Below are 288,358 nucleotides of genomic sequence, written 5' to 3' on the forward strand. Positions count from 1 at the left end.
GCTTTCGCTTTGACATCTCTCCTCCCTCTCCCAGCTGTCATCTATTAGCAGTGATTGCCTCCCTAGATATCTCCTCCCATACTGCCTCACTTTGCGGTTTATATTACTTCCTGGATTGTGTTCTCTGCTTGAAGTTGCTACAGCTGGTTCTTCAGTTAAGTCTATTTCTGTATTTGTTGTTTTCCTGTTGGCTTGATTCTAGGTGACCCTGACTCCCTCCGTATTAAGTGCAGGGAGCCGGTGGTCGTGTCCCCTCACTATTCTAGGGTTAGCAGGTGTCACTCAGTCTAGGTACGTGGACATGCAACTTTCTATCACTGAGATCTTTGCATGGGCTGAGAAGACAGGGAGAGCTTCAGGGCTTTAATAGGGCTCACCCTTTTGTTCCTTAGTTTTGGATCAAGCCAGTCGGATCCTTATTTGTAACTTCTTGTTTTCTGCTACACCATCCGTGACACCATTTAAGTCAATGGTGTCGGATTCGGTTGTAGTGCCAGATCTAGTTTCTTCATTTTCGATATAGTACACCCGAATCCATTTGAAACGGATGCAGCAGGTTGTAGAATTAGGACGGAAGCGTTTTGCTGTGGTTTTAAGATCCCATGCTGGATCTCGAAACCGTATAGCACAAAAGCAGCTATGAAAGTAGCCATAGTCCATGATACTGTGGTCTGGTCAAGAGAAGTGTTTCCCCACAGGTGTGTCCAATTATTCCTTTATTGTGTGCCTATGTAAATTCGTCCTCGAACAGAGATTCTGCATTGTTTCTCCAATATGGATGCCGTCATTGGGTGCTTTGTGCATTGTATTGTGTACACCACATTCAAGGATGCACATGAGAAAGTCCCAGGGATTTTGTAGTCCCGTTGTGTGTTGGGTACAGTATGTGGATGGTGTCTGTTGATAAAATGTAGCTACAGATTTTGCATCTTTTACTGTTACAGGGGAATGTGCCCATCTCTAATGGTGATGACAGGGAACCTCTGACTAGAAGATTGCTTGAGTTTGGTGGTTGTTTGAGGAGATGAGGGTGTTGGAAAACATGATTCATGTTTGTGGAATATTGGTTGGAGAGCAGCAGCAATTCTTCTCAAAGTGTACACATTGGGGTTGTAGGTGACCACAAGAAACACACACCCTGCTGTTGTCCTCTTTTTGTTTGGAATTCAAAAGGCTTCTTCTTGGAATCCTTGTGGCTCTGTGAATCTGTTTATCTTCAGGGGATGGTATACTTCTTGTAAAAATGTATGCCTCAGTGTTAGATGTTGTTTTCTGTCTTCAGTGTCTGAGCAGATCTGAATATATCGCAGAGCTTGGCTGTAAATGATGGACTTCTTTGTGGGTTGTGAATGTAAGCTGTCCCATCTTAGGTATGCTGGACAACCTGATGCCTATATGGTGTTGTTCTTGAGATATATATATATATATATATATATATATATATATATATTTGTAGTCAAGAAGTGTATCTGAGATTTTGTGTAGCTGAGAGTGAGTTTGATGGTTCGATGGAAATTGCTGAAGTTTTTGTGGAAGGCCAGCAGCTCATACTCAGAGCTGGTCCAGACTAGTAGCAGGTCATCAATGGACTGGAAGTATGCTACAGGTTTAGTCCTGCATGTTGGACAGGTTGGCATAAATACTCTGGTGACCTTTTACTGCCCATGGTGCTTCCCATGCATTGTTGCTTCAAAATGAAAAGTAATTATGGTGGAGCACACACCTTATTATTAGTAAGGTTGGTTCTGTGGATATGTTGTTCTTTAGAAGATAGTGCTGGCATGTGGCCATGCCATCCTCGTGGAGGATGTTGGAGTATAGTGACTCTACATCCATGGTTGCCAATATTGCACCCTTTGGTAGTGGACCTAGGGCTGAGAGTTTGCAGAGAATGTTTATGGTGTCCTGGACATAACTGGGTATTTGTTTAACCAAGAGTTTTAAAGTGTTTTCTACCCTGCCAGAAATATTCTCAGTTACTATTCCAATACCAGAAATAATTGATTTTCCTGGATTACCTCCTTTGTGCATTTTAGGTAACATTGTAACATCTTGATGTAGAGAGGTATCTCTGCTATAATACTTTGATCATTTTTAACACAAAACTATTTAACATCACATAGGGGGAAATTTAAACAATTATTAATGCAGATTATTATTGAGAATTCAGGCACTATACAAGAGATCATATTTGCTATTTTGGCTATACATAGATTGTTGTCTGCTTGTATGACCAGCTAGTATAGTCAGTGGCATATCCGTTTGGTGCATTTTCTTCTGTGATTTATATACATAGATTGTTCCCATAAAACGTGTAAGGGGAAATTAAAGCAATTAATAATGCAGATTTGGAATTCAGGCAATATACAAGCGATCATTATTATTATACTGTATATCGATGCTTCACAGCCAAGGGTAATTCCTTCCTCTAATATGAATTGGGGGAAAAATGGTGCCCCTTTCTTCCTGAATTGAGAGACAAGAGCATCATACTTGCCAACTGTCTCAGAATGTCCAGAATGCTCCCAGAAAATCTCCTTGGCACCCCACATACTGAACTCCCCTTCACTTCTCTCCGATTCCAGGTTGTAATGGAGTGGAAGAGATATAGGTAACCTGTCCATCAAAGTTCATGCTCTTTGCCTGATATCACGCTAGCTACCTGTTTCAGTACGCACTGGCAAACCTGACCTGCAACAAACCTATAACTACAGGGGCCCTGCAGCTGCCCTGATAGGAACCTAACTAGTTAATCCTGAGATGTCCCTGTGGGTGGCATGGAAGCTTATCTTGCGTTTATTGGGTAGCTGCTATCAGGTACATGGGACAGGACCAGTTGTTATACTAGCTGGGATTGCAGTACCCCAGACCTAGGGGAATCTGCAATTGTCATGTTTTATATTATAGATTGTAAGCTCTTGCGGGCAGGGTCCTCTAACACTCTGTACCAGTCTATTAATAGTTTCTTGTTTATTGTTCCACCAGGAGGAGGAATGGTTGGCAATGGTTGGCAGGAACGGGGCTAACCACCCTTTTCCTCTTCTCTTAAGAGTGCGCTGGTCCTACTTTCTACCAGGAGAGGGTGTTCCAGTTCAGACAGAGCGGAGGAAGAGGGCACATGCCAGAGCAACTACGCTTAGAGTTTGTGTCTCCATTCTCCAGTGTGACCACCACTCCAGACATCATCAGAATCAAGAACACTGCTTCCAAGAAACTTCAGTGTACAAAGACTGCAGAGTGATCAGCAAAATTACAGCTTTACAGACACTGCTGCAGGTGAGGGACTACACCTCAGTGTCATGCCCGGCTCTGACTATGTGCGGAGGTCGGCCAGAATAGCAGCACATGTTTAGTGTTTGTTTTGGAGTCGTGCTGGATCCGCCTCCCATCAGGTGCACTGGGTGGGGTCATTAGTTTAAATGGCTCTCAATTCCAGTGCTCTGAGCGGGTTATAGAAATCAGTCTGGCCTAGGAAGCAAGCAAGGAAGGAAGGTTTTCTGTCCCAGCTCTGATAAGATAAGTGTGGTTTCAGTTTTTGTTGTTTGCTGTTTTAGTTGTGCTTGTGTCATCTCTCCCATCCAGGTTCTGTGCGAGCAGGCTGCTCCTATTTCCCCTTTTCACCATCTCAGGGAATTTAGGGTGTATTAGGCCAGGCACGGGACACAGCATTCCTACCAACAAGGTCTGCCTGTGGGCTGAGCAGTGCAGGGAGAGAAGTCAGGGATTAGCTAGGAGGTGACCCTTCCCCTGCTTCTCGCTCAGAGCCTGGTTGTTGGTTTTTCTGTGTGTCTGAGTGCTTGTCCGCTGTGACACTCAGATACCCATCACATAGCTAACATCCAAGCCAGACTAAAAAAGTATAGAGAGACTTTTATAATTTTACTTCTGTCTTGATTATTCAAACCACCTTTCCACTACACTTGTCCCCTGGGAGTAACAGCCTGAGAGACTACACTGTGATGCAACACCTGACCAGGGCCACTACCACTCCCATCCTCTGCACTGGCTCCTCAGGGATTCACTGCAGGGTCAAAAACAGAGAGGTCAAAGCCAAAACAGTAAACTGGGAAAACAAGCCAGGCCAGTCACTGCTGCTACTCACCGTGCGCGGATGAAAACATCTGGTGTTGGGGGGCCGCCAATGGCAGACGGGGACGAGCCTCCTTAGAGTCACCCACAATGCTAGGGAGGCTCGCCATTGGCTGCCCCCCTTCCCTCCCCATCACCGGATGTTTTAATCCACACACGGGGAAAGCAGCGGCAGCCGTGCAGGGATCAGGAGCGACGCGGGTGCCGGGCAGCAAGGTAAGTATTTTGTGTGAAGCACATATCTCACTGATTGCCTCTCAAGCCAAGTACCATGTCAAAAGCTAGAATAGGTGAGTTTGGCACCTCTCTCAGGCTGTGCCCTCTTTACCTGGCTTCTGGAGCAGTTTTTTTTTCTAGTTCAGTTCTGAATAATTACAATTGTTTATTACCTAACCCCCCCTAATATTCATTCTTGGATCAACATGGCTAAGGAGGTTCTCTGTTCGGTACATACATTCCTGATCAAAAGTTTAAGACCACTTGAAAAATTGCAAAAAATCATATTTTACATTGTTGGATCTTAACAAGGTTCCAAGTAGAGCTTCAACATGCAACAAGAGGAAATGAGAGTGAGACAAAACATTTTTTGAGCATTCATTTAATTGAAATAACGATTAAACTGAAACAGGCTGTTTTTCAGCTGATCCAAATTTTAGGACCACATGCCTTTAAAAGGCCAAATCTGTGCAAAGATGTGGATTCATTGTCATTTTCTGTCAGGTAGTCACACATTGTGATGGCAAAGGCAAAATAACTCTCCCTTTTTTAACGTGGTCGGGTTGTTGAACTACATAAGCAGGGTCTCTCACAGCGCGCCATCGCTGCTGAGGTAGGACGCAGTAAGACAGTCATTTGGAACTTATTAAATGATCCTGAGGGTTATGGAACAAAAAAGTCAAGTGGAAGACCCAAAAGAATTTCATCAGCACTGAGCTGGAGGATCCAATTGGCTGTCCGTCAAGACACTGGACGATCCTCGACCCAAATTAGAGCCTTACTGGTGCTGACTGCAGCCCCATAACCATCAGACAGCATCTGAGACTGAAGGGCTTCAAAAACAAAAAACGTCTTCAAAGTCCTCGTCTCCTTGAACGCCGCAGAACTGCTCGTTTGAACTTTGCAAGGGAGCACCAAACATAGGACATTCAAAGGTGGTAAAGAAAGTTTTATTCTCTGATGAGAAAAAATTTAACCTTGATGGTCCTGATGGTTTCCAACGTTACTGGCATGAAAAGCAGATCCCACCTGAGATGTTTTCTACGCGCCACAGTGGAGGGGGCGCCATAATGGTCTGGGGTGCTTTTTCCTTCAGTGGAACAATGGAGCTTCAGGAAGTGCAGGAGCGTCAAACGGCCGCTGGCTATGTCCAGATGTTGCAGAGAGCATTCCTCATGACTGAAGGCCCTCGTCTGTGTGGTAACGACTGGGGTTTTCAACAGGACAACGCTACAGTACACAATGCCCGCAGGACAAGGGACTTCTTCCAGGAGAATAACATCACTTTTTTGGCCCATCCTGCGTGTTCCCCTGATCTAAATCCAATTGAGAACCTTTGGGGATGGATGGCAAGGGAAGTTTACTAAAATGGACAACAGTTCCAGACAGTAGATGGCCTTCGTGCGGCCGTCTTCACCACTTGGAGAAATGTTCCCACTCACCTCATGGAAACGCTTGCATCAAGCATGCCGAAATGAATTTTGGAAGTGATAAACAATAATGACGGAGTTACTCATTACTGAGTTCATGTTTGGAAGTTGGATTTCTGTTTTGGGGGGTTTAGTTTTTTTTTTGGAGGTGTGGTCCTAAACTTTTGATCAGCTTAGGCTACTTTCACACTTGCGGCAGTGTGATCTGGCAGGCAGTTCCGTCGTCGGAACTGCCCACCGGATCCGCCGATCTGCCGCTGACTGAAAGCATTTGTGAGACGGATCCAGATGCGGATCCGTCTCACAAATGCATTGCAAGGACGGATCCGTCTCTTTGCTTGTCATGCGGACCAACGGATCCGTCTTGTACATTTTTTCACATTTTTACCGATCTGCGCATGCGCATGCCGGAACGACGGATCCGGCATTCCGGTATTCTGAATGCCGGATCCGGCGCTAATACATTCCTATGGGAAAAAATGCTGGATCCGGCGTTCAGGCAAGTCTTCAGTTTTTTTCACCGGAGAGAAAACCGTAGCATGCTGCGGTTTTCTCTTTTGCCTGATCAGTCAAAACGACTGAACTGAAGACATCCTGATGCAAACTGAACAGATTAGGCCTCTTTCACACTTGCGTTGTCCGGATCCGTCATGTACTCCACTTGCCGGAATTACCCGCCGGATCCGGAAAAACGCAAGTGAACTGAAAGCATTTGAAGACGGATCCGTCTTCAAAATGCGTTCAGTGTTACTATGGCAGCCAGGACGCTATTAAAGTCCTGGTTGCCATAGTAGGACATAGTAGGAGCGGGGGAGCGGCATTCTTACAGTCCGTGCGGCTCCTGGGGCGCTCCAGAATGACGTCAGAGCGCCCCATGCGCATGGATGACGTGCCATGCGATCACGTGATCCATGCGCGTGGGGCGCCCTGACGTCACTCTGGAGCGCCCCGGGAGCCGCACGGATGGTAAGTATACTGCTCCCCACTACACTTTACCATGGCTGCCAGGACTTTAGCGTCCCGGCAGCCATGGTAACCACTCTAAAAACGCTAAACGTCGGATCCGGCAATGCGCCGAAACGACGTTTAGCTTAAGGCCGGATCCGGATCAATGCCTTTCAATGGGCATTAATTCCGGATCTGGCCTTGCAGCAAGTCTTCAGGATTTTTGGCCGGAGCAAAAAGCGCAGCATGCTGCTGTATTTTCTCCGGCCAAAAAACGTTCCGGTCCTGAACTGAAGACATCCTGATGCATCCTGAACGGATTTCTCTCCATTCAGAATGCATTAGGATAAAACTGATCAGGATTCTTCCGGCATAGAGCCCCGACGACGGAACTCTATGCCGGAAGAAAAGAACGTAGGTGTGAAAGAGCCCTTACTCTCCATTCAGAATGCATGGGGATAAAACTGATCAGTTCTTTTCCGGTATAGAGCCCCTTTGACAGGACTCTATGCCAGAAAAGAAAAACGCAAGTGTGAAAGTACCCTAAAAAACAGCCTGTTTCAGTTTATTCATTGTTTCCATTAAATTAAATGCTCAAAAAATGTTTTGTCTCACTCCCATTTCTTCTTGTTGCATGTTGAAGCTCTACTTGGAACCTTGTTAAGATCCAGCCATGCTAAATATGATTTTTTTGCCATTTTTCAAGTGGTCTTAAACTTTTGATCAGGACTGTATCTTTTTTTAAAGGTTTAGATTAGATTAAAAAAAAAAAAGGAGTGGTGCTCACTTATCACCCATCAAGCCTGTTCTGGCGCCTCTTGGGTTCCCACTGGCCTTTTCTTCCGGGTCCCTCTGGACATTCAGGAAATGACCACTCAGCCAATCACTGAGGTGACCTATCTCAGCCAGTTATTAGCTGAGCAGACATTTCCTGTACTAAAAAGAACAGAGGTATGGTCCAGTGGGGCTCGGGAAGGGCCAAAATAGGATAAGAAAGGAAACAGAAAAGTATTCTCACTTCTTTCTTTTGACCCTTTTCTAAAAACAAATTACCAGCAGACAACACATTTAAGTTAACAGAATAATATAATGTAATGTACTCAAAGTGTGATGTGTCAAAGTTTAAATATTTAAAGGGAATCTCTCACCAGCGACCTTCCTATTAATCTGTTTGCACAGACACATAGCTGTGGTGCCTTTGGTGCAATGAGGGCGTCACCTTTGCTCTTGTTGCACCCAAGCTCTGCTCCTTTCTGTGGTCAGCCCCTCCCTGGGTGCTCTAATTAACAGGGCCAGGCAGTGGAAAAGGAGCCAGGGAGGGTGCAGCAAAAGAAGTGGTGACACCCTAATTGCACCACATCTACACTTTTTTTCCCCCTGTTCTACTGTAACTGGGGCATCCAAAGGAGGCAGAGTTACAGTGAAAAACAACCCCCCACGTGGGGGCACTTTACATATACAGAACTCCCAGGTCCAATAGAGGACTGGCTTCCTCTATTCACTGTATAGCGTACACTGAGTGCTATGTATATAGGGATAGAGAAGGCAGAAGTGGTCATAAACTGCTTTTGTCTTCTCCTTGGGTCAGAGACAGCTGGGGACCTGACCAGCTCCTCTGGATATTCCTATCTCAAATATTTATGACATATCCACGCAAACCATTACTGGGAATAGCAAATATCTATAGACCAGGAGAAGACCAGCGTGCGGGCCATCCTGAGATGGGAGACCCCCTTTAACCATGTAACAATCTGGAGCAGGATTAAAGGAGTTGTCTCAACTCACCCATTGGGGGCATATCACTAGGATATGCCACCAATCTCTAGAGAGGAGCCCCTAAAGAATGCACCGCGTATGTGCGGACGCCCTCCATTCATTTCTATGGGACTTCTATCTTCATTCAGCAGGACCTGCGCTGACGTCACCGCGCTCACCACGTGGTGAGTGCGTCATCAAAGGTTCTTTTTGCAGGTACTGAAAGAAGAAGAAAGAAGACTATGCCGACTGCGCAAACAACAGGATGAGGTGAGTTATGTTTTTATTATTTTTTAACCCTCAATTGACATTATACTTAGCATTCTGTATTAACCATCCCAGGACCGCCGCACGCAGGAGCGCGCGTTCACAGGAACCGAAGGTAAACCAGTGGATCTACAGCCTGCGTTCGCTGGCAGGCTGTAGATGCGATTTTTAACCCCTGAAAGGTATATCAGACGCTGTTTTGTTAACAGCGTCTGATATACCTGCTACCTGGTCCTCTGGTGGTCCCTTTTGCTTGGATCGACCTCCAGAGGACACAGGAAGCTCTGTAATAAGTAGCACCAAGCACCACACTATACCCCCCCCCCCCCGTCACTTATTAACCCCTGATCACCCCCCCTGTCATTGTTCACCCCCCTGTAAGGCTCCATTCAGAGGTCCGCATGTGTTTTGCGGATCTACGGATCCGCAAAACACGGACACCGCGGTCTGCAAAACACGGACACCGGCAATGTGCTTTCCGCATTTTGCGGATCCGCACATTGCCAGAACTATATAGAAAATGCCTTTTCTTGTCCGCAATTGCGGACAAGAATAGGACATGTTCTATAGGCTCTACAAAAAACGCGGTGTTCGCCCGATCAGGCCTGATCTTGTGCGCACACTTGCGTTCAGTCCGCCCCACCGCAGTGACAGAAATATATTTTTTCTGATCACTGCAAAAACACCGTAAAATTGCTGCGGCGCTACAAAGATCACTTTTGAGGGGCATGGCGAGTTCATAGAAGATTTAAGTTAACAGAATTTTTTTCTTCGTTTTTTTTTTTTTTCTTACAAAGTCTCATATTCCACTAACTTGTGACAAAAAATAAAATTTCACATGAACTCACCATACCCCTCACGGAATCCAAATGCGTAAAATTTTTTAGACATTTATATTCCAGACTTCTTCTCACGCTTTAGGCTACTTTCACACTAGCGTTGTTTGAATCCGGCGTTCAATTCCGACATCGGAACTGTCCGCCGGATCCGGAAAAACGTGTGAAAACTGATTACATTTGAATTCTGATCAGGCTTTCGATCACAATGGAAAAATGCATTGGAAAAAACGGATCCGCCATTTATGGACTTTAACTTTTTTTTCCTATTTTTCGGGTTTAACATGCAAAAGCCGGATCCGTTTTGACTGAACACATGGCATTAATGCAAGTCAATGGGAAAAAAGCCTGATCAGGCGTTCAGTCAAAGTGTTCAGGATTTTTGGCCGGAGGTAAAAATACTGCATGCTACGTTTTTCTGAAAAGCCTGATCAGTCAAAAAGACTGAACAGAAGACATCCTGATGCATCCTGAGGGACGGACTCTCCATTCAGAATGCATTAGGATAAAACTGATCAGTTCTTTTCCGGATTTGAGCCCCTAGGACGGAACTCAGCGCCGGAAAATAAAAACGCTAGTGTGAAAGTAGCCTTAGGGCCCCTAAAATGCCAGGGCAGTTTAAATACCCCACATGTGACCCCATTTCGGAAAGAAGACACCCCAAGGTATTCCATGAGGGGCATGGCGAGTTCCTAGAATATATATATTTTGGCACAAGTTAGCGGAAAATGTTTTTTTTTGTTTTTTTTCTCTTACAAAATCATTTTCCGCTAACTTGTGCCAAAAAAAAAATATTCTAGGAACTCGCCATGCCCCTCACGGAATACCTTGGGGTGTCTTCTTTTTAAAATGGGGTCACTTGTGGGGTATTTATACTGCCCTGGCATTTTAGGGGCCCTAAAGCGTGAGAAGAAGTCTGGAATCCAAATGCCTAAAAATGCCCTCCTAAAAGGTACTCATTGGAATTTGGGCCCCTTTGCGCATCTTGACTGCAAAAAAGTGTCACACGTGGTATCGCCGTACTCAAAAGAAGTAGGGCAATGTGTTTTGGGGTGTCTTTTTACATATACCCATGCTGGGTGAGAGAAATACCTCTCTCTAAAAGACAACTTTTACAATTTTTTTTATACAAAGTTGTCGTTTGACAGAGATATTTCTCTCACCCAGCATGGGTATATGTAAAAATACACCCCAAAACACATTTCCCTACTTCTCCTGAGTACGGCGATACCACATGTGTGACACTTCTTTGCAGCCTAGGTGCGTAAAGGGGCCTGAAAGTCCAACGAGTACCTTTAGGCTTTACAGGGTTGCTCACAATTTAGCCCCGCCTAAAATGCCAGAACAGTAAACACACCCCACAAATGACCCCATTTTGGAAAGTAGACACCCCAAGGTATTCGCTGAGGGGCATATTGAGTCCATAAAAGATTAAACTTTTTGTCACAAGTTAGCGGAAAGGGAGACTTTGTGAGAAAAAACAAAAAAAAATCAATTTCCGCTAACTTGTGCCCAAAAAAAAAAAAAATTTAAAAGTTGTCTTTTAGAGAGATATTTCTCTCACCCAGCATGGGTATATGTAAAAACACACCCCAAAACACATTGCCCTACTTCTCCTGAGTACAGCGATACCACATGTGTGACACTTTTTTGCAGCCAAGATGCGCAAAGGGGCCCAAATTCCAATGAGTACTTTTAGGATTTCACAGGGCATTTTTTACGCATTTGGATTCCAAACTACTTCTCACGCTTTAGGGCCCCTAAAATGCCAGGGCAGTATAAATACCCTACAAGTGACCCCATTTTGGAAAGAAGACACCCCAAGGTATTCCGTGAGGGGTATGGTGAGTTCATATAAAATTTTATTTATTGTCACAAGTTAGTGGAATATGAGACTTTGTAAGAAGAAAAAAAGAAATAAATAAAATAATAATTTTCCGCTAACTTGTGACAAAAAATAAAAACTTCCATGAACTCACTATGCCCATCAGCGTATACCTTAGGGTGTCTACTTTCCGAAATGGGGTCATTTGTGGGGTGTTTCTACTGTCTGGGCATTGTAGAACCTCAGGAAACATGACAGGTGCTCAGAAAGTCAAAGTGCGTAAATTCACATTTTTGCACCATAGTTTGTAAATGCTATAACTTTTACCCAAACCAATAAATATACGCTTATTGCATTTTTTTTTATCAAATACATGTAGAACAATACATTTTGAGAAAAATGTATATAGAAATGTAGTTTTAAATGAAAAATTTTACAACCGAAAGTGAAAAATGTTGTTTTTTTGCAAAAATTTCGGTAAATTTTGATTAATATAAAAAAAAAAAAAAATGTAAGCAGCAATGACATACCACCAAATGAAAGCTCTATTAGTGAGAAGAAAAGGAGGTAAAATTCATTTGGGTGGTAAGTTTTATGACCGAGCAATAAACCGTGAAAGTAGTGTAGTGTAGAATTGTAAAAAGTGGTCTGGTCATTAAGGGGGTTTAAGCTAGGGGAGCTGAAGTGGTTAAAGAATGCTATTATTTTCCATTATAACCATGTTATAATGGAAAATAATAAAATCTACACAACACCGAACCCGAACTTCAGTGAAGAAGTTCAGGTTCGGGTCTGGGTACCACATTCAGTTTTTTCTCATGCGCGTGAAAAACGCATTGCACTCGCTTGTAAAAAACTGAACATCGGAATGAAATCGCAGACAAAACTGACTGCAATTGCGAGCCTACTCGCGCGGGTTCCCCGCAATGCATCCTGAACGCATCTGGCCCTCACCCGCGACGCCCGTGTGAACGGGGCCTAGGAGTCAGGAAAAGTCATGTATCTGCATTCATGTGCTGCTTGGCCTTTGCGTGGCCCTTTGTTGTCTGTAAATGATCTTTCTCTTTGTTTCTTAAGGCAACGGAAGCCGTCACATTATTTTCTTCAATAGCGAGATCCAGTTACATTCTGGCTGAGGAGAGCAATCGTAACAGCGCAGATATACGGGAAATTAGTATTTCACTGCAATCACCCTGAATACGCTGATCAGTGACCTGAAGAACATTGACTTTCCTGTGACAATGACAGCGATGACACAGTCAGTTCTTGAAGTTTATGTTTTAAGCTGCACATTCAATAGCTGCTGGCTGAATGACTGACTCCCGGTAGAGATGAGCGAATCTATTCGCAGATTCATTCTGAATCTCCAATTTTTTTTTAGGCACCGAATCGAATCAGAATCTTTTCTGGTTCGATTCGGACGAATCTTGTAAAACAGTGCCCAGCGCATAAGCAATTAATAGTGTGCTGTCACCACCAGGCAGGAGGTAATCACAGTCAGTTGCGGCCAAGTAATAACCGCAGTTTGCGGCGGCACCGATAAAAGTAGATACAGTTACACCAGACGCTGTATCAGACTGGGGGGAAATGAAAAAATTTGCAAACAATGAAACGAGATAGGAGCTTTTCATTAAAAAAAAAAAAAAAAAAAGTGTTTTAAAGGACTACAGGGGGTTATATACCAACATCCAGGGCAATTGGAGCAACTTTGGTTCAGAACGAATAGATTCGGGCACGAACTGAACTTTTTGAAAAATTTGGCGAATCTGAAACAAACCGAATCTTGGAAGATTGTCTCATCTCTACCGCCCGGCTTCCCAACTCTTCCGACTGCCTCCTGGCTTCCCGACTCTCCCGGCTTCCCCATACACATACATGTTCAGCGTGGCCGAATGTTTATGTGTATTCTATGGGGAGAGCAGAGAAAGCTGATGCCAGACACTTCTTTTGTCTGCTTATCTCCCGGGAGAATAAAAGGATCGGGAGAGTCAGGAGCTCCCCGCGCACATCAGTGTGTTGGCTGAACCCGCCGTTCTCTGCAGGTTCGGCTGACAAAAGACAAATGTGTACAGCCAGCGTTTGAAGCAGGAAAGATGGGCAAGAGTCAAGGTCTTGGTGACTCTGACAAGGTCCGGACGGTGATACTTACATGACTGGATAAGGGCACCTCCAAAACAGCAGGTCTTGTGTGATGTTCCCAGTATGCAGTGGTTAGTAATGGTCCAAGGCAGGACAACTGGTGACAGGGTCATAGGTGCCCAACGTTCATTGACGGAGAGCAAAGGAGTCTATTTGGTCTGATCCCACAGAAGCATTTCAGCTATGACAGAAAGGTGTCAGGACATACAAAACATTAGGAGTCCATAGCTGAAGACCGGTCAAAATATCTACACTGACGCTCATCCACTGCCGAAAACACAGTGGGCATGTGAGCATCAAAACTGGACCAGACCTTGTAGCAATGTCTGAATCTATAGTAATCTGTAGAATCTATGTTGTGCGGATCCTCTAGTATTGCTGCTAGATGTTTATGAATAAAGGCACAACTGGGGGGGTGTCCCTGCATAGTCTGACATTATCCAATCAGTGCTGCCAGCAGCAGACTATGCAGGGACACCCCCCCCTCCCCCAACTGGAACCTTTATTCATAAAATTCTAAGGTTGGGTTCACATCACCGTTTCATTTTCCGTTCTTTTGATCCGCCAGAAGAACAGAAAAAAATAATTCTATAATGCGCATTTGCATGCATTTTAGCCACTTCCATCTGAGATCCATTTTTTTTTTTCAGACGGAAATGGCTAAAACGGATGCAAGATGTGCATAATGGATGCACAGGATCAGTTTTTTTCTTTCTGTTCTTTTGACGGATCAAAAGAATGAAAAATGAAACTGTGATGTGAACCTGGCCTAAGGGCTCATGCACACGACCGTTGTTGTTCTGCGGTCAGTTTTTCACTGATCCATTGTTCAGTATCTGAGGTTTTTTTTCTCTTTTTCTCGTTATTGCACAAAACATATCCATATGGTTTCCGTATTTGATCAGTTTTTCGCGGATCGTATACAGAAACAGTAACTTATTAATCGCCAAACACATGAGCAATATGGGCAGGGCATTGCATTTCTACAGTATGGATCCGCAAAATACGGCTGACATACGGATGTGTTCTGTGTGCGTTCCGTAATTTTGGCGGACCCATTGACTTGAATGGGGCCTTGGGACCGTGATTTGTGGACAATAATAGGACATGCACTACTTTTTTGCAGAACGGCCAAGCGGACAAACGGAAATGGAATGCACACGGAGTAACTTCTGTATTTTCTACAGCCCCATTGAAGTGAATGGTTCCGCATACGGTCTGCAAAAAAAACCAAAAAACGGAACGGAAGTGGAAAGAAAATACGTTCGTGTGCATGAGCCCTAACAGGAATAATAGAGGAATGGCACAACATATAGTCATAAGAAAACATGCTCTAGAATTGTAGTTATTAACGGGGTTGTCCGGGTTCAGAGCTGAACCCGGACATACCCATATTTTCACACAGGCAGCCCCCCTGACAAGAGCATCGGAGCATGAACCGAATCGCGCAGGGAAAAGGTATTTTCAGGAGATCCGGTGATGTACTGGGCTCTCCTTAGGACTGCTAGGCGGAGGCTTCAGTGACGTCACCGGCACTGATGGGCCCGCCCACCAGAGCCAGTTACGTCACTGAACACACTGCTGGGCGGAAGCCTCCGCCCGGCAGTGTGTTATGGTAAATAAAAAAGTCCTTGCGCTGTGCGATCCTGCGCAGGACAAGAGAGAGCATCGGAGCATAAAATTCTCCTTTGCTCTTGTCAGGGGGGCTGCCTGGGTGAACATATGGGTATGTCCGGGTTCAGCTCTGAACCCGGACAACCCCTTTAAAAGAACCGTGTTAGGCCACTTTCACACAGTCAGTGTTTGATCAGTTATTTCCATCAGTGATTGTCAGCCAAAACCAGGAGTGGGTCCTACACAGAAATAAGGTATAATGGAAAGATCTGCACCTGTTCTGTCTCACAATCACTGATGGAAAACACTGACCAAACACTGACTGTGTGACAATCCACGTGGAAGATGTAAGATCATTTGTAGATGGGGTACAGGACGTACAACAGTGGTATTACATTACAGGCTAGGACTACACGGTGGTCACACAACCTCTTGGTCCACTACAGGAAAACAGGAGGAAACCAAAAGCTGCCGTCAAGTCCTACATAAAGAGTCTTCTCCAGGTGCCCAAAAATCATCAATTTTCTCTCCCCCACCTTCTCACAGACTGGTCTGGCTGAGGGTCAGCCTAGAGGTTCACGTGGAATACGAATGACGCACGGAGCAAACGCGGATCCTTCACGGAAGAACCACTGAAAATCTAATCATGGACTTCATCATGGACACGGACAGAGATTGGAGGGAATAAGGATGCAGGTTTCCGTTTTTCCTACTAAATTTCTACAGCCCTAAAACAGGCATAGAAAATGGTAAATGAGATGGGCCTTACCTGCCTCTTCCCTTCCCCGCCCACAATTTTAGACCTGAGCAGAGAAAAGTCGCAGATAGCGGCGCAACGGTTAGTCTGCGCCTGAAATACGCCTAATTTCAGTATAATAAATGACCCCCTATGCGCCTCTTTACCAGCTCCACCCTATGCCTGTCCCAAGCTGAGAAGGAGGAAATAAGGATGCAGGTTTTCGTTTTTCGTACTAAATTTCTACAGCCCTATTAATTTGAATGGGGCTAAACTGCAGTACCACACCCCGCCTTTAGGCAGGAGAGGTGCTGTCTCTCATACAGTATGGTGGCACTCTCTGGCTGGCGCTGTTTATGCGAGAACTCTTGTTAGTAGCAGTGTTGATGTGGGGCACTTTCTGGCTTGCACTGTTTATGGGGGCACTCTAATTAGTGCTGTTTATGGCAGGCACTGGTTATGGGGGCACTCTATGGCTGGCACTATTTTTTAGGGGGTACTCTCTGGCCTGTTTAGTTTCTGGGGTCACTCTCATTAGTGCTGTTTTTGGGGAGCACTCTCTGGCTTGGCAGTTTTGGGGGCCACTAAATCACTAGTGCTGTTTATGAGGGCACGCTTTGCTTGGCACTGTTTATAGGGGCACTCTCTGCTTGGCACTGTTTATGGGGGGCGGCACTCTCTGCTTGGCACTGTTTATGGTGGGCACTCTCTGCTTGGCACTGTTTATGGGGGGCACTCTCTGCTTGGCACTGTTTATGGTGGGCACTCTCTGTCTTGTGTAGTTTTTGGGGCCACTCATTAGTGCTATTTATGGGGGCACACTCTGCTTGGCACTGTTTCTGGGGGGCACGCTCTGCTTGACAGTTTATGAGGGGCACACTCTGCTTGGCACTGTTTATGGGGGCACTCTCTGCCTGGCACTGTTTATGGGGGGCACGCTCTGCTTGACACTATTTATGAGGGGCACGCTCTGCTTGGCAATGTTTATGGGGGGCACTCTCTGCTTGGCACTGTTTATGGGGGGCACTCTGTCTTGTGTAGATTTTGGGGTCACTCATTACTGCTATTTATGGGGGCACACTCTGCTAGACACTGTTTCTGGGGGGCACGCTCTGCTAGACACTGTTTCTGGGGGGCACGCTCTGCTAGACACTGTTTATGAGGGGCACGCTCTGCTTGGCACTGTTTATGGGGGGCACTCTCTGTCTTGTGTAGTTTTTGGGTCACTCAGTGCTGTTTATGGAGGCACATTCTGCTTGGCACTGTTTCTGGGGGCTATGTTTAGCTGGACCCTTTTATGTGAGGGCACTGCTTATGGGTTGCACTATTTGGCTAGCAATCTTATTGGGGGAGGGGGCCTTCTCTTTCAAGGGCACTATTTTGTAGGTAGCTGGTTGGCACTGTTTATGGGGACACTCTATAAGTTAGAACAGTTTTCTGGCAATGTATAAGGGGGGCACTCTAGCAGACACTGTTTATGGGGGGTGCTCTCCCTGGCAGTCAGTGTGAGTGTGTGGCCAGGATTTCAGCACATACGGCAACTGTAATGTCTAAAGCTCCCTAGAAGATACCACGTCTACACTGCCCTGCCCTGCACCAGAAACCTCCCGGACATCCACCCTATCGTCTACACACGTGCCGCCCCGGACGGTTACCAGGGTAACGGCACGGCCGCCTGGTGCGTTGCCTCGTCACTTCCGGTTAGTCGACCTTCCAAGATGGCGGCGCTGTTGGAAGATAGAGACCTGCAGGGAATAAGACAGCGCTTCCAGCAGCAGGCGGAGGGCTTACTGAGGGAAGACGCAGACGCCGGTGTGTACCTCAGCAGGTTTTACCTGGGCATGCTAGGACCTGAAGTTCCTATGCAGTATTTATCGATGGCGGGTTTAATGTTGTGCTCCCTCTCCCAGCTTTATATCCAACACTCAAATCAAATAACCTTAGGCTCTTCTAGAGATTTGTTGTAGGCCTGGTTCACACCTGAGCGTTTTACAGCGCGTTCTTACGCGCTGTAAAGTGCTCAACAGGCGAAAACTCATGTTCCCCTATGGGCATGGTTCTTACCTGCGTGTTTTACAGCGCATACAAACGCGCTGTAAAACGCCCTACGCCCAAAGAAGTACAGGAGCTTCTTTGGGGTGTATTGTCGCGCCCATAGACTTCAACGGGAACACGGCAAAATGGACGTTTGCGCGTTTCCGTCTTAAAAACGCGCGTAAGGACACGGTAACACAGGCTATGGTGCTCCGCATGAAGTCTCTTTCATTGGACACCTCAGTGTAGACATGGCTGTTTTTCATTGGACGTCTCTGTGGTAAATCGCAAGAACGTGTGTACGAGACACGTTTCCTATTTCCAAAAACGCACTAATATGCCCCAAAAACGCGCGTATCAAATACGCTCAAAAGTGAACCAGGCCTAAAGTATTGTGTAGACTTGTATTTGGTATGTATACGCAAGGCTACTTTTTCGTGTACATGTGACGTTTCGGTCCCGGTTGGACCGTCTTCAAACACTAGTTTCCGTAGGAAGAGAGAGTTCACCTTCCTCAAATCTTCTCTCTCTTCCTACGGAAACTAGTGTTTGAAGAAGGTCCAACCGGGACCAAAACGTCACATGTATACGAAAAAGTAGCCTTGCGTATGAAAACCAAATACAAGTCTACACAATACAAAACAAATCTCCAGGAGAGCCCGGGGTTATTTTATTGTAGTTTACAGGGTTGGGACCCCACAATTAGACCACCCGAGTAATACATTCTACCTCCAGCTTTATATCCATCATCTGGGTGATATGTCCGCTCCTTTCCAGCAGTTACTTCAGTTTCATTGTTTGCTTGGGTTCTGCTGCTAGTCTGTCACGCCTTCTGTCTGATGCTTTACACTGCAGCTCTGCTCATTCGCACCCTGGGAGTCAGTGTATGGATAGAATGATTTTAGGCTACGGATTATCCAGAGCCCTGGGATGGGTGGTTAGATCGGAGGTAATAGACTTTGGCTTGTGGGAACCTGACGTGACGTTATGAGTCCCCTATAAAGAGATTATTATTATTATTATTATTTATTATTAAAGCGCCATTCATTCCATAGCGCTGTACATATGATAAGCGGTGCACATACATAACACAGACAATTGCACTAATCATAAACAAGATGAGTTACAAACTGGTACAGAAGGAGAGAGGGCCCTGCCCGTGAGGGCTTACAATCTACATGGTATGGGAGAAGGTGCGGGTGAAGTTGGTCATGGCGGTATAGAGGCAGCAGGGTCACTGGTTGTAGGCTTGTCTGAAGAGGTGGGTTTTCAGGTTTCTTTTGAAGGATTCCACTGTAGGTGAGAGTCTGATATGTTGGGGTAACGAGTTCCAGAGTATGGGGGATGCACGGGAGAAATCTTGGAGGCGATTGTGGGAAGAGACGATAAGAGGAGAGGAGAGAAGGAGGTCTTGTGAGGATCGGAGATTGCATGTGGGGATGTATCGGGAAAGTAGCTCAGAGATGTAGGGAGGGGACAGGTTATGGACGGCCTTGTATGTGTTTGTTAGTACTTTGAAGTGGATTCGTTGGGCAATGGGAAGCCAGTGAAGGGATTGGCAGAGGGGAGAGGCAGAGGAGTGATAGGGTGAGAGGTGGATTAGTCGGGCAGCAGAGTTGAGGATGGATTGGAGGGGTGCGAGAGTGCTAGATGGAAGGCCACAGAGGAGAATGTTGCAGTAGTCTAGGCGGGAGATAATGAGGGCATGTACGAGCATGAGATAGGTGAACGTCTGCTTTGACTGAGCAGAATCTGAGGCACTGGTGTTATTGAAGGGGTTTTATAAGACCCCCCTTAGGACAGGCCATGAATATCTGCTGGGTCGGAGTACAACACCCTCACTGATCAGCTGATTGAAGTGGTCAGGTGCTGCAGACACTTTGTAGTGGCCGCTTCTGGTACTGCAGCTTACTGCTCTTCTGCTCCATTAAATGGGTTATCCAATACTAAAAACTGCCCCCCCCCCCCCCCATATATGCCGGGACCCTCACAGGGAATATACTTACCCTGCTCCCTGCGCCGCTCCTGGTCCTCGAACTGCCGCTGCTGCTTCTCCCCGTGCATGGATGAAAACATTCGTGGGGGGGAACCTCCTTAGTATTGCGGGTGACGCTAGGGAGACTCGTCCCCTCCTGCCATTGGCTACTCACCCCAACACCAGATGTTTTCGACCGTGGACAGGGAGAAGTGGTGGACCGGGTAGGTATATTCCCTGTGAGGGGCCCGGCATATGGGGGGCAGTTTTTAGTATGGGATAACCCCTTTAAAGGACATCTGTCAGCAGTTTTGTACCTATGAAACTGGCTGACCTGTTACAAATGCCTTAATATACCAAGCGCATCTGTGTTGGTCCCATGTTCATATGTGTCCACATGGCTGAGAAAAATTATGTCTTAATATATGGAAATGAGCCTCTAAGAGCAACGGGGGCGTTACCATTACACCTAGAGGTTCAGCTCTCTCTGCAAGGGTCACGCCCTCTGCACTTTGATTGACAGGACCAGGCAGTAAAAAATGTCATCATGTCTGACCCTGTCAATCAAAGTGCAGAGGGCGTGACCCTTGCAGAGAGAGCTGAACCTCTAGGTGTAATGGTAACACCCCCGTTGCTCCTAGAGCCTCATTTGCATATAATAAAACGTCATATTTCTCAGCAATGCGGACACATATGAACATGGGACCAACACAGATGTCTTCAGCTGCCAAGCGCACATGTAACAGGTCAGCCGGTGTCATAGGTACAAATCTGCCCTTTAAGGGAGTGTTCACATCACTGTTATTTTTCCGTTCTTCTGATCCGTCAGAAGAACAGAAAAATGAAAAAAAAAAAACACATCCTGTAAAATAAAAAAGGATCCTATGCATCAGTTATGCACGTTTTGCATCTGTTTTAGCCATTTCCCTCTGAGATCCGTTTTTTTAGATGGGGGGGGGGGGGGAAAGAGTCCTGCATGCAGGATAATGGACGGAAATGGCTAAAATGGAAGCAAAATGTGCATAACTGATGCATAGGATCCTTTTTTTTTTTTTTCTACAGGATTGTTTTTGTTTTTTTTTCCTTTATTTTTCTGTTCTTCTGACGGATCAGAAGAACGGAAGAATAACGGCCATGTGAACTCTCCTACAGTGAATGCTGGTGAGCTGCAATACTGGTCCCAGCCACTACAGAATCTGTGCGCCGGGGCACCTGGGATCCCGGGAAATGCTGGTGGTGGTTCGGTAACATTTCCGTATTTCCTGTGTAGATGATAAGAAGAAGGAGAAGCCTCTTCCCAGACTGAACGGCCATTCTGTCTTGTGGATCTTGGCAGCAGTGGCGGTGACTTATTATGTCGACTTCTTTCCAGTTCTCCAATTAAACCTCCAGGAAGGCTGGTAAGTCACTGTGATCCGTCAGATCGCCGCACTGCCACCTGGGAGGTCACCACCTGAACATTATTACACAGACACAGCTCCTGTTTGGCCTTTTGTATTATTATTTTTTTTTTCCCCCAAATGCTTTTGTGGGAGCAATTATTGGGAATTCTATACGGCTTTTCTGGAGATGTATCCATTAGGGTCCATTCACACGTCCGCAATTCTGTTTCGCATTTTGCAGAACTGAATTGCGGACCGATTCATTTCTATGGGGCCGCACGATGTGCTGCCCAGGACCGGAATTGCGCATCCGCACTTCCGGGTCCGCAATTCTGATCCCGAAAAAAATAGAACATGTCCTATTCTTGTCCGCAATTCCGAGCCGAAGTTATTGCTTCGTGAAGTCTCGCAAGACTTTGCGCAATAACTTCATAAATTAATTTGTACTGTAAAACTGGTTCGGTTCCAAGTGGTACCTTGGTTTTTTACAGTACAAATTAATTTGCGAGACTTCGCGAAGCAAGAACTTCGGCTCATCGGATCCAATACATTCTAATACTGTACGGAGCTCCTGCTCCATACAGCATTAGAATGAAGTTTTATGCGAATCGACTTCAGATGTTTCATCCGGCACATCATGGTAGGCACCTAGGGCCCTCGCACACGACCGTATGTGTTTTGCAGTCAGTGTTGTATCCTCATTTTTTTGCGGACCCGTTGACTTGTAGGACATGTTCTATCCTTTTGTGGAATGGACATACAGATGCGGAGAGCACACAGATCGTCCCTATGCTTTCCACATCCGTATGTCCATTCCGCAAAAAGATAGACTATGTCCGCATAATGCGGGACACAGACCCATGAAAACAACGAGTCCGCACACAAAATGTGGACAGCTTACAGATCGCCTCCTTATTTTGTGGATCTGCAGCTTGCGGACTGCAAAACAGATACTGTCGTGTACAGGAGGCCTAAGTGGAATACCTTTTTATTTTAAATGCTTAGAATATTTAAAGGAAGATGTAAATATAAGCACAATGCAAGAGTGTGTGTGTGTGTTTTTTTTTTTGTTTTTTGCACGTCATTATGATTCTGCTGATGCCATAGATCTACGTTGAGGGGGGGTCTTGTAAATTTTCTGAATTTTTTTTTTTACCTCCTTTCCCCCCCAGTGCCTGGCTCCTGGTTGGTGCGGTGTCATTGGTTGTCAGTCTGTCTATAGCACTTTTCTGCATAGTGTATCTAGAGTGGAAATGCGGGATCTGTGACTACGACGCAGAGTATCCAGGGCTCGTACCGGTGGCTGTGGTAACGTTTCTAGTAGCTGCTATCTGGTGAGTGCCGCGTACCATTTCCTTCTTTTAATGGTAATATAATGTTATTTCATGTCTTTTTGCTTCTTCTTTTCAGCTTCAATGTTTCCTTGTGGCCAGTTTGGTCATTTTTCACTCCGGTGATATTATTTACGCAGTTCATGGGATTTGTAATGCTGGTGTCGCTCTTTGGGTGAGCTCGTGGAGGTAAGGCTTTCTGCCCACACTTTCTTCAGTCTTTGAATTTCATATAGTATCATTTAGGCTGGCACAATAAAGCAAGTGATTGATACCTTAGGCTGGGAAAGAGTCGCAAGAACAGGAGAGATACAGGATGCTGCATGTGAACGCAGTCTGAGAGGGTGTAGATCAGCTGTGGGAGCAGTCGGTCCAAGTGCATTGGGGGTGTATTCTTCATTGTTAAATTATTTTCTGCCACTTATCCTCTGACATGACTTAATAACAAATAATGTCTTTTTCCTTGTTCATTTTCTACTAGATCTAGAGAAGACCCTGAAGTGAAGATCAGCAGCTGGACTACATGAAGGTGAAGAGCTGCAGGCAGCCACAGTTATCTTTTTTTTTTTTCTTTTTTTTATTCAGAGAAGATTCTTCCTTTTGCTACATACCTTAGATATTAGATAAAAGGCATTGTCCGAGTGTTTAATACTGATGACCTTTCCTCAGGAGGGCATCCGACTGCTGAAACCCCCGCCGAGGCTGCCAAGCTCCGGTGAGTGCCGCGTCCTCCTCGCAACCAATGAACGTGGCCTAGGGAGAGGCCTCAGTGCTCATTGAATTTCGCAGTCTCTTCAAACAGCATATCGGCAGGGGTGCCGGGAGTCGGACCCCCACCAGTCAGATATTGATGACCTATCCTGAGGATAGGTCATCAGTATTAAACACTCGGACTACCCCTTTAAAGCGGACCTGTCGCCTCTCCTGACATGTCAGCTGTAGGAGTTATTTGCAACCCCAGTGCAGTAATAATTCTGGAGCATCTCTTCTTACAACTGTGTGTTCTCCCATTTTACAACATACAGTTACCCGGCAGCACTGATTAGAGCGTGCTCAACTGTACAGGGACGCACTTCTAGTAGGAATAATAGAGGAGTGGCTCAACATAGAATAGATGTTCCAGAATAGTCATTTCATATGGAATACAATTTTTTACTGAAACAGACAAGTCAGGAGAGGTGACAGTCCTCTTTTAAAATCTGCTAATTTGAAAATGAATCAAAAAGATAATGTTCTAAGTATCAATTTGTATACATGGCGAACAATTTCCTAATTATTGTTAATAAGGCTTCATGCACTTGACTGTATTCATTACTAGAAATAATTAATACAGACAAGAATACGTTCTATAATTTGCAGGGTGGAAATACGGATGCAGGCAGCATACGGATAACATCCGTTTGCTGTCCGTTTTTTGCACACCCATAGAACTAAATGGGTCTGTGTGCCATCCACAAAAAATGCAGATTGAACACGGATACAAAATATGGTCGTGTGTATGAGGCCTAAGGATGGTTAGTACTAAACTAGGGTTCCCTCTGTAAGTTCATCGCAACGTGCCTTATGCTGGCCGTACATTAGGAGTTTCAGACGTCCATTTTTTTTTTTTATGACTTCCATGCTTGGTCTGTGAAGGTAACGCCATCAGTTAAAACTGAGAAATCACAGGTTAATCCCTGCTGTAATCTGTGTAGTCTGGGCTTCCATTAATAGGATGTAGATCTGTTATTGGGATGGATGACTTTCCAGGTACAGGACCTGACAAAGACCAAAAATCTAACGTATCAGATTAACTTTTCAACAGATTTCTGCCCACGGTCATCATCCGCCATGCTCATTTGTGCCATTAAAGGTGCGGATGATCACCAGACGTTGGTTTCATTCTTCTTTTCGGCTGTCCAGAGTCTCTAGTTTATGGCCTGCTTTAATTATTTAATATATAATCGAAAACTCGTATTTTCTAAGAAAATAATATAATATTCACTCTGTCAGGCTACATGCACACGACCGTATGTATTTTACGATCCACAAAAATACGGATGACGTCCGTGTGAGATCCGTGTTGCATCCATTTTTTTGCGGATCCATTGTAACAATTCTTATCCTTGTCTGCAAGGCGGACGAGAATAGGACATGCTGTATATTTTTTGCGGGGCTACGGAATGGACACATGAATGTGGACAGCACATTGAAATGAATGGGTCCTCTTCCAATCCGCAAAAAAACGGAACAGACACGGAAACAAAATACGTTTGTGCGCATGAGGCCTCAGACTGTGGATATTTCATGTCAGAGATAATTATTGCTTTAGAATACAGTGAGGTTTCTTGCTCCACTTCCTGTATGGATGATTTATAATATATGTTCATGTAGTTTATGATTCTTTGTACCTTTACAACAAAATGTTATATCAGGGGGTCACCAACCTTTGGCACTTTAGTTCTTATGTAACTGCAACTCCCAGCATGCTCCATTCACTTCTGTAGGAGTTCAAAGATAAACCAAGCAAGTGTTCATGTGTTCCTATGAGGTTTAACGATACAAACAAGTATAACATTACATGAAAAAACAACCTATTTGATACTACATTGTTCCTTATTTCAAGAGTGTTTTTATTTGGTTTTGAAAGGTTAGCGGTTTGTGTTTAATCCCCTCAGGATCTTTATTCTTATTTTTATATGGCTTCTTTTTTAGAATCGTTAATCCTTTCTTTTCTGTTTTGACGAACATTAATAAAACCTGATTTGTAGAATAATCTTGCAGTACCCGCATATCCATTTATTTTCTGAAAGTAGAGATCTGGCACATGGCTGAAAATGCCACCCACTGCTTTATAATCATGGGTGTTTTTATGCAGTCTGGCAGTAAAGTAACAAAAAAAAGTCATTAACATTCAGATTTGTGGCTAAAAGTCTGACTCGAACAGACTGAGATGCACAAAACCTAAAAAAAAGAGTTTGTGGATGTAATTTGCGGTTATATGCACCTACTCTTACCTGTTCACCAGAACTTAATAGACCAAACTCTCCGTAATCCAAATGTTGTATACATCCTTGTCACATAGTCGGTAAGTGTCCTGATTAGGTGCAGCGGGTGATTAGATATGCAACTGCTCATCTTGTCATCCCTAATGGTAAAAATACACTGAGCAGTACATACCTTCTATCATTGGAAGGAGGGGTGATGGTGTGAAGAAAAGTTCCTGAATCCCTCTTTTGGTCACTGGAGGCTGTACAGGGGTAGAGAGAGGACAGTAAGGGTGCACTCATGCGCTGCAGATTTTGTTGCATAAATTTACGTCAGTGAAAATATGTTCCATTCATTTGAATGGGGTGAAAAGCCCCATATAGGTGAGTGCACCCTAACAGGCTGTGATTAGTAAGATGGGTGATGACCTAAATAAAAGTTTCTGTATCCCACCTTTGGTCACTGGAGGTTGTACAGGGGGAGAGAAGACCATTACAGGCTGGTATTACTTGAAGGCTACATTTCTGGTACCAAGATCTAAGCTATAGCTCTTCTATTCTAGTTGTGGCAAACACTTAAAGGCTATGGACATCTTCCAGGGGCAGTTTTTGTTATCGTTGAATTTTAGTGGGTCTTTTGTAAAGGGGTTTTCCAGGAATTTGATATTGATGGCCTATCCTCAGGATAGGTCAGATCGGCGGAGGTCTGACTCACTGAACCTCCAACGATCAGCTGTTTGAGAAGGCCGCTGTGCTCACTGAAGCTCAAATAAATGGAACTGAACTTCACCTAGGCCACGTGCCCGCTGTACGGTGACATCACTGGTCTAGGACGAGACCTAAACACTCTTCGAACAGCTGATGGGTAGTCCGACTCCTATCGATCCGATATTGATTACCTATCCTGTGGATAAGCCACCAATATCAAATTCCCAGATAACCCCTTTAAAAGTTTTAAACAGTTTTTGTTCTACAGGCTTTAACTTCAGTGTATCTGTAGAGCATTCATTTATACTTTACAGTGAATCCATGAGGGAGTTGATATTGTAGCCCTTATCTCTGAATTTGTGATAGCTCATAAACACTTAAGGGCTCACGCACACAACAGTGGTTTTGGTCTGCATCCAATCTGCATTATTTTTTTGCTGAGCCATTCACTTCAATGCCCAGCAAAAAAATTAAACATATCCTATTCTTGTCCGTTTTGCGGACCTCTACTAACAAGGTGCATGACAGAAAAACAGAGTAATCTGTATGGAACACGAGGAGAAGAATATGGTAGCTGTGGAGTAGCCTTCCAATTAGGAAAAAGGACACTGGATGGACCATGTAGATCAGGCATCCTCAAACTGCGGCCCTCCAGCTGTTGCAAAACTACAACTCCCAGCATGCCCAGACAGCCTACAGGTGTCAGCCTACAGCAGGGCATTGTGGGAGTTGTAGTTTTACAACAGCTGGAGGGCCGCAGTTTGAGGATGCCTGATGTAGATGGTAGTGAGTGGTTCGAGGAGGGTTCCAGATACTGAAGAAAAGTCAGATCGGTGGATGCTCATGTTTGAACATTTGTCAAAGCTGAATAGTAGCATAAAAGGTGTCCATACACATAAGAGTAAGTCTTGCAAACCTACCGATTTTGGTGGACTGGATCTCCCCCCAAACGATGGAGCATGTTGGCTTTGAATACCTGATCCTTTGTTCTCATGGGACAATTGCAACAGAAAACTGCAGCACTCTCCAGCCTTGATCCTTAATGCTTTATTTCACCAAAACAAATGCGACGTTTCGATCAGTGTGATCTTTCTCAAGCAATCAAACAGATTGCTTGAGAAAGATCACACTGATCGAAACGTCGCATTTGTTTTGGTGAAATAAAGCATTTAAGGATCAAGGCTGGAGAGTGCTGCAGTTTTCTGTTGCAATTGTACCTGGATTTGGGGAAGCATAGGACTGGCTTCTGACACAGCGAGCACCACCACAGTAAGGAAACAACCAATTTTTGTAGTGCTGCTACATTATTTTTTTTTTATTTGCCTTGTTCTCATGGGAGATGCCATGTATGGCCAAACGAAGTATGGCATGGGAACCAGCAGGAATGGCCTGTTTAGCTGACAGCCATGTACAGTTTCAAGTAGGTCCTGCCTGACTGAAAATATATTTACTAAGAGTCTCAGATTTTGTCATATCAGAATGAGGGCTTAGTCTATAAATAGGATGGCCCACAAAAAAGTAGCCCGTCTCCAGTGATAGCATGACAAGATGCTTCTGATGCTGCAGAAGAAAAAATGTCCTGCTTTTTCCAACAACATGGGACAACATGCCGCACCTCATGGATCTCACTGGACGGGTTCATGAACTGTTTACGGAGGAGCGAACTGTGAGCAAGGGGTTATGGCCACCACGATTCCCAGACTTGTCCACATGAGATTTTCTGTGGGGAAATTTAAACCGGAAAAGTGTCTTCTAACAATCCACATCCCCTGGATAAACTCCAGGAAAACATCTCAAACAATATCCCCAGCATCACAAGCCGTATCAGCCAACATAATCCAACGTGCCCAAAGATGCAGAGATCTGAACGGGGCGGGGCCCACCTTCAGCATCTTTTGTGACTTGGGGATAATAAAAAAAAAAAAAAAACAATCCACTTGCTCGTTCATCTTGTCATACTATCGCTGGAGGCAGTCTACTTTTTTGTGGGCCACCCTGTATAAGGCCTCTTTCACACAGCCGTCATGTTTTTTGCCCGGATAAGAGGCGGGTGCGTTGCAGGAAAATGCGCGATTTTTCCGCGCGAGTGCAAAACATTGTAATGCGTTTTGCACTCGCGTGAGAAAAATCGTCCATGTTTGGTACCCAAACCCGAACTTCTTCACAGAAGTTCGGGCTTGGGATTGATGTTCTGAAGATTGTATAATTTTCCCTTATAACATGGTTATAAGGGAAAATAATAGCATTCTGACTACAGAATGCATAGTATAATAGTGCTGGAAGGGTTAAAAAAATAAAAAAGTTAACTCACCTTATCCTCTTGTTCGCGTAGTTCGTTCCCGGTCTGTTCTTTGCTAGCTGTGGGCTTGGGCTGAATGACCTGTGGTGACGTCAGATCACATGCTCCAATCACATGGTCCATCACCATGGTGATGGAGCATGTGATCTGACATCACCACAGGTCCTTTAGCCCAAGCCCACAGCTAGCAAAGAACAGACCGGGAACGAACTACGCGAACAAGAGGATAAGGTGAGTTAACTTTTTTATTTTTTTTAACCCTTCCAGCACTATTATACTATGCATTCTGTAGTCAGAATGCTATTATTTTCCCTCATAACCATGTTATAAGGGAAAATAATACAGTGAATAGACTGTCACCTAGAACCCATGCGTGAAAATCGCACCACATCCGCACTTGCTTGCGGATGCTTGCGATTTTCACGCAACCCCATTCACTTCTATGGGGCCTGCGTTGCGTGGATTATCGCACCGCAACGCACAAAGAGGAGCATGCTGCGATTTTCACGCAATGCATAAGTGATGCGTGAAAATCACCGCTCATGTGAACAGCCCCATAGAAATGAATGGGTCAGGATTCAGTGCGGGTGCAATGCGTTCAACTCACGCATCGCACCCGCGCGGAATACTCGCTCGTGTGAAACGGGCCTAATAGTTGCATCCATTGTGCATTATTTTCAGTGTTTTTTCTTTTATAAATGTAGCTATGTACATCTGCATTTTTATTTATCACATTGTGCATTATATATATTTTTTTATATCTTTTTCATTTTTTTTTTGTCTGTAGTATATACTTGAAGGCGTGGCACCTTCAAGTCTGAATGCGCTCCTATTATTCCACCTTCAGAGTAGCAGGTTTTTTTGTGCACTTTTGCCCTGCCTATTCCACAGGCGACCTTGATTAGGTGGTGCATATAGCTGTGCTTGACTGTGTGGGTGCATTATTTTCAGTAATTTTACTATCTACAGTGCATGGCCAGATTTACAGCAAACCATGAATGGTCTTTTAGATAAGCCATGGACTATTTCCAGCAGCCAGAGATGCTACATTTGCATGACAAACACCTTACCTACATCTACCTTCTCACATTCGATTTGGGAAGAAAGATGTCTTTCCTGAAGAGAAGAATATGGTAGCTCAGGATGCTGTGGAGTAGCCCTCCAATTAGGAAAAAAGGACCATGTAGATATATTGAGTGGAAGGAGATTGACCAATGAAGTTCGAGGAGAAAAACAGAAATAAATCAGATACATTTATCACTCACATGGTCCATGAGCCTACACCGAGTGGGTATCAAAGTGTGGAAAGGCAAGACCAGTCTAGATCTTCAGAAATGTGTAAGTCTTTGCTAACCTACAAGGAAGCAACAAAGAATATCTTAAAGCATGTGTATAGTTTAGAAAAACACTATTAAAGAGGGTTTCCAGACTCCTGATAATGGTCACCTATCCTCAGAATAGTTCAGTAATATCCAATTGGTGAGGGTCTGACACCCCTTACCCTCCAGTGCTGTAACTAGTTCTTGGATGGAGCAGGAAGCAGACAGCTTCGTTCAAAGTGTAGTGGCCATTTTGGGTACTGCAGCTCAGTTACCATTTAAGTGAATGTGAGCACAGTTGCAGTAACCAGGCACTACCACTGCACTTTGAACGGAGCTGTGCTTCCTGTTCCAATCAGACTACTAGTTCCAGTGCCGGAGGCTGCAGCTGATTGGTGGGAGTACAAGGTTTCAGACTTCCATCGGTTGGATATTAATGACCTATCCTGAGGATAAGTCATCAATATCAGGAGCCTGGAAAACAACTTTAAGTTGGTGGAGATTAGGGACTGGACATTAAACCAGAGAAACTTTATCCATTATTCTGTTACCATATCACTATTTGTGGGACAAACGTGCTTAGAAGTCAAAAGGGGGTCCTAATTCAGAGGATGAAAGCTTGTTCAGTTGGTTATCAAGTGGCTTGAATGAAATGACCACTATCTGATGAGATGAGGTGGTGGGCCTTGCGGAAAACATGACCTCAACTATCCACAAAAGGGGAAAGGTAGATGGGAAGATCCATACTTTTAGGTAGTGTCTGGTACAAGCCGTAGGAGATAGTGAAGGATGAATATTTGGGTTGTCCAAGTGATCAAAAGTGGTGTATGGACCATGGACTTTGTGTAATCCCATATAGCACTAGGCTGTGAGAGTTTTGGATAACATTATCATGGAGTATGTACATTATCTCACAAAAGTGAGCCCACCGCTCACTTTTCATGGGTCAACACTAAAGATATGACACTTTGATACAATATAAAGTAGTCAGTGTACAGCTTGTATAACTATAAATTTGTTGTGCCCTCAAAATAACTTGTCCAAGTTATATTTATTGATGACCTATCCCCAGGATAGGTCATCAATATCAGATCGGAGGGGACACCCCCGATACCCCCTCCGATCAGCTGTTTGAAGAGGAGACTCGCACGGTGTCAGCGCCGCCTCCTCTTCACTGTTTACCTTCTAGCCGTTGCATCTGCAGTGGTGAGCAGGTGTAATTACACCCAAGCCTTCCTATTGAAATGAATGGGACGGCTTGGGTGTAATTACACCTGCTCACCACTGCAGATGCAACGGCTAGAAGGTAAACAGTGAAGAGGAGGCGGCGCTGACACAGTGCACGCCTTCTCTTCAAACAGCTGATCGGAGGGGGTGCTGGGTGTCGGACCCCCTCCGATCTGATATTGATGACCTATCCTGGGGATAGGTCATCAATAAATATAACTTGAACAACCCCTTTAACACACAGCCATTAAAGGGTTTCTATCATCAGAAAAATGTGTATTAACCTGGCTGACATTAGCCATGTGCTCCCGGTCTGTATGACACTCCAGCAGTATGTAATATTGATATTAGATTATTGTATGTTAAAGATGTGGTCTCTTTGTGGACTCGGATCCGCTTGGATTAACCATATGGGCACCTATACTATTACTGTGCAATAGCTGGGTCAGGACATTGTGCCGTTTACTAGATAGTTTACCTTGTACCAGTAATTTGTGACTTTATATGTCCCTTTTCTTGTGTCATTTCGGACCCTGTGGGTTCGGGGGACGACGACGACGACACATAGTGTAATAACACCTCTAACATTGCTGCTAACTTTTATATTTATTTGATGTGTATTGTACATTTTTGTAATAAAATATGTCATTATATTATATGTGTTGTCTTGTTTTTGGTATTTATTGATTTAGTGTCACACATATTCAATTATCATTTGTGGTTCATTTGTATTGGTTCTGCTAATCCAGTGTAAGGTAACATAAAATGAATACCGACCAGTGTGATCATATACCCCGACGCGCGTTTCGCATCTTGCTTCTTCAGGGGATAGTGTGCAAATAAACACCTCACATATTTATACCTTAATACTCAGTATAATCAAGAACAGGTGAATGTTTCTATCAGGAGTCAAAAACATGGCCAAATCCTGTTCCATAGCGTGCGTTCTATGCTGGAACGCATGACATCACTTCCTGTTTCACATGGGAACATCCCAACCTCACTGTCCACATTTTCCTAAATATAATAAATTTATCTTAAATGATATTTCATAGTTCGCCATGAACACACTGCACATGGCAGAGAAAAGCTGAGCACATATTGTTAAAATATACAAGGCATCCCCGCGCACGCTCATCAGCCCAGACGCATCACGGAGAAGCAAAGGAAGAAGGGCCGCCTCCTCAATGTGGTTACTCGAGGGAGTCCAGAGAAGCGCTCCAGCGTGACACGCTCGGCGCATGCCCGGACATATAATAGCGCTCGATACTGGGCCGCTGACTGAAGATGACAAGCCCAAGGGGGGAATAAAGATAATTGCAATATACAAATGAATAAATAAATAAATACAAGGACCAAGCAATGCTGTCCTTATTACTATGATAGCTACAAACAATTATATAAGATAAAAGAATAAATAACAATAATGTGTAAAAACCCACTGTATTATAAATAGTAATAAAATCAATAGTCAAGTCAAAAGGTGAAAGCCAGCAAAGTGCAAGTGCCAAATGTGAGAAAAAGTGCAAGTGCCAAATGTGAGAAAAAGTGCTTTAATAATCAGAATAATTAAGCATACCTAACAAAAAAATATATATAATATGAGAATAATACTATTGTAATACAATGCATATTGAATAAAGTTATATCCCCATTTATAATAAGTCACAATTAATACACATTATACGTGAAATATATATATTATATATAAAGCTGAGTGTATGTGTGTCCGCTAAAGGAATCCGCACTGGCGCATTACAATCACGAAATTTGGCACACAGGTACATCAGGTGTCCGGGAAGGTTTTAGACCAGGTCTCCGCTCTCTAGGACGTACCGTTCCCGAGATATTCTCAAAAAATGCATTAGCCAATAGAAGCCTGGTCACATGACCCTTATCAGCCAATAGAAGCTCTCAGGTCCTTCAGCCTCCACATACAGTTTTACTCCAGGTTTCCATAACAACCCAGCCTTTTATCTTCACTGCTGTAGATGAGTTTTAAAGGAAATCTGTCACCAGGATAATCGCTATTGAAGTAAAGCCATGGCCTAATAGCACTTAGATACAGGCATCTCAAACTCGTGGCCCTCCATCTGTTGTAAAACTACAACTCCCACAATGCCCTGCTGTAGGCTGATACCTGTAGGCTGTCCGGGCATGCTGGGAGTTGTAATTTTGCAACAGCTGGAGGGCCGCGAGTTTGAGATGCCTGGGAACCTTATTTGCAGATGTGCCTTTGTTCCAGCAATAGATGTTTTTATCCTCTGAAAATCCAGTTTATTTGATATGCAAATGAGCCAGTAAGGTGCCCAGAGGGGCGTCACTCTTGCAGGAAGGAGCCCAGACACGCCCCCTGCCCTGTGTCCACCCTCAAAAGACTTAAAACCCCGCCCCCAGGTCAAGCTAAGCCACGCCCCTGATCCGGTTAGGAAACGCCCCCTCCCACTCCTGAGCCGACGGGGATTGAAAAAAAATGAAGGTAAAAATCAACTTCTGTCAGCTGCAGGGGTGGGAGGGAGGGAGACCTTCTCCCTGCAGCTCACACTTACTTAGGCTCCATTCAGACGTCCGTAGTGCATTGCGGATCCGCAATACTCCCAACCGGCACCCCCATAGAAGATCAGGGCCACGCTTCGAAAATGCGGATGCGGACAGCACACAGTGTGCTGTCTGCATCTCTTCCGGCCCCATAGAGAATGAAAGGGTCCGCGCCTGTTTCGCATAATTGCTGAATAGTTGCGGATCCATTTTACGGACGTGTGAATAGACCCTTAGAGTGAGCTGTTCAAAAGGCCACGCCCCCGATCCGGTTAGGCCACGCCCCTCCCACTCAGCCGACTGAGATTGAAAAAATGACGTTAAAAATCAACTTCTAGGTCCTGCTAAGCCACGCCCATATATGGTTAGGCCACGCCCCCTACACTCCTTAGCCAACAGGTATTTTAAAAATGAAGGTACAAATCAACTTCTGTCAGCTGCAGGGGTGGGAGGGAGGGTGGCTTTCTCCCTGCAGATCACACTCAGACAGTACAGTGCTGCTGTTTTAGAGTGAGCTGTTCAAAAGGACACGCCCCGATCCAGTAAAGGCCACTGTTCAAGCCGTACGGAGCAACTGTGTCCAACTTGAAAATTCACCTTACTTCCCTCTGTGCCAACAACCATTTCCAGTTGCCACCTCTCTTCCCCACCAAAACCCTGTCTATACCCCTTACCTTTAAGAGGGATCTGTTCAGGGGCGGACTGACCGGTCGGGCACTTCGGACATGGTCCGAGGGCCCGGCCGGGATGGGGGCCCGCCGCAGAATAACACATCACCGGGCCCCGCTCACTGTAATACTAATATTCCTATGTGAACAACTTGAAATCCAATGAGATCCTCTCCCTCTCTGTACTCACAAACTCAGTAGCAGGCCGGGCGGCAGCGCAACTCACTGACGTCACACGCCTGCTCCTCCTACTTCATTCATAAAGTGGGAGGAGCAGGCGCGTGACGTCAGTGAGTTGCGCTGCCGCCCGGCCTGCTACTGAGTTTGTGAGTACAGAGAGCTCAGAGGGAGAGGATCGCAGAGGATTTCAAGTTGTTCACATATGAATATTACTATTACTGTGAGCGGGGCCCGGTGTAATAGAATACAGTGACTGCACCGGGCCCCGCTGCCATTACAACCACAGATGCCGGCCCCCAGTCCCTGTATTGGGGATCATTCACTCACAGGGACACTGTTATGGGGGGATCTGTGGATGACACATATATAGCATAAGGTGCTATATATATATCACCCACAGATCCCCCCCACAACAGTGTCATCCACAGAGCCCCCATAACAGTGCCACCCACAGAGCCCCCATAACAGTGCCATCCACAGAGCCCCCATAACAGTGCCATCCACAGAGCCCCCATAACAGTGCCATCCACAGAGCCCCCATAACAGTGCCATCCACAGATCCCCCATAACACCTTTTGGTTCAAAATATTTTTTCATTTGGCTATTCCCCACCCCTCTTGTAATTGTTCCGCTACTTGTGGGCTGCGCGGGAATGAGTTCGGTCACTTCGGTGGGCAATCCCGTCCTGCAGCGCGTGATCCCGCAAGACCTGCCGCTGTAGGTCACTGGTCTCATGGGATTGCGCACCGAAGTGACTCAACTCATGCCCATGTAGCCCGCAAGTAGCGGATCAGTGGAACAAGTACAAGGTGGGTGGGGGGATGATCTGTGGGGTTGCCCAGACGGCTAGGCCCTTCACAGTAGTTATTAACCCCTTTCAGCAGTCCCCCATTCACTAAAGGGGGGACTGCTGAAAGGGATTAATAACTACTTTGAAGGGCCTCCCCCCCTTTCACAGTAGTTATGCCCAGATATGTGCCCCTTCACAGTAGTTATGCCCAGATATGTGCCCCCTTCACAGTAGTTATGCCCAGATATGTGCCCCTTCACAGTAGTTATGCCCAGATATCTGCCCCCTTCACAGTAGTTATGCCCAGATATCTGCCCCCTTCACAGTAGTTATGCCCAGATATGTGCCCCTTCACAGTAGTTATGCCCAGATATGTGCCCCTTTCACAGTAGTTATGCCCAGATATGTGCCCCCTTCACAGTAGTTATGCCCAGATATCTGCCCCCTTCACAGTAGTTATGCCCAGATATGTGCCCCCTTCACAGTAGTTATGCCCACCAGTGCTTCTAACAGAGGCTCACTAATGGACGCTGAGATTAGATCACCCCATACGAGAGCATTGAATCAATGCTTTCCTATGGGGAAAAATTTGACCCTGGAGGTCATCATGCAGGGTGTGAGGACGTCCAGCGTCAGATACCGGACCAAAGGTCTGTTTTAATCCAGGAAGCCCTCAGGTGGCTGCCGGCCACTAGAGGCTGACTTATTGCTGGAACGTAAACAATGCAGTTGCTCTATAACATTGCAGCTCGATTTGCAAAAGGGACACTGTACCCAGACCACGTCAATGAGCTGAAGTGGTCTGGGTGCCTTTTGTGTCACTTTAACTTTGAAATCTTATTAAAGATTGTGTAGGGTGTGGCTGGAGGCGGGGCATGGAAGCGGGACAAGGGTGGGGCCTGTAATGGGGCCCTTGATTTATTTTGCCCAGGGGCCCTGAGGGTTCTCAGTCCGCCCCTGGATCTGTTACTCTCATGGTGGGATTTAAAGTGGCGAGGAATAGTCTTCAGTTTTGTAAGGTCCTTTTCTTCTTTTGCTGCTTCAATTCCTAGGACATGTTCCTTTACCCATCTCTTCAGTTCTCTAGAGGTTAAACCAACATATAACAACTTACACGGGCAACTGGCCACATAAATAACCCCAAATGTGTTACACGAAATCGTGTGTGTAATTTGATATGTTACGCGGCCAGTTCTATCAGTAAACAACATTGCTCTCTCGATGTTGGGGCACGCGACACAGTCCCCACAGGGGCGACAGCCCCATTTGGGACCCTTCGATCCAAATGCTCTATTCGGGCCGATACCCTCATAATGGCTGTGTACCAGAATGTCCTGCAAATTCCTCTCTCTTCTATAGGTAATAGATGGACGGGAGGTAAGTGGTTCTTCAGAGTTCTATCCATTAGCAATATACTCTAATGTTTCTGTAGGATACTCACCACTTCCCTATGAGATGAGTTGAAGGTAGTGATAAATCTTACCAAATTCCCTTCCCTTCTGTTCCGCAGTGGGTGATATTGTAACAGTGCATCCCTTTTGGAATTTTTGTCCCGCATGTAACGCTTTCTTAGAGATGCATTGTTATATAGTGTTGAGCGCGAATATTCGAATTGCGAATTTTTTTCTCGAATATCGCGATTTCGAGATTTTGCGAATATTTAGAATATAGTGCTATATATTTGCGAAATCGAATATTCATTTTTTATTTTTTTTTAATGCTCCAGTCAGTGCCCGTTGCTTCCGTGCTCATCACCATGGGAACGTCTCCATATACTAGAGTGTACTGTCGGATTTGAGAATTACGTTGAAATCGCAATTCGATTAATTCAAGTTATAATCGAATTGCGATTTCAACTTCAGCACTGCTATATTTCATATTCGTTAATTCTAGCCTACTATGGAATATAGCAGTGCTAAGTTGAAATCGCCATGCGATTACTTCGAGTTATATTAATCGCATCGCGATTTCAACTTGGACCTGGTTTACTATGGTTGGCTTCAATGGCTTGGTAGAATTAGCAAATATACGAATGTATTCGTCATATTCCACAAAACAAATATACAAATGTATTCGTCATATTCCACAAAACGAAGATATTCTAAAAAGACGAAGTTATAGCAATATAACGAATATTCTAAAAGACGAAGTTAGAGCAATATTACGAAATTTCGTAAAATACACATATAGATTGTAATTTAGCTAATATACTGCTATAGTAATTTTTTTAATAGTGTACATCTTTAACAAAACTTAAGTTTAAAGGATTATAGCACTATATTAGCTAAATTACAATCTATATGTGTATTTTACGAAATTTCGCAATATTGCTCTAACTTCATCTTTTAGAATATTACGAATTTTCTAAAAGACGAAGTTAGAGCAATATTAAGAATATTCGTAAAATACACATATAGCCTAGCCATAGTCAATTAGTCATAGGAACGTTGCCTAAGAAAAAAATCGCAATACGCGATTAATTAAATCGCATATTAATCGCGATAATTGGAATAATTACAAATATTCGATTTCGACGAATATAACACGAATATTCAATTGAATATTCGCGAAATATCGCGAAATCGAATATGGCACCTCCCGCTCATCCCTATTGTTATACCCTCTGGCCCCGAAGCGGTCACCTAACTCCCTTGCACGTACCTCAAAGGTATCCTCATGGGAGCACATTCTTCGCAATCTGAGAAATTGGCCTGTTGGAATACCCTCAATGAGTTTTTTGGGGTGTGAAGAACTTGCATGGAAGGAGGCTGTTTACCGCCGTTGATTTCCGGAAGATGTATATATGAAACCTCTTTTGTCAACCTGTAAGAGGATGTCCAAGAAATCCATGTTATTCTTACCTACTTTGTAGGTCAATTTGATGCTCATATCATTGTTATTCAATAATTCCATGAAGTGGCCCAGCTCGTCCATCGTCCCCTGCCATATCATCAGAACGTCGTCGATGTACCGGCTCCACATATGTACCTTCTCGACATGATTACATGGCTCAGTGAGAAAGATCCTCCTCTCCCACAGCCCCAGGAACAGATTGGCGTAAGCCGGCGCACACGCCGCCCCCTTAGCTGTTCCCTGGAGCTGCAGGTAAAGGGAGTTCTTAAAAGAGAAAAAATTATGGCGCAGAGCGAAATCCAACATTTTAAGTATAAAAGTCCCATACTCACTATCGATGTTGGACGTTCTGATGAAATGGGTGGTAGCCTGTAGGCCATCCTCATGTCGTATTGAAGTATATAACGATTCCACATCGCACATTACGATGACCATATCTTCCTCCAGTTGTAACCCTTCAGCCTTCTGTAGGACATCACCTGTGTCCTTCAAATACGAGGGGAGGCTTTCAACAAATGGTCTCAGGACATAATCACTAAGTTTACAAATCGGCTCACAAAAATTGTTTGTACCTGATACAATAGGGCGTCCAGGTGGATTTTATTTCATTTTTGTGGACTTTTGGCAGCATATAGAAAGTCGCTATGGTCGGATTTTCAACCCATAGGCACTTTAGTTCCGTTGAAGAGATCACACCTTCATCACAGGCTTTTTGTAGGATTCTCAACAGTTCACCAATGGATTATATGTCAACTTCTTATAACACTTCTGATCCCTTACTCTACATTGTATCAAGTGTCATATTTTCAGTGTTGTCCCATGAAAAGATATAATAAAATAATTACAAAAATGGGAGGGGTGGACTCACTTTTGTGAGATACTGTATGTTGTATGTGCCCGATTGGCTTTACTAAGGGTATTCTGGCCAAAGTGTGTGTTTTCAGGTAGATTCTGGGACTGATGTGAGTGATGGCATTCTCTCTACAGCACTCTGGAGTATGTTGGTGCCATTTATCATAAAGCATTCTGTTAGTTTACTACTTTTGATACCACATTTAAGGATATTGAGAATATCTTGCCTACACCCCCCTTTCTTCCCATTATTTGCATCTTCTGTCATTCAGCCACTTCTGAGCTCACCTTCTGACAGTGAGCAGCATGTCCTGGAACAGTGGCTTTCTGTGAGGTCCTGGAGGGGACAGGACACTGCCTCCTCTCATTGCACTACACCTAGGTGTATTGTCTTGAAATTCTATCCACCTGCAGGCTGGTTCCTTCTGACGCCTACTGCAAAACCATCCCTATAAGAGGGATCAAAGCCGGGGCTTGGGACAAAATCCCATCTGAGAAGACTTAGTCACTTTACTCCAGCGTCCTGTTGAGATCGGTTGCTCTTCACAGGGAACCTGTGGATGTGGTAAGGCAGCGATCAATTCACTTTTGTGACTTGGGAAACCATCTCTAACTAGAGAAAGAAAGATTTGATGTTGTGTATGTCTTTTTCTCTCTCTATATACTGTTTCAAGATGTAGCAGAGCTGAGTCCTTTGCAAACTCCCTGTGATATTTCTTAGTACTATCTGTATATATATTTTTTTACATAGAACTACAGCGAGTTATCTCAGAGAGTTGTCACCCTGCACAAATAGTTCTGTCATCACATTGAATGACAATATCTTGTAATTATTTCTATAGGTAATGTAAAATTAAGGAATATTAATAATTTTTTTTGTATTTCACTTTACACCTATAGATTCCTATAACGTTTTATTATACTATTTTACACCATTTTATTCTTTTTCTATACTATACTACAATGGTATCAACTAGGGATGAGCGAATTGACTTCGGATGAAACATCCGAAGTCGATTCGCATAAAACTTTGTTTCAATACTGTACGGAGTGAGCACTCCATACAGTATTAGAATGTATTGGCTCCGATGAGCCTAAGTTATTACTTCGCGAAGTCTCACGACACTTCGCATAATAACTTCAGAAATTGATTTATACTGTAAAAACACATTTTCCGAACTCGGGTTCGGTTCTAATGTACCACTTGAAACCGAACCCGAGTTCGGGAAATGTTTTTTACAGTACAAATTAATTTATGAAGTTATTGCGCAAAGCAATAACTTTGGCTCATCGGAGCCAATACATTCTAATACTGTACGGAGCTCCTGCTCCGTACAGTATTAGAACGAAGTTTTATGCAAATCGACTTCGGATGAGCTCATCCCTAGTATCAACCACTGAGGAATCTCAATCTTTTTTTTTATTTTATACTATTATGGAACGCTCTTCCAAGGGTTTAGGAAATGGTTAATTTTAAAGCTATTTGAATGCCTTTGTGGTTGTATCAGTGCTAAGCGTGTCACTTAAATGTTATGATCATATATCATTTATAGTTATGAACTTTACCATTGTCTGGAACAAAATCAGGGCGGATAACTGTGGTTCTCCTCCAGAGATGATGGCTTTTGGAGACCATTCACACCACTGTATTTTCAGTCCAGTCTTAATTTTTTGCGGATCGGATGCGGACCCATTCACTTCAATGGGGCCGCGGAAGATGCGGACAGCACACCGTGTGCTGTCTGCATCCGTATGTCCCTTTCACAGCGCCACATAAAAGATAGAACATTTCCTATTCTTGTCTGTTTTGCAGACAAGAAGCAAAGGGCAGGACATGCTGATTCGCAAAATGCCGGTAGATGTGTTTTTTTGGATCCGCAATTTGTGAAACGCAAAACGCTTGCAATTGTGTGAACGCCATTTGTGTTTATTCCAATTATGGATGGAAGTATAGTAGATAACTACCCAGAACGTTGCTGCCTCCATTCATCCAGTCCCTCAGCGCTACTCTCTTTACTTCCTACACCATTTTCCCTCCATTGCTTACGTGTGTACAATGTCTACTGTCATTGGTTGAAGACAAAATATTCCACATTTTAAGACTAACCTCTCGTGTGAATTAGTTAACATACTGTAGATTTGGTGGTGACCACCGTGCTGAGGACTTTTCTTCTGAAATGCTGAGGAAAAGTCAGTTTGATGGACGCTTGTGTTTCGACATTTGTCAGAGGTGAACAGTAGTATGAAAGGTGTCCATACACATAACAGTAAGTCAGCCGAACCTCAGGATTTTGGATGGACTGGCCAACCATCTCCGTTTAGCTTTCCGTTCTTCTGATCCATCAGAAGAACAGAAAAAAAGGATCTTTTGAGCATCCTTTATGCTCATTTTGCATCCATTTTAGCGATTTCTATCTGAGATCCGTTATTTTAGATGGGAGAAAAAAAACTTTGTGGCTTAGGTGAATATACCCTTATGTGTATGGACTTGAGTCAGCTCCCCACCGAAGGATCAAGCAAGTTGGATTTGAACGTCTGATCCTTCATTCTCATGGGAGACATCAGAGATGGCAGCTTACACCCCCTCACCACATTGAAAACGTAGGCATGCATGGCCGAACCAAGATGTGCACAGGGAACCAGCAGAAATGGCCTGTTTGACCGACATCTATATAAAGTGTGTGGTCAACTTTACAGTAAACCATGAATGGTCTTTGAGATAAGGCATGGACTATTACCAGCAGCCAGGGATGCTACATTTGCATGACAAACACCTTACCTACATCTACCTTCTCGCATTAAATTTAGGAAGAAAGATCTTTTTTTTCCTCTTTTGATCAGTCACATGATTTTGCCTTTCAAACAATATTCTTTCTTACTGAATTCCAGAAAAGAAAATATGGCCGACGAAAACAAATTAGATACGTTGCCATTGCCGGAATTGCCCCAAAAACCACCAGAGAAGAAATGCCATTTGAATTTAGTTCGCAACTATCCCCAGAAAAATGCGGAGATTCTCAGCAGCCAGTATGGCTTCAACATCTTCCTGGCTGGGCTGCTGCTGATGTTCGCCTGGGCCATTCATGCTGTTGGGATTTCGGACAGAGACCTCCTCTCCTACCTCATCACGCTGATGCTCATTCAGTTGGTGTGGATGCTTTGGTACATTTTCGGGAGTTACACGCAAAGGAGAAGCATTAAAGAGAAAGATACTGATGCTGGAGCACGGTGGCTGAGATGTAAGTACTGTAATGTGTCTTTAGTCCATGGATTCCAGGGGGGCGCAGTTGTCTGAATGAGATTTTAATTAAAATATTGGTTATTAAAGTCTAACTGTTATATTTTTTATTTGTTAGTTTATTAGAGCTAGACATGTATGCCTGACTTAGTCTGTCAATGATTGTCAAAAGATCTGTAATTACCTTATAATAACAGCTTTCATTAATGTCCTCTGTCCCTTTCCACTGGTCCTTTAAAAGACCATTGTTAGGGCTTGTCTGTCTTCCCTTTAGTATAAACAGAAGACAGAGGGGCGGTCCTCCACACTGCATGTCTGCATTAGGCTGTCACGGTGCGGTTCACTGTGACAGTTTTGGCCGTGTAGGCTGGCTGCATGGTCTCTTGCGTACTGGCTGTAGGCCGAAACCTGTTTATGCTGGCTGCTTAGGGCTGCGTGCTGGCTGCGGTGTCTTGCCAGTGAATGTGTGGTCTCCCCGTGTCTGCTTCTCTGTGCAGTTCTTATCACTGTTGCCGTGCAAGCTCTCTTGCGTACTGGCTGCAGGCTGACTCCTGTGTATGCTGTTTGCTTGGGACTGCGTGCTGGCTACTGCCTTGTGTGTGAACGGGGTCTGAATATGGATGCATGTCTGTTGTGTCACAGGTTGTTTGTGCTCAGGCGTACTGGCTGCGGTAGACTCCGTGTATGCTGGTTGCCAGGGGCAACGGCCAGTACTGCAGCCTGTGTGTTCACTTCCCTGTTCATGCAGGCTCCTCTCCCTGTTTGGTTCTGATGGGGTTAACTTCCCCTGATCTGTGCTTATCAGGTGCCCTCATTAAGCAGCTATTTCTACCTGTGGGGCTTGTGGTCAGTCTTTCTTGTGTCTTGCTGGGTGTAGCACCTCGCTGCTCACCCAGGAAGTCAGTCTATCTTCTGTCCAGTGCCTTACTGGGTGTAGCCCCTTGCCGCTGACCCAAGGTTTTTTTCCTATCTGCCCTTGTTTGTGGTGTCATCTGGTAATGCATTGTTGCTGCTATGTCTGATGTTGTTGGTAGATGTTCTGTGATAGTGTTTGATGTTATGTCCTTGTCTGATCTGTACCTGTCCTGCATGATCTTTTTGTTATCCTTGTCCGTTCCTCGATATCCTAGCAGTGCTCTACGGCATCTAATAGCCTGGCAGTGCTAAACTGCTTCTCATTGTAGTCCTGTCCCATGTCCTGCCTGGCAGTGCCTACTGCTTCTGATCCCTATCTGTTCTTGTCTGCCTGTAGTTCCTTTCTGCTTCTGTTCCTGTCCCGTGTTTGTCCTGCCTTCGTGAAAGGGTCCCTGGGTTATCCGTAGGGGGGATCTCAAGTCTGTGTGCAGCTCTGCCTGAGACCTTCCGCTTGGGGTCTTGGCATCTGCTTCTGTGCTGGTTCCCATTTGTCTTGTTGTCTGTTCCATATCCTGTATTTGCTTGGGTTCCAGTTCCATCATCTGTTCCGCTGGTGCTTGCACGGGCATGATTCTCTGCAGGTAGGGGCCTAGTGTACCGGGACCTTCGGTGCGACCAGTGAGCCCTTGGCCCAGTTCATCCCCACCACCAGGGGCTCTGTGAAGAACAGGGTTCACCGGCTCTCCGCTCTCTGGGTTTTGCCCCTGGTCTCAGGGCCGGCCTTTGGGGTGTGCGGGCTGTGCGGCCGCACAGGGCGCCATAGCAACAGGGGCGCTGGGCGGCCGACAGCTCGCAATGTAATATGCGGCAGGCGAGGCTGCACTTGTGTTCTCCCTCGGGGCGCCCCCTCCATCTCCCCCTCCCCTGTCTGACCTGATTCGTTCCTCCTCCCCTGTGTCTGACCTGCCTGCTGCCCCCGCAGCTGCCAATAAGAAGAGACATGGGAGGAGGAGGGGAGGGGCTGAGGCCACTGCGCCACCAATGAAGATAACTGACCTGTAATACAAATACAGGACGCGGGTGCCGGAATCAAATAGCCAGCACCCGACCTCTGTGACAGGGAGCTGCGATCAGCTGCAGTTGAGTTAACCCTTCAGGTGCGGTACCTGAGGGGTTAACTGCCGCTGATCGCAGCTCCCTGTCACAGAGGTCGGGTGCCGGCTATTTGATTCCGGCACCCGCCTCCTGTATTTGTATAAGAAACGTTGGTGGCACAGTGCGCCCCCCCCCCCCCTCAACACCCCAGTATAAGAAACATTGGTGGCACAGTGCGGCCCCCTCCCCCCCAACACCCCAGTATAAGAAACGTTGGTGGCACAGTGGGAAGTGCCAATGAGGGTTAAAAAATAATAAAAAAAATTAACTCACCTCCTCCAGTTGATCGGGTAGCTGCCGGTCTCCTGTTTCTTCAGGACCTGTGGTGACGTCACTGAGCTCATCACATGGCCTATTACCATGGTGATGGATCATGTGATGGATCATGTGATGCATCATGTGATGAGCACAGTGATGTCACCACAGGTCCTTTGACAGGTTCTGAAGAAAGAACAGGAGACGATCAATTGGAGGAGGTGAGTTAATTATTTTTTTATTTTTTAACCCTCATTGGCACTGCCCACTGCGCCACCAATGTTTATTATATGGGGGGTGCACTGCACCACCAATGTTTATTATACTGGGGTGTTGGGGGGGCACACTGAACCACCAATGTTTATTATATTGGGGGGCGCACTGCGCTCATGTTTGTAATATTGGGGGGGCGCACTGCGCTCATGTTTGTTATATTGGGGGGCGCACTGCGCTCATGTTTGCTATATTGGGGGGGCGCACTGCGCCAATGTTTATTATATTGGGGGGGGCGCACTGCGCCACCAATGTTTATTATACTGGGGTGTTGGGGGGGCACACTGAACCACCAATGTTTATTATATTGGGGGGTGCACTGCGCTCATGTTTGTTATATTGGGGGGGCGCACTGCGCTCATGTTTGTTATATTGGGGGGCGCACTGCGCTCATGTTTGCTATATTGGGGGGGCGCACTGCGCTCATGCTTGTTATATTGGGGGGCGCACTGCGCTCATGTTTGCTATATTGGGGGGGCGCACTGCGCCAATGTTTATTATATTGGGGGGGCGCACTGCGCCACCAATGTTTATTATACTGGGGTGTTGGGGGGGGCGCACTGCGCCACCAATGTTTATTATACTGGGGTGTTGGGGTGGCGCACTGCGCCACCAATGTTTATCATACTGGGGTGTTGGGAGGGGCGCACTGCGCCACCAATGTTTATTATATTGGGGGGGGCGCACTGCGCACAACGACGGGTTAGGGAAATTTCACAGCAGAGTGCGCATGCGCTGGGAGCCTCGCCGACGGTTAGGGTAGGGAAAAATTATGGGCCAGTGCACAGGTGCGGTGATCGGATGGATGTTCTCAGCTGGACACCGGCCGACACTGCGCATGCGCTGGGAGCCTCACCAGCGGTTAGGGTAGGGAAAAAGCACTGGCCCGTACGTAATTTTTCCCTTCCCTAACCGCTGGTGAGGCTCCCGGTGCATGCGCAGTGTCGGCCGGTGTCCAGCTGAGAACATCCATCCGATCACTGCGCCTGCGCACTGGCCCATAGTTTTTCCCTACCCTAACCGCCGGCGAGGCTCCTGGCGCATGCGCACTCTGCTGTGAAATTTCCCTAACCTGTCGTTGTGCGCCTGCGTGGCGCTGCACACCTCCTCACGTCATGTCCGGTGCGACCGGAAGTGACGAGGGTAGGGAGATCTCACGAAGTAGGGAAGTATAACATTACACCGGCCTTTGGGGTGTGCGGGCTGGTAACTACTTGGTTGGATAGTCAGCCAGCCTATGCCATGATGCCAGCAACAAGCAGTGTTTTTTTTTTTTTGGCGGGGGGGCGCCACAAGGTTAGCTCGCACAGGGCGCCTGAACACCTAAGGCCGGCCCTGCCTGGTCTGCCAGTGCACTTGGTTCTGTGGTACTTCTACCACTATTGCCTACCTGCCTAGTGTCATGTGCTTTTATTACACTTGTAATAAAGTTCTCTGTTGATCCCTGATCTGTTATCTGCCTGTGTCCTGTTTGCTTGATGTCCAGGAGGTCTGCCTTGGGCCTTCGTCATGTGACATAGGCTTCAGAGTGAGGAGGCGTGTCTCTCAGTAATCAAATCTGATTGGCAGGCAAGAAGCTGCTGGCTAAAGCAAGTGTGTATGTGAAGAGAGGGAAGGCAGTTTTGGCCTCAGAGAACTGGCAGAGGAGCCATCTTGAGAAGATCCTCATAATGTAGGGTTCAAAACAGCCATAACTAAGGGAAAAACTTAAGGAAAACTGTGGTAAGTGAAGAAACTAAAGATTGCTTTATGCATAAGCAGCAGTAACATATGCTAAAAAAAATATTTTTTTATGAAAACATGACCGTTACCCTTCAAAGGGGTTCATTTCTTTGGATAATCCCTTGACAATACACAGTTCACAAAGTTTCCCCCTGCTGGGACCGCCAGTGAAAAGCTGTAATCTGTGGGGAAACCCACCAATAAGTATTCAGTTTTTCTGCAGTGCCACCACAAGGGAAATAAAGTGTTACATTGTGTTCATTCACGTCATTGGCGGATCCAGGGGTGGGGCAACGGGGCAATTGCTCCCCCCCCTTCCGAGAATATAGTGAGAGCCAGGCCCGGGGCGGACTGACCATTCCGGTGGTGACAGCGGCAGGGAGAGATGAGCGCATTGATGAAAGCCGAGGGTGCGGGGCAGTGGAGAGGCATCTCCCTTGCCCGTTCTTCTGATAGGCTGCAAGCCTAGTGCCTGTAGCCTATCAGAGGCCGTTGCAGGCGGCGTGATGACGCCATTGCGCCGCCTGAGCCGTACAGAGCGGGACACAGGCCGGAAGAGGCCTGCATCGCATCGCTGTGTCATAGAGGTAAGTAAGTAAGTGTTTATTGTTTTAATTATTTTTAGTACAGTATGGCAAGAAGAGGGTTGGGGCCCTATATACTGGCACATTATGGAGGAAGCACTATGGAGAAGGGGGGAAGGAGCACTATGGGGGCCCTATATACTGGCACATTATGGGGGGCACTATGGAAAAGGGGGGAAAAGAGCACTATGGGGGCATTATATAGGGGCATTTAATACTGGCACCCATTTTGGTGCCACTATGGGGAAGGGGGGGAGAGCAGCATTATGGGGACATCTATGTGGGGCAGTCTATAGGGGCATTTTATACTGCCACATTATGAAGGGCACTATGGGGACGGGGGAGGAGCACTATGGGGGCATCTTCTGGGGACACTATATAGGAGTATTTTATACTGGCACAAATTATAGGGGCACTATGGGCACCTTAGCTTAACTGGGGGCACTAAGTGTTTTTTGTAGTGGCACACAGTATGGGTCGTTGGATCACATGAGGGCACTCTGGGGACATTGACTCTACTGGGGGCACTAAGAGGATTTTTATTTTATTTTTTACTGCCACACAACAGGGCATTTTTTTGTACTGGCGCACATTATAAGGGGGCTTTATTACAGCTGGGGGACTATGGGAGCATTATTACTTTTGGGACACAATTACTGTTGGGGGCACTGTAGGAGCACTATTACTACTAAGTGCACTCTGGCACAGAGTTATTACTATTGTTAGGATTGTGGGGGCACAGTATCAGCTTAGCACAATTATTTTTGGGGGACATTATGGTTACACTATTAGTGTCAGGGGAACTATTTACTGGGTGCAGTTATTTTTTTAGAGCATTGTGTTCCAATAATTATTGAAGGGAGCTCTATCTGTGTGTAACTAGTATTTTCAGGGGGTTTATCTGTTTCTACAGTATAGTTTTGGGGGGCACAGCGTCTCAGTATTGGGGGTGCATGATGGGATGTTAAGAAGGTGGGAGGAAAAGTAGGAAACTAAGATGTCTGTCTGTCAAACTCTGCAGAGATGAGAGATGGCTGAAAGAAATCATCATGGCGGTCTGGTCTGAATGGAGAAGATAAAGAAATAGAACATCTACATCAAAGGAGACGTCACTGGATGCAAGAGGTATGGGCGTGATATATGGGTGGGGCTGTGTGTGGGTGTGGCTTGAGGGTGGGCGGGGACACAGGGGCCCCATAATCTCCTATTGCCCGGGGAAGTGCCTCTCCCGAGACCAGGATCCGCCACTGATTCACGTCAGTGGATTGTCTATGTAATGCAGGACAGGTCAGGTCCTCCAGAGCCAGAGACACTCTTTGTAACCAGTAGCTGCCAATCTTTGGTCTTGGGGTCATGATGTACGGTAACTTGTTACATAGCGTGCGCCATATTTATATTTAATATTCAGCGTAAATGTGCAGACAGCACTGTCCCAATCTGTACTATATAAAGTTGCAGAGTTCGCATTCTTGGGTTAAGTTCAATTCATAATGAAAGCCATAGAGACATGTCAGAATATTACATCAGAGGGGCCACGTGATGACCCCCAGAAGATCACCAGCATGACATGATGTCCTAAGTGCTATGCACTTTCATCTGCAGTTTCCATATGTCCAAGATGTATTGGCGCCAGATCAGTTGAGTTTAGTGGATGTAGACTGTACAATGTGTAACTCTGCATGTCTTCATGCTTCTGTTTGGTGTCACAGATGAAAAAAAAACTGAATGGAGTTTTTCCATAGATATCTCAATCATATTTCCGAGGTATTTCTCAGCTTTAACCATAATGATTATATTTTGTACCCATGCCTCAATTGGAGCTTGTGTATTTTTGTGAGATTATAGTATTTACAGGTATGTTTAACCTTGAGTTGTGTTAAAGAACACCGGCCAGCAGGATCAACCCTATTAAACCAGACAAGTAGTCTGTTAGGGTTGACCACGGTGATTGAAATGATCTCTGTCTTGTGAAAAATCGGTTGCAGAGTTCCCCCGAAAAAAAAAGGCTTTTGATCTTTATGCACATAAGATGCAGTGCACCGATGGGTGGGGCCAGCACTGGAAAGCTAAGGGGCTGCGGTGCACTAAAGGGCTAGGCACCGCCCCCCGGTACACTGCAACCCTAATTTGTGTAAAGAAGGAAAGTATTTTTCTCAGGAATGCCACGACCTGTTCTCTATTATTTTAATTAGCAGGACCAGCCCCACCGGGCAGTATGCCTAGCTTAGGAGAGTTGATCCTGCTGATGGCATTTATCATGTCGAGAAAGTTAATATAAAGGCACCTACTAATGTATTGTGATTGTCCATATTGCCTCCTTTACTGGCTGTTCTGCAATTTGTGGACCTCACATTGCCGCAACCATAATAGAAAATGCCTATTCTTGTACTCAATTGTGGACAAGAATAGGACATAATCTATCCTTTCCTCGGAGCCGCGGAACGGAACCACGGATGCGGACAGCACACGGCCGTCTGAATGGGCCCTAAGGCATATAGAATCTTTCCCATTTCATATACTTTCCATGTACATAGGATAACTGTTGGCCAAAGTTTGTTCAGCTCAAATATATTTCTTATTGGGGAAAATAACTAAGGGCTAGACACTTATAGGGGCATGTGAGACTTCTCAAACTGTTAAAGGGGTCATTCAGAAACCAGAGTGTCCCACAAGTCACCGTACTTACAGTTAAAGGGAACCTGTCACCATGAAAATGCGAAATAATCTGCAGGCAGCTGTTATAGACCAGGAGGAGCTGAGCAGCTTGATATATACTGTAGATTTATGGAAAAATGTTCAGTATACCTCATAATTTATACATTTATATTTCTGCTCATTCTGGGCTTTGAAGTCCAGGAGGCGGTCCTATCAGTGATTGACAGCTCTCTGTATATACAGTCATAGAGGGAAGGCTGTCAATCACTGATAGGACCGCCTCCTGGACTTTAAAGCCCAGAATGAGCAGAAATATAAATGTATACATTATGAGGTATACTGAATATTTTTCCATAAAACTATACATCAATCTGCTCAGCTCCTCCTGCTCTATAACCTGCTGCCTTCAGCTCAGAAACCCTGTTTCACTTGACAGGTTCCCTTTAACACACCTGTAGGAGAAAGTTTGTAATATACTAGCATTCTGAAGTTGCGGGGCCTGGTCACAGGTTGCTTCTCTTCTGAAAATCCAGCTTCCTGCAACGTCATGTCCTTTACCAGGTATCCAGGCTCGACTAAGGGCCGGTCATCACTTCCGCTGTGATGGAGTGGACTGTTTCCCATGTTTACCACTTGTATAGATAGATGTTATAGATGATGGATGGATAGATAGATAGATCTATAGATAGAATGGGCATACATAGATAGATAGATGGGATGGGCTTAGATAGATAGATAGAAAAAATGGGCATAGATGGATAGAATAATTTACAATATTTCAAAGAGATCTCAAAGAATCACACAGGATCTTGTGTTGTTATAATTCATTCTTCTATTATCCATAGTTCAAAAGATTTTTGAACACCTGAAGAATGGTTTTATTTAAAGTGCAACTTTTGTTTCAGTCCATTTTAATGTTGTGCAGGGACAGGGATATTAAACATTTTTGTAATATACTTTACTAGGGAAAGATGTTTCTTTGTACAGGGTGTAAAGAGTCTTCTTAGCAAAAGATCTAATTGAGTGTTGCTAAGGATAGTCTGTCTTCAGCCGTCAGTTCTACTGAGAGCCGAAGACACCTGAGTGTAACATACAGAGGCTTCCTGCATGCCTCTTGTCACTACCCCAGTCCCTGAATACTGTATGTACATGTACCCTAACGATCACCGCGTATCACCCTGCCTATCTGACTTGTTACACACAGACGTCTTCAGTGGTCAGCAGAATGCAGACGGATTCTCCATAGTAACCCTGAGTTAGATCTTTGCTAAGAAGATTCTTTAAACCCTGTGTTCTAGTATGAAGAAACATATTTCCCAAATAAAGTATATTACAAAAATGTTTAACATCCCTGTCCTTACACAATATTAAAAATAAACTGAAACAACAATTACACTTCAAATTGTAAATGTTTGAAAAGTCTTAGACAACTGGGTCGGTTCTTTTAGTGTCAAAATTCCATTATTGGGAGTTTTCCACATGATGCATATCATATAATAATCCCAAGCAGGGGACAAATGATAGACCATAAACAGAATGCATAATTTTCCAATAAAGTTTTACAGAAAATCTGATATTATTGATGATAACAAGGGCGTTACCCTCCAGAGTAATAGAGAGCAGTATGAAGGTTGAAGACAGTAGGTGATTATATTGTGCAGAAGACCAGGGGAATCCATTTGTGAAATATATAGGGATGTCAGGTGAGAATAAACTGGTCTATCAAATTTGTTCTCATGGCACACAGTAGATTGTCTCAAAAAGCATCCTAAAGGAAACCTTAATCACTACCTGGAGGAATGGGGAAGTGTACTTCCACTGGGATGCTATATGCCTCCTGGCAGCCACCAGGATAAAATGAGAGAATTTATGAATTTAGTTACGCACACCTAGAAATTTGTTTTCCAACTGAAACACCAAAGGTGAAATTGGGATAATGGCCCCAACAACTTTCAAAGGGAAATCTAATATACCAGAAAATCAAGACTGCTGGACAGGTCCCCCAAATATAAGGGTGTGAGCCAATATAGGAATATCCTCTGAAGTATAATGAATTGCTTGATGGGAAGATATGATGAACCCACTAGGGAACCAGATAAGTACTGGGCAACATATTTTTTTTTGCCAGTTTTCGCTACAGACACCTGATGGGTTCCTTTTGACTCTGTCGAACAGTAATGATGGCTTCTAAGAAATGACTATTAGATCTGGAGATCCTCTTCCCTCTTACACATAAAAGGCAATTTACAGAAGCAAATAATATTGGGGTCCCAATAGTGGTCTTAAGGAACCTGGCCAATAAAAATATGTTTGTGGAGGATCGTATTTATCTAGGATTTGTTGACTAGTTAAAACTTGAGTTGAAAAACTAAAGCAGTTAAGTTAAATGTGTAAGTCCATTATAAAAAACCCAAAATGTTTATCTTCTTGTCAGAGGGCTAAGTTTGGGCTATGTAAGAATTGGCATACATGAGCAATATGAGGGAAATGGGGCCATGGAGAGAGTAAGTTGCTAAGCATTGGTCCTCTGTTCACATCACAAGGTACAAAGGGTTATCTAAGGCCACCACCAGGAAAACCCATAACAGGACATGAATTCCAGTTGTCACTGTTAGCTCAGCAATTTGTGCCATGAAATGACTTGAGAACTTAAAGATGGGAAACAGATAGCCCCCCCCCCCCAATCTCTTATTATAGTGGGTAAGATTGACATTAATTTGAGGTCTTTTTGGAAATTTTCTTTGGGGACAATCAAAGTCTATAGTACCTAGAAATTCTGAGATACTTGATATATAGTTTTTGGTTGGCGTTGTGGAAGATAGCTTGAATATGTTCAAGGAGCAAATATGCTTTTAGAGGATTGAATACATTTAAGATTAGAAGAGCAAGTGTTTGTCAGGTTTGGTTGCAATTTCAAATGCATGGACATTCTGCTCTGGGCATGAGAATTGCATCCAACTGGAGTTTCATGTCCCTTATAAGCTTAGTAGTGGACAGGTTGGGGTGTTGTTGGTTAGAGATCTCCAAAATCTTCAGCTATTGTTCGAAGGTCCATTCCTTTCCTGGATTTTCTTTGTTTTTCTCTAATGTTAATCTATTAAAGTGTCCTCTAATGCATGTCTTATGGGCCAATTGGGAAGGGGGGGGTCATAGTTTTTGGAAATATTCTGGGATAAAAAAATCCTCTGACAGAAGCGTTGACAATATAAAATCAGAGAGCAGTAATTCATTCAACCACCATGGTGAAATGACGGGTTTTGGTGGACCAAAATGTAAAGTTGACTAAACCAGATCATGGTCCAACTAGGGGCATGGGATGTGTCTTGTAAGAGACCAGTCTGGCAATAGGGAAGTAGACATCAACACATGATTGATCCAGAAATATGATGTATAGGTAGGTAAAAAAAGGACTATGTAACTTCTCTCTCATGAGAGTAGCTCATGCAATGTGTTGGTTAGTGTGTCTTCTGTGAGAATAAAGCAGACCACCTGCCTCCATGGCAGGGATAGCCATCAAGGTTGGGGAGACATGTCATGACATTTTGAAATCAAGAGGCCAAGTTATTATGGCATTAGGTTGAAGAGAGAGTTTTTAGTGAATACACTGTAATGTAACAGTGGGATCCTCTGGAGGAACATAGCATGAAACAATCACTAAAGGACAGTTATAAAGAATAGCAAACAACAGGAGAAATCAGTGATTTTTATTTATATGGGTTGTAATATTGAATATCCTATAATATGAAAATCCTTAATAATAATAATTTCAATATTTCTCTTAAAGGTGGAATCACCCTATTTGCAGTCATCACTCTCATATTGGATTCTTTCAAAATTGGTTATTACATTGGATATTCGGAATGTTTATCGATTACGGAGGGGATCTTCCCTGTTACTCACACCATCCATACTCTTCTGCAGGTAGGAGGCTGGAGGGATTCCTATGCATCCTTTTAATCTTTCATTAAGTACTATGGTTGCTTGTTTCCAGTCTACTGACTGAATTGCCTATTGTTCCATCTGATGAACCTTAATTGTTGGGTAGTGAATATTCTTATGACATTGTCCTTTCATTACAAGACATGTTATTACTACGTCGTTGTTACTCTTAATGGGTCATTTCTTGTCTTAATTTTGTATGATTTTGCTTTGTGCTTTCCAAAGTTTCAAGTGTAGGAGTAATGGTTTGGGTTTGGATTATGAATGTATAAGACAGCCAAGAAGATAAATCTAGAATGTCTTGCAGTATATTTTGTTAAGACTTTGCTCACATCACCATCAAAGCTTCTGTTCTAAAGGGGTTGGCCACTTTATATGAACTTTTACAAATGTGCTGGGAGCAGCACTATAATTAACGTACTAATATATTATTAGCAGTAGTATTTCACCCTACACGCATTACCTCCACAGCAGAATTACATGGCAAACATTGACACCAAACAGAGTTTAATACTGGTCTGGATCCCATTGAGTTGGTATCAGATCCATCGTCAGTGACTGGTTGGAAACAGATGCCAGCCAGCCTCATTGGTTCAGCCATTTCCATGTCTTGGAAACCTCTATTTCTAGGAAGAGTCTCAGGGTTCTTGAAAAGCTTGGTGACAAATCTAATCCAGAGGAAAAAAAAAATATCTGCTATGTGTGAATGAGGCTTTTTAAAACCTGACTCACAAGCATTGTACATTGTAAACCTGTTGTGGATTTTGGGTGTATAAAATATAGATCCACATTCCACAATTTCTAAACATAGATATAAAGTAATGTCGCACTCGGATGGGGTGGAGATCCAACAGAGGTGCTCCCACTAACAGACAACACCCAGTCTGATAAAAATAGAAATAATAAAGGAATAGAAGTGGGGCACTCTCTAAAGTAAAGGGATCTTTAATAAAAGTAAAATTCAATAAATTGACAATATATAATAGACAATAAAATTCAACAATATTTAAAACAGCAGAGGATGAAAAGCGGTAAGAATTCAGCGGTAAGTAAAACCTAAAACTAAAATACAATCAGCATAAATATAGATCCCAATATATAAATTTATAAAAAGGATAAATTTGAATATTCAATAATAATCGGAGGAATATTCGTGTTATCCACTGGTGGTAGCTGGGAAGGGGTAATTGCTTTAAATCCCCGAAACGCGTCTGGTGTGAATCCCCCCACTAAGGAAAGTAAGGATATTGTAAGACTGAGGAGGCCTGGACATTACCATATTAATAACGAATTGCCAAATCACCACCACTATACGGGAGACACTGAGACCGCGTGGAGCAAACAATTCGATTGGCGCGAAAATTTGAATCTGAACCAACAGCCCTTGAGACCGGGACCCTAAAGGAAAGTACGCCGAGTCGAGGGCTCACTGTCCAGCATAAAGACCTCCTGGTAAGACTACGCATATCCTACACAAGCGATCGCTTTTCAATTAAATACAGCGGGATGCCGCTGTGCTTACAAGCAGCTACGATATTGTCTGCTCAAATCATCGAAAGTTATATATGCTTGGAACTCTGGCCATCACTATACACATGTGTCCAAACATTATTTCGTAAGCTGACTATTATATTCGACAGTTCGCGATCATTTACATTATGAAAATTTCGTATTGACTATTTATTCATGTATACAAGAGACTGGTCATAATCGGAAGCAAGCGATTATTCGATTATTTATTTTCTCAATATTTCACATGTGAACAAACGCATCCAGCTACCACCAGTGGATAACAGGAATATTCATCCGATTATTATTGAATATTCAAATTTATCCTTTTTATAAATTTATATATTGGGATCTATATTTATGCTGATTGTATTTTAGTTTTAGGTTTTACTTACCGCTGAATTCTTACCGCTTTTCATCCTCTGCTGTCTTAAATATTGTTGAATTTTATTGTCTATTATATATTGTCAATTTATTGAATTTTACTTTCATTAAAGATCCCTTTACTTTAGAGAGTGCCCCACTTCTATTCCTTTATTATTTCTAAACATGCGCTTGAAAAGGCCATCATTGAAACATATATAGTTTTACCTGTGCTTTTTTGCAATTTTGCTACGTATGTAAATGTGTAAAAAGCTTAAAATAACCCGGATTTAACGTAATCTCTGCAGCTTTCTAGCAGTTATGAGATTATCTTCAAGTAATTGTTTTCATTTGACATGTGCATTTTTACACAAAGGGTTTACATATCAAGCCGCCCACTGAGATCAGATTTTAGCAGATCCTCACTATTGCAACAGTACCTGCGGACAATCTATAGAGGGTCAATAGGGACCTCCAGACAGTCAGGATCTAGCAGGTTAAACTTTTGCCTGGATGTTTAAAAACCTGCCCCACACGAGCTACCTACTGCTATTTAGGTCGTGTGTGGTTTCATATGAAGTATACACACCAATAGAACCAAAAACCACCACACTGAATAATCAATATGAATAGTCAAAGACCTTTATAATTACACATCAATAATGTTAATAATATTAAAATCTATCACAACAGCGACATACATATACAGTAAAAAGGTTCATGTAGTAAGTGGTTTCATATATCACATGGGTTTAATACATCATAATAAAGCGCCCAAACCTATCATCTATATCCATTACTTATACTAGCTTTCTGGTTTGCACTATGCACTTTACTTGCTTATATGTACCTTATGTGATTAGATGATAGGTTTGGGCGCTTTATTATGATGTATTAAACCCATGTGATATATGAAACCACTTACTACCTGACCAATGTAACTTCCTTTTTTCTGCATATGTATGCCGCTGTTGTGATTGATTTTAATATTATTAACATTATTGATGTGTAATAATAAAGGTCTTTGATTATTCATATTGCTTATTCAGTGTGGTGGTCTGTGGATGTTTAAAAGGTCAAACATTGATTTGTAAGATAGCTAATTTGCATCCCCTTTTCCCAGAGGAGCATTGCATGGCCTCTAACCTTTCTTATGCCTACTAGGTGCTATCCACAAGGAGATATAGTATCAACTTAGATATAAGAAACTTTGTAATACACTATATGGAAAAAAGTACTGGAACTCTCCTTAATCATTGGATTCAGGTGTTTCATTCAGTCCCATTGCCACAGGTGTATAAAATCCAGCCCCTCGCCATGCAGTCTGCCTTTACAAACATTTGTAAAAGAATTGTAAAGATCTCACTGAATTCCAGCGTGGTCCTTTAATAGGATGTCATGGCTGCAAGTCAGTTCATGAACTGTCTTCCCTCCTAGATATTCCCCCATCACCTGTGGAAGCATTTAGGAACCACAACAACTCAGCCACAAAGTGGAGACCATGTAAAGTTACAGAGCAGAGTCAGCGAGTGCAGAGGAGCATAGTGCATAAAAGTCGTCAATGATCTACTGACTCCATAATTGCAGAGTCCAAAACTGCTCTGTCATTAACATCAGCACAAAAACTGTGCACCAGGAGCTTCATGGCATGGGTTTCAATGGTCGAGCAGCTGCATGCAAGCCTTACTTCACCAAGCACAATGCCGAACTTCAGATGGAGTTGTGTAAAGCACGCCGCTACTGGAGTCCGGAGCAGTGAAAACCTATTCTATAAAGAGACTGTCATGGTTCAACGTTACTTTATTGAAAACGGATGGTACAGATGTAAGCAACACTTCAGATTTAGCATAGAGTAACACAAGATATGAATGTGGATGAAGAACAACAAGCAGGTATGAATACAGTCCATAGGACAGAGTCCAGAGGAATCATGCAGGTTCTGGTGAGCAGTGTCAGTATAGTTGACATGACTTTGAAATGACAACATACGATAGCCAGCTTGGCACAGGGACAGAGTCCAGAGAAAACAAGCAGGCCCAGGTGACCAGTGTCTATAGTTGAGATGGCTTTGCAATAGGAACATAGAAAAACAGAATTGACAAATGGAATACAGAGGCATACTTGCAACACAACTGGATTGACTTGTAGTGGCAGGCTGGCATCAAAAACTGCACCAAACTAAACAAGTCTTGATTTGGCTTAAAATAGCTAAAAATGGGTAGTGCTATATAATGCAGAGCCGTGGCTGTACATCGATGAAGCAGGTTTCAAACACCCCAGGAGTAGCTGATATGTAGTGGTGCTGTACAATGTTGAGATTTGGCCGTCCAGCGATGAACTAGAGCTGAAACACACCTGGAGCAGTTGAACTGTGGCTTGGAGCTATACAATGCTGAGCTGTAGATGTACGGCGAAGAAGGAGAGCTTAAACACACCTGGAGTAGCTGAGCAGACTTGACCAGGAACAGACGTAGCAGACAGGCTGGCTGGCATCAGAAACAGACTTGTTTAGGCTTGGCTAAGAGTGGCAGAGGATCAGTCAGGCTGCCATCAGGAACAGAGAAGAGAAAATCGACACTTCGAAGAAAATATGGCAAACAGCATGGTATATATAACTGACACTGATTATCACAATAGAAACAGCCTTGCCGCAGAACAAAGAACCAAACAATGTTTTCACTCTTGTAATATTGCCAGAATGAGGTGAGGTGAGGTGAGGTTCAGATAAGAAGGTCAAAGTAAGACAGTCTTGCAACAGACATGTGCATATCTCAGGAATAAGGTATGTCCTTCTTGCAGTAATGGAAGACCCAGCAGAGCAGGCGATAGAGTAATCAGTGTGGGTTGTGACAGTGACAAATCACACCTTCCTATCTGGTAGTCTGATGGACCAGTCTGGGTTTGGGGAATGCCAAGAGAACGTTACCTGCCTGACTGCATTTTGCCAGCTGTAAAGTTGGTGGAAGAGGAATAATGCTATGGAGATGTTTGTCAGGGATCGGCCTAGGACCCTTAGCTCCAGTAAAGGAAAATCTTAATTCTTACCTTCCTAATAAGACATTTTGGTCAATTGTCTGCTTCCAACTTTGTGGAAACAGTTTGGGGAAGGCTCTTTTCTGTTCCAGCATTACTGTGCCCCAGTTCACAAAGCAACATACGTAAAAGTATGGTTGGGTAAGTTTGGTGTGGAAGAACTTAAAGGGAACCTGTCACCAGGATTTTGTGTATAGAGCTGAGGACATGGTTTGCTAGATGGCCGCTAGCACATCCACAATACCCAGTCCCCATAGCTCTGTGTGCTTTTATTGTGGGAAAAAAACGATTTGATACATATGCAAAGTAACCTGAGATGAGTCCTGTCCCTGACTCATCTCACATACAGGACTCATCTCAGGTTAATTTGCATATGTATCAAATCGGTTTTTTAAAGCAATAAAAGCACACAGAGCTATGGGGACTGGGTATTGTGGTTGTGCTAGTGGCCATCTAGCAACCTATGTCCTCAGCTCTATACACAAAATCCCGGTGACAGGTTCCCTTTAACTGGCCTTCACAGAGCCCTCAACCCCATCAAACACATTTGGGATGAACGCTGACAGAGATTGGAGCCAGGCTGTCTGGTCTAACATCAGTGTCCGACCTCACAAATTCTCTTTGGAATGAATAAAATTCACACAGACACACCCCAAGAACTTGTAGAAAGCCTTCCCAGAAGAGTTGAAGCTGTTTTAGTTTAAATAAAAACCAAAAACCCCTCCATATTAATGTCTATGGATTTAGAGTGGAACGTCATAGGCGTATTGGGTAGGTGTCCCAATACTTTTGTCCATATAAGTGTCACGGCTGAGGATGGGGAAAACCCTCAGCCGTGCGATGCCAGAAGATGTTAGGCTGCTCGGCCAGGACAACAGGATTAGGGAGCAGGTCACCTCCTAAAGCATCCCTAACCTGACCCTAACTCCTAGCTGCATGGGCCGACCTTTAAGGTAGGAGGACCCATGCTCAGGAACCTCGGATCCCTAACTCACCCTCCGACCGGTCCCTGGACTAGGAGTCAGGGTAAGACGGCCTGTTCCTTCTGGACACGGAGGAACAGCGGTCTCACTGGCCAAGCTGCAGGGAAAAGGGGAACACTAACAGTCTTACAGATATGGCAGGAGAACTAAACTAGTTCCACCTACCTGCCACAGCCTTGCTGACTTGATCCCTGTGCTGGCAAACACATATCCACACACAGGAATCCAGATCCATAAGCTGCACCAAACAACAAAGGAAAACATCACATAGACATCACACATAACATGACATAAACTTAATGTGACATAAATCTTTATGACCACAAGGGTGGCCCTCACTGGCAGATGGTATGCGCAGGAGGCTGCTCCAGCTAAGCATGGCTGAAGCAACCCCACTGAGCCATGCCAAACACAGAGGCTTTAAAGGCCAAGAAGCCACACCCAACAGTCAGACACACCCAGTGACTCACACACACACTGGGAAGGGAGTTAACCCTTCCAGCACCAGGGAAGGGAAACACAAACTTAAAGGGAAAGTGTCCAACTCAATAACACACTGTGGCTGTTGCCGCAGGCAACGACATGGGTGGCAACCATGTCCTGGGAGTCAGCCCGAAGGCCGGGACACTGCCACCACATGTACACAATACAAACAAACGTTGCCACGGGCAACCACAGTGAAGGAAAGATGTCAGTGCACACCACACATAAAACAGAGTGCACACAGACATGCAACAGTGCATACATACACGCACACAACTCCAAGGCAACCGCACTTGAGGCAAACAACATTATGCCTCCAGCTGCGGTTGACACAACAACCCAAACTGCGGGCAACTGTATGCGGCTCCCAAGGAGTCACGGCCATAAACATGGTCGTGACAATAAGGTATATCTTGCCAGAGAAAAATGCCTTGTTCTCCAGTTATCAGCTCCCCCCTTTTTCTAAACTAACATTCACTCATTCCATAGTGGTTTATGGGGTGGGGGAGGAGTGAAAAATGACTGAAATAAAGTGGCCTAAATGGGAGGAAGAGCTCAAAAACCCCAAACACTATGGCGTGTTTAGAACCGGGGGAGCAATTCCTCTGCATGTCATCCATTGCTAACGGTAATCCCCAGCAAAAATGCATACAATGGAGGATGTCGGCAGTGGACCACATGCACCACAAAAGCATCCTACACAAGATGGGATAATGTGTGGATGCAAATATAAAAATACATAAATCATTAGCTAAAATGACATTGAAGGGGGAAGTTATCATTATGGGAGACTTTAATCTTCCTGATGTAAACTGGAAAACCAAAATAGCTAGTTCTGCCAGGAGTACAGATATTCTAAATTCCCTACTGGGATTATCTCTACAGCAAGTAGTTGAGGAGCCAACCCGGAAGGAGGCCATTTTAGATTTAGTATCCACAAATGGGAATTTGGTATCTGATATTACTGTAGGGGAAAGCTTGGGATCTAGTGATCACCAGTCAGAGTGGTTTACTATGTACAGTGACTGAGTCCCTATCAGATTGGAACAGTTTCATTGGAGTCCAGGAGAAATGGGACTACTTAAAAGTGGCACTATTGAAGGCAACAGATAATTGCATTAGGCTCGTCAGTAAAAGCAAAAAAAGGAAGAGACCACTGTGGTACTCAGCAGAAGTGGCCAAAATCATTAAAAACAAAAAGATAGCATTTAGGAATTATAAAAAAAAACTAAACGAGGATGTTTATAACATTAGGCAGAGAGAGGCTAAACAAGTTATAAGAGCTTCTAAAGCACAGGCAGAAGAGAAATTAGCTCAGTCAGGGAAAAAAGGCGATAAGACATTCTTCAGATACATAAATGAAAAAAGGAAACTAAAACAAGGAATTACCAAATTAAAAACAAAAGAAGGAAGGTATATGGAAGAAGATAAATAACTAGTTGACTGCCTCAATGAATACTTCTGTTCAGTTTTTACAAAGGAAAATGAAGGAAAAGGACCTCAGTTAGGAAAGAAGACTAATTAATCTTTTGATGCATGTGTCTTTACAGAGGAAAAGGTTCTAAGTCAGCTGTCTAAAATTAATACAAATAAGTCACAGGGGCCTGATGGGATACACCCAAAGCTATTAAAAGAGCTCAGTGGTGTACTAGCAAAACCATTAACAGATTTATTTAACCAATCACTGGTAACAGTATTCATCCCAGAAGATTGGAAATTAGCAAATGTTGTGCCCATTCACAAGAGAGGTAGTAGGGAGGAATCGGGCAACTATAGGCCAGTAAGCCTGACATCAATAAATGGAATGGAATGGAAACCATACTTAAGGAGAGGATTGTGGAACATCTAAAATCCCATGGATTGAAAGATGAAAAACAGCATGGGATTTACGTCAGGGAGATCATGTCAAACTAATCTTATTGATTTTTTTGATTGGGTGACTAAAATAATTGAAGGCGGAGGTGCAGTAGACATCGCTTATCTAGACTTTAGGAAGGCTTTTGATACTGTCCCACATAGAAGGCTTATCAATAAAGTGCAGTCTTTGAGCTTGGACTCCCATATTGTTGAATGGATTAGGCAGTGGCTGAGGGACAGACAACAGAGGGTTGTAGTCAATGGAGTATATGCAGACCAAGGTCTTGTTACCAGTGAGGTACCTCAGGGATCTGTTCTGGGACCCATATTGTTTAATATCTTTATCAGCGAAATTGCAGAAGGCCTCGATGGTAAGGTGTGTCTTTTTGCAGATGACACAAAGATTTGTAACATGATTGATATTCCTGGAGGGATACACCAAATGGAAAAGGATTTAGAAAAACTAGAGGAATGGTCAAAAATCTGGCAACTAAAATTTAATGTGGATAAGTGCAAGATAATGCACCTGGGACGTAAAAACCCAAGAGCAGAATCTAAAATCAGTGATACAGTCCTAACCTCAGTATCTGAGGAAAGGGATTTAGGGGTCATTATTTCAGAAGACTTAAAGGTAGGCAGACAATGTCATAGAGCAGCAGGAAATGCTAGCAGAATGCTTGGGTGTATAGGGAGAGGCATTACCAGTAGAAAGAGGGAGGCGCTCATGCCGCTCTACAGAGCACTAGTGAGACCTCTTTTGGAGTAATGTGCTCAGTACTGGAGACCATATCTCCAGAAGGATATTGATACTTTTGAGAGAGTTCAGAGAAGAGCTACTAAACTAGTACATGGATTGCAGGATAAAACTTACCAGGAAAGGTTAAAGGACCTTAACATGTATAGCTTGGAAGAAAGACGAGACAGAGGGGATATGATAGAAACTTTTAAATACATAAAGGGAATCAACAAGGGAAAAGAGGTGACGTGACGTGATGACGTAGTGGACGTCGCGCTCCCGGCTTTCCCCGCTGCTCAGCTACACCGCTGCCACCTCGACTATGCTGGCGTCTCTGTGCCGAATCCTCCATCCACCTTCTCTGTAACCGGGAACGGGTGATCAGCGTTGTTGAACCGCGGCGCTGTTATCGACTGCTGGTTCGGATGTGGGGGGTGCCTCTGGTTCCTGCTTTTTGTCCAAGCCTGCATGCTGCTGCTTGTTGTTTCTGCCATTCCCGACTCTGCGCTCCTGCCTCCTTTTTCGCCCACTAAGTCGATGTGAACAGTTTGTTGTCTGGAGGTTCTTTTTTCCTTTACCCCCGTGGACTGTGCCTCCGGCTCCTGCCTGAACTGCTACCCCCCCTTTGGTGCCGTGAGTAACCTCTGTGTTCCCCCCCTATTTGTGTTCCCCCCACCTAATGGATTGTTGGAGAAGATGATAAGCTGATAAGCTTCTCTTCTTTAGTGACTAACCTCCTCACGATTGCTGACTCCAACTAACCTTGAAACGGAGTTTGACAAAATTGCACATGATCGCACATGATTACAAGAAAGTGAACTCTAAAGTTTAAAGTATAAGGTGGAGAGGGGGAAAAAAAAAAAAAATAATAATAAGAGGGGAAAGAGTATAAAGAAGAGTGGACACAAAAAAAAAAAAAAGGGGGAGAGCGAAAAAAAAAAAGGAGAAGAGAAACAGAATTAAGAAGAAGGCACTTTAAAAAAAAAAGGGAAAGGGCGATAAGGAATAAGGAAAAAGTAAAAAAAAAAAAAAAAAGAGAAAGAAGGAGAGCAAAGAAGAAAAGATATATATTTAAAGGAGAGAAGGAGGCGGAATAAGGGGGAAAAAAAAATAAAAAAAAAATAAAAACCAAATAAATACTCCAAAAAAATAAATAAAAAATAAATATTTTAAAAAAAGGAATAAAGAGGAATAAGCTATGGGCCCAAAAGCCTTTAGGCGTTCGACTGATCTATCAGGTCAGAAACATGGGTCCAAAACTGCTGAACCAACAAAATTGGACCAGTTTCTGAAGTCCCCAAGGGTCAATACGAGGGGTGGACAAAAGGAGTTTTTGGAAAAAAAAAATTATGAATCGGAGGTAACAGACCTAGAAATACAAAAAGGCGCTAGATACCCTGAAGAGGAAGATGGAATAATGGGGGAAGCAATCCCTAATGATAACTCTTCACCGCTGGAAGAAATACTCCTAGCGGTTAAACAGAACGGGGACCTAATACAGGTGGTTACAACCCAACTTGGATTTATTCAAGTTGATGTGGGACTAATAAAAGATGAATTGTCCAAAATGCGAGACAGAGTCAACACCCTTGAAAGTTCTGTCACCCTAATACAGAAGGAATCCAAAAAAATAAATACGGAAGTTTCTACACTTAAAGTGGAATATAATCTCTTGAAGAAAAAGGCAGTGGACCTGGAGGATAGGTCACGAAGATATAATGTGAGAATAATAGGGATCCCAGAGGGTGAGGAAGGAAAAAATCCAACTGAATTTGTACAGAAATTAATTCTTGAGAACTTTGGTAAAGAGTCATTCTCTCCTCTTTTTATGATTGAAAGAGCCCATCGGGTCCCAGGAGGAAAACCAATTCCAGGGAGACAACCTCGGTCAATCCTTGCTAAGCTACTGACTACAGGGGACAGAGATGTCCTCCTGAGAAGGGCGAGGGAATCCTCACCGGTTCTGTATAACGGGATTAGACTGGCCTTTTTTCCTGATTTTTCGAAAGAAATACAAGAAAAGAGACGCACATTTATGACTGTTAAAAAGAAGCTAAGAGAAAGGGATATTAAATATTCTCTTATATTCCCGGCCAAATTGCGGATTGTTTTTGAAGATAAAATCTTTTTTTTTTGATACCTCAGAAGAAGCCGCGGATTGGCTAGAGCGAAACAATCGATGACTCAATTGGGTTACGATCGGGCGGGAATAATTAGTATTATAAGGGGCTTATACCCTTAAAAAAAAAAAAAAAAAAAAAAAAAAAGAAATATAGTTTTCTTTGCTTCCTAATCGCGGTGTGGGGGTGGCTGAGTGGGGGGAGGGTCGAGGGTTGGTCATAGGAAAGAAATCTACTACAATATGTGGTGGATTGCATGTGGAAGGGGGGTGAGGGGTAGGAGGGGGGTGAGGGGAGGGGGGGGGGGGTGGGGTTGGGCTGTGGTGCGTCAGGGTAGGTGTAGTTTCCCTTGTTTTAGTTTTCTTTGTCTTGTTCTTCCTCTTTCTCCGGTTTTTCCATCTGACCACTGGTAATGACGCTGACTAGAATTCTTGCTTGGAATATACGTGGTCTGGGAGATAGAGGTAAGAGACAAGCGATTTTTGATTTAACTCAGGCCCACCTACCAGCAATAATTTGCTTGTTAGAGACCCATCTTACCGAGGAGAATACTAGAGTGCTCGACAGGGGATGGGCTGCGCACACGTTTCATTCCACCCTCTCCAATTATTCGAGAGGTGTCACGGTGCTGATACACAGACTTATTGATTTCGTTTGTGAGGCATCCTCTGTTGACCAACAGGGGAGATTTATTTTCCTATATTGTAGGATAGGGGGGAAGATATGTATCTTGGCCTTTGTCTATATCCCTCCGCCGTTTTCTCTCTCGGTTCTTAACTCTCTTCTACTATTCATGGATAAATGGCCAGAATGTCCAACATTGATTATGGGTGACTTTAACTGTGTCATCGATCCTCTTTGTGACAGGGTTTCTACGAGAGCTAGGAGTGATAGTCCGCTCCGGGGGTCCCCCCTGGCACGGTTCTGCATGGAGATTGGATTTGAGGATGCTTGGGAACACCTGAGACAGGGGAAAAGGGCTTTTTCATGCTCTAGCAAAGCAGGTAAATCATTGTCCAGAATAGATCTTGTATTGATTAACAGTAAATATGTGAAACTTATAAAGCGAATGAAATATGAAACAAGGTCAATATCAGATCACTCTCCGATACTAATTGAACTATGTCTATCTCAGGAAAGATATATACCAAAATCTCCCTTTAGATTAAATCCCTATTGGTTATCAGTTATAAAGACGCATGAAGCAATTCGAAATGACATAGGCCGATTCTGGGATATTAATTATGGCTCAACAAAAATTCAAGTAGTATGGGACACCTATAAGGCGTATATGAGGGGATTGATGGTTAGTAATATCACGTACCTTAGAAAGGAATATGGAAAAAAAACAGAAAAATCTAGAAGAACATGTAGTGTCGGCGACAGAATCCTTCCAGATGCATAAGACGGAGAAGAATAGGGAAAATATGCAAAGAGCCACACAAATATATGCTAAGTTTTTATTGGATAAAGCCCAACAGAACCTTTTTTTTAAGGGGCAAAAATACTTTACAGAGTCAGGGCGACCTGGTAAACTCCTCGCTAGAGTAATCTCCAATCAACAACCTAAAAAACATATAGATAAGGTTCGATTGAGTGATGGTAGGATAGTCACTTCACAGGGCCTGGTGGAGAAGGCTTTTCTTGACTACTTTGTTGATTTGTATAAAGCTGACTCCAACATTACAGATGATAAGATAGATCTTTATTTAGATAGGATCAAGTTTCCAACAATTACCGAGATGCAAAGGAAAGCACTAGAAATGGAGGTCTCAATTCAGGAACTTGAGGGAGCTATTAAATTATGCTCAACTAACTCCACCCCTGGCTCAGACGGGCTTCCATATGAATTCTATAGTAAATATGAGGACTGTATTCTTCCCAGACTATTGGAGGTCTTTGCTGAATCAACAGAGGAGGGGATGCTTCCAGACTCAATGATGGAGGCCATAATAATATTAATTCCAAAAAAAGGCAAGGACCCTTTAGATTTAGAATCCTATAGACCAATTTCACTGCTTAATGCAGATGTAAAGCTTCTTGCGAGGGTCCTGGCCACAAGGCTCTCCAGGGTCATTTCCTCCATTGTGCATCCTGATCAGAGTGGCTTTATACAAAACAAGGGTACACACCATAATTTACACCGACTCTTCTCTAATATCCAGGCCCCGGGGGGGACTGCCCGCTCCATCCTGTCATTGGATGCTTCTAAGGCCTTTGACAGGGTGGAGTGGCGCTTCCTCTGGAAGGTTCTTGCTAAGATGGGCTTTGGGGAAAAATTTATACGTACTCTTAGGCTGTTGTATAGATCCCCAAGGGCAAAACTGAGTCTCAATGGAATTCTGAGTAGTAGTATTGATCTAAACAGAGGCACCCGACAGGGTTGCCCATTATCTCCCCTGTTATTCGATATTTATATCGAGCCCCTTGCGTTGGCCATTAGGCAGGATGACCAGATTAAAGGATTTGGTACCCTAGGAACACAGGACCGCATCTCACTATATGCAGATGACATCCTGTTTTTTATAGATCATACGGAAATCATTCTTCCTAGGATTATTCAAATGGTTAACGCATTTGGTGAGGTATCTGGTCTCCGAATAAACTGGGCAAAAACTAGTCTGCTCCCAATAGATCCCCTGCCACAAAAGGAGGTTCCTGCTACACAGTTGGATATTGTTGATACTATTCAATACTTGGGTTTGACTATATCGCCTCGGGTTGAAAATTTTGTACAACTCAATCTGATCCCCATAATGGTAAAGATCAGAGCTAAAATAGGAATCTGGCTGAAACTTCCCCTATCCAGAGCTGATCGAGTTTCACTAGTTAAAATGGTGATATTACCACAATTTCTTTACGTGCTCAGGAATACACCTATTTGGATACAAGACAAACATTTTAAACTCATGGAAAGAATAATTAATGATTTAATATGGGGAAGAAAGCGAGTGCGAATTAAGCTGGAATACTTGTATAAATCAGTGGAGTGTGGGGGTTTAAATCTCCCCTACTTTAAAGGGTATTTTATTGCAGCCCAGCTATTGAGGTGCTATGAATCAGAGGACAGTGCACTCCTGGGGAAGCTGGTAACTAGCCACGCTCATAACAATATTTTTACCTTGTTGGAATCCGGGCTTTTGAAGAGCTATGAGCAAGGCTATAAAGAGACTATAAATCTACTTCTGAAAGTGTGGGGTATAACTAGGACATGGTTGAAGGTTAGGGGTTCACTCACATTTACGCCTCTTTGGCATAATTTCTATTTACATAGGTTAGATGATATTGCAGCTGACACTTTTTGGCAGAAGAATAAAATATTATATATTTCACAGGTAGTTAAAGATAGAGAAATTAAATCCTTTAGAGAAATGACACATAATATAAGAAATCTCTCATGGTTTAGGTATTTTCAATTGCGATCTGTACTATCCAGTTTGGACGATAAACGTCTGCTGGAAATAGATAATTTATCTTTTTTGAATGATTGGGTAGGGGGTACACCTTCTAGAATAAAGATTTCCAATATATATAAGTTATTAATTAAGGCACGGTTTAGCGATACACAATCACCAGGACAAAAAGCATGGGAAGCGGACTGCCCGCACTTGCGAGTAGAAGGGTGGGAGAATATTTTTGGGAATCTGACTTCAGTATCCCAGAACTTTAACCATGTCCTAATACAATTTTACATTTCCCATAGACTATACATTACTCCCCTATGGATGAATAAATGCGGGTTGAGAGCCACATCTAACTGCCCCAAATGTGATATTGTAGGAGCAGACTTCCTCCACATGGTTTGGACTTGTCCAGAACTTGTAAAATACTGGAATAGTATTAATAATTGTATTATCCATAAACTAAAAATTCGAATTCCTTTTGAACCTCATGTATTCGTGCTTAACGACTTTTCCAAATTAAAAAATCACAAGTATCAAAAGATCTTTCTGAGCAGAATATTGATGTTGGCTAGAGTTCTGATTAGTCGGACCTGGTTTGCCCGATCCACTCCAGACATAAATATATGGATAAATTTAACTGATAAGGTAAAAAATTACGAGAAAATCATATATAAACGGAGGGAAGTTGAGGACCAGTGGAATAGGATATGGGGTGGCTGGAAGATTGACTAACTGAGGTCACGTTGGTTTGTTTATGGGGGTCCTACCTTGACGCACCACAGACTAGGGGGGAGGGAGGGGAGGGTTTTTTATAAATGCAACTAAAAGATGAACTGACTATATTTATAGTTATCTACATTTGGTTGGGTCATTAATAATTGAGGGGTTGTAAAAAATTTTGCTGTTAATGTTTTGTAATTTTCCCAATAAACTTTAAAAAAAAAAAAAAAAAAAAAAAAAAAAAAAAAAACAAGGTAAAAGAGGAGAGAATATTTAAAAGAAGAAAACTGCTACAAGAGGACATAGTTTTAAATTAGAGGGGCAAAGGTTTAAAAGTAATATCAGGAAGTATTACTTTACTGAGAGAGTAGTGGATGCATGGAATAGCCTTCCTGCAGAAGTGGTAGCTGCAAATACAGTGGAGGAGTTTAAGCATGCATGGGATAGGCATAAGGCTATCCTTCATATAAGATAGGGCCAGGGGCTATTCATAGTATTCAGTATATTGGGCAGACTAGATGGGCCAAATGGTTCTTATCTGCCGACACATTATATGTTTCTATGAAATGCTCAAAAACACCAAACACTGTGGCGTGTTTATACGTGGGGGAGCAGTGAGCAGCAGAGTGGGACAGAAAGAACAGACTCACAGACAGGGCTGGGCAACTGACTAGTAAGTGTTATATCTCACCCCAAGTGCTTTATTCACAGCTATACTGCTCAGTACATCTTCTTTATGGTGTCTCTGAGAGAATCTGAATGGAGAGAGTATCTGCTGTCTCCATGTGCAGTCAATGGGCAGACATTATTACAGCCGGTCTCTACCCACCAGCTCAGAGAGAGATGAAATTTAGAAATGCAGCGTCCAGAGGGAAGAACTGCTAAAAAATGCCAGATACAAGTCGTATATTGGCCAGATATAGTGCTATCACTCAGGTATACACACATAACTGCTTATTCTGAAAATCTATCTGAAATGTTGACTTATTGACTATATAGTTATTGTTTTGCAATCCTGTGGACTGAATAGCAGAAACAGTGTAAGGATACATTTGATGACTAGGCTTAAAGGGAACCTGTCACCGGGATTTCGTGTATAGAGCTGAGGACATGGGTTGCTAGATGGCCGCTAGCACATCCGCTATATCCAGTCTCCATAGCTCTGTGTGCTTTTATTGTGTAAAAAAAACGATTTGATACATATGCAAATTAACCTGAGATGAGTCCTGTCTCCGACTCATCTCACGTACAGGACTCATCTCAGGTTAATTTGCATATGTTTCAAATCGTTTTTTATACACAATAAAAGCACACAGAGCTATGGGGACTGGATATTGCGGATGTGCTAGCGGCCATCTAGCAACCCATGTCCTCAGCTCTATACACAAAATGCCGGTGACAGGTTCCCTTTAAAGGGAATCTCTCACCAGTTTTATGGTGTCCTAAAGTCGGCATAAACTAGTGACAGATCTCCTTAGCAGAATGCTGGGTCACTTTCTTTATTAGCCCTTTTTCTGAAATCTTATATTAAGCCGCTCCAGCGCATGATTAGTCCTGAATATTCATGAGCTTCTGGCTTTTCCCACCCCCTGCTGTCAATCTCTCAGTCGGTGTCTATCTATCTATCTATCGATCTATCTATATGTGAAAATGAGGAAGCGAGCACTCACTCTATGGCACACACTCAGATTTAATGATAAAAATTGCAATCACAAATATTCAAACAATAATCAAATGACACAGTTAAAATGATATAAAATATTACCAATGGTATAAAAATGATGGTCGACCATATATACGCCACTAATTGAAGGTCGCAATACAATGGTGCATATATAAGGGTCCAATGGTGTCCTAAATAAATATTAAATATTAAAGTGACAGTGCAATAATAATGAATATAATGTTGATAAACAATAATGATAAACAATAGATAGCTGTGCTAATATCATGAAATGTTAAATAACAATATCCTGGTGAGCAGTGTTCAAAATCTGCCGCCTGCGCCGTACCAGTCTTCAGTCGGCGCAGGCGCACTGAGAGGAGGACACTCGCTCGGCCGCTCCTTCCTCAATGCGCCTGTGCCGATGACATCACATCTAAGCCCGGCGCAGGTGCACTGAGGAAGGAGCGGCCGAGCGAACGTCCTCCTCTCAGTGCGCCTGCGCCGACTGAAGACCGGTACGGCGCAGGCGGCAGATTTTGAACGCAGACAGGGCTAGCCAGAGGACGAGCGCGTTCGCTGGCCCTGTCACTCAACATGAGGAGGGGGCATCTTTATGAAAGGAGGATGCGGCTGCTATGAGCAAGTAACCGCCCTACTTGCTGGTAGAGAGCTCATTTACATATTATGAAAGTCAGTTTTTTGAAGAAACTGCCCAACCAAAATGAGTAAGAGCACTATATATTGATATATCGCATTATAAGGAATTTAAGTTGGCAAAAAAAATATATGACTTTAGTGGGGTGACAGAAGCCCTTTAAGCCAGCCAGGCCCAGACTAGAGAACAGACAGTGTGTGGCGTGGCCCTACCCTACCGATACCGAACAGACTGGACTGAGCCTGACCTAGTGGAGACGGTGTGTAGCAGGTTAACTTAATAATAATAAGGTACAACTTACAAGTAGTGACTGAGTGGACTGACTAAGTCTCTTTCTATTCTAACTAGAGAGATTAGATCTGACTGAGTCTGAGAGGAGAGCTGGCTGGCGGCTGCCCCAGAATCTTCCTGATTTAAAAGTTAAAGGGGTTCTGCACTTTAATTTAATTGATGATCTATACTCTGGATAGATCATCAGCTTCTGATCGGCGGGGGTCAGACACCCGGGACCCCCGCCGATCAGCTGCTTGAGAAGGCACCGGCGCTCCAGTAGCGCCGCGGCCTTCTCACTGTTTACCGCCAGCCCACTGACGTCACGACTAGTATCAACTAGCGTGGGCGGGGCTAAGCTTCATTCAAGTGAACAGAGCTTAGCCGCGCTCAGGCTAGTTAATACTAGTCGTGACGTCACTGGGCCGGCGGTAAACAGTGAGAAGGCCGCGGTGCTGCTCGAGCGCCGGTCCCTTTTCAAACAGCTGATCGGCGGGGGTCCCGGGTGTCTGACCACCACCGATCAGAAGCTGATGATCTATCCAGAGGATAGATCATCAGTTAAATGAAAGTGCAGAACCCCTTTAAAGTTACTGTCAGTGCAGCCTGGATGATTACAGTGTTTACTTTACCGTTTAGAGAAATCATGTTCAAATGTGAGCGGTGGGAGGGTGATGTGTGGTCTGTGGATGTCATGAGTCATTACACTGTTATGGGGGGGAGGGATCTATAGATGATACTCTTATAGTGTTATAGGGAGGGGGATCGGGGGTCTTTGGATGTCATGACACTGTTACTGGGGGGGGAATCTGTAGATGACACTGTTATAGGGAGGGGGATCTGTGCCACTGTTGGGCTCCATTCAGACGTCCGTAACAGCGGCAATGTGCGGGTCCGCATTTTTTTTCGGGAACGGAACTGCGGACCCGGAAGTGCGGGTCCGTGTTTCCGTATCCGGCAGCACGCCGTGCTGCCCTATAGAAATGAATGGGTCTGCAATTCCGTTACGCAAATTTCGGATGTGTGAATGGGGCCTTATAGGGAGAGGGATCCCGATATGACACTGATATGGGGTGGATCTGTGGATGACACATAGCATAAGATGCTATAAACGGTATGTGTCATCCACAGATCCCCCTCCATAAGGCCTCTTTCACACTTGCGTTGTCCGGATCCGGCGTGTACTCCACTTGCCGGAATTACACTCCAGATCCGGAAAAATGCAAGTGTACTGAAAGCATTTGAAGACGGATCCGTATTCAAAATGCGTTCAGTGTTACTATGGCAGCCAGGACGCTATTAAAGTCCTGGTTGCCATAGTAGGAGGGGGGAGCGGTATACTTACAGTCCGCGCGGCTCGCAGGGCGCTCCAGAATGACGTCAGAGCGCCCCATGCGCATGGATGACGTGCCATGCGATCACGTCATCCATGTGCGTGGGGCGCCCTGACGTCACTCTGGAGCGCCCCGGGAGCCGCACGGACGGTAAGTATACTGCTCCCCCGCTCCCCGCTACACTTTACCATGGCAAACAGGACTTTAGCGTCCCGGCAGCCATGGTAACCACTCTAAAAAAGCTAAACGTCGGATCCGGCAATGCGCCAAAACGACGTTTAGCTTAAGGCCGGATCAATGCCTTTCAATGGGCATTAATTCCGGATCCGGCCTTGCGTCAAGTCTTCAGGATTTTTGGCCGGAGCAAAAAGCGCAGCATGCTGCGGTATTTTCTCCGGCCAAAAAACGTTCTGTTCCGGAACTGAAGACATCCTGATGCATCCTGAACGGATTTCACTCCATTCAGAATGCATTAGGATAAAACTGATCAGGATTCTTCCGGCATAGAGCCCCGACGACGGAACTCTATGCCGGAAGACAAGAACGCAAGTGTGAAAGAGCCCTAAGTGTCATCCACAGATCCCCAGGCAGCTAGGACATGTTGAAATCTGAGTGATTGGGGTTTTTCTTCCCTATTGCGGTTTTAGGTATTGGGTAAAGTATCACAGCATTTCTAAGCGTACTTGTGTAAATGTATCGTTGTTATAGCTGCCCCCCTACTTTTGTCCTGGCCCCCAGTGTGCCCCCCCCAAAATTTGAAAGCTAGAGACGCCACTGCCTACAGGTATCAGCCTACAGCAGGGCATTGTGGGAGTTGTAGTTTTACAACAGCTGGAGGGCCGCAGTTTGAGGATGCCTGATCTACAGCATCTATATATCTATCTACAGTATCTATCTATGTATCTATCTATCTATCCCATATCTATCTGTCTATCTGTCTCTATTTATCTAGCTAACATCTGTCTATCTATCTATCTATCTATCTATCTATCTATCCATTCATCCATCCATCTCATACTTATCACTTTATCTATCTTATATCTGTTGATCTGTCTGTCTGTCTGTATGTCTATCTTACCTTACTAATAAAAACTCATGATATATTTTATTCTAGGTCTACTTTTTATGGTTCCATTCCAAAGATGTCATCCAATCGTTTAAAACCCTAGAAAGGTAAATTATTATATATGATTATTATTTATTTTAAAATGCAGATAATTTTTTAACATTTTTTTATTATTCTGTTCTCCTTATTTTGGGCTAAAAATTATTTTTTCAACAGTTCTTTATTAAACATTTTCAACAGTTTTTCCTTACAGCCTTTAGTCTCGCTGCCATTACAGACAGTTGCATCTCCTTCTCAGTGGATCTGTCACAGAGCTTCTCTGACAGCTCAATCTGTGACCCTTATCGCTACTTTTCTAACAGCTCATAAGCACTCATTTAACTGAAGTTGTTCTTAAAGGTGTAGAGATGTATAGGGGAGAGAGGTTGTGGATGGTCTTGTATGTCGACGTTATGTTTGTCAGTATTTTCAAATGTATTCTCTGGGCAATGGGGAGCAAGTGAATGGAGTGGCAGAGGGTAGAAGTGTGGAAGAGGAATGATGGAGAAGTGCTGGATCCCCGCTCCTTCTCCAGGCCTGTGATGCTCATCTGAGCTCCCTCACTGAAAACATCCAATTTGACATCGCCTGTAGCCAATCACTGGCCACAGCGGTGACCGGATCCCCTTACGTCATGACAAATTGTCACATGACATAAGGTCTTCTGGTCTCGCTGCGGCAATGTCAAACTGGATGTTTTCAGCTAGGGAGCACAACGGAGAATCGGAGGCCTGGAAAAGAATTAGCAGGAAGCCAGCGCCAGGAATCAGGTAAGGCTACTTTCACACTAGCGTTCGTCGGTCCGCTCGTGAGCTCCGTTTGAAGGAGCTCACGAGCGGAGCAGAACGCTTCCGTCCAGCCCTGATGCAGTCTGAATGGATGCGGATCCGCTCAGACTGCATCAGTCTGGCGGCGTTCAGCCTCCGCTCCGCACGGCCAGGCGGACAGCTGAACGCTGCTTGCAGCGTTCGGGTGTCCGCCTGGCCGTGCGGAGGCGTGCGGATCCGTCCAGACTTACAATGTAAGTCAATGGGAACGGATCCGCTTGAAGATGACACCATATGGCTCAATCTTCAAGCGGATCCGTCCCCCATTGACTTTACATTGAAAGTCTGAACGGATCCGCTCAGGCTACTCTCGCACTTAGAAATTTTTCTAAGTTATTAATGCAGACGGATGCGTACTGAACGGAGCCTCCGTCTGCATTAATATGATCGGATCCGTTCAGAACGGATCCGATCAAGCGCAAGTGTGAAAGTAGCCTTAGTAAGCTTCTCTTTACAGGTCTGGCCAAGTGGGAGGGTTTGCCGAAACCCCCTCATATTTGCACAACCCCTTTAAACCAGCAGCGGAGTTGAGGACGGATTGGTGGAACAGAGGCAACAGTGGGAGATGTTGCAGTAGTCTCGGCAGTCTATTATGAGGGTGCATACTGTACAAGCATATTTGTTGACTTCAGGTTGAAGAATTTTAGATTTGAGAATTGTTTTTAAGGTGGAGGTGGTAGGAGGTAATAAGGGCTTCAACATGTGGTTTGATACATGCGGGATCACAGGTTATCCTGAGACATTGGATATGGAAGACTTTAGTAAATACAGGGGAGTTTATTGTGATATGTGTGAAATTCCAGCCAGGGTTGCATTAGATGGGAGAAATATTTTTCCACACTGAGTTTTAGGAAGCTGGAAGAGATTCAAAATATGGACAAAAGTATTATACCATCAGGCAACATGCTTTACACCACTCCATCTGATGTTGTGCTTGGTGATATAAGGCTTGCATGCAGCTGCTCAGCCATGAAAACCCATGTCATGAAGCTCCTGGTGCACAGTTTTTGTGCTAATGTTAATACCAGAAGAGGTTTGGACTCTGCAGATGTGGAGTCATCAGAGCGTTGGTGACTTTTATGCACTATGCTCCTCAGCACTCAGTGAACCCGCTCTGTTTTTCATAGTCTCAACTTCATGGCTGAGTTGCTGTGGATCCTAAACTCTTCCATTTTACAATATTACCACTCACATATGATGGTGGAATATCTAGTAGGGAAGAAATTTCATGAACTGACTTGTAGAGGTGACATCCTATTAGAGGACCACGCTGGAATTCAGTGATATCTTTAGAACAACCCTTTCTTTCACAAATGTCTGTAAAGGCAGACTTCATGGCGAGGGGCTGGATTTTATACACCTGCGGCAATGGGACTGAATGAAACACCTGAATTCAATGAATAAGAGGTGTGTCTCAATACTTTTATACATATAGTGTATCTTAAAGGCAGAAACTCTGAATTGATAAGAGGTTACATCAGGGCCAGAAAGGTAAACTTAATTGTTGTCAGCACAAAAGTGGTATTAAAAACCATAGAATTTTTTTAGCAGTCTTAGGCTAAAGATCAGGGGTACCAGGACAAAAACTTCAGAAATGCTAACATAGAAAGAGAAGGTGGTGTGTGAGGGGGAGACACTAAGGGGTAGATTTATCAAATACTACAAACCTACATTAATTCAAGGCCAATACCTATATAATATAGACAATCATGTATTAAACCAAACAACAGGGTACTCGTAAATATGTCAACTAGGGATGAGCGAATCAACTTCGGATGAAACATCCGAAGTCTATTCGCATAAAACTTTCAATACTGTACGGAGCAAGCGCTCCGTACAGTATTAGAATGCCAAAGTTATTACCATTTCCAGAACTCGGGTTCGGTTCCAATGTGCCACTTGAAACCTAACCCAAGTTCGGGAAAGGGTTTTTATGCGAAGTCTCGTGAGACTCGCTCTGTACAGTATTGAAACGAAGTTTTATGCGAATCGACTTTGGATGTTTCATCCGAAGTTGATTCGCTCATCCCTAATGTTAACCCAAAAAAAAAAAAAGAAGTAACAATATATTTATTGAATAGAAAAAAAATATTAAAAGCACTGGCTGTAACAGCCCCACAAATACAAATAGCACAAAGGACACTTTAAAACATAGCACCAATAATAAATGATGGTGGTGCTGGGGGGGGGGGGGGGGGGGGGGTGCTCCATATTTAAGCCAAAGTGGACAAAGCTATTTTAAGCACCACATTAAATAAATCTCACAAAAACTCTCATACTTAAAAAATTAATATATATATCTATTATGTATACCAATGTGAATTGTCCATATATCTATGTAGTTCCTTCCGTGGTCCCATGCCTCACCCTCCAACGTGCATTTTGTGTATCCTTCTTAGGGAGAGATATATTAAAACTGGTGTAAAGTAGAACTGGCTTAGTTGCCCATAGCAACCAATCAGATTCCACCTTTCATTTTCCAAAGAAGCTCTAAAAAATGAAAGTTGGAATCTGATTGGTTGTTCGCGAAAACTAAACCAGTTCTACTTTACAACAGTTTTGCTAAATATACCCCTGTGTGTTTGGTTGGTGAGGATATGAGGAGATCCAGGAGAAGGCCTGGTCGTTGATGACAAGAGATAAGAGGATTTGTCATAGGAGGGGGTGGTTGACCGTCTTGGCAGTAGAACGGTCTTGATGGAGAAGTACTGACTAATATTCTAACAGATTGTTGGTGAAATTGATTAAGGTAGTTTCAGTATAATGGTGAGACCAGTTGTTAAATTGCAGGTGGTCAAAAAATTAATTGGATGAGAGGTAGGAGGCAGGCATGGGATTCAGCCAGTTCCCTCCAGTTCTCCAGATCCGGTTGTTAAAATTACATCTGGATCGGAGAACCGTGTTACCTGCTAAATCCCGATCCGGTGCTCTGACGGCAGCAGGGCAGCTGGAGATGTTTGCTTCTAGAGATGAGCGAATCAAAGTTGATGAAGTGGAATTCGATCCGAATTTCAGAAATCCGAATTTCCTCACGCTTCGTGGTAATGGCTGCCAAAAATGGCTGCTGCACATGTTAGGCCATGGAGCAAGGAACTCTGGGAATGAGGGATCACCCACAATGCCATGCATGCAGCCAATCAGCAGCCAGCCAGCCCTGTGATGTCACAGCCCTATAAATAGCCTCAGCCATATTGGATTCAGCCATTTTCCACTGTACTTAGTGCAGGGAGTGACATCATCAGGCTCTAGGGACAGTGGTAGAAAAGACTTTAAAACTTTTATTTTACTGAATAGAAGTTCAGGGAAAGTATAGGGAGGAATCATTCCACAGTAGTGAAGCAGAACAGGGTTCAGTAGGGGAGTTTATAGCCTGGGTAACAGGAACAATCCTATTACACCTTGCTGCACTCACTGCGGATCCAAGTTGCCATTATACAGCTCTATAATTCAAGCAAACCGTTCTTGTTATTGGGGTGCAAGTGCTGTTTGATACAGGCATTAACAGGGTTTATTACAAGGAAATATTTATATGTCTTATTTGCCCTTGTGCAGTGCAGTTCCAAGTTCTAAAGCATTTTTTTGGCTTGTATTAGTGGGGAAAAAAGGGCTTATTAGCTGTTGTGTGGTGAAGTGCGAAAATTACAGCCCTTTTTGGTGTGTATTAGTGGCACAATTTTTTTTATTTATTTATCGTTCAGCAGTGCAGTTATATGTTTTAAAGCCCTTTTTGTCGTGTATTTGTGGCAAAAGAAAAATATATTTTCCGTTCAGCGGTGCAGTTATATGTTCTAAAGCCTTTTGTGGAGTATATAAGTGGAAAAAATAAATATATATTTGCCGTTCAGCGGTGTAGTTATATATTCTAAAGCCTTTTGTGGAGTGTATAAGTGGAAAAAAGAAAAATATATTTGCCGTTCAGCGGTGCAGTTATATATTTTAAAGCCTTTTTTGGCTTGTATTAGTGGGAAAAAAAAGGGCTTATTAGACGTTGTGTGGTGAAGTGAGAAAATTACAGCCCTTTTGGTGTGTATTAGTGGCAAATATATATATATTTGCCGTTCAGCGGTGCAGTTATATGTTCTAAAGCCTATTTTTGTGTGTATTAGTGGCAAAATAATATACAGTATAATATTTGCTGTTCAGCGGTGCAGTTATGTTCTAAATCCCTTATTGGCGTGTATTAGTGGCAAAAAATAATAATTATTTGCCGTTCATCGGTGTAATTACCGTATTTTTCGCCCTATAAGACGCACCGGCCCATAAGACGCACCTAGGTTTTTGAGGAGGAAAATCAGAAAAAAAATATTTTGAACCAAAAGGTGTGCTTTTGGTGGGTTTTGAACTAATTGTGGTCTGTGGATGACACTGTTATGGGGGATCTGTGGATAGCGCACTGTTATGGGGGATCTGTGGGTGACGCACTGTTATGGGGGATCTGTGGGTGACGCACTGTTATGGGGGATCTGTGGGTGACACTTATGGGGGGATCTGTGGGTGACACTTATGGGGGGATCTGTGGGTGACACTTATGGGGGATCTGTGGGTGACACTTATGGGGGGATCTGTGGGTGACACTTATGGGGATCTGTGGGTGACACTTATGGGGGATCTGTGGGTGACACTTATGGGGGATCTGTGGGTGACACTTATGGGGGATCTGTGGGTGGCTCTTATTGGGCTCTCTGGATGGCACTGTTATGGGGATCTGTGTATGACAGTTATGGGGGGGATCTGTGGATGACACATATATAGCATCTTATGCTATGCGTCATCCACAGATGCACTCCATAAGTGTCCCTGTAGTGAATGTCCCTCAATACAGGGGGTGGGAGTTGCATCTGCTTCTATAATGACAGCGGGGCCCGTGCAGTGACTGTATTCTACTACACGGGCCCCGCTCACTGTATAATCTTATCTCTAATAGTTAATTGTTATGTATATACAGTAATCGCATAATCAGCGCCTGTATACTTACAAGCGCTCGGTAGGTAGCAGAGAGGAGAGAGGAGGGAGGAGGCAGGCCGGGAGGACGGTCGCTGGCAGCGTGAGTCATACGTCATGTGCCCACGCCGCCTGCTTCATTCATAAAGTGGGCGGCGCAGGCGCGTGACGTCCTCCCGGCCTGCCTCCTCCCTCCTCTCTGCTACCTACCGAGCGCTTGTAAGTATACAGGCGCTGATTATGCGATTACGGTATATACATAACAATTAACTATTAGAGATATAATTATACAGTGAGCGGGGCCCGTGTAGTAGAATACAGTCACTGCACGGGCCCCGCTGTCATTATAAAAGCAGATGCCGGCTGCCAGCCCCTCCTCCCTCACAGCTGATACACCCGCCACGCGGCATTGCGGCAGGTGTATCATTGAAAATTCTGCAAAATCAGCAGCATTCGCCCCATAAGACGCACTGCTATTTCCCCCCCACTTTTGGGGGGTAAAAAGTGCATCTTATAGGGTGAAAAATACGGTATATGTTCTAAATCTTTTTGTGGCGTGTATAAGTGGAAAAAAAATAAGGGCCTATTTGCAGTTCAGCAGTGCAGTTATAAAGCCCTTTTTGGCGTGTATTAGTGGCACAATAAAAAGTATTTGCCATTGTGTGGTGAAGTGAGAAAATTACAGCTCTTTTTGGCATGTATTAGTGGCAAAAAAATATATATTTGCTGTTCAGCGGGGCAGTTATATGTTCTAAAGCCCTTTTTGGCCGTGTATTAGTGGCAAAAAAATATATATTTTTCCGTTCAGCAGTGCAGTTATATGTTCTAAAGCATTTTATTGCGTGTATTAGTGGCACAACAAAAAGTATTTGCCGTTGTGTGGTGAAGTGAGAAAATTACAGCCCTTTTTGGCATGTATTAGTGGCAAAAAAATATATATTTGCCGTTCAGCGGTGCAGTTATATGTTCTAAAGCCCTTTTTGGCATGTATTACTGGAAAATAAAAGGGCTTATTAGCCATTGTGTGGTGAAGTGAGAAAATTACAGACTTTTTTGGGGTGTTTTAATTTCCTTTTTATGTATTTATTTTATCTAAAAGTATGTCAGACAGAAGTGCCAGGCCCTTCACAGGGGAGTGGCAGAGGCGTAAATGTTTCTGGCGCAGGCACAGGTCGCAGCAGAGTAAGGGGGCGTGGCAGCAGGAGTCGCAGCGAGAGGCCTGAGCTCCCGGTGTCATCTAGCGGATGTGTCTTAACCAGCAACCCAGTGGATCTTGAATGGTTGACTCGGTCATCCACTTTATCCCAAGTGATATCAGACATCCCCAGCCAAGAGTCAGTGGGTTCATCATACACAACCCTTAGTTGGCATGGCCCGGGAGCAGGCCCTGTGCCCTCACCTGTCCTTAACATGCCTCTTTCCTTCTCTGTTCCCTCAGCCAGAGAAGTATTATATGCTGTGGGCTTAGCTCCCCTATACAGCGAGGACGAGCTACTAGAGGGAGGACAGTCAGCACATACTGGCCACCCAAGATGTGGAGGAGACATCCGCCGCTTTCTCTGGTAGGTGGGCAAGTAGTGATGAGGAGAGTGGGGTGGGAGCTGGTGTTGCGAGCGGTCAGGCTCCTGACCCAGAGACTGTTGAGGAGGACATCAGTGACGTGCAGACAGTACTTGATGATGTAGCTGATCACATTTGGGAGCTCTGTGAATTAGGGGCTTCATCATCATCGGGAGAAGAGGGTGGCAGCTTGCTCGTGAGGCAGAGGCGGAGCCAGCAAGTTGCTAGCGTGGCCGGGAGTCAGCAGGGTGACAGCAGTGGGAGGTCGGGAACCAAATGTGCCCAGGGTAGACCACCCACTTCGCAGGAGCCTACCTGCCCGGAAAGTAGTGGTGCAGGGGTTCACGGAAGCAGCGGCAGTAGCAGTCAGTGCGGAGTGTTGGGGGTAAAATCACCTACTCTGCGGTGTGGCATTTTTTGTTAAGCCGCCGGAGGAGGTGAACATGTGTAAAATCTGTGTTCAGAAGGTGAACCGTGGCCAGTGTGCCAATGTTGGCACCACAGCCCTGCGTCAACATATGCAGCGTCACCATAAAGTGGCCTGGGAGAACCGTGGCTCTGATGTGGTGGTCCATCCAGCCGCAGCTACCGCTGCATCACCCAGTGGCATTCACCCGATTTCAGGTAGTCAAGGCTCCACCACCTAATCCGAAGAGAGCTGTCTGTCCTTCCCATCATCTGCTGGTTCTGATGCTCCTGCTCTTCCTCCTACTTTTCATCAGTCATTCCATCAGCAATCGATCACCGAAGCGATTGCCAAGAGACAACAGTATGTGTGCACTCATCCAATGGTGCAGAAGCTGAATGTGCTCCTGGCCAAGTTGCTAGTGCTGCAGTCCCTCCTTTTCCAAGTGGTGGACTCTGCACCTTTCAGAGAACTGATGGCTTGTGCCGAGCCGAGGTGGAGAGTCCCAAGCTGTCATTTCTTTGCCAAAAAGGCAGTACCAGCCCTGCACACGTATGTAGAACAGAAGGTGGGCCAGTCCTTGAGCCTGTCAGTGTCTGCCAAAGTGCTCGGCAGCGCCGACATGTGAAGCTGTAACTATGGTCAGGGACAATACATGTCCTTTATGGCCCACTGGGTGAATGTGTTTCTGCACAGCCACACCAGAAACTTGGCCAGGTGACGCCGCTTCTGTATCCACGTTCTCATGCCATTGGTCCTGCGACAATGTCCGCCTCTGCCTCCTCATCCTCCACCGTGTCCTCAGCCTCCACTGCAGGGACAATTCACAGTGCCCCTCCAGCATACCACATGTGCAGGGCACGGCGGTGTCACGCTGTTCTGCTCCTCATTTGCCTGGGCGAACGGAGTCACACAGGGGAGAAACTGCTCCGTGTTCTTTATCAAGAAATCTAATCCTGTCTTTCTCCGCGACAACTCAAAATGGGAACCATGGTGACCGACAACGGGAAGAATATTGTGTCGGTGCTGCATCAAGGAGAGCTGAGCCACGCGCCCTGCATGGCACACGTGTTCAATCTGGTTGTCAAGTGGTTCCTGAAGTCTTCCACCCATCTGCAAGACATCCTAAAAATGGCCAGTAAACTTTGCATGCACTTCAGCCACTCGTACACCGCAAAGCACACCCTCCTTGAGCTGCAGCAGCAGAACGGCATCCCCCAACATAGGCTGATATGTAACTTTTCCACCTGTTGGAATTCCACCCTCCATATGTTGGACCGACTATATGAACAGAGAAAGGCCATAAACGATTTCTTGATGATCCAAGCGGACAGGAGTACTCCCCTGTGTAACTTCGATATCAGCCAGTGGCAGCTCATGCGTGACACCTGCCATTTGCTCAGGCCCTTTGAGGAGGCCACGTTATTTGTCAGTCACCAGGACTACGGCAGAAACAACGTCATTCCACTGCTTCTTGTCCTGGAACAGATGCTGGTAAATCTGGCTGGTCAGGGTACTTGAGACGTGGCGCCTAGATCTCACGGCCACATGAGCCCTGTGGGGGCTGAACTGGAGGAGGAGGAGGACATTGGAGCAGAAGCAATGTGTAGCAAAATGGGTGGTTTTTCTACACAGGTGACAGGAGAGGAGAAGCAGGAGCAGCCAGAGGAGCTACAGGGTGATGAGGAAGACAAGGCAGAGGACCCAGACATACCGTGGCAGTATGCAGTGGAGATGTAGGCAGGGGGTCCCTCTGAGTCACTTGCACAAATGTCCCGATGCAACCGGTCCAAAATGGGGGCCTTTTTTACACCAGCTGAGAGGGAGGACAAACTGAAATACTATAGAAACATCCTATGTAGTCAGTTGGCCACTGCCTATCTGCGTAATCGTCCTTCCTCTCGCAGGTCTGACCGGGGGGCTGCTGTGGCAGGGTGGGTGGGGGGTAGGGGAGTAGGAGCAGTTCCAGCTCCATCAGTAGCAACTTGATTCTAGAGTCGCTAATTAGCAGCTTTCTTCACCCGCCTAGTGAAGAAATTACTCACCAGCAGCAGCAGCAGCAGCTAGACCTGGAGCAGGACCATCCAGCAGGTGGTGGCCTACTTGGACAGCACCCTGCCACTTCACATTGAATATCCACTGGACTACTGGGAAGCCAAACTGGATTTGTGGCCACAACTGGCAGAGCTTGCCCTAAAAAAACTGTCCTGCCCGGCCAGTATTGTGCCATCAAAGTGGGTGTTTAGTGTGGCGGGGGCCATAGTTACCCCAAGAAGAACTTGCCTGTCTATCCAAAATGTGAAGAGACTGACCTTTGTCAAGATGAATCAGGAGTGGATCAGCTAGGATTTCCACCCACCAATGCCTGATGCATCAGACTAGATCATCCATGGAGCTACACCAACACTTTGACAAAAGAGACCGGTTTCTTCTGGCTACCTGCCTCAGCTACTATTCTGATGCTGCCACCCGCCTGATGCCACACATCTGATGCCAAGTGCTCCTTCTTTCACCCACCATCTTCAGCTGATACTGGTATTGCCACCCACCTCCCCACTCTGTCACCGGGTCACTCTGTGGTCTCCTGATGTTGCTGCCACCCCCACACTATTTCACCTTGCCACTCTGTGGCCTCCTGATGCTGCTGCCATCACCTCCCACAACATGGACAGTGACATGCCAGAGGGGGATCAATGGCAAAAATTCCCACAAAAAATATGTATTTTAATCAGAGGCCATTTATATGCGTCTTAAAGGGAAACTCTTAAAAATGTGCCCTGCTGGAGCCTAGAAAATTTTTGTTTTAGGCCACGGGAGTCTCGCATTCACCTGACAGAAAAGAACAAGTGATTATGTGGCTTGAGGTACATTAGGCGGTCACTGAATAACAAATTTCCTGTAGGCCAGTGGAATACAGGCCCCAAAAATTAGGCATTCACCTGACAGAAAAGAACAAGTGGTTATGTGGCTGAAGGTACATTAAGCGGTCACTGAATAACAAATTTACTGTAGGCCAGTACAGGCCCCAAAAATTAGGCATTCATCTGACAGAAAAGAACAAGTGATTATGTGGCTGGAGGTACATTAGGCGGTCACTGAATAACAATTTTACTGTAGGCTAGTGAAGTACAGGCCCAAAAAATTCGGCGTTCACCTGACAGAAAAGAACAAGTTATTATGTGGCTGGAGGTACATTAGGCGATCACTGAATACCAATTTTACTGGAGGCCAGTGGACTACAGGCCCCAAAATTAGGCATTCACTTGACAGAAAAGGCCTTTTATGGCGCTGTATATACATAAGACAAGGACCATTCTTTGTTCTGGGTGGTGACGGATATGTGTGGGTTGGCATGAGGAAATTCAATTACATGTGGTCGTCGCAGGTGTTGAATTCCTCCGAGATCCATGCTTCATTCATTTTTAGAAATGTGAGGTAGTCCACATTGTCGTGAGCTAGGCGAGTGCGCTTATCGGTCACAATCCCCGCTGCTGCGCTGAACGTCCTTTCGGACAGGACACTCGACGAGGGGTAAGCCAATAGTTCCATGGCAAATTGTGCCAGCTATGGCCACAGGTCAAGCCTGCACAAACATTAGTACAGGGGTTCTTTGCTTCTCAGAGTGTCCACATTGGCCGTTAACCCGATGTAGTTGGACACCTGTCGGTCTAGGCGTTCCCTGAGGTTGGATCTAGAGGACGGCTGTCAATGGGTTGGCTGCAAGAATAATCTCATATACGAAGTGACCTACACATCTTCAAACCGCTTTCTTCTTCCAGGCGCGGTAGGATTGGTACCCGCACCTGTTTTGCTGTGAGTGGAAATTCCTCTGCCAGCACCCGCAACAGCAGAATGCAGCATCTCTCGCAGCAAGGCCTGGAAATGCTGCATTCCGGCAGCCCTCTGTGATGCTGATAACCTGTCCACCATTTTGGATTTGTGCCGGTAGTCTAAGTACGTTGCCACCCAGTACTGGTCCTTGCCGTTTATGCTTTTGATACGGGGGTCCCTCTTCAAACACTGGAGCATGAAGGCCCCCATTTGCACTAATTTGGAAGCAGCACCCTGGCTCCTGCTCATCGCCCAGGAGAATGTCATCCTCGGTCTCCCCCCCCATCCACGGACAACACCAGGGATCCCAGAAAAGTTTAAAGCCTGCTCTTCTTGCCTTTCCTCCTCCTCCTCCCCCCAGGCACCATCCTCCTCTGACTCCTCTTCATTTCACACTCCTGCTGACTTGTCTCAGATGGAGGTACCCCCCCCCCCCCCGCACCTGCTCCTCGACGGCTTGATCAATGACACGACGCAATGCACGCTCCAGAAAGAAGGCGTAAGGTACGATGTCACTGATGGCGCCCTGGCTGACCAGTTTGGTGATCTCATCAAATGGCCGCAGAAGTCTGCTTCATCGCACATGAGAAGCCACTGGTGCGGTGAAAAAAAAAACAGCTCCCAGAACCTGTCCTGCTGCAGAGTTCGTACAGGTAGTCGTTAACGGCACGTTGCTGCTGGAGCAGCCTATCAAGCATATACAAGGTAAAGTTCCAGCGCGTCGGGCTGTCACAAATCAGACATCTGACGGGCAGGTGCTGTCATGGCCGTGTAAGATCTTCTAAAATGGCCAGAGATTTTCCTGGCCTGCCGCAAGAAAATGGTTGCACAAATGGTTGCACGACTAAGTTCAGGACGTGTGCCATGCAAGGTACGTGTGGTGTTTTGCCCTGTTTCAGCTCGCTCAGCAGATTGGCACCATTGTCGCACACCACTTTACCAACTGTCAAATTGAGCGGAATTTGCCAGTCATCCGCCTGTGACGCAGGGCTAAAAGCAGTAAAGGACCGGTGTGGCTCTTTGCTTCCAGACACAACAGCTGCAGCACAGCATGGCATGGTCTCACCTGGCACGTCGAGTAGGTTCTGGGGAGCTTGGGGCTGCAGCGGAAGAGGTGGTAGCAGTGGAAAAGGAGGAGTCAGCCGAGGAGGATATGGAGGATGGAGTAGGGAGGAGCAGAAGAAGAGGCAGGCCTGCATGCAATCGGTGGCAGTAACACCAAATCCACACGGGTGCCACGGGTTTCATGCTTGATGGCCTACAGCAGGTTCACCCAGTGGGCAGCAAAAGTTTTGTACCTTCCCTGCCCGTGTTTGCTAGAACACGTGTCTGTGGTCAGATGTATCTTGGCACCTACACTGTGTGCCAGAGATATATTCACTTGCCGCTGAACGTGGCCATATAGCTCTGGGATGCCCTTCTGGGAGAAATATTTCCTTCCAGGGACTTTCCATTGTGGTGTGCCAGTGGCCACAAATTTTCTAAAGGCCTCTGAGTCCACCAGTTTATATGACAGTAGTTAGCAGACTAGTAGTTCCGACAAAAAAATCACAGAAAAAACTAAGATAAAAACATCCTGCACGATATGATACAAATTTGCGGATGTCCCTGGCCATATTATTGAAGAAAACCACAGAAATAAGATAATAATGCACTTATTAAAGCAGATGCAAGCACTATATATGGACTAAGTCCTCACTCTGATATGATAATGTCTGAGACACTTAGTCAATATATTTTGATCAAAACACATCTAAGCCCGCCTAACGAGCGTCAAGGTGGTCTCAGGTCAGGCGGGTCCTACGCTAAACCTACCTAAGCCGTTGGGCTTCTATGTTCAGGAGCGCAGACGCCGCACATATGGTGTGCTGCTCCTAGTAACCTCCATGTGCATCAAGCAACTAATGGGAGGAGGAGCAAGCACAGCCATATGTACCACCTAATTAAGGCGCTCATTGGATAGGGGAGGGGGGCAAAAGTGCAGAGGAATGCTACTCCCAAGATACTAGGTGCGCATTCACACTTGAAGGTGCCACTCCCTCAAGCAAACACTACATAAACAAAAAAATCACAGAACCAACTAAGATAAAAACATCCTGCACGATATGATACAAATTTGCGGATGTCCCTGGCCATATTATTGAAGAAAACCACAGAAATAAGATAATAATGCACTTATTAAAGCAGATGCAAGCACTATATATGGACTAAGTCCTCACTCTGATATGATAATGTCTGAGACACTTAGTCAATATATTTTGATCAAAACACATCTAAGCCCGCCTACCGAGCGTCAAGGTGGTCTCAGGTCAGGCGGGTCCTACGCTAAACCTACCTAAGCCATTGGGCTTCTATGTTCAGGAGCGCAGACGCCGCACATATGGTGTGCTGCTCCTAGTAACCTCCATGTGCATCAAGCAACCAATGGGAGGAGGAGCAAGCACAGCCATATGTACCACCTAACTAAGGCGCTCATTGGATAGGGGAGGGGGGCAAAAGTGCAGAGGAATGCTACTCCCAATATACTAGGTGCGCATTCACACTTGAAGGTGCCACTCCCTTAAGCAAACACTACATAAACAAAAAAATCACAGAAAAAACTAAGATAAAAACATCCTGCACGATATGATACAAATTTGTGGATGTCCCTGGCCATATTATTGAAGAAAACCACAGAAATAAGATAATAATGCACTTATTATATTATTTGGTGGAAGCAGGTATATCAATCCTCTTAATCAGTATTTGGTGGAAGCAGGTATATCGCACCCCTCAATCAGTATTTTGTGGAAGCAGGTATATCAAACCCCTCAATCAGTATTTTGTGGAAGCAGGTGTATTGCACCCCAATCCGTTTTTTTGGGGCAACAGATATATCACACCCGTTGCAAATAGTAGTTCCAATAGCGCTTGTCCCTCTATATACCTGCTGTATCGCAGCAGAACCGCACACAACTGCTGCACAATACAAATGCACTATATAATTTTTATGTTAGAAAGTATATTATAGGTATATCACACCCCTCAATCATTTTTTTGGGGGCAACAGGTATATCACACCAGTTGCAATTAGTTATTCCAATAGCGTTTGTCCCTCTATATAGCTGCGGTATCGCAGCAGAACCGCACACAACTGCTGCACAATACAAATGCACTATAATATACATTCTATGTTAGAAAGTATATTATAAGTATATCACACCCCTCTGTGTATCACACCTATCGATAGCACACCTATACCAGTCTTTAAAAGTACTTTTTTGGCCCTATTAGCTAGCGTTTGGTGTCCCTAACAATCTGTCTCTGCTCCACAAAGCAACCTCTCCCTACACTGGCAAAACACAGAATGTAAAATGGCTGCCAGATCGAGTTCTGTTATAGGGTAGGGGTGTGTCCATGTGCAAAAGGGATCCGATGTGTTCCTGACAGGAATACATTGGCTAAAGTCTCAGTTCTTAACATCAGCTTGAGGTTTTAGCCAGTGTTGTCAGTTGCATATCATTATGGTGCACCATTCGCAGTGATTTATGTATTTTTATATTTGCATCCACACATTATCCCATCTTGTGTAGGATGCCATTGTGGTGCATGTGGTCCGCTGCCGACATCCTCCATTCTTGATGGGGATTGCCGATAGCAACGGATCACATGCGGGGGAATTGCTCCCCCGGTTATAGGGGGGTTTTGAGCATTTCCTCTCATTTAGGCAACTTTATTTCAGTTATTTTTCATGTGCTGAAACATCTCAATTGGCTGTCCTGTCCCACCTGATGGATGTGTCATGGGTCAAAGTTCAGCGCAATGCAAAATAATATGGCACATGCGAACATCGCCATATGTTTGCACGTTCGGCGATACGCGAACGAGCAAAGTTCGCCACGAAAGGACCGCCGGGCGAACCGCAAGGCTATCTAGTCAGGACGTGGTAATTAGTGGCTGGGTAGAAGGGTTGAAGGGACTTATAAGGTAAATCTGGTTTTACAAGAGTTGTTGATAATTGTATTGAAATATGAAGCAAAGTCCAGAGACTGACTGTGACCAGAGATGTGGGAGGTGGCACATGAGATCAAATGATAGAGAGTTAAAGGTTTTCAATGACTAATTTATCTAAGAGAATACGATAATACTCTTCCCTTGCAGTTCAGTTCAAGAAGTAGCTCCGATATAACAACCAATTATAGAATGATCATTTAGTCACAGAGTCACCCAGACTTTATAGTAACACACAGTCCCTATTCACTCATGTCTCATTGCTTTTTTTTTTTTTTATATTACACTTAATCCTTAATATAACGGTAGTGCTTCTGAGAGCATGGTGTGTGGTGGATACAGTTAGATCATATATCAGGCTCTGAAGGATGAGGTTGGGAGGGGCACAGTGAATGGAGAAGACTTAGATTAGTAGATGTGATAGGCTACCTTTAAAAGATATGTTTTTAGGGAATGCCTAAAACTGTAGGTTTTGGGAATTAACCTAATTGCTTGGGTTAGGGCGTTCCAGAGAAGCAGATCGAGAGAAGTCTTGGAGACAGGAGTTAGAGCATCGGATTATGGCTGATGTTAATCCTAAATCATTTGCAGAGCATAGAGCATGGATAGGGTGGTAGACTGAGATTAATGAGGAGATATAGAAAGTGCATTGAGAAGTTTAAATGTAATCCTGTACTAGCTATACTATGCAAAAACTGGTACAGGGTTGAGGCATTGGAGTATCAGTTAGACTAGTGTTCCCGAATTGTAGTCCTCAGGACCCACCTGCCGGTAATGCTTTCAGGACCTCATTAGTATTGAACAAATTATATAATTAGTGTCAGTGCATCAGGGCTTACCTCAGGTATTCATTCTGTGGGATATTCTCAAATCATGACCGGTAGGTGGGCCCTGAGGACTAAAGTTGGAGAACACTGAGTTAAACAGATAGATGTGCCTGGCCTGCTGCATTCATGATAGATTGGAAAGGGTTTAGCGAGGAGACTAATTAACCCCTTAAGGACTCAGCCCTATTTCACCTTAAGGACTTGGCCATTTTTTGCAAATCTGACCAGTGTCACTTTAAGTGCTCATAACTTTAAAACACTTTGACTTATCCAGGCCATTCTGAGATAGTTTTTTCGTCACATATTGTACTTCATGACACTGGTAAAATGAAGTAAAAAAAAATAAAGATTTTTGCATAAAAAAATACCTCATTTACCAAGAATTTGGAAAAATTAGCAAATTTCAAAGTTTCAGTTTCTCTACTTCTGTAATACATAGTAATACCCCCAAAAATTGTGATGACTTTACATTCCCCATATGTCTACTTCATGTTTGAATTATTTGGGGAATGATATTTTATTTTTTGGGGATGTTACAAGGCTTAGAAGTTTAGAAGCAAATCTTGAAATGTTTCAGAAATTTACAAAAACCCAATTTTTAGGGACCACTACAGCTCTGAAGTCACTTTGCGAGGCTTACATAATAGAAACCACCCAAAAATGACACCATTCTATAAACTACACCCTCAAGGTATTCAAAACTTATTTTACAAACTTTGTTAACCCTTTAGATGTTGCACAAGAGTTATTGGCAAATGGGGATGAAATTTGAGAATTTCATTTTTTTGCCTAATTTTCCATTTTAACCCATTTTTTCCACTAACAAAGAAAGGGTTAACAGCCAAACAAGACTATGTTTATTGCCCTGACTCTGCCGCTTACAGAAACACCCCATATGTGGCCGTAAACCGCTGTACGGCCACACAGCGGGGCATAGAGTGAAAGGTGCGCCGTAAGGTTTTTGGAAGCCAGATTTTGCTGGACTGTTTTTTTAACACCATGTCCCATTTGAAGCCCCCCTGATGCACCCCTAGAGTAGAAACTTCATAAAAGTTTCTACTCTAACTACACCCCTCAAACTACACCCCTCAAGGTATTCAAAACTGATTTTACAAACATTGTTAACCCTTTAGGTGTTGCACAAGATTTAATGGAAAATAGAGATACAATTTCAAAACTTCACTTTTTTGGCAGATTTTCCATTTTAATATTTTTTTTCCAGTTACAAAGCAAGGGTTAACAGCCAAACAAAGCTCATTATTTATGGCCCTAATTCTGTAGTTTACAGAAACACCCCATATGTGGTCGTAAACCGCTGTACGGGCACACGGCAGGGCGCAGAAGGAAAGGAATGCCATACGGTTTTTGGAAGGCAGATTTTGCTGGACTGTTTTTTTTGACACCATGTCCCATTTGAAGCCCCCCTGATGCACCCCTAGAGTAGAAACTCCAAAAAAGTGACCCCATTTTAGAAACTACGGGATAGGGTGGCAGTTTTGTTGGTACTAGTTTAGGGTACATATGATGTTTGGTTGCTCTATATTACACTTTTAGTGCAGCAAGGTAACAAGAAATAGCTTTTTTGGGAATTTTAAATTTTTTGTTATTTACAACATTCATCTGACAGGTTACATCATGTGGTAATTTTATAGAGCAGGTTGTCACGGACGCGGTGATACCTAATATGTATACATTTTTTTTATTTATGTAAGTTTTATACAATGACTTCATTTTTAAAACCCAAAAAATGTTTTAGTGTCTCCATAGTCTAAGAGCCATAGTTTTTTTCAGTTTTTGGGCAATTATCTTAAGTAGGGTCTCATTTTTTGCGGGATGAGATGACGGTTTGGCACTATTTTGGGGTGCATATGACTTTTTGATCGCTTGCTATTACACTTTTTGTGACGTAAGATGACAAAAAATGGCTTTTTGTACACCGTTTTTATTTTTATTTTTTTTACGGTGGTCATCTGAGGGGTTAGGTCATGTGATATTTTTATAGAGCTGGTCGATACGGACACGGAGATACCTAATATGCATACTTTATTTTTATTTATGTAAGGTTTACACAATGATTTCATTTTTGAAACAAAAAAAAAATCATGTTTTAGTGTTTCCATAGTCTAAGAGCCATAGTTTTTTCAGTTTTTCGGCGATTATCTTGGGTAGGGTATGATTTTTGCGGGATGAGATGACGGTTTGATTGGTACTATTTTGGCGTACATGCGACTTTTTTGATCACTTTTATTACCTTTTTTGGGAAGTAAGGTGGGCAAAATGTAAATTTTCTCATAGTTTTTATTTTTTTATTTTTATGGCGTTCACCGTGCGGGGAAAGTAACATGACCGTTTTATAGATCAGGTCGTTACGGACGCGGCGATACCTAATATGTGTAGTGTATTTTATTTTTTTTAATTTTAATTCAGTGATAAATGTTTAGTTTTTTTTTCTTAACTTTTTTCACTTTCTTTTTCATTTTTTTGACCAAGACCCACTTGGTTCTTGAAGATTCAGTGGGTCTGATGTCTGTATAATACAGTACAGTACCCTATATAGGGTTCAGTACTGTATTTTACTTACACTGAACAGATCTATGCTTTTAGCATAGATCTGTTCAGCACCATGGACAGCAGGACGCCTGAGAAGGCGTCCTGTTGCCATGGGAACCTTCCCCGTCTGCCACAAGTTTGCAGACGGAGAAGGGTCAGGACGGGGCTGGCGGGGGGCTCTCTCCCTCTCTATCGGGGGGCTGCAAAGGCACAGCAGCCCCCCGATGGGAGAGGGAGGGAGCTCCCTGACCGATGACAGTTAACCTTTTCCATACAGTGGTCCGTACGGACCGCGGTATGGAAAGGGTTAAACGGCTGACATCTGCACAGATGTCAGCCGTTTATACCAGGGTGTCAGCAATGTGCTAACACCCTGGTATAACCACTAGACACCAACGAATTTTCAAGGGAAGGCGGGCGGGGGATCGGGGGGGTGCAAATCGGCATTTTGGGCATTTTAAAGTTTCTGATCAGAAACTGCAGAAATCGCAGCAAACCGCAGGTCTGAATTGGTTTGCGGCGATCGCCGATACGGGGGGGTCACATGACCCCCCCTGGCGTTGTGACAGGAAGCGGTTAGACCTGCGCATCTCGAAATGCGGCTGAAGAGCGAAAAGGCTTCCCAGGGGCCCCAAATCTTCACATATCGTGCTGTGTCTGCGGGCGTAATACTAATGAGGTCTTCCAGCCTCTGATACAGAGCAATTTCATCAAACCACTCCTCAGGCGAGGGGGGAGAGGGGGATTTCCAATGCCTGAGAATCACCGCCTTTGCCGCCTGAACCATGTACTTTAGGAGGGATTTCTTATATGCCGGGACATTCAGGACACTGTCGAACAGTAAGAGGGCTTCTGGAGAATTTTGGATGGGGACCCCTGTGACTTCTTTGATTATTCTATGAACAAAGTTCCAGAAGGGCCGTAAGCCACTACAGTTCCACCACACATGGATCATCGTGCCTTCCTCTTTAAGACACCTCCAACAACGGTCCGATATTGCCGGGAACCATTTGTGGAGTAGCGCTGGTACTCTGTACCATCTGGATATAATTTTGTAGCTCGTTTCTTGAGCTTTGGCCGAAATTGTTGACTTGTGTGATAGAAGGAAGCATCTGTTCCACTGGGCTGGGGTATAATGGCTCCCCAGATCCCGCTCCCAGGCCTGACAATATGGAGGAAGGCACGAGGATCGCTGGTGTATCAGCAGCTTGTAAATCGAGGATATGGGGTGTGGGATCGCTGAGGAGGAGACACACATCCGCTCAAACTCAGTGAGTTTCCTGGCCAGAGTGTGGGTTTTGCTTAGAGAGGAATAAAAGTGTTGAAGCTGCAGATATTCAAAGGAACTACGGGTTAGTGGAGCCTCCAGAATCTGGGACAGGGGTTTCAGTGCGGGACCAGAGAGAACCTGGCAGAACCTGATCGGTCGGGTCCTTGTGCCTTGAAGAAAGCGTCTAGATGAGTGCCCTGGGGGGAATCTAGGATGATCAGTGATTGGCACCAGGGGGCCTTTAGGGTCAATCAATGAGGTTAATCGACCTATGGATGCTAAGGTTGCGAGGGTATGATGGGCAGAGAAGGACAATTGCGATAACGATTGACAGGGAGAGCCCACTAACCATGGGAGGGTTGATACCGAGCACTGTGAGGTATCCTTTGTAATTTGCACCCACAACCTGGAAGTATCAGTACGCGTCAAGTCCAACAGTCGGGCATAGGCTGCAGAGTGGTAATATAGTCGACAATCTGGAAGACCCACCCCTCCTGTTTCCTTGGTGCGAGTCATTACCTCCCATTTTATCCGCGGTCGGCCAGGGGCCCATACAAACTGCGTGAAGCATCTATGGAGTTGGAACCAAAACGAGGACGGGATGCGAAGGGGGGTAGTCTGTAAAAGGTACAGTAGTTTCGGTAAGAGGGTCATCTTTAATATGCTAATCCTACCAAACCAAGAGAAGTCACGTTTACGCCATCCATCTAAGTCTTTTTGGAACTGTAGGAGAAGGGGCGCAAAGTTCAATTTATAAAGTCGCGAGAGTCCCTCGCGACTTTAATCCCCAAGTATGTTATGCCTCCAGGTGGCCAAGCAAAGGGAAAAGAAGCCTTGAGAACGGGGGTCAGGTTGCTAGGCAAAGTGACGTCTAGGGCCTCTGACTTGGACATATTGATTTTAAAATTAGACCAAACACCAAATTGAGATATCTCCCGAAGCAAGGAAAGTAGAGAGATGCGAGGGTTGGTTATGTAGAGAAGGAGATCGTCAGCAAACGCCGCGCATTTATATTCTTGTGATCCGATCGTTATTCCCGTTATGTCCTGATTGGCACGTATGGAGGCCAGCAGGTGTTCCATGACTAGGACGTATAGTAAGGGGGACAATTGGCAGCCCTGTCTCGTCCCATTATGGATTGGAAAGGGGGGGGGGGGAGAGGGCCCCATTTATCTTAACTCTAGCAGTAGGATGCTGGTAAAGTGTCAGGATCTTCGACAGGAATATCGGGCCCAGGCCTATATGTGATAGAGCCTCATGGATGGCGCGCCAAGATATCCTGTCAAAGGCCTTTTCTGCGTCTAGGGAAAGCACCATAAGGGGGACCTTTTTAGATTTGGCATAGTGGATGATATCTAAGGTTTTAAGAGTGTTGTCCCGAGCTTCCCTTCCCGGCACAAACCCAACCTGATCAGCGCAGACCAGGGAAGGTAGATAAGTGTTCAATCTATTCGCCATTAATTTGGCGAAGATCTTAAGATCAACGTTTAGAAGAGAGATAGGACAATAGCTGACACACAAGTGCGGGTCCTTTCCCGGTTTCGGGATGACCGTGATATGCGCCTCCGTGGTCTGCGTCGGGAAGGGGAAGGTTAATTCTTGGCCTCCAATAAGTAGTGCGAGGGCCAGATATCTTGCATCTGGGTCGGCAGTACATCCCAGCACTTGATGAGGTAAAGACTTGTGGATCGCTATGGCGACTCCTTTAGTCTTATTCACCACATTGTTTGCAAAGTGCCAGGTTGTGTAGTGTCGATGTCGTATGTTCGGGGCGCTACCCTCCTTAAAGTGCGTTTCTTGGAAACAGACAACATGTACCTTTCGGCGATGGAAGTGGTGAAGTACCTGGGCCCTTTTTTCGGGAGTGTTGAGACCCTTCGCGTTGAATGATGCGATTTTCAGCGACCCCATTGCTGAGGGGGGAGGGGGGGAGAGGGAAAAGAAACACAAGGGAGGAGCGGGGAAACGACCGTCAAAAAAGAAAAAGAAAAAAACAATTAGAAGTGAACAACTAGGAGGAAAACCCTGAGAAGGGAAGGTAGAGTGGTTTTAAGTGACCCAAAGGTCCAAAGAGGCTGTCACTCGGGGCAGACACCCCAAGGGAAAGTCTCTACTTATTTGGGGGAGAAAGTGGCAGCCAGACAAGAGCTGACCCGCCACAACACCGGTAGATGCAAAGAAACACCAGCAGTTTCAGAGCATAAAGACAGAAAAAGAGAATGGGCAAACAACTAAGAACCAGTAAGCAACATTCAGCAAGTTAAAGCTTTAGTAGTCCCAGGCAGAGTAAGCAGGAAGCCCCTCAGGTGGTAAGATGAGGTGGGGATCCACGACTTGAGTAGCCCGGTCCCTTCCGGCGTCATCCTCTTGAGGTCAGAGCAGAAGATCTGGGTGCTCCGCCAGCAGGCAATGGGCGCTGGCGCCCTGTCGACTCAGAGGCAGGTGGGAGAAGAGATGGCCAGGGCCCCAAATCAACCGGTGGCAAGTCCAGCTGCTACAGAAAGTGGGGAAGATCAGTAGGGTCCCGCAGAGTGACAACTTGATCCTTGGGGCCCGCAAGCAGAGCAAAAGGAAAGCCCCAACGGTAAGGGACATTGCGCTCTTTGAGAAGGTGCAAGAGTGGGCACAGGGCAGCGCACTGGGCTAGGGTATAACGGGATAAGTCCTGTAGCAAGATAAAGGAGACGCCGTCATAGGACAGAGACGACATCTGTCGGGCTTTGAGCAGAATCTGATCCTTGATGGCATAAAAGTGGACTATGCAGATGACGTCCCTTGGCTTTGAGGGGTCGGGATTGGGGGGCCTCAATGCCCTATGGGCTCTGTCGATCTTGATGTTGGAGCCTGGCGGACGTCCCAGGAGGTCATTGAAAATGTTCACAATGGTAGGTAGAAGTACCGCCTGTGTTATTGACTCAGGAAGGCCTCTGATCCGAATATTGTTGCGGTGACTTCTATTTTCGACATCATCCAGATGATACTGCAGGGCGTGCAGTTGCGCGTCATGGGATTGTAGTTTGTCTTTCAATACTTGCACATCTGCAGACAGGGAATCTTGTTCCTGTTGAACAGTGTCCACCTTTGTATCAATCAAGGCCATGTCAGAGCGCACTTGCGTGAATTCTCGTTTACATTCTTGTAAAATGTTAGCTGCAAAGCTAGAGAGGTCCGCCTTGGTGGGAAGCGAGCACATCAAATTGCGCAAGTCCACCATGGTAGGTGGCCGGGAGTCCTCGTCGAGCAGAGGAGTATGAGACACAGGTCTGTGGGGCAATGGTGAAAAGTCCTGGGAGGCTGACGCTGTAGGGACGGCCAGGGTCTGTACACCTGGTGAAGCAGCGCCCTCATGGCGTGGATGGGATCTGTCCCACGACGAGCCTGTGGACCAGTGCGGGGAATTCGCTAGGGACGGCTCTGGAGAGCGAGGTGAGGGAGGCTCCCGCAGCACGCATGGGAAAGAGACCACAGCCTGCAGTGAATTAGGGGCCATTCTGCACGCCAGTCCGGACTGCCCCCAGCGAAGAGCGTCTCCCTGTGACAGGGAATGTCCCATATAGCTGGCTGGAGCGCAAACCCAGGGGGACCCAGTAGGAGATCCCACCCCTGGGCACAGTGAGGCTGCAGATGGGCTGGGGGTTTCATGACCCCGGAGATGGGGTGAGAGGCCGCCTGAGGAGCCCTCTGTAGCGGGGGGAACTCCTCCTCACTGACCTGGATCACCGCAGAACAGGGAGACAGTGCGGCAGCTGTCAGGCCTCCTCTCTGAGCCGGAGGTGAGAAGTCAGCGCGCGGTCCAGGGCCCTCTTCCTCCTGAGCATGAGGCGTCTGGATCTGGTCGGGGCCGCTGCACAAGGACGGCACGGACGCGGACCGGGCTCTTCTTCTATCCAGTAAGTGCTGCCCAGGCTCCGCTACCACTACTGTACGCAGCGAGGTAACAGGGCCGGCGGCGCCATCTTGGAAGTGCTCGGCGCGCTCAGCCATTTCAGGGCCCGATGCTGCAGGCTGCTTGGCGAAAAGCCTGGGTATGTCCCCTTGTGAGGACGTCAGGGGGGCCACAGAATGGGTCCTAGTCTTTTTAGGGACTTTGCCCATTGTTAAGAGACCGCTGGCGGTAGATTAACACCGGTGCCGTGGAGGAGCTCTCAGCACGCACGTCCTCACTCCTGCATAGCTGGCCACACCCTCCAAGTTGTTCAGTTTTTTAAAGATTCAGTTTAAGACAAAGAGAGGGCATGATGTTGGAGACAGCGTACAGACAGTGAGTGGTGGACTGTAGTACAGCAGGGGTGGTGTCACAGGAAGAAGTATATGGTTGGGCGTCATAAGCATAAAGATTTATAACTTATAGTCTGTCCAATAGGGGTTGTATAGAGAGAGAAGAGGAGAGGTCCTAGGATTCAGCCCTGTGGATCTCTAATAGCAAGAGGAAAAGAAGTAGAGCCAGGAAATAATACACCAAGAGCGGCCATAGAGATATGAAAAAACCCAAGAGAGAGCAGTGTCCATAAGGACTCATTTACACGGCCGTTGCCCATATTGCCAGCAAACAGCGGGTCCGCAATATGCCGTGTGAACCCCGCTTGAATGGGTTCACAATCTGGAAAGTCAGTGTGGAATGGGGGCTCGGACCCTCACGGAAGCACTACAGAGTGCTTCCGTGGGGTTTCTGTCCGTGCCTCCGCACCGCAAAAAAATAGAACATGTTCTATTTTTTTGCGGTGCGGACGGATCACAGACCCATTTAAGTTAAATGAGCTTGGATCCGTCGCGGCAGCTGCACGGATGGTGTCCATGAATTGGGAACCGCAAATTGCAGGCCCCCAATGCACGGAACGGGTGAACAACGCCCATGTGAATGAGCCCAAAGGCCAATAGATTGCAGCATGCCAGGTAGTAGTTGGTGTTCAACAGTGTATTTACCATTGCATTTAGCTGTCGGGATGTCATTTGTCACTTTGGTAAGAACAGTTTCTGTAGAATGCAGAGCCAGATTGTAAGCGGTCAAGGAGAGAGATAACAGCAAGATTGTGGATCAGGTAGAAGTAGACTAAGCCTTCCAGGAGTTTAAAGTTTTAAGGGAGATTACAGACAGGTCTGTAGTTAGTTTTGCAGGACAGGGTTTTTTCTGTAACGGGTTTACCTTTTGTTTGAAAGAGGAGGGTAAGATACCAGAAGAGAAGGGTAAGATACCAGAAGAAAGAGAGGTTGAAAATTTTATCTAGGTGAGTAGTGACAACCAGGGAGAGAGAATGGAGGAGGTATGAGGGAATAGGGTCACTAATGCAGAAAGTATGGTTGGGGAAAGAGGAGTATGGAGACTTGTAACTGAGTCAAATGTAGAAAACTAACCAAAGGAGATGCGGGGATCAGTTGTGGTGTATTCTTGCGGTGTTGGCAAGAATATCGATGACAGGGAGATAATTTCATGCTGGATGTTTTCATTTTTCTCTTTGAAGTAAGTGGCCAGATCTTCAGCACAGAGGTCAGTGATGGGTAACTGCACTTTAGGACTGAGGAGAGAGTGAAAAATCTTCTGGTGTATATTTTCTCCATAGATGTTCAGCACTCTTGAAGCATTACAGAAAGCAAGTTTGAGGTGCGTGCCAGAGTTGCTTATGTCTCTGTTTGGAAGTTCTAAGTATAGGGGGCTCTACTTCAACCAGGGCACTTCTAAAGGTATCTTTGTAGTGTTTTTGTGATTCCCTAGACAGGAAAATAACATCACCAGTCGTTACGTCAATGGGAATAGGGCAATTGAACATCTCTTTCACCACTAGCTTATGTTTGACCAGTGCTTTTGTTTGTCCACCTTCTGCTTGCTGTTGTTCCACCTGGCTATTGTGTTTAACGGAGAAGTATCATTACATCATTAGCAGAAGGGCGGTTGCACAAATGCTTTATTTGTTCGTTTTCTGGCTATTGTACTTAAAAGAGAACGATCAGAAGTCTGATATAATAGGTCCTTTAGAGTATAAGGAAACCTGAAAAAGATTATTGCTTTAAGAGTGCAAGAAGATATAGGACACGACTGCAGACTCTCTGCTCCTGTGTCCCCTATGACAATAGATACATTTTTGTGCTCTGACCTTGTTTAGTTGTGTCACAGGGACATTACATGTCTTCAACTCAACATTCCTATCAATATCTACATCATTACTGGCTTGGATAGCAGAAGTTATACATTATATGATGTTGCTGGTGAGTTGAATCCACACACAATGGCAAGGCTAGATGGCTGAGGCCGTAGATATACATACATCTTGTAATTCTTCAAAAATAAATAATATTTGCCACTTGTGTTTGAATTGAAAATTTAAGAAAAGCATCCTGCCATTACTAGAGATGAACAAATCGATTGTACAAAAAATTACTTTGTTATGAATTTCCCAAAAAGTTTGATTGCCAAATCTGACTTTTTGGGGATTCGTCCCCCATGAATTCATCAAAATGTCAGCCGCCATTGTACATATCCGTTTACAGAGAAAAAGAAGAAGGAGGAACTCATAACCCCGTTCTGGCAAACTTGCCCATAATGCCTTTCAGTCAACCTCATGAGGGAGTATAGCAGTGATGACAGTGGATGTGATAGGCTCTGTATAAGATCCCAGCCAGGATCTACCATCTTTTTTCTCGGCTTGTACATTGGAGGGCTAGAACTTGTAGTAGATCTTAAAACACAGAGTGCAGCTAGTTACGGTCAAAAAAGTTATTTCAGAAAGAAGAGAAGACAATAGCTAGTTATATTTTATACAGGGATCAGTTTAGCGACAGGACAGTGTGTTATTGTGCAACTTAGGCTGTCTCAGACAGCCTGGCTTCCATTTTACTGAGAGCACAATTTTTTATTTATTAGTGAATTGTACTCATTATAAGCTAAAATCATTATTTAAATTAGGTCTTTATTAAAAATATGAAGTCCATTTCTCTGTACAGAGCTAAGATCCTCCACTAGCAGAATCTGAATTTTCCCTTCTCTGTCAGACAGGGAGCTGAAGGGCTTCTTATCTCTGCTCTCTGACATTATAAACACTCATCAAAGCTCAACCATTATCTTACTGATAAGAATGTGGTTTAAATAAGTGTTTATGACCTCTTAGTCATTTAGAGATAAGGGTTAGTAGATGAAAGTGAAAGTAGGATGCACACAGCTAGAAAAACAGTTAACCCTTTGTGACAGAATGGCTCAATATTTTTAACAAAATGATTTTTAGCCCCAAATTAGTAAATGCAATCATAAAATAAAATTACCCCCAAAGGTGTACATAGCCTTTAAAGATACAGATCCAGATTTACTAATGTGTCTGCACAAAAAATCTGTGCAATTTTCCACATCTAGGATTTCTACACTTTTTTCTGACAGACTCTACAAGGGGACGGGGCTTTGTAGAATGGGGGTGGAGCTTCATTGAAAATCCTAAAAAGCGTGACTTTCTCAAAAATTGTGCAACAATTCTGTCATAAAAATCTGTCTCAAAGTAAGCTTACCAATTGTTGTTATAGAGGCTATTCGCCATTTTACCGAGTGCTGCTCCATTGTTATATGTATTACAATTACAGTGAATTCCAATAGACATTCTTTGTTAAAAAAATTGCATAGTTAAATAAAAAATAAAAAATAAAAAAAGATTTCATCAGAGCATGTGAGCAGCCTGATGTACAGTTTTTTATGCATTGTAGTCGACTATGCTATGCCTGTGATGTTATTGCTGCTACTACTAGCCCTACACAGCTACATATCTCCTGCCTTGTCCATCATGTTCCATACAGTGCTGCTGCTGCTGTTGTTGCTACTACTACGTCTACACAGATGCATATCTCCTGCCTTGCCCATTATGTTCAATACAGTGTGGCTGCCGCTACTACTACCCCTGCACAGCCACATCTCCTGCCTTGCCCATCATATTCAATACTGTGTTTCTGCCACTACTACTACCTCTGCACAGTCACACATTTCCTACCTTGCCCATCGTATTCCATACAGTGTTGCTGCCACTACTACTACCCCTACACAACCACACATTTCCTGCCTTGCTCATCATGTTACATACTGTTCTGCTGTCACTACTCCTACCTGTACACAGACGCATATCTTCTACCTTGTCCATCATGTTACATACTGTGCTACTGTTTGGAACCCTACCCTTACCCTGAAGATAGGCCATCAATATCAAGAACCTGGACAACCCCTTCAATCAGTATCCTTCTCTAAAGCAAGGAAATTAAATTCTGCCTACTTACAGTACTATTGTAAAGGGTGATTGGCTGTCCACCTCCATCATGTGGCATCTGACCGAGTAGTCATGTATACTGGGTCATTATACAGTGCGCCTTGTATTTACTTCCCTCGAAGCAGACTACATCACAACATACATGCATTTAGGGTACTTTCACAGTGTCTAATCCTAAAGGAGGACGCAGTCTGGTTTCCATGACACACATACTAGGGCACATTTTATAGAAAGTCAGTTAACCTATCGGTATATTTTTGAAAACAGAGAACCTGGAGGAAACCCACACAAACACCTATCTAGTAATATAAAAAAAGAATAAGGATAGACAGACTGATTTACAGTGCGGTTCTTCTATTCCTATAGATATCAGTTTGTTTTCCGCCAGTAAAGCATTTCATCACTTTCCTTTTTTTGTGAGCATCTGTGATTTTTTTGGGACTCTTGGGTCTCTATAAGACTACACTGTATGGTCATTTTCATAGTTGGCTATTAGGTTCTTGGCCCAATGCTTGTATACGTGATCTTTCTCTTCTCACATCTTGTGGGGGTATACTCTTACTTGAGATGCTGATGTTCTGCTTGGGTTGTATATGGTGACATCACATCATCACTTTACTGTGTGAATAGTGCAGAATTTTTCAGTCTGATGGACTTGTGGAAATGTTGGATTTTCCGAACTCAAATAGATGCTAATTTTCCGACACTTATGTCTTGCATCCTTCAGTTTGAGGTACACTTCTTTTTCTCCAGGATGTGCAGGAGTAATCTCCTGACATTTTCTCTGGAATTTTGTCAGATGATGTGAGACCTAAAGTCGCATGATACTATTGAAAAGGTTGCACTTTTGGTTTGTGTTGATGGTGTAGATATTGTATTCTTAGTATGTTTTATGGTTATCTTCTGGTGCCTGAATTTTCGGCCATCTTGTAGCCAGGATCCAGCTAGGGTGTGAGCATGCAGCAAATATTTATTATACAACCCTATGGGTGATGTCATATTGTACAACAGTCATTGTCTTGCCTTCTGGCTGACATAATAAGTGGCACCATGTTACATATCAGGTGTATCGTTACATATCAGGTGTATTAGCTCTGTGCTCCTCATGGGGAGGACATCGACAACATTACTGACTTCATCACCGACTACATCAACTTCTGTGTGGACAACACCGTGCCAGTCATGAAGGTACAGTGTTTTTCTAATAATAAGCCTTGGATTAACCCAGAAATAAAGGCTCCCCTCAAGGAAAAGAAAAGAGGCTTTAAATCTGGAAACAAGGAGGAGCTTAAAACTATGCAGAGGAAGCTGAGAAGGAAGATCAGAGAGGGGAAAACCATCTACAGGAAGAAGATGGAGGACCAGCTGCAGCAGAATAACACACGCAGGGTCTGGAAAAGCCTAAGAACTATGTCAGGTCACAAACCTGGTCAAATCCAGACTGCAGGTGACTTGGGGTGGGTTAATGAGTTGAACCAGTTCTTTAATAGGTTTGACCAGATACCCACCCCTCCCCTGACCTAATCCCCCATGCTGTTACAAACACCCCCCCATCTTCTTCCCCCACCACTACCATCACTGCCTGTTCAGCTCTCAGCAATCTACCACCACTATTCCCCCCTACACCAGAGGACTCCATCTATCACCCCCCTCCCCACACGCCCACCTTTTCCTTCACCACACTCCAGGCGAGGAAGGAACTACAGAAAATCAAGATGCGTAGAGCTGCAGGACCAGACGGCATCAGCTCCAGGCTTCTGAAGTGCTGCTCAGACCAACTGTGTGGCATTATGGGTCACATGTTCAACATGAGCCTGAGGCTGGGGAAGGTACCACAGCTGTGGAAGACCTCCTGTGTGGTACCAGTGCCAAAGACCTCACACCTGAAAGACCTCAGCAGCTACAGGTCGGTAGCACTGACCTCACACTTGATGAAGACCCTCAAGAGGCTGGTTCTCAACCATCTTCGCCCCCTTGTGAGGTCTTCATTGGATCCACTTCATCAGCCTGGCATAGGGGCGGATCATTCCATCATCTACCTACTACACCGAGCTCTAACTCACCTGTAGAGGCCTGGAAGCACTGTCCTCATCAGTGTAAATTACTTTACACAGTTTAGTGTCATCTGTGAAAATTGATACTTTACTATGCAAGCCTTCTACAAGATCATTAATAAATATATTGAAGAGAATAGGGCCCAATACTGACCCCTGAGGTACCCCACTAGTGACAGTGACCCAATCTGAGTGTGTACCGTTAATAACCACCCTCTGTTTTCTATCACTGAGCCAGTTACTTACCCACATACAGATGTTTTCTCCCAGTCCGAGCATTCTCATTTTATATACTAACCTTTTATGTGGTACAGTGTCAAATGCTTTGGAGAATTCCAGATATACGACATCCATTGATTCGCCGCTGTCAAGTCTAGAACTTACCTCCTCATAGAAACTGATTAAATTAGTTTGGCATGACCGATCCCTCACGAAGCCATGCTGATATGGCGTTATTTGCTTATTTCTGTTGAGATGCTCTAATATAGCATCTCTCAGAAAACCTTCAAACTGTTTACCCACAACAGATGTTAAACTTACCGGCCTATAGTTTCCAGGCTCTGTTTTTGGACCCTTTTTGAATATTGGCACCACATTTGCCATGCGCCAATCCTGTGGGACATTCCCTGTCAGTATAGAGTCTGCAAATATCAGAAATAAGGGTCTGGCTATGACATTACTTAATTCCTTTAGGATACGGGGGTGTATGTCATCCGGTCCAGGCGCTATGTCTATTTTAATCTTTTTAAGTCGCTGATGTACTTCTTCCTGGGTCAGACAGGACACTTTTAATGGGGAATTTATTTTTGCATTCTGCATGTCATCTGACAATTTATTTTCCTCAGTGAATACATTGGAGAAAAAAATATTTACAAGCTTTGCTTTCTCCTCGTCGCTCTCTGCGACTCCCCCCTCATTACTCTTTAAAGGGCCGACACCTTCAGATTTATACTTTTTAACATTTATATAATTGAAGAACATTTTAGAGTTAGTTTTACTCTCTTTGGCAATTAATCTCTCGGTCTCTAGTTTGGCCGCTTTTATTTGTTTTTTACATGTTCTATTTTTTTCCTTATAGTTTTTCAGTGCTTCCTTGCTCCCCTCCTGTTTCAGTGAATGATATGCTTTCTTTTTGTCATTTATTGCTTTCGTTACAGTTCTATTTATCCACATTGGTTTCTTTTTATTCCTTAACCTTTTATTACCGTACGGTATGTACCTCTCACAATGAGATTTTAGGATGTTTTTAAAGATATCCCATTTTGTGGCTGTATTTTTATTTTTGAGGACTTTGTCCCAGTTAGTTTGGCCTATGGCCTCTCTTAGTTGGCTAAATTTAGCTTTTTTGAAGTTTGGTATTTTTGTTCCTCCCTGCAGAAACGCTCTTTTGAATGATAATTGGAAGGTTATTACTTTGTGGTCACTATTTCCCAGGTGTCCCCCAACCTGGTTACTGAGGGTTTATTAATATCATGGTAATTGTATACATACCATAGAGGCAGGCCATGATGCTCCTATGGGGGCCTTGGAGAGAGGGTTCCACTCCCAGTTGGTCCTGTCCTATTTTGCTGCAAGACTGTCCAAGGTGTGTTTTAGGGAACAGAGGTCCTGGAAATGGGTGGAAGGAGAAACAGACCATATATCTTTTTGTTCTAGATATGTAAACCCACACCATAATGTGTAGAAGGACCTGCTTATCTATGCCATGGGGCCTTCTCTCTTTTACTATTGTACTGCTGTTGGGCCTGGTTTGTGGTACTCAGGACTGGCACCAGAGCTATGTGGGCCCTTGTGCAACAGAGACACAGTGGGTCCCACATGCCTCAATTTCTTTTACCCATTATGTATACCATACCTGCAACAAAAATGCTGACAGTAGTAATAACGTTATGTTTTCATGTGTTTTTTTTGCCACCGTGTGTGTGGTCTTAGTAGAAAAAAAAGGATAAATATGTTTTCCGTTCACTTTTATGAAATAATGCAAAAGAAAAAGGCGACAACAATGCAGCAGAAGCTCCATGTGGGAGCAATGCTAAAAAGTAAAAAAGAGGAGAATTTATATCATAGAGGGACACTGTTGGAAATTATGGTACTATGACTTTTGAGGTGCTATGATGGCTATGACTTTTTTAAACTTTTGCCTTAACTTAAGTGTATAAGGCCTTGATTTTTACACAACAAATGCAAGTTTTTTATGTGATAGGATGAGATAAGGCCCTGTTCACAATAGCATTAATAGTGCGGAATCAGTGATACAATGGATACCACCCACGGCCAACAGACTTATATTGGGCTCTCTAGAGGTCTGTCAGGGTTTCTGTCAGATAGATTGTCATGGTATTCTTCTCATCAAACTTGACGGAATTTGCAATACAAATAGAATCCTACATCAGACAACAATGGGACAATATTCCTCTCCCAAAACTCCAGCAATTGGTCTCCTCACTTCCCAGATGTTTATAGACTGTTGTTAAAAGAAGAGGAGATGCTACACAATGGTAGACATGGCCCTGTCCCAACTTTTTTGAGATGCGTTGCTGCCATCAAGTTCTATATGAATCTATATGTCTCACTTTCAGTATCATATGTGTTTCTATGATCCATTGAGAATAACATTTTGGTCTGAGATTTGCTAAACATTGCATTCTGTTTGTAATTACATTTATTCCCCTCAACATTTTGGAATTGGGATTGAATATCATGTTAGATTACTTAAAATTGTACTGACTTGTACAAAGCCGAGATCAGCCATGACCCTCCTTCTCCTCCTCCTCACTATTTTGTCACTGGCTGTAAAACAACTGGCTGGAGCAGGAACCCCTCCCTCTGCTCTATCTACAATAGGAGTCAACTATTGCTAAGCCCCACCCCTCAGCCTTCTTGCCTTAAAAATGGAAAAGATAAGCAGGGGATTAACCCTTTGTTCTCTGCAGTATTTCTACAAGACTGAAAGCATATAAAATTCCGTAGATTGATAACCAGTGGGGGTGATATTATGTACTGGTTACTGTTCACATTCTGATCTGACGCATAATTGTATTCACCCTATCAGATTTCTGTGACTAGGTTAAGCTTAGAACAAACAGCCGCTTACAGGTAGCAGATGAGCGATTATTGATCCCTGGGCTTAGGTCTCGTTATTTCTCAGGAATTAAATGCTATATGGAATATTTTTATAAGACACAGTAGAGGATATTTACGAAGCATGTTGCACCAGAATTATGAGTAAAATGCGCCAAAAAGAATGGCGTTTTGATTTGCTCCAAATATATCAACTGTTTTCTCCAGAATGTTCACCATAAAGAATGCATCACGCCAGAACTTAGTTATAAATGTCAAAAGTGGGCGGGGCTATCAAAATAGGCGCATATTACACCTCATTTATCATCCTCTTATTGACAGAAATGGCTCAAATAGTTGCGGACAATTAAGCCAGGCTATGTGGTGGTGTTTTGTGTAAGAAGTTGCATTTATGGTATAAAGATGCGATTTTTTGTCAAAATAGCGCATTTATGAAAGGAAAACCAAATTGTCATGAAAACATGTGATAGGTTAGTATTAAAACAGGAATAAACCCGTTTATTTTTATCTAATATGAGCTAAATAACAGGGTTTTGTCAGTAAATTGACATTCAACAAAAGCTTCCCGAGTCTGAGACAAAAGTCGCAATTTACCACTGGAAATATCCCAAATATGTCAGAAGTGCGTTCTGGAAGGGTGGCTGAAATGGAGCGTTTCAGTTTTAAAAAGTGCTATTTGTAGTGCTATTGGCTGAAATGACTCATATCAAGAGAAATAGGCTGATAATCAAGTTTATATTTTAAAAAGTTACATTTTAAAAGTGGTGTGCGCCTTTTGATATATGAAGTGAAACAAATCAACACTTGATTTGTAATGTTAGTATTTTTTGGCGCAAATTACGCCATTATTGATAAATGTCCTCCAGTGGCTCAGTATATACTGTACATGGACCAGTAGATATTTACTTTACTTCTTGAAATTCAATTTCTTTCTGATTTTATTTACCAATGAGTTGCACTTTTTTAAGTGCTCAAATGAGGAGTACTTTTATATTTTGCAACATCTTTGAAGAAGTTTCCAGACTATTTCATAGAAAATACAGAACTTGAAGGGATGCTCCAAGAGACCTGAAGAGGTAGTGAAGGACACAAGGATTCTCTTTGGTTTCTTGAATATCTTTGTTAAGCTGTGTTCACATTTTATCATGGCTTCAGTTCATAATGGAAGCCTTGACAGTGTGCCAGATGTTGCTACTGGCACCTAATGAACCCATGTTGTCTTACAATTGGATCCAATGACACCATCCCCTTAACCCCTTAAGGACTGAGCCCTATTTCACCTTAAGGACCAGGCCATTTTTTTGCAAATCTGACCAGTGTCACTTTAAGTGCTGATAACTTTAAAAAGCTTAGACTTATCCAGGCCATTCTGAGATAGTTTTTTCGTCACTCATTGTACTTCATGACACTGGTAAAATGAAGTCAAAATAATTCATTTTTATTTATAAAAAAAATACCAAATTTCTAAGTTTCAATTTCTCTACTTCTATAATACATAGTAATACCTCCAAAAATAGTTATTACTTTACATTACCCATATGTCTACTTTATGTTTAGATCATTTTGGGAATGATATTTTATTTTATGGGGATGTTACAAGGCTTAGAAGTTTAGAAGCAAAGCTTGAATTTTTTCAGAAATTTTCAAAAAACCAATTTTTAGGGACCAGTTCAGGTCTGAAGTCACTTTGCGAGGCTTACATAATAGAAACCACCCAAAAATGACCCCATTCTATGAACTACACCCCTCAAGGTATTCAAAACTGATTTTACAAACTTTGTTAACCCTTTAGGTGTTCCACAAGAATTAATGGAAAATAGAGATACAATTTCAAAATTTCACTTTTTGGGCAGATTTTCCATTTTAATAACTTTTTTACAGTTACAAAGCAAGGGTTAACAGCCAAACCAAGCTAAATATTTATGGCCCCGATTCTGTAGTTTACAGAAACACCCCATATGTGGTCGTAAACCGCTGTATGGGCACACGGCAGGGCGCAGAAGGAAAGGAATGCCATACGGTTTTTGGAAGGTAGGTTTTGCTGGACTGGTTTTTTTGACACCATGTCCCATTTGAAGCCCCCCTGATGCACCCCTAGAGTAGAAACTCCATAAAAGTGACCCCATCTAAGAAACTAAACCCCTCAAGGTATTCAAAACTGATTTTACAAACACCGTTAACCCTTTAGGTGTTCCACAAGAATTAATAGAAAATAGAGATACAATTTCAAAATTTCACTTTTTTGGCAGATTTTCCATTTTCATTTTTTTTTTTTCCGGTTACAAAGCAAGGGTTAACAGCCAAACCAAACTCAATATTTATGGCCCTGATTCTGTAGTTTAAAGAAACACCCCATATGTGGTTGTAAACCGCTGTACGGGCACACGGCAGGGCGCAGAAGGAAAGAAATGCCATACGGTTTTTGGAAGGCAGATTTTGCGGGACTGTTTTTTTTGACACCATGTCCCATTTGAAGCCCCCCTGATGCACCCCTAGAGTATAAACTCAAAAAAAGTGGCCCCATTTTAGAAACTACGGGATAGGGTGGCAGTATTGTTGGTACTAGTTTAGGGTACATATGATTTTTGGTTGCTCTATATTACACTTTTTGTGAGGCAAGATAACAATAAATAGCTGTTTTGGCACCGTTTTTATTTTTTGTTATTTACAACATTCATCTGACAGGTTAGATCATGTGATATTTTTATAGACCAGGTTGTCACGGATGCGGCGATACCTAATATGTATACTTTTTTTTTATTTATGTAAGTTTTACACAATGATTTCATTTTTGAAGCAAAAAAACACATCTTTTAGTGCTTCCATAGTCTGAGAGCTATAATTTTTTCATTTTTTGGGCGATTACCTTGGGTAGGGTATGATTTTTGCGGGATGAGATGACGGTTTTAATGGCACTATTTTGGGGGGTGTGTGACATTGTTGATCGCTTGCTATTACACTTTTTGTGATGTAAGGTGACAAAAAATGGTTTATTTAGCACAGTTTTTATTTAAAATGTTTTACGATGTTCCTCTGAGGGGTTAGGTCATGTAATATTTTTATAGAGCCGGTCGATACGGACGTGGCGATACCTAATATGTATACTCCCCCCCCCCCCTATTTTTTGCCAATTTTTTTTACTTTATTCTGGGAAAATAACGTTTTAGTTTATTTTTACTTGAAACTTTAAATTTTGGGGGGGGGGGGGGAAACTTTATTTTTTCAACTTTTTCTTCACTTAATTTTTTGTCCCACTTTGGGACTTGAACTTTTGGGGGTATATTCCTTTACAATGCATTCCAATACTTCTGTATTGGAATGCATTGGCTGTATGAGTAATACTGTGACAAATTTTCTGCCAATATCCCTTGCGCAGGTCTAGGGTAGTTAGGAAGTGCCCGCTTGCCATGCGATCGAGTAATTTGGGGTTAGCGTCAGTTATAGTCCGGTTGTTCAGTTTCCTGTAGTCAATACAAAAGCGAGTCGTACAATGACCCCCAATTCTAACATCTCCTGGATTTCTTTCAACATGCTGGACCCCACGGCTTCAGGAATACGGTAGGGTTGTTGCCGCAACGGGTTTTTCTCCTTGTGTCTCTACTCGGTGGACTGCAGCCGAGGTGTACCCGGGTAGCGAGGAGAATAACTCCCTGTATTCCTGGGGCAGTTGTTTTGTGTCTGCTTGCTGGGCGGGATCTAACTTTTCCCCTAGTCCAACCTGCTTTATTGTACCTGGTTTAGCAGCCAACAGATCGGGTAGGGGAAGTTCCTCACTATCTTCAGTTGACGGTGCGCAGATAGCCGTCACATCCTTGTGACGTTCAAAATACGGTTTTAAAATGTTCACATGAAAGGCCCGTCTGATCCTTTCATCTGAACATTTTGCTACAATGTAGTTGGTGTCGCTAATCGCTCCCCCACCTTATAGAGCCCTTGCCAAGCCGCCTGTAGCTTGTCCTTTTTGGTGAGTCTAAGGGCCAATACCTTTTGCTCTACCTCGAGTATCCAATTTCGTGCCCCCTTATCGTACCACCGTTTCTGTAGTTTCTGAGCCACTTGTAGGTTTTCTCGTACTGAGTCGGTCAGGGCCTGTAGTTGGTCTCTGACTCCAGTACGTAGGGTACGATAGGGATTACTTCCTCTCCTGTATTGCCGTCCCAGTGCTCGCGTATGAGGACCAGGGGTTCCGCAAACTTTTCTTCCATATAGGAGTTCGAAGGGGGAGAACCCGGTGGACTCCTGGGGCACTTCTCGGTAGGCAAACAGGAGATGGGGGAGAAACCATTCCCAGTGTCCGCAGGACTCTGTGAACGCCATGAGCGTTTGCTAAGGCGTGCCGTTAAAACGTTCACAGAGGCCGTTGGTTTGGGGGTGGTAGGGAGAGTTAAACAAGGGTTTTACCCCGCAGCTCTGCCCCAACTGTTGGGTCACAGTTGCGGCTCCCTGATCGAGATCTCCTTGGGAAACCCTACTCTGGAAAAGATCTTAACTAGGGCCTCTGCTACGGTTTCTACCTCAATATTGGAACGCGCTATAGCCTCAGGGTATCTAGTGGCATAGTCCACTACCGTGAGGATGTGGCGTTTTCCTGAGGAGCTTGGCTTGCTGAGCGGTCCTATCAGGTCTACCACTACTCGGTAGAATGGTTCTTCTATTATGGTTAGGGAGCGTAACTTAGCCTTTGGGTGGTCCCCACTCTTTCCTATGCGTTGACATGTATCACATGTCCTACAGTATGTCTGTAGATCTGTGGATATACCGGGCCAAACGAACATCTGGGTTAGGCGATCCTTAGTTTTCTTCACCCCCAGATGTCCTGCTAACGGATTTCGTGGCTGAGCTTAAGGAGTTCGGCCCTGTACTTGCGGGATACAACTAACAGTTTTTTTATGTTTTGGGCTGCCCCCCTCCCCACTCCCCCGGTGACTCTGTATAATAGCCCCTTTTCCCAGTGAAAAGTCTCCTGAGAATTACCCTCTCTAGGGGATCCTACGGCTTTCCTGTAACCCGCTAACGTGGGGTCGGTCTGTTGGGATTGCCCAAAACCCTGTGGGGTGCCCCAGAATGAGATAGGGTCAGGTGAGAATGAGAGGTTAGAGTTTCCTACCGATGGTTTCTCGTTGTGTGTTGGTTCCTCTCGACGGGATTGAGCCCTGGTAGTCACGAGGTATACTCTGACTGGTTCGGCGTGGGTCAGCTGCGAGGTAAGACATCCCAAATTTTTCCCCAACAAAACTTCAGCTTGTTTTGCTTGTGCTGGGTTGACCTTGTGCACTACGTCCCACGGTTCAGCGCTGTTTCTAGGGTCTCATGGTGGTAGTAGTGTGCAGCTGCCCTCGTTGGTGGTGGTGCTGATTGCTCCCATTTCCCTCTGCTCTGCTGTGGGCAATGCATTTTGTAATGCCCCGGCTGGTTGCACTGATGGCACACATTTCATGCACGTCGGTTGTTGTTGGGAAAGGGTGCTGGTGTGAAAGGGTTAGGCCTGGGAGCAGGCCCAGTCCCTGGCGTTGGAGGGAAGGTTTTAACAATATGCCGACCTCCACTCGATTCCCCTTTTCTCCCCTCTATGGTGTTCGTCCGCCAACCTTGCTGCTTCTTCTACTGTGTTCCAATCCCTAACCCAGTCTCTAGTGTCCATGGGCGAGTGCTCAAACAACTGTTCCTGTAAAAGGAGTTGCATTACCTTCTCCAGCGTAGTGGCTTGGCAGCCTTGTATCCAACTTTGGACTGCCCGGTACATCCTAAATGCCCATTCAGTGTAAGAGTCTCGGTTCCCTTTCCTTTGAGCCTGAAACTTTTTCCGATAGACTTCTGGAGTCACAGCATACCGGGCGAGCAGAATGTCCTTTACCCTGGCGTAGTTGTGTATGGCTGCGTCCAGAACTGCTCGGTATGCCTCTGCTGTGCTGCTCGACCAGTGAGTTTGCTGCTTAGTATCGTGGCCCACTGTTCTGGCTCCAGACCCTCTAAAGCGCACTGTCGCTTAAAGTCTTGCAAATAAGCATCAATCTCCATCTCTCTGTCCGAAAAAGTTTTAAATCCAGCGTAATTAACTTTTTTCTACTGCCCTCTATTTGTAAAACCAGACAAGAATTCTGTGTCTCCCTGGCTCAGACTTGCCTGTTGTGCACTGCGCTCTGCGCCTACCTGAGCCAGGACTTGCGCCACCATCTGTGGTGTGGGATTTGGCCTGAACAAGTTCAACCTCCGCATCACCTTCTGTTGGAATTCTGCTTCTTCCCGGCTGACATTCGCCGCACTGCTAGTTTGTTCGCCCTCCATCAGTTCTGCTATGAGGGTAGCTCTCTTTTTGTTGCTTGCCATCTGACCTCGGGCTTCCAGCAGATCTTTCAGCATAGTCCTTTTTAGTTTGTCATACTGCCAGGCCATTCACCAGTTGTCCTTGGGAGTCCCATTCGATCCCACCGATCTGCCACCAGTTGTTACGAATGCTGGTAGTTGTAGTACTTTGTTCGCCTATTCCTCACAAACTGCTGATCCTCAGGGATTATAGTTGTAGTTCGGGTGTGGATAGGAATGGTTCTGGATGAATGCAGCTTCCAAGCAGGTCCTCCTCCAACCAGTAGATAGTTACCCAAACAGGACCAGACTTCATGAAGGGTACAACGTAATCGCTCACAGGCAGAAAACACCCACCTGTGATACAATTAACCAACACAATGGGATAACGTAATCAATCACAGGCAGAAATGACACACTTTTCCCTTTGTAGAATAATGAGCTGAGGGGGGAGGGGTGGTCGGTAGATTCCTTTACCGAACTAATAAAACATAACATGGCCTCACACAGCTTCACACGTCGGCGCTGCCGTGCACTTTGGCAGACACTGGCAGGCTCAAAGACTGGCCCACCTTCTGTTCTACATGTGTGTGCAGGGCTGGTACTGTTTTTTTGGCAAAGAAATGACGGCTTGGGACTCTCCACCTAAGCTCGGCACAAGGCACCAGTTCTCTGGAAGGTGCAGAGTCCACCACTTGGAAAAGGAGGGACTGCAGCACCAGCAACTTGGACAGGAGCACATTCAACTTCTGCGCCGTTGAATGAGTGCACGCTTACTGTTGTCTCTTAGCAATCGCTTCACTGATTGATTGCTGACGGAATGACTGAGAAGGAGCAGGAGGAGGAGGAGCAGGAGTATCAGGACCGGCAGTTGATGAGAAGGACAGACAGCTCTCCTGTTGTCTCTTGGCAATCGCTTCGGTGATCGATTGCTGATGGAATGACTGATGAAAAGTAGGAGGAGGAGCAGGAGCATCAGGACCAGCAGATAATGGGAAGGACAGACAGCTCTCTTCGGATGAGGTGGTGGAGCCTTGACTGCCTGAAACCGAGTGCATGCCACTGGGTGATGCAGTGGTTGCTGCGGCAGGCTGAACCACCAAATCGGAGCCACGGTTCTCCCAGGCCACTTTATGGCGACGCTGCATATGTTGACGCAGGGCCGTAGTGCCAACATTGGCACCCTGGCCACACTTCACCTTCTGCCCACAGATTCTACATATGGCCACGTTCACCTCCGGTGGCTTTACAAAAAACTGCCACACCGCCGAGTGCAACACCTGCTCCCACGCCACTCTCCCCATCACTACTTGCCCGCCTAGTGGAGGAAGCGGCGGATGTCTCCTCCAGATCTTGGCTGGGCAGTAGCTGCTGACTGGCCTCTAGTAGCTCATCCTCACTGTATAGTGGAGCTGAGCCCACAGCATACAATACTTCCCTGGCGGAGGGAACAGAAAAGGACAGAGGCAGGTTGAGGACAGGTGAGGGCACAGTGCCTGCTCCCGGGCCATGCCAACTAAGCGTCGTGTCAGAGGAACCCACCGACTCTTGGCTGGGGGTGTCTGATGTCACTTGGGACGAAGTGGATAACCGAGTAAACAATTTAAGAACCGCTGGGTTGCTGGTCAAGACACGACCGCTAGATGACATTGGGAGCTCAGGCTTCTTGCTGCGACTCCTGCTGCCACACCCCCTTACTCTGCTTCGACCTGTGCCTGTGCCAGAAACATTTAGGCCTCTGCCACTCCCCTGTGCTCAGTAATTTTCTCACTTCAGCACACAACGGCTAATAAGCCCTTTTTTTTTTACCACTAATACATGCCAAAAAAGGGCTGTAATTTTGTCACTTCACCATACAACGGAAAATACTTTTTTGTGGCAGTAACACACGCCAAAAAGGGCTTTAGGACAAATAACTGCAGCGCTGAGTGGCAAATATATTTTGGTTTTGCCACTAATGCACGGCAAAAATGGCTTTAAAACAGATAACAGCACCGCTGAGCGGAAAATATATTTTTTCTTTTTACGGTAATACACGCCACAAAAAGCTTTAACCTCTTAAGGACTTGAGACGTACCGGTACGGCATGGTTCCTGAGTCCTTAAGGACCCATGAATTACCGTTACGTCATGTGTTGTTCCGATCACCGCCGCCCGGCGGGTGGTGATCGGAACCCGGTGCCTGCTCAAATCATTGATCAGACACCTCGGCTAAATGCGCGGGTGGGTCCCGTCAATTCAGACCTGCGGTTTGCGGCTTTTACCTGCGGTTGCGCCGGTGATCGGGCGTGCCATCGGATCCCCATGTGGCTGTAGGGGGGAACCGATGGCATGGAAGGCAGCGCGATGCCTAAGGAAGGCATCGCGCTGCCTTCCGGTGACGAGCCTGTGAGATCCAGCCCCCTGGATCTCACAGGCCAGAAGCTGTATGAGTAATACACACAGTATTACTCATACAGCCAATGCATTCCAATACAGAAGTATTGGAATGCATTGTAAAGGATTAGTCCCGCAAAAGTTCAAGTCCCAAAGTGGGACAAAAAATTAAGTGAATTTTTTTTAAATAAAGTTTTCCCCCCCAAAAATTAAAAGTTTCAAGTAAAAATTAACAAAAACATAATTTTTCCCAAATAAAGTTAAAAAATGGTAAAAAATAGGGGGAAAAAAGTATACACATTAGGTATCGCCGCGTCCGTATCGACCGGCTTTATAAAAATATCACATGACCTAACCCCTCAGATGAACACCATAAAAAATAAAAACTGTGCTAAATAAACCATTTTTTGTCACCTTACATCATAAAAAGTACAACAGCAAGCGATCAAAAAGGCGTTTGCCCACCAAAATAGTACCAATCTAACCGTCACCTCATCCCGCAAAAAAAATTTGCCCTTACCTGAGACAATCACCCAAAAAATAAAAAAACTATGGCTCAGAATATGGAGACACTAAAACATCATTTTTTTGTTTCAAAAAAGCCGTTATTGTGTAAAACTTACATAAATAAAAAAAAGTATACATATTTGGTATCGCCGCGTTCGTATCGACTGGCTATATAAAAATATCACATTACCTAACCCCTCAGATTAACACCGTAAAAAATAAAAACTGAGCTAAATAAACCATTTTTTGTCACCTTACATCACAAAAAGTGTAATAGCAAGAGATCAAAAAGTCATATGCACCCCAAAATAGTGCCAATCAAACTATAATCTCATCCCGCAAAAAATGAGACCCTACCTAAGATAATCGCCCAAAAACTGAAAAAACTATGGCTCTCAGAATATGGAGACACTAAAACATGATTTTTTTTGTTTCAAAAATGATATTATTGTGTAAAACTTACATAAATAAAAAAAAGTATACATATTAGGTATCGCCGCGTCCGTATCAACCGGCTCCATAAAAATATCACATGATGTAACCACTCAGATGAACACCGTAAAAAAATTTAAATAAAAACTGTGCTAAATAAACCATTTTTTGTCACCTTACATCGCAAAAAGTGTAATAGCAAGAAATAAAAAAGTCACACGCACCCCAAAATAGTGCCAATAAAACCGTCATCTCATCCCGCAAAAATCATACCCTACCCAAGGTAATCGCCCAAAAACTGAAAAAATTATGGGTTTCAGACTATGGAGACTATGCTTTAAAAAAGAAATCATTGTTTAAAACTTATATAAATAAAATAAAAAATACATATTAGGTATCGCTGCATACGTGACAACCTGGTCTATAAAAATATCACATGATCTAACCTGTCAGATGAATGTTGTAAATAACAAAAAATAAAAACGGTGCCAAAACGGCAAATATATTTTGGTTTTGCTACTAATACACAGCAAAAATGGCTTTAGAACAGATAACAGCACCACTGACTGGCAAAAATATTTTGGTTTTGCCACTAATACACAGCAAAACTGGCTTTAAAACAGATAACAGCACTGCTCAGCGGCAAATATATTTCTTCTTTTTACGGTAATACACGCCACAAAAGGCTTTAAAAGATATACGGTAACTTCACCTCTAAATGACAAATATATTTTGGTTTTGCCACAAATACACAGCAAAAATGGCTGTAGAACAGATAACAGCACTGCTGAGCGGCAAATATATATTTTTATTTTTACGGTAATACAAGCCACAAAAGGTTCTAAGAGATATACCATATATCAATCATTATTAGGCTACTTTCACACTAGCGTTCGATCGGATCAGTTCTGAACGGATCCGATCATATTAATGCAGACGGAGGCTCCGTTCAGAACGGATCCGTCTGCATTAAATTGGCAAAAAAAAGCTAAGTGTGAAATTAGCCTGAGCGGATCCGTCCAGACTTTTACATTGAAAGTCAATGGGGGACGGATCCGCTTGAAGATTGAGCCATATTGTGGCATCTTCAAACGGATCCGTCCCCATTGACTTACATTGTAAGTCTGGACGGATCCGCACGCCTCCGCACGGCCAGGCGGACACCCGAACGCTGCAAGCAGCGTTCAGGTGTCTGCCTGCTGAGCGGAGCGGAGGCTGAACGCCGCCAGACTGATGCAGTCTGAGCGGATCCGCATCCATTCAGACTGCATCAGGGCTGGACGGAAGCGTTCGGGTCCGCTCGTGAGCCCCTTCGAACGGAGCTCACGAGCGGACAGCCGAACGCTAGTGTGAAAGTAGCCTTACACTTTATGAGGCAAGGTGACCAAAAAATTGCTTGTTTTTGCGCAGTTTTTAGTTATTAATTTTTACAGCGTTTACCTGAGAGATTAGGTCATGTGACTTTTTTTATAGAACAGATCGTTGCGGACGTGGCAATACCTAATATGTCTACTTTTTCTTATTTACCATATTTAAGTTTTACAAAATAATAGCATTTTTGAAACCGAAATAATAATATTTTTGTGTATCCATAGTCTGAGAGCCATAGCTTTTTTATTTTTTGACCGATTCTCTTAGGTAGGGTCTAATTTTTTGAGGGATAAGATGATGGTCTAAATGGTACTATTTTGGGGGGCATACGCTTAAATTTTTTTTTTTTTTACGGTGTTCACCTGAGGGGTCAGGTTATGTTATATTTTTATAGAACTGGTTGTTACGGACGTGGCGATACCTAATATGTATTCTTTTTTTTATGTATTTCACTATGATGTTTTAGTGTCTCCATGTTCTGAGATCTATATATTTTTTATTTTTTTGGGGCGATTGTCTTATGTAGGGGCTCATTTTTTGCGGAATGAGGGGACGGTGTTATTGATACTATATTGATTCATTATGTTGGACATACGCCTTTTTGATCGCTTGGTGTTGTACATTTTGTGATGTAAGGTGACAAAAATAGCTTTTTTTTTTACACCGTTTTTTATTTATTTTTTACTGTGTTTATTTGAGGGGTTAGGTCATGTGTTTTTTTTTTATGGTGTTTATCGGACAGGGTGGATCATATGATATATTTATAGAGCCGATACCTAATATGTGTGGTTTTTTTTATTTTTATTTTTTTATTATAAAATAAGGGGAAAGGGGCGTTTTTTTTTCTTTTTTTACTTTATTAATTTTATTACTTTATAAATTTTATTAAAAACACTTTTTTGAAACTTTTTTTTCTTTACTTTATTTCTGATGTACTTTTGGGGGTCTGATCCCCTCTGCAATGCATTACAATACATCTGTATGGTAATGCATTGCCTGTTTGTGTACTACAGTGAGTAGTACACAAACAGGTTGCCTAGGAGACCCAGCCTGAGGCTGTGTCTCCTCAGCACCCGTAGAAAGCAGGTCCCGATGCCGTGCAAGGCATTGGGCAGCCTCTGCACAGCATCGGGCTGCCTTCTCACCCATCGGGTCTCCGCCACAGCAGCGCGGTGACTCGATGGGCTCCTTCACCCGCAGCAAACCACTTCTATTTCGCGGTCAGCATGGACCGCGGCATAGAAGGGGTTAATCCGCTGTCATCGGCTTTTACAGTGATGCCAGCAGATACAGCAGGGGCCTGGCTACTAGGGACTGCCGGGCCCCTGCAGTGATCGCGCGCGCACCGTTCCGGTGCCGGCCCGATCACCATGATGTACTATTGCGTCAAATTGCGGGAACTCAGTGGTTTCCATGATGTAGTAGTACGTCACGGGTCGGGAAGGGGTTAAAACAGATAACCGCACAGCTGACCGGCAAATATATTTTACTTTTGCCACTAATACACCACTATAGCTAATAATATACATGGCCCCCCCCCACAGAGTACAACACACGATGAGGAGAGATTTGCTGTGTACTAGGGGCACATGTTGTACATGACTCCTCTTTACTAGTCCCAATGTTCCCAAAATTAAGTCACATATACCCCATAACAGTGTGCCACTCATATATACCCCATAACAGTGTGCCACCCATATATACCCCATAACAGTGTGCTGCACATATATACCCCATAACAGTGTGCCATCCATATATACTCCATAACAGTGTGTCACCCATATATACCCCATAACAGTGTTCCACCCATATATACCTCATAACAGGTGCCACCCATATATACTTCATAACAGTGTGTCACCCATATATACTCCATAGCAGTGTGTCACCCATATATATCCCATAACAGTGTTCCACCCATATATACCCCATAACAGGTGCCACCCATATATACTCCATAACAGTGTGTCACCCATATATACCCCATAACAGTTGCCACCCATATATACTCCATAACAGTGTGTCACCCATATATACCCCATAACAGTGTGCCACTTGTATATACCCCCATAACAGTGTGCCACTCATGAGGACGAATCAGATGTGAGCAGGAGGTCTATGGAGGATGTAACTGGTGAGGGTGGTAGTGGTGGAAGTGATTGGACCTGAGCCTATTTCTTAATATGTGATTACTATGTCTGGTGCCCGTGTGAGAGGACTCATAATATTGTACCACAAGGCACTTCTAAAGAGAGTTTCTTGCATTCCACTCCTTAGTCTTTCTATGCCCAGAGATGTGTCAACTTCCCAGTAATAATGCCCAGAGATGTGCCACCTTCACAGTAATGCTCACATGTTCCCTTCACAGAGGTAATGCCCAGATGTGCCCCCTTCACAGTAGTAATGCCCAGATGTGCCCCTTTTACAGTGGTAATACCCAGATGTTCCCTCTTCACAGGGGTAATGCACAGATGTGCCCCTTCACAGTGGTAATACCCAGATGTGCCCCTTCACAGTGGTAATACCCAGATGTTTCCTCTTCACAGGGGTAATGCACAAATGTGCCCCGTTCACACGGGTAATGCCCAGATGTGCCCCCTTCACAGTAGTAATGCTCACATGTGCCCTCTTCACAGTAGTAATGCTCACATGTGCCCCCTTCACAGTAGTAATGCTCACATGTGCCCTCTTCACAGTAGTAATGCTCACATGTGCCCCTTTCACGGTAAAAATGCCCAGATGTGCCCCTTCACAAGAAAAATGCCCAGATATTTGCCCCTTCACAGTAGTAATGCTCACACGTGTTTGCATTTCTTTCTGGCAAAGTTACCTGGTTCTGGCCCGTGAAGTTTATACCATGTCTGGTGTGGCCCTCAGAAGAAAAATTGTTGGGCACCACAGCTTTAGAACATATAACTGCACTGCACGAGGGCAAATAAGATGTAGAAATATTCCCTTGTAATAAACCCTGTTAATGGCTGTATCAAACTGAGGAAGAGGATAGAAGTCCTCGAAACGCGTCTGGCGGAACCAGAGAATCATAACTACCCACCAATACCCTGCATCGACTGCAATATCTACGAGATATTATAAGTAAATTCTCTAATCGAGATTCAAAAACTCAAGTCTAGATTGCTACCTCCTCTACACACCACGTGACATACAACGTAAGCTCCGCCATTCAAGTTATTGGACAGAGCATCACGTGAGACGCCAGCTTTTTCCGCAAAAATCTAAACTTCATGGCTGCTACATAAAGATTCGAGACATACAGAATATATTGAAACAACAAGTAGGGTAAGTCTTTATATACCACGAGGGACGCCTCTGGTAAAAGACGCCAAAGCAACTAAACAGTGAGTATCACTTTCGAACATTTGCAAGTAATTCGAGTGTCTCACAATTGAAAAAATTTAAGTTTACTGATAAAGGACTGTCGTTTGCCATTCAAACATTTAACAAGACTAATTGTGAATACTATATTGCTCGAATATTCGGTACTTGGAACAGTCTTTGAACATTGAATATTTTGACGGCTTTATTTATCTTCCATTCATAGATTTAATCAAGATTTCATATTGCATCAATTATTTATACAGAGATTTATTGACCAATATTAACGTGCAAGCAATAGATTTTTTTATATTTTGTATTTTATATTTTTTATTGTTTACATTGTAATATATATGTATATGTGGTTTCAAGAATTTGTATGTCTACCGACCTTTTAGATTATCCATCGATATTTTAACATTTATTCGAATAAATTTCAGTTATTTAATCACTTGGTTTTAGATGTGTTTTAGATGTTGAGTGCTGGTTTAACATATATTTGATTACTACTTTTAAGCTTTCAAGTGAATGGGTAAGCCACTTATAAACCAAGCACCCCTACCAATAGTATTTGAGTAAAGTGAGCCACTATAACACTTGTAATGCCTTTGTGTTAACAAGAAAATTCACATTTTCCAAAAATGATTGTATAATACATTTGTCTAGGTGGTGACACGTATACACATTGAAAAAAATGTTTAAAAATGCACTGTACTGCTCGATTAGAGGGTTGTCTTGTGTCTTAGCAAGGAACTGGGACTGTTTAACTATGTTAAAATTGTGTGGTAATGCAAATTGTGTGTACAGTCGTGGCCAAAAGTTTTGAGAATTACATAAATATTTGAAATTGGAAAAGTTGCTGCTTACGTTTTTATAATAGCAATTTGCATATACTCCAGAATGTTATGAAGAGTGATCAGATGAATTGCATAGTCCTTCTTTGCCATGAAAATTAACTTAATCCCCAAAAAACCTTTCCACTGCATTTTATTGCTGTCATTAAAGGACCTGCTGAGATCACTTCAGTAATCGTCTTGTTAACTCATTATTATGTCAGGCTGATTGGGTTAAAATGGCAGACTTGACCTGTTAAAAGGAGGGTGATGCTTGAAATCATTGTTCTTCCATTGTTAACCATGGTGACCTGCAAAGAAACGCGTGCAGCCATTATTGCGTTGCATAAAAATGGCTTCACAGCAAGGATATTGTGGCTACTAAGATTGCACTTAAATCAACAATTTATAGGCTCATCAAGAACTTCAAGGAAACAGGTTCAATTCTTGTTAAGAAGGCTTTAGGGCGTCCAAGAAAGTCCAGCAAGCACCAGGATCGTCTCTTAAAGACGATTCAGCTGCGGGATCGGAGTGCCACCAGTGCAGAGCTTGCTCAGGAATGGCAGCAGGCAGGTGTGAGCTCATCTGCACGCACAGTGAGGCGAAGACTTTTGGAAGATGGCCTGGTGTCAAGAAGGGCAGCAAAGAAGCCACTTCTCTCCAAAAAAAACATCAGGGACAGATTGATCTTCTGCAGAAAATATGGTAAATGGACTGCTGAGGACTGGGGCAAAGTCATATTCTCCGATGAAGCCTCTTTCCGATTGTTTGGGGCATCAGGAAAAAGGCTTGTCCGGAGAAGAAAAGGTGAGCGCTACCATCAGTCCTGTGTCATGCCAACAGTAAAGCATCCTGAGACCATTCATGTGTGGGGTAGCTTCTCATCCAGGGGAGTGGGCTCACTCACAATTTTGCCCAAAAACACAGCCATGAATAAAGAATGGTACCAAAACACCCTCCAACAGCAACTTCTTCCAACAATCCAACAACAGTTTGGTGAAGAACAATGCATTTTCCAGCACGATGGAGCACCGTGCCATAAGGCAAAAGTGATAACTAAGTGGCTCGGGGACCAAAACGTTGACATTTTGGGTCCATGGCCTGGAAACTCCCCAGATCTTAATCCCATTGAGAACTTGTGGTCAATTCTCAAGAGGCGGGTGGACAAACAAAAACCCACTAATTCTGACAAACTTCAAGAAGTGATTATGAAAGAATGTGTTGCTATCAGTCAGTCGAATTGCAGAGGTCCGAAAAAGAAGGGCCAACACTGCAAATACTGACTCTTTGCATAAATGTCATGTAATTGTCGATAAAAGTCTTTGAAACGTATGAAGTGCGTGTAATTATATTTCACTACATCACAGAAACAACTGAAACAAAGATCTAAAAGCAGTTTAGCAGCAAACTTAGTGAAAACTAATATTTGTGTCATTCTCAAAACTTTTGGCCATGACTGTACTTTCTGCTGCAGCTATCTCCTTGTCCCAGTTTAGGGGTTGTGTCCTTTCTACTGCAGCTCTCTCCCTATCACAATTCAGCAAGTGTTACTTTTCTGCTGCCACTCTCTCCCTGTCCCAGTTTAAGGGTTGTGACCTTTCTACTGCAACTCTTTCTCTATGACAGTTCAGAGTGTGTGTCTTTTCTGCTGCATCTCTCTCCCTATCACAGTTCAGGGGGGTATGTCTCTTTTTTTTGCAGCTCTCTTGGTTTAGGGTGTGTGTGTTTTCTGCTGCACCTCTCTCCCTGTCATAGCTCAGGGGTTGTGTCCTTTCTACTGCCGTTCTCTCTTTCTATTATAGTTCAGGGGTGTGACTTTACTGCTGCAGCTCTCCCCATATCACAGTTAACCACTTCAGCCCCGCTAGCTGAAACCTCCTTCATGACCAGAGCACTTTTTACACTTCGGCACTACACTCCTTTCACCGTTTATCGCGCAGTCATGCAACTTACCACCCAAATGAATTTTACCTCATTTTCTTCTCACTAATAGAGCTTTCATTTGGTGGTATTTTATTGCTGCTGACATTTTTACTTTTTTTGTTATTAATCAAAATGTAACGATTTTTTTGCAAAAAAATGACATTTTTCACTTTCAGCTGTAAAATTTTGCAAAAAAAACGACATCCATATATAAATTTTTCGCCAAATTTATTGTTCTACATGTCTTTGATAAAAAAAAAATGTTTGGGCAAAAAAAAAATGGTTTGGGTAAAAGTTATAGCGTTTACACACTATGGTACAAAAATGTGAATTTCCGCTTTTTGAAACGGCTCTGATTTTCTGAGCACCTGTCATGATTCCTGAGGATCTACAATGCCCAAACAGTAGAAAAACCCCACAAATGACCCCATTTCGGATAGTAGACACCCTAAGGTATTCGCTGATGGGCATAGTGAGTTCATAGAACTTTTTATTTTTTGTCACAAGTTAGCGGAAAATGATGATGATATTTTCTTTTTTTTTTTTTCTTACAAAGTTCCATATTCCACTAACTTGCGACAAAAAATAAAAAATTCTAGGAACTCGCTGTGCCCCTCACAGAATACCTTGGGGTGTCTTCTTTCCAAAATGGGGTCACTTGTGGCGTAGTTATACTGCCCTGGCAATTTAGGGGCCCTAATGTGTGAGAAGAACTTTGCAATCAAAATGTGTAAAAAATGACCGGTGAAATCCGAAAGGTGCACTTTGGAATATGTGCCCCTTTGCCCACCTTGGCAGCAAAAAAGTGTCACACATCTGGTATCGCCGTACTCAGGAGAAGTTGGGGAATGTGTTTTGGGGTGTCATTTTACATATACCCATGCTGGGTGAGAAAAAATATCTTGGCAAAAGACAACTTTGCCCATTTTTTTATACAAAGTTGGCATTTGACCAAGATATTTTTCTCACCCAGCATGGGTATATGTAAAATGACACCCCAAAACACATTGCCCAACTTCTCCTGAGTTCGGCGATACCAGATGTGTGACACTTTTTTGCAGCCTAGATGCGCAAAGGTGCCCAAATTCCTTTTAGGAGGGCATTTTTAGACATTTGGATCCCAGACTTCTTCTCACACTTTCGGGCCCCTAAAAAGCCAGGGCAGTATAAATACCCCACATGTGACCCCACTTTGTAAAGAAGACACCCCAAGGTATTCAATGAGGGGCCTGGCGAGTTCCTAGAAATTTTTATTTTTTTGCATAAGTTAGCGGAAATTGATTTTTTTTGTTTTTTTCTCACAAAGTCTCACTTTCCGCTAACTTAGGACAAAAATTTCAATCTTTCATGGACTCAATATGCCCCTCACGGAATACCTTGGGGTGTCTTCTTTCCGAAATGGGGTCACATGTGGGGTATTTATACTGCCCTGGCTTTTTAGGGGCCCTAAAGCGTGAGAAGAAGTCTGGAATATAAATGTTTAAAAATGTTTACGCATTTGGATTCCGTGAGGGGTATGGTGAGTTCATGTGAGATTTTATTTTTTGACACAAGTTAGTGGAATATGAGACTTTGTAAGAAAAAACAAAAACAAACAAAAAATTTCCGCTAACTTGGGACAAAAAAATGTCTGAATGGAGCCTTACAGGGGGAGTGATCAATGACAGGGGGGTGATCAATGACAGGGGGGTGATCACCCATATAGACTCCCTGATCACCCCCCTGTCACTGATCACCCCCCTGGTAAGGCTCCATTCAGACATCCGTATGATTTTTACGGATCCATGGATACATGGATCGGATCCGCAAAACACATGCGGACGTCTGAATGGAGCCTTACAGGGGGGTTTATCAATGACAGGGGGTGATCAGGGTGATCACCCCCCTGTCACTGATCACCCCCCCCTGTAAGGCTCCATTCAGACGTCCGTATGATTTTTACGGATCCATGGATACATGGATCGGATCCGCAAAACACATGCGGACGTCTGAATGGAGCCTTACGGGGGGGTGATCAATGACAGAGGGGTGATCACCCATATAGACTCCCTGATCACCCCCCTGTAAGGCTCCATTCAGACGTCCGTATGATTTTTTACGGATCCACGGATACATGGATCGGATCCGCAAAACACATGCGGACGTCTGAATGGAGCCTTACGGGGGGGGGGGGGTGATCAATGACAGAGGGGTGATCACCCATATAGACTCCCTGATCACCCCCCTGTAAGGCTCCATTCAGACGTCCGTATGATTTTTTACGGATCCACGGATACATGGATCGGATCCGCAAAACACATGCGGACGTCTGAATGGAGCCTTACAGGGGGGGGTGATCAATGACAGAGGGGTGATCACCCATATAGACTCCCTGATCACCCCCCTGTAAGGCTCCATTCAGACGTCCGTATGATTTTTTACGGATCCACGGATACATGGATCGGATCCGCAAAACACATGCGGACGTCTGAATGGAGCCTTACAGGGGGGGGTGATCAATGACAGAGGGGTGATCACCCATATAGACTCCCTGATCACCCCCCTGTAAGGCTCCATTCAGACGTCCGTATGATTTTTTACGGATCCACGGATACATGGATCGGATCCGCAAAACACATGCGGACGTCTGAATGGAGCCTTACAGGGGGGGTGATCAATGACAGAGGGGTGATCACCCATATAGACTCCCTGATCACCCCCCGGTAAGGCTTCATTCAGACATCCGTATGATTTTTTACGGATCCACGGATACATGGATCGGATCCGCAAAACACATGCGGACGTCTGAATGGAGCCTTACAGGGGGGGTGCTCAATGACAGAGGGGTGATCACCCATATAGACTCCCTGATCACCCCCCTGTAAGGCTCCATTCAGACGTCCGTATGATTTTTTACGGATCCACGGATACATGGATCGGATCCGCAAAACACATGCGGACGACTGAATGGAGCCTTACAGGGGGGTGATCAATGACAGGGGGGTGATCAGGGAGTCTATATGGGGTGATCAACCCCCTGTCATTGATCACCCCCCTGTAAGGCTCCATTCAGACGTCCGCATGTGTTTTGCGGATCCGATCCATGTATCAGTGGATCCGTAAAAATCATGCGGACGTCTGAATGGAACCTTACAGGGGGGTGATCAATGACAGAGGGGTGATCAATGCAGGGGGTGATCAGGGAATCTATATGGGTGATCACCCGCCTGTCATTGATCACCCCCCTGTAAGGCTCCATTCAGACGTCCGTATGTGTTTTGCGGATCCGATCCATGTATCAGTGGATCCGTAAAAATCATGCGGATGTCTGAATGGAGCCTTACAGGGGGGTGATCAATGACAGGGAAGTAATCAGGAAGTCTATATGCGTGATCACCCCCTTGTCATTGATCACCCCCTGTAAGGCTCCATTCAGAGGTCCGCATGTGTTTTGCGGATCCGATCCATGTATCAGTGGATCCGTAAAAATCATGCGGATGTCTGAATGGAGCCTTACAGGGGGGTGATCAATGACAGGGAAGTGATCAGGAAGTCTATATGCGTGATCACCCACTTGTCATTGATCACCCCCCTGTAAGGCTCCATTCAGACATCCGTATGCGTTTTGCGGATCCGATCCATGTATCCGTGGATCCGTAAAAATCATACGGACGTCTGAACGGAGCCTGACAGGGGGGTGATCAATGACAGGGGGGTGATCAATGACAGGGGGGTGATCAATGACAGGGGGGTGATCAGGGAGTTTATATGGGGTGATCATGGGTGATCAGGGGTTTATAAGGGGTTAATAAGTGACGGGGGGGGGGGTGTAGTGTAGTGTGGTGTTTGGTGCGACTGTACTGACCTACCTGAGTCCTCTGGTGGTCGATCCTAACAAAAGGGACCACCAGAGGACCAGGTAGCAGGTATATTAGACGCTGTTATCAAAACAGCGTCTAATATACCTGTTGGGGGTTAAAAAAATCAGATCTCCAGCCTGCCAGCGAACGATCGCCGCTGGCATGCTGGAGATCAACTCGCTTACCTTCCGTTCCTGTGAGCGCGCGCGCCTGTGTGCGCGCGTTCACAGGAAATCTCGCGTCTCGCGAGATGACGCATATATGCGTGACTGTGCGCAGGGCTGCCACCTCCGGAACGCACATCTGCGTTAGGCGGTCCGGAGGTGGTTAAGGGGTGTGTCTTTTCTGCTGTAACTCTCGTCCTATCATAGTTCAGGGGGTGCGACCTTTCTGCTGTAACTCTCGTCCTATCACAGTTCAGGGTGTGTGACCTTTCTGCTGCAGCTCTCTCACTATCACAGTTCAGGGTGTGCCCTTTCTGCTGCAACTCTCGCCCTATCACAGTTCAGGGGGTGTGCCTTTTCTGCTGCAGCTCTCTCTATCACAGTTCAGGGGGTGTGCCTTTTCTGCCACAACTCTCGCCCTATCACAGTTCAGGGGGTGTGCCTTTTCTGCTGCAGCTCTCTCTATCACAGCTCAAGGTGTGTGCCCTTTGTGCTGCAACTATCTCCCTGTCACAGCTCAGGGGGTGTCCTTTCTGCTGCAGTTCTCCCCCTGTCACAGCCCAAGGGGCTTGTCCTCTCTGCTGCAGCTCTCTCCCTGTATTCACAACTTCTAACATAGATCCAGCTGGTAGCAGTTGAAAGATGGACTGAGCATGTGCAACCATGCTTTTCCAGCTCAGTAGGTACATGTGCACACTTCTCTACAGATTAAACACTAGGGGGCAGCATTATAATGACTTAAAGAGAATATGTCACAACAGAAGCATTGTTGTCACAGAAAGTAAATAAAAAAAACAAAACTAGTTTGTCATGCTGAATTTTAAAATGGCATTTAATGTTGGCACAACCTTTTAAGGCTACGGCTCTACGAATCCTTACTGCCAATTAATATTCTCTCCCATTACCTGTGATATTTGTTCTAGGTTTGGTTTGATCCACGCAGTGTTCACAAACCTCCTGCTATGGGCCAACGGCGTATTAACAGAGTCCAAGCACCAGCTAAATGAACATAAGGAAAGGCTCATTACCCTTGGGTTTTCCAACATAACAATGGGTAAGAAAATGATTGTTACTGCTGCTGTTAAAGTGAAAATAGGATTGTTAAGTCTTAAAGGGGATGTCTCACTTCAGCAATGGCATGTATAATATAGAGAAAGCTAATACAAGGCACTTACTAATGTATTGTGATTGTCCATATTGCCTCCTTTGCTGGCTTGATTCCCTTTTTCCATCACATTATACACTGCTAATTTCCATGGTTACGACCACCCTGAAATCCAGCAGCGGTGGTCGTGCTTGCACACTGTAGGAAAAAGTTACGGCCTCTCTGGTCGCCAGGACAGTGGGAGATCAAAAAGGCTGGTGCTTTTTCCTATAGCGTACAAGCACGACCACCACTGCAGGATTGCAGGGTGGTCATAACAATGGAAACAAGCAGTGTATAATGTGATGGCAAAATGAATCAAGCCAGCAAAGGAAGCGATATGGCTAATAACAATACATTAGTAAGGGCCTTGTATTATCTTTCTCTACATAATAAATGACACTTGCTGAAGTGAGACAACCCCTTTAAAGGAGACCTGTCATGTTAAAAATCAGGCTATCCTGCAGGCAGCAAGTTGCATAGTAAAAGGGGAGCAGGCAGATTGATAGTTTTGTGGGAAAAGATTGAGGAAAACATCCGTGTGTTCACTGATACAAATTGAGTGGGTCCAACCAGTGTCCAGAACAAGTAAAGATTTAGATCAATAGATTACAACAGGTTTTGCTGAATCCTTTTGTACAAAACTATTTATCCATCTGCTTAGGGCGCACTAGAGGCGTAGTCCTCCTTGTTAACATTCACTTCAGTGCAGTGAATATCAAAACAGCTGTGTGGCCCTAGGGCTTGATATGGGTTGGGGAAGGGGCCCTCTACCAGCACATGGATATTTTTTGAATAAATTATTTTATAGGTGGGAATAAAACCCCAGACTTCTGTACGGCAGGCAATAGATTTACCATTACACTATGGACCTGTCCTGTTAGAAAGACAAGGTTTTCTGTGCTTAAAAAAATACCAAAAAGTATTACTGTTTCCTTTATGGGCATAATATTAAATAAATAGTATTAAAGGAAAAATATTGTGCCATTTTTATTTACACTGTTTTACTGATCACAATAAAAAAATGTATTCACTATACTGTATGGCTAATCGTGATTAAAAGGGATACCAAACACTGTTGTGTGCTAGTATGTTACAAAAAGGCATTTACTGCAATGGTTTTTGCTCCATTAATTTTTTTTTTTTGTAGCATTAACTTTGCAGAAAAATGCAAGTTGTACCATAAAAGAAAAGCTGGGAAATAAAAGCAAAATTTTCCTGCCGTAGCTTTTATTAATCCCTTCAGGACCCTGCGATTTTCCATTTTTGTTTTTACTCCCTACCTTCCCGGAGCTATAACTTTCTGTTCACATATAAATATAACGGCTTGTTTTTTTGTGGGACAAGTTGTACTTTTTAAAAGCACCATTTATTATTGTATTAAATTTAATAGGAAGCTGGAGAAAATTCCAAACGGGGTCAAATAAAAAAAAAAAAAAGCAATTCTGACACAGTTTTATGTTGTTTTTTTTTGTTTTTTTATGCCGTTCCCTATGTGGTAGCAATGACCTGTACCGATCAGCTCTGGGTCAGTATGATTTACAGGTGAAACTAGAAAAATTTGAATATCGTGCAAAAGTCCATTTATTTCAGTAATGCAACTTAAAAGGAATTAATGAAGGCATTAATGCAGCTTAAAATTAGAATTTTGTGAAAAGGTTCAATATTCTAGGCTGAAAGTGTCCCACTCTAGTCAGCTAATTAATCCATACCCCCTGAGCAAAGGGGACCTCAAAATGGTGACTTTGGGGTTTCTTAAGCTGTAATCCATAATCATCCAAATTATAACAAATAAAGGCTTGAAATATCTCGCTCTGCCTGTAATGAGTCTCATCTGTTATTTTCACCTTTTAAGTTGCATTACTGAACTCAATGAACTTTGCACGATATAAAAAAAATTCAAGTTTCCCCAGTATATAGTTTTTCTTGTGTTTTAATATTGAATAAAAAAAAAACTCATCTCCATATTCTGACTCCCATAACTTTTTTTTTATAGTTATGCATACAGAGCTTTATGAGGGCTAATTTTTTACGGGACAATCTTTAGTTTTTATTGATACCATTTTGGAATGTGTATAATTTTTTATAATCACTTTTCCATTTCATTTTTTTGGGGAGGTGAAGTGATGGAAAAATAGGCCATTAAATTTTTTTTCTGTTACTTTGTTTGCCATGTGGGACAAATATTTTTAGATTTTAATAGTACGGGCATTTCGGGCGTGGTGATGCCCATGATGTTTAACTTTTTTATTATTTATTTTATTCTAGGGAAAGGGGAGTGAAGTTTAAAAATATTTACATTTTATTATATTTTTATGGGCCCTTAATCTTAGACATGATTAGTAAATCTAACCCACTGTGGGTCCAACTTCCTTACCGTTTCCAAGATTTCTGTTTCCTGTAAACACAGACAGATCAGTGGGTCAATTATGGTGGATGAGTGTTTGCAGAAACGCTTGTTCCCAATAATGGGCCCATGCAAAGGTGCATCAGGTGATGGTATCTTTCAGCCAGCACATAAGATCATAGGTTCTGGGCAGCAGATCCCTGTTTATATAGCATGATCTGCTGCACCGAAACAATGATTTTATGTGCCGGCTGAAAAATATGATCACCTGATGCCCGGAAACAGTAATTCGCTATAGGAACAGGTGACTACAACTGTGATTGATTACCCCCATACAGAGGAGATGGTTAGTGTTGAGACAATCGAAGTTCCTAAACTGGACATCGATCCGAATTTCAGGAAAAATTTCCTCGTGTTTCATGGTAACAAATCGATTTTCCCTGAAATGGCTGTAAAAAAATTTTTTTTTTAAATAAATAAAATCATACTTACCTGATCCATTTGAGCACAAAGAGGGAAGGGGCCACGGCCATCTTGCTTTAAGATCCCAGTAAAAAATCCTGAGCAAGATGATGTATGACGTCACCACGCCAGTCCCAGTCAACGTGATGACATCATCACTTGTCGCACAAGATTTTGTGCTGGATCTTCAACTAAAATGGCCGCAACCACTAAATTGCTTTAGTATGGATCTCAGATGCCGCGATCAGCGATGAACACGCTATCTGAAGGGTTCAATGACAGGGAGCGGCGCAATCTCCATTCTTTGTTATTGCAGCCGCTACTTACAAAAAAAAAGTGCTTTGTGAGAAGCAAATTTTTTTTTTTTAATTCAGAGAAGCAGCCGAATCGAAATTTTGAGAACTTTGCTCGTCTCTAGAGATGATTTGCTACATGAAAATGATGATCAGGCAATTATCATGAATTGGTCAAAGTAAGGCCTCATGCACAAACAGCAGGTCCGCAATATGCAGGCACTGGCCGTATGCTCCCCGCATCATGGATGCGGACCCATTCACTTGAATGGGTCCGCAATCTGGAGCTGCGGTGCGGAACGGAGGCACAGAACCCCACGGATGCACTACGGAGTGCTTCTGTGGGCTTTCTCTCCGTGCCTCCTTCAATTTTTTTTACGGTGCAGATGGATCACGGACTGATTCAAAATGAATGGGCCTCGATCCGTCCCGGCCGCCGCATGGATGTTGCCCATACATTGGGGACAGCAAATTGCAGTCCCCAATGCACGGAACGGCCACACAACGGCGGTGTGCATGAGGCCTAAAAGGACTTTTCGTTTACATTCAGAGACTGAAAACCTGCTCAGCAGACATAGGTGTTACAGGCAACTGCTGTAATGAACCATAGCATGCATCTGGTTCTGTTGGACGTGATCAGGATGGGATTTCAGCCATGAAAAAACGGAGTATAATAGAAAATAGCAGAACATTTTATTACACAACTTACAAAACATCATTACATCAACTTGTCCACAGATTTCTATTGGTTCAACATGAAAGGCCCCTAAAAAGTGATTCCACAACTTACATCTATTGATTTCCTTTCTTTCTAGATGACCATACACCCGAATGTAACTGCACATCCAATGTATGTTCCATATTCTCACAAGGTATATACTATCTGTATCCATTCACTATCGAGTACCATATATTGGCCTCCACAATGCTGTATGTCTTATGGAAGAACATTGGGCGCACCGTAAAGCATCACCAGCAGCAGAAGATCCACTTCAAGTTCCATGGTATAACAGCTGGAACAATCATGGGCCTGATCGTACTCACAACCACCATTGCTGTCTTGGTTGTATATCTCATCCAGATTGGACGTTCAAAGAGCAAAAGTGAGCTGGCCCTCACCATGTTCTACGTATATGCCATCACAGTGTTGACACTCATGTGCACGGCAGGAATCATTGGTCTGATTATATACAGATTGGAAAATAAGTTGCTGGATGAAAGTGAAAGCCCGGCCAAGAAATTGGACTCCGATCTTCTTGTTGGTTCTGCATGTGGTTCTTGGCTCATCTCTTGGGGTTCTATCTTGGCCATTATCTGTGCCGAGACCCACCCTGATTATGCATGGTACAACTTACCTTATTCTATCCTGGTTATAATTGAAAAGTATATTCAAAATATGTTTATAATTGAGTGTATACACCGTAAAGAAGAGGAGCCTATGGATGGCCGGGGAATTGAAAAGATATTTTCCATGTCTAGCAGAAGTACATTGTCCCTTACTCCTTCATATGAGGTTTTCAATGAATCTGTCACTATTTGCAACAAGGAATTCCCTTACATGTCCAATTCAGAACTGTCTCTGGGAGAAGCCTCCTCAGAGGACAAGAAGAATCAAGAAAACAATAACTCAATCAGACTTGCCCCATCTGACATAGCTATGCAAGCAACCAGGTCAGCAAAACTCAACAAGAAAAGAAGAATACTTAAAAACATTGCCGCATTCCTCTTCCTATGCAATATTTCGGTAAGTAGTTTTTAACTCCTTTCCTTTATTGATTTAGCCTCCCTAAAAGCTCCTACTGAATGAGACGTATTATCAGAAAATTAGATATACTATAATTAATAATTATTAAATGTTTATGAAGTATGTATAATAATATTATTGAGGTCCAGTGCAGAACAACCTGTCGTAGTTCTCTAGAACCGGGATTGCAGGATACTGGCTGCCTGCGCACCCCATGACTATAATGGGGTCCGGGCAGAGATCCGGCCGCTACCTGGTAAATATGCACGCAGCGTTTTTTGTCCAGCAGATTCCCAGTATTCTCGGCCGGAACACCTGGCTGCAGATGTGAAGGTAGCCTAAGTGGTTTCTGCTTCTCACTTTTCGGCTTTACTGTGTAGATTGGGACATGGTCAACAGAATTATTTGATTGTCAATGTAGGGCAAGGCATATAAAACAGTGGACATCTCTATTATACTGGTCTAGATAAGGCAGGCTAGAAACACTGTTCACTATGCACACCGATAAGGCTCTGTATGCAGCATTCCTGGAACCTGAGGAGGGAGTCCTTAGAGAAGAATAGGGTGCATGTGCTAATCCTTAAAGGCCCAGATAAACCACACCCACACGCTATGGACAGCGAGAGGCCTTGCCTATGTAGAGGGACACCGCTATTTCAGCCGGGCCACCAGTAAGGAGGTAAGAGAGCCCGGCAGGTCTCTTTTTAACGGCAGAATGGTACAACCCTCTTCCCCCGTTGTCAAAGTCAGTATAATATGCAACGTTTGACCTCTTCCCTCCTTCTGGCTCTAACAAACAAGTTTCCCCACTGTTCTCTCCCCATAGTGGTCCCGGCCCTTTCTCCCACAAGCCCACAGCAGTCTCTATTCACTAGAGTAGTGTCTCCTGTTTAACAATGCCACAGCGATTGACTCCTCTTTGACCCACTGCACTGCCATGGCACCCGAATCACTGTGATAGGCATCCACCACTATGTCCACCAAAGAAAAAACACACAGTTTCTAGAAGGGGGTTGTTCGGTACACAGCCTGAAAATAAAAACCAACAGGATTCAGTCCACAAATTTGAAATGTTCCTACTAGAGATGAGTGAATTGATTAAAAATGAATCAGATCCATTTCTAAATTTCCCAAAATTCTAAAAGTTAATCATAAATATATACACTTATGTCTTGCCCGTGGTCGATGTATGTTTTGCATATCTCGCTTTAATCTCATCATCCTACTGAAGAAGCGAGATATTGAAGACGCGCCAGGATCCTAATGATAGGGGTAAGACATCAGTGGATTATTTAGCCCTTTTCACTTCATTCGGATATTTTACACATTGAGTACTTGTGATGTTACACTATCTGACAAATTTGGAGAAGCAGTATGTTTGTTACTGATATATTCAGCGTTACAGCAGCCTAATTTATAGGATGCACTCCCTGCACAGTCACTTAGGATTATTTAAAGTGACAATGACTATTATAGGTTTTATTTAGGGCTATATGGCTGTGAAATAGATGCACCTTGTTGTTGGGATCGAACAGCATTATATTAGTTTTGGATTCTGAAGTTACTTGTATTCATATCTGGTTTTTAACCCCTTAATGACCGGGCTCAATTTTTTGCAAATCTGACCAGTGTCAGCCCCCCGATGCAACCCTAGAGTAGAAACTCCATAAAAGTGACCCCATCTAAGAAACTACACCCCTCAAGGTGTTCAAAACAGATTTTACAAATGTCGTTAACCCTTTAGGAGTTCCACAAGAGTTATTTATTTATTTAGGTTTTACACTATAATATCCTTTTTTAAACAAAAACAAAACTCATTTTATTATCTCCATAGTCTGAGAATAATTTTTTTTTTGTTTTTAGCCGATTGTCTTAAAATAAATGGCTTTTTTTACACCGTTTTGATTTTATTTTTTTGACTGTGTTCATTTGAGGGGTTAGGTCATGTGTTATTTTTATAGAGCAGATTTTTACAGATGCGGCAATACCTAATATGTCTACTTTTTTTTTATTTAGGTTTTACACTATAATATCCTTTTTTTTTTTTAAACTCATTTTAGTATCTCCATAGTCTGAGAGTCATTTATTTATTTTTTAGCCGATTGTCTTAGGTAGGGGCTCATTTTTTGCGGGATGAGAGGACGGTTTTATTGGCACTATTTTGGGGTGCATATGACTTTTTGATCGCTTGCTATTACACTTTTTGTGATGTAAGGTGACAAAAAAAATTGCTTTTTTTTACACCGTTTTTATTTTATTTTTTTGACTGTGTTCATCTGAGGGGTTAGGTCATGTGGTATTTTTATAGTTCAGGTTCTTACGGACACGGCGATACCTAAGGGTACTTTCACACTAGCGGCAGGACGGATCCGACAGGCTGCTCACCCTGTCAGATCCGTCCTGCCACTATTTCGCCGTGCCACCGGACTGCCACTCCGTCCCCATAGACGCAGGTGAGCGGCCGCCGGCCTAAAAAGTCAGACATGCAGTACTTTTAGTGCGGTGCTGCACCGGAGCTCTGCCCACCGTCCCCATTATAGTCAATAGGGACATATAGCGGCAGTCCGTCAGCATGGCGAAATAGCGGCAGGACGGATCGGATCTGTCCTGCCGCTAGTGTGAAAGTACCCTAATATGTATACTTTTTTTTATTTATTTTAGTTTTGCAAAATAATATAATTTTTGAAAAAAAAACATTTTTTAGTTTTAGTGTCTCCAAAGTCTGAGAGCCATAGTTTTTTTTATTTATTTTTTCTGGGCGATTGTCTGTGGCCAAATAGAATAAAAATTGGGGAAGGGGATTATAAATTTAGTACTCCGTGGAAGTGTGGTACTCCCTGAAGCAACCATCAATGCAGAGGCCCGGATGATCGGGGCACATGTCACACTGAGTGGTGGTGTCCTTCCGTATCCCCCTCCTGTGACACACTCTGCACTTTTTTTGGGACCGTATGGGGGACCACACCTGGAAAGTGTTGGCCAGGGACGATCCCGGTCAGAAAAGATCAGGGCCTTGAGGACTGCCTCATAGAACTGCAGGAATTTCCCTGTGTTGCCAGCGCCCCGGGACAGCACAAAAGAGTTGTACAAGGCAACCTGTACCAAGTAGACCGCAACTTTTTTGTACCATGCCCGGGTTTTGCGCATGGCGTTATATGGCTTGAGGACTTGATCAGAGAGATCAACTCCTCCCATATACCGATTGTAGTCCACGATACAATCAGGCTTGAGGACCGTTGCCGTGGTACCTCACACAGGGACAGGGGTGATGCCATTACCATGAATTGTGGACAGTACAAGGACATCCCTCTTGTCCATATATCTGACCAGCAACAGATTTCCACTGGTAAGGGCATGGGTCTCACCCCTGGGGATAGGTAATTGGAGGGGGTGGGTAGGGATTTTTCTGCATTGTCCCACAAGCGGACGTGGATCTGGTGGCGAGGGACTGGAACAAGGGGATACTAGTATAAAAGTTATCCACATACAGGTGGTAACCCTTATCTAGCAGTGGGTGCATAAGGTCCCACACAAGTTTCCCGCTAACACCCAGAGTGGGGGGACATTCTGGGGGTTCAATACGGACCTCGTACACACAAAACTTGTAAGTGTACCCTGAGGTACTCTCACAAAGTTTGTACAGCTTCACGCCATACCTCGCCCGCTTAGAGGGAACATACTGGCGGAAAATGAGTCTCCCCTTGAAAGCAATGAGATACTCATCAACTGCGACCTCCCTTCCAGGTACATAGGCCTCCAAAAATTTGGCCCCAAAGGGATCGATGACCCGCCTGATTTTGTACAGGTGGTCATAGGCAGGATCGCCTTGGGGGGGGGGACATGCTGCATTTCTGAATGGCCTAAAAACAGGAATGTGTCATGGCCATACAGTAGAGTGGGATCTGGTAGAGGACATCCCCACTCCAGTACTGCCTGACACTGTTTTTTTTGACTAGGCCCATGTGCAGCACAAGGCCCCAAAACGTCCTAATCTCGGCTGCACTGACCAGAGTCCAGCCACCGGACCTAGCCAAAAAGGAGCCCGGGTGTTGAGCAATGAACTGTTGGGTGAACAAGTTCTGCTCCACCATCAGATTCACAAAGTGGTCAGTGAAAAAAAAACTAAAAAGTCATATTTAGTGAAGCCCACTGTGCGAATCTGGATTCCTGGTTGGCCAACAAAGTCAGGAATAATGGGCTCAAAATCTTCTGGGGTACACCAGACAAGTTCAACGGTAGGGGGCTCAGGTGGACTTATCTGGTGGGCCAGAAAACTAGTAAGAGCCCCAGGGCTGCTCATACTAGTGTGGGCCACAGGGTCCCTGGCATGGGGGTCCCCTGGCTCCGCCTGGTGGCGCCTCCACCGCCTTGGGGGCTTATCATCACTAGATGATGAGGACGCGGATGACAAGAGGAAAGTGGGGTCATCCTCATCCTCACTGGGGCTCTCGGAGTCGGAGACAAGCAGGGCATATGCCTCCTCAGTCGAGAACGTGTGGCGGGCCATAGGGGAGTGTGTGTGTGTGTGTAAAACTTTATTTAGTGTGCGTGTGTGTCGGAGGATGGGTATTCACGTTCACTTTTAAACCTAACTGAAAGAAATAAATAAAACTAAACAAAAAAAATGAAAGCCCCAAAAATTAAAAAAAAACAAACAAAATGATTCAAACTCGCTGATCAGCGGTGGGGTGGGCGATGAGCTAACAGTGGCCGGACGCTAAGAGTGCCGGCCACAGTCAGCGCACGCAAAAAAACTAAAAAAAGTGCTTGCGCCCCAAAAAATGTGTGTGTGTGGGGGGGGGGGGCAGGGGGGCAAGCTGCAGCACCCTTGGGGGGGTCTAGGGTCGCACAGCTGAGTGTGCTGTGGACCCCAGACACCCAATCAGGGTGAAGCCCCCCAAAAAATACTTTTTTTCCCCCCCTAAAACTACACCTCAGTCTCCCTGCCTAATCTAACCTTTCCCTAAACCTGTCCCTGCAAACTTTTGAGTGCCAGGTGGCACTATGGTGGCTCATGTGGGGGTGCTGGGCTCAGAGGTGGACAGCCCTCCTTTTTCCTGGCTCCACGGAAGCAGTGTGGAGGAGGAGAGCAGAGCTGTGGGAAGTTAACCCCAGCCCGCCCATCCAGCCAATAGGATGCGATCCTGAGAGGTGATGTCACCGCCACCTCTCAGGATCTAAGGATGGTGATTGGTAGTGTATTATCACACCACCGATCACCATCCTATTCCGGGTTATCAGGTCACCGAAGACCCGAATGACCCGGAAACGCAGCAAACCGCAGGTCTGAATTGACCTGCGGTTTGCTGCGATCGCCGATACGGGGGATTTCAGCAGCCACTCTGTTCCGATCATCGCCCGCCGCACGGCGGTGTTTGGAAATACACAGGGCGTACCTGTGTCCTTAAGGACTATGACATCAGGGTGTACCTGTACGCCCTGTGTCCTTAAGAGGTTAAATTAATATTGAATTAAGTACTTTAATGGGGATTTACAAAAGCTCAGTTTTATATTTTTTTTAACATTCTTTTTTTTATGTGCAGAATCCAGTCTTTTTCTTTCCAAAAACCTGTTGCAAAGCTTTTCCCGTTTATGTGTACAATACTTTTGCATCTTCAGCATATATTTTGGTTTAGAGTGGATATTTCACAGTTGCGCCTTTTTCTTTCCAAAAACATGTTGCAAAGACAGTGTACAAAATGCATATTTTAGTGGGTCATCTGCAGCGTATTCTGTGGCTGCAAATCTTGCATAAGTTGTCTGATTGTGCTTTTTTTTTAATCAAAAACATGTCGTATACACCGTCGGTCTGAATCTACGCCAGCTTCCTTGCTGACTTACATTTAGATAATTTTCTACGCCTAAAACAGGTGTAGAAAATGATGAATGAGACAGACGCTACCGGCCTCTCCCCTTCCCTTCCCTGCCCACACCACCCCCACTTTTTTAGACCTGGTATGAGTGCGGAAAGGTCGCAGATTGCGGTGCAAATATCCTTTGTGCCTCAACCTGAGTCCGAAATAAGCCTAATATAGGCGTATTTCTGGATAGTAAATGACCCCCATTGTCTTGTCTTCCAAAAATTTATGAAAATTATCTTCCAAAGAATCTATTTATCCTAGTCGTGTACCTGACTCTTAATGTCCATTGTATTGGACTTTGTCCAAGTTTAAATTTTTTCCTCAAAAACTTAATGAAAGTTGTTTTTCATAAAATCCATTTATCAGAGTCGTGCACCTGGAGAACTCTTCAGTTTGAGACATGGCGATACCACATTTTTCACCGCCAAAGAGCAAATGATACTGAATGTCTAATGTTTAACTACTTAGTGACCACTAGAGTTGAGCGAACACCTGGATGTTCGGGTTCGAGAAGTTCGGCCGAACATCCCGGAAATGTTCGGGTTCGGGATCCGAACCCGATCCGAACTTCGTCCCGAACCCGAACCCCATTGAAGTCAATGGGGACCCAAACTTTTCGGCACTAAAAAGTCTGTAAAACAGCCCAGGAAAGAGCTAGAGGGCTGCAAAAGGCAGCAACATGTAGGTAAATCCCCTGCAAACAAATGTGGATAGGGAAATGAATTAAAATAAAAATTAAATAAATAAAAATTAACCAAAATCAATTGGAGAGAGGTTCCATAGCAGAGAATCTGGCTTCCCGTCACCCACCACTGGAACAGTCCATTCTCAGATATTTAGGCCCCGGCACCCAGGCAGAGGAGAGAGGTCCCGTAACAGAGAATCTGTCTTCATGTCAGCAGAGAATTAGTCTGCATGTCATAGCAGAGAATGAGGCTTCACGTCAGCCACCACTGCAACAGTCCATTGGCATATATTTAGGCCCAGCACCCAGGCAGAGGAGGGAGGTCCCGTAACAGAGAATCTGTCTTCATGTCAGCAGAGAATTAGTCTGCATGTCATAGCAGAGAATGAGGCTTCACGTCAGCCACCACTGCAACAGTCCATTGGCATATATTTAGGCCCAGCACACACACAGGCAGAGGAGAGAGGTCCCGTAACAGAGAATCTGGCTTCATGTCAGCAGAGAATCAGTCTGCATGTCATAGCAGAGAATGAGGCTTCACGTCAGCCACCACTGCAACAGTCCATTGGCATATATTTAGGCCCAGCACACACACAGGCAGAGGAGAGAGGTCCCGTAACAGAGAATCTGGCTTCATGTCAGCAGAGAATCAGTCTGCATGTCATAGCAGAGAATGAGGCTTCACGTCAGCCACCACTGCAACAGTCCATTGGCATATATTTAGGCCCAGCACCCAGGCAGAGGAGGGAGGTCCCGTAACAGAGAATCTGTCTTCATGTCAGCAGAGAATTAGTCTGCATGTCATAGCAGAGAATGAGGCTTCACGTCAGCCACCACTGCAACAGTCCATTGGCATATATTTAGGCCCAGCACCCAGGCAGAGGAGGGAGGTCCCGTAACAGAGAATCTGTCTTCATGTCAGCAGAGAATTAGTCTGCATGTCATAGCAGAGAATGAGGCTTCACGTCAGCCACCACTGCAACAGTCCATTGGCATATATTTAGGCCCAGCACACACACAGGCAGAGGAGAGAGGTCCCGTAACAGAGAATCTGGCTTCATGTCAGCAGAGAATCAGTCTGCATGTCATAGCAGAGAATGAGGCTTCACGTCAGCCACCACTGCAACAGTCCATTGGCATATATTTAGGCCCAGCACACACACAGGCAGAGGAGAGAGGTCCCGTAACAGAGGATCTGGCTTCATGTCAGCAGAGAATCAGTCTGCATGTCATAGCAGAGAATCAGGCTTCACGTCAGCCACCACTGCAACAGTCCATTGTCATAAATTTAGGCCCAGCACCCAGGCAGAGGAGAGAGGTCCCGTAACAGACAATCTGGCTTCATGTCAGCAGAGAATTAGTCTGCATGTCATAGCAGAGAATGAGGCTTCACGTCAGCCACCACTGCAACAGTCCATTGGCATATATTTAGGCCTAGCACACAGGCAGAGGAGAGAGGTCCCGTAACAGACAATCTGGCTTCATGTCAGCAGAGAATCAGTCTGCATGTCATAGCAGAGAATGAGGCTTCACGTCACCCACCACTGCAACAGTCCATTGGCATATATTTAGGCCTAGCACACAGGCAGAGCAGAGAGGTCCCGTAACAGACAATCTGGCTTCATGACAGCAGAGAATCAGTCTGCATGTCATAGCAGAGAATGAGGCTTCACGTCACCCACCACTGCAACAGTCCATTGGCATATATTTAGGCCTAGCACACAGGCAGAGCAGAGAGGTCCCGTAACAGACGATCTGGCTTCATGTCAGCAGAGAATCAGTCTGCATGTCATAGCAGAGAATGAGGCTTCACGTCACCCACCACTGCAACAGTCCATTGGCATATATTTAGGCCTAGCACACAGGCAGAGCAGAGAGGTCCCGTAACAGACAATCTGGCTTCATGTCAGCAGAGAATCAGTCTGCATGTCATAGCAGAGAATCAGGCTTCACGTCAGCCACCACTGCAACAGTCCATTGTCATAAATTTAGGCCCAGCACCCAGGCAGAGGAGAGAGGTCCCGTAACAGACAATCTGGCTTCATGTCAGCAGAGAATTAGTCTGCATGTCATAGCAGAGAATCAGGCTTCATGTCAGCCACCACTGCAACAGTCCATTGGCATATATTTAGGCCTAGCACACAGGCAGAGGAGAGGTTCATTCAACTTTGGGTAGCCTCGCAATATAATGGTAAAATGAAAATAAAAATAGGATTGAATGAGGAAGTGCCCTGGAGTCCAATAATATATGGTTATGGGGAGGTAGTTAATGTCTAATCTGGACAAGGGACGGACAGGTCCTGTGGGATCCATGCCTGGTTCATTTTTATGAACGTCAGCTTGTCCACATTGGCTGTAGACAGGCGGCTGCGTTTGTCTGTAATGACGCCCCCTGCCGTGCTGAATACACGTTCAGACAAAACGCTGGCTGCCGGGCAGGCCAGCACCTCCAAGGCATAAAAGGCTAGCTCTGGCCACGTGGACAATTTAGAGACCCAGAAGTTGAATGGGGCCGAACCATCAGTCAGTACGTGGATTGGTGTGCACACGTACTGTTCCACCATGTTAGTGAAATGTTGCCTCCTGCTAACACGTTGCGTATCAGGTGGTGGTGCAGTTAGCTGTGGCGTGTTGACAAAAGTTTTCCACATCTCTGCCATGCTAACCCTGCCCTCAGAGGAGCTGGCCGTGACACAGCTGCCTTGGCGACCTCTTGCTCCTCCTCTGCCTTGGCCTTGGGCTTCCACTTGTTCCCCTGTGACATTTGGGAATGCTCTCAGTAGCGCGTCTACCAACGTGCGCTTGTACTCGCGCATCTTCCTATCACGCTCCAGTGCAGGAAGTAAGGTGGGCACATTGTCTTTGTAGCGTGGATCCAGCAGGGTGGCAACCCAGTAGTCCGCACAGGTTAAAATGTGGGCAACTCTGCTGTCGTTGCGCAGGCACTGCAGCATGTAGTCGCTCATGTGTGCCAGGCTGCCCAGGGGTAAGGACAAGCTGTCCTCTGTGGGAGGCGTATCGTCATCGTCCTGCCTTTCCCCCCAGCCACGCACCAGTGATGGACCCGAGCTGCGTTGGGTGCCACCCCGCTGTGACCATGCTTCATCCTCATCCTCCTCCACCTCCTCCTCATCCTCGTCCTCCTCGTCCTCCAGTAGTGGGCCCTGGCTGGCCACATTTGTACCTGGCCTCTGCTGTTGCCAAAAACCTCCCTCTGAGTCACTTCGAAGAGACTGGCCTGAAAGTGCTAAAAATGACCCCTCTTCCTCCTCCTCCTCCTCCTCCTGGGCCACCTCCTCTTCCATCATCGCCCTAAGTGTTTTCTCAAGGAGACATAGAAGTGGTATTGTAACGCTGATAACGGTGTCATCGCCACTGGCCATGTTGGTGGAGTACTCGAAACAGCGCAACAGGGCACACAGGTCTCGCATGGAGGCCCAGTCATTGGTGGTGAAGTGGTGCTGTTCTGTAGTGCGACTGACCCGTGCGTGCTGCAGCTGAAACTCCACTATGGCCTGCTGCTGCTCGCACAGTCTGTCCAGCATGTGCAAGGTGGAGTTCCACCTGGTGGGCACGTCGCATATGAGGCGGTGAGCGGGATGTGAACGCCGGAAGCGCGAACAGACGGCCCGCACTTTATGCAGCAGCTCTGACATGTCGGGGTAGTTGTGAATGAACTTCTGCACCACCAAATTCAGCACATGCGCCAAGCAAGGGATGTGCGTCAAATTGGCTAGTCCCAGAGCTGCAACGAGATTTCGCCCATTATCACACACCACCAGGCCGGGCTTGAGGCTCACCGGCAGCAACCACTCGTCGGTCTGTTGTTCAATACCCCGCCACAACTCCTGTGCGGTGTGGGGCCTGTCCCCCAAACATATGAGTTTCAGAATGGCCTGCTGACGTTTACCCCGGGCTGTGCTGAAGTTGGTGGTGAAGGTGTGTGGCTGACTGGATGAGCAGGTGGAAGAAGAGGAGGAGGAAGCCGAGAAGGAGGAGGTGGCAACAGGAGGCAAAGAATGTTGCCCTGCGATCCTTGGCGGCGGAAGGACGTGCGCCAAACAGCTCTCCGCCTGGGGCCCAGCTGCCACTACATTTACCCAGTGTGCAGTTAGGGAGATATAGCGTCCCTGGCCGTGCTTACTGGTCCACGTATCTGTGGTTAGGTGGACCTTGCTACAGATGGCGTTGCGCAGTGCACACTTGATTTTATCGGATACTTGGTTGTGCAGGGAAGGCACGGCTCTCTTGGAGAAGTAGTGCCGGCTGGGAACAACATACTGTGGGACAGCAAGCGACATGAGCTGTTTGAAGCTGTCTGTGTCCACCAGCCTAAATGACAGCATTTCATAGGCCAGTAGTTTAGAAATGCTGGCATTCAGGGCCAGGGATCGAGGGTGGCTAGGTGGGAATTTACGCTTTCTATCAAATGTTTGTGAGATGGAGAGCTGAACGCTGGCGTGTGACATGGTTGAGACGCTTGGTGACGGAGGTGGTGGTGGTGGTGTTGGTGGTACATCCCCTGTTTGCTGGGCGGCAGGTGCCAACGTTCCTCCAGAGGCGGAGGAAGAGGCCGAGGCGGCAGCAGCAGAATAGGCCGAGGCGGCAGCAGCAGAAGAGGTAGCAGGGGGAGCCTGAGTGACTTCCTTGGTTTTAAGGTGTTTACTCCACTGCAGTTCATGCTTTGCATGCAGGTGCCTGGTCATGCAGGTTGTGCTCAGGTTCAGAACGTTAATGCCTCGCTTCAGGCTCTGATGGCACAGCGTGCAAACCACTCGGGTCTTGTCGTCAGCACATTGTTTGAAGAAGTGCCATGCCAGGGAACTCCTTGAAGCTGCCTTTGGGGTGCTCGGTCCCAGATGGCGGCGGTCAGTAGCAGGCGGAGTCTCTTGGCGGCGGGTGTTCTGCTTTTGCCCACTGCTCCCTCTTTTGCTACGCTGTTGGCTCGGTCTCACCACTGCCTCTTCCTCCGAACTGTGAAAGTCAGTGGCACGACCTTCATTCCATGTGGGGTCTAGGACCTCATCGTCCCCTGCATCGTCTTCCACCCAGTCTTGATCCCTGACCTCCTGTTCAGTCTGCACACTGCAGAAAGACGCAGCAGTTGGCACCTGTGTTTCGTCATCATCAGAGACATGCTGAGGTGGTATTCCCATGTCCTCATCATCAGGAAACATAAGTGGTTGTGCGTCAGTGCATTCTATGTCTTTCACCGCTGGGGAAGGGCTAGGTGGATGCCCTTGGGAAACCCTGCCAGCGGAGTCTTCAAACAGCATAAGAGACTGCTGCATAACTTGAGGCTGAGACAGTTTCCCTGGTATGCATGGGGGTGATGTGACAGACTGATGGGGTTGGTTTTCAGGCGCCATCTGTGCGCTTTCTGCAGAAGACTGGGTGGGAGATAATGTGAACGTGCTGGATCCACTGTCGGCCACCCAATTGACTAATGCCTGTACCTGCTCAGGCCTTACCATCCTTAGAACGGCATTGGGCCCCACCATATATCGCTGTAAATTCTGGCGGCTACTGGGACCTGAGGTAGTTGGTACACTAGGACGTGTGGATGTGGCAGAACGGCCACGTCCTCTCCCAGCACCAGAGGGTCCACTAACACCACCACGACCATGTCCACGTCCGCGTCCCTTACTAGATGTTTTTCTCATTGTTATGGTTCACCACAACAACAAATATATTATTTGGCCCAATGTATTGTATTCAAATTCAGCGGGATATAAATTTGAGGCCTAGTATTTAGGCGCTGGGTGACCGGTATGGATTTAGTGACAGAATTAGACTTGGAAATGCACAGAAGCGTGTGTGTGTGAAGTTATTCTGAATGACCCAATGTGCACCTTGAATATTATATACCCTTTTAGGGATAGATTTCAAATAGCTCTGATATAGCAGAAACCACTAAATTATGAAATGGCTAAATTGGGAATTGTATTTCAACCCAGAACAAAAAATGTGCTTTGACGGACACTAAATAACTTTCCCAGCCACAACAGGACAGCGTTAACGAGAGATTTAGCAGGATATAAATTTGAGGCCTAGTATTTAGGCGCTGGGTGACAGGTATGGGTTTAGTGACAGAATTAGACTTAGAAATACACAGTAGCGGGTGTGTGTGAAGTTATTCTGAATGACCCAATGTGCACCTTGAATATTATATACCCTTTTAGGGATAGATTTCAAATAGCTCTGATATAGCAGAAACCACTAAATTATGAAATTGCTAAATTGGGAATTGTATTTCAACCCAGAACAAAAAATGTGCTTTGACGGACACTAAATAACTTTCCCAGCCACAACAGGACAGCGTTAACGAGAGATTTAGCAGGATATAAATTTGAGGCCTAGTATTTAGGCGCTGGGTGACAGGTATGGGTTTAGTGACAGAATTAGACTTGGAAATACACAGTAGCGGGTGTGTGTGAAGTTATTCTGAATGACCCAATGTGCACCTTGAATATTATATACCCTTTTAGGGATAGATTTCAAATAGCTCTGATATAGCAGAAACCACTAAATTATGAAATTGCTAAATTGGGAATTGTATTTCAACCCAGAACAAGAAATGTGCTTGAACGGACACTAAATAACTCGCCCAGCTACAGCACTAAGGACAGATTTAGCTGGATATAAATTTGAGGCCTAGTATTTAGGCGCTGGGTGACAGGTATGGGTTTAGTGACAGAATTAGACTTGGAAATGCACAGTAGCGGGTGTGTGAAGTTATTCTGAATGTCCCTATGTGCACCTTCAATATGATCTACCCTTTTAGGGATAGATTTCAAATAGCTCTGATATAGCAGAAACCACTAAATTATGAAATTGCTAAATTGGGAATTGTATTTCAACCCAGAACAAGAAATGTGCTTGAACGGACACTAAATAACTCGCCCAGCTACAGCACTAACGACAGATTTAGCTGGATATGAATTTGAGGCCTAGTATTTAGGCGCTGGGTGACAGGTATGGGTTTAGTGACAGAATTAGACTTGGAAATACACAGTAGCGGGTGTGTGTGAAGTTATTCTGAATGACCCAATGTGCACCTTGAATATTATATACCCTTTTAGGGATAGATTTCAAATAGCTCTGATATAGCAGAAACCACTAAATTATGAAATTGCTAAATTGGGAATTGTATTTCAACCCAGAACAAGAAATGTGCTTGAACGGACACTAAATAACTCGCCCAGCTACAGCACTAACGACAGATTTAGCTGGATATGAATTTGAGGCCTAGTATTTAGGCGCTGGGTGACAGGTATGGGTTTAGTGACAGAATTAGACTTGGAAATGCACAGTAGCGGGTGTGTGAAGTTATTCTGAATGACCCTATGTGCACCTTGAATATTATATACCCTTTTAGGGATAGATTTCAAATAGCTCTGATACAGCAGAAACCACTAAATTTTTAAATTGCTAAATTGGGAATTGTATTTCAACCCAGAACAAAAAATGTGCTTTGACGGACACTAAATAACTTTCCCAGCCACAACAGGACAGCGGTAACGAGAGATTTAGCGGGATATAAATTTGAGGCCTAGTATTTAGGCGCTGGGTGACCGGTATGGATTTAGTGACAGAATTAGACTGGGATATGGCCAAAAAATAACCACACTATTGCTGGTTAAATGCACTTGGTGATGGGCGCAGCTTGCCCCTGATGTAGTATATGGCCAAAAAATGAACAGACTATTGCTGGTTAAATGCACTTGGTGTCACAGCTTGACCAACCACACTACTGAGGGTTAAATGCACTTGGTGACGGGCGCAGCTTGCCCCTGATGTAGTATATGGCCAAAAAATGAACAGACTATTGCTGGTTAAATGCACTTGGTGACGGGCGCAGCTTGCCCCTGATTTAGTATATGGCCAAAAAATGAACAGACTATTGCTGGTTAAATGCACTTGGTGTGATAGCTTGACCAACCACACTACTGAGGGTTAAATGCACTTGGTGACGGGCGCAGCTTGCCCCTGATGTAGTATATGGCCAAAAAATAAACAGACTATTGCTGGTTAAATGCACTTGGTGTGACAGCTTCACCCTGATGTAGGCTTTAGCCAAAAAACAAACGCACCATTGAGGGTTAAATGCACTTGGTGACAGGCGCAGCTTGCCCCTGATGTAGTATATGGCCAAAAAATAAACAGACTATTGCTGGTTAAATGCACTTGGTGTGACAGCTTCACCCTGATGTAGGCTTTAGCCAAAAAACAACCACACCATTGAGGGTTAAATGCACTTGGTCGCAGCTTGTGCTGGCGCACCACAAGACACAAAATGGCCGCCGATCACCCCAGAAAAATGTGACTGACAAACGGTCTGGGCAGCCTAAAAACAGTGAGCAATTGAGGATCAGCAGCTCAATGATCCACAGCTGCAGATCGATCAGTTAATCAAGTCCTTTGGAGGAGTTAATCTGCCTAATCTCGCCCTACTGTCGCAGCCGCAACCTCTCCCTACGCTAATCAGAGCAGAGTGACGGGCGGCGCTATGTGACTCCAGCTTAAATAGAGGCTGGGTCACATGGTGCTCTGGCCAATCACAGCCATGCCAATAGTAGGCATGGCTGTGATGGCCTCTTGGGGCAAGTAGTATGACGCTTGTTGATTGGCTGCTTTGCAGCCTTTCAAAAAGCGCCAAGAAAGCGTCACAAAAGCGCGAAGAAAGCGACGAACACCGAACCCGAACCCGGACTTTTACGAAAATGTCCGGGTTCGGGTCCGTGTCACGGACACCCCAAAATTCGGTGCGAACCCGAACTATACAGTTCGAGTTCGCTCATCCCTAGTGACCACCAATACGCCTTTTAACATCGGCCCAGTCTAAGCACCATTCCGGACCATTTAACCCCTTAGATGCCACAGTCCATAGTGGCCACAGCGTTTAAATGGTTACAGAGTGAGTGGACTCACTCCCTCTGTCTCCCATCGGCACCCAACAAATGAAATCACGGGTTACAGATTTCGGTGCACAGCAGCTTGGGAGCAAATTAAGGCCCTAGACCTGCCTCCGGTGTTTCAGCTTGTGCCTCTCTGGCGCACCCTAATGGTGACTGTCAGTATAGCACTGATAGTATAATGCATTTGTACAGCATAAGTTGTGTAATGCATTAAAAATAAATGATCAAAAGATCACCTGTTACAGTCCCCTTGTGTGTGTAGTAAATAGTGTTCAAAGTTTGATTAAATCAGTTGAAAAGTTAAAAAAATACACCTTTTTTCCATTAAAAAAACATTTACAATTGGAAAAATGCAAGACAAAATACTAATTAGGATCTTAATCCCTTCTAATATTTTGTATCGCCCTGTTGGTAATGACCCGCACTACACAATTATTATGTAATTTATCCTCTATAGTGAATGCTGTAAAAAATGAAAAAAAAATGTAAAAAAAATGCCAGAATTGCTGTTTTTGCTTATTCACCACCAAAAACAAAATATAAAGAGATAAAAAAGTTGTATGTACCCCAAAATTAATACAAGCCGTTCCACAAAAATCAAGCCTTCACACTCCATAGAACAAAAAAATACAAAACTTGTGAGTCTTTGCATGCCGTGATGCAAAAACATTTTGGTTTTATTTTGCAAAAGTATCAAAACGTAATAAAAACAATGTGTATTTGATATTGCAGAAATGCACAATGTATTGAGACCCTATGATGAATCTCAGTACCGGAAAATATTAACGCTAGTGTGAAAGTAGCCTAAATTACATGTCAAAATTTTTGTAAAGGTTATTTTAATTATGAAGATACCAAACATTTAAACAAAATGAAGAAATTAAGGCTGCGTTCTTACCAGGGCTTCATTGTGATGCTGTGATATAGGAGCAGAACAACAAAAACAATGGAAGCGCCAGAGCCATAAAATAACAGTATCAAATGGTGCCCAACAGACCTGATTGGCTATAATAGGAACTCTTGGGTTTTAGGTAGATCATCAGTAGTGTGGGGATTTTCTCTGGTAGACAGGCTTGCGGACACAGTACAGAGGCAATGACAATGTCTTTAACTTAAACAGTGCAGTGTTTTATTCACACATAAGTATCAACAAAAAAAAATGTTTCAAGGAAAAACAGTCACCTTGCGTATGATGTTTGTTCACACCAGGCTGCAGCACATAAGGTGAAGCAGAAGTCCACGTGCATTTTCCCCCAATGTAGTAGGCTTTAGTCCTGGCCCAAACTCTCAGACTCCAACACCCAGACTGATAAAGCTCCAGTATCAGCTGGAGGATAATCCTCCCAGCTGAGACTGCTGGCTGGGTTTTTATCCCAAACCAAAACACGCCTGGAACGTGGGGAACAGCCACCCACCCTACAGTTTGGCTGCTCCCAGTAAGAGCCGGCCCGGATCGGCTTTACAGCCACACTAAATAATCAATAGTGTCAGTCAGCACTAGCTGCCGCTGACACTTTAAATTACCGGCTCTTACCTCATCGAGGCCAGGAACCTCAGTGACACATATCTTCCGTCGATGACGGCCCCTTGCGCTTTCCTTTGTTCAACTCTGAGGGGGTGAACACTCGCCAGACAGTGTACCCGGGACAGGGCATCTGCATTACCCTGTAACCTGTCTGCCCCATTTTTCACGGAAAACTTAAAGTTCTATAGAGACAAAAACCACCTGGTGACCCGAGCATTCCTCTCTTTGGCTTGGCTCATCCACTTGAGAGGGGAGTGGTCAGTCACCAGACGGAACTTTCTTCCCAACAGGTAATAGCGGAGAGACTCGAGTGCCCACTTGATGGCCAGGCACTCTCTCTCCACTATACTGTACCTAGTCTCGGCTGGGGTAAGTTGCGGCTCAGGAAAACAACGGGATGCTCCTCCGCATTGATGTCCTGAGAGAGTTCAGCTCCGAGGCCCACTTCAGAGGCATCTGTCTGTACCACAAACTCCCTCTTGAAGTCGGGCGTAACCAACATAGGGGACCCACACAGGGCCGACTTCGGAGCGGAGAAAGACTTTTCCGCCTGCTCATTCCACTAAACCATCACTGACTTGCGTCCCTTCAAAAGGCCTGTCAATGGTGCAGCGACTGGGGGACAAACCTCATATAGTATCCCACCATTCCCAGAAACGACTTTACTTGCTGAGTAGTGACCGGTCGTGGCCAATTCCGAATTGCCTCAATTTTACATACCTGAGGTTTAATAATACACCCAATTGTATACCCCAGGTACTTGGTCTCTTCTAACCCTATCGCGCACTTTTTCGGGTTAGCGGTTAAGCCATCCTTCCTAAGGGAGTCCACTACAGCCTGTAGGTAGGTGACTTTCCCAGTCGGTGCTGTGGATAACGATATTGTTCAAGTACGCCGAAGCGTACCGACGATGTGGACGGAGTACAATATCCATTAGCCTTTGAAACGTGGCGGGAGTGCCATGTAGACCAAAGTTTAATACCTTGTACTGATACAACCCCTCTGGCGTGATGAAAGCCATTTTTTCCTTGGCAGCCTCCGTCAAGGGTACCTGCCAGTACCCTTTGGTGAGGTCAAGCACAGAAAAATACTGGGCTTGGCCTAACTTCTCAATAAGCTCATCTACTCGGGGCATGGGATATGCGTCAAATTTGGACACCTCATTAAGTTTGCGGAAGTCGTTACAGAAGCGCAATGTCCCATCCAGCTTGGCTATTAAGACTATCGGACTGGCCCATTCACTTTTTGACTCCTCAATAACACCTAGCTGCAGCATCAGCTGCACTTCCTCCGCGATGGCTTGTCGCCAAGCCTCGGGTACCCGGTATGGTTTTAACCAGATTTTTGACTGAGGCTCAGTGATAATGTCATGTTGGATTATGGAAGTGCGTCCAGGAAGGTCCGAGAACACATCCGTGTTCCGACTAACGAACTACCTGGCCTCCTGAGCCTGTTTAGAGGAGAGGCTGTCAGCAATTTTCACTGTGGTAGCCGCTTCCCTTGCTTCAGACAGAGGGGCGAATCCGCTTCCCCTAGAAACCCTGGACATGGGCTGTCTTCCGTACAGGTTTCCCGATCTTTCCAGGGTTTCAGCAGATTTACATGGTACACCTACTCCGGCTTTCGCCTCCCCAGCTGATGTACCTTGTAATCTACCTTGTTTCAAGTACCTCGTTGGGCCCCTGTTACCTAGCTAGGAACTTACTGTCTACGGTTGGTACTAACACCAATACTCGATCATCCGGGTTAAAGTTTCGGACCCGAGCCTGCCGATTATAGATCCTACTCTGGGCTCACTGCACTGCCTCCATATGCTCCTTAACCAGAGGTAACACTGTTTTCATCCGCCCTTGCATCTGGGTGACGTACTCAACAACACTTTTGTGTGGTGTGGGTTGTTGTTCCCACGCCTCTTTGGCGACATCCAACAGACCGCGAGGGTGTCTGCCGTGTAGCAGTTTGAAGGGTGAGAACCCAGTAGAGGGCTGGGGCACCTCTCGCACTGCGAACATGAGATAAGGCAGAAGAAGATCCCAGTCCCTCCCATCCTTAGACACCACTCTTTTTAACATATTTTTTTATGTTTGATTAAACCTTTTTTACCAGGCGATCTGTTTGAAGATGATACACGGATGTCCGTACCTGTTTTATGTGGAGCAACTGAGTTTTCTCATGACCTTGGACATAAACGGGGTCCCTTGGTCAGTCAGAACTGCCTTAGGCAGACCCACTTGAGAAAACATCTCCATTCTTAGCTATGAGTTTGGCTGATGTATGACGCAGTAGTACCTCCTCCGGGTACCGAGTGGCATAGTCGAGGACGACCAAGATGTGTTTGTGCCCTCTAGCGGACTTCGGTATTGGGCCTACGAGATCCATAGCGATCCGCTCGAATGGAACCTCAATAATCGGGAGAGGGACCAGAGGACTATCGAAATGTGGCTGGGGACTGGTTATCTGGCATGTTGGGCAAGACTTGCAATACTCTTCATCCTCTCTGAATACACTGGGCCAGTAGAACCTCTGTAGAATCCGGTCCTGCGTTTTCTGCTGGCCCAGGTGTCCCCCAAGAACATGTTGGTGGGCTAACTCCAACACGAGCTTGCGATATGCCTTGGGCACCACCAGTTGTTCAATATGCTCACCCCATAGTTTTTTTTACCCAGTACAGCATCTCCTGTTGAACCACAAAACAGGGGAACATAGACTCGGCCCCCGGTTGTTGCGGCTCACTCTCAACTACTACCACATTCTACCAGGCTCAGGATAGAGTCGGGTCCTGCTGCTGTGCTGTACCAAAATTATCCCCAAAGACATTGAGGTCTGCCAGATTCAGATGTAACCCTAGCAGGCCTTAGTCCCGGCCCAAACTCTCAGGCTCCAACACCCAGACTGATAAAGCTCTAGTATTAGATGGATGATAATCCTTCCAGCTGAGACTGCTGGCTGGGTTTTTATCCGAAACCAAAACCCGGCTTGGAACGTGGGGAACAGCCACCCACCCTGCACTTTGGCTGCTCCCAGTAAGAGCCTGCCCGGATCGGGTTTACAGCCACACTAAATAATCAATAGTGTCAGTCAGCACTAGCTGCCGCTGACACTTAAAATTACCAGCTCTTACCTCACCGAGGCCAGGAACCTCGGTGATACATATCTTCTGTCAATGACGGCCCCTTGCACTTTCCTACAGTAGTTAAGGCCTAGATGACTCACAATATAATGATTATGAAATCTCTTCTTTGAAAAGATTCTGGCTTTGAGGATTGTCAGTCAACCTTGTCCAGTTTACAACAAAATTTTGGATACAGATTTTGGAGTTCACCTGGCCAGCGTCTTGACATTTCCTTATTCTATTCTTCACTTCAATAGGGCTAGGCCATGTGACCTATGGTTGTGATGTCACTGGCCTACGGGAAGTAGCGAGAAGGCCGCAACGTTACTGCACGTGACGATCTATGGGTGTAGGACCTCTTCCGTTCAGGTGCTGATGACCTATTTTTTTATTTATTTTTGTTGATCATCATTCTGGAAAATGGGGATAACCCCTTTAACCCCATAAGGACCCGCGCCGTACATGTCTGCCGGGCGCTAGGGAACGCCTGCAGCTCCAAGCGCTGCGATTGGCCAGCTGCGGGGAGGGTCAGGGGAAGGTGACCGGTGCTGAACTGGCCAGCACCGGTCTCCTCCGAGGTGAGGCAGGGGACACCAGTGTTTCGTGTCCCCTGCCAGCTCTGCAATTGGCTGGAACAACGCTCCAGCCAATGGCAGCACTATAGCTGCACAGGAAAGAGCAGAACCTCCCTGCATGCAGCCATTCTAGCTGGTGACTGCATGCAGAGAGGTTCTGTGCCTTTCTGTGCCTCTTTTGGCTTGCTGGAACTTGTGGTGCACCACCACTGCACTTTTAACCCTTCACTGCTGAAAGAAGAAAAGAAGAAGAAAGAAGAACAACATCTGGAATAGCTGCACTGATTTTTTTTTCATTTGCAGCTGTTCCAGATCCCTAAACCACCCCCCGTTCCTGTCCCTATCCCGCTAACCCTCCCTCCCCCCGTCCCCTCCGTCCTTTTTTCAGTTAGTTTCAGTTTAGATTTTTGCACAAACGCACCATGTGCATGCGTGCATTTTTCAGAGCGCTGTAGTGAATTCTTATACTGCAGTTTTTGCACGCACGCATGATCTGTGTGCGTGCGTGCGTGCTGCAGAGCACCAATCAGTAGTGTGCTCATTTACATCTGCACATTTTTTAGGGTTTTTTTTTGTGTGAAAAAAGACCTGCAGTTAGTGGTAATTAGTTAGATATATACACTCACCTAAAGAATTATTAGGAACACCTGTTCTATTTCTCATTAATGCGATTATCTAGTCAACCAATCACATGGCAGTTGCTTCAATGCATGTAGGGTTTGGGTCCTGGTCAAGACAATCTCCTGAACTGAATGTCAGAATGGGAAAGAAAGGTGGGCTACAACAGCAGAAGACCCCACCGGGTACCACTCATCTCCACTACAAATAGGAAAAAGAGGCTACAATTTGCACGAGCTCACCAAAATTGGACTGTTGAAGAATGGAAAAATGTTGCCTGGTCTGATGAGTCTCGATTTCTGTTGAGACATTCAAATGGTAGAGTCCGAATTTGGTGTAAACAGAATGAGAACATGTATCCATCATGCCTTGTTACCACTGTGCAGGCTGGTGGTGGTGGTGTAGGGGATGTTTTCTGGGCACACTTTAGGCCCCTAAGTGCCAATTGGCCATCGTTTAAAAGCCATGGGCTACCTGAGCATTGTTTCGGACCATGTCCATCCCTTCATGACCACCATGTACCCATCCTCTGATGGCTACTTCCAGCAGGATAATGCACCATGTCACAAAGCTCGAATGATTTCAAATTGGTTTCTTGAACATGACAATGAGTTCACTGTACTAAAATGGCCCCCACAGTCACCAGATCTCAACCCAATAGAGCATCTTTAGGATGTGGTGGAACGGGAGCTTCGTACCCTGGATGTGCATCCCTCAAATCTCCATCAACTGCAAGATGCTATCCTATCAATATGGGCCAACATTTCTAAAGAATGCTATCAGCACCTTGTTGAATCAATGCCACGTAGAATTAAGGCAGTTCTGAAGGCGAAAGGGGGTCCAACACCGTATTAGTATGGTGTTCCTAATAATTCTTTAAGTGAGTGTATACCGTATTTTCTGGCGTATAAGACGACTGGGCGCATAAGACGACCCCCAACTTTTCCATTTAAAATATGGGGTTTGGGCTATACTCGCCATATAAGACTACCCCTGCCTGCCCAGCCCTCCCTGTCTCCAAGACGATCTTCAGAATATAAAATCAGTGATACAGTCCTAACCTTAGTATCTGAGGAAAGGGATTTAGGGGTCCTTTCAGAAGACTTAAAGGTAGGCAGACAATGTCATAGAGCAGCAGGAAATGCTAGCAGAATGCTTAGGTGTATAGGGAAGAGGCATTACCAGTAGAAAGAGGGAGGTGCTCATGCCGCTCTACAGAGCACTAGTGAGACTCCATTTGGAGTATTGTGCGCAGTACTGGAGACCATATCTCCAGAAGGATATTGATACTTTGGAGAAAGTTCATAGAAGAGATACTAAACTAGTACATGGATTGCAGGATACAACTTACCAGGAAAGAGGAGAGAATATTTAAAAGAAGAAAAACTGCTACAGGAGGACATAGTTTTAAATTAGAGGGGCAAAGGTTTAAAAGTAATATCAGGAAGTATTACTTTACTGAGAGAGTAGTGGATGCATGGAAATGCCTTCCTGCAGAAGTGGTAGCTGCAAATACAGTGAAGGAGTTTAAGCATGCATGGGATAGGCATAAGGCCATCCTTCATATAAGATAGGGCCAGGGGCTATTCATAGTATTCAGTATATTGGGCAGACTAGATGGGCAAAATGGTTTTTATCTGCCGAAACATTCTATGTTTCTATGTTTCTTCTCCAGTCCAGGGAACTGACCATGGCAGCCAGGGCTTCAGTAGTGTCCTGGCTACCATGGTAACCTATCTTTTTCTTTTCACATTCCCAGTTTTCCACATAGGAACTACTAGGGGCTGGGAAAAGATGGTGGGTCCATTGCCATGGGGGATCTGTGGATGGCACTGTTATGGAGGGGATCTGTGGATGGCACTGTTATTGGGGAAGGGGGATCTGTGGATGGCACTGTTATGGGGGGAAATCTGTGGATGGCATTGTTATAGTGAGGGGGATCTGTGGATGGCACTGTTATGGGGAGGGGGATCAGTGGATGGCACTGTTATGGGGAGGGGGATCAGTGGATGGCACTGCTATAGGGGATCTATGGATGACACTACAGTCCTGATCAAAAGTTTAAGACCACTTGAAAAATGGCAAAAAATCATATTTAGCATGGCTGAATCTTAACAAGCTTCCAAGTAGAGCTTTAACATGCAACAAGAAAAAATGGGAGTGAGACAAAAAAAATGTTGAGCATTCAAACTAATGAAAACAACGAATAAACTGAAACCGGCTGTTTTTCAGCTGATCAAAAGTTTAGAACCTCACCTCCAAAAAAAAACTAAACCCCCCAAAACAGAAATCCAACTTCCAAACATGAACTCAGTAATGAGTAGCTCCGCCGTTATTGTTTATCACTTCAAAAATTTGTTTCGGCATGCTTGATGCAAGCATTTCCATGAGGTGAGTGGGAACATTTCTCCAAGTGGTGAAGACGGCAGCACAAAGGCCTTCTACTGTCTGGAACTGTTGTCCATTTTTGTAAACTTCCCTTGCCAGCCATCCATCCCCAAAGGTTCTCAATTTGATTTAGATCAGGGGAATATGCAGGATGGGCCAAAAGAGTGAGGTTAATCTCCTGGAAGAAGTCTCTTGTCCTGCGAGCATTGTGTACTGTAGCGTTGTCCTGTTGAAAAACCCAGTCGTTACCACACAGACGAGGGCCCTCAGTCATGAGGAATGCTCTCTGCAACATCTGGACATAGCCAGCAGCCGTTTGACGCCCCTGCCCTTCCTGAAGCTCCATTGTTCCACTGAAGGAAAAAGCACCCCAGACCATTATGGCGCCCCCTCCACTGTGGCGCGTAGAAAACATCTCAGGTGGGATCCGCTTGTCATGCCAGTAACGTTGGAAACCATCAGGACCATCAAGGCTAAATTTTTTCTCATCAGAGAATAAAACTTTCTTCCACCTTTTGAATGTCCCATGTTTGGTGCTCTCTTGCAAAGTCCAAACGAGCAGTTCTGTGGCGTTCAAGGAGACGAGGTCTTTGAAGACGTTTTTTTGTTTTTGAAGCCCTTCAGTCTCAGATGCCGTCTGATGGTTATGGGGCTGCAGTCAGCACCAGTAAGGGCCTTAATTTGGGTCGAGGATCGTCCAGTGTCTTGACGGACAGCCAATTGGATCCTCCGGCTCAGTGCTATAGATCCCCCTTCCCATAACAGTGCCATCCACAGATCCCCCTCCCCGTCGCTCACCGGAGTATACATTTATAAACTGGAATCCGTAACTTTAACTTTAAATCAGCGCTCATCTCTTTACTACCTTACTCTCAGCTCCAGTAACAGGCAGTGCGGGCGGAGCTCACTCACAGACGTCATGTGCCTGCACCGCCTAGTGGGAGGAGCAGGCGCGTGACGTCAGTGAGTGAGCGCCGCCCACACTACCTGTTACCGGATCTGAGAGTAAGGTAGTAAAGAGATGAGCGCTGATTTAAAGTTAAAGTTACGGATTACAGTTTATAAATGTATACTCCTGTGAGCGGCGGGGCCCTGTATATTCTAACTCTCAGGCAAGCGTCTCTGTCACCATGGGAATGCCTGGGGGATGAATATACTATCGGATGTGAGTTTTCACAATCTCACTGAGATCGTAAAAACTCAGATCCGATGGTATATTCTAAGCCCCAGGCAAGCGTCCCCGTCACCATGGGAATGCCTGGGGGTTAGAATATACCATCGGATCTAAGTATACCCGGCATATAAGACGATTGAAAATAATTTCTAGTGTTAGAAAGTCGTCTTATACGCCGGAAAATACGGTATATACAGTGGGGCCAAAAAGTATTTAGTCAGCAGCCAATTGTGCAAGTTATCCCACTTAAAAAGACTAGAGGCCTTTAATTTTCATCATAGGTATACCTTAACTATGAGAGACATAATGAGGAAAAAAAATCCTGAACATCACATTGTCTGATTTTTAAAGAATGTATTTGCAAATTATGGTTGAAAATAAGTATTTGGTCAATAACAAAAGTTCATCTCAATACTTTGTTATATACCCTTTGTTGGCAATGACAGAGGTTAAACGTTTTCTGTAAGTCTTCACAAGTTTTTCACACACTGTTTCTGGTATTTTTGCCCATTCCTCCATGCAGATCTCCTCTAGAGCAGTGATGTTTTGGGGCTGTCGCTGGGCAACACAGACTTTCAACTCCCTCCAAAGGTTTTCTATGGGGTTGAGATCTGGAGACTGGCTAGGCAACTCCAGGACCTTGAAATGCTTCTTACGAAGCCACTCCTTCGTTGGCCGGGCGGTATGTTTGGGATCATTGTCATGCTGAAAGACCCAGCCACGTTTAATCTTCAATGCCCTTGCTGATGGAAGGAGGTTTTCACTCAAAATCTCACGATGCATGGCTTCATTCATTCTTTCCTTTACACGGATCAGTCGTTCTTGTCCCTTTGCAGAAAAACAGCCCCAAAGCAGGATATTTCCACCCCCATGCTTCACAGTAGGTATGGTGTTCTTTGGATGCAACAGCATTCTTTCTCCTCCAAACACGACGAGTTGAGTTTTTACCAAAAAGTTCTACTTTGGTTTCATCTGACCATATGACATTCTCCCAATCCTCTTCTGGATCATCCAAATGCTCTCTATCAAACTTCAGACGGGCCCGGACATATACTGGCTTAAGCAGGGGAACATGCCTAGCATTGCAGAATTTGAGTCCCTGACGGCGTAGTGTGTTACTGATGGTAGCCCTTGTTACTTTGGTCCCAGCTCCCTGCAGGTCATTCACTAGGTCCCCCCGTGTGGTTCTGGGATTTTTTCTCACCGTTCTTGTGATCATTTTGACCCCACGGGGTACGATCTTGTGTGGAGCCCCAAATCGAGGGATTATCAGTCTTGTATGTCTTCCATTTTCTAATAATTGCTCCCACAGTTGATTTCTTAACACCAAGCTGCTTGCCTATTGCGGATTCAGTCTTCCCAGCCTGGTGCAGGTCTACAATTTTATTTCTGGTGTCCTTCAGGTGCCATTAATATAGGTAACGAGTGGAGGACAGAGGAGCCTCTTAACCCCTTAAGGACCGGGCTGATTTTCACCTTCAGGACCAGGCCATTTTTTGCAAATCTGACCAGTGTCACTTTATGTGGTGATAACTTTAAAACGCTTTGACTTATTCAGGCCATTCTGAGACTGGTTTTTCGTCACATATTGTACTTCATGACACTGGTAAAATGGAGTAAAAAAAATATCATTTTTATTTATAAAAAAATACCAAATTTTCAAAAAATTTGGAAAAAATAGCAAATTTCCAAGTTTCAATTTCTCTAATTCTATAATACATATTAATACCTACAAAAATAGTTATTACTTTACATTTCCCATATGTCTCCTTCATGTTAGAATAATTTTGGGAATGACATTTTATTTTTGGGGGACGTTACAAGGCTTAGAAGTTTAGAAGTAAATCTTGAAATTTCTCTGAAATTTTCAAAAACCAACTTTTTAAGGACCAGTTCAGGTCTGAAGTCACTTTGTGAACCTTACATAATAGAAACCACCCAAAATGACCCCATTCTAGAAACTACACCCCTCAAGGTATTTAAAACTGAGTTTACAAACGTTGTTAACCCTTTAGGTGTTCTACAAGAATTAATGGAAAACAGAGATACAATTTCAAAATTTCACTTTTTTGGCAGATTTTCAATTTTTATATTTTTTTTCCAGTTACAAAGCAAGGGTTAACAGCCAAACAAAACTCAATATTTATGGCCCTGATTCTGTAGTTTATAGAAACACCCCATATGTGGTCGTAAACTGCTGTACGGGCACAAGGCAGGGCGCAGAAGGAAAGGAATGCCATACGGTTTTTGGAAGGCAGATTTTGCTAGACTGTTTTTTTTTTTACACCATGTCCCATTTGAAGCCCCCCTGATGCACCCCTAGAGTAGACACTCCATAAAAGTGACCCCATCTAAGAAACTACACCCCTCAAGGTATTAAAAACTGATTTTACAAACGTTGTTAACCCTTTAGGTGTTCCACAAGAATTAATGGAAAATAGAGATACAATTTCAAAATTTCACTTTTTTGGCAGATTTTCTATTTTAATATTTTTTTTCCACTTACAAAGCAAGGGTTAACAGCCAAACAAAACTCAATATTTATGGCCCTCATTCTGTAGTTTACAGAAACACCCCATATGTGGTTGTAAACTGCTGTACGGGCACACGGCAGGGCGCAGAAGGAAAGGAATGCCATACGGTTTTTGGAAGGCAGATTTTTTTTTTACTTTTTATTTATTAACTATTGGCCTCCTTAAGGGCTAGAACCCTTGTCATATTCACCCTAATAGAGCTCTATTAGGGTGAATAGGACTTTACACTCTCCCTGCTGCCCTGTGCTTTGTGCACACAACAGCAGGGAGCTGACCATGGCGCCAGCCTCTCATGTGCCCCCCAGTCTCTCATGTGCTCCCCCAGCCTCTGATCTGCCCCCCTCCAGCCTCTGATCTGCCCCCCAGCCTCTGATCTGCCCCCCGCCTCTGATCTGCCCCCTCCAGCCTCTGATCTGCCTCCCCCAGCCTCTGATCTGCCTCCCCAGCCTCTGATCTGCCTCCCCCAGCCTCTGATCTTCTCCCCCAGCCTCTGATATGCCCCCTCTGGTAACGCAACCCTCCCTCCCCAGTATTAATCATTGGTGGCAGTGGCCACAGGGTCCCCCTCCCCCCCCCATCATTGGTGGCAGTTTGCAGTGGCTCCGATCGGTTACCATGGCAGCCAGGAGTCATGCTACTGAAGTCCTGGCTGCCATGGTATGTTAGTGAGCAGAGAGCAGCGCATTATACTCACGTGCGCCGTGTGGCCGCCGGTCGCTCCTTCTTCTCATAGGTCTGTGCGGCGCATTGCTAATGCTGTAAGCATTAGCAATCCACCGTACAGACAGAAGAAGAAGGAACGGTGTTCACCTAAGGGGTTAGGTCATGTGATATTTTTATAGAGTCGGTCGATACGGACGCGGCGATACCTAATATCTATACTTTTTTTTTATTAATGTAAGTTTTACACAATAACAGCGTTTTTTAAAACAAAAAAAGATGTTTTAGCGTCTCCATATTCTGTGCCATAGTTTTTTAATTTTTTGGGCGATTGTCTCAGGTAGGGGCTCATTTTTTGCGGGATGAGGTGACGGTTAGATTGGTACTATTTTGGTGGGCATACGCCTTTTTGATCACTTGCAGTTGTACTTTTTGTGATGTAAGGTGACAATTTTTTTTTTTTTTTACAGTTTATATTTTTTATTTTTTACAGTGTTCATCTGAGGGGTTAGGTCATGTGATATGTTTACAGAGCTGGTCGATACAGACGCGACGATACCTAATATGTCTATGTCTTTTCCCTATTTTTTACAATTTTTTGAACTTTATTTTTGGAAAAGGATGCTTTTTTTTCTTTTTTTACTTGAAACTTTTACATTTTTTTTGTACAACTTTAATTTTATTCACTTTTTTTTTTTTACTTTATTATTTGCCCCACTCTGGGACTTCAACATTACAGGGTGTGATCCCTGTTTCAATGCAGCACGATACATCTGGAGCAAGAAATTTCTCAGATCCAGAACCTTAGGTCCAATTCAGACTTTGCCGCACAGGAGCTGCGGTTACAGAAACATATTGAGTCCTTTCAAACTTAAATAAAAGAAAGAAAACACAATAAATATATCGGAGACAAAAGGGATTTTGACACTGGTCAGATATTTTTTTATAAGCCCAATATTGCTAATACCCACCTAAAAGATACAACACTAATAGGCCAAAGGCATCACAATCAGATTTTTCTGAGTCAGATTGGTCAGGTTCAGAAAACCGACCCACCAGAAATCCTGTGGGGACTAAACGCAAATATAAAGCCCGAGAACCGTCTAGTCAAAGCAAGGCACCTGCCCCTCAGATAGGTACAGTGACACAAACGGGTCAAATATGGAAAGACATTCAGGGATCCACCCCTGTATCAGATGCAGTCTCGACAGTGCCTACTCCCATTCCACTAGTCAATTCTCAACAGTATGCTTCCAGCTCTGGAGGACAACTGTTACCTTCTGTACCCTCTGGTGCCTATTGTGCTCCATCTGTGATAATGGCCTCTGCAGTGGCACCTACGGTCCTCCCCCTTATGAAAGAATGGGTTGCTATCATTCAGGAATTGGCCCAAAAATTGTTTGAGAGCATGCCCAGTCGAATTGCAGAGGTCCTGAAAAAGAAGGGCCAACACTGCAAATACTGACCCTTTGCATAAATGTCATGTAATTGTCGATAAAAGCCTTTGAAACGTATGAAGTGCGTGTAATTATATTTCACTACATCACAGAAACAACTGAAACAAAGATCTAAAAGCAGTTTAGCAGCAAACTTTGTGAAAACTAATATTTGTGTAATTCTCAAAACTTTTGGCAACGACTGTATATATATATATATATATATATAAATTTGAGTTAGTGTCAGTTTAGAATTTTTCACGAACACACCATCTGTGTACTTGCATTTTGCCACCACTGAGCACAGATCAGTAATCATTACTGATCGTGTCTGCTCAGTTTGCACTGAAAGTTTTTTTTTGTGCAGAAGACTTTTTTGTGCAGAAATTTATTACAAGCCCCTTCACATGTGAAAACACAACATATACACCCCTCACACAAAATGAAGGTTTCCAATTTCACACCCCAATAAAATAAAAATGGCCCGTCCATTCCGAGTATACTCAGCTGAAGAGGCATACAGCATGCTTGCCTCTGATACTGAGTCTGCCAGTGAGAGAGAAGAGGATGCCACTTTCCTCTACTCCTCTACCCCCTCATCATCTGCTGATGAGGGATCCTCTAGAAGGCGCCCGAGGGTAGCAGCGGAGGCAGCCCCCCAGAGTGAATCCTTATGGACCCCACTCCCTGACAATTATCAGCCCCAAATTCCGGATTTTGGGGGCTGCTCCTGAATACAGATAGACTGTGCGGGCTTCACTGAACTAGATATTTTCAAAATCTTCTCTGAAGAATTTGTAAATTTAATGGTGGTCCAAACCAATTTATACGCCCAATTTATACGATGTAGGGTTGGTCAAAACCCTACATCGGCATACACTAGACCCCTAGGTTGGACCCCAGTAAGTGCAGCAGAGATGATGAAGTTTTGGGGACTCGTGCTGCATATGGGAGTTGTAGAAAAAACAAAAAAGGTTAGACAATATTGGAGTTCGTACGTTTTCTACCAGACTCCAATTTACAGTAACACCATGACCTGGAAGCGATTTAAGTCAATTAGGAAATTCATACACTACAATGACAATTCACAGTGCCCACCCCAAAACGACCCGTCATTTCAAAGTTAGGCCTGTCCTTGACCACTTTAACACAAAGTTTGCTGAGGTGTACAACCCATATAAAAGTGTCTGTGTAGATGAGTCCCTATTACTTTTCAAAGGGAGGATTAGATTCCACCAGTACCTGCCTAGCAAACGGACAAGGTACGGCATAAAGATTTACAAACTCTGTGAGAGTAGCTCCGGGTACACCCACAAGTTCCGCACTTACAAAAGGAAAGATTCCCTGATAGAATCCTCAGAATGCCCCCCCATCCTAGGAGTTAGTGGGAAGATTGTGTGGGACTTACTGCACCCACTGCTGGATAAGGGTTACCACCTCTATGTGGATAACTATTATACCAGCATACCCCTATTCAAGTCCCTAACTACCAGAGGTACTGTGGCTTGCGGCACAGTGCACAAAAATCTGAGAGGCCTCCTTAGATCCCTGGTAGGGCAACTACTGAGAAAGGGTGAAAGCAGGGCTCTCCTCCATGAGAACATGCTGCCTGTCGGTTAAGTACAAGAACAAGAGGGACGTCCTTATACTGACCACCATTCACATTAACGCCAGCTCCCCTGCTCCTGTACGAGGTACCACAACCACTACCCCCAAACCAGTTTGTATCCTGGACTACAACAGGCACGTGGGAGGCGTGGATCTTTCAGATCAACTTCTAAAGACCTACAGTGCCACATGAAAAACGAAATTGTGGTACAAAAAGCTGGCCGTACACATTGTACAGGTGGCAATGTGCAATGCGTATATGCTATTTCAATCTGCAGTCCACACAGGAACTTTCCTTCAGTTCCAAAAGGTGGTTATCAAGGCCCTAATTTTTCAAACCCAGGCCGGGGAAGGTCCCAGTACTTCTGGAAGTCATGGTGCCCGTGTTGTACCAAGGCAACATTTTCCAGGTCATATCCCCCAGACAGCAAGGAAGGGAAGGACCCAAAAAAGATGCAGGGTGTGTTCCAAAAGGTGGATAAGGAAAGACACCATTTACCACTGCGAAATCTTCCCTGAAAAACCTGGCTTGTGCATGCAGGAGTGTTTTAAAATCTACCACTCATCCATGGAGTATTAATTTATTTTCATCCTTTATGCTCCCTGTAATATATCCACTTTATATCTCTGATTTAGTCCACCTCGCTTGCATATACACTTTCCAACAACCACTACAAATTATTTTCTGTGAGACAACTGTTAGGTCAAAAGTGCCCTTTCCACCCCTTAAAATGTTCATATGGGGGTGCTCTTTCCAAAATGGGGTCACTTCTTGGGGTTTTTAATTTCTGGGGACCTCAGGAATTTTTTTAATGTGACAAAATCAATGTCTGCCAATTCAGGTCAGCAAAATCCATATTTTTCTGTTTAACTCTAGAGCCCTGCTGTGCGCCCATACATAATTTTTTGAGCACATATGGGGTGTTGCCGTATTCGGGGGGAAATAGGGAACAAAATCTGTGGTGCATTTTATCCTGTTACCCCTTGTGAATGTGAAAAATGTGGGTGTAAAGCAACTTTTTCTGGCAAAAAATTTCATTTTTCCTTTTCACAGGCACATGTTTCCTAATTCTGTGATACGTCTGATGGGTCAAAGTGCTTACTACACACCTTTAAATATTCCTTGAGGGGTGTAGTTTCCGGAATGAGGTCATTTTTGGGGGTTTCCACTGTAGGGCCACCTCAGGGTGTCTTCATATGCGACATAGCTCCCAATTACCTAGAGGAAAAAAAAGAGACAATGCAGCAGCACCCTGCAAATCAGATAAAGTGCAATAATGTCAAAAATTATAGTGCTAATGCTACGCTTATTTATAAAGTGAGATGCTTGGCCAATGCATTTTGTACAAAACCATCTGAGCCCGTCTGGCACAAGGAAAGGTATAGAGTGGGCTCGGCATGCATGTTGGTACCTGCATCCTTTGTAATGGAGGCCATTATGGCACCAAAAATGGTAAAAAGCAGAGTTGATCCAGCATGCATGTGGATCCAACACTCCCTGAACTTTATGGCAGCCATTATGGCGCATAACAGGTAGTATTTAGTGTTAGGACCCGTCTAACAGAGATCGCCTTGACGTACGGCAGACGGGATCAGATGATTTTGTACAAAATGCATTGGCCAAGCATCTCACTTTATAAATAAGCGTAGCATTAGCACTATAATTTTTGGCATTATTGTACTTTATCTGATTTGCAGGGTGCTGCTGCATTGTCTCTTTTTTTCCCTCTAGGTCTTTGCCATGGCGGTGTGCACCTGCGCACTGGGAGGTGCTGACTAACCCCCCCAATTACCATTCCAACTAAATCTGCTCTCCAAAAGCTATATGGTGCTCCTTCCACTCTGAAGCCTGCTGTGTGCCCATACATCATTTTTTGAGCACATACCGGGTGTTTCTGTATTTGGAGGGAAATGGAGAACAAAATGTGAGGTGCATTTTGTCCTGTTACCCCTTGTGAAAGTGAAAAATGTGGGTGTAAAGCAAGTTTTTCTGGAATTTTTTTTAATTTTTCCTTTTCACAGCCAAGTGTTTTCTAATTCTGTGAAAAGCCTGATGGGTCAAAGTGCTTACTGCACACCTTGAAATATTCCTTGAGGGGTGTAATTTCCGGAATGGGGTCACTTTTTGGAGGTTTCCACTGTAGGGCCACCTCAGGGTGTCTTCATATGCGACATAGCTCCCAATTACCATTCCAGCTAAATCCGCTCTCCAAAAGCCATATGGTGCTCCTTCCACTCTGAAACCTGCTGTGCGCCCATACATCAGTTTTTGAGTACACATGGGGTGTTTCTGTAAACTCCAGATTCAGGTTAACATATTTTGAGTTTTGTTTGGTTGTTAACCCTTGATGTGTTGCAGAAAAAATAGAATAAAATTTTAAATCTGCAAAAAAAAATTGAAATTTTGAAATTTCATTACCATTTTCCTTTAATTCTCGTGGGGCACCTAAAGGGTTAACAAAGTTTTGAATAGCTTGAGGGGTGTAGTTTCTAAAATAGGGTGATTTATGGGTGGTTTCTATTATGCAATTCCCAGAAAGTGACTTCATAACCGAACTGGTTCTGAAAAATTGGGTTTTGGAAATTTTCTTTAAAATTTTAAGATTTGCTTCTAAACCTTTAAAATTTAATTTAATTTTCAAAATGATCCAAACATGAAATAGACATATGGGGAATGTAAAGTAATAACTATTTTTGGAGTTATTACTATCTATTATAAAAGTAGAGAAATTGAAATTTGCTAATTCTTCCAAATTTTTGGTAAATTTTGTATTTTTGTATAAATAAAAATGAAATAATAACAATATGTGACGAGAAAACAATCTCAGAATGGCCTGGATAAGTAAAAGCGTTTTAAATGTATTACCACATAAAGTGACACATGTCAGATTTGCTAAAAATGGCCTGGGCAGGAAGGTGAAAAATTGCTGGGTCATGAAGGGGATAAAATCAACATGTAGATAAAAGAAACAGCGGCACTCACCAGTATTCTTTCTGCAGCTTTTATTGATCCATTAAAGCACAGTGGATGCGGGTACAGCACAGCAAAAGGCAACTGCCGTTTTGCGCTTCCTGCACTTCCTCAGGCCTCAACGTGACAACGCTGGTGCGTACACGTAAAATACCCTTACCTCAGCTACGTCACCATCATTACATAAGACAACTCCAAATAAAACAGAGTACAAAAACAAAACTATACAAATACTGCTAAATCTCTATTCCTGCACATGTCAATGCATAATTTCTCCCTTCATGTGCTTCATGTACATGTTCTATCAATCTTGATGCTCCTATTCTTGTCTCTATGGACCTCCTATGTTCCCTAAATCTCATATGCAGACATCTTATGGTTTTTCCTATATACAATCTACCACAAGGGCAAAAAATGAAATATACCACAAATTGTGTCTTACAGAATATGAAGTGTCTCACCACATGTTCAACCCCTCCTATCTTAAGATACTTACATCTGCACATAAATCTAAAGCAATGCCCACAACTAAAATTATCTCGTGGGGTATACTTCCCTAGCCAATTCAAGTCTTCTTCTTGGAAGCGACTTCTTACTACAAAACAGCTTTATATTTCATAGTTCTACTCCTCCTAAAACTGATAATGGGATTATATTGGGTTTTCTCCTTTAAGGATTCATCCTGGGCCAATACATGCCAGTTGTTTAAAATGGCCTTTATAATAAGAGAAGCTATTGGGGTGTAATTAAAAGTAAAAACCGGTCTCTCACTTTTGTTTTTACCTCTAATCTGTCTATGTTTATGTTTAATGAGATCCCCTCGTTCTCGTGCAAGGGCTTTCCTATAAGCAGAGTCTAGCACATTCTCGGGGTAACCTCTCTGCACTAAAAGTCTTTTTAACTCTTTAGATTGTTCAATGAACTCATCCCTATCAGTTATTATCCTTCTAAGGGCTCATGCACACAAACGTATTTTCTTTCCGTGTCCGTTCCAGGTTTTTTTGCGAACCGTATGCGGAACCATTCATTTCAATGATTCCGCAAAAAAAAGGAAGTTAATCCGAGTGCATTCCGTTTCCGTATGTACGCATTCCTGTTCTGCAAAAAAATAGAACATTACGCATTACGGACAAGGATAGGACTGTTCTATTAGGGGCCAGCTGCTCCATTCAGCAAAATATGGAATGCACGCGGACGTTATCCGTATGATTAGTGGGTGTCCAACCTTTCTCACCATTGATTTAGTAACACTTTACTGTTTTTTTCAGCCACCCTCTATGCAGGGAAATGACCTCAGAATGGGGAGCGACTGGTGCAGTTCCCTGCTTAGCCAGGAGGCAGGGGCGCTGCAGTACAAAGAAACTAAGAAGGGATGTAGTGCCAAACCAGCGCTCTACCCTCTTCTTCCCAAAATGAATAGGGTTACAGAGGTTGGACCACCACCAATCATAGCAATCTGTCATTACTGTTTAAGAATAGAATAACCCTCTAAAGTCTTTTTTCATATTTTTCAGTCTCACTTTCCAGCTATTGCAGCAGTCTGTAGATGTTTTTATAACTAGCAATGCGTGCAGAGATCACATTGGTCGGTGGTATGTGTGGGTGCTATGAGCAAAAGTAAAAAAATGAACATTTTCAGTTGGTTCCTAAGATGGCAAATGCCTAATTCTTGGAGTCACAATGGGACAAGCATCTACTCCTGGTGATGCCGTTTTTCCAGTGGGTTAGTTGCCTTGTGGGTAATGTTCGAGCTCTACTGATGTAATGGATAATGTCTTTAATTATAATGCCTGTAATTGTTTCTGTGCTTAAAGGCTATGTACACCTTTGGGGGGAATTTGTTTTATTATTGCATTGTACTCATTTTGAGCTAAAAATAAAAAGATTTAAATATGGCGTCCTTTTTTCTGTACGGAGATGCTCTAGTGGCACCCTTTGGATTTTTTGTCTTTTCCGTCAGACCAGGAGCTGACGGGCCCCTTATCTCTGCTCTCGGACCTCCTAAACACCTATTAATAGCTGACCAACACAAAGTGAAAGTACCAGTCACACAGCTAGAAAAACTGTTACAGCTCAATATTTTTAATAAAGGCCAATTGGAAAAATGATTTTTTAGCCAAAAATGAGTAACATGCAATAATAAAAAATAAATGCCTCCGAAGGTGTTCATAGCCTTTAAGCTTTTGATTCCTTTAGTTTTTACTACATAGATTCACAATGTTTAATGAGACAATCTTGATAATGGTTAAAGGGATTCCAGCTATTAAAAAAATTGTGGCAGCAGGCTTAGAGGAGTATAAGAAAAAAATTTAAGGAAATAATACTCGCCTCACAAATCCTCATGACTTCTATTCTAACACTGCCTGGGGCCTCTCTGCTCTCTACTACCTGGTCCTGTCTAGACACAGGAAATGTCTACTCACTTGATCACTGGTCACCACTGCTGGCAGTGATTGGCTGAGCAAGAATTTACAGGCATTTCCTGTGTGTCAAGGCAGGACCAGGAAGTAGAGACCAGTGAGGACCCGGGCAACATCAGAACGGAAGGACTAGGGACTGTGAGGTGAGTGTCAGTTCTTTTTCTAACCCCCTTTTAGCACCCTGCAGGGGCAGACTGGCCATAGACCCTACAGTGAATTTTTCAGATGGGCCAATGCTTATAGGGCCACCCAGGCACATACTACCGGGGGAACTATAGGGGTCATTATTAGAGGAAGTCAGCATGCTGAAAATAGGGCTGGCTTGGTGTTGTGGCCCACATCTCACTTAATTAAACATGACAACAATTGATGGCCACCACACAGGGACAGCTTCTAGGGAGGTATTTTGTACTGCATTGTGGTATTTAGTTCTTTGGGATGGTATTCTGTGCTGCACTATAGTATTACTGACCCTGCCAACTTGTATTGGCCCCATCTACTTGTGCTGCCCCACCTTCTGTCAGTTTGGACCCACCGACAACATTAACGCCACTTATAGTTTTTTTTCCTGGGCCACTTTAAGTTTCTAGTCCTCACCTGGCCTGTTGCCACCAGTTCTATTCCCGATGGACTCCCCTTTTATACTATCAATGACAAAGTAGATTCTGAAAAATGTAAGGCTGAATATACAGTATGCCATTACATGTCGTACAGCAACTTTACTTTTGTAATCTGCTAATCTGAGTTGTCTTTCTGTATATTATATCTCAGCTTTGGATCCCACCGGCATTTGGCTGCCGTCCTCAGTATGACAATGGCCTAGAAGAAGTCGTGTTTGGTTTTGAACCCTGGATCACAGTTGTCAATCTTGCAATGCCTTTCTCCATCTTCTACCGTATGCATTCAGCTTCTTCATTATTTGAAGTTTACTGTAAGACATAGACATCCAAAAAGAAGAGAAAAACGTGGCCTAACCAAACACATGATTTTATTGTGTCACGTTAATGAATTGAGGCGTACGCACCCAGGTCACGTTGATGTTTTTGGAATGGACGTGATGTCAACTCTGACTTTCCTGGAAACATAAGCCAAGTGACTGTCTCATATTTTGCACAATATTTTTTCAAGTAGTTAGTTATTATTATTATTATTATTATTATTATATATAATTGTGTAGAAGGTAGTAAGAAATATTTACAAGTAGAAACTATAATGCTCATATATATATAGAGGAGCCATTGTCTTGATTGAACTTTTGTCACTTTAAAGGGGTTGTCCATGTTTTAAGAAAAGGGTCTCCTGATTTCCATCAAAACAATGCCACTCTTTTCTATGGGTGTTGTCTGCAGCTCACTCCCATTTAAATGAACAAGAGTGGTGCTGTTTCTGGAAAAAACAGGAGAGCCTTTTCTTTAATTCTGAAAAACCACTTTAAAAGGTCACGGCACGGCACATCGTTACGATTGGTACTCTTTTAATGTATACATGATATGTGTCTTGTTTTAGATTGAGTACCCCTGTAGATACAAGCACAGAATATATTTGGTATTTACTTTGTATGTTACTTCTTTATTATTCATTACTTGAATTGGTTTTATGCCCCAGCCAGGGATATACTGCTGCCAGAATTTGCTATTTTTTTACCCCTACTCTTCCAAGTATGTCCAGTTATCCCACACCTTTGTCACTACTACACTTCACTACTGGTTAAAAAAATCAAGTCTGACAAAGTAACATCAATCGATTTATTTCCTACAATGTGCTCCTGCAGAGAGCTTTAGTATAAAACATGTTTCCTCTTTCTCAACTAAGGCCTCGTACTCCCAATGGATCAACGTGGGGTAAATTTACAACTGCTATGTCTATGCAATGGAAAAAAAAACATTCTTTGTGTTTCCTTGGAATGACTACGACATCCAACAAGGAACTGTGAAGGCTTTAATGTGGCATGCAATGCACAAGTGTTACAGGCTGAAATGCATACAGTCTGGAGCATAGCTTCGGAGACTGGCAGGGCGTGTAGACCGGGTGCTGGGTCAAGAGAACATCAACTTCCACTCTGCTTCAGCCAGGGTATTTACATATAGGAAGATGACAGCAACTTATAGTAAGTCTTTGACCCAGGCAAAGGAAAGTTTAGCTATACACCTGGCATGTGGCCTAACACTACTAACCTTGTCTATATACTGGGTGCGGTATTGCAGATCTGCCTAATTCAAGTGTAGTGGACGGAGCTAGTGATTGCAGCACTGCTCGCAATCACCTCCAGAGCTACGGCAGAACAGCTGATCGGTGGGTATGCAGGGTGTCATACAACCACTGATCAGATATTGATGGCCTACAGGGACGGACTGGGAACCTAAAGTGGCCATGGAAAAAAATAAAACCAAAAGTGGGCCCAGGTTGTGGAGCAGGGGGCCTAGGAGGTGAGATGTGTTCCAGACCAGTTGAATTTAAGAGGGCATGTGTGGTCCCTGGCAGGGTACATGAATACCTGTTTCTCACAGCATTAATTACCACTAATGTACTTGGCCAGCAGTAGAAGGGATGGCTGCCCCATGGGCTTCGGCCCACTGGGTAATTTCGCTGTGAAGTTTATGGCAAATCCGCCCCTGATGGCCTATCCTGAGAATAGAACATCAATAGTAAGTTCCTGGACAAGCCCCTTAATATTAGCAATGTCTGTGCTGTGATGTACCCTTTAGTGGGGTGTGAAAGAGTTGACAGTACTTTGTGAATTTTGTTTTTGGGGTTCAGTGGTAGAAACATACTTGTCTTTCCAGGAATCCACAATTTACATCTCAAAAGAATGTTATGCTTTGGACAATCCCTACTTATTGGAAGGATCAACTCATAATAAGCTGATCAGAAAGTGTTCCCATGATAGGACCTCCAGTGATCCAGAGTGTCTAGTTTCGCTACAGAACCACCACAGTATAAATTATACATGACACAGGCTCATTCAAAAAAATATGTGTAGGACAGGACAGATCCTCCAGAAAGACTCTTTGTGACTGCTCTCCACTTTGACCAAGAAATTAGGATCCTAAACAGAGGATATATGAAAATGGACTTTCAAAACCGAAGCCTGTATGGCGGTGAAGGTTTCCGGCAGGCAGTTATGGCAGGGAACAGCCTGCTGTAGTTCACCAGATCTGGCATTGCTGGATTCACTAGTTCACCTCTGGATCCCTATTGACTTTTATGAAAGATATCAACGGAGCTTTTCCACATTTAGTTACAGTATGTTCTGACATGTGATTATGATGACATCAATGAGTGAGGGAAATGATTTTAAAGGGGTTCTCTGGGCTTTAAAAAAAATCCTGCCTCCTTCGAGGTGAGTTTGGTCAGTACTTGCCCTCTTTGTCAGGCCATTGATTTCTTGATCTCCACTGCGCTCACATTGGCTTTGGGCTCATCTGTTCAGGTCCCAACTGGATGTGTTCTCGAGTCTTCCTGTTCAGCTGCAGTATATGTTACCGGCTGGGTGTGTGTCCTTGTACAGTCTTACACTGGCAGCACTGATTGGATAGTGTCAGACTGTGCAGGGACACCCCCCCAACTGGTAACACCCATCCTTTCCTTCAATAAAAACTGCTAGCAATTCATTCAGAACTTCTAGAAGAAGTAATAAAGGAATGTCACATCATAGAGCCATTAAAATAGATGCTGCAGAATTATTACTATAAGGAGAATGCAATAATTTACAGGAAGGTGACAGGTCCTCTTTAAGTTTTTTTTCTGTAACCAAATGAAATAAAAAATATGTAAATAGGACTGATGCTATATATGACTTATTTTATATATGCCACTTAACTGTATTACGTGTGTTCTGCTAGCGATATCAGTCCTGTAAGTATTTTTTTCCATTTTATTAAATATATAAAATTGTATGCTGCGTCCAGTCTTGTATTCCTGTTAAAAACTGATGTTATTTTACATTTGGGCAAAAATAAAAAAATTCTAATTGCACAAATTATTGCCAGATTTACAATGTGCCCTACGCAGCCCATCAGTTGGCACCCCCTTCATATAGTGTACTGTCGTAGAGTTTACAAAGAACCACTACCATATAGTTGATCTATATCAATGTCATAGAGTAAAGTACTCTGTTAACAATGCAAATAGCACTTCCATACAGTTCTCTAAATAATGATATACTGTACTACTACTGTCACATACAGCAAGCATAATATACTGTACAGAGCCTAAGTAACACACAAAGCCTAAGTACAGAGGACCTATCACCGGGATAGGCCACAACCTTTTTTTAAAGTGATTAACAGTATAAATAAATCATTTTGCAAATATAAAAGAAAAATGTACAAAAACGCAAAAAATAAAAAATAAAGAAGCACAAATCCCTCTTTATGGAGTGTGCAAAGGAGTTGGGAAATGCATCCTATGAGAAGACTCATGTCATTCCCAGTGCTGGTGACGTTGCCTTCCCCATACACCCTGTGGCATATGCTGAGCATGTAAAACCTCATATTAGCACTATATTAAACTTAATTATTATGCTATAATTCACATTTAGTCTGAACTCCACCATTGGTTTGATAATCTACAAATATAACATTTAGCATCTGTGTAATATATGGTATGCCACATTACTTTATCATTATTTTATTTCTCCGTTATTTATACTCTGTGTAGAGTAAAATTTAGCTAAATGGAAGCTGCCAGCAAGCTGCTGGTGCTGGATCTTTTTGCCTCTATGTAGTTCTTTGAGAACATACTGTAATGGTGTTTTGCAGTAAAAGACCTATGGATCTTATTGGCTCAATAGTAATATTACCCCCATTCAGTGAGCATATAGTGGTAGATACCAGTTTGTACACTCTGCATACTGTATTAGTGATTACAGTACAGTTGCATCAAGTGATGTTAAGGTAATGTTTCTCTGTAGTCTTTGCTTTCTGCTTTTCTTCCCATCTGGTCAAGACCACCATAAAGATTTTTCCCCACCATAACTTGTCAGTGCAGAATTTGACACAGACTTCTTTGTCTCCTCAATTTTCCAGCACCCTCCCCTACTTATTCCCCACTATTCAAGCCATCTATGAGATGCACAAATGGGGGGGCAATGGCTCTCTGATCTACTATAGTTTTAATGCCAGGTACCCGTCACATGTTTCGGCAGTGTGGTCTGGGGCTGCTGATTTGGTGCAAAGCAAGTCAACTCTGTACTCTGGAACAGTGGAAATGTGTTCTGTGGAGTCATGAATCACAAATCTGGAAGTCTGATGAACGAGTTTGGGTTTGACAAATGCCAGGAGAACGCAACTTACCAGAATGCATAGAGACAACTGTAAAATTTGGACAGATAAAGGTATGATAATGTTTTTTGGAGTTTAGGCCTTTGTTTCCAGAAAATAGTAAAATAAATAATACAACATACAAAGACATTTTAAACAATTGTCCCTTCCTACTTTTTAGTAACAGTTTGGGGAGGGCACTTTCCTGTTCAACCTTGAATGCGCACAAAATGAGATTAATAAAGACATGGTGAGATGAGTTTGGTTTGGAGGATCTAGACGAGTGTCAGCACAAAGCTCTGACCTAAATCCCATCCAACACCTTTGTGAGGAATTAGAATGCCAAGTGTGAGCGGGAACTTCTCATCCAACATTACTATGTGACCTCAGAAATGCTCTTTTGGACGAATGGGCACAAATTCCCACAGATGCACTGAACACAGTGCCTTGCAAAAGTATTCACCCCCTCTTGACTTTTTTTGTGTTTTGTTGCATTACAGCCTTAGGTTCAATGTTTTGTTAATGTGAATTCTATGTGATGGATCAGAACACAATAGTCTAAGTTGGTTAAGTGAAATGAGAAAAATATATAAATACAACTATTGTTTAGAAATAGAAAATTGGCATGTGCGTATGTATTCACCCCCCCCCCCCCTTTGTTAGGAAGCCCATAAAAAGCTCTGGTGCAACCAATTACCTTACATAATTAGTGAACTGGTGTCCACCTGTGTGCAATCTAAGTGTCACATGATCTGTCATTACATATACACACCTTTTTTGAAAGGCCCCAGGGGCTGCAACACCTAAGCAAGAGGCATCACTAACCAAACACTGCCATGAAGACCAAGGAACTCTCCAAACAAGTAAGGGACGATGTTGTTGAGAAGTACAAGTCAGGGTTAGGTTATAAAAAAATATCCAAATCTTTGATGATCCCCAGGAGCACCATCAAATCTATCATAACCAAATGGAAAGAACATGGCACAACAGCAAACCTGCCAAGAGACGGCCTGGAGGAGCTGCAGAGTTCCACAGCAGAGACTGGAGTATCTGTACATAGGACAACAATAAGGCCGCATGCACACGACCGTGGTGTGTTTTGCGGTCTGCAAATCACGGATGGCGTCCATGCGCGATCCGCAATTTGCGGAATGGCACGGACAGCCTTCAATATAAAGGCCTATTCTTGTCCGCAAAGAGTGGACAAGAATAGGTCATGTTATATTTTTTTAGCAGGGCCACGGAATGGAGCAACGGATGCGGACAGCACACTGTGCTGTCCGCATCTTTTGCGGCCCCATTGAAGTCAATAGGTCCGCATCCGAGCTGCCAAAACGGCGGCTCGGATGCGGACCAAAACAACGGCCGTGTGCATGAGGCCTAAGCCGTACGCTCCAAAGAGTTGGGCTTTATGGCAGAGTGGCCAGAAGAAAGCCATTACTTTCAGCTAAAAACAATAAGGCACGTTGTGAGTTTACGAAAAGGCATGTGGGAGACTCCTAAAATGTATGGAGGAAGGTGCTCTGGTCTGATGAGACTAAAACTGAACTTTTCGGCCATCAAAGAAAACGCTATGTTTGGCACAAACCCAACACATCACATCACACAAAGAACACTGTTCCCACCGTGAAATATGGTGGTGGCAGCATCATGCTGTGGGGATGTTTATCAGCAGTCGGGACTGGGAAACTGGTCAGAGTTGAGGGAAAGATGGATGGTGCTAAATACAGGGATATTCTTGAGCAAATCCTGTCCCACTCTGTGCGTGATTTGAGGCTTGGACGGAGGTTCACCTTCCAGCAGGACAATGACCCCAAACACGCTGCTAAAGCAACACTTTAGTGGTTTAAGAGGAAACATGTAAATGTGTTGGAATGGCCTAGTCACAGCCCAGATCTCAATTCAATAGAAAATCTGTGGTCAGACTTAAAGATTGCTGTTCACAAGTGCAAACCATCCAACCTGAAGGAGCTGGAGCAGTTTTGCAAGGAGGAATGGGCAAAAATCCCAGTGGTAAGATGTGGCAACTGCTCATAGAGACTTATCCAAAGTGACTTGGAGCTGTTATTGCCGCAAAAGGTGGCTCTACAAAGTATTGACTTTAAGGGGATGAATAATTATGCACATTGACTTTTTCTGTTATTTTGTCCTATTTGTTGTTTGCTTCACAATAAAAAAAATAATCTTTAAAGTTGTGGGCATGTTCTGTAAATTAAATGATGCAAATCCTCAAACAATCCATGTTAATTCCAGGTTGCGAGGCACCAAAACACGAAAAAAGTCAAGGGGGGTGAATACTTTTGCAAGGCACTGTATACAAACTGCACAAAAAAATCCCAGTACTTCTTCTCTTAATCTCCTCCTTTCCTTCGATTCTATTTTGTCACATTTTAACAGTTAAAACTTAGAAATATATAAAGAAATCTTTTGTGCCCCAGGAGGTCAGGCATGTCTTCCTCCTCCTCCTCCTCACTATCCTGTGTCCTGTCAGCAGTAGTTCACAAAAATTGTAAAGCTCTTTCCTTTTGGTTAAGGCCTGCCCCCCTCAGCCATGGAAAGATAAGTGGAGACTGCTGTCCACTTTTATCACTCATTTCTTGGTTTAAAGAGGACCTGTCGCCACTCCTGACCAGCCTGTTTTACTAGCTTCATGCATTCCTCATGTAATAACAATTCGGGTGCATCTATTCCTATGGCTCTATGTTGTGCCATTCCTTTATTATTCCTACTAGAAGTTATGAATGAATTGCCAGCAGTCTGCAGTAAGAGTACAGAGGGGAGGTAACCGGTTGGGGGGGGGTGTCTCTGCACAGTCTGACAATCGCAGCACTAATTGGATAGAGTGAGTCTGTGCAGGCACCCCCCCCCCCCAACTGGTTACCTCCCCTCTGTACTCTTACTGCAGACTGCTAGCAATTCATTCATAACTTCTAGTAGGAATAATAAAGGAATGGCACAACATAGAGTCATAAGAATAGAGGCTCCAGAATTGTTATTACATGGGGAATGCATGAAGCTATTAAAACAGACATGTCAGGAGTGGCGACAGGTCCTCTTTAATGTTCGTTCAACTCCCAATGATTTTAGAATGGGATGTCTAAAAAGCTCATATAGGTGTGATGGTCTAGAATCCACATACTTTTGGACATACAGTATATGCTAATCATAGTATTTAGATGTACTATATACTAATTATGTATAATTAAGTAATCTTGTGATTGAACTGAGCTGCTCTGAATATTTACACAAGGCCTAATTTGAATGCAGCACAATCAGAAAGAAATTGGATAATGTTCTACACTGCACAGGTATGGCACAGGATTTTGTGGTCCCTGTCTTTTTCTATAATGTCGAAGCGGCCTAAGAGGTGACTAGCAGTTGCTTACTCCGCTGTCCCCATTGAAAACACATGCAAATTTTTTGGGGAAATCTCTAAGAATAGCAGTCGGCCAAGTAGATATTAAAAACAATAAATATACAGTTTCAAGTGTACACCACTAGGTGGCAATGTAGGTATTTTGATTGGTGAATGCAAAAAAGGTTACTTGAAACCTATACTAAATGTGTGCAGTACAATACTAACCACCGAACAGTTCAAAAGAAAATGTGTGTGTTTTAAACACACAGACTGCAATCAACATGTTTCTTAGAGAGCTATCTTGATGAATGACATTTGTTTTAGACGCCATAGACTTACAGGTAGTAGGCAGATTGGAACAGTGGCACAGTTTGCTACTTCTGTACTATCTTGTCCAGTCTCCACTGTCAACCCAGGGTTTTCAGTGCAGCACGTGGCGTCGTCACAATCAAATGGACAAATTTGTCCTTTACAAGACGACATATTTGTCAAAAGGCAGGGATCCATGAGGATTTTCACATACCTGCATCGCCAACCTAATTATGCCACTACCACTGTCTGCCTCTTCCATACTGTATGGCTGCTACAGCCACTTCCATCTACTGCCACTACTATTACCCCTACACAGGTGCACATCTACTTCCTTGCCACTACTACTACTGCAGTGACTGGGCTTGAGGTGGCCTCAACACTACACTGGATCTCCCTGACACTGCCGAGATGTCACCGTGTGTTGCTGCTCTCCGAAAGGGATAGTAAGATTATCCCCATCTCAGCGTCTTCTTCTGGTCACTTATGCAGTTTGGCATAGTCTCTCCTAATAAACACTGGCCCTTATCTGCAGACATCTAGATGCTCTGATTGCTCTACTTTTATACAGTTTCTAACTGATACAGAACCTTTAGTGGAAGGGGTGCAGCTGGAGAATCACAGCCTAACCGAAACAATGTTGCAGTTCACTGTTGCCATATACTTGTATTGTGCCTCAATACAAGCCAATGGCAATGACTAGCGTTTACATATCTGGCAGGCTGATTTGTCACTGCAAATACACTGGTGAGCAAAAGGATAACACTGTTTTGAAATTTTGACATGCAGGCGCCATATCTCACCATCCACTATAGCTTTGAATGTAAGACTACCACCATTGGGGGCACTTCTTACTGGCACATTATTGGTGGGCACTATAAGGGGATCTACTGAGGCCACAAAGAATGGGTATTTTATATGGGGGCTCTGCATAGAGGCATTTTATACTGGGACACATTACGGTGTCATTATGGGGAAGGGGGGAGAGGATTACTATGGGGTCATCTATGGGGGCACTAAGAAGGGGTATTTTATACTTACAAATTATGGGGGACGCTGAGGGCATCTACTGGGGCACTATATATGGGGCATTTTATACTGGTACATTATGGGGGCATTAGGAGGGAGGGGGAGAGGAGCACTACTGGCACATTATGGGGACACTATTTGGAACATTAGCTCAACTGGGGGCATTACAAGGAGGTATTTTTTGCACTCTCACATATAAGGAGAATTATTTCCACTGGGGGCGCATTATGGTGGGCTTTATTACTCCCCAATGGTATGACCCCCTAGTAGCAGCACCAGCCTCTCCCTGCTCTGCTATCCCTCTGCCCCTTCTCCAAATCCTTATTATGAAATCTTTCTTATTAGGATAAAACACATCAGCTCCACCGAGATCCCCAGCCAAAGTGTTGAAGTGGCATCCGAGATCCCCAAGGGCCAAGCCAAGTAATTGAAAGTTTTCATGTGAAATGTTTGTTATACACATATAGCATACACTGTGCCACACAATATACAGTTTCTTCTGTATGAACGTCCACAAATTAAATCTCCAGAGTCAATACGGAACGTTAAAGTCAGCAAGTGTCATGGGGGGGGCCCTTATTGTTTTTCGCCCCAGGGCCCCATTTCACCTAGAAACGGCCCTGATGCTAGAACAGCCTGCTAGAAGGCTGTTCTGGCACTGTGAAACAAGCCAAAGCAGTTTCCAGACATAAACAAGAGAGCTAAACGAGACGGTCAAAGTTTTGCTGTGTCTGTATCTTAAAAAAAAAAAACTTCACGCTGCAAAGTTCCTTAAGTGCACATGCTGCAAAGTCCCAAAGTCTCTCAGTATTTGGTGGCTGTATATTAACCCTTTCCACAGTGCAGTGCAAATACAGTGTAATAGCAGTTTAAAGCATATAAAGCATAAACAACAGCATAAATCATAATGTAAGTTTACCCTTCAAAGTGCAATGAAGTAGGGAGTTTGATAGCTTTGCATAGCAGCAATAAGACCAAATGTCCACAAAGTCCTGGCCCCAAAGTACCCTTGCTCCAGGGCACTACTCTAATAATACTACCCCTATACAGTCGCACATCTACTGCCTCTGTTCCATGCAGTGCAGCTAGAACTGCCTCTATTATTGCTGCCACTATTACCCCTACAGAGCTTGTCCTTCCATATTCATACTGTACTGCTATTGCTCCCCAAAAAATAGATAATTTTTGGATGCTTATTAAGAACAAGCCACATTTTCTTCCGACAATTCTGTGTGTGTGCATAAACACAGGCAGATATCTGCCCCCATTAAGGCATCATTTTTGGATTGTTTGTTCAGAATAATCAACTAAAACACTGTGGTTCCGAATTTATTGTGACTTCACTTCCAATTTTCTGAAAATTTCTAAAACCCACTTTTTAAGGACCAGTTCAGGTCTAAAGTTACTTTGTGAGGCTTACATAATAGAAACCACCCAAAATGACCCCATTTTAGAAACTTCACTCCTCAAAGTATTCAAAACCGATTTTTAGAAACTTTGGTAACCCTTTAGGTGTTCCACAAGAATTAAAGGAAAATGTAGATGAAATTTCAGAATGTCACTTTTTTTTGCAGATTTTCAATTTTAATCCATTTTTCCACTAATAAAGCAAGGGTTAACAGCCAAACAAAACTCAATATGTATTACCTTGATTCTGTAGTTTACAGAACCACCCCATATGTGGTGGTAAACTGCTGTACGCGCACACGGCAGGGCGCAGAAGGAAAGGAACGCCATATGGTTTTTGGAGGGCAGATTTCACTGGGATCATTTTAAGACCCCCAAAAAAGGACCCCATTTTGGAAACTACGGGATAAGGTCGCAGTTTTGTTGGTACTATTTTAGGGTACATATGATTTTTGGTTGCTCTATATTACACTTTTTGTGAAGAAAGATAACGAAAAATTGCTGTTTTGGCACCGTTTTTATTTTTTGTTATTTACAATGTTCATCTGACAAGTTAGATCATGTGGTATTTTTATAGGACAGGTTGTTACGGACGCGACAATACCACATTTTTGGTGTTTGTTTCAGTTTTACATAATAAAGCATTTTTGGAAAAAATAATAATTTTTGTGTCTCCATATTCTAAAAGCCATAGTTTTTTTTTTTGGTCAACTGTCTTAGGGTACTTTCACACTAGCGGCAGGATAGATCCAACAGGCTGTTCAGTCTGTTGGATCCGTCCTGCCGCTATTTCGCTGGGCCTCCGGACTGCCGCTCCGTCCCCATTGACTATAATGGGGACGCGGGTGGAGCTCCGGCGCAGCACGGCAGTGCCCGGTGAGAGGCCGCCGGACTAAAAAGTCGGCTATCAGTGACTGCCGGACCCCTGCCGCTGACAAAGAGGCTGTCAGATTACATCACGTGCAGCCAGTCTCTTAGATCTTCTGACCCCTGTCAGGGGAGAGACCGTAACAGTACCCCCTCTTCTACAGGTGGCCTCCGGACACCAGGACCGACTTTATCCGGATAAGCTCTGTGAAAGGCTTTCACCAGACGATTAGCATTAACGTCGGCCACTGGAACCCACATCCTCTCTTCTGGTCCGTAAGCCCTCCAGTGAACGAGATACTGGCGGGATCTACGGAGAATTCGGGAGTCAACTATCCTGGCAATCTTAAATTCCAGATTACTGTCAACCAAGACAGGAACGGAAGGCAAGGAAGACGGTTCAACTGGTTCGACATATCTTTTCAACAATAACTTATGGAACACATTATGAATCTTTAAAGCCTGAGGAAGTTGTGATCTTATATGGACAAATAAACCTTGGACCCATCTTCTAAGAAGGTACTTTCAACTTAATGTTTCTTGTGGACAGCCACATGGAATCGCCCACTCTCAGGTCCGGACCATTCATACGTCTCTTCTCAGCCATACATTTATACTTGTTGCCCATTTTTTTTTAGATTATTTTGAATTCTCTGCCAAATAGATGACGAAGAAGAGAAAAATCATTCCTCTTCAGGTATACCAGAAGTCTCCGTATCTGGAGAATAAATTAGTATGTCATCTAGATACACAACAATCCTTCCCACCATATGATGAAAGATATCATTAACAAAATGCTGTAAAATCATAGGAGCATTAGTTAACCCAAACGGCATGACTCTTTGGGGTATTAAACACTGTCTTCCATTCATCCCCTTTCTTGATCCTGACCAAATTATATGCCTACCTGAGGTCCAACTTGGAAAACAACTTGGCACCAACAATCTGGTTAAACAAGTCAGGAATCAAAGGAAGGGGGTATGGATCACAAACCGTAATCCAATTGAGCTCCCGGAGGTCCAGACATGGCCTAAGAGTTCCGTCTTTCTTCTTTACAAAGAAAAACCCTGCTTCCACTGGGGACTTGGAAGGTCTAATATGTCCCTTAACCAAGCTCTCGGCAATGGCAGAAGGGTTATATATTCTAGATTTGGGAAACTTTGCTCCGGGAATAAGATTGATAGGACAATCATATTCCTGGTGTGGGGCTAAACCCTGGCAACCACTCTCAGAAAGTACATCAGAAAAATCCGAAATGAAAGAGGGAACCAATTTAGTGGTCAAGACAGAAAGAGATGTATTAAGACAGTTGTCCATGCAAAATCACTCCAATCAAGAATCGAGTCTCGCTTGCCAGTCAATAGTAGGATTATGTTTGCTCAACCATGGTAAACCAAGAACCAACGGAGCAGGCAGACCCTCCAGCACAAAACACAAAATGGATTCCTGATGAAAATTACCCACTGTTAAATAAATGTCCTGCACCATCTGTGACAAACATTTCTGAGTGAGTGGTGCGGAGTCAATTGCGAACACCGAAATATTTTTCTCTAATGCACTTGTAGTCAATCCATGCAAACGGACGAACTGACCTTCAACCTGGTTAACCCCTGCCCCACTGTCAATAAACACCTCAATTCTCGCAGTTTTGGACTCTAGCACCACCTCGGCAGACAGGAGAAATCGGGTACTACCAGTAAAAGACAAAAGTGAGTTCTATGACTCCCTACCCACAGCACCAAGAGTGAGATGGGAATTGAACATTTTGTTTTCACCTTGATGCTGAACGTAAGGACAAACATTTACAAAATGTCCTCTTTTTCCAGAGAAAAAACATACTCCCTTCTGATGACTAAAACTCTTGCAAGCAGGCCCAGGGGTAGCTCTCCCTAACTGCATAGGTTCATCACCAGGCATAAACTCAAGAGTCTCTCCACCCATGGTGTCAGAGGAAGCCACCATGCTATGATAGTTCATCCCGGGAGTGAAGGATCTTAGATCTCTCTCTTAGGCGTCTATCTATACGTACCGCAAGAAACTTAGCTGCTTCCAATGATTAAGGGACAAGCCATAAGGTTATGCAAATCGATGAAGTAGTAGGTGTTGCTAATGTCTGCATCTAGCTCCAATCTGTGGCATGTAGTAGGGGCATAAGAGCCACATTGAAAGCAAAGTTTTCTAGGCATGTGAAACTTAAAAAATCCTCCTGCTCGTTGAGGTGCCATCTATTGCCACTTGTTGCAAACTGATTAGGACAGAATCCTTGCACATAGAGACCTTGGTTTATCACTCCGGTAGATCACTACATACCTACGTAGTTCGAGATGTCAACACTATTCATAATTGTGTGTCCCGGTGGTTGGGAGAACAGCAACTTACTGGAATGAAAGCATTTTGGAATGAAAGCAATTGATTGTACATGTTTTTCATTCCACCTCCCCCATTTCCTAGGTCTTGTATAGAAGCTACAGGGGATATATATGTATTTTCTTTAAGTTGCTCCTCCATTTCTGTGGGCACCTTAAAGGGGTTCTCTGGGAATTGAGAAAATGAATATACTAAAATATTACTTTATTATAAATTTATTCTCAAATACCTTCCATTAGTTGGCTTGTTTTGTCTAGGGAGCAATCATCGGGGGAAAGAAAATGACTGCTGTCCCACACAAAACCTATCCTGATCACACATGAGGACAAGTAACTTTACAACACTGAGGTAAAGAGCTGCCTCCTCCTGTCACGGCACAGTGTGGGTAGTAAACTCCACACCGAACACAGGAGGGAAGGGAAGAGGTACTAGGTCTGGAAACTAGGGAAAGGGAAAAGGTCACATCCTAGTGAATCCCTACACTGAGTCCTGACTACTATCAGTATGAACAGACCTCGAGGGTAGGAATGCTCTTACGCAGGAACCTAGAGCCTAATTTGACCTTGGAGGGCCCTGGAAATAGTGTCAGGACAAAATACAACCTGTTCCTTTCCATCTTAAGGAACAGGAGACTCCCTCAGGCCCAATACCAAAAGACAGAGGAAAACAACAAACAAGAAATAGGAAAAAGGACACTTAACTCCGAAGAAAGCAGACGAGCAGGAACTCAGAGGAAAACCAAACACCAGCACTTCCAAAACCAGAAAGAGCTATCAACCTCATAGCATGATGGGTGAGACCAGACTAAATAGAGGAGTGGGAATGACCACTTAACCTACACCTGAGACAAGAGTTGTAGTCATAACCAGCAACAATACAAAACAAGTGAAACCAAAAAGGCTGTCAGATCACATCACGTGCAGCCAGTCTCTTAGATCTTTTGACCCCTGCCATGGGAGAGACCGTGACACCTCCTCCTTCTCCTCTCTACTTGCCTGGGATTATTATCCTGAATACAGATGATGAGAACTTTAGCTGAATCTCTGGGGAATTTAGTTCATGAGCAGACATGAAGTACAGAGAGGATGGACAGGACAGGCTGCGGTAATGTGGTGCTGTGGTAATGGATACTGTAAACAAGTGCTGCTGCTCATTATCCACACCTCACCCTCCTATCGTGTCTCCTCATCATCTCCATTCCCACAGAGATTCACCTGTATTCAGGATCATGATTCCTGACAAGCAGAGCAGAGAGGAGGATGAGGCAGCTCTATGGCTCATTGTGGTGTGTACTTATAGGACGGCGGCCATTTTATTTCTGCTAATGATTGCTCCCTAGACAAAACAAGGCATTCTAAGTAATGAAAGGTATTTGTGAATATATTTATTATCAAATAATATTTAAGTATTTTCATTTTTTTTTAATTCCTGGAGAACCTCTTTAAAATAAGTTTGAGTCCCCAGATGAGATCTATTCCAGACATGGCCTATATGGAGTTACTGTTACTTTCTGGCCATCATTTTTATTAACAGTCTGAAGGGGGAGGCTGATTCTGCAGCTGAACTCACCTTTCCCTGCAGCTTCTTAGCAGCCTTCCTCTCCTTCTGGTGATTGGTGGACTGATTAATGTTTGTGGTCAACTTAGTAGCTCAGCCCTAGTTCCCTTCTCTCACCATCACACTGCATGGCTTCTGTTTCTTCCCCTTCCCTCTATTATGGTGCCTGCAGATCTGGCCAGTATCTTGGTGCAGCCTGAACCCTGTCTTGTCCTGTGGCAGAGTCACGTGCAGCATATCTTTTCTGCTGTTTGCCATCAGCCCTGCATTGTTAAATGGCTGTTCATGTGATGATGTATGGTTGCACTTTTAGAAAAGCTGTTTTAACCCCTTACATCACTCAGCTTCCCCTTCCTAATGTAGCTTATCAGCCCATGGATGACAGATAGAGTGAAGTTTAGAAAATTTTGATTTGGCAACTTTGCCGATGTTAGCTAAGAAATTTGATGCGTTCCGAATTAATTCTTCATGAATCGCTATAAACCGGGTATCCCCAGGCTTGCAGCAGCCCCTGTCCTGCTGCTGCGGTACCTCTTGGAGTGACTGATGTTTTTCCCAAAGATGTCTTCTGATGATGCTTTGCTGGCGCAGCTCCGGGCGGCAGCTGAGAGCAAAGGGCCCGAATGGCTCGAATGGCTCGAATGGCTCCAGGCGACGGTTCAAGGCTTGCTTCCGGGGTCAGGGGATTTGGCCTCCACAGCCCTCCCTATTCGCCAGCCGCGGAGGACCAGGCCTCCGGCGTACCTAAGTCCCGAGGAGACCCCATGGCTCAGGCGCTGGGTATGGAGCCCCACCAGGGACCCTCCGTCACGCACAGCAGGTAGGAGCAGTAGAGTCGGGCGGTCGCGTCTCGGGAGGAATCCTGTTTTATGGCGGGGCCCTGGGCAGGAGAGACCTGACATCTCCACCCCTGAATCGGGCAACGTGGGAGCGGGACCAGGATCGGCGGGTGGGCCAGGGCGGGCTCACCTGGCATGCCGTGGGAGTGAAGTCCGGGATCCATCTGGGGGACGGCATGGTCAAGATTGCGGCCGGGAGCAGGATTCTCTGATCGGGCAGCACGGAGCTGGCCCAGCATCGACGTCTTCTGTTGAAATGGCGGCCTCCGGTGGTCGAGCTGCAGTATTGCAGGCTCCAGTGTCAGCTTCAGCTGGGGAAATGGCGGCCTCTAGTGGGCGGGCTGCGGAACTGCAGGCTCTGGGATCTCAAGCAGCAAGAGTGGGCACTGGTAGTGCTGAAGATTGGAGATTGTCCAGAGGGGGGATCAGCGCCGGTCAAGATCTACGACATCACGTTCCGGCTAGTGGAATCACAGCGTCCACGCAGCCAGGTGAGATTCAAGGGGAATCAGCATTAGCGGTGGCTTGTATTGGGGGGGGGGGGTCCTGGGGTCGTGGGGGGCTGCCCACAGGGGTCTGTTGTGGGGGGGTTAGAGTCATTGTTAGGGGGTTGAGGGATTTAGTGAAGGGGTTGGTAAATGTGGGGCCAGGGACAGGGTCACCGGTGGCGGCCTGGGGTATACAAGGGGCAGGGTCGGGGGATCAGGGGCCAACGGCTGGGTCTATTGGCCGGGGGATGGCGGAATCGCGGGCACAGGCAGTGGTGGGTCATTGGGGGTTCCAGTGGCAGGTCCAGCGGACAAGGCAGGTGGTAGAGATAAGGAAGCGAATACGGAAAGGGATGGGGTGGAACCACAGTTGGACGATGGGGCGAGAGGGGAGGTGTACGTTTGTTTTGAAGGGCCGCTGGGGGCCCACCTTAAGTCGGAGTTGAAGGACAAAATATGGAAAGGGGATTACGTGGACATATTCTAGTTGCTCCTGCTAGAACGGTTTAATTTGGATAGAGATAGGAGGGAGGATAAATGGAAGGAGGACGAGGACAAGCGGCGGTGCCGTTTGATTCCGTGGGCTTTTTCAAACTGGATGCAGGCGTTCGTGATCCTGGCCAGTGTCATTGGGGAAAAGGCGCCGGAAAATTGTTCCGCGCTTTTCTGTTACCTGGATGCAATAGGAGAGGCTTATCGGACATATGGGGGGATGGGATGGTTGCGGTACGATGAGCAATGACACAACGAAAAGCGGTTCGGTCCACCATCCGGTGGGATCATAAGGACATCGGATTGTGGATGAGGGTGATGGCTCCGGTCAGGGGGGGGGGGCAGTCCTTTCCAGGGGGAGCCGGGGGTTCTGGGCAAGCGGAGCGCTCGGCAGCCTCGCAAAAGGGTTTATGCTTCCTGTTCAATAAAGGGGGATGTAAGTATGGGGACAAGTGCAAGTTCAAGCACGAGTGTTCCTCATGTGGAGGGGGTCATGGAGCACAGCGGTGCTTCAGGGGTCGAAAAGGGAGGGGCTGGAGCGATTCGGCTGGAAAAGGGGCAGACGCCCATCCGGGTAACTGAGATGGTGCCCTTCCTAAATAGGTATCCGAATGTGGCAGCGGTGGGGTTTTTGTTGTCGGGTTTTGAAGAAGGTTTTCGTATCCCATTCATGGAGGGGGAAATTTTGCAAGAGTCTAAAAACTTGAGGTCGGCGAGGGAGCTTCCAGAGGTGGTGACAGAAAAATTAAAAAAAGAGGTGGCATTGGGTCGCATGGCAGGCCCCTTCAAATATCTGCCGATGCCGGATTTGCGGGTATCGCCGTTGGGGGTTGTACCGAAGAGGGTACCTAATAAGTTTCGCCTTATACATCACCTATCATTTCCGAAGGGAGGTTCAGTTAATGACGGTATCGCGCCGGAGTTGTGTTCGGTGGTGTATACGTCGTTTGATCAGGCGGTTCGTTGGGTTCGGTTTTATTGGCAAGGGGCTTTGCTGGCGAAAGTAGATATTGAGGCGGCGTTCTTTCTTCTACCGGTTCATCCGGATTGTCAGCACTTGTTGGGTTGTTATTGGGATGTTTTTTTTTTCGAGGATCGCTGTTTGCCCATGGGTTGTTCGGTTTCATGTCCCTTTTTTGAGAAGTTTAGTACATTTTTGGAATGGGTGGCGAGGGAATGGTCGGGTTGGGGTTCTATTATCCATTATTTGGACGATTTTTTGTTTATTGGGTCGCCGGGGTCGAAGGGGTGCTCGGTGATGCTGCATTAGTTCGAAGTTATGGCACGACTGTTTGGGGTTCCTTTGGTGTCGGAAAAGACAGAGGGTCCTGCGACTGCTCTGAGTTTTCTGGGGATAGTCATTGATACGGTGGCTATGGAGTGTCGGTTGCCGGACGACAAGGTCGAGGATCTGCGAGGGGTGCTCGTGGCGGCCTGTGGGCGGAAGAAGCTGCGTCTGCGGGAATTGCAGTTCTTGCTGGGAAAACTCAACTTTGCCTGTCGGATTATGCCCATGGGGTGGATTTTTTGTAGAAGGTTGGCACAGGCGACAGCGGGAGTTCAGGCCCCTCATCACTTTGTACGGCTTACCCGGGAACTCCGGGGGGACTTGGGGGTGTGGGCTTCCTTTTTGAAGCGGTATAACGGCCGGTCTTTGTGGATGGCGGAGGGGGTGTTGGCAGCGGATCTTGACCTTTTTACGGGTGTGGCTGGGGGGTGCGGGTTTGGGGCGTACTTACAAGGTCGTTTGTGTGTAGGGGAGTGGCCTACGCAATGGCAGGAGGAGGGCTGGGTGAAAAATCTGGTGTTGCTGGAACTCTTCCCCATTGTGGTAGCGGTGTCCATAGGGGGGGAGCATTTCAGGAACAGGAAGGTGCAATTCCACTGTGATAATTTGGGGGTTGTGGAGGCCATTAACCGTGTTTCGGCCTCGTCACCGCCGGTTGTCTGTTTGCTTCAACATTTGGTTTTGAGTTGCTTGTCATTGAATGCTTGGATTGTAGCATCCCATGTACCAGGGGTGAGTAACTCAATTGCGGATGCTTTGTCTCATTTTCAGTTGGGGGCGTTTCCGGGTGCTGGCACCAGAAGTGGACGTGCAAGGAACGAGTTTCCCGCAGAAACTGTGGAAGCTGCATTTGGTCGGCTGGCGACTTGGTGAGAGGATCCCAGTCGGGGGGGAGTTGGGCGGCGTACGACAGGGCTTGGGGATTATGGGAGGAATGGAGGGAGCGTTTTCAGGGGTGCGGGTTGGAAGAAGGGGCTATGATGTTGCTGTTTGTGGGGCACTGCAGAGAGGAGGGATGGTCAGTGTCCAGAATGAGTAAGTTTATGGCAGGGGTGGCTTTTGGTTGTAAGGGTCGGGATATAGTGGATGTGACTAAATCATTCTGGGTATTGCAGGCTTTGAAGGGTTGGAGGAGGCGGGCACCGGGTGGGGATCGGCGCAGGCCGGTTTCCTTCGAGTTGTTAGGGGAGATGTTGGAGCAGTTGGAAAAGGTCTGTGTATCAGTTAGTGAAGTTAGGCTGTTTAAGTTGGCGTTTTCGTTGGCTTTATTTTGTGCGTTGCGCATTGGAGAATTGGTTAGCCTGAGTAAGGGCAGAACAGGGGGACTGCAGGGTGAGGACGTAGTTTTATTTCAGGACAGGGTGGAGTTTGTTATTCGGCGGTCGAAAACGGATCAGTTGGGCCGGGGTTGTCGGGTGGTTTTATATCAGGTGGCGGGGTCGGATGCTCAGTGTCTTAGGAATTTTTGGGGGCAGGAGGTTGGGGGAAGCGGACCGTTGTTGGTGCATGATGATGGGTCCTTTCTTTCTAGATTCCAGTTTATAGCGGTATTTCAGGCATGTTTAAAAAGGCTTGGCAGGGACCCAGCGTTGTTTGGGGGGCATTCATTCCGGATAGGCGCTGCCACCGAAGCGGCTAGGAGAGGATTAAGTGAGGAGGCCGGCGTTGTTATAATGGGGGGGAGAAGTTAGGGTTTTATTTTGTGCTTCTTACAGGTGGTGTGGCGTGCCTGGTGTGGATTATGGGGCACTCGTATGTGTTTTGGGGAGCTTTGCGAGCAGCGGTCAGGCCGGATGGAAGGCAGTTGGGCTTTTCTAGGGAGGTAGTGGTGGTTCGTTGGTTGGGGATTAGAGGTATGTTGTGGAGCCGAGTTCTTCCAGAATTTTAAAATTTTACCAGGTTAGATTCGTATCCGGGGTTTTGGTGTTACACATAGAGGGTAACGATTTGGGGGGGGGGGGGGGGGGGGTGCCCTTTTCGTGAGCTTACGAGGGACATAAAGTTCGATTTGCTGTGTTTGTGGGCTCAGTGTCCTGGTATGGTTACGGTCTGGTCGGATATGGTGCCGCGTAAGCAGTGGAGAGACGGTAGGTCGGTAGAGAGGTTGAACAAAGCCCGGATAAAGGTTAATAGGGCGGTGGGCCGGTTTGTGGTGAGGAATGGCGGTGTTGCAGTCCGGCATAGGGAGTTGGAGGCAAGAGAGGGGGCTTTTTGGAGGGCGAATGGGGTTTATTTAAATGTGGTGGGTATCGACCTGTGGTGTTCAGGAATACAGGATGGAATTCAGGTGGCTCTGCGGGTGTGGCAGGACGCAAGGAGGTGAGGCGTCACCCCCTTGGATCGTGGCGGGGGTGGGTCCTTGGAGTTGGTGGTTATGGTGGCTCTGGTGTGGTGGGGAGGGAGCCAAAGGGGCTCTGGACTCCCCAGGTATTGGATGTTGGGGTGTGTTATGGCGGGTATCTGCCCCACGGTTGTTGCCCATGGTTACCGGTTCTACCTCCGAGCTGGCGTTTATCGGCTGGAGGTAATTTAATTGAGGGCACGGGCTGTTATCCGTCAGGTTTTACAGGGCTCCAAGGACCCTCTCCGTGCTGGGCATGTTTCTCTGTGGTCTGGAAGTTTTTCTTGGGCGGGGGGCCTTCAGGTGGGAAGGCCTTGGATTGGTTATTTTATATGTTATTTATGCTTAAATTATTATTATTAATAAATAAATGGCTGCTGTGGCCAAAAAAATCCACCGGAGGAGTTGTGTCTTTATTTGGGGAAGGAGGGGAGAGTGGGAGGTAAAACGACTCGACAATACGCTGGTCATGCATTCCCAGGCTTCTTACTTTTACTTTGTAACAGGTGCAACCATTATTTTAGGAAAAACTGATTCATTGCCACGAAGAGTGAGGAAATTCAGATTCGTAAGTGAATTAAAGTTTTCCTAAACTTTGGACCGAATTCCGCTTCAAATGCTTCACTTCTCTCAACACTAATGAGAGGTATTCTGACACCCCCTTTTTAAATGCCCCTGAGCCTGGACCTGTTCCTGGGATCCCTATCATGCCAGTGTCTTCCCCTTCTGGCCTCTTCAGTATTTTATTACAGAGTGATTTTAGAGGGCAGAGCTGGTTTTATTCCCAATCTGAGACCACTTCATGAGCCCCCCGTTGCCCTTGAGCAGTGCAAGTCTTCTGTTGGGTGCCATTTCAGTAGATACTACAGGTGATTCAGGTGGAGAAGGTGCTCCAGATCATCAGGTCTAAATACTTATGTCCATGCAAATTTTTAAAAAATTGCAAACGTTTCTAATATTCTGTTTCAACAAAATGTGAAAAAAGTTAAAAAGTCTGAAGAATTTCATTGTAGATACAGGATCAGCAGCTGACAAATAGTGGTCCATTTGTCCTGGAGGATCCCTGTTTAGTCTACATATACAATGTCACATTTACAATCAGCCAGTGAAATTTCTTTCTAATATTCATTTGCTTTGGAAACATTTGTTTCTTACTCCTTTATGCAATCCTATCCTATTGTAAGTGACGCCTTTCTGCTCACGTCACCCAGCAAACCTATTTAAAAGGGATCAAACACAGAAATTGCTCAGAACACATAAACCAGCTCTACCACAGAGGGGAAATCACATTAGTCAGGTAAGGAAGATGCTTCCCCTTGAGGCTGGGATTTGATTTACTCATCTTATTTTTTACCTGGTTACAAATACTGACGCTGATCCACCATTGTGCTATCCTTAGTAAAATATGTAGCTATAGAACATATGGTACATCGGTAGACGTAATGTAGTCAAGGAGACTTTTTTTTATAAACCTATTTGGTTCTGGAATTGTTTCTTAATGCTTCCTTCACACAGTTATTTGCAGCATTTTTCAGCTTGTGATCAATGCCATGAATGTCAAATGTTTTATTTTATTCATACATTTTTAACATGCATTTTTATCAGGCGATTTTCAAGTCCTGTAGGGATAGCTATAGGAAAACGTATAAAAACACTGCACACCTGGAGCATTTAAAAAAATAATCAGGAATCCAGTTAATGCACCCAAATTGGAGAAACACATCACAAACAAAAAAAGATTATTTTATTTGCACTTTTCCTAAAATGGGTGTTATGGTTGCACATTCTAAGACTGAGAAAGTTTGTCCCACCATTGTCATTTAGTGTTAAAGGGGTAGTCCAGGGTTTTACAACTGATGGCATAGCCTCAGGATAAGCCATCAATATCTGATCGGCAGCTTATGGGCCCTGGTGCAAGAGTTCAGCTTGGGCCCCCCTGCCTTCAGAGCTTTGCTTTGTGAAGCACATTGCCTTCGTGAAAAAAAAAATTGAAAAAAAAAATTGAAACAGCACCCCCCATGCCAAATTCTTGACCTATCCCCTTACCTCCAGCCAGAGGTGTAACTTGCATGCACTTTCTATAGAACCAGTGTCTTCTTATGTGGCACAAGGGTCTTTGGGCCCCCTCAGGCTCCAGGACCCATATAGCTACGCCCCTGGGTTTGACTCATTGCACCCCTGCTGATCAGCTGTAGCTCCAGTGCTGGGAACTACACAGCTCCATCCATTGTGTCACGTCATTGAGAGCAGTCCTGCAGTAATCAGCTCTGTCCACTGCCCAATGGTTGGAACCGTGTCGTTACAGCACTGATTTGTGGCACCAGAGCTACTGCAGAACAGCCGATCGTGGGAGTGTTCGGTGTTGGACCCCCACTGATCAGATATTAATGACCTATCCAGAGTACAGGCCATCAATAATAAATACTCGACAACTCTTTTAATCAGATGGTGTCCCCCATATAACATAAGTTCCAGTAGAGTCATTGTGGCATGCAAATCACAATATATCGGGATGATAGCAGCCACATCCATGGCAAAAGAAAAATGTACTGCAAAAAGTAATGTCACATGGAATGCTGACAAGCTATAAACCACTGACACCTTTATTAAAGCGGTTGTCCCATCTCACTTAAGGCATATCAAAGAGTTAAACATAAATGTGAGATAGGTGTGGGTTCCACTTCTGGAACCCACTTATACAGTATATCAAGAACAGTCCATAAAGTGAAAGGAGAGCGTAAAGAGTATCCATGGTGTACTCTTCCTTTACTGTTACAGGACTTCCAAAAATAGCTGAGCCTGCGCATTTGGCTATTTTTGAAAGTCTCATAGCATTAAATGGATTATGGCTGAGCATGGGTCCAGGAGGATATCCTGTATTGATTACCTATCCTAAGGATTAATATCAAATCGGCAGGGGTCAGACTCCCGGCACCCCCGCCAGTCAGCTGTTTGAAGAGAATGAAAACGATCCTTGGCATCCAATCAATAACATCCACAAATGCAGTGCTGGCAGGAGCGATATGTTCTCTTTAAACAGCTGATCATCGCGGGTGCCGGGAGTCGGACCCCTGCAGATCTGATATTAAGGACCTATCCTAAAGATTGTCCATCAATATGGGAAACCGGAAAACGCCTTTAAGAACTATATAATAAGAAAACAGGTCGATCAAATGGATTTTAAAAATTTAGTGACCTACGTATTACTGGTTGGATAATCTAATATACTAAGAATCTTTGCAATCGGGTTACATGAGTCAAAAGTTAACCCAATCAACTGTATTTTAACCCTTATCCTTCAAAGCTAAGACAGGAAATTTCCCTCCAAAATCTAAGAAGAAGAAGAAGAAGATTTCCATCTCAGGTGATTAATATCTCTTGTGGATCCCTTTCTAATTATCCAGAATCGCCCCACTCTAACTTCTTTAGATGACTGGTTGCCCCATTATGGAGAAAATTGAATTTATACTCTTATACAAGTGAGGGCTTAAGTGCACCAAGGGTTGGGCCTTAGCCCTTTGGTGCACTTAGCTCCTCTGCTTTACCATGCTGTTAATTGACAGGGCCAGGCATCAGCAGCATCCTCTAGTCTGGCCTTGGATTTCTGTGCCTTTGCCGTACAGTCCAGCATGGAGACATGAGCAGTAGTCATCAGTCCTGTGGGGCAAGCAGAAGCTGATGTACTACCCATTTCCTAATGCATAGGCGTGTGAATACAGGGCTGGATGTTGCTGTCAATCAAGGGCGAATGTATTACAGTGAAGGAGTCAAGGTGTGCCGAGGAATACAAAAGTTGCAATTTAGGCCTGAATCCCGTTTTTGCACTAACATTTTTTGACTTTTTTGTTTTCTCTACCACCCTACTATAAAAAGTGGGTGGGCTGATGGCAGGCCCTGCACAGCCTGAAAACTGGTGCACATTGCGTTAGATATCTCCGCCAGCTTGCTTGCTGGTGTAGATTTTATTTTCTGGTGCATAAAACTCCTGAAGATGTGCCAGAATTGTTACCTCTTAATTTTGGCACAATATAGTTTATGTATTCAGAAGTGCAGAATACACATTTGTACTGACAGTCGTAGCCGTACTACACATATATAACACAGTCCGGAGCATACATATTTAATGACTATGGTTTATTACAGGTGTTTCCTTTTTCTGAATGGGTACAGACATGACTGACAACAGCGGGCATGCTACAGTGAATGGGATCCCTGTGGAAATTATGGATGTCGTAGATGAAATAATATTTCCTCCTCCTCCTACAATGGCTGATCCTCATATAGGAGCCAATAAAATACTTTTCAGTAAGAGGCACAAGAACAGTGAAATTGCCAGCAGTCAGTATGGCATTAATCTATTCATCGTTGGACTTCTTCTGATGTTTGCTACCTACTTAAATATTACCGGCCTAACGGAGAGCGAGCGGCTGATCTTCTTGATTGTTTTAATGCTGATACAGGTCCTGTGGATGATTTTTTATATGGCTGTTGGTAATAGAAAGAAATGGGCTACTGATGAGAAAGATGGACACGCTGGTGCTAGGTGGCTGAAATGTAAGTCAGAACGTTATTATTTTAGTGGTTTTTATATGTACAGGCTAATACATTATGGTGGGAATTGGCACACATCGAAGAGATCCAGTTGGTATATGAAGGCTTTCCAGGGGCGTACATAAAAATCACTTGGCCCCATAGCAAGAATCTAAATTGGGCCCCCATTTCCCGTTTATAGAAACATAGAAACATAGAATGTGTCGGCAGATAAGAACCATTTGGCCCATCTAGTCTGCCCAATATACTGAATACTATGAATAGCCCCTGGCCCTATCTTATATGAAGGATAGCCTTATGCCTATCCCATGCATGCTTAAACTCCTTCACTGTATTTGCAGCTACCACTTGTGCAGGAAGGCTATTCCATGCATCCACTACTCTCTCAGTAAAGTAATACTTCCTGATATTACTTTTAAACCTTTGCCCCTCTAATTTAAAACTGTGTCCTCTTGTTGTAGTTTTTCTTCTTTTAAAAATGCTCTCCTCCTTTACCGAGTTGATTCCCTTTATGTATTTAAAAGTTTCTATCATATCCCCTCTGTCTCTTCTTTCTTCCAAGCTATACATGTTAAGGTCCTTTAACCTTTCCTGGTAAGTTTTATCCTGCAATCCATGTACTAAAAGCCTCTCCCACTACCCATTCCAGGCCTCTCTCTTTGTACTATGAACTATTCTTGCTGCTGCGTTTTATAATTTATGCCATCAGGGCTGGATTGGGATTACAAAACAGCCCTGGCACACAAAAAAGCTATAATAGATGCAGTGTGTACAGATGTATAGTATATACAGTAGTGTACAGTTATGTGAGGTACTTGGTATAATATATGCAGTGTGCACAGGTATATAGTATATTCCCTAGTGTTCTGATATGTGAGGTACGGGGTTTAATATATGCAGTGTGTACAGGTATATAGTATATTCCCTAGTGTTCTGATATGTGAGGTACAGGGTATAATATATGCAGTGTGTACAGGTATATAGTATATACAGCAGTGTACTGATATGTGAGGTACGGGGTATAATATATGCAGTGTATACAGTATATAGTATATACAGTAGTGTATTGACAGCTCGTACCTCACATATCAGTACACTGCTGTATATACATCTGTACACACTTCATCTATTATACCTCATACCTAACATATCAGTGCACTGCTGTATATACTAGATATCTATCCAAAAACACACTTGAAAGTCCAGCTCTAATCAAAAGCAGGGGAACTTTATAAAAGGTTTAAAAACTTTCTGTTACAGGAAATGAAGTATTGTTACGCGTTTCAGACCACCTCTATTCTGGGTCCTTCATCATGACATACTAAACATTCAATGAATACACTATATATGCTCACCCACCACCCGCAATCAACAGGTCACATGGTTGGAGCAGAATGTGCAATCAAAAACACACACACGTGCACACATATAAAATAATGATTTTGCAAAATAAAATCACATTATAGCTCCAAAAAGAAAAATGTCAAAAAAATTTCAAAAAAAGTAAAAACTTATAAATATATCAGAATTTTTTCCCCACTAATATTGCAGTATTAGATCATGTCTCTTATTGAGACCAGTTGGATGACAGGTTGCTATCTGGAACATCCAATATGCCTCCCTATTCAATAGCTTTCTTTTATAATCTCCCCCTCTTGCGGGCATTATGACTCTTTCTATGCCCTGTGCACTAAGACCAGACGTATTCCCACCATGCACAACCGCAAAGTGCAGGCTAATCGCAGACACGTTGCGGTTCCCATGGTGGGGGACATCTGAAATGTGTTTGCGGATTCTAGTTTTAATCTGATTAGAAGTGCACCCAACATGTTGTAGTTGACACATCTCACATGTAATTAGGTAGATAGCATATTTAGTATTACAGTTCACGTATGCTTTTATTGCAAATTCCTTGCCATTTACTGTTGATTTAAAAAAGCAACCTACTTTAAAGTGATCACTGCAGAGATACTTATTTTCTCTTGAAATAAGCTGGGGCTCACCATGTTTCCCAAAGTGGGCGCCTTTTGTGCAGCGCATCTAATACCTCCCATGACCACATTAGACCACTGTTTGTCATAGTTTAACACAGGTAGGTGCTTTCTAACAATTCTACATATCTTGCCGTACTCTTCACTGTATTGTGTGACAAATGTAGTGGCCTGCATATTAGAGTGACTCGGTTCATGAAGCCTCTTCTTTAGAAAGATCAACTCTTTCCTATTCATGTCAGACACTAGATATCTGTACACACTGCATCTATTATACCTCGTACCTCACATATCAGTGCACCGCGGTATATACTATATATCTGTACATATTGCATCTATAATACTGTGTAATATATGCAGTGTGTATGTATATATATATACACTCACCTAAAGAATTACTAGGAACACCTGTTCTATTTCTCATTAATGCGATTATCTAGTCAACCAATCACATGGCAGTTGCTTCAATGCATGTAGGGTTGTGGTCCTGGTCAAGACAATCTCCTGAACTCCAAACTAAATGTCAGAATGGGAAAGAAAGGTGATTTAAGCAATTTTGAGCGTGGCATGGTTGTTGGTGCCAGACGGGCCGGTCTGAGTATTTCACAATCTGCTCAGTTACTGGGATTTTCACGCACAACCATTTCTAGGGTTTACAAAGAATGGTGTGAAAAGGGAAAAACATCCAGTATGCGGCAGTCCTGTGGGCGAAAATGCCTTGTTGATGCTAGAGGTCAGAGGAGAATGGCCGACTGATTTAAGCTGATAGAAGAGCAACGTTGACTGAAATAACCACTCGTTACAACCGAGGTATGCAGCAAAGCATTTGTGAAGCCACAACACGCACAACGTTGATGGGCTACAACAGCAGAAGACCCCACCGGGTACCTCTCATCTCCACTACAAATAGGAAAAAGAGGCTACAATTTGCACGAGCTCACCAAAATTGGACTGTTAAAGACTGGAAAAATGTTGCCTGGTCTGATGAGTCTCGATTTCTGTTGAGACATTCAAATGGTAGAGTCCGAATTTGGCGTAAACAGAATGAGAACATGTATCCATCATGCCTTGTTACCACTGTGCAGGCTGGTGGTGGTGGTGTAATGGTGTGGGGGATGTTTTCTGGGCACACTTTAGGCCCCTTAGTGCCAATTGGCCATCGTTTAAATGCCACGGGCTACCTGAGCATTGTTTCTGACCATGTCTATCCCTTCATGACCACCATGTACCCATCCTCTGATGGCTACTTCCAGCAGGATAATGCACCATGTCACAAAGCTTGAATCATTTCAAATTGGTTTCTTGAACATGACAATGAGTTCACTGTACTAAAATGGCCCCCACAGTCACCAGATCTCAACCCAATAGAGCATCCAATGTGGTGGAACGGGAGCGTCGTGCCCTGGATGTGCATCCCTCAAATCTCCATCAACTGCAAGATGCTATCCTATCAATATGGGCCACAATTTCTAAAGAATGCCATCAGCACCTTGTTGAATCAATGCCACGTAGAATTAAGGCAGTTCTGAAGGCAAAAGGGGGTCCAACACCGTATTAGTATGGTGTTCCTAATAATTCTTTAGGTGAGTGTATATATATATATTTATACACACACAGAACAGTGTATTGAGACATAGAAGGTATAATACTGTAGATGCAGTGTTTACAGAAATATGTGGTCAGTTATACATTATGGTCACTGTGTGTGTGAGGTACATGAGGTAGTGGTCACTGTAACTGTGTGAAGTATTATACATGAGTGAGCAATGAGTAAAAACAGGGCATGGGAGTGGGGTAAATGACGAGAAGTGGAAGACCTCCTCTTACCACTCCATTCCAGTCTGTATGGATCAATGTCATCACAGGTCCTGGCAGATGTACCTTTCAAACCTAGGAACTACACCATTTTTGGTGCAGTTCCTTTGCTAGATTCTGCAGGACCTGTGATGTTGAAGATGATGTCATCACAGATCCTGGCAGATGCACTGTTCTAACCTGGGAGCTACACTTTACACTGTGCAGTTCCCTTACAGGACCTGTGATGACATCATCAAAGGTCCTTTAGCTTTAGAAAGATAGACAGAAGCAATTAGGGGGCGGGGCCTCTCCTCCACTTCAGGCCCCTCTTTCTCACGGGCCCCATAGCAGCTGCCTGGTCTGCCTATATGGTAGGTACGCCACTGAGGCTTTCCTACAGCCAAAGGTTCATGGGAAATGGTAGGCAAATTAACTTTCACCAGTAGGAAGAAAAGTACCTATTTTGCATGCTTTTCCCATGGTGTAATGCCTGCAAATATGTCTCAATACACAGTATTCCCTGCATCTCTGTATCTGTACACCCTATAGCTACTCCCTGACCACAAAGCACATACAGGGTTTAATTATAGGGAGTGCAATTACCCAGAAGGCTTCAACCATCTAAGGCCTTGATTTATAAATTTCTGTACCCAGAGGCTGTTTTATACTTTTTTACTAACAGCTTAGGTTACATTTACATATGCGGCAGGAAACTCTGGTAGTCTGATCAAAAGAACAGACCATATCTGGAGCTGGCCACCACTGGATTCTCATCCACTAGAATAGGAACCGACAATGATCAAGTGGGTTTCTGGCATAAATGCCAAATATAGGCAAAATACTGCTGCATGCCAGATACGGTAGCTAAGGTAGTCTGTTTCTCTGCCGGAACACATTACCATAATCCCCTACCACATATGTGAATGTAGCCTTAGAAGACTATAAAATAACAAATGAAGCAGTACTTACATTGCCGATCAGATTCCCCCTCCCCCCTCTCCTGTGCTGGTCTCTGTAGGCAGTGTGATAAAACGAATTGGTTGCAGTTAGAGATGTGCGAATCAAAGTTGACGAAGTGGAATTCGATCTAACTTTCAGGAAAAATTTGTTTTGCACCGAAGCCGAATTTCCTCGTACTTCGTGGTAACGAATTGCATTTTTTTTCTAAAATGGCTGCTGCAAGTGTTAGGACATGTAGCAAAGAACTCTGGGAAGGCGAGATCACCCACAATGCCATGCATGCAGCCAATCAGCAGCCAGCCCCTGTGATGTCACAGCCCTATAAATAGCCTCAGCCATCTTGGATTCTGCCATTTTCCAGTGTACTTAGTGCAGAGAGAGACGTCAGTAGGCGCTAGGGACAGTGCTAGGAAAGACTTAATCGTGCTTAAAAAACAATTTACCAGTTCAGGGAAAGAATATTCAAGTTGTAGGGAAAGGATAGGGAGGTATCATCTACACCAGGGATCAGCAACCTCCAGCACTCCAGCTGTGGTGAAACTACGACTCCCAGCATGCTCCATTCACTTCTCTGGGAGTTCTGAGGACAGCCAAGAAGGTGTGCATGCTGGGAGTTGTAGTTTCGCCACAGCTGGAGTGCCGAAGGTTGCTGATCCCTGATCTACACTATAAAAGGAGAACAGGGTGCAATTGGAGAGCGTACAGCCTGGGTAGTAGGAGAAATTCTATTACACCTTGCTGCACTTATTGGGGATCCAAATTGCAGTTATACTGCTGCTTTTAGGCTGTTTGCATTATATGATACATCACTAATTCCAGCAAACCTTGCTTGTTATTGGGGAGCAAGTTCTGTGTGATACAGCCATTCACAGGGTATATTAATAGGAAATTTATGTACATCCTATTAGCCGTTCTGCTTTGATTTTACATTGTTTTACTTTTTTGGGGGGGGGGGGGGATTAATAGAAAAAAACAAAAAGGAAAAAATATATGTCATAATTGCCGTTCAGCGGTGAAGTTACATTGTACTACAGCCGTTTACGGAGTGTATTATTTGGAAAGATACGTACGTCCTATTAGCCATTCTGCATTGATTTTACATTGTTTTACTTTTTGGGGGGGTTTATTAATAGTAAAAAGAATACGTTCTGCGGTGAAGTTACATTGTATTACAGTTATTTAGGGAGTGTTTTAATAGGAAATATACCTCTGTCCTAGTAGCCGTTCTGGGGTGAATTTAGATTTTTTTGGGGGGGGTGTATTAATAGAAAAAAAAAGGGAAAAAATATATGTCATATCTGCCGTTCAGTAGTGAAGTTACATTGTACTACAACCATTTACGGGGTGTATTAATAGGAAATATACGTATGTCCTATTAGTCATTCTGCTGTGAATTGCGATTGTTATATTTCTTTTTTTGGGGTGCATTAATAGGAAAAAGAATACGTATTAATTGCCGTTCTGCAGTGAAGTTACTGTCACGCTCGTGTGTGGGAGGAAAACACCACACCGAGCATAGGAGGGAAAGGGGATACCGGAATAAGGCCTGGAAACTATAGAAAGAAGATGGACACCTCCTAGAGAAAACCCTAACTCCAGTCCTGACAGACTACCAGTATGCAGTAAGAGATCCCAGCAGACGTGTCTTGTATTGAAGAATATCTGCTTTATTTCACATTTGATAAGTCACATCCAATAAACCAGGACGCTTTTCGGCAATCTGTCTTTCTCAACAGGACTACCAGTATGAACAGGCCCTAAAGGTAGGCAAGTTCATAGACCGTATACCTAGAATCCTATCTCACCCTATAGGACCCTGGAACTAATGTCAGGACTGAGTCTACCTGTTCCTCCAAAGAGAAGGACGAACAGGAGTCTCCCTCAGGCCAAATGACAAACACCAGGTAAAGGCAACACACACACATATATATATAAACAAAATGCAAAAGGGAAAGGAAACACTTATCTTCAATGAAACTTTGGTAGCACCAGGAACTCAGCCGAGAACCAAACACAAGCTAACCACAAGTCCAACAGAAGCTATAAACCACATAGCACAGTGGGAGAAACAACAATAAATAGAGAAGGTTAAATGACCACAATAGCCACACCTGGGCAAATAAGGTGTAAAAAGCACCAGAAACAACACAGACGTCATTTGATCCAAAAGGAAAACATGTCAGATCAAACCATGTGTTGCCAGTCTCACAGATCTCCTGCCACCTGTCGGGGGAACGTTCGTATGTCTTGGTACGTCCGTGACAGTTACATTGTACTACAGCCATTTACGGGATGTATTGAAAGGAAATAAACATACGTCCTATATATTAGCCGTTCTGCGGTGAATTGTGATTGTTATATTTTTTTTGGGGGGGGTTTATTAATCAGAGAAAATATATGTCTTAATTGCTGTTCTGCAGTGAAGTTAATTTGTACTACAGCCATTTACGCAGTGTATTAAAAGGAAATATACGTACGTCCTATATACAGGTCCTTCTCAAAAAATTTGCATATTGTGATAAAGTTCATTATTTTCTGTAATGTACTGATAAACATTAGACTTTCATATATTTTAGATTCATTACACACAAACTGAAGTAGTTCAAGCCTTTTATTGTTTTAATATTGATGATTTTGGCATACAGCTCATGAAAACCCAAAATTCCTATCTAAAAAAATTAGCATATCATGAAAAGGTTCTCTAAATGAGCTATTAACCTAATCATCTGAATCAACTAATTAACTCTAAACACCTGCAAAAGATTCCTGAGGCTTTTAAAAACTCCCAGCCTGGTTCATTACTCAAAACCGCAATCATGGGTAAGACTGCCGACCTGACTGCTGTCCAGAAGGCCATCATTGACACCCTCAAGCAAGAGGGTAAGACACAGAAAGAAATTTCTGAACGAATAGGCTGTTCCCAGAGTGCTGTATCAAGGCACCTCAGTGGGAAGTCTGTGGGAAGGAAAAAGTGTGGCAGAAAACGCTGCACAACGAGAAGAGGTGACCGGACCCTGAGGAAGATTGTGGAGAAGGACCGATTTCAGACCATGGGGGACCTGCGGAAGCAGTGGACTGAGTCTGGAGTAGAAACATCCAGAGCCCCCGTGTACAGGCGTGTGCAGGAAATGGGCTACAGGTGCCGCATTCCCCAGGTCAAGCCACTTTTGAACCAGAAACAGCAGTAGAAGCGCCTGACCTGGGCTACAGAGAAGCAGCACTGGACTGTTGCTCAGTGGTCCAAAGTACTTTTTTCGGATGAAAGCAAATTTTGCATGTCATTCAGAAATCAAGGTGCCAGAGTCTGGAGGAAGACTGGGAAGAGGGAAATGCCAAAATGCCTGAAGTCCAGTGTCAAGTACCCACAGTCAGTGATGGTCTGGGGTGCCATGTCAGCTGCTGGTGTTGGTCCACTGTGTTTTATCAAGGGCAGGGTCAATGCAGCTAGCTATCAGGAGATTTTGGAGCACTTCATGCTTCCATCTGCTGAAAAGCTTTATGGAGATGAAGATTTCATTTTTCAGCACGACCTGGCACCTGCTCACAGTGCCAAAACCACTGGTAAATGGTTTACTGACCATGGTATTACTGTGCTCAATTGGCCTGCCAACTCTCCTGACCTGAACCCCATAGAGAATCTGTGGGATATTGGGAAGAGAAAGTTGAGAGACGCAAGACCCAACACTCTGGATGAGCTTAAGGCCGCTATCGAAGCATCCTGGGCCTCCATACCACCTCAGCAGTGCCACAGGCTGATTGCCTCCATGCCACGCCGCATTGAAGCAGTCATTTCTGAAAAAGGATTCCTGACCAAGTATTGAGTGCATAACTGAACATAATTATTTGAAGGTTGACTTTTTTTGTATTAAAAACACTTATTTTTTATTGGTCGGATGAAATATGTTAATTTTTTGAGATAGGAAATTTGGGTTTTCATGAGCTGTATGCCAAAATCATCAATATTAAAACAATAAAAGGCTTGAACTACTTCAGTTGGTGTGTAATGAATCTAAAATATATGAAAGTCTAATGTTTATCAGTACATTACAGAAAATAATGAACTTTATCACAATATGCTAATTTTTTTAGAAGGACCTGTATTAGCCGTTCTGCGGTGAATTGTGATTGTTATATTTTTTTTTTTGGGGGGGGGGGGGGGTGTATTAATAGGGAACGGGCAGTGGCCAAAATGTTTCTGTCACAGGCAGAAGTAGCAGCAGAAGAAAAAAGGCCCCCATTTTGGACCAGTAGCAAGGGTCTAACATGGTGGAGAGCCAGTAGTCATCCCTCTGCAGAATGGTGACAATTCAGCTGTCACTTAGCAAGCAACTGAGCATGCATCGGGCCTGCATGGTGCACGTGTTCAATCTGGTTGCAAAGCGGCTCCTGAGTTCTTCACCCCATTTGCAAGACATCCTGAAAATGGCCAGGAAACTTTGCATGCACTTCAGCCACTCTTACACCGCAAAGCACACTCTTCTTGAGCTGCAGCGGCAGAAGAGTGTCCCCCAACATAGGCTGATATGCGGCGTTTCCACCTGTTGAAATTCCACCCTCCATATGTTGGACCTATTTGTCATGGAACCATGAACCAGACGTACAACAAGAGATAAGTGGAAAATAAGAAGGTTTTATTGAAGAGCAAGCCGTAAGCAAAGTCCGAACGGATGGCTAAACCGAAGCAGGGTCTTGCGGAGACAGAGGTCAGGAACCAGAAGGGTAGTCAGACGAAGCCAGGAACAGGAACCAACGGGGTAGTCAGACGAAGCCGGAATCAGGAACCAACGGGGTAGTCAGACGAAGCCGGAATCAGGAACCAACAGGGTAGTCAGACGAGGCCAGGATCAGGAACCAGAAGCAGCAGCAGTCTTGGAAGCATGTGAACACGGGAGGACCAAGCAAGGAACTGAAGCCACAGACCTCCTATATATATGAGCTGGGCATCCAGCTCCTCCCAGTGGGAAGGAGGAGCCGCAGGGTGGGAGGCTACAAGAAAACCCAGAAACCAAGATGGCCGCCAGCACATGTCAAACGAAGGGAACAGCAAGGAGGTAAGACCATGACACTATTATATGAACAGAGAAAGGCCATAAACGATTTCTTGATAATACAGGCGGACAGAGGTACTCCCCTGTGTAACTTCGATGTTAGCCAGTGGCAGCTCATGCGTGACACCTGCTACTGGTCCAAAATGGGGGCCTTTTTTTACACCTGCTGAGAGGGAGGACAAACTGAACTACTATCGAGACATCCTATGTAGTCGTTTGCCTGCTGCCTATGTGCGCCATCGCCCATCCTCGCGCAGGTATGACCGGGGTGGCCCTCTGCACTCACGTTCCACTGCCATAGCTACTGAGGGGGGAGGGGGAGCAGCTCCATCAGCAGCATCTTAAGTCTAGAGTTGCTGATGAGCAGTTTTCTTCACCCGCCTACTGAAGCAGCATGAGGAGACCACAGAGTGGTGAGCTGGCAGCAGCATGAGGAGACCACAGGGTGGCCCAGTGACAGAGTGGTGAGGTGGCAGCAGCATGAGGAGACCACAGAGTGTCACAGTGACATAGTGTTGAGGTGGCAGCAGCATAAGGAGATCACAGAATGGCACAGTGACATAGTGATGAGGTGACAGCAGCATGGGAAGACCACAGAGTAGTCCAGTGACATAAAGGTGAGCTGGCAACACCATGAGGAGACTACAGAGTGGCCCAGTGACAGAGTGGTGAGGTGACAGCAGCATGAGGAGAGTGGATCCAAAACATCTCTGTTTTGGATCCACTCCTGTTTTTTTTGGGCTTTAGTAATACTGATGGATTACTGACCAAATGCTGACCGAGTGAAGGTGGATGCTCAACAGACAGGATCAGTTTTTTGGGGGTTATAGTTCTGACAGATCAGAGGAAGGGCAAAATAATCAGTGACGTCAACACAAACTTACTGCTGACACCCTCTCCACTCTGTCAGGGAGGCTCTACTTGTATAAGCGGTTAATAGAACAGGTTCTGTAGACATCTATGTGGAATCAGCTGATGACGGTGTAAAAGGAGTGCCCCCTTCACGCCATAGTAGGATCTTGGACCTCTGCACGGTTCTTTATACCTGGCGCAAACATTGTCCTTTAAGGCTGAGTTCACACTTGAGTTATTTGGTCAGTTTTGGCCCCATAACTGCCCAAATAAGTGAAGTGTGCAGTGATTCTAAGAGCGACGCCTGTCATCTGCGTGTCATACTGACTCAGGGTATTGTTTTACTACCACAGCAGACTCACTATGCGTGTTTCTGCATAGCACAGTGTTCTACAACAGTATACATGCTCTCTGCAGCCAGGAAATAGCAGTTTTTTTTAACGCAATTCACCACAAAAAATTTTGGGATCGAATCGAATCTTTTTGGAAAATTTGGCGAACCGGCCGAATAAAATTTTTGAGAAATTCGCTCATCTCTAGTTGCAGTGGTCACATGTTAATGTTTCACTGCTGGAAGCTAGAATATATACACCAGTGGGTACCCTGGAAGTGGCATCATTGTTAGCTTTTGGTAAAAAAAATTAGTGACAGGACAACCCCTTTAAAGGGGTCCTCCCAAAATTAATTTAAACAATGAAAATCAGAAATAATATAGTACATGACAATCTCTTTCTAACAAAGCTAGAACCAGCCCCCCCCCCCCCCCATTTATTACTCCAGTTGCTATTCTAGATTAATTTTAAGCTGGCTACTCAAGGGGCTTGTCTTTTCTCATGAGGGAAGGTCCTTTCTGCTGTAGCTCTCTCCCTGTCATAGCTTCTTACAGTAGATATGGCTGAAGGCAGTAGAATGATGGAACTGAGCATGTATGACCACCTCATCTAGGCAAACAGAGAAATAAGCAAAATATCAAATATCAGGTTGCGCTATGCAAATAGACTTTGGCGAATACCTTAGTGGCTACTTTTCATTTTAATTACATGTGATTACAAATATATTTAGATCCAGGTGCTGGTTTTAAAAATGCTAAATAATTTTTGTGAGACACCCCCTTTAAGAAGTCCCCTGCTATTCTTTTATTCTTCTTTCAGAATGTCCACCTAAAGTGTCCAGTTCTGGTGGGCACACATGCCCGATAGCTCACTCGCACAATCTGGGTCCACTTGCATGTGGGTGGTAGAATGATTCCTGCTATTGTCCTTGCCAGCCAATAACAATCAGTGCTTCTTCACACCATCTTAGGTGGACATTCTGAGAGGGAAACACAAGAACAGCACGGGGGGCTATAACAAGTGTGTAACACCAATAGCTAGAGACGGGAGCATTTTTTTCCAGTTAAAAAGTTTTATGTGGTGTATGATCTATGGCTTAATTCACATCTGCGTTGGGCATTCTGTTATTCTGTTCTGCCACAGGAACACAAAAATTGAATGCAAGTTGGATCCGTCACGTGCCAGACCTCGCTGACTATAATTGGGTCTATCGGGTTTCCATCATAGTGTCAGTCATGTTATAAAATGGGAAAATTTGTATTTACAGCGAGGGTCTCATTGATCTGTACAGAGTTGTTGTCTCTGATACGATCTGTATGTTGCTTGCAGAGTCTAATGCATTTCGGTATCTTTTCATACTGATTGCCATTTGCGAGAATCATCACTAAGCAACAATAAAACCTCCTGCTGTGCCAGAACACTATGAGATCATTCCTAACCCATTGTATTAATTTCAATGCTTTCCAGTATTATTTCCATACATCAGATCATATAACAGAATAAATGTTGGCGTCTCTTCATACCTTAAAGATAGCTAAGGTTAAAAACATGGCATTTGGTTTTCACACATGGCAGTCTTTTTTACATTTAACGTCTATGGGCACTTCGGTTGGCACCAGACCAGCATGCCATCAGCCCAGTTGGTGTTAATGGGATTTTCTGGGCTACCCTTCATCAGAAAAGGTAATCAATATTAGATTTATGGGGTGCTGACACCCCACTCCCAGATTTACCAGAGTATGTCCTAAAGCAGAAGTCTCCGCACACTGGGTGGTATCTGGGAATGGGAGCAGAGCTGCAGTACCTCGGCATGGCACTAAAGGCAGCATCCCAAAACAGCTGATCGGTGGCGGTGCAGGGTGTCAGTCCTCCAACAATCTTATATTGATGACCTATCCTTTATGAATTAGTTACTCCTCCTATGCCATTCCAGCGCTGTCCTAGGAAAATGATCAGCATCAGCACTAGGTCCAGTACAGGATTATCGATGGAGATTGCAGTAGACAAGGCAACAGTAAGCCAGAGGCACTCCGGTTGAGTTTACATGTTTCGGTTGAGGTGATGCCGCTAAAACCTTTCCGGTTTGCTATTAGCATACTGCCACAGCCATTATCAATCAGGCTGCAAAATTCTGCCTGCATCTTGACCACATGGCGGCAGCAACTTGTGAATGCAGCAACACATTCAGCTGTCAGACATGCACACATTGCCTGCCTAAGGAGCCCCAAGAGTCTGGAGCAGAGGTCAGAGAAGGATGAGCCTGGCTGAGTTGCAGGCAGGGGCGTAGCTATAGGGGGTGCAGAGGTAGCAGTTACTACAGAGCCCAGGAGCCTGAGGGGCCCCAAAGACCCTTGTGTCGCATAAGAAAACACTGCTGTTATAGAAAGTGCATGCAGGTCAATTTACATCTCTGGCTGGAGGGAAGAGGTTAGGTCAAGAATTTGACATCGACAATTGTTGTCTCAGGCAGCATAAAGGCTATATACTTCCCTGTCCCTGGCCACAAAGCATTGAGGGAAGGGGGCCCAAGTTGAACTCTTGCACCAGGGCCCATGAGCCTTTAGCTATGTCCCTGGTTGTAGGTATCCTGTCTGAGGGTATAACCCCAAGGCGGAGCTGGCCACATGTGGCCAAGACATGTCTGTCCACAGGAACCAATGGTAATTAGGTGTTGTGGGTGGCTTATACCGTCCAACCACATGTGGTCAAGCCATGCCCACCCATGACACTCAGTTACCATTGGTTCCTGTGGACAGATGTGTCTTTGCCTCATGTGGTCAACCACAACTTGGGTTTATACCCTTAGGCTTCCAGATCTACAGGGTAAGTGGCAGATCACAGTCAGTGTGAAGTCAGCCTCCAAAAATATACCCATTTTACTTGTGGCTTTTCTGGTTAGGATTTGTGCCAAATTGGAGCAAATAAAAAACTAACGAAAAAAACTGTAAATACACTGAGAAACATGACAGTATTTTTTTCTATAAAAGTTGGCTGCATGTTGGCACATATGTTGGAAGATTTTCCTGGTCTATATGCAGTATATGCAGACAGTCCACCGCGGACGTGGTGTGAATTTAGCCTAACAAAGGACTTGAGTGACAACACACCTGTCCTGACAGCTCGAACCTGATACTGCCCGACGGAAACATTTACAGAGCACTGAACTCAAGAAAGGAAGCTTAGGTGGTGGCCTGGCCTCTGGGCAAATATGGCCAGTATTAAATGTCCCAAGCACTCATATCTGTTTCCACTTCCACCAATTTAGATTTGTGACTAAAATAACATTTTCAACAATTGTGGGTGTGTTCTGTCTTATTTTTGCAGTATATCAGAGCCAAGTGAAAACTGATCGGCGGTGACATTAGGTATTATCTATGTGCAGATGTAGCAGAGTTGAATTTGATAGTTAAATCTCAGGGAATGCATTGTTTCTGCGCTAGCACAGTAGGCTGACCTGCAATCCTTTCCAAAACCACAGAAAAAACTGTGAGCTGTGCCAAATGACAAACTTGGCTCTGCAACAACAACTATAATTTAACATCAATAGCTTACATTGCATTTGTATGGGTGCAATATACAAATTGTTTTAGTGCTAAAAATTAGGTTTGCACAACCGCGGGTCAGCGGCCCCCAATACTGTTTTGTGCGGCACCCAGTCATCAGGACGCTGCAAAAAGACATGGCTACATCTTTCTTATGCAGAAAGTGGAGTGACAGCAGATCTGTTCTGTCAGGAGGCAGCTGTCAGACCCCCTATAGGTAACTCATTGCATGACTGGTGGTCTCGCTTTGGTGCACCTGAAATCCATGTCTCATGCACCACCTCTTCAAACCTGCAGGAGGCATAATATGGAGGTCATTTATGAATATTTTATACCAGCTTTTAGCGTAAAAATAGTTACAAGACCCTTTTTTTGAAATATTGTTGCATGGGTATTTTTCCGCAATCCTCGCCACTTGGGAGAGGCAGGGGGCTGGCAAGGGACAGATCAGGGCTGGGATTTCGGCCTCGCCACAATTATTATCTTTTACACCTGTAAACAGGTGTGAAAGAGAAGTAAAAACGACTCCAATCAGGGGTGAAAAACTACTCTGGCATCTCCTGTTTGGCACTCCAGAAGGGAGGAGCTGAGGTGGTGGCATCTCCTGTTTGGCACTCCAGAAGGGAGGAGCTGAGGTGGTGGCATCTCCTGTTTGGCACTCCAGAAGGGAGGAGCTGAGGTGGTGGCATCTCCTGTTTGGCACTCCATAAGGGAGGAGCTGAGGTGGTGGCATCTCCTGTTTGGCACTCCAGAAGGGAGGAGCTGAGGTGGTGGCATCTCCTGTTTGGCACTCCAGAAGAGAGGGGCTGAGGTGGTGGCATCTCCTGTTTGGCACTCCAGAAGGGAGGAGCTGAGGTGGTGGCATCTCCTGTTTGGCACTCCAGAAGGGAGGAGCTGAGGTGGTGGCATCTCCTGTTTGGCACTCCAGAAGGGAGGAGCTGAGGTGGTGGCATCTCCTGTTTGGCACTCCAGAAGGGAGAGGCTGAGGTGGTGGCATCTCCTGTTTGGCACTCCAGAAGGGAGGAGCTGAGGTGGTGGCATCTCCTGTTTGGCACTCCAGAAGGGAGGAGCTGAGGTGGTGGCATCTCCTGTTTGGCACTCCAGAAGGGAGAAGCTGAGGTGGAAAAGTGGTCGCACATGCATGGTGCTCTCTCCATGGTAGATTCCAGAAGTTGTGGCAACATTTGCCTGTGCATCAAGCCCCTGAGGAGCTGGTGCAGATGATGAGAGTGGTAGTGCCCCTGATAAGATTTGTAACGGTGTACTGCCATCGCTCCCTGGGGTTCAGTGCAGTAAAAGGTGGTGAAAAAAGGATCAGGCGGACCAAGAAGAACAGGGTTTTCTATACTGTGATGAGCAATGTCTCCATGATGAGGTATGTGGCAGGCAAGATGGCAGACAATAGCACTCTTGAATAGTTAAAGGGGTTGTCTCACTTCAGTAAGTTGCATTTATCATGTAGAGAAAGTTAATACAAGGCACTTACTAATGTATTGTGATTGTCCATATTGCTTCCTTTGCTGGCTGGATTCATTTTTCCATCACATTATACACTGCTCGTTTCCATAGTTACAGACCACCCTGCAATCCATCAGTGGTGGTTGGCTTGCACACTATAGGAAGAAGCACTAGCCTATGTGCGCTCCCATGATCCCGGCCACCAGAGAGGCTGATGCTTTTTCCTATAGTGTGCAAACACGACCATCGCTGCTGGATTGCAGGGTGGTCTGTAATTATGGAAACGAGCAGTGTATACTGTGATAGAAAAATGGAAGCAATATGGATAATAACAATACATTAGTAAGTGCCTTGTATTAACTTTCTCTACATGATAAATGCAACTTACTGAAGTGAGATACCGATATTCCTATGAATTTATTTTACTCACTTATATAGCGGTGCTATATTCCGCAGCACTTTACATACATTAATATCACTTGCTGTCCTCATTGGAGCTTACAATCTAATTCCCTATCAGTATGTTTTTGGATTGTGGGAGGAAATTCGGGGAAACCCATGTACTGTAAACATGGGGAGAACATACAAACTCCATATAGATGTTCGAACCTAGGACCCTAGCACCTCATGGCACCAGTGCAAAATTGTCTTACATCTAGGCCTAAACCAGGCCAAGTGAATGATGAATATGACATTTTTTGCAGGGTGATCTGTAGTTTTCAGTGATACCATTTTGGGGTGTGTATGACTTTTTTTTATTAAATTTTTTGGGGAGTTGAAGTGATGAAAAAATGTTGAATCAGCTGTTTTGATTTTTTTTTCCATTATGGCGTTCACCGTACAGGTTGAATACATTTATATTTTAATAGTATGGCCATTTTTAAAATTAATGTATTTTTTTATTATGGGGAAAGGGGGGTGATTTGAATTTTTTATATATTTTTAACTTTTTTCATATTTTTGAGAAACTTTGAAAACATTTTAAGCCCCCTAGCGGACCTGAACATGTGATCTTCATATCGCTTCTGCCTTACACTGCAATGAATTATCATTGCAAGGTATGGCGAGTTCACTAAGGAGGTCATTTACGAACAGATATACTCCACTTTTGTGGCATATATCTGGCGCAGATTCTTTTGCGCGCCATGTTGCGGCACAATCTGCAACTTCCCCTCTCACGCCAGGTCTAAAAAAGGGGGCATGACGTGGGCGGGGAAGGGCCGACAGGCCCGTCATAGTCATTATTCACTACGCCTGGTTTAGGCCTAGAAGATGGTCTAAACGTAAGACAGCAAAGAAGATATCTTACATCTAGAATCGGCGGTAGACACGCCGAAGTTATGTAGAGGCCGGCGCCTCTTCATAACTTAGACGATCCACCGCCAGAACAGGGGCTTATTAAGACCGGCGTCTAAAACACGAGTCTTAATAAATGTGCCCCTTTGTTCTTATGGCAACCTGCCACCTGGAGGCCTTCATAAGAACTACAGCTGTAGTAAGCTGGGACTCTTCAGAGAGACCTTGGCATCTGAGGTGTTATATGTCTGTGATCGGCGATAACCCCGCACTTCCACAGTACATGTATAGCATTGGTGCTGAAGGAGTTAAATATCTAAGGAAGTCACTGGATTATTGCATGTACAGTGGAGGAAATAATTATTTGACCCCTCACTGATTTTGTAAGTTTGTCCAATGACAAAGAAATGAAAAGTCTCAGAACAGTATCATTTCAATGGTAGGTTTATTGTAACAGTGGCAGATAGCACATCAAAAGGAAAATCGAAAAAATAACTTTAAATAAAAGATAGCAACTGATTTGCATTTCATTGAGTGAAATAAGTATTTGAACCCCTACCAACCATTAAGAGTTCTGGCTCCCACAGAGTGGTTAGACACTTCTACTCAATTAGTCACCCTCATTAAGGACACCTGTCTTAACTAGTCACCTGTATAAAAGACACCTGTCCACAGAATCAATCAATCAAGCAGACTCCAAACTCTCCAACATGGGAAAGACCAAAGAGCTGTCCAAGGATGTCAGAGACAAAATTGTAGACCTGCACAAGGCTGGAATGGGCTACAAAACCATTAGCAAGAAGCTGGGAGAGAAGGTGACAACTGTTGGTGCGATTGTTCGAAAATGGAAGGAGCACAAAATGACCATCAATCGACCTCGCTCTGGGGCTCCACGCAAGATCTCACCTCGTGGGGTGTCAATGGTTCTGAGAAAGGTGAAAAAGCATCCTAGAACTACACGGGAGGAGTTAGTTAATGACCTCAAATTAGCAGGGACCACAGTCACCAAGAAAACCATTGGAAACACATTACACCGCAATGGATTAAAATCCTGCAGGGCTCGCAAGGTCCCCCTGCTCAGGAAGGCACATGTGCAGGCCCGTCTGAAGTTTGCCAATGAACACCTGAATGATTCAGAGAGTGACTGGGAGAAGGTGCTGTGGTCTGATGAGACCAAAATAGAGCTCTTTGGCATTAACTCAACTCGCTGTGTTTGGAGGAAGAAAAATGCTGCCTATGACCCTCAAAACACCGTCCCCACCGTCAAGCATGGGGGTGGAAACATTTTGCTTTGGGGGTGTTTTTCTGCTAAGGGCACAGGACAACTTATTCGCATAAACGGGAAAATGGACGGAGCCATGTATCGTGAAATCCTGAGCGACAACCTCCTTCCCTCTGCCAGGAAACTGAAAATGGGTCGTGGATGGGTGTTCCAGCACGACAATGACCCAAAACATACAGCAAAGGCAACAAAGGAGTGGCTCAAGAAGAAGCACATTAAGGTCATGGAGTGGCCTAGTCAGTCTCCGGACCTTAATCCAATCGAAAACCTATGGAGGGAGCTCAAGCTCAGAGTTGCACAGAGACAGCCTCGAAACCTTAGGGATTTAGAGATGATCTGCAAAGAGGAGTGGACCAACATTCCTCCTAAAATGTGCGCAAACTTGGTCATCAATTACAAGAAACGTTTGACCTCTGTGCTTGCAAACAAGGGTTTTTCCACCAAGTATTAAGTCTTTTTTTGTTAGAGGGTTCAAATACTTATTTCACTCAATGAAATGCAAATCAGTTGCTATCGTTTTTTTAAAGTTATTTTTTTCGATTTTCCTTTTGATGTGCTATCTGCCACTGTTACAATAAACCTACCATTGAAATGATACTGTTCTGAGACTTTTCATTTCTTTGTCATTGGACAAACTTACAAAATCAGTGAGGGGTCAAATAATTATTTCCTCCACTGTATCTGTCGTTTATTGTGAGTCGTTTTACTTTCTGACTGAAACCTATATTTTAACCCTCCTTGACATCCTATAAAGTAGTGTTCCTCAAATCCAATCCTCAGGGCCCACCTGCCGGTCATGATTTGAGAATATCCTACAAAATGAATACCTGAGGTAAGTCCTGATGCGTTGACACTAATCACATCACCTGCTCAATACTAAGGAGGAAACCTTGAAAACATGACTAGCAGGTGGGCCCTGAAGACCGGAGGTGAGGAACCCTGCCATACTGACAGCCAAAATGCAACTGTACATTTTAGGGTGGGTTCACATCAAGTTTATGCCTCTGTTTGACGTATACATGTTAAAAAAAAGAGGACACAAAAATACAGCATACCACGTTCTTGTATCCTGCAGAGTTCAGTAAAAAAAAACGTATACGAGGGAAGGGGGGGTTGGTGCCCAGCGACGCTTGAACAAAAGAGGGGTCGCGCGGTCAGAGTCAGCAGGACTGCTGGACCATGTCCCCCCAAGGTATTGCGTGGTCACCGTCAGGAGGACTGGTGAGTTGCACCGGTCACAACTAGTAGGCTGTCTCAAAGCATGGCTGAGTGAAGCTGAATACTACACTGACCTAGAGGTGAGTCGGAATAGTGAGTGCCTAGCCGGGCAAGGACTTATTGTTTTGTGTTGATGTAACACGTTGTGATGTGAAGCTGCGACTTCATGGTTTCGAGTGATGCCAAACTTGGAAGTGTGATGTGATGTGTGACAAATAAAGCACTCTTTGAGCTTGAAAACCCCCTGTTTGATGAGAAGACTGTCATTGCCGACCCCATGTGAGGAGCGATACCTTACAAATGGTAAAAAAATATATACTTTTTTTTTATAATTGAACTCTATGGTGAATGGATGCCACTGTACGGCATCAGCCTGAGGCATCCATTTAACGTATACATTTTTTGTATGTGTTAGGCTGGGTTCGGATCACGCTTTTTCCATCCGCTTAAAGTATAAAAAAAAGTATACATTAGGTCTCATGCACACGACAGTTTTTTTTTCACGGTCCACAAAAACGGGGTCCGTAGGTCCGTGATCCGTGACCGTTTTTTCATCCGTGGGTCTTCCTTGATTTTTGGAGGATCCACGGACATGAAAAAAATGTCATTTTGGTGTCCGCCTGGCCGTCCGGAGCCAAACGGATCCGTCCTGAACTACAATGCAAGTCAATGGGGACGGATCCGTTTGACATTGACACAAAATGGTGCAATTGCAAACGGATCCGTCCCCATTGACTTTCACACTTGCGTTCATATAATACAGACGGTGGCTCCGTTCAGAACGGATCCGTCTGCATTATATTGTTAAAACATTTCTAAGTGTGAAAGTAGCCTCAGACGGATCCGTCCAGACTTTACATTGAAAGTCAATGGGGGACGGATCCGTTTGAAAATTGAGCCACAGTGTGTCATCTTCAAACAGATCCGTCCCCATTGACTTAGATTGTAAGTCTGGACGGATCCACTTGCCTCCGCACGACCAGGCGGACACCCGAACATTTTAACTTGAAGCGTCCCCATCACCATGGGAACGCCTCTATGTTAGAATATACTGTCGGATATGAGCTACATCGTGAAACTCAGATCCGACAGTATATTCTAACACAGAGACGTTCCCATGGTGATGGGGACGCTTCAGGTTAGAATATACTGAAAAACTGTGTACATGACTGCCCCCTGCTGCCTGGCAGGTGCTGCCAGGCAGCAGGGGGCAGACACCCCCCCCCTGTTTTTAACTCATTGGTGGCCAGTGCGGCCCTCCCCTTCCCTCCCTTGTAGTTAACTCATTGGTGTCCAGTGGGCCCCCCTCCCTCCCCTGTAGTTAACTCATTGGTGTCCAGTGGGCCCCCCTCCCTCCCCTGTAGTTAACTCATTGGTGTCCAGTGGGCCCCCCCTCCCTCCCCTGTAGTTAACTCATTGGTGTCCAGTGGGCCCCCCTCCCTCCCCTGTAGTTAACTCATTGGTGTCCAGTGGGCGCCCCCTCCCTCTCCTGTAGTTAACTCATTGGTGTCCAGTGGGCCCCCCCTCCCTCCCCTGTAGTTAACTCATTGGTGTCCAGTGGACCCCCCCTCCCTCCCCTGTAGTTAACTCGTTGGTGGCCAGTGGGCCTTCTCCCCTCCCTCCCCCTCCTAATTAAATTCGCTCCCCCTTTCATTGGTGGCAGTGGAAAGTACCGATCGGAGTCCCAGTGTAATCGCTGGGGCTCCGATCGGTAACCATGGCAACTGGGACGCTACTGCAGTCCCGGTTGCCATGGTTGCTTAGCAATTTGTAGAAGCTTCATACTTACCAGCGAGCAGCGATGTCTGTGACCGGCCGGAAGCTCCTCCTACTGGTAAGTGAAAGGTCTGTGCGGCGCATTGCCTATAGCACAGACCTGTCACTTACCAGTAGGAGGAGCTCCCGGCCGGTCACAGACATCGCTGCTCGCAGGTAAGTATGAAGCTTCTACAAATTGCTAAGTAACCATGGCAACCGAGACTGCAGTAGCGTCCCGGTTGCCATGGTTACCGATCGGAGCCCCAGCGATTACACTGGGACTCCGATCGGTACTCTCCACTGCCACCAATGAAAGGGGGGGCGATTTTAATTAGGAGGGGGAGGGAGGGGAGAGGGCCCACTGGCCACCAACGAGTTATCTACAGCGGAGGGAGGGGGGGCCCACTAGACACCAATGAGTTATCTACAGCGGAGGGAGGGCGGGCCCACTGGACACCAATGAGTTATCTACAGCGGAGGGAGGGGGGCCCACTGGCCACCAATGAGTTAACTACAGGGGAGGGAGGGGGGGCCCACTGGACACCAATGAGTTAACTACAGGGGAGGGAGGGGGGGGCGGCCGCACTGGCCACCAATGAGTTAAAAACAGGGGGGGGGGTCTGCCCCCTGCTGCCTGGCAGCACCTGCCAGGCAGCAGGGGGCAGTCATGTACACAGTTTTTCAGTATATTCTAACCTGAAGCGTCCCCATCACCATGGGAACGCCTCTGTGTTAGAATATACTGTCGGATCTGAGTTTTCACGAAGTGAAAACTCACCTCTGAAAAAGCTTTTGCGGACCTAAAAAAAAAAAACGGTCGTGTGCATGAGGCCTAAAACATATGCCTCAGACTGATGCCATACAGTGGCATCCATTCACCATAGAGTTCCATTGTAAAAAAAAACTATACGTTTTTTTTAGTTTTTTTTACTGGACTGTGCAGGATACAAGAACGTGAAAAAAACTAAGTGTAGCGACACAGCGAAAAAGTGATAAATATCGTCCCTCGATGTGGTGGTGCCAGCCGTGTTGGGAGTCAGTCCTGAACTCCCCCTGTTATAGATGCATTTGTACACAAAACTGCAGCACTCTCCAGCCTTGAATTTCCAAAGGTTTATTCACCAGCAAAAGTGCGACGTTTCGACCCGCGTGGTCTTTTTCAAGCAACTGCTTGAAAAAGAGCACACAGGTCGAAACGTCGCACTTTTGCTGGTGAATAAACCTTTGGAAATTCAAGGCTGGAGAGTGCTGCGGATACAAGAACATGGTGTGCTGCGTTTCGTATCCTTTTTTTTTATCAAATGGAGGCCTAAAACGAGATGTGAACCCAACCTATAGCGGATGTGAACCCACCCTTAGCAGAATGCCAACCATAAACCTTGTAAATAGGGCCCCAACTAACAACACTGCTAGCAGAAAACTTGTTACAGGGTGCTTTCCTTCACAGTACTGTAATAGCATCAAAGGTTTGGAGTCCTGCAGCAACCACAAGGGGGCGCTCACTGCATACATATTATATAGCTGTCAGTAAGTCAGTAATGGGGAGATTTATCCAAACTGGTGTAAAGTAGAACTGGCTTAGTTGCCCACAGCAACCAATCAGCTTCCACCTTTCATTCTTCAGAGCTGGTGGAATCTGATTGGTTGTTATGTTCAACTAAGCCAGTTTTCCTTTACACCAGTTTTGATAAATCTCCCACTGAGTGTCTAAAAGAGAAACTCTTTGATGCCCATAGCAACCAATCACAGCACAGCTTGTATTTTCCACGTGCAGAATATGAAATGAAAGCTGTGCTGTGATTGGTTGCAATGGGCAGCAAATACAGTTTTTCTTTTATATAGCATGATAAATCTGTTTTATCCGTGGAATGTTTGTTTTCTCACATTTCGTATCCGTATATTAAATCTGTCCGTCTCTGAATTCCGTGCCTAGGTGGCATAGGCCTGTTTGCTGGAACGACAATAGTCATGCACGCGCTGAAGATAGGGTACTTTGTTGGATACGCAGAATGCAAGTCAATAATCGAAGGCGTGTACCCAGTCATCCACATCATTCACACGCTTTTCCAGGTAAGGCTATAAGAAAGCATTGAATGTGTTTTGCTCACTGTATTACAGGAAGTAAAAAAAAAAGAAAAAAAAAAAAAAAAAAAAAAGGTAAGTACTTACCTAGTTATAGGGGCAGATTGGCCATAGACCTTACAGGGAAGTTTCCTGGTGGGCTGTTTTTGTGGATCTGTTTTTTTGCGGATCCATTGTAAAAATGCCTATCCTTGTTCGCTAACTAGATACAAATAGGACATGCACTATTTTTTTTGCGGGGCAACGGAATGGACATACTGATGCGGACAGCACACGGTATGCTGTCTGCGTTTTTTGTGGACCCATTGAAATGAATTGGTCGGCATCCTATCCGCAAAAAAACGGAACGGACACGGAAACAAACAACGTTCGTGTGCATGTAGCCTTACAGATACAGTCAGCTCCAGCCCCTGCTGCTGCTGCGCCAGTCGCCAGTCACGCCCCCCTGGCCTGACCTCGTGACCGTGTTGCCGTGCTCATAGGCCCATGCCGAGTGAGGGCTGGGGCCGCACGGCGCACGCATGCTAGGGTGGGCAGCCGGTGGCGCAACTCACAAGTAAGTGATTTAAAAAAAAAAAAGGTTCATTTTTCTGCCCTCCCCCAGTCCTGATCCGGTGCTATGACGGCAGCAGGGCAGCTGGAGATGTTCGCTTCCATTGCTTCGTGCACTGCTGATAGTTTAGCTCCTTAGTTGGGTGGTATGTGTGTGTAGTGTACTTATGTATGTGTACCATGTATAGGGAGTATTTATGTGTGTTGCATACGGTATATATGGTGTATGTATATGTAAACATATGCCGTGACGCCGCGTGTCCACCGTTGAGTCGGGAACCTGTTGTTAAAAATTTGAATCCCACCCCCACAAATTCTTCTTCTCTTCCTCAGCCCTGGGCCACTGTACTCAGGAGGGCAGGTTTCCAGACCCCCACACAAAGATGCGACATGTAGTCACTTAATCTTCCCATGTCCCATAACAATCATATTTTTTTGTTGACCATGACCTTAGTATATAAATAGAAAATATCCACACGGACACTGATGAAATATCAGACTTTGGGTTGTATAAGGTGGGCTAGGCCTGTGAATGGTGCTCCTTGGTAATTCAGATCTTTATATGTGATTATATTCACTAGAAACACAATGACGTTGGCGAGACAATGATGGTATGGACCTTTGTGAGCTTCAATGCCTGCTCTATCTTTAGATTCTGCGCTTACTTTCTGGGGAGGGAGAGACGATTGGGATAATAGAAAAAAGATTCTGGTAATTCTAAACTTTTGAATAGAAATCGCATGAAAGAGACTATAAAACGCATTACAGGGAACATTGCGAACGTCATTCACTATCTAAAAGTAAATGCCCACATTTTATCATTTTAAAAGGCAAATAGCATTTATCATGTAGAGGAAGTTAATACAAGGCCCATATGAATGTATTGTGATTGTCCATATTGCCTCCTTTGCTGGCTGGATTCATTTTTCTATCACATTATACCCTGCTCGTTTTCAGGGGTTATGACCACCCTGCAATCCTGCAGTGGTGGTCGTGCTTGCAAACTATAGAAAAACGCGCTGGTCTCTCTGGTGGCTGGGACAATGGGAGTGGCTGTATCTCCTGGATACGAGCAGTGTATAATGATGGAAAAATGAATCCAGCCAGCAAAGGAGGCAATATGGACAATCACAACGCAACCCTTATTCTAATGTTTTTGGTGGATAGAATTTCAGTACATTGGGACACATTTTTGATCCATTTGGACACTTATTTTGCTCACAGACAAAATTTTGGTGCATTGGGAGTTGGGGCACAATTTTGTCACAGAAATGTTGGTACATCAAGGCACATTTATGGCGAGGGGCACAGCTAAAGGCTCATGGCCCCTGGGGCAAAAGTTCACCTCGGGCCCCCTTTTCCCTCAGAGCTTTGTGGCTAGGGGCAGAGAAGCACATAGCCTTCCTTTTACCCGAGACAAAAATTAAAACAGCACCCCCCCCCCCATGCCAAATTCTTGACCTGACCCCTTCCCTCCAGCCAGGTGTGTAACTTAAACATTCTGGGCCCCAGTGCTAAATGTATAACAGCCCTCCCAGCATGCACTTTCTATAACACCGGTGTCTTCTTATGTGGCACAAGGGTCTCTGGGCCCCTCAGGCTCCTGGTCCAGGTAGCGACTGCTAACTCTGCACCCGCTATAGCTACGCCCCTGTTTATGGCTCAGAGACAGGATTTTGGCACATTAGGACAGATTTTTAGGGTATGTGGACACATTTACAGTGTAAACCAAGCCAACAAATAGGTGGTATAAACCAGACAGTCTAACAATGGGCAGCATGGTGGCTCAGTGGTTAGCACTGGTGTCTTGCAGTGGTGTCCTGGGGTCCTAGGTTTGAAATCGACCATGGACAACATCTGCATGGAGTTTGCATGTTCTCCCCGTGTTTGTGTGGGTTTCCTCCGGGTACTCCGGTTTCCTCCAAAGACATACTGATAGGGAACTTAGATTGTGAGCCCCATTGGGGACATCGAGTGATGATAGTATATGTACAGCGCTGCGGAATATGTCAGCGCTAGGTAAGTAAAATAAATAAATAAAGACATACTAGATATATTGAGCATCAGCCGTCTACATTTATTCAGCATTAGTAAAGGTGGGCCATTCAGTAACATTTAATGAATGAAACTAAAATCTAATACATGATACATCCACTTACTGTAAATGGAGTGAACAAATTAATCACAGAAAGAAGAAAGGAAGAGTTGTTGCTACTTTAGACCAGAGGTCCCCAAATATTTGTGCATCGTGAGCCACATTCACATTTCAGTGATGGTTGGGAGCAAGACTTAATAGAAAATAAAATAAAAAATTAAACATTGAGAAATAAGAAATTGCTAATATTTTCGTGTTAAATTTGGCATATACTATTATACAGCTATCACTGTTAGGCCTCTTTCACACTACCGTATGGCTATTTCAGTGTTTTGTGGTCCGTTTTTCCATTTCGTTTTTCTGTATGCCATGTACAGTTTACAGTAATTACATAGAAAAAATTGGGCTGAACATTTCCAATAGATGGTTCAGCAAAAACAGAACAGATATGGAAGACATACGGATGCATTTCCGTATGTGTTCCATTTTTTTGGCTGACCCATTGACTTGAATGGAGCCACGGAACGTGATTTGCGGGCAATAATAGGACATGTTCTATCTTTCAACGGAAAAATGGAAATACGGAAACGGAATGCATACGGAGTACATTCAGTTTTTTTTTTTTGCGGAACCATTGAAATGAATGGGTATGTATACGGAATGCAAAAAACGGCCCGCAAAACCGAAAAAAAAACCGGTAGTGTGAAAGAGGCCTAACTGTGTGAAGGGTTCTTACTTTTCAAGAAATAAAGCATGACGTTTATTAGGCTACTTTCATACTAGTGTTTTTGCCGGATCCGGCAGGGTTCAGCAAAAACGCTTCCGTTACTGATAATACAACCTTCTGCATCCGTTATGAACGGATCCGGTTGTATTATCTGTAACATAGCCAAGACGGATCGTTCATGAACTCCATTGAAAGTCAATGGGGGATGGATCTGTTTTCTATTGTGTCAGATTGTGTCTGAGAAAACAGATCCGTACCAATTGACTTGCATTGTGGGTCATGACGGATCCTTCTTGCTCCGCATCCCAGGACGGAAAGCAAACCGCAGCATGCTCTCCGGTATGAGAACGGAACGGAATGCATTCTGGAGCACTCCGTTCTGTTCTGTTACGTTTTGTCCCCATTGACAATGAATAGGGACAAAACGGAAGCTTTTTTTCCAGCATTGAGACCCTATAATGGATCTCAATTCCGGAAAATATTAACGCTAGTGTGAAAGTAGCCTTAGTTAGGTATTTAAAATGTCTCATAAGCAGTCATTTCTGGATTAACAAAAGTTATGAAATGTTACATTCGCCTAGTCTTAGGCCTCGTTCACATTTCCGTTTTTTCACTGACATGTGCTGTCCGCATTTTCTGCAGACAGCACACGTGCTCTTTGATTTTAATATGTTCACACATCAGTATTGCACTACACTACATGTCCATTAAAGTCTACGTGTCCGTGTTTGGTCCGTTTTTCACTGACCGCTGATAGGAGATGCTTAGGAAATTAATTTTCAGCTTAGCAGTGTCCATGGAATACAGATGACATACCGAGGGCAATAAACAGACACGGATCAAACACAGATCTTTCAAGGACAACTTCACAGATGAAACACGGACTGATTTTTCCATGGACATCAAACGGACACGGAAATGTGAAAGAGGCCTTAAGAGGCACTGTATAGTGGTATTCACAGTGTCCCTGCCTGCAGTCTTCTGTTTGGTGAAAGCTGTAGAAAGCTGGGACTAGAGAGTATCCTCAGTGGCGTAGAGTGGGTTGCCAGCATCCGGGGCAAACCATATATTGCGCCCCCCCCCCCCCCCGACCTGTGGACATGCCCCTTTTTACAGATAATGTAGTAGATGTCACCTGCAGTCCTATGTAACACCACAGATAACACAGTGATAACTCTCAGTACAGATAATGTAGTAGATATTCCCTGCAGTCCTATGTAACATCACAGATAACACAGTGATAACTCTTGGAGAACAGATAATGTAGTAAATGTCCCCTGCAGTCCTATGTAACACCACAGATAACACAGTGATAACTCTCAGTACAGATAATATAGTAGATGTCCCTTGCAGTCCTATGTAACATCACAGATAACACAGTGACCAATGTCGCGCCACAATTTTTATAATGAAATAGTCTATGGTGTTGCACTGCGACATGTGACATGCTGCGACTGCGACACGACAGTCGCAGAAAAATCCATCTTGGATGGATTTTTTGCAAATGTCGCGTTGCAGTCGCAGCATGTCACATGTCGCAGTGCAACACCATAGCCTATCATTATAAAAATTGTTGAGACAAAATGTTGCACGACACATGTCGTCATGTAGCTTTAGAATTAAAGGGGAAGGGTGCTGTGGAGGTCACTGTTAAAGGGGTGGGCACTGTGGAGGTCACTGTTAAATAGGTGTTCACTGTGGATATTACTGTTAAGGGGGCAGGCCACTGTGGAGGTCACTGTTAAAGGGGCGGACACTGTGGAGGTCACTGTGAAGGGGCAGGGGCCACTATTAAAGAGGAAACTGCTGTGGAGGTCACTGTTAAGGCAGCAGGGTACTGTAAGGTCAATGCTAAGGCAGCGTGGTACTGTGGAGGTCACTATTAAGGGGGCGGACCCCTGAGGATGTCACTGTCAAGGGAGTGGGCTGCTGTGAAACTCACTATTAAAGGGGTGGGCTACTGTGAAGGTCAAAGTTAAGGGGATGGGCTACTGTGGAGGTCCCATTTTAAAGTAGCGGGGCACTGTGGGGGGGCAGTGTTAAGGGTGTGGGGGACTGTGGAGTTCACTGTTAAAGGGGCGGGATGCTGTAGAGGTCACTGTTATGTTGTAAGACAACATGATAGCAATTCAACTGAAAGGTGGGAGTGGAGGCGATACTCTGCATTAATTCTGTTCAGTACAGGAAGATGTCTATTGAGGAGAATACATAAGAGGTGAATAATTGCTTGGTGTGGGAACCAGACCTGCACAACCCTGGAGGTGACAGTAGCACCTGGCATCTTTGTGGTGGGGCATCATCAACATTGCTGTGCAAAAGATTGTCCCAGAGGGCTGAGAAAGACATGTACTGTCCCTGGTTGTAATTGCTGCTCCATGTGTTGCTGGTGACATATGTAACGCCCTGAGTGGAATTACCACACCTATGCCCTGTTTCTATCTGGGTATGCAATCCAGGCATGGGATCCAGCCGGTTCTCTCCGGTTCTGCCGAACCGTTTATTAAAATTACAGGCGGTTCGCAGGACCGGTGAGAAGCAGGGATCCCGACCCGGTCCTGCAGCTGCGCCTGCACCAGTGGCGTAGCTATAGGGGTGGGGGCGGAGCGGAAGCCGAGAGGAGAGGCCCTGTCGGCCCCTGTGTGACGCGCACTGTGCAGGGCAGCTGGGCAGGCGAAGTGAGGAGGGGCCGGGGGAGCGGCTTCAGTTGAGGTGCGACGCAGGACTTAGTCACGTACCTCACTGTGACCTCCTGCGGCGGATCTCGCGAGATGACGCGATGACGCGGCGCGGGAAGGCACAGTGAGCGAGGCATTGGTGACCGCCTGTACCAGGATGCCACAAGCTGTGAAGGAGAGAGAGGTAAGTATTAATTATTTCTCCTAAGCAGGTGCCTACTCCACCTTCCCCTCATCCTGACCCAATGTTTAGATTCTTTTAGCCAAACAAGAGTTATGGATGGGGTTGATGACAATATTTAAGGTGGCCACACACAGGGAAACACATCTATTTTGCCCACAGAGTAAGAGCAGCTTTTTTAAGCGGTACTCCACTATGTAATGGCCCCCTCTTTATTATTAATATAATGACCCCCTCTTTATTATTAATGTAATGGCCCCCTCTTTATTATTAATGTAATGGCCCCTCTTTATTATTAATGTAATGGCCCCCTCTTTGTTATTAAAGTGGGGGCCATTATATTAATAATAAAGAGGGGGCCATTATATTAATAATAAAGAGGGGGCCATTATATTAATAAAAAAGAGGGGGCCATTATATTAATAATAAAGTGGGGGCCATTATATTAATAATAAAGTGGGGGCCATTACATTAAAAATAAAGAGTGGGCCATTATAATAATAATAAAGAGGGGGCCGTTACAGTAATAACAAAGAGGGGGCCGTTACAGTAATAACAAAGAGGGGGCCATTATATTAATAAAAAAGAGGGGGTCATTATATTAATAATAAAGAGTGGGCCATTATAATAATAATAAAGAGGGGGCCATTACAGTAATAACAAAGAGGGGGCCTAAGGCTTTTTAAAAGTTGAGTGGTATGTGTGTAGTGTATATATAGTGTATTTGTGTGTAGTGTATATATGGTGTATGTAAATATGTCGTGACTGTGTTGCATATATATGGTGTATGTAAATATGTGTCATGACTCGTGACGCGCTGCGTATCCACCGCTGAGTAGGGAACCTGTTGTTAAAAATTTGAATCCCACCCCTGATGCAATCTCAATGTCATTTTATACATTTATTCCAGGTCCCATATAGCGAAAATGGCAGAGCAGTAGGTAGAATAGAATGGAACCTTCCAGTCCATTCTATCCCCCCCTGTGGAGGAGTGGGCAAGTCTCATGTCCTGCAGGAAGGGTGGAGACCAGTTTGTTCCAGTCGTTGAGTGCTAGCTGACCCCTGCTAAGTGCTGCGTCCCTCCTGAATGTGTGCTGCCCACACCAGCCAGAACACCTCCAGTTCTGCTGGAGCAGAGAGACCACTTCTAGAAGTCTCATTAGCCAGGAAGAAGTTGCCCTGTGCCTTGCCATAGAGTCAGACAAAGAGAGAAGTTGCAGCCGGAAGCAAAAGGAAAAGTTCCTATTTAAGGCCTCCTGCACACGACAGTTTTTTTTCACGGCCCGCAAAAACGGGGTCCGTGGGTCCGTGATCCGTGACCGTTTTTCCGTCCGTGGGTCTTCCTTGATTTTTGGAGGATCCACGGACATGAAAAAAAAGTCATTTTGGTGTCCGCCTGGCCGTGCGGAGCCAAACGGATCCGTCCTGAATTACAATGCAAGTCAATGGGGACGGATCCGTTTGATGTTGACACAATATGGTGCCATTTCAAACGGATCCGTCCCCATTGACTTTCAATGTAAAGTCTGGAGTTCTGTTATACCATCGGATTGGAGTTTTCTCCAATCCGATGGTATATTTTAACTTGAAGCGTCCCCATCACCATGGGAACGCCTCTATGTTAGAATATACTGTCGGATATGAGCTACATCGTGAAACTCATTTCCGACAGTATATTCTAACACAGAGGCGTTCCCATGGTGATGGAGACGCTTCAGGTTAGAATATACAAAAAAACTGTGTACATGACTGTCCCCTGCTGCCTGGCAGGTGCTGCCAGGCAGCAGGGGGCAGACCCCCCCCCCCTGTTTTTAACTCATTGGTGGCCAGTGGGCCCCCCTCCCCTGTTGTTAACTCGTTGGTGGCCAGTGTGCGCACCCCCCTCCCTCCCTCCCTCTATTGTAATAATAGCATGGGGGCCAGTGTGCGCGCCCCCCCAACCCCCCCCCCTCCCTCTATTGTAATAATAGCATTGGGGCCAGTGTGCGCACCCCCCCAACCCCCCCCCCTCCCTCCCTCTATTGTAATAATAGCATTGGGGCCAGTGTGCCCCCCCCCCCCCGATCATCGGTGCTAGCGGAGTAGAAGATTCATACTTACCTGGCTGCTGGCTGCTGCGATCTCTGTGTCCGGCCGGGAGCTCCTCCTACTGGTAAGTGACAGGTCTGTGCGGCGCATTGCTGTCACTTACCAGTAGGAGGAGCTCCCGGCCGGACGCAGACATCGCAGCAGCCAGCAGCCAGGTTAGGCTACTTTCACACTAGCGTTCGGGCGGATCCGTTCTGAACGGATCCGCTCATAATAATGCAGACGGAGGCTCCGTTCAGAACGGATCCGTCTGCATTATATTAGCAAAAAAAAGCTAAGTGTGAAAATAGCCTGGGACGGATCCGTCCAGACTTTCAATGTAAAGTCAATGGGGGACGGATCCGCTTGAAGATTGAGCCACATTGTGGCATCTTCAAACGGATCCGTCCCCATTGACTTACATTGAAAGTCTGGACGGATCCGCACGGATCCGCACGCCTCCGAACGGCCAGGCGGACACCCGAACGCTGCAAGCAGCGTTCAGCTGTCCGCCTGTCCGTGCGGAGGCGAGCGGAGCGGAGGCTGAACGCCGCCAGACTGATGCAGTCTGAGCGGATCCGCCTCCATTCAGACTGCATCAGGGCTGGACGGCTGCGTTCGGGTCCGCTCGTGAGCTCCTTCAAACGGAGCTCACGAACGGAAACCCGAACGCTAGTGTGAAAGTAGCCTAAGTATGAAAATCTTCTACTCCGCTGCCACCGATGATCGGGGGGGGGGGGGGGGGGGGGGGTGCGCACACTGGCCCCAATGCTATTATTACAATAGAGGGAGGGAGGGAGGGGGGGGGGTTGGGGGGGTGCGCACACTGGCCCCAATGTATTAAAACAATAGAGGGAGGGAGGGGGGGGGTTGGGGGGCGCGCGCACACTGGCCCCAATGTATTAAAACAATAGAGGGAGGGAGGGGGGTGCGCACACTGGCCACCAACGAGTTAACAACAGGGGAGGGGGGGGCCGCACAATGATATTCAAACTGGGGAGGGGGGGGGTCTGCCCCCTGCTGCCTGGCAGCCCTGATCTCTTACAGGGGGATATGATAGTACAATTAACCCCTTCAGGTGCCGCACCTGATGGGGTTAATTGTACTATCATATCCCCCTGTAAGAGATCGGGTGCTGCCAGGCAGCAGGGGGCAGTCTTGTACACAGTTTGTAGTGTATTCTAACTAGAAGCGTCCCATCACCATGGGAACGCCTCTGTGTTAGAATATACTGTCGGATCTGAGTTTTCACGAAGTGAAAACTCAGCTCTGAAAAAGCTTTTATGCAGACGGATCTTCGGATCCGTCTGTATGAAACTAAAACCTACGGCCACGGATCACGGACACGGATGCCAATCTTGTGTGCATCCGTGTTCTTTCACGGACCCATTGACTTGAATGGGCCCGTGAACCGTTGGCCGTGAAAAAAATAGGACAGGTCATATTTTTTTCACGGCCAGGAAACACGGCTCACGGATGCGGCTGCCAAACGGTGCATTTTCCGATTTTTCCACGGACCCATTGAAAGTCAATGGGTCCGTGAAAAAAAACGGAAAACGGCACAACGGCCACGGATGCACACAACGGTCGTGTGCATGAGGCCTAATCCTGTTAGCACAGCAGAGCCAAAGAGTAGCAGATGTAGCATAGCCGAGTGTGTTTGTCTGCCATTTTCATGCTAAAGCTTGCTGGGAACCAAAACCAAGTCTGTAAACCGTTTCACCCTATTTGCTCTGCTTCGTCCGGTAACGCCTGGGGTTCCTAAGGGACCGTAGTCACACGTTTGGGCATTGCACATACATCTTACAGAACAATGACAGTTCCAATAAGTGGCCCACATTCTGCTTCACATGAAATTACAGGGACTGGCAGGGATTGTTTTTTCGAAAAATAATGGTGTTTAGGTATCTTCCATTGAGGGTGAGCACATGCCATCAGTTGCCTAAAGACTGCGGAATCCACTAATTGGTACTCCAGCGACTTGGCCAGGTGGGAGTTTAGTTAGCACAGAAGCGGATTACAAGGTGTATATTGTTGTTTACTGGACGTACATTTCACTATGGATGACTGATTATGGGGAGGAAGAGGAGTCTGAGCAGGAGAACCAGTAGCTTATGATATTGATTGTGTGGATGATGATAATATGGCCCAGCTATTAGATTGATGACAGAGAGGAGGACGATCTCACTCACATAGATAACCAATCCTATTTTCCCAAATGCACCTGTGATGCAAATTCATGGGTTGAAGGAGAGCTGTAATTCCTACATTTGTGCCTAAATGGCCGCATCTTATTCTCTGCCTACATAGCTTGCACACCGTGATGGTTTATTCAGATGGTAATTTTGTGAACATTTCCTACACTGAAAATGTCTGGACAGACTTGCCATCACCTGAGCTTGCCATAGGTCTCACAGCTTTTGGCTCTACCCCAAAAACAGCAGTGGCGTCACCTGCTCCTAAACTTAACATAGTAGGAGCAGGTCTGCCTGTGGCAGATTTTTTTTATGTTTTGGTCATACGTTGGCTCTTTATCCTCCTCTGATGTGATCACTCCCTCATCACCCTGATCCGGTTTTCAGGTCCTGTCCAACATACAATTATCATTCCCACCTCAAGTCATGAGATGCTTTCCCTCACTCTTAATTCCAACCTCTGTATGTGCCTTGTGTCACTTGCACCATGGTTACAAGTGCCACTACTACCACCACCAGAACAGTGATACATTTTAGTCACCATGTCCTCCTCCTCCACCTTCTCCTCATGGCAGTCCAAGTGCTGGCAATTTTCATACAATCCAACAACAGGAACATTATCTGGAATATCTTCATTAGCACTCAGGGTGTTGTCTTTTAAAGGAAAAGAAGGCACCCCACTAGGAAGGGGTGAGTGAAGACAGAAATGGTGGAAAAGAAATGTTTCTATTGGACCTCAGATTAACTGTTATGAAGAAGGAATAAGAGGAATGTGATGAAAATTTACTCAACAGGGTCAGACTCAGAGGCATCAGCCACATCATCTTGCTGTAACTGAGATGATGAGTAAGTGCAGTGGCTGGGTTAGGTGTCACCAAGTGCTGCTGCTCATCTAAGGGCTAGTAAGGCGTGGTGAACCCCCAATGGGAAATAAGTCCAGAGAGTCAGGGTCTGCAGTTAACCAATGTGCTTCTTTACTGGAGGAACTCAAGTATAAATCAATAAAGACAAGGCACTGAACTGGCTTCTATAGTCTCCTCCCTGGCGGGAGAAAGTTCCATGCTGAGGAAAGGCCTGAGCTAGCTGCCACCTTTCTCAGAAGGATGGTACCCTGGCTAAATCCTGGTGGCTCAGGGTCTATTGCTCTAAAGTCCAGTTGAAGCCCTGGTCAATGGGCTGGTAACCTGGGGTCTGGGGCATAGCATCCCCATCTCAGCGTCTTCATCTGGTCACTCATTCAGTTTGTCAGAGTCTCTCCTACTAAGCACTGGTCCCTATCTGCAGACCAGTAGGGGCTCTGACTGCTCCGCTTATATACAGTTTCTATCTGAACTAGAACCTTCTAATGAGAGGGATTGGGGTAGAGAAGCACAGCCTAAACATAAACAACTTCTATCATAGACTTGTAGAAAGTTTCAATGCAAGTCTTTAGACATAAACAACAGAGCGAAACCAGACAGTCAAAAGGTCAGTGTGTATGTTTTTCCCTCCAAATATTTGCATAGTTAGAAAGTCACACAGTTTCTCAGTACTAGCCATCTGTGAATTAACCCTTTGCACGGTGTAAAAGAACAGGCTATATCACAATAAAAATATACAGTGTCTTGCAAAAGTATTCACCCCCATTGACTTTTTTCGTGTTTTGGTGCCTCACAACCTGGAATTAACATGGATTGTTCGAGGATTTGTATCATTTAATTTACAGAACATGCCCACAACTTTGAAGATGTTTTTTTTTTTTTTTATTGTGAAGCAAATAACAAATAGGACAAAATAACAGAAAAAGTCAATAACTATTCACCCCCCTAAAGTCAATACTTTGTAGAGCCACCTTTTGTGGCAATCACTGCTCCAAGTCGCTTTGGATAAGTCTCTTTGAGCTTGCCACATCTTACCACTGGGATTTTTGAGATCTGGGCTGTGACTAGGCCGTGACTAGGCCATTCCAACACATTTACATGTTTCCCCTTAAACCACTCAAATGTTGCTTTAGCAGTGTGTTTGGGGTCATTGTCCTGCTGGAAGGTGAACCTCCGTCCTAGCCTCAAATCACGCACAGAGTGGTACAGGTTTTGCTCAAGAATATCCCTGTATTTAGCACCATCCATCTTTCCCTCAACTCTGACCAGTTTCCCAGTCCCATCCCCACAACATGATGCTGTCACCACCATGTTTCACTGTGGGGATGGTGTTCTCTGGGTGATGTGATGTGTTGGGTTTGTGCCAGACATAGCGTTTTCTTTGATGGCCAAAAAGTTCAATTTTAGTCTCATTAGACCAGAGCACCTTCCTCCATACATTTTGGGAGTCTCCCACATGCCATTTTGCAAACTCACAATGTGCCTTTTTGTTTTTTGCTGAAAGTAATGGCTTTCTTCTGGCCACTCTATGGAGCGTATGGCTTATTGTCGTCCTATGTACAGATACTCCTGTCTCTTCTGTGGAACTCTGCAGCTCCTCCAGGATTACCTTAGGTCTCTGTGCTGCCTCTTGGATTAATGCCCTCCTTGCCTGGTCCATGAGTTTTGGTGGGTGGCCTTCTCTTGGCAGGTTTGCTGTTGTGCCAGGTTCCTTTCATTTGGTTATGATAGATTTGATGGTGCTCCTGGGGTTTATCAAAGATTTGGATATTTTTTTATAACCTAACTCTGACTTATACTTCCCAACAACATTGTCCCTTACTTGTTTGGAGAGTTCCTCGGTCTCCATGGCAGTGTTTGGTTAGTGATCCCTCTTGCTTAGGTGTTGCAGCCTCTGGTGCCTTTCAAAAAAGGTGTGTATATGTAATGACAGCTCACGTGACACTTCGATTGCACACAGGTAGACATCATTTCACTAATTATGTGACTTGTGAAGGTAATTGGTTGCACCAGAGCTTTGTATGGGCTTCCTAACAAAGGGGGTGAATACATACGCACATGCCAATTTTCTGTTTTCTATTTCTAAACAATAGTTTTATTTATGCATTTTTCTAATTTCACTTCACCAACTTAGACTATTGTGTTCTGATCCGTCACATTAAATTCAGATTAACAAAACATTGAACTTAAAGTATAACTGTCGTATTTTTTTTTTTTTTGGAGTATTGGATTGTGGTGATTAATATCTCCTTGGTGCCCCTATTTAAACTTTTCACTGTGTATTCAATTACCCCATAATTCCACATTTTTGCTCCCTGTACTGCCTACTTTTACCTGTGCTTAAAATAGGGTTGCTAGGCATGGTCCGTCTATGTGTTGAAGAACGCAGACGCAGAAGCAGACTGCGTGCAAGGTCAGATTACTGCCAGCCAGGGAGTGTAAGTAAATTATTAAAGCCAGGTCCTCCCCAGCAGCTAATAACAGTGCCTGGGCTGTGTGCACTTCTCCCTGTCCCTGCGCTTGGCAGACGCTCCCTCACTCAGCAGACTGGGACAATGCAGAGCCGAAGCAGCGCAGACCAGGGAAGGGAGATCTGCCGTCTGCTCAGTGTATAAATGAAAGCAACATGTGGTAAGAGGACCCCTTTGTGCTGCAGGAGATTAACCCTTTAGGGGGAGGGCTCTGGTTACTGACACTTTTGGGGGGTTATTGTTACTGGCTAGTGAGGGCAGGCGGGATTAGCCTCAGGGTAAGGGCAGTGGCGGCCATCTTAACTGAATAGTGAAATTGCAGTTTTATGCAGACTGGTTGCTAAGGGCTGAATCTTATTAAATATGGGGTAAGTCAGTCTAATAGTAACTGATTCTGGAATATCATGTTATTAGTAACTACATATATGAAAATTGAAATTAGGGTCTAAATGTGACAGTTATCCTTTAAGGCTGTAATGTACCAAAATATGGAAAAAAGTCAAGGGGGTAAAGAATACTTTTTGTAAATGCTGTAAATGCAGTTCAACAATATGAAACAGTATAATTGCCCAGAACAGCATACAGTAAATCACCGTACAACCTTTCAAACTGCAATAAAGGAGGGGGTTGATAGTACAATAGTGTTGAGCGCGAATATTCTAATCCAGTCGCAAATTTTTATTGCGAATATCGGCACTTCGAGAATTCGCAAAGATCTAGAATATAGTGCTATATCTTCGTAATCGTAATATTATAGATATTTTTATCATTAAATAAACCTATGATCTTTTTTCATTTATTGTATATAACTTCTCTTCATCCTTATTATGCTATTTATCATCCATACTTTTTTTCATCTATCATTAATAAACTTTTATTATAAGTATTTTCCTACCTATCATTAATATTTTTTTTTTATAGATGCTATATTATTTTAAAATAAATAATTACCTACAACATACAATAGGCAACATATAACAGACAATCACACAAAGGCTGTATGCCAAAAGCCGGGTATGTGCAAGCCAACAATCTATCCATAAAACTGAAAATTGCATAAACATGGTCATATGGGAAGGACATGCAAATAGTGTTTCAGATGAAAAACAAGGCAGATTCTGCTAATTTGTATGTCTTTCCCATATGACCATGTTTATGCAAATGAGTTTACATGACAAAACAGTGTAGAAAGGTTATTAAATATAAATGTTAGGACAATTAGAAAACTGCACATTTTTATGCAGCCCTCCTAAGCAGTGAGAGAAGAGTTAGCTGGCAATTTTTTTTACAATTTCCGTCACCCTAATGATAATGATCTAGGGACACAGGTCCCCCAAACCATCCAACTCAAATCAAGCAACTTTGAGGCTTACTGGCTGTCAGTAAGATGAGAGTTGGTCTTGAAAGTCTTATTGCACACAAGGCTGCCATTATAAAGTATGCTGACTGTACCTGTCTCATAGATAGGTTGTTGGCTTGCACATACTTAGCTTTTGGTATATAGCCTTTGTGTGATTGATTGTTTGTTATAGTTAATAAAATTGCACGTGCAATATGTGCATATTACATTGCCGTTTTTTGCAATTGTGAATTTTCGGTGAATATTCAGCTAAAAATTTGTGAAATATAGAGAATTCAAATATATTGCCTATGCCGCTCATCACTATAGTACAAACAAGGGAAAATTTATAGTAGCAATAAGGGCAAACGTCTATAGTCCAAAATACCCTTTTCTCCAGGACACTACATAACTAATCAAGTCTCGTTAATATAAAAATAGAAGTAAGAATTTCTCAAAAAAACTACACATACGATGGCACGCAGCATGATCAACCCTACAATCAACTATGTCTGGTTTACTAGGGTTGATCATGCTGACAGATGCTCTTTAACGTAAAGATGACACGTTTTTTAACTACCTTTTTTAACATTTAATTGCCATAAGGATAAAAAGGTCATTGAAAAATTGGGGTCATTTCCATTTCTGACATACTTTTTTTTTTATCATTGCAGCACACTACAGGTGTGTAGGTGCATGTGTGAATATACCCTTATAATTGTGAGATAAGGTATCAGTATATTCAATTCAAGTGAAACCCTGTGAACAGCTGAGACATTACAGAGCTCCTGTCTATTATGTGTTTAAATGCAAGTTTATTTTTCAAGTAAAGGTTATTGGAAATTAAAGAGAATTAAAGATTTACAATTTTTTTTATGATTAAAACAATTGTATGTATTTACGTCTTACAGGTATATTTTCTTTGGCGGCATTCAAAAGACATTATCAAGTCCTTTAAAACACTTGAAAGGTAAGAATATTTAGTTTCATATTCATCTTTCTCTTGGAAATATGTTCTCTTAGGCTGTGTTCACACTTCAGTTATTTGATCATTTATTTCCATCAGTTAGGGCTCATGCACACGGCCGTTGCTTTGCCGTTCCGCTCATTGGGGACCGCAATTTGTGCAACATCCACGTTGATTCCGCAGATGGAACCAGACCCATTCAACTTGAATGGGTCCGTGAGCCATCCGCACCGCAAAAAAGTAGTGCATGCACTACTTTTTTGTTGTGCGAAGGCACTGAGAGAAACCACATGGAAAGCACTCTGTAGTGCATGAGCCCTTACTGTGAGCCAAAACTAGGTGGGGGTCAAAAACGCAGAACAGGTGCAGATCTTTCCATTATACCTTAACTCTGAGTAGGCTTCACTACTGATTTTGGCTCACAAAAAATGATACAAATAACTGCTCAAATAACTGAAGTGTGCACTCAGCTGTATCTGTTATTATTTTCTTTTTTATACTATATTGAGTAGATGATTATGGGGTCCGCCATATTGTCTGAGATGTTACTTTGATCTGTGCAGTTTAGAAATTTGCTTTACAGTAGCCACATGGACAGGAGAAACCTCACTCAGAAAGCACTTAATTGACTTCTATGGGAGATTGCGTGGGCATGCTCTGTGATCTGTACAGGAGTCACTGTGCAGAGGAAGGGGTGAGGAGGTGAGTTGTGTCATCCAAAGTCGATTGTGCGATTCTGTGCTGTCTACAGCTTTGGCCTAGGGCTTGGAAGAAAGACATCAGAACATCACAAGGTTACTTCAGATTTTTCTTACCATAAGACATCATTGTAGTTGGATTGCATGAGTAGGTTTTTGGTTATTCTTCGGGACTTCCAACCCCCTCTAATTTCACCGCAGTTTCACCTTCCCCCAAAGAAACACACACAGCCACTGTTCGGATTAAATCGGTCACAGCAGCCGTTTTATTAATAAATGAAAATATATAACATAAATAACATTAATATTAACATTAAACCTGACGAGGTAGGTCGTAGAAGCCCCAAAATTTGACCTCCATAAACAACCACCATGGCAATTCCATCTTGCCTCCAGCCGTGTAACAACAGCTCGGAGACACCAACTGATGGACGCCTCTCCGAACTAACCAAGTGTTCCAACTATGAGAGTCCAGCCCCCATTGAGGCTCTCCCATTCACCCATACCATCCTGTACCACCAGCTCCACCAGCTTCTAGGACCTCCCACCGCCACGACTGCCACGACAATTGCCAAACATCACACCCCATGCCCACCAAACCATCTATTCCCCCAGCTAGAAACACCTCCTTAAAAGCAATCCTCCCTTTCTGCCTTTCCCTTTTTATTTAATTTTTATTTTTTTATTTATACATTCTTCCCAACACCTCTCTAAATACATAGGGAGAGAGGGCGGGAGTTCTGTTCCTCCTACACTTAACAAAATGGCGCCCGCTCCCCCACACTCTCTCCTTTTTATTACCTAAGGCCAACCCCCCATTGGCCACCCCCCAATCCCCTGTACTAACTATCACTTACCCTTTCCTGGCCGGGCCCCTTTTATCAAAACCTCTCATGTCGGCCTCTGTTTAACTCCGTCCAGTCCAGCCTCACTTGAGAGACAGACACCAACTGATAGACGCCTCTCCGAACCAACCAGGTGCTCCAACTATGAGAGTCCAGCCCCCATTGAGGCCCTCCCATTCACCCATACAATTCTCTACCACCAGCTTGTAGGACCTCCCACCGCCAACAACACGCAGCTTGACCTTACCATCTTCAAGCTTGCGCTTTCCTCCACAACCTCAACGCCCTCTCAATACCCCCTTGCAAACCCAGTGACCATAAAGCGATGCCGACCGCATTAAGGTGTACCCTATCCGTTTTCCAAAACCCACCACTGCCAGCCTCCAACTCGGGATGCCTCACTGCCACCACACCGTTTCTCACACAGAACCGCCCTATCGCCCTATTCAACTTAATCCTGGCCTTATTTAACCACTCCACCGATCTCGCCTCCCACCATGAAAAGGGACCACAAACGCAGAAGATCAAATTTAATGTCTCTGATCAGTTCTCTACAGGGCCCAAATCATTTCCCCAACATGTAACACTAGGATGTTGGGAGCCCGCTCCAAACGCGCATAACGATGCACTTGCTGCAACACAGATCCCACAACATACCTCTATGCCCGAGCCACCTGATTACTGCGACATCCTGCTCAAACCCCAATTGCCGCCCGTTCGGCCGCACATCAGCTCTCAGTGCCCCCCAAAATGAAATGAGTGACCTAAAATCCAAACCAGCACTGCAGCGTTCCCTGAAACACAAAATACAAACAACACATATTAATCACAAAACACCGAACCCTCACATAACTCCCAACCTCACATACGACCTAAAACGGGCCGATTCCCACCTACCAATCCTCTTGATCACCTCGTCACTCATGCCTAATCTAGCCGCCTCCGTGGCCGCCCCAATCCGAAAGGAATGACCCTTAAAATCCCCAAAGTCCATTCCCAAAGCTCTTAAGCACTTCTTAAACACCGCTATAAATTGGAATCGGGACAAGAATGATCCATCCTTGTGTCTGAGAAGGGGGCCTCCCACAAAACTTGAACCTGACCTGTACTACCTCAGGCACTTGACCGCTCATAACAGACACCCTGGAACTTCAAACAATGTAACACAGCAACCTCTACCCTCCCTGTCCGTTTTAGAAAACCGAATACGAACCACCACCCTGTCCCCGTACAGATCAACATGATCCCCATATAATCCACCCCCACACCGCACACTTTTTCAAACTAATTGCCCCAAACGAAATGCTAATCTAAACAACCGCCCCTCGCTGGGTGACCTACACACTAAACCCGTCTGAACACCTAAGCGTAACAACAAAGAAAAAGACACTGGCCGTCTAGAATCAACTGTCCGCCTTCCCCGTCTGCACCCCTTCAACACTTGCCTGACCAAGAATTCCTTAGTAACATCCTGCAAACCCCGCAATGTAAAACTAAACGCCAAACCCGTCATGCAACTATTTATCTGCGCTACAGACCAACCCTTTTCTTCAACATTCCCAAGTAATAACAACAAAGGTATCTCACCGGAATCTACTCCCACCTCCAACTCCCCACACCACTGTTCCCAAATATGTCATGCCCTACCGTAAGCCTGCCATGTCCCCTCACTCAAAGAGTTCCTCAAAAGTTCCGCTACCATACCTCCAAGAGCTCCCACAGGGACTCCAGACACACCAATCCTTCTGCATTCGCTTCTGGGGCCAGCTGACGAAAACGCTCCCACTGCAAACGAGAGTACATCAGCCGGCACATGGACAGCCACAATCCAAGCGTTAAGCGACAAACAACGTAAAACAAAATGCTGCAATAAACAAGCTACCGGTGGCGAAGATGCAGTAAAACCATTAATCGCCTGCACCACCCCCAGATTGTCACAATGAAAACAAACTTTTTTATTTCTGAACTCACTACCCCAAAGCATCGTCCCCAACACTATCGGAAATAGTTCCAGCAGTGCCACATTCCGCACCCAACCCCTCACAATCTAAGACTCCGGCCATCTCCCCGCGCACCACTGCCCCTGACAATACGCCCCAAAATCAGCCCCCCGCTGCATCCGTAAACAAATCGAAATCAAAACTGTCGACCGCAGCTCCCATCACCGACGCCCTGCCGTTAAATTGCCCGTCCCACACTGCAAAATTCCCCTTCAACTTCTGACCCAGCCTGATAAAATGATGTGGAGCAACAACCCCTCCCGTGGCCGACGCCAACCACCTACAAAAAATACAGCCCATAGGAATAATGCGACAAGCAAAATTCAATTTCCCGAGAAGGGACTGTAAGTCTCTAAACCATATTTTCTTCGCCCGCAACGCTTCTGCTACCACCGCCCTCAAAGCCTGTACCTTGTCTTTCGGCAAACGACACTCCATCTTAACTGTGTCTATAACTATATCTAAAAAACTAAACTCTGTCAAAGGCACCCTGAATGACTTAAAAACCGACTGCAATGTAGACAACAACGCACAAACGTGCGAATCCGCCGGACCTAAACAAAGAAAATTATCAAGGTAATGAATAATAAAGGAACAACCAGACATGTCCTCCACCGCCCATTCCAAGAAAGAACTAAACATTTCAAAATATGCGCACGATACAGAGCACCCCATCGGCAAGCACCTATCAACAAAATACCCGCCATCCCAAAAACAACCCAACAAATGCAAACTCTCCGGATGAACAGGTAAAAGCCGAAATGCCGACTCAATGGCAGTCTTTGCCAACTGGGTTCCTGGACCCAATTTTCGCACCCACTCAACAGCCGCATCAAAGTAGGTATAGACCACTGAACCTTTAGGAAACGATAAATGGTGAATGAGCCGAAATTTATTCACCTCCTTCTGGGGAACCACCCCCAATGGGGGAAACCCGTAAATTCGCTAGTGGTAGCTCCGAAAAAGGCCCATCCATCCTCCCCAACAACACCTCTTTTGCCCACTTATCCTTCACCACCTCTGGGTGCTCTAATGCAGTCCGGCGATTTTTTCCCCCGATCACGCTCACTAAAATAGCAAACGCCTGTAGCCAATTACCAAACGCGCTCGTTATCAGCCGGTACTGACGTTTTTCCTCCTCTTCCTTCTTCCCCCATCCCTATTAACCGTATCCAGTGTGGGCCCGCTCCCCCACACTCTCTCCTTGTCAGCTCATTTGTAAAAAGTACAAGATTTCAGTATTGTTTTTTACTTGAAAAAAGAGTTTTGATTTGATCATTGGAAATGACTGGAAAGCACAAAAATAAAGGAGGTAAGAGGAGGCGCATTTTATATGCAATGCCCTAGACAAAACATAGCTTGGGAAGGGCTATTCATGCTCTTTATGGAACAGTACTTATGGACCCTAATTAGGGAGTGGTTGGGGAACCAAGTTCCCAGTATATGAGTCAGAGCTTTTCACCCATTTTCACCCAGGCAGACCCTCAGATATGAGCATCGGAGCATTTCATGCTCCAATGTTCTTCCTTGCCCTGTGCTGAATCTGGCAGGGCAAAGGCATTTTTTGGAGATCCGGCAAAGTATCAGCTCTCCATGGGTAAGCTAGGCGGAGGTTTCCATCCAGCAGTGAGCCTGGTGACATCACCAGCACTAGCGCTGCCCTACCCTAAAAAATATAAACAAACAGCCCTTGCCCAGACGACACAGCCAGGGCAAGGGAGAGCATTGGCACATAGCAGAGGGGCTGCCTGGGTGAAAATGGGGATATGTCCAGTTTTAGCTCTGAACCCGGACAATCCCTTTAAGCAATATGCTAAATATACCCTTAAAGACAGTGATCCAAGGCAAAATAAAGCAGCCGCGATACAGGAAGCCAATATTAGGCAAATGTTACGGACAACAAATATAAACAAAGAAACACCCAACACCCTAGGTTTGATTCATTGATCAAATTCAAAAATGATCTGAATACCTTGTATGTAAAATTGCAGGTTATGGGTGCTATATTACCTAGGAGGCTTACATACATTGGGGAGAACAGTCCAAAGCCTAAGAAAAGTCTGATGGAACACCATAGACACATGTTACAGCTTGATGATCATGTCTCTATATTGTAAATTAATCTAGAAGGGGCACAACAGTTGTAAGGGTTATTGTGTTCCTGTAAGGCCTCTTTCACACGGGCGTCATGGTTTTGGGCCAGATAAGATGCAGGTGCGTCGCAGGAAAATGTGCGATTTTTCCGCATGAGTGCAAAACATTTTAATTTGTTTTGCACGCGTGTGAGAAAAATCGGCATGTTTGGTACCCAAACCCGAACTTCTTCACAGAAGTTCGGGTTTGGGTTAGGTGTTGTGTAGATTGTATTATTTTTTCCTTATAACATGGTTATAAGGGAAAATAATAGCATTCTTAATACAGAATGCTTAGTAAAATAGGGCTGGAGGGGTTAAAAAAATTATAATCATAATTTAACTCACCTTAATCCACTTGTTCGCGCAGCCCAGCTTCTCTTCTTTCTTCAGGACCTGGGTAAAGGACCTTTGATGACATCACTGCGCTCATCACATGGTCCATCACATGATCTATCACCATGGTGATGGATCATGTGACGGACCATGTGATGAGCGCAGTGACGTCACCACTGGTCCTTTTCCTACTGCACAGCAAAGATGAAGACAGAAGAGATGCCGGGCTGCGCGCACAAATGGATTAAGGCGAGTTAAATTATTATTATTTTTTTAACCCATCCAGCCCTATTTTACTAATCATTCTGTATTAAGAATGCTATTATTTTTCCTTATAACCATGTTATAAGGGAAAATAATAAAGATTGGGTCCCTATCCCGATCGTCTCCTAGCAACCGTGCGTGAAAATCGCACCGCATCCGCACTTGCTTGCGGATGCTTGCGATTTTCACGCAGCCCCATTCACTTCTATGAGGCCTGCGTTGCGTGAAAAATGCACAATGTAGAGCATGCTGCAATTTTAACGCAACGCACAAGTGATGTGTGAAAATCACCGCTCATGTGCACAGCCCCATAGAAATGAATGGGTCCGGATTCAGTGCGGGTGAAATGCGTTCACCTCACACATTGCACCCGCGCGGAAATCTCGCCTGTGTGAAAGAGGCCTAAGGCTTCTAGGAGGGGCCCCAATAGGCATAGTAACATAGTCACATAGTACATAAGGCCGAAAAAATACATTTGTCCATCCAGTTCGGCCTGTTATCCTGCAAGCTGATCCAGAGGATCAAAAAAAAAACCTGTGAGGTAGAAGCCTATTTTCCCTACTTTAGGGGAATAAAAAATTCCTACCCGACTCCAATCAGGCAATCAGAATAACTCCCTGGATCAACGACCCCTCTCTAGTAGCTATAGCCTGTAATATTATTACACTCCAGAAATACATCCAGGCCCCTCTTGAATTCCTTTATTGTACTCACCATCACCACCTCCTTAGGCAGAGAGTTCCATATTCTCACTGCTCTTACCATAAAGAATCCTCTTCTATGTTTGTGTACAAACCTTCTTTCCTCCAGACGCAAAGAATGTCCCCTCGTCACAGTCACAGTCCTGGGGAAAAATAGATGATGGGAGAGATCTCTGTACTGACCCCTGATATATTTATACATAGTAATTAGATCTCCCCTCAGTCGTCTTTTTTCTAAAGTGAATAACCCTAATTTTGATAATCTTTCAGGGTACTGTAGTTGCCCCATTCCAGTTATTACTTTAGTTGCCCTCCTCTGGACCCTCTCCAGCTCTGCCATGTCTGCCTTGTTCACAGGAGCCCAGAACTGTACACAGTACTCCATGTGTGGTCTGACTAATGATTTGTAAAGTGGTAGGACTATGTTCTCATCACGGGCATCTATGCCCCTTTTGATGCAACCGATTATCTTATTGGCCTTGGCAGAAGCTGCCTGACACTGTTTTTTGCAGCTTAGTTTGCTGTTTATTAAAATTCCTAAATCCTTTTCCATGTCAGTGTTACCGAGTGTTTTACCATTTAGTATGTACGGGTGACTTGCATTATTCCTTCCCATGTGCATAACTTTACATTTGTCAGTGTTAAACCTCATCTGCCACTTATCAGGTCCATATCAATCAGGCAATCAGAATAACTCCCTGGATCAATGACCCCTCTCTAGTAGCTGTAGCCTGTAATATTATTACACTCCAGAAATACATCCAGGCCCCTCTTGAATTCCTTTATTGTACTGACCATCACCACCTCCTCAGGCAGAGAGTTACATAGTCTCACTGCTCTTACCGTAAAGAATCCTCTTCTATGTTTGTGTACAAACCTTCTTTCCTCCAGACGCAGAGACGCAGAGGATGTCCCCTCGTCACAGTCAGTCCTGGGGATAAATAGATGATGGGAGAGATCTCTGTACTGACCCCTGATATATTTATACATAGTAATTAGACTTCCCCTCAGTCGTCTTTTTTCTAAAGTGAATAACCCTAATTTTGATAATCTTTCAGGGTACTGTAGTTGCAACATTCCAGTTATTACTTTAGCTGCCCTCCTCTGGACCCTCTCCAGCTCTGCTATGTGTCAGGACTCGACTTGACCTGCTGATTATTCCAATCTCTTGCACCTGCTACTTCCCTATAAAACCCAGCCCTTGAACCCAGCCCTTTGCTGGTTATTGTGCCTCCAAGCCTGTAGCAAGCTTCCTCTCTGCTCCTCCACCACTATTGCTGTTTTACCCTCGTTGCCAACCCGGACCGTTTTGACCTCGCTGATTTGCCGCCTGCATTGACTCACTGCTTACCACCGACCACGCCTCCGTCTACTCCTGCTGTTACCTCGCTGCCCTCTCTGCTGCCGACCCGGACTGATCGACCACGCTACCTGCCTCCTGCTTCTGCGGGCCTTTGCCACTGGACTCCATACTTCCAGCTCGGGTGTCCTCTGACTCAGGTGAGCCTCAATTGACACTACCACCCTAACAGAATAACCAGCCCAAAAAAAAATGGAGTCCGTAATGGCCACCCTGCGCAAGCATGTGTCTGAGCTGCAAGAGTTCGGCACCACCTACCAGGAAAATTTTTCACTACTCCAAGGCCAGGTACAGAGTCAACAGGGGGAGATCATTGAGCTCCAACGGCAACTCCTGGACGTACGCGGCGCGGCTGCAGACACCCGCATGCCACTGCCCTCGAAATTCAATGGAGATCGTCGCCAGTACTGGGGCTTTCTCAATCAGTGCCGTATCTACTTCCGGATGCATCCGGCCCCCTTTTCCACTGACGAGAAGAAAGTATTGTTCATTGTTAACCTCTTGACGGACGAGACCCTGGCATGGGCGTCTCCATACGTGGAAATCGATAGCCGTCTGCTGCACGATCTGGATGTTTTCATCACAGCTATGAGCCAGGTCTTTGATGACCCCAATCGTTGTGCGACAGCTGAGGCAAGACTACACAGTCTTCGACAGGGAAGACGCTCTGTCGCCGAGTACGCCGCCGAGTTCCGCCGCTGGGTCTCAGACACCAACTTGAATCCAGCTGCTCAAAGGAGCCAATTTCGGCGAGGTCTATCGGAGGCGATCAAAGATGAACTTGCCAGACTTGAAGCCCCGGATGATTTGGACGACTTCATTCAGGTGTGTGTCCGTATTGATCAGAGGCTCACCGAGAGAAGGAAAGAAAGACTCTGGTTCCAAGGCGACAGACCCACTTACTCTTTCTCCTCTACTACCCAGCAGGTCGCCCAACCTCCCATCGAGCCGATGCTGGTTGACGCAGTGCGCAAGACTCTGTCCGTAGCAGAAAAAGAACGACGACTGGCCGAAGGCCTCTGCCTCTACTGTGGGGAGCCAGGGCACATTGCCATCAAATGCCCCAACAAATCCCGCAGAACCATTGCCGTCACTAAACTGCGAGAGCAGCGGTAGGCCGCAACCCCACCGGTGACGGCAGAGACAACTGAGTTAGCAGCCACCGGGTCCCACTTCACCATTCCAATTGTCATTACCATCGGGGATCGACGACTTCTCTGTTCTGCAATGCTCGACTCCGGAGCTGGCGACAATTTTATGGATCTAACTTTTGCTCACGAGAACAACATTCCGCTTGTAACCAAGACAGCCCCCATCGATCTGGAAACGGTGGATGGGTCTCCACTCTCCTCGGGACCAGTTACACATCAGACCGCAGATTTACAGCTCCACATTAAAACCGACGACCACGAGACGATCCACTTCTCTTTGATTGCCTCCCCCAAGTTTCCGGTGATCTTGGGCATCCCGTGGTTAGCCACTCACAACCCGTCAGTGGACTGGGAAACCCGCTGTCTACAGTTCACATCCGAGTTCTGCTCTTCGAACTGTCTGCATGAACCTGCTTCCCCAATGCCCAAAGAATCTTTCATCTCGGAACCAACTGTCAAGGAGCTGTTGCCTCCACAATATAGCGAGTTTCAGGATGTCTGCGACAAAAAAAACGCAGACAAGCTGCCCCCGCATCGACCATACGACTGCCCAATTGAATTATTACCTGGGGCTGAAATACCCTTCGGCAGCATCTACTCCCTCTCGGAGCCTGAACTCAAGGCCCTGAAGGACTACTTGGACGAGGACCTAAAGAAGGGCTTCATTCGACCCTCCACCTCCCCTGCGGGAGCACCCTTCTTCTTCGTGGAGAAAAAAGACTCCTCTCTACGCCCTTGCATTGACTACCGCAAGCTGAATGATGTTACGGTAAAAAAACGTTACCCTCTCCCCCTGATTTCGGAACTTCTCGAGAGACTCCGGGCAGCGAAGGTGTTTACGAAGCTCGATCTTCGAGGGGCCTATAATCTGGTTCGCATTCGCCCCGGGGATAAATGGAAGACCGCCTTTCGCACACGATACGGACATTTTGAATACCTAGTTATGCCCTTCGGACTTTGCAATGCTCCAGCCACTTTCCAACATTTCATTAATGACGTCCTTAGGGACATGCTAGATCTGTTCGTAGTGGTATACCTGGATGATATTTTAATTTTCTCGGAAAATCTCGAACAACATCGCGAACATGTCCGCAGGGTGTTACAAAGACTCCGCGAGCAGTCTCTTTACATCAAGCTCGAGAAATGCGAGTTCGAACAGACCACCACCCAGTTTCTCGGTTACATCATCTCCCCGGAAGGGCTGAGTATGGATCCTCAGAAAATTCAGGCTGTAATAGATTGGCCCCCCCCTAAGAATGAAAAGGAAATACAGAGGTTTGTCGGCTTCGCCAACTTTTACCGAAAATTCATTCGGAACTTCTCAAAAATCGTTACTCCAATTACCCAGTTAACCAAAAAGACTGTGCCCTTTTCCTGGACACCCGAAGCACAGGAAGCCTTCACCAAGCTCAAATCCCTCTTCACGTGTGCTCCAATTCTGATCCATCCTAATCCCGAACTGCCATTCACAGTCGAAGTGGACGCTTCCGACACCGCAGTAGGCGCTGTCCTATCACAACGTACGGGAGAAAAGATGCTTTTACACCCTTGCGCCTTCTTCTCTCGCCAAATGTCCCCCGCAGAAAGGAACTATGACATCGGGAATAAGGAATTGCTGGCAATCAAAGATGCCTTCTCGGAGTGGAGACATCTATTGGAGGGGGCCATCAATCCCATAACTGTGTTTACTGACCACCGAAACCTCGAATTCATCCGTTCTGCCAAGAGGCTTTCCGCCAGACAAGCCAGATGGAGCCTTTTTTTTTCCTCGATTCAATTTCATTATCACATATCGCCCGGGGTCGAAGAATGGCAAAGCAGATGCCCTTTCCAGGATGTTCTCTGAACCTTCACAGGACAACAAGGGCCAAGCCAGCATTCTACCCGAGAAAAAGGTCTTGGGAGCTACTTACCCAAAGGAACTTCTGGGGTCAATCAAGAAGGCTTATGAAAAGGACCCCTTCCTCACCCACCCAGCAGAAGATGTCAACCTCACCCTCAAGGGTGGCTTCTGGGTATACCTGGATCGACAACTGTACGTACCAGAAATGGCACGGCTCGAGGTACTAAAATATAACCACGATACCAAGTTGGCTGGCCATCCAGGTACAAGAAAGACCCAGGAACTCCTGTCCCGCTCCTTCTGGTGGCCGTCATATAAGGAAGATACTAAAAGGTTTGTCTCCTCATGCACGGTCTGTGCCCGCAACAAGACTCCCCGCTCTTCACCCGTGGGGCTGCTGCGACCACTCCCCATCCCCTCCCGCCCTTGGGGTTCAATTTCTATGGACTTTGTAGTTGACCTACCCCCTTCAAAAGGGATGAACACCATCTTGGTTGTCGTGGACCGCCTTACCAAGATGGCGCATTTCATCCCCTGCAAGGGCCTACCCACCGCCAAACAGACGGCTGACCTGGTATTGCGTGAAATCTTTAGGTTACACGGGGTTCCGGATGATGTGGTCTCTGACCGAGGAGTGCAATTCACCTCTAAATTCTGGAAAGACTTCTGCCTGGCCCTTGGGATCACGGTAAACCTGTCCTCCGCCTTCCATCCCCAGTCTAATGGGCAGACAGAGAGAACGAACCAGACCCTCGAGCAGTACCTACGTTGTTTCATCACTTATTTGCAGGATGACTGGTTGGACCACCTTCCTACGGCCGAGTTTTCCTACAATAATGCGGAACACAGTTCCACTCATTACAGTCCTTTCTACGCCAACACTGGCCTGCATCCAGCTTTCATCCCACGCCTGCCCATCACCTCCACGCTTCCAGCTGTGGCCGAACGCCTGGCAAATTTACAAGAGGCACAAGAGAACATTTCCAATAATCTCCTTGAGGCTCAGAGACGCTTTAAGCGGGCGACAGACAAACATCGTAGACCCGCTCCGGACTTTCAGATAGGAGATCAAGTGTGGCTCTCCACAAGAAACCTAAGACTGAAGGTACCTGCTCAGAAACTGGGCCAAAAATACTTGGGGCCTTTCCGGATCTCTGGTCGGATTAATGAAGTCACCTTCCGACTGGACCTCCCACATTCCATCAGGGTGCACCCAGTCTTCCATTGCTCTCTTCTCAAGCCGTTTGTAGAGAACACCTTCCCTGGCCGCCATCCTCCCCCCCACCACCAGTAAGGGTACAAGGCGAAGAGGCGTACATTGTCTCTAAGATCCTTGACTCCAGACTCCACCGGGAGATCCTTGAATCCAATACTTGATTTCCTGGAAAGGCTATCCTCCAGAAGACAACTCCTGGGAACCGGAGGAGAACATTTTGTCACCCAGACAAACCTTCCCCTGCGGTGCCCGGAGGTCACCTTGGAAGGGGGGGGGGAGTACTGTCAGGACTCGAACCCGTGGCCAGTCATGTCCCAGGCGGTAGCTCTACCCACTAGGCTACCGTCTCTCCTTGGACTATTCTCTTGCTAACTGCTAACTTCTAACTACCTCTCTTGTCCTTACCTTGACCTGCTGATTATTCCAATCTCTTGCACCTGCTACTTCCCTATAAAACCCAGCCCTTGAACCCAGCCCTTTGCTGGTTATTGTGCCTCCAAGCCTGTAGCAAGCTTCCTCTCTGCTCCTCCACCACTATTGCTGTTTTACCCTCGTTGCCAACCCGGACCGTTTTGACCTCGCTGATTTGCCACCTGCATTGACTCACTGCTTACCACCGACCACGCCTCCGTCTACTCCTGCTGTTACTTCGCTGCCCTCTCTGCTGCCGACCCGGACTGATCGACCACGCTACCTGCCTCCTGCTTCTGCGGGCCTTTGCCACTGGACTCCATACTTCCAGCTCGGGTGTCCTCTGACTCAGGTGAGCCTCAATTGACACTACCACCCTAACACTATGTCTGCCTTGTTCACAGGAGCCCAGAACTGTACACAGTACTCCATGTGTGGTCTGACTATCGATTTGTAAAGTGGTAGGACTATGTTCTCATCATGGGCATCTATGCCCCGTTTGATGCAACCCATTATCTTATTGACCTTGGCAGAAGCTGCCTGACACTGTTTTTTGCAGCTTAGTTTGCTGTTTATTAAAATTCCTAGATCCTTTTCCATGTCAGTGTTACCGAGTGTTTTACCATTTAGTATGTACGAGTGACTTGCATTATTCCTTCCCATGTGCATAACTTTACATTTGTCAGTGTTAAACCTCATGTGCCACTTATCTGTCCAAGCCTCCAATCTATCCAGATCCCTCTGTAGTAGTATACTGTCCTCTTCAGAGTTAATTACTTTACACAGTTTAGTGTCACCTGCGAAAATTGATATTTTACTATGCAAGCCTTCTACGGGATCATTAATAAATGATTAATAAATTAGGAAAGAGTGGATCTCAAAAGGTCTGGAAGTGGGTGGTCAGTCCCTCTGATATTCCACCAGTATCTGCTTTTTGGTGTGGTAGTTTTGGAGTTACAAAACAACAACAAATACAGGTGCACTCTGCGGTCTCACTAAACCCTCAAACAGATTTTAAAATTGAGAGATTAGTCAACATGTCCTACGGTGTAGAACATGTCTAAGCCCGGGCACCACGTCAAGGTTTCTCAAGTAGCCCGGGACCTAACGCTCTCCTACCTGCGCCGTATGGGCGATACCAGAAGCCAGTGGGCAAATTACAGGAGCAAGAGGCATGGTTACATGCTGGAGGTAACTGGTGAGCTGTTTGTGAGTCGGCCTCTTGCTCCTGTAATTTGCCCACTGGCTTCTGGTATCGCCCATACGGCGCAGGTAGGAGAGCGTTAGGTCCCGGGCTACTTGAGAAACCTTGATGTGGTGCCCGGGCTTAGACATGTTCTACACCGTAGGACATGTTGACTAATCTCTCAATTTTAAAATCTGTTTGAGGGTTTAGTGAGACCGCAGAGTGCACCTGTATTTGTTGTTGTTTTGTTATATTGTTATATTGATTATTACATCCGCACTTGTTACCTTGTGTGAGATGTCTATTGTGGTACTTGTGGTTCGCCGCGGGCATCCTCCACCGTATGCATTTTGCTGGGGATCGCCATTAGCAATGGGCCACAAGTGCAGGATTTGCTCCCCTATATATATGCACGACTGCATGTGGGTTTGAGCACCTCCTGCTAATGCCACCTTGTCTTTTTTGGTTTGTATAGTTTTGGAGTTAACACATTATATGGCGAAAACTTTGGATCAGTGCTCTTCACGGGCCAGGGTTCTGTGTCAGCTACAGTCAGGTCCATAAATATTGGGACATCGACACAATTCTAACATTTTTGTCTCTATACACCCTCACAATGGATTTGAAATAAAACAAACAAGATGTGCTTTAACTGCAGACTGTCAGCTTTAATTTGAGGGTATTTACCTCCAAATCAGGTGAACGGTGTAGGAATTACAACAGTTTGCACATGTGCCTCCCACTTGTTAAATGACCAAAAGTAATGGGACAATTGGCTTCTCAGCTGTGCCATGGCCAGGTGTGTGTTATACCCTCATTATCCCAATTACAATGAGCAGATAAAAGGTCCAGAGTTCATTTGAAGTGTGCTATTTGCATTTGGAATCTGTTGCAGTCAACTCTCAAGATGAGATTCAAAGAGCTGTCACGATCAGTAAAGCAAGCAATCATTAGGCTGAAAAAAAAAAAAAAAAAAAAACATCAGAGAGATAGCAAAAACATTTGGCGTGGCCAAAACAACCATTTGGAACATTCTTAAAAAGAAGGAACGCATTTGTGAGCTCAGCAACACCAAAAGACCCGGAAGACCACGGAAAACAACTGTGGTGGATGACCAAAGAATTCTTCCCCTGGTGAAGAAAACACCCTTCACAACAGTTGGCCAGATCAAGAACACTCTCCAGGAGGTAGGTGTATGTGTGTCAAAGTCAACAATCAAGAGAAGACTTCACAGAGTGAATACAGATGGTTCACCACAAAATGTAAACCATTGGTGAGCCTCAAAAACCATCAAGTGGGAATGCCATCAGCAGCTCGTTGTACTCGTCCGTCTTCCGATGAGTAACAGCCGTTTTTACTAAATTTAGTTCCCTGTCAGCAATGCAGAGCAGGGGTTTGTATACGGCAAAAATGGTAAAATGTCACCCAAGAATGTAACAGACGATTTTTAGAAATTTAAGTCCCTGTCACCTATGCAGAGCAGGGGTTTATTCACGGCAAAACTGGGTTCATGTCTCCCACCAATGGAACATAAGTGGTTGGGCATCATCTCTTCCACTTCTGGGGCAGGGCTATGTGGCTGGCACTGGGAAACCCTGCTAGCAGAGTCATCAAAAAGCAGAAGAGACTGCTCCATGACTTGGGGCTCAGACTGCTTGGCTGATTTGCAAGGGGGTGAGGTGAAAGACTGATGGACATCGGCTGCAGGTGCCAACTGTGGTCTTTCAGCAGGGGACTGGGTGGGAGACAATGTGAAGGAACTGGAGGCACTGTCAGCCACCCAATCTACTATCGCCTGTACTTGTTCTGGCCTCACCATTCGCAGAGCGGCATTCGGGCCTACCAAATAACGGTGCAGGTTCTGTCGCCTACTCGCACCTGAGGAAGGTATATCACTTGTGCATGTAGCTGGCACAGATCGACCACGTCCTCTCCCTGCAACAGGAGCTCCACCAGCACAACCACGTCCCTTATTTGACGCTCTCCTCATTCTTTGCGTTCACCCATCAAACTAACAGATGGTTTATGTCAGGCTACAATGTAACAGCAGTATTGACTGGTTTTATTGGACTCTCAGAAATGCAGCGCAGGCCGCAAATGTACTATCTAGCACAAAAAGTGAGGGTTTTTTCCAACCGACAGTATAACAGCAGTATTTAACGGTTTTATTGGACTGCTAGAAATTCAGAGCAGGCCGCAAAGGTACTTTATGGCTAAAAAAAAATAATGATTTTTTTCACCCACAGTGAAACAGATGGATTTTCTTTCACAAATGCAGTGCAGGTCGCAAATATACTTTTTACCCCAAAAAAGTATAATTTGTCCCCTCAGAATCTAACAGATTTACTGAATTGATTACACTCACATATGCAGCACAGGGGTACTTTACAGAAAAAATGTGAATGTCACCCCCTGGGTCCCTGAACTCACAGACGGATTCCCTATATTATTTTCCCTTCCCCTGGCACATATGCAGTGCAGGTGCACTTAAAAAATGGGTATATGTTGCCCACTGAACTAAAAGAACAGGATTAAATGATTTCCCCTGGCACATATGCAGTGCTGGTGCACTGCACTTGCACAAAATGGCCGCCGACGCCCACATAACTAACAGACGGATAAAACTTATTTTCTGTGTCACTGTGCTCAGGGCAGGGTACAAAAATGTTGCATTGCACCCACAAAAAAAAAAAAAAATTGCTGTAGATCGCAGAGTTAACAAGTTCTGATAACAGATAGATTCTTTCCTATTCTCTCCCTCACAGCAGCAGAATCATCTCCCTACACTAAGCACAGCAGAGTGATGTGTGCCTTTAGTAGGCATGGCTGTGATGGCTTCTAAGGGCACACGAGTTAAACGCTTGTCGATTGGCTGCCCTGCATCCTTTCACAAAGCTCCATTAAATCACCGAACAACGAACCCGAACTTTTACTGAAATGTTCGGCTTTGGGTCCAGGGTCAAAAAAATCAAAGTTCGGTACGAACTCGAACTTTACAGTTCGGGTTCGTTTAACCCTAGTGTCCTCCTCTAGCCATTTACTGTTCCACATAGCTTTCTATCTTGTTTCCAAAGAGTACAGATTTCATACCTCGCAACTGTCCCGGATCCGGCAGGACAGTCCCGCATTGCAGTGGCTGTCCCGCGGTCCCGGGCGAGGGAGGTATGTCTCGCATTCTTGCAGCTGTCTCTGCTTTTATAGGAAGCAGAGACAGTTGCCTGTATTATGATGAAGTAGAGAGCCGGCATCGGCTCCCTGCTTCATCATCCCTCCCCCCTGCCGACTCTTCACACCTCTGGTCTGTGCGGGGGGCGGGTCTGGCCGGCAGTCAGTCTTGGCTCTGCCTCCTTCAGAGACTAGAGCAGCTGATGTCCTGCTGCTAGAAATAGGGGCACAATGTAGGGATATTACTGGGGGGTCACAATGAGGGCATATTACCGGGGGGTACAGCTTGGCATATTACTTGGGGAACAGCTGGGCATAATACTGGGGGCACAATGTGGGCATATTTGCTGGGGGCACAGCTGGGTATATTACTGTGGGCACAGCTGGGCATAATTCTGTGAAGACACAATGTGGGCATAAATACTGTGCGGTGGCATAAAGGAGGAATAATTACTATGTGGGGGCATTACGGTGACTGGGTGGGATTGGGCGTATAGTTATGTTTTGGGTGGAGTTAGAGGTGTGGCCTAGACCGCACAATGTGTCCCTCTTTGTTCGTTTGCAAAGTTGAGAGGTATGAGATTTGTCATACTTGTCAGCAAGCACCCCAGTGGAAGGAGCAGTGCAAACCATTGGTTTAAGCTTTACCATTCGTGGAAGATTTCTGAAACAGAAAGGTCTTGGACTAGGAACTAAAGTGTCAGGGAGACCAGCATGGGCGGACAGGCTGGTTGAGCAGTGACGTTTGGCTGCAACACATCCCAGAAGGGCCTGAGCCACACCTGCAGCAGTAAAATAGTCATGTATATCAGGAAAGTAGGTGAAAAATACCAATATTGGGGCCTTTTTTTCATGCTCATAGAGGGGGGGAAGAGGAAGCTACAACTGCAGCGTACCACAAGCTATTCCATAAACTATTCCATATCTATCTTGACACGCCTTGTCCGTAACCTTTCTACATTACTTTGAACTTCTGTTCTCTGTCTGTCTTGTTTTCATGTTCCGGGATGTGATAATGCAGCCATTGTCTATGCTGTTGCTACCAATTAATTGCAATCAGTGTGTATAATCTTAAATTGTAGGTTCCTCGAATGGTTGCATACTTTGCGTAATCCTTTGTTCCATGAATCAAGAATAGGGATAGAGAAGAAACACGAAACATGAGTCTTTCTCATAATAATCCAGGACCTGTTTGCTGAAAAGAGCCAGACAATGTCGTTGTAACGCGATATAAGGGGCTGTAAGCTATACATTCTCCGGTGAGAAGTGACATGAAAAATAAAGCAATTCAGTGAATAGCAGTCCTTGGGGTTTAGCTATGCTGTGCATGGGCGGTAGAGTTGTTGTAAATGTCAGAAATAATGAGATAAAGCTTAACCCCTTAGTGACCACGCACATTTTTTCAAAGTGGTATTCCAACAGCTATAACTTTTTTGTTTTTCATCAATATACCTGTATGAGGCCTTATTTTTTGCAGGGCAAGCTATAGTTTTAATTAGGGATGAGCGAATCGACTTCGATAAAACATCCAAAGTTGATTCGCATAATACTTTGTTTGAATTCTGTACGAAGCGAGCGCTCCATACACTATTAGAATGCATGGGCTCGCTTCGTACAGAATTCAAACGAAGTATTATGCGAATCGACTTTGGATGTTTTATCGATGCGACAAAGTTACCTTGGAACCAAACCCGAGTTTGGGAAATGTTTTTTTTTACAGTAAAAATTGATTTATTAAGTTATAAAATTAGCTCTTGGAGATGTCATTAGTCCAGGGGTTCACATACTTTTTCCACCTGCACTGTGAATGTTTACATGGTGTGTTCAATAAAAACATGGTAACATTTAATTCTTTGTGTGTTATTAGTTTAAGCAGACTGTGATTGTCTATTGTTGTGACTTAGGGCTCTTTCACACTTGCGTTCTTTTCTTCCGGCATAGAGTTCCGTCGTCGGGGCTCTATGCCGGAAGAATCCTGATCAGTTTTATCCTAATGCATTCTGAATGGAGAGAAATCCGTTCAGGATGCATCAGGACGTCTTCAGTTCCGGAACGGAACGTTTTTTGGCCGGAGAAAATACCGCAGCATTCTGCGCTTTTTGCTCCGGCCAAAAATCCTGAAGACTTGCCGCAAGGCCGGATCCGGAATTAATGCCCATTGAAAGGCATTGATTCGGATCCGGCCTTAAGCTAAACGTCGTTTCGGCGCATTGCCGGATCTGACGTTTAGCTTTTTCTGAATGGTTACCATGGCTGCCGGGACGCTAAAGTCCTGGCAGCCATGGTAAAGTGTAGTGGGGAGCGGGGGAGCAGCATACTTACCGTCCATGCGGCTCCCGGGGCGCTCCAGAGTGACGTCAGGGCGCCCCACGCGCATGGATGACGTGATCGCATGGCACGTCATCCATGCGCATGGGGCGCTCTGACGTCATTCTCCCCGCTCCTACTATGGCAACCAGGACTTTAATAGCGTCCTGGCTGCCATAGTAACACTGAAAGCATTTTGAAGACGGATCCGTCTTCAAATGCTTTCAGTACACTTGCGTTTTTCCGGATCCGGCGTGTAATTCCGGCAAGTGGAGTACACGCCGGATCCGGACAACGCAAGTGTGAAAGAGGCCTTAGATGAAGATCACATTTTATGACCAATTTGTGCAGAAATCCATATCATTCCAAAGGGTTCACATACTTTTTCTTGCAACTGTATGTGTAGTAACATGATATTCTGATGTCACGACGATTATATGCAGACAGGCGGCACTACATAGGTGCAACTTACCATTTTCTGCAACAGTATGTGGCAGATAGTTTTTTTTGCCTCCTCCTGACATGTACAGTTCCTTCTTTCTTTAACAAGAGGTTCATAAGCAGCTGCAGTATGTGTTATACAGTACAGTTCTGAATACATCTGTGAAGGTTCTCATTTATCCAGGTCATGGTATATCTGTAAAGAATAAATCAAGGCAACTGGACTTACTGTAGATTTCTTGAAAACGTTTCACTCGTTCTTCCAACGAGCTTTCTCGATTCAACTCAGAATTGAGAAAGCTCGTTGAAAGAACGAGTGAAATGTTTTCAAGAAATCTACAGTAAGTCCAGTTGCCTTGATTTATTCTTTACAGATAGTTCTGAATACAGACTGCTACAGGCCAACCTACTACACACCTCAGCTCAGTGGCATACCTTCAATAGAGGCATACCACATGACTGCTAGGGGGGATGGAGTTGAGGCTAAACTCTCTCTTCTCTTTTCATGCAGCCGTCACTAGCGGGAGCTCAATGTAAAAAGTTTATTACAGCTTCCATTGCAGTCAATGATAACTATATACATTCCCATTCACTGAGCTCCCCCTAGTGGTGGCTGGGTGGCTGCAGGCAGCCAGCATTGTAATTATTATCTAAAGGAAAGAAATGATTAAAGGGAGTCTGTCACCACATTTTAGCATGTTAGACCGTTAAAATAGGGTTATGTGATCCACCCAGAACATAAAAACTGTACCTTTTAGAAAACGGAATTTTCTTTTTGCCGAAAATGAAGTTATAAGATTATGTTCTGAGCCCTCTCAAGTGCCCAGGGCGGTCTCTCAATCCTCGGAGCCCCAGGCAGGCACCTCCTAAATGGCTGATAACTCCGCCCTCCGTGCGCCTCTGCCCGCCCGTTTACTCCCCTCCCCTGTCCCTTTCCACTGCGGCTATGCGGTCCAAATCGTAGCGTGCGCATGCGCAATGCGATGCCCGCTCCTGGCAGGGCATCGCAATACCTACTGCGCATGCGCCCGCTACGATTTGGACCGCATAGCCGCAGTGGAAAGGGGGAGGGGAGTAAACGGGCGGGCAGAGGCGCACAGAGGGCGGAGTTATCAGCCGTTTAGGAGGTGCCTGCCTGGGGCTCCGAGGATTGAGAGACCGCCCTGGGCACTTGAGAGGGCTCTGTATACATGTCATCTTGTGCTCTTATATGACTATAGAACTCCTCAGTGACCTCTAATCTTTTTCTTATTTACAGTAGAGGGAATGTTAATCCACATAGCGTGTGAATATTTGTCTTCAGATCTAGAGCAGCCATAGTTATTGTTATTGTTCTCTTTTTGTTCTATTTTAGGTTTGGCTTAATCCATTCTGTGTATACAAATTTGCTCCTCTGGGCCAGTGCAGTGGCGACTGAATCTGACCACCAGCTGGAGGAGCACATGGGTAGACTGACATCACTCGGCTTTCTAAACATAACCTTACGTAAGTTCTAATTCTGTCAGATTGACATTACTATCTCTTCCATTTTAAACCAGAGGAATCTCCTAACGTTCTTACATGTTGTATCCTAGTTTGGTGATGGACACCTACTGTATGCAGGATTATCACACCCTGAAATAAAGAAATCAGTTTCTTCTCTATACTTTTAAAGCAAATCTTTCACCCCGACTTTAGATCATTATCGACAGTAATACATGTAGCCCAGATCACAATTATTATTTCCCTACTGCCCCTGATTCCCCCGCTGTCAGTACTCAGAGCTGCACTGAAATACATAGGGGTACATTTATTAAGAACGGCATTTTAGACCCGCTCTTAATACTGGCGGTGGATCCGCTGAAGTTATGAAGGGGTTCTGAAGCTGTCTTACATTTACACCGTTTTCTACACCTAAAACAGGCGTAGAAAATGGTAAATGAGATGGGCCTGGCAGCCTGTCCCCTTCCCCACCCACAATTTTAGACCTGGCGTGAGCGGGGCGAAGTCGCAGATAACGGCACAAAGGTTACATCTGCGCCTGAAATACGCCTAATTTAGGCGTATTTCAGAATAGTAAATGACCCCCATAGTCTGGACTGTTGAGCTGTTCTAACATAATGGAGAGGACTCCTGTGCATATGATCCAAAATCAGGTGACGGATACCCTTTAATCTGCCCCTCTACTTAGAGGTGTATTTATAGACAGTGTAAAGGTAACAGTTCCATCTGGGCCCTGGTGTCCGAGGGGGTCCAAAGCTCCATCTACCACATAAAAAGATGCTGGTGATAAAAATGGCACATGGTAGGAAAGGAGTTTACCATAAATTTTGCAGTAGGGTTCAGGAGCACACCTCAGCCTGTTCTACTGGGTGTAGGTGGGCAATAAAGGGGAGCAGATGGAAGGGGAAGACTAGATTTTCAGACTAGACAAGGGTTTGTTTGTAGTCTGTATCCATAGACACTTAGGAGCTGTTTTTGTATGCACAAAACAGTTGAATAATTTTAATGAAGTGTTTTTGTCAGCAAAGTTTACTTTTTAAATTTTTTTATAAATGTTTTTACTTTAAAAACTTTGAAGAAGTGTATTCAACCTTACGTGCCTATTAGCTAGTACCCTAGCAGTGTGCTTTATTTTGTATTGTGCACCAGGGGCTGCAGATTTTCTTTTAAGAAAATGAAAAGGAAGTTGCACGTGAATCAGTGGCGAACAGGAATCCTCCATCCTACTATTAACCCCTTCAGGACCCTGCCATTTTTAATCTTAGGACCAGGCCATTTTCTGCAAATCTGACATGTCACTTTATATTGTAATAACTTGAAAACGCTTTTACTTATTCAAGCCATTCTGAGATTGTTTTCTCGTCACATATTGTACTTAATGACAGTGTTAAATTTGAGTCAAAATATTTCATTTTTATTTATAAAAAAATACCAAATTTACCCAAAATTTTGAAAAAAATTTGGGCCGTTAGAAGGCTTAGAGGTTTTAGAAGCAAATCTTGAAATGTTTCAGAAAATTTCCAAAATCTACTTTTTAAGGACCAATTCAGGTCTGAAGTCACTTTGTGAGGCTTACATAATAGAACGACCCAAAAATGGCTCCATTTTAGAAACTACACCCCTCAAGGTATTCAAAATGGATTTTACAAACTTTGTTAACCCTTTAGGTGTTCCACAAGAATTAATGGAAAATAGAGATAACATTTCAAAATGTAACTTTTTGGGCAGATTTTCTATTTGAATAAATTTTTTCCAGTTACAAAGCAAGGGTTAACACCCAAACAAAACTCAATATTTTTGGCCCTTTTGACACACTTTTTTTTTTTTTAACGGTGTTCATCCAGGTTCTTACGGATGCGGAAATACCCAATATGTATACTTTTTAAAAATGTATTAAAGTTTTACACAATAATAGCATTTTTTTAACAAAAAAAAATCATGCTTTAGTGTCTCCATAGAGCCAGTCGATACGGACGTGGTGATACCTAATATGTCTTTTTTCTATTTTTTTTTTTACTTTATTTTGGGGAAAAAACGCTTTTTTTTTTTTACTTGAAACTTCATTTTTTTGTAAAACTTTATTTTTTGTCCCACTCTGGGACTTCAACTTTTGGGGGTCTGATCCCCTGTACAATGGGGGAAGCATCTGCTTTGGGGCCCTCTTCTGAGTTCAGGCCCCAAAGCAGCTGCTTCCCCTATAGCTAGGGGGGCACTGGTTCTCATTGAAGAGATCCAGCTGGTGTATAGAGAAAGGGTATGCAAATTACCTCTCCTAAAAAAAATTAAAAAAAATTGATGAAGTATGAGATTTTTTTTTTTCTTTTTTGAAGAATAACTGACCTACATCACATTGGGGTCCCATTTACTTGGGTAGAATATCTGGCCAGTTATCAGCAAATATCGTAGTAATTGATGTAAATACAACTGAACGAGTGGGCAAGATCAGGAATGAACTTTTTTATTTTCTTTTATCTTACAGACGGAAACCATCTAGACTGTAACTGCACCAATAGTCTGTGTGACAGTTTCCAAAAAGGAATCTATTACATATACCCATTCTACATTGAATATCAGATTTTAGCCTCAGCTATGCTCTATGTACTGTGGAAGAATATAGGGAACAAACTTGGACATAGTCATCATAGATCAAAGCTTACTTTTGGAGGGGTGGTCCCTGGCACCCTTTTAGGACTCAGCGTGCTGGCTGCAACAATTGCTACAGTGGCAATATATCTATTAAATATCGGACGCTCGAAGAACAAAAGCGAGTCTGCTCTGAGTGTTTTCTACTTTTACTCAATCATAGTCCTGGGCTTCATGTGCATAATATCAATGATTGGCCTTGTGCTATATAAACTGGATAAAAACCTAACAATGAAAGAGAAAAGCCCAGCTGTAAAACTGGATGAAGACCTACTGGTCGGTTCTGCCATTGGATCTTGGATCATGTCATGGGGTTCCATCATTGCAACAATATTCGCTGAGAGTCACCCCACCTTCACCTGGTACAATCTACCTTACTGCATACTAGTGATACTAGAGAAATACTTTCAAAACCTCTTCATCATTTCACACATAAACCGAAAAGACAAGCATCATACCAAGATGCCACCCATGGAAATATCTGTGACGTCAGGCGAAATCAGCTTCCCTATTGAAAGTACAGATTTTAGGACTGATAAAGGAGACAAGATGAAGATTCACAACCTCGAGCACCACAATGCCATGCAACTGCACGCTATGTCACCTAATGATATACCTCGAAATTCATATGCAAGGTTGAAGAAAACAGTGCTCAAAAATATTACTATTGTCTTGTTTCTGTGCAATATTTCGGTAAGTATGTTAAAGAAATACATTCAGACTGGATTTGGATTATTACTTTTTTTTTTTGTAGGACTGTTTTCTAGTGATGAGCGGCATAGGCAATATTCGAATTCGCAATATTTCGTGAATTTTTGACCAAATATTCGCCATAAATTCGCAAATTCGTGATCTCATCATAGTTTACTTGATTGCGAAAATCAGCAATGTAATATATTCGCGATAAATTTGCGATTAGAATATTCAACACTATTCGCGAATACAAATATATAGCACTATATATGTGCATAAGCTTTACCGTCAGTTCAAGAGTTGTCATTCATAGATGAGTTTTATCACATGCCTGTCCAACTCACCTGGTGATTCTCCTTCATGCCTCAGAATAAATAAAAAGACTGCAGAATTTATTATTTTCCTGCCCCCTCATTTTTATAACAGAGCTTACATAAAGTGGCCAACCACGTTATTCAGGCCAAATGAGATGCTAGGAACCAAGATATCACAAGGATCTTCTGATGCATCATAGATACATGTGAGAAGGTCACATTGGTGGATTTAGGCTAGCTTCACACTAGCATTTGAGAGCTCAAAGCGCAGCGGTTTTAGTCTCTGCATATTTGCCGGGTTGCAGCAAGATCTCTGTCAGTTCCCATTGTACATAAAGGGGCCTGTGGGCATTCAGGCAGTGTCCAGCAATGCTGGTTCCAGAGAACAGGAACAGCCTGCCGAAGCTTTCAGACACTTAGGGGGTCGTTTATCAAACTGGTGTAACGTAGAACTGGCTTAGTTGGCCATAGCAACCAATCAGATTCCCCCTTTCATTTTCCAAAGGAGCTGTCCAAAATGAAAGGTGGTATCTGATTGGTTGCTTTGGGCTACTAAGCCAGTTCTACTGTACACCAGTTTGATAAATTACCCCATTAGTGTTTTCAGAATGAAATGACCCTGACTAGCTAAGCAAGCCCTCTTTGGGCCTCATTTTTAACAGTTTTGTTACCCATAGCAGCCAATCAGAACTCGGTTTTCATTTCTTTAAGGGGTTATCCCATGAATAATGTAAAAAATGAAAAATGAAACATAATATAGTACATGACAACCTCTTTCTAACAAAACTAGAACCAGCCCTGTACCTCACATGGATCCACATATCTCCCCATTCATTGCTCCAATTGTTCTGCTAGATTTATTAGAAGCTGGTAGCTCGGGGAGGATGGGGGGCCTTCTCTGGGGTTTGTCATTTCCGCTACAGATGGTGGGAGTTAATGGATGGAACTGAACATGTGCTTCCATCTCAGTGAACAGAACAGGATAAATTAGGAAAAAGAGTTCACCCTTTAACCCCTACACAGAGATCTGGACTTCTCTGCAGGTGAACCGCCAGGCCACTACTTCCTGGAATATTTTATGTGTGCTTAACAGTTAACCCACGGGGGACAGGCAGAATCATAGTCAGACAAGTCAAGACTAGTGGAGTTTGTGCAATATAGTAAACGTTCTGAGATCCAGGCAGGCAGCAAAGGGTCAATACTAGAGTTGAGCGAACACCTGGATGTTCGGGTTCGAGAAGTTCGGCCGAACATCCCGGAAATGTTCGGGTTCGGGATCCGAACCCGATCCGAACTTCGTCCCGAACCCGAACCCCATTGAAGTCAATGGGGACCCGAACTTTTCGGCACTAAAAAGGCTGTAAAACAGCCCAGGAAAGAGCTAGAGGGCTGCAAAAGGCAGCAACATGTAGGTAAATCCCCTGCAAACAAATGCGGATAGGGAAATGAATTAAAATAAAAATTAAATAAATAAAAATTAACCAAAATCAATTGGAGAGAGGTTCCATAGCAGAGAATCTGGCTTCCCGTCACCCACCACTGGAACAGTCCATTCTCAGATATTTAGGCCCCGGCACCCAGGCAGAGGAGAGAGGTCCCGTAACAGAGAATCTGTCTTCATGTCAGCAGAGAATTAGTCTGCATGTCATAGCAGAGAATGAGGCTTCACGTCAGCCACCACTGCAACAGTCCATTGGCATATATTTAGGCCCAGCACACAGGCAGAGGAGAGAGGTCCCGTAACAGAGAATCTGGCTTCATGTCAGCAGAGAATCAGTCTGCATGTCATAGCAGAGAATGAGGCTTCACGTCAGCCACCACTGCAACAGTCCATTGGCATATATTTAGGCCCAGCACACACACAGGCAGAGGAGAGAGGTCCCGTAACAGAGGATCTGGCTTCATGTCAGCAGAGAATCAGTCTGCATGTCATAGCAGAGAATCAGGCTTCACGTCAGCCACCACTGCAACAGTCCATTGTCATAAATTTAGGCCCAGCACCCAGGCAGAGGAGAGAGGTCCCGTAACAGACAATCTGGCTTCATGTCAGCAGAGAATTAGTCTGCATGTCATAGCAGAGAATGAGGCTTCACGTCAGCCACCACTGCAACAGTCCATTGGCATATATTTAGGCCTAGCACACAGGCAGAGGAGAGAGGTCCCGTAACAGACAATCTGGCTTCATGTCAGCAGAGAATCAGTCTGCATGTCATAGCAGAGAATGAGGCTTCACGTCACCCACCACTGCAACAGTCCATTGGCATATATTTAGGCCTAGCACACAGGCAGAGCAGAGAGGTCCCGTAACAGACAATCTGGCTTCATGTCAGCAGAGAATCAGTCTGCATGTCATAGCAGAGAATGAGGCTTCACGTCAGCCACCACTGCAACAGTCCATTGGCATATATTTAGGCCTAGCACACAGGCAGAGGAGAGAGGTCCCGTAACAGACAATCTGGCTTCATGTCAGCAGAGAATCAGTCTGCATGTCATAGCAGAGAATGAGGCTTCACGTCAGCCACCACTGCAACAGTCCATTGGCATATATTTAGGCCCAGCACCCAGGCAGAGGAGGGAGGTCCCGTAACAGACAATCTGGCTTCATGTCAGCAGAGAATCAGTCTGCATGTCATAGCAGAGAATGAGGCTTCACGTCACCCACCACTGCAACAGTCCATTGGCATATATTTAGGCCCAGCACCCAGGCAGAGGAGGGAGGTCCCCTAACAGAGAATCTGTCTTCATGTCAGCAGAGAATTAGTCTGCATGTCATAGCAGAGAATGAGGCTTCACGTCAGCCACCACTGCAACAGTCCATTGGCATATATTTAGGCCCAGCACCCAGGCAGAGGAGGGAGGTCCCGTAACAGAGAATCTGTCTTCATGTCAGCAGAGAATTAGTCTGCATGTCATAGCAGAGAATGAGGCTTCACGTCAGCCACCACTGCAACAGTCCATTGGCATATATTTAGGCCCAGCACACACACAGGCAGAGGAGAGAGGTCCCGTAACAGACAATCTGGCTTCATGTCAGCAGAGAATTAGTCTGCATGTCATAGCAGAGAATGAGGCTTCACGTCAGCCACCACTGCAACAGTCCATTGGCATATATTTAGGCCCAGCACACACACAGGCAGAGGAGAGAGGTCCCGTAACAGACAATCTGGCTTCATGTCAGCAGAGAATTAGTCTGCATGTCATAGCAGAGAATGAGGCTTCACGTCAGCCACCACTGCAACAGTCCATTGGCATATATTTAGGCCCAGCACACACACAGGCAGAGGAGAGAGGTCCCGTAACAGAGAATCTGTCTTCATGTCAGCAGAGAATTAGTCTGCATGTCATAGCAGAGAATCAGGCTTCACGTCACCCACCACTGCAACAGTCCATTGGCATATATTTAGGCCCAGCACCCAGGCAGAGGAGGGAGGTCCCGTAACAGAGAATCTGTCTTCATGTCAGCAGAGAATTAGTCTGCATGTCATAGCAGAGAATGAGGCTTCACGTCACCCACCACTGCAACAGTCCATTGGCATATATTTAGGCCTAGCACACAGGCAGAGGAGAGGTTCATTCAACTTTGGGTAGCCTCGCAATATAATGGTAAAATGAAAATAAAAATAGGATTGAATGAGGAAGTGCCCTGGAGTCCAATAATATATGGTTATGGGGAGGTAGTTAATGTCTAATCTGGACAAGGGACGGACAGGTCCTGTGGGATCCATGCCTGGTTCATTTTTATGAACGTCAGCTTGTCCACATTGGCTGTAGACAGGCGGCTGCGTTTGTCTGTAATGACGCCCCCTGCCGTGCTGAATACACGTTCAGACAAAACGCTGGCTGCCGGGCAGGCCAGCACCTCCAAGGCATAAAAGGCTAGCTCTGGCCACGTGGACAATTTAGAGACCCAGAAGTTGAATGGGGCCGAACCATCAGTCAGTACGTGGAGGGGTGTGCACACGTACTGTTCCACCATGTTAGTGAAATGTTGCCTCCTGCTAACACGTTGCGTATCAGGTGGTGGTGCAGTTAGCTGTGGCGTGTTGACAAAAGTTTTCCACATCTCTGCCATGCTAACCCTGCCCTCAGAGGAGCTGGCCGTGACACAGCTGCCTTGGCGACCTCTTGCTCCTCCTCTGCCTTGGCCTTGGGCTTCCACTTGTTCCCCTGTGACATTTGGGAATGCTCTCAGTAGCGCGTCTACCAACGTGCGCTTGTACTCGCGCATCTTCCTATCACGCTCCAGTGCAGGAAGTAAGGTGGGCACATTGTCTTTGTAGCGTGGATCCAGCAGGGTGGCAACCCAGTAGTCCGCACAGGTTAAAATGTGGGCAACTCTGCTGTCGTTGCGCAGGCACTGCAGCATGTAGTCGCTCATGTGTGCCAGGCTGCCCAGGGGTAAGGACAAGCTGTCCTCTGTGGGAGGCGTATCGTCATCGTCCTGCCTTTCCCCCCAGCCACGCACCAGTGATGGACCCGAGCTGCGTTGGGTGCCACCCCGCTGTGACCATGCTTCATCCTCATCCTCCTCCACCTCCTCCTCATCCTCGTCCTCCTCGTCCTCCAGTAGTGGGCCCTGGCTGGCCACATTTGTACCTGGCCTCTGCTGTTGCCAAAAACCTCCCTCTGAGTCACTTCGAAGAGACTGGCCTGAAAGTGCTAAAAATGACCCCTCTTCCTCCTCCTCCTCCTCCTCCTGGGCCACCTCCTCTTCCATCATCGCCCTAAGTGTTTTCTCAAGGAGACATAGAAGTGGTATTGTAACGCTGATAACGGTGTCATCGCCACTGGCCATGTTGGTGGAGTACTCGAAACAGCGCAACAGGGCACACAGGTCTCGCATGGAGGCCCAGTCATTGGTGGTGAAGTGGTGCTGTTCTGTAGTGCGACTGACCCGTGCGTGCTGCAGCTGAAACTCCACTATGGCCTGCTGCTGCTCGCACAGTCTGTCCAGCATGTGCAAGGTGGAGTTCCACCTGGTGGGCACGTCGCATATGAGGCGGTGAGCGGGAAGGCCGAAGTTACGCTGTAGCGCAGACAGGCGAGCAGCAGCAGGATGTGAACGCCGGAAGCGCGAACAGACGGCCCGCACTTTATGCAGCAGCTCTGACATGTCGGGGTAGTTGTGAATGAACTTCTGCACCACCAAATTCAGCACATGCGCCAAGCAAGGGATGTGCGTCAAATTGGCTAGTCCCAGAGCTGCAACGAGATTTCGCCCATTATCACACACCACCAGGCCGGGCTTGAGGCTCACCGGCAGCAACCACTCGTCGGTCTGTTGTTCTATACCCCGCCACAACTCCTGTGCGGTGTGGGGCCTGTCCCCCAAACATATGAGTTTCAGAATGGCCTGCTGACGTTTACCCCGGGCTGTGCTGAAGTTGGTGGTGAAGGTGTGTGGCTGACTGGATGAGCAGGTGGAAGAAGAGGAGGAGGAAGCCGAGAAGGAGGAGGTGGCAACAGGAGGCAAAGAATGTTGCCCTGCGATCCTTGGCGGCGGAAGGACGTGCGCCAAACAGCTCTCCGCCTGGGGCCCAGCTGCCACTACATTTACCCAGTGTGCAGTTAGGGAGATATAGCGTCCCTGGCCGTGCTTACTGGTCCACGTATCTGTGGTTAGGTGGACCTTGCCACAGATGGCGTTGCGCAGTGCACACTTGATTTTATCGGATACTTGGTTGTGCAGGGAAGGCACGGCTCTCTTGGAGAAGTAGTGCCGGCTGGGAACAACATACTGTGGGACAGCAAGCGACATGAGCTGTTTGAAGCTGTCTGTGTCCACCAGCCTAAATGACAGCATTTCATAGGCCAGTAGTTTAGAAATGCTGGCATTCAGGGCCAGGGATCGAGGGTGGCTAGGTGGGAATTTACGCTTTCTATCAAATGTTTGTGAGATGGAGAGCTGAACGCTGGCGTGTGACATGGTTGAGACGCTTGGTGACGGAGGTGGTGGTGGTGGTGTTGGTGGTACATCCCCTGTTTGCTGGGCGGCAGGTGCCAACGTTCCTCCAGAGGCGGAGGAAGAGGCCGAGGCGGCAGCAGCAGAATAGGCCGAGGCGGCAGCAGCAGAAGAGGTAGCAGGGGGAGCCTGAGTGACTTCCTTGGTTTTAAGGTGTTTACTCCACTGCAGTTCATGCTTTGCATGCAGGTGCCTGGTCATGCAGGTTGTGCTCAGGTTCAGAACGTTAATGCCTCGCTTCAGGCTCTGATGGCACAGCGTGCAAACCACTCGGGTCTTGTCGTCAGCACATTGTTTGAAGAAGTGCCATGCCAGGGAACTCCTTGAAGCTGCCTTTGGGGTGCTCGGTCCCAGATGGCGGCGGTCAGTAGCAGGCGGAGTCTCTTGGCGGCGGGTGTTCTGCTTTTGCCCACTGCTCCCTCTTTTGCTACGCTGTTGGCTCGGTCTCACCACTGCCTCTTCCTCCGAACTGTGAAAGTCAGTGGCACGACCTTCATTCCATGTGGGGTCTAGGACCTCATCGTCCCCTGCATCGTCTTCCACCCAGTCTTGATCCCTGACCTCCTGTTCAGTCTGCACACTGCAGAAAGACGCAGCAGTTGGCACCTGTGTTTCGTCATCATCAGAGACATGCTGAGGTGGTATTCCCATGTCCTCATCATCAGGAAACATAAGTGGTTGTGCGTCAGTGCATTCTATGTCTTTCACCGCTGGGGAAGGGCTAGGTGGATGCCCTTGGGAAACCCTGCCAGCGGAGTCTTCAAACAGCATAAGAGACTGCTGCATAACTTGAGGCTGAGACAGTTTCCCTGGTATGCATGGGGGTGATGTGACAGACTGATGGGGTTGGTTTTCAGGCGCCATCTGTGCGCTTTCTGCAGAAGACTGGGTGGGAGATAATGTGAACGTGCTGGATCCACTGTCGGCCACCCAATTGACTAATGCCTGTACCTGCTCAGGCCTTACCATCCTTAGAACGGCATTGGGCCCCACCATATATCGCTGTAAATTCTGGCGGCTACTGGGACCTGAGGTAGTTGGTACACTAGGACGTGTGGATGTGGCAGAACGGCCACGTCCTCTCCCAGCACCAGAGGGTCCACTAACACCACCACGACCATGTCCACGTCCGCGTCCCTTACTAGATGTTTTTCTCATTGTTATGGTTCACCACAACAACAAATATATTATTTGGCCCAATGTATTGTATTCAAATTCAGCGGGATATAAATTTGAGGCCTAGTATTTAGGCGCTGGGTGACCGGTATGGATTTAGTGACAGAATTAGACTTGGAAATGCACAGAAGCGTGTGTGTGAAGTTATTCTGAATGACCCTATGTGCACCTTCAATATGATCTACCCTTTTAGGGATAGATTTCAAATAGCTCTGATATAGCAGAAACGACTAAATTATGAAATTGCTAAATTGGGAATTGTATTTCAACCCAGAACAAAAAATGTGCTTTGACGGACACTAAATAACTTTCCCAGCCACAACAGGACAGCGGTATTGAGAGATTTAGCGGGATATAAATTTGAGGCCTAGTATTTAGGCGCTGGGTGACAGGTATGGGTTTAGTGACAGAATTAGATTTGGAAATGCACAGTAGCGGGTGTGTGAAGTTATTCTGAATGACCCTATGTGCACCTTGAATATTATATACCCTTTTAGGGATAGATTTCAAATAGCTCTGATATAGCAGAAACCACTAAATTATGAAATTGCTAAATTGGGAATTGTATTTCAACCCAGAACAAGAAATGTGCTTGAACGGACACTAAATAACTCGCCCAGCTACAGCACTAGGGACAGATTTAGCGGGATATAAATTTGAGGCCTAGTATTTAGGCGCTGGGTGACAGGTATGGGTTTAGTGCCAGAATTAGACTTGGAAATACACAGTAGCGGGTGTGTGTGAAGTTATTCTGAATGACCCAATGTGCACCTTGAATATTATATACCCTTTTAGGGATAGATTTCAAATAGCTCTGATATAGCAGAAACCACTAAATTATGAAATTGCTAAATTGGGAATTGTATTTCAACCCAGAACAAGAAATGTGCTTGAACGGACACTAAATAACTCGCCCAGCTACAGCACTAGGGACAGATTTAGCGGGATATAAATTTGAGGCCTAGTATTTAGGCGCTGGGTGACAGGTATGGGTTTAGTGCCAGAATTAGACTTGGAAATACACAGTAGCGGGTGTGTGTGAAGTTATTCTGAATGACCCAATGTGCACCTTGAATATTATATACCCTTTTAGGGATAGATTTCAAATAGCTCTGATATAGCAGAAACCACTAAATTATGAAATTGCTAAATTGGGAATTGTATTTCAACCCAGAACAAGAAATGTGCTTGAACGGACACTAAATAACTCGCCCAGCTACAGCACTAGGGACAGATTTAGCGGGATATAAATTTGAGGCCTAGTATTTAGGCGCTGGGTGACAGGTATGGGTTTAGTGCCAGAATTAGACTTGGAAATACACAGTAGCGGGTGTGTGTGAAGTTATTCTGAATGACCCAATGTGCACCTTGAATATTATATACCCTTTTAGGGATAGATTTCAAATAGCTCTGATATAGCAGAAACCACTAAATTATGAAATTGCTAAATTGGGAATTGTATTTCAACCCAGAACAAGAAATGTGCTTGAACGGACACTAAATAACTCGCCCAGCTACAGCACTAGGGACAGATTTAGCGGGATATAAATTTGAGGCCTAGTATTTAGGCGCTGGGTGACAGGTATGGGTTTAGTGCCAGAATTAGACTTGGAAATACACAGTAGCGGGTGTGTGTGAAGTTATTCTGAATGACCCAATGTGCACCTTGAATATTATATACCCTTTTAGGGATAGATTTCAAATAGCTCTGATATAGCAGAAACCACTAAATTATGAAATTGCTAAATTGGGAATTGTATTTCAACCCAGAACAAGAAATGTGCTTGAACGGACACTAAATAACTCGCCCAGCTACAGCACTAGGGACAGATTTAGCGGGATATAAATTTGAGGCCTAGTATTTAGGCGCTGGGTGACAGGTATGGGTTTAGTGCCAGAATTAGACTTGGAAATACACAGTAGCGGGTGTGTGTGAAGTTATTCTGAATGACCCAATGTGCACCTTGAATATTATATACCCTTTTAGGGATAGATTTCAAATAGCTCTGATATAGCAGAAACCACTAAATTATGAAATTGCTAAATTGGGAATTGTATTTCAACCCAGAACAAGAAATGTGCTTGAACGGACACTAAATAACTCGCCCAGCTACAGCACTAGGGACAGATTTAGCGGGATATAAATTTGAGGCCTAGTATTTAGGCGCTGGGTGACAGGTATGGGTTTAGTGCCAGAATTAGACTTGGAAATACACAGTAGCGGGTGTGTGTGAAGTTATTCTGAATGACCCAATGTGCACCTTGAATATTATATACCCTTTTAGGGATAGATTTCAAATAGCTCTGATATAGCAGAAACCACTAAATTATGAAATTGCTAAATTGGGAATTGTATTTCAACCCAGAACAAGAAATGTGCTTGAACGGACACTAAATAACTCGCCCAGCTACAGCACTAGGGACAGATTTAGCGGGATATAAATTTGAGGCCTAGTATTTAGGCGCTGGGTGACAGGTATGGGTTTAGTGCCAGAATTAGACTTGGAAATACACAGTAGCGGGTGTGTGTGAAGTTATTCTGAATGACCCAATGTGCACCTTGAATATTATATACCCTTTTAGGGATAGATTTCAAATAGCTCTGATATAGCAGAAACCACTAAATTATGAAATTGCTAAATTGGGAATTGTATTTCAACCCAGAACAAGAAATGTGCTTGAACGGACACTAAATAACTCGCCCAGCTACAGCACTAGGGACAGATTTAGCGGGATATAAATTTGAGGCCTAGTATTTAGGCGCTGGGTGACAGGTATGGGTTTAGTGCCAGAATTAGACTTGGAAATACACAGTAGCGGGTGTGTGTGAAGTTATTCTGAATGACCCAATGTGCACCTTGAATATTATATACCCTTTTAGGGATAGATTTCAAATAGCTCTGATATAGCAGAAACCACTAAATTATGAAATTGCTAAATTGGGAATTGTATTTCAACCCAGAACAAGAAATGTGCTTGAACGGACACTAAATAACTCGCCCAGCTACAGCACTAAGGACAGATTTAGCGGGATATAAATTTGAGGCCTAGTATTTAGGCGCTGGGTGACAGGTATGGGTTTAGTGCCAGAATTAGACTTGGAAATACACAGTAGCGGGTGTGTGTGAAGTTATTCTGAATGACCCAATGTGCACCTTGAATATTATATACCCTTTTAGGGATAGATTTCAAATAGCTCTGATATAGCAGAAACCACTAAATTATGAAATTGCTAAATTGGGAATTGTATTTCAACCCAGAACAAGAAATGTGCTTAAACGGACACTAAATAACTCGCCCAGCTACAGCACTAAGGACAGATTTAGCGGGATATAAATTTGAGGCCTAGTATTTAGGCGCTGGGTGACAGGTATGGGTTTAGTGCCAGAATTAGACTTGGAAATACACAGTAGCGGGTGTGTGTGAAGTTATTCTGAATGACCCAATGTGCACCTTGAATATTATATACCCTTTTAGGGATAGATTTCAAATAGCTCTGATATAGCAGAAACCACTAAATTATGAAATTGCTAAATTGGGAATTGTATTTCAACCCAGAACAAGAAATGTGCTTGAACGGACACTAAATAACTCGCCCAGCTACAGCACTAAGGACAGATTTAGCGGGATATAAATTTGAGGCCTAGTATTTAGGCGCTGGGTGACAGGTATGGGTTTAGTGCCAGAATTAGACTTGGAAATACACAGTAGCGGGTGTGTGTGAAGTTATTCTGAATGACCCAATGTGCACCTTGAATATTATATACCCTTTTAGGGATAGATTTCAAATAGCTCTGATATAGCAGAAACCACTAAATTATGAAATTGCTAAATTGGGAATTGTATTTCAACCCAGAACAAGAAATGTGCTTGAACGGACACTAAATAACTCGCCCAGCTACAGCACTAGGGACAGATTTAGCTGGATATAAATTTGAGGCCTAGTATTTAGGCGCTGGGTGACAGGTATGGGTTTAGTGCCAGAATTAGACTTGGAAATACACAGTAGCGGGTGTGTGTGAAGTTATTCTGAATGACCCAATGTGCACCTTGAATATTATATACCCTTTTAGGGATAGATTTCAAATAGCTCTGATATAGCAGAAACCACTAAATTATGAAATTGCTAAATTGGGAATTGTATTTCAACCCAGAACAAGAAATGTGCTTGAACGGACACTAAATAACTCGCCCAGCTACAGCACTAAGGACAGATTTAGCGGGATATAAATTTGAGGCCTAGTATTTAGGCGCTGGGTGACCGGTATGGATTTAGTGACAGAATTAGACTGGGATATGGCCAAAAAATAAACAGACTATTGCTGGTTAAATGCACTTGGTGTGACAGCTTCACCCTGATGTAGGCTTTAGCCAAAAAACAACCACACCATTGAGGGTTAAATGCACTTGGTGACAGGCGCAGCTTGCCCCTGATTTAGTATATGGCCAAAAAATGAACAGACTATTGCTGGTTAAATGCACTTGGTGTGACAGCTTCACCCTGATGTAGGCTTTAGCCAAAAAACAACCACACCATTGAGGGTTAAATGCACTTGGTGACAGGCGCAGCTTGCCCCTGATTTTGTATATGGCCAAAAAATGAACAGACTATTGCTGGTTAAATGCACTTGGTGTGACAGCTTCACCCTGATGTAGGCTTTAGCCAAAAAACAACCACACCATTGAGGGTTAAATGCACTTGGTCGCAGCTTGTGCTGGCGCACCACAAGACACAAAATGGCCGCCGATCACCCCAGAAAAATGTGACTGACAAACGGTCTGGGCAGCCTAAAAACAGTGAGCAATTGAGGATCAGCAGCTCAATGATCCACAGCTGCAGATCGATCAGTTAATCAAGTCCTTTGGAGGAGTTAATCTGCCTAATCTCGCCCTACTGTCGCAGCCGCAACCTCTCCCTACGCTAATCAGAGCAGAGTGACGGGCGGCGCTATGTGACTCCAGCTTAAATAGAGGCTGGGTCACATGGTGCTCTGGCCAATCACAGCCATGCCAATAGTAGGCATGGCTGTGATGGCCTCTTGGGGCAAGTAGTATGACGCTTGTTGATTGGCTGCTTTGCAGCCTTTCAAAAAGCGCCAAGAAAGCGTCACAAAAGCGCGAAGAAAGCGACGAACACCGAACCCGAACCCGGACTTTTACGAAAATGTCCGGGTTCGGGTCCGTGTCACGGACACCCCAAAATTCGGTACGAACCCGAACTATACAGTTCGAGTTCGCTCATCCCTAGTCAATACAGATGTGAGGTTAGGCAGTAGAGTGTCAGAGTACATTAAACGGACAGAGGTTGGTACATTGTAAGACAAATGAATACATGAGCACACCTTTGCAGGAACTTACAAAACTAAGGAACCTCTTGCTCAGGCACCATCTCATAGGAGATGATGTCTTCAGTACCCAAAGGCTTGGCAGTCATTGGCTTGTGAAAATGAAGGTGAGCATGCCAGCCCTTTAAAAGCTAGAGGGCACACACAAGCTCCCCCTACAGAGAGGGAGAGGTCTTGCTGGCAAGCAGGATGCAGACTGTGTCTCTACACAGAGCAGACCTGGTGACTGGACCTGCAGGGAAGAAGACAGCTGGATCCAGGAGCTCTCTTACAGATGCATATGTTGCCTCTATGACCATTTGCACCTGATGTTTCCCAACTGTCAGCTAGCTAACATGAGAACAGTCTCTGAAATTTTGCATGTTGGTCCCTCTTGGACAATTCTGATTCTTCTTGGGGAGATGCAGCTGATAGGAAATCCCTGCAATGCTCCATGGGAATAATATGTAAAGTAGCTCTGAAAGAGAACTGTTACATTTGTAATTTAATACTATTGAGTAGTACTTACAAGCTTATACTATGTATACATCACTAATACATGCAATCTTTTTTTCAGCTTTGGATACCCCCGGCTTTTGGATGCCGCCCCCAATATGATAATGGACTGGAAGCTACAGTGTTCGGGTTGACCCCCTGGATCATTATTATTGATATAGCTGTCCCCTTTTCTATCTTCTACAGAATGCACTCAACTTATGCCTTGTTTGATGTGTACAATAAAATAGGGTCTTCCTGAAAAGTCATCAAGAATTAGAGATTTTGTTATATAAATTGTCATCAGGGGAGCACAAAGAAATCATAGGGCCCCATAAAAATAGTGTTGATCACAAATTTTCGAATTGCGAATTTTTATCACGAATATCGGAGATTTTGCGAATATTTAGAATATAGTGATATATATTCGTCATTTTGAATATTCAAGATTTTTTTTTTAATCAGTACACATGATCCCTCCCTGCTTCTAGCTTGTGGGCCAATAAGAAGGCTGCAATATCTTTGACTTTAGGAGTAGTGTTGATTGCGAATTTTCGTAATGCGTATTTTTTAATTGCCGATTTACGCAATCAAGAAAATAATCGTGAAATATCACAAATTCGAATATTGCCCCTGCTGCTCATCACTAGTGTTGATCACGAATATTCAAATTGCGAATTTTCATTGCGAATATCGGTACTTAGAAAATTTTGCAAATATTTAAAATATTGTGATATATATTCGTAATTTCGAATATTTGAGATTTTTTTATAGTACATTTTTGTAATGCAAATTTCCATAATGCGAATTTTTGTTGCAAATTTTTCAATTGCCGAGTAAAAACATGATTCCTCCCTGCTTCTTGCTTGTGGGCCAATGACTCATTGGCCCACAAGCAAGAAGCAGGGAGGAATCATGACTTTAAATGGGAAAATTATGAATATTCTAAAAAACAAATATATAGCACTATATCGAATATATATTCTTTTTTTCGAATATTCGTAATATTCTAAAACAAGAATATATAGCAATGTAGCGAATATTCGAAAAAAACGAATACAGCAATTTGGCTAATATAGTGCTATAATCTTCTTTGTCTAATAGTTGTAATTTCTTTCTCATCTGAAGTTCAGATTGGAAAAATATTTCAACTATTGAGAAAAATTATTATAGCACTATATTAGCTAAATAGCTCTACATTTGTTTGTTTTTTTCGAATATTCGCTGTATTGCTATATATTCTTGTTTTAGAATAGTACGAATATTTGAGAAAAAGAATATATTCGATATAGTGCTATGGCTCATGTTTTTGCTTGGCAATTGAAACATTTGCGATATAAAAATTAGCATGACAAAAATTAGCATTACGGAAATTTGCATATTACGCTATCATTACCTTGTCGATTTTTCGAGTAAAAAAATTGCATAATATAATGAATATTCGAATTTGCAAATATTTGCCGAATATTCTACAAAATATTCACGAAATATTGCGAATTCGAATATGACCCCTGCCGCTCATCACTACTCATCACTACATAAAAACTCATATTTTGCTAAATATAGAATGTCTTTATTAAAGGGGTTTTCTGGGAGTTCAATATTGATGGCTTATCCTCAGAATGGGTCATCAATATCTGATTGGTGGGGGCCCTACTCCTGCCACCGCCAATGATCAGCTGTTTGAAGAGGTTGTGGTGCTCCAGTGAATGCCCCACCTCTTCCTAGCCCCTGTTTATCGGTCACATGGCCCTATTTGCAGCTCAGTCCTATTCAAGTGAATGGGCCTGGGCTTCAATGCCAAGCACAGCCAATATACAATGTATGGTGCTTTGCTTGGTAAGCTGTGAGGAGGCTGCGGAGCTCACCGGAGAACCACAACCTCTTAAAAGAGCTGATCGGCAGGGGGTGCCGGGTGTCAGACCATACCAATCAGATATTGATGACCTATCCTGAGGATAACAGGGTAGTTTACTTTTATACAGTACTTTTTCTGCAAGACTGCGTTCACATCTCTGTTGGAGGCTCCATAGGGACCTCCATTGCAGCTTCTTTAGAAAAAAAAATCTGGACAGCACTGTTTTCTTCAGTAAAATGGACAGTACATGATTAAAACTCAATGAACCCCATCATAGTCAGGGGAATCCATCAAAGCCATTAATCTCCATCATATGACCAATCATTCCTAGAATGAACAGAAAAATTAGTGCAGATGTGAACTTTTAGCCTTAGAAGGATCTCCCCCAATAAGCTGAGACCTCCAGTGATCACCTAGTGTTCCACTAAGCCAGTGTAGCACCAGCACAGGAAATATGAAGCATTACATGGCACCCATTAAGAACATTGTGCTGTCCATATAATCCATGGATGTGTTGGGAAACATGTTCTGGAGCTGTTCCCTGCTCTGTATAATTGATGAAGGCTATGAATGAGGCACCGCTCTATTACCTGGGTTTTCTAAACTAGTCACCACCACCTGGAATGCCCACCATTCTGTGTGATGTCCAAAATGCAGTGCTGACTAACTTTAAGTATATGAGCAAAAGAGTATGGGCCTCAGAGGTGTGACTCCCCTGAATATGTCATTAAAAAATTAGATGGGGAAACCTTTTTACACAGAAAAAATGTGCTTGAAATTTCTTGAATGTATGTTTTAAACACTATACTGTACATGCATCCTGATACCTTCTTTTTAGATATGACCCCCCCCCCCCCACTCATATTTGTAAAGAAATAACCTTAGAAATATTCTCAGATGCTGGTGGTCTACACTTTCTCTGTCTGGTATAATTATATTTTTATTGTAGAGAAAGGTTTATTTGATTAAAGTGGTTTCTTGGAATAATTGGAATATTGGAATAATCTAATGTTCCCCATTTACAAGGACTTGAGGGTGTGGAGATATGGGCGGTACCCAGATATGGGATACTTACCTTGAAAGATCTATATGAAAATGGGATTTTGTTTTCATTCATGCAATTACAGGAAAAATTTGGAGAGATGTGCATTTCTACAGATATCATTAGCTGCCGCACGCTCTCCATGCATGGTTTTTGGGTGATACACGAGCCATCTCAGCATAGCCTTTAATAGGAATATTCTCAACACAAGGGCCAAGGGGCATTTTATCTGCCCTGTACACTCATGGCCTTAACTCCACTAATAATTGAAACCAAATGGAAGGAATATATCAATGAATATAGATCTTCAGGATCTTATTGGCGGGTATCCGACACCCAGAATGTTTGAGAAGGCAGCATCTCTCCAGTGAGCGGTGGCCTCCTCGCAGCTTACCATGCACAGCTCCATTTATTGGATAGCGACTGCTTGATATTGCCGTTCAGCCCCATTCATTTGAATTAGCAGCGCATAGGCTATGTGAACGATGAACGTGATGTCACTGACCTAGGGTAACCTGCAGGGAGGCTGCTGTTACTTAAAGCAGCTGATTGGTGGGGGTGCTGGGAGTCGGATACCCAATGATCAGACAATAGGTCATCAGTACAGGGAGTGCAGAATTATTAGGCAAGTTGTATTTTTAAGGATTAATTTTATTATTGAACAACAACCATGTCCTCAATGAACCCAAAAAACTCATTAATATCAAAGCTGAATATTTTTGGAAGTAGTTTTTAGTTTGTTTTTAGTTTTAGCTATTTTAGGGGGATATCTGTGTGTGCAGGTGACTATTACTGTACATAATTATTAGGCAACTTAACAAAAAACAAATATATACCCATTTCAATTATTTATTTTTACCAGTGAAACCAATATAACATCTCAACATTCACAAATATACATTTCTGACATTCAAAAACAAATCAGTGACCAATATAGCCACCTTTCTTTGCAAGGACACTCAAAAGCCTGCCATCCATGGATTCTGTCAGTGTTTTGATCTGTTCACCATCAACATTGCGTGCAGCAGCAACCACAGCCTCCCAGACACTGTTCAGAGAGGTGTACTGTTTTCCCTCCTTGTAAATCTCACATTTGATGATGGACCACAGGTTCTCAATGGGGTTCAGATCAGGTGAACAAGGAGGCCATGTCATTAGATTTTCTTATTTTATACCCTTTCTTGCCAGCCACGCTGTGGAGTACTTGGACGCGAGTGATGGAGCATTGTCCTGCATGAAAATCATGTTTTTCTTACCTTGCAGACTTCTTTCTGTACCACTGCTTGAAGAAGGTGTCTTCCAGAAACTGGCAGTAGGACTGGGAGTTGAGCTTGACTCCATCCTCAACCCAAAAAGGCCCCACAAGCTCATCTTTGAAGATACCAGCCCAAACCAGTACTCCACCTCCACCTTGCTGGCGTCTGAGTCGGACTGGAGCTCTCTGCCTTTTACCAATCCAGCCATCTGGCCCATCAAGACTCACTCTCATTTCATCAGTCCATAAAACCTTAGAAAAATCAGTCTTGAGATATTTCTTGGCCCAGTCTTGACGTTTCAGCTTGTGTGTCTTGTTCAGTGGTGGTCGTCTTTCAGCCTTTCTTACCTTGGCCATGTCTCTGAGTATTGCACACCTTGTGCTTTTGGGCACTCCAGTGATGTTGCAGCTCTGAAATATGGCCAAACTGATGGCAAGTGGCATCTTGGCACCTTTACGCTTGACTTTTCTCAGTTCATGGGCAGTTATTTAGCGCCTTGGTTTTTCCACACGCTTCTTGCGACCCTGTTGACTATTTTGAATGAAACGCTTGATTGTTCGATGATCACGCTTCAGAAGCTTTGCAATTTTAAGAGTGCTGCATCCCTCTGCAAGATATCTCACTATTTTTGACTTTTCTGAGCCTGTCAAGTTCTTCTTTTGACCCATTTTGCCAAAGGAAAGGAAGTTGCCTAATAATTATGCACACCTGATATAGGGTGTTGATGTCATTAGACCACACCCCTTCTCATTACAGAGATGCACATCACCTAATATGCTTAATTGGTAGTAGGCTATCGAGCCTATACAGCTTGGAGTAAGACAACATGCATAAAGAGGATGATGTGGTCAAAATACTCATTTGCCTAATAATTCTGCACGTAGTGTAGTGTTGAGCGACTCAAAGTTCACCAAGTGGACTTTTTTCAGAATTTCATGGAAAATTTGATTCGCCGCGAAGCAGGTTTTCCTCCTGCTTAGTAGTAACAAATCAATTTTTCCTAAAATGGCGATAAAAAATAAATAAATTATACTCCCCTCACATAGAGTCCACCACAGCCATCTTGATTCAACATCCTGTACGAAATCTCGTGCTCGGTGATGTTTGATGTCACCACGCCGTCCAGCTTAATGACGTCATCACGCACGGCATCGAGATTTCATATATTTAGATAGATATTTAATTTTTTTTTAAACAAATTAACCCCTAACAGCCCTCAATGGTCATCTCAGAAGCAGCGATCAAAGATGAACGCGGCATCTGAGGGATTCAATGACCGGGGGCGGGGGGCTGCGCTTGGGTCTGGCTACTATTGCCATTCCCCATCTTTGCACCTGCTACTCACAAACAAATGCGCTTCATTACAAAGTAATTTGTCACAAAGCAGCCGAATCGAATTTTTGAGAACTTCGGTAATCTCTAGTCATCAGTATAAAACGCTCAGAAAACTCCTATAATTTGTGATCCAGGAAATAAAAATTGTCTATCTATCTATCTATCTATCTATTCATCCATCTATTTTTTTTTATATTTTTCTTGTATTTTCACAGCTACCCTCCAGTAGAATGTGGTGACTGTTTATGAATAAAGATATACGTTTGATTATTTTTCAAATTATTTCACATTACTGGTGTGCATGATTTGTAAAAGATGGGTACAAATATTAAAGGGGGGTGTGTAATGATTTTAAAAAGAAATGGTGGGAAATGCCATAAAATAATAAAAACAGCATTACTTATGAGTTGCTGCTCAAGCTCTCCCTGCAAGGCTTTTAATTACCTGGGCTGCAGCGATGACATCACACGTGACCACTGCAGCCAGTCACTAGCCTTACTGGTGCACCAGGTGCAGTATGGTAAATGAGATCTGGCTGGTAGAACAGGAGCAGTGTCTCTGGATCTCACAGGTAAGTAAAGCTCATTTTGTTTTATGGCATTCCACACAATTGCAAATTTTTTGTTGAAACCGGACAACTCTTTACATCTCAGGTGTCACTTCAGCAGACTCACTATTGTAGAACATGGGGTCGAGCGAGTTTATGAACAGCTGAGACCTTGAATTTCATATTATTGTAGGACATTTTCTTAACCCCACATACCTTATTGTGGGCAGATAAAGGTAATAGGAAAGCTTTAGCATTTTTCTGTGAGTCTCTGTTCAGCCTCTTTCCCACTTTTATAAGCATTTTTAACTAGTTTTATTTCCGTTGCACTTCATTGCACCAGAACTACACAATGTGACTGTGGTGGGAACTTTGGGAAGAGTCACATTTGCTTTATACATTCTAATGTTTATTATTTGAACATCTTCAAAGGAGTTGTCCACTTTATTTATATTAATATCTAGTGTTTAGCGAATCGACGAAGTGGAATTCGATCTGAATTTCAGGAAAATGTTGATTCGTCACTAATCCGAATTTCCTCGCGCTTTGTGGTAACGAAGCAAATTTTATACACACCAAAAAAGTATTTCCTAGCACTGCTAACGTCTCTCCCTGCAGTAAGTACACTGGAAAATGGCTAAATCGAAGATGGCTGAAGCTATTTATAGGGCTGTGTAGCTGGCCAGCTAAGACCTGTCCTAGGTTGCTAATATAGCTTATATGTTTTTTACAACTAGACCTGCCAATAACCTTATTACAGTTCCTATGTTTGTGTGTTGAAGACAAAAGCAGAGTTATTTACAGTGACTTTATGTTTGGATGTCATGTAATAGTTATATTTTGTGTTCACAGAAGCAGAAAAGATAATATGCCTTTAAGATTCATTATATGGATGTGAGGTAAGCTCAATGATGACACAGCAGAAACAACAGAAAGTATAGAGTTAAACAGTTGTTGCTGGGCAGGAGTCTAGACCAACCACAGCCAGACTCGCACACAGCAGGAGTCTTGGCCAATCACAGCCAGCCACACACACAGCCTGTGTGGGAAATTCCCTAGCAGGAGCTGCTAGAAATTATTATTCACCAGAGAGAGAAGCTGAACAGACATTCACTCCACTAAGAACTGTGTTTTATGGAAGCAGAGAGGCCAAAATAGGTATTTAAAAACAGTTATATAATGTTCATACTGTTAATATAGTGATTAGAACTGTATACTGAACCAGTTATATGTGTGTTTACTTACAGTTCCACCAATTGCAAACTACAAAGTTCACAATCCAAATTAAAATTCCATATTGCAATCCAAATTGCATACAACCATGACAGATCATACTCAACCAATCGGCAAATAGTTACTGCTAACTGCATATTGCAAATTGCAACCAAATTCAGCAAGTGAACTATTAGTTAGACCTCAGATATACCTCTCAGAGAGATCATAAAGTGCTTAAATAACTTAAAGTGAGAGTACAGATACTCAAGAGAGAAATATATCCACCATTTTATGTTAAATGACAAGATTGAACAGTTGAACCACCATCTTATGCATACCGCCTATTTGTGATATCTTTTCAACACGTGTTATGTACATGGACTATCTGCTGCAGAGGCGGCAGTGTTATATGAAGAAAAGTTGACGTTAATAAAGAAGTTATTTCAAGCATTTGGTGTGCTCTTTAAACCTATTGTTTCCATAGAACAGCGCTAGAGGAATTACTGAGTAATAGACAGTCTGGTTAGACTAAAAGTCGTCAAATACCAAAATTATTTTAATGCCACAGCGCAAAAGTCACAGTGGAACCATTTCCCTCAGAGGGCGAAGTGATAGCGCTCTTCAACTTGCACAGAAAAGAGCGCATTATAGCAGCGGAGCGCCAGCATATACCGCTGCGCAGCAACTGATCCCTGAGTGAGTAAGCAAAGACACCTCAGCAGAGCTATCATAGCATAGAGGCCATTGAACATGTGCATTAGTCAAACTGCAGCCAACTCTTAAAGTGGCAGAACGGCAAAGGCAAAATAGTCAGAGAAAGAGCGCCAACCCTCCTGCAATCCCTAGAGAGAGAAAGAGACGCATGGTGGGAGGCCAAAGTCCAGACCTAGAGTGGCCGCACTACTATCCACGAAGAGACAACGTACTGCAGCCAGCTAGTTTCCTGCTACTAGGCCCAAAGTCTGCAAGCAGCGTATGCAAGCCAGCGCATCACAAGCATCGCAAGTCTGCACAGAGCATTGCAAATCAGCGCAGAGCATTGCATCATATCAAGAAAAGACAAGTCCCCTTTAAGACTGACATTTGTTCCAGCAACCTACAGATCACAGTATCCTGCTCTTCAGAATAAGGTCATAGCTTTCCTTTATTACTTATCATTGCATATAGGCTTTGGCATAAAGAGACATTTTCATGTTTAGGAATAAGGTAAAACAAAGGACAGTTTGTATTACACGGACTCTAAAGTATTTAAAGCGAAAGTCATTTATTGGCTGCATCTATTGCCATTGCATTTAAAGTGAAAGTAATTTATTTCTGCATTTGTCAGCATTGCATTTAAAGTCAAAGGTTCTTTAATATTCTTATTGATTTGTTATAGCATTTAAACTAACATGTCTGAACCTGATATTACTATGCCACTGTTAGAGAATGCAAATATAGAGTAGAGGGGGAAGAACAAGAGAACCTGTCTGGGTTAGAAGAGTCTGATGCAGCATTAGTCTTGCCTCAAACAAATATAGCCCAAATAGATGAACTAAGACATTCAACACGTGCCAGAAAACTGACCCCAAAGATGCTGGAAAATTTGGAGCAACAAGCAGCATTAAAAGGAAAAAAGTTAGCCAGAATGTATGAATAAGTGGAAATTATACATTAAATGCATCCGTGGAATTTTAAAACAAGAAACTTGTGATACGGTAAAAGAATCTGAATCAGAGCTTATGGCAGCATATGTCAACCTGCGGTCGCTTACGACACCTTCCCAGGACATTGTAAGGAACATGGACACATGTACTGCGGTCACTAAAGATTTAGTAAAGCTTATAAGAGAACTATCATCTGCAGAAAACTATGATGAAGTTGAAGCAAGAAGGAGAATGAATGAGTTCTTTATGAGAGACTATGCTAGGTCCTTAGGTGGAACCACAATTACAAGTGGGACTTACTTTGCTAGAAGAAGTGCCGCCCCCGTATCAGAGTCCTCAAGTACTTCAGCCAAAAGAAAGGAATTAGCTGAACAACTTGCTGTCAAGAGAGCAGAAATTGAGATGGAAGCTGCCATCGGCTGAAAAGGAAGCTGAAATCGAGGCACAGCGCCAACAGATGAAAAGTCTGAAAAGGAAAAAAGAAGTTAAGATCATAGAAGCCAGACTTAGAGTACACAAAGAGGATATCAATCACAGTAGTCTTAGGTTCAAATCTGTACTAAGTGAAGAAACGGACTCCTATTTTCCTTTATACACCCACGAGAATGGAAGGAAATCTCCAGCACTTAGTGAGGAAATAGGTCATTATCCTTCCATCCCTGCTCAGAAAGACAAAGAGAGACCTAGTCCAGTGTTAGGAAAAAGGTGTGTGAACTTACCTTCTATCTCTAATGGAAAAAATGAAGAAGAGGACTCCCCTAATTCAAAACTAAATGAGAAAATAGAAGTGGATGTCACTAAAACGGTCAGGAGAATGTTACAACCATTGTCCCAGCAAGACCACAGAGAACAGTCCTCGCCAGACTTCCCATTCTGGAACCTACTGTATTTTCAGGAGATGTACTGAAGTTCATAGAGTGGAAGGCAAGCTTTAAAATGATCATTGAGCATCATTGCTTTAGTCCAGTCGACAAGTTATTCTACCATCAGAGATATGTTGGTGGAGAAGCCAAGGAAGTTCTTGAAGGTAACTTCTATAGAAGAGACAAAGAAGCCTACAAGCAAGCTTGGGAAAAATTGAATGCAAGATATGGTCATTCTTTCTTAGTAGAAAGAGCCTTTAGAGAGAAACTGAATAACTGGCCTAAAATAGGTGCTAAAGAACACTTTAGACTCCAAAAGTATGGTGACTAGGGGCGTAACTATAGGGGAAGCAGGGGAAGCGGCTGCTTTGGGGCCCTGACCCAGAAGGGGGCCCATCCAGGAAGAGGAGGACTAAAATATTTTGTCAGGGCCCCCATAACAGTATTACACAATGAAATTATATACAGTGACAGTATATACAGTGTAGAAAACGGATGGAACAGCTGCCAGGCCTCATCTGAGAGAGCGATCTTTACTAGCCACAGGAATGGGGCAGCACAAAAGGAAGGGGTTGCGAAAAAAATTACTGGGGGAGGGGGGCTTTATTCAAAAATTTGCTGTGGGGCCCAGTCATTTCTAGCTACGCCACTGATGGTGACTTCCTGCAAGCATGCAGCAATGCCATCCCACATGTTCAAGGACTGGACGTACTGAACGACGATTTAGAAAACCACAGGATGCTAACTAAGCTACCTAAAGAAGTGGCTTCTAGGTGGAATTGCTGTGTGACTAAACAGTTAGATCTAGGTAAGAACTTCCCAAGTTTTAAAGAGTTCTCTGAGTTCGTCAATGAGGAAGCACGGATAGCATGTAATCCAGTAACATTATCTTACGCCTAAAATCCTTAGAAGAAAGGCCTGCAAGAGAGATAAGACGTGCCAGAGCAACTAGCTTTGCAGCCAACACAACAGCTAAAGGTCCAGATACCTACGAGAGCAAGTTCAAAGTCCCTACTGAGATCAGTAGAGACAGAGACAAAACCGACAAATCTTCAGACTACCTTCAAATATATGTTCTGTGCAGGGAACCATTCCATACACAAGTGCCAACAATTGAAGGAGAAGTCCCCAGAAGAAAAGAAAAAATTCAAACTGGATAACCAACTGTGTTTTGGATGTCTAAGAAAAGTCCATGTTAATAAGGAGTGTAAGAAATCTCCACATGCAGCGCTTGCAAAGGACACCATCCTACACCACTACATGAAGAAGGTCCAAAGAAAGATAAATCCTCAATACTTAAAGATACTGAGGAAGGAAAGAAAGTGAGGGAAGGAGAGTGAGGGAAGGAGAAAGCAACAGCACATCAATGGTTGTACCAGTGTGCATTTCAAATCCTAAACAGAGGAAAAACAAGGTATACGCCTATGCGCTACTGGATGCCCAGAGTGACGTCACCTTCATTGATCAAGAAATCTTCAAGAAATTACAAGTGGCTACAGAACCAGTGAAGCTCAAACTCGCCACAATGACGGGAGAGACACATTAGTAAACAGTCAAAGGGTCAAAGGACTGAGAGTTAGAGGACTTCATTCAAACTTCACATTAGATCTCCCTCCAGCTTATACATAAGACGATATACCTCTAGATCGAGAGGGCATACCTACCTGTGAAACAGCCAATAAATGGGAACACCTATCTGTCATATCGCATAAAATTTCCCTGCTGAAGGAGTTTGGTGTTGGACTGTTGATAGGCTATGATTGTCCCGAAGCTTTGGTACCACGAAAGGTAATCACAGGAGGAAAGGGTGAACCCTACGCTGTTCAAACTGATCTAGGATGGGGTGTTGTTGGAGGAAAACAGCAGATCGCAAACTCAAGACAGGTGACAGGATTGTGTCATCGAATATCTGTCCAAGAGTTGCCAACTGTAAGTCCAGCAAAAGTAATCAAGATCCTTGAGTCCGACTTTGCAGACATAAGTTCTAAAGAAAAGAGTGTATCCCAGGAGGACATAAAGTTCATACACACTCTAGAAGAAAGTATTGAGCAGAATCAGCAAGGTCATCTTGAAATGCCCTTACCTTATAGAGAATGACTTTGTCTGCCAAATAACAGAATTCTTGCCCTAGCCAAATTGAAATGTTTGAAGAAAAGGTTGGAAAGAGCTCCCAAACTCAAGAATGGTTATTTGAAATTCATGGAAGGTATCCTCGAAGAAGGACATGCAGAGAAAGTTAATAACCAACCTAAAGAAGGAGAAGTGTGATACATCCTACATCAATGTGTCTACCACTCAAAGAAACCAGATAAGATTAGAGTGGTATTTGATTGCTCAGCAAAGTACGATGGTGTTGCATTGAACGATCATTTACTAAAAGGACCAGATCTTACAAACACTCTGCCTCGAGTACTCTGTAGATTCAAAAAGTATCCCGTAGCATTCATGCGTGATGTTGAAAAGATGTTCCACCAGTTTCATGTGAAGAATGAAAATATAGACTTCCTGAGGTTTCTATGGTGGGAGAACTGAGATACAGATTCAGAGCCAGCAGAATACAGAATGAAAGTACACTTGTTTGGAGCAGCATCATCTCCAGGTTGCGCCAATTATGGTATGAAGTACCTGGCCAATCAGAATGAAAAGGATTGCCCATCAGCAGCAAATTTTCTGAAGAAAAACTTTTATGTAGATGATAATCTTATAAGTCTAGAGTCCACAGAATCTGCAATCAAACTAGTGAAAGAAAGCCAAGAGTTATGCACAAGAGGAAACCTACACCTTCACAAATGTATCTAATCAGTGACTCTGAACGTGCATCAACAATGAAGAATGTAGATCTCAATTATGATCATCTTCCAGTTCAAAAGGTACTTGGATTGGGATGGAATGTAGAGAATGACAAGTTTTTCTTTGAAGTGTCTATTGAAGAGAAAGTTGCAACTTAGACGTACCATTCTTTCCGCAGTGGCTTCTTTATATGATCCATTAGGATTCTTGGCCCCAGTGGTACTCAAAGCAAAATAAATACTACAAGAATTATGCAGACAGAAGTTGGGATGGGACGAGCCCATACCTGAAAATTTCAGGCCAAGAGAGTTGGATAGGAGACTTAAAACTTGACAAAAAAGCAAAACGTTTCACTACTCCACTCAAGTTGGAACGTCCTATACTGAAGTTAGTTGTTCTACGAGAGTGATAAAAGACACTTGAGTGGAGAACATGATGGAAAATGCCTCAAATTCATGTTTAAGTCCTACTACTGAGAACATAGAATTATAGGTAATTTTGATGGGAGTGTAGCTGACCAGTTAAGACCTGTACTAGGTTGCTAATATAGCTTATATGTTTATACAGCTAGACCTGCCAATAACCTTAATACAGTTCCTATGTTTGTGTGTTAAAGACAAAAGCAGAGTTATTTCCAGTGACTTCATGTTTGGATGTCATGTAATAGTTATATTTTGTGTTCCCAGAAGCAGAAAAGATAATATGCCTTTAAGATTCATTATATGGATGTGAGGTAAGCTCAATGACACAG

General features: G+C 44.5%; 3 protein-coding genes across 3 annotated transcripts; all 3 read left to right on the plus strand.

Moving 5' to 3' along the window:
- Positions 1 to 17,562: 17,562 nt before the first annotated feature.
- TMEM128 (transmembrane protein 128) lies at positions 17,563 to 24,663 on the plus strand. The gene is made up of 5 exons (XM_044283198.1): positions 17,563 to 17,664; positions 21,132 to 21,261; positions 22,416 to 22,577; positions 22,654 to 22,763; positions 23,056 to 24,663. Exons 1-4 carry the CDS (start codon positions 17,571 to 17,573, stop codon positions 22,751 to 22,753), a joined length of 486 nt encoding a protein of 161 aa, XP_044139133.1. The 5' UTR covers positions 17,563 to 17,570; the 3' UTR covers positions 22,754 to 22,763; positions 23,056 to 24,663.
- A 17,210-nt stretch (positions 24,664 to 41,873) lies between these two features.
- On the plus strand, positions 41,874 to 172,522 carry OTOP1 (otopetrin 1). Its single transcript, XM_044275776.1, has 7 exons — positions 41,874 to 42,213; positions 53,496 to 53,632; positions 73,898 to 73,956; positions 129,460 to 129,590; positions 133,598 to 134,526; positions 171,783 to 171,942; positions 172,518 to 172,522. Exons 1-7 carry the CDS (start codon positions 41,874 to 41,876, stop codon positions 172,520 to 172,522), a joined length of 1,761 nt encoding a protein of 586 aa, XP_044131711.1.
- Positions 172,523 to 188,261: 15,739 nt separating this feature from the next.
- On the plus strand, positions 188,262 to 262,252 carry LOC122924561 (proton channel OTOP1-like). Its single transcript, XM_044275789.1, has 9 exons — positions 188,262 to 188,496; positions 191,389 to 191,484; positions 195,919 to 195,978; positions 196,785 to 197,168; positions 220,633 to 220,769; positions 236,855 to 236,913; positions 258,321 to 258,451; positions 260,928 to 261,784; positions 262,211 to 262,252. Exons 1-9 carry the CDS (start codon positions 188,262 to 188,264, stop codon positions 262,250 to 262,252), a joined length of 2,001 nt encoding a protein of 666 aa, XP_044131724.1.
- The last annotated feature ends 26,106 nt before the right edge of the window (positions 262,253 to 288,358 follow it).

The sequence above is a fragment of the Bufo gargarizans genome, chromosome 1 (genome assembly GCF_014858855.1).
Source record: "Bufo gargarizans isolate SCDJY-AF-19 chromosome 1, ASM1485885v1, whole genome shotgun sequence".
NCBI classification, from domain to species: Eukaryota; Metazoa; Chordata; class Amphibia; order Anura; family Bufonidae; genus Bufo; species Bufo gargarizans.

Coding starts and splice junctions, on each gene's coding strand:
- TMEM128 (XM_044283198.1), top strand. CDS start 17,571: ATGGCGGCGCTGTTGGAAGATAGAGACCTGCAGGGAATAAGACAGCGC. Junction 17,665..21,131: donor GAGGGAAGACGCAGACGCCG/GTGTGTACCTCA, acceptor TTTCCTGTGTAG/ATGATAAGAAGAAGGAGAAG. Junction 22,578..22,653: donor TTTCTAGTAGCTGCTATCTG/GTGAGTGCCGCG, acceptor TCTTCTTTTCAG/CTTCAATGTTTCCTTGTGGC.
- OTOP1 (XM_044275776.1), top strand. CDS start 41,874: ATGGCCGACGAAAACAAATTAGATACGTTGCCATTGCCGGAATTGCCC. Junction 129,591..133,597: donor GTTTTCCAACATAACAATGG/GTAAGAAAATGA, acceptor CTTTCTTTCTAG/ATGACCATACACCCGAATGT. Junction 134,527..171,782: donor TCTTCCTATGCAATATTTCG/GTAAGTAGTTTT, acceptor ATTATATCTCAG/CTTTGGATCCCACCGGCATT.
- LOC122924561 (XM_044275789.1), top strand. CDS start 188,262: ATGGCGGCCTCCGGTGGTCGAGCTGCAGTATTGCAGGCTCCAGTGTCA. Junction 191,485..195,918: donor TGTTGGAGCAGTTGGAAAAG/GTCTGTGTATCA, acceptor TATCCTTCAAAG/CTAAGACAGGAAATTTCCCT. Junction 220,770..236,854: donor TCATTCACACGCTTTTCCAG/GTAAGGCTATAA, acceptor TACGTCTTACAG/GTATATTTTCTTTGGCGGCA.